Source organism: Netta rufina (assembly GCF_964035555.1).
Source record: "Netta rufina genome assembly, chromosome: W".
NCBI lineage: Eukaryota > Metazoa > Chordata > Aves > Anseriformes > Anatidae > Netta > Netta rufina.
Window position 1 is genome coordinate 2,021,932 of NC_140139.1, and position 204,322 is coordinate 2,226,253.

At 43.9% G+C, this 204,322-nt stretch overlaps 5 protein-coding genes and 3 long non-coding RNA genes across 12 annotated transcripts; 7 read left to right on the forward strand and 1 right to left on the reverse strand.

Annotated features, from left to right (window-relative positions):
• The first annotated feature begins 4,245 nt into the window (after positions 1–4,245).
• Positions 4,246–15,516, forward strand: ACAA2 (acetyl-CoA acyltransferase 2). The gene is made up of 10 exons (XM_084304380.1): positions 4,246–4,400; positions 7,159–7,325; positions 8,297–8,425; positions 9,584–9,700; positions 10,145–10,292; positions 10,989–11,164; positions 11,998–12,127; positions 13,578–13,648; positions 13,767–13,921; positions 14,861–15,516. The coding sequence occupies exons 1-10, from the start codon at positions 4,385–4,387 to the stop codon at positions 14,943–14,945; spliced, it is 1,194 nt and encodes a 397-aa protein (XP_084160506.1). The 5' UTR covers positions 4,246–4,384; the 3' UTR covers positions 14,946–15,516.
• Positions 15,517–25,158: 9,642 nt separating this feature from the next.
• LOC311220796 lies at positions 25,159–30,523 on the forward strand. Its single transcript, XR_014619255.1, has 4 exons — positions 25,159–26,334; positions 27,118–27,285; positions 28,315–30,039; positions 30,326–30,523. It is a non-coding gene; the product is annotated as an uncharacterized lncRNA (long non-coding RNA).
• Positions 30,524–34,709: 4,186 nt separating this feature from the next.
• On the forward strand, positions 34,710–74,840 carry LOC311220794. The gene is made up of 16 exons (XR_014619253.1): positions 34,710–35,431; positions 36,543–37,494; positions 38,314–38,413; positions 38,639–39,985; positions 40,174–41,209; positions 53,189–53,612; positions 54,977–55,054; positions 55,706–55,913; positions 63,984–64,164; positions 64,828–64,973; positions 65,284–66,812; positions 66,936–67,030; positions 67,308–67,418; positions 68,537–68,661; positions 72,179–72,308; positions 74,696–74,840. It is a non-coding gene; the product is annotated as an uncharacterized lncRNA (long non-coding RNA).
• Positions 72,430–79,615, reverse strand: LIPG (lipase G, endothelial type). Its single transcript, XM_084304381.1, has 8 exons — positions 79,358–79,615; positions 78,535–78,714; positions 78,201–78,324; positions 76,904–77,128; positions 76,252–76,494; positions 75,911–76,031; positions 75,162–75,380; positions 72,430–74,776 (listed from the first exon to the last, which is right to left on the reverse strand). The coding sequence occupies exons 1-8, from the start codon at positions 79,535–79,537 to the stop codon at positions 74,680–74,682; spliced, it is 1,389 nt and encodes a 462-aa protein (XP_084160507.1). The 5' UTR covers positions 79,538–79,615; the 3' UTR covers positions 72,430–74,679.
• Positions 74,957–77,540, forward strand: LOC311220795. The gene is made up of 4 exons (XR_014619254.1): positions 74,957–75,025; positions 75,134–75,293; positions 77,038–77,140; positions 77,238–77,540. It is a non-coding gene; the product is annotated as an uncharacterized lncRNA (long non-coding RNA).
• A 6,321-nt stretch (positions 79,616–85,936) lies between the features above and the next one.
• RPL17 (ribosomal protein L17) lies at positions 85,937–88,912 on the forward strand. Its single transcript, XM_084304305.1, has 7 exons — positions 85,937–85,994; positions 86,372–86,424; positions 86,507–86,547; positions 87,519–87,653; positions 88,066–88,164; positions 88,380–88,571; positions 88,828–88,912. Exons 2-7 carry the CDS (start codon positions 86,385–86,387, stop codon positions 88,873–88,875), a joined length of 555 nt encoding a protein of 184 aa, XP_084160431.1. The 5' UTR covers positions 85,937–85,994; positions 86,372–86,384; the 3' UTR covers positions 88,876–88,912.
• A 169-nt stretch (positions 88,913–89,081) lies between these two features.
• LOC311220752 (UPF0729 protein C18orf32 homolog) lies at positions 89,082–92,561 on the forward strand. Its single transcript, XM_084304306.1, has 3 exons — positions 89,082–89,142; positions 90,426–90,678; positions 90,860–92,561. The coding sequence occupies exons 2-3, from the start codon at positions 90,451–90,453 to the stop codon at positions 90,932–90,934; spliced, it is 303 nt and encodes a 100-aa protein (XP_084160432.1). The 5' UTR covers positions 89,082–89,142; positions 90,426–90,450; the 3' UTR covers positions 90,935–92,561.
• A 1,687-nt stretch (positions 92,562–94,248) lies between these two features.
• Positions 94,249–180,566, forward strand: DYM (dymeclin). Of its 5 annotated transcripts, none has more exons than XR_014619277.1 (16): positions 94,249–94,464; positions 96,884–96,956; positions 99,840–100,017; positions 106,763–106,815; positions 107,418–107,511; positions 108,324–108,457; positions 112,631–112,703; positions 118,898–119,023; positions 120,371–120,513; positions 139,743–139,925; positions 141,488–141,666; positions 145,288–145,413; positions 151,380–151,493; positions 153,030–153,124; positions 177,712–179,281; positions 179,405–180,566. XR_014619277.1 is itself a non-coding variant. In XM_084304538.1 (15 exons), the coding sequence occupies exons 3-15, from the start codon at positions 99,878–99,880 to the stop codon at positions 177,725–177,727; spliced, it is 1,476 nt and encodes a 491-aa protein (XP_084160664.1). In that variant the 5' UTR covers positions 94,249–94,464; positions 96,884–96,956; positions 99,840–99,877; the 3' UTR covers positions 177,728–180,566. The 5 variants fall into 5 exon arrangements, 3 of the variants coding, with proteins under 3 accessions (XP_084160664.1, XP_084160662.1, XP_084160663.1); XR_014619278.1 differs by having other exon boundaries at positions 177,712–177,788; positions 178,201–180,566; XM_084304538.1 differs by having other exon boundaries at positions 177,712–180,566.
• The last annotated feature ends 23,756 nt before the right edge of the window (positions 180,567–204,322 follow it).

The following is a 204,322-nucleotide window of genomic DNA, read 5'->3' on the forward strand; positions in this document are numbered from 1 at the left end:
CGGTACGTTAGTGATGTAAGCCAATTATTTAAACAAGAAGATTTTGATCCTACAGCCTTAAACTGATCAAAACAGCAAGCAATCTGAATTCTAACCATTAGGGTTTGTTTGTGTGGCTTAGAAATTAAAACAAGCAAACCCTCTGACATCCCCAGGTAGGCACTGAGAGGGGACAGCTACTCCCAAAAGCAGCAATTGAATTTTTCTCAGTACGAGAAAGCATAAAACCACCAGGCTTTCAGGAAAAAAAAAAAAAAAAAGGTTAAAGTTGGGTTCCTGGGGCTGAGAGATGCCGTAGAGCAATCCTGATTGCAGTCAGTCCACGAATTAGGACTACACTGGTCTGTGGGGTGATCCTTCTGCCATAGCTCAGCGTGCCAAAACGCAGCCAGGAGATTTGGAAGCAGCGAAAGCCCTGCTCGTCTTCATGTCGTGAGCATTTTTGGCCTTTCCACTTCCATCTATCTACGTAGATGTTAACTTCTCTGCTTTTGTGGTTGCCGTTTTTGTAGTCTCAGCACTTCTGCCCCGATTTAAGAGCTTTCAAAAAGCCTCTCTGCACCCGACTGCGTTTAGTTGGTCTAAATCACATCCAAACAGCGAATTTCTGATCAGCTGGGAGCATTAAAAATAGAATGTAAAGCCTCTTAAAGATTCACGACGCCGAAACCTGCCGTGCTGCAGGCACCTTTTGAGAGAAGGTGTGTATTTTGATTTAAACACCGTGTATATAATCGATGTATATACAAATTGTAATAGAGCTGTATGTACTATATATGTATATGACTATCAAAAAGCACATTTTTAAAGGAAAAAAAAAAAAGAAAAGTTGAGTGCTGTTAAGAAATACACTGGTCTATGCCTGTGTTGTTTCAGATGGATGATGATTTAGTACGCCTGTTACCAGTGAAGGACAGACTTAAGGTCATTCTCTAGGGAGAAGTTATCTTTCCGTCTAACCATCACCCAGCTAATTACTGAAGAAAATTGATTGCTTGGATAGTTACCAGCACTACCTCCAAACTACAGCCCTTGAGCATTTGCATCTACGACGTTTATTCAGTAGTGCCTTCATCTCCCCTTCGATCACGATGAGGATGACACCACCATTTTGCTGTGCCACTTGCTCATCTACAACATTTTTATTTATTGTACCTACCTCTTTCCACATTTTTCAGATGAATGTTTTTTTTTTTTTTTTTTTTTTTTTTTCCAGTGCTCTGAATTTAATTTTTAATGCTGTTTTATCCCTTTTTCCATCCTCGGAATCACGGTATATATATATAAAAAAAAAAAAATCAAAGCAGAATTTAGTCTTTCCATCAGTGCTATTTCTCAGAATTCACCTTAGGCCGGCAGTTTCCTCTCAGGCTCTTCAGGTCTTTACCTCTCTCTGCTGTAAATTATTCAGGGTACGATTCCCAACAGCCTGATTAAACCAGTGCTCATCATTCAGACTAAATGACAGGTTGCTGCAGCATCCTCTCCTGCAATGATTTTGCTACCGAGCACAGTCACAATCGTGGTTAATGCTCTTCTAGGGGATAGCGGTCTTTCACTGGCTTTTTCTGGACCAGAATTTATATGTACAACAAAGATTTTCTTAAAAAAAAACAACAAACAACAACAACAACTCTTAGTATGTACAGCTAGGAACTGGGATTTGATGTCCTGGTCTGTAATAACGTAGCTTACCCATTAAAATCCATCTGGAAGAGGACTCCGCTAAATATCTTTAATATATTTTTTATCTTTTTTCAGTTTGCACTTTTTAAAATTTATTTTTAAATATTGATTTTTGTTAAATCATTGTGTTCGAGCATGCCTTTCTTTTCCTCGGATGGGCGCTTCTTTATTTAAAGGATACGTCCAACGCAAAGTCTGGCTTTCAGAAAGCTGGCTGCTTTCCAGGTCCGCCTTCATTTTAAAATATTGATTCCGAAGTCGAGCATTTTCCCTACTGTGTGCCTTTAGTTGTTACTAAGGTAACTGACTTCTCAACCACTGGTAAACTGTGGGAGGTTTTTTATATTATTATTATTACTATTAGTCTGCCACAAACAGTTTTCTGTGGATTTAGAAGTCCACTTCTAAAATCTCTCTGAGAAGGTCGACAAAAACACTTAAGAAGTTCCTAAGAAAAGACATATTGAACCGTATTGATTTTTTTGCATGTATAATGTACCTCAGAAAAACCACTACTGGCAGTCAAAAAAAAAAAAAAAAAAAAAAAGAAGAAAGTTAAAAACAAAATACAAACTACACACACCACCACCGAACCAACACCTCAAACCCAAGTTCAGGTTTGTGCTGTCTGACCTGTGAGAAGTGTCTAGGACAAAATACACATTTCATTTCCAGCTGAAACTCGACTTTATTTTATTCTTTATACTTTTTTCTTTTACTGGCAGTTCTGTAGCTGAGGCTGCTTATCTTTCAGCTCGTAAGGCTGTTGTAGTAGTTGACTGTAGAAAAGACCATTAAACTTAATGAGAATTAAATTATTCGAAATAATTTATGCAAGTGTAAATCAAACATTTTTTGTTCATACTTTATCATACTTTGTTCATAATTTATCTAACGGCACTTCTACGAGTGAAACAACAAAATGTGGGTGTGCTGCAGAGTTTGAGCATACGCAGTGGCTGCTACCTTTCCTGGTGACTTGAACATTGAAATCACAACCTGTCTAAAGCCTTTGCAATATCTGACCCTCAATTTGTGGCTTACAAAAGATGCAAGTGTCAGGGATGCACTTGAAACAGCAGGTCCTTTTCCTCTTTTCAACCATAAATGAGCAAGATTATGCAAACTCCTTCTTCCAGACCGTTTAACTGAAAAATTAACATTTTACCATTGCATCTAAGTATGATAATCTAATTAAAAGCAATTGCATGAACTGCCATGAAACCTATTCCTTCAGCTTCATTGATTCATATTTATTACAGCCATAAATTATTTTTTCCTGAAAAAAAAAAAAGTTATAGCACTGTAGAAGTTCATGAAAATAATCCAGAGGACCTATGCCCCGACAAGCATACAATTTATTTCAAAAGGTAAATGCCAGTGGACTAAGGCTTTCGAATTAAGTTGAAATTAAAAGAAAACAAATTATAAAAAATATTTCTTCTTATTATAGTGCAATATCTATTTTGGGGGGGTTGGGGTGAAGTCTAATTACCTTAACAAGCAGAAGGTATGGCTGCTCTAAAAGAAGTTGAATGATATACAGGAGCGATGAAATACTACTGCTTATAAAATATTTTTCCATTTTGAACAAATCTGTAAACTACACCTTTGTTTATAGGAAAAATGCTTGTAATAGTCACTGTAATATTCAGCTGTGGATAAGAAAAAAAATGTGAAATAAACACTTTTGAAGAAATCGTGACTTGGTCAAAAATGAGCTGTGTTAAATACACATTTCGGTATTTGCTTCATACATTGGAAACTGGTATTTCTAATTTACAAACACAAAGAGTCTAAAACCTTTTACATACAACTTCAGAGATGTTTATATATTTTGAGGTAATTAGAAACCAATTGAGTGTGAAGTATTATGGCCTTGTAAACCCATGCAGAGGAGCTGAGGCAGTGCCAGCCCTTGTGTATGTGAAGTGAGACGAATTAATGGCAAAGACAGAAAGTATAACATTTTTTTTTTCATTTTTGTTCTGTTTTTCCCCTTTTCTCCCCCTTTTTTATTATTTTTTTTAAGGTTAGGTTACAGGTACATTCACTGGTCTCCAGGTTCATTAAACCACTGGAATTACGTCGGCAAAGCAGTTGAAAGACATTCTGAATACAAAATGCAGTTTTCATGGGGAAAATCTAGAAGAAAAATGCTTTAAACACCTTCACTGAAGGAACATATGGTATGTTTTTGTTTGTAATAAAGCATTTTTTTATCGATCCTCCCTTTGACAGCCTGAGGTGTTCCACCAACCACCACACTTTTTACACCTCAGCGTGTCTTTCTAAACACTAGAAATTTGTGAGGTGCTTTGGGGGGCATAACCCACCCCAAGTAGCAAGGTCAAGGTGCAGAAAGGGAGAAAACCGAGAGGAAAAACCCTTTATTCTCCATGTAAAGCCACCAACATGGGCCAAAAGAGACGGCAGCGCCCTAGGTGCCCCTCACGGGGCCGCCCGCCATTTTGTGCCGCCGCCGATTCGCCTCAGGTCGTCCCACCCCCGCTCCCCTTTTCCTAAACACGGGGACGACGAGGAGGGGAAATACCAAATAAATCTAAAATAAAATAATTAAATCAGCAAAAAGCGGCGCCTGCGCGGAAATCCAGCCAGGCGCCTCCTCTCTTGGCGTGGTGAAAGTGCGAGCGAGGGGGGCGGCGCTGCCAGAGGGCTGGCGCGGAGCGGGGCGGCCATGGCGCTGCTCAGGGGTGAGTGGGGTTTGTGGGGTCTTTGTGGGGTCCCCTCAGGGTCCTGTCGGCCCGGGGAAGCCCCTTGCCACCTGGGGGGGCTCCCCAAAAGGGTCTGGGGGTCGTTGTCACCGGCTGGCCCCGCTGCCCTGCCCGAGGGGGCAGCGCGGGGGTGCAGCAAGGGCTGGGTCCGTCAGCCCCTCGGTGGGTTGTGGGGTTGGCAAAAAAAAAGGGAAAATGGCATTTTTGAGCCCCTTTCTGTCTGCGGAGGGGGTGGTGGGGTTGTGGGTGTTGGTTGGGTTGTGGGTCTTGCTTGGGTTTGTTGTGGTTTCTTCAGTTTTTCTCCTCGCTGTCTTGCCCGTCCTGTGTCAGCGTGGATAAACGCCTGGAAATAACATTAATATTCCAAATAAAGCCCAGAGAGCTGGCACAATTCTGCTGATCTGCAGACCCGTGGCAGAATTATACCACGTTTAACTTTGTGTGGAGGCAGCACACAAACATACACGGAGGTCCATGAAGTAACAGCGCAGGTTGTAAGCTCCCGCAGCTCCGACAAGAGTTTTGTGTAAATAACTATTTCTGTGTAGTTTAAACCTTACGTCTTCCACAAATAAGGTAAACGAGGCCTGTAGGATCCAAGCTTGCTTAAAAACAGAATTGAAATGTGTTGAAATAAGGCTGCGTGGCAGTGTTTTGCTGCTTGGTGGCTGTATTTATATAATAACACACAGGTAAGCCATAGTTTGAGGTTTTGGTGCTGAAAGCCTCAAACTGAAGTTTTTTAGGCCATCAGAAGAGGATCTGGAGAAGAAATATTTTCATACCACGTGCACTTAAGAAGTGCTGGAGGGTTAGAGAAGGCTTCAGGTCTATGTCTGATTTTGGCAGAGGGTTGTTAACAAAACCAGATTAAAACATGACTTGAACTGAGCGTTTGATAAGAATTCCTGGCTGCCTTCGCTTTCTAGTCCCAAAGCTTTCCAGATCCGTATGGATTTGGTAATATTCTGCTTTCCTCACGCTTTTATCACCTTGGGAAACAGCAGAGAGTGGCAGTCTTGCTGTGGTGATGTAGGACAGCGCTAATTAACGGGGACTTAAGAAGAGCTAATGAAAGGCAGGGCTCTTCTCACAGGACTTCGTTTACCCCTTGCCATCCCGCTTTGGCCCCGTGGTGCTGTGGGGACGACGTGGGCAGCGGCGAGCGGTCGGGTTGGGAGAGAAAATGCTGTTGTTGTCAACTGAGGGTTGAAGGGCAAAGTTCTGCCCCACCCCGGGCCTGTTTGTAAAGCTGTCCGTGTGTGATTCAGCAGATAAAGCGGGCAGCCGACCTCCTGGTCAAAAGGGAGGGGAAAAACTCTTTGGCTTGGTCAGGTCCTTGACCTGGTTCACAGCAAAGCCTTGCAGCTAAGCACTAATATACTAAATGGGGCTGTTTTCCATACTGATAAATCAGTTAAAGCATCCTCATCTTTGTTTAGAACAAAAACACCTGTGGGAGTTCACATTTTCCATCTGTTAGTAGTTTTTTTTAATAAAACCCACGTGTACAAGCTAAGTAAAAAAACTTTGGGGCAATGGATTTCGGTCAACGGGCATCGATGCTTATCCCTGAAGCTGCAATTCTTGCTCAGGGGATTGCCCAGCTGGTTTTCAGAGCATAAGCACTGCCTGCTTCGGGCCCCAGCATTGCATTCAGGTCCTTGTCAGTGGAGTGAGCTTGACCTTCACGAGTTTGGAAGTCCTTCCCTGGAAATCGTGCAGCCTGGGGTCCGTATAATCCACGGATGCAAGAGATGGAGGAGCACCAAACCGGCCAAAGATCGTGCAGCCTGTACCAAAACCTGAAAGCAGTCAGGACGGTGGTCACGGGCAACGTAAAGAACACACGTTTTTGTTTGCCTTCATCCTTAAATCTGCACGTATCCTTCCAGCCCTGCTGAAAATAGCAGTGGGTGTTTCGTGGCAGCTGCAGCGAAGGCGCGTGAGCTCTGGCGTTCAACTGGGGGAAAGTTCACAGCCTGCCTCCCTCTTGTTCCGACACGTGGAAGCAGAGAGCTGCTGTGCCGAGCACTCAGGACACGTTCTGTAGGGTGCAGGGCTTTGCTCGGGCTCCAATCCTCTTAGGTTCCTTCTGGCCAAGGTGTTTGTGCTCCTTCACAGGCTCCCCTTCCCATTTAAAACTGGATTTACTTAAAAGTTGGAAGGCTGGTGCTAACACAGCTTAGATGACCTATATTAATTATGGAAATAGTACGTTTTTGGTAAGAGAATGTTTTTTCTCTGGAGTTAAAGGAGTCAAATTCAAAACAAATATAATTTATTCATTTTTTTAAACTTTGTGGACACGGTTTCAGTCAACAAGCCCCAAATTTCCTGATTTTTATAAGACAGGAAACGGCCTTTTTTATTTGTAAAAGAGCAGTTCCTCATCGGACAGATTATTTCACGTGTATCCAGTGTGGGTTTGCATGGAAGTTCCTTTTATGCTTTTAGAGCCCTGTCACTAATACCTGGTGGAGTGTGGCAGCCTCCTTTGTCTGCCCCATATCCAAATTATCTACTTTTTCCAAATCTCTTCTTGGAAAGGAGGTGTTCCAGGAGTCTTCAAGCTTTTTTTTTTTTTTTTTTTCTGGCATATTTTTCCTGTCTAAAGTCTTGCTGCCTCCTGTATCTTACTTGTCTTGAGCTGCTTGGCTTCATGCTGTCTTTCCGGATGAACGTAGGATTAGGATATCGATAGGATTTATAATCCTGGATTGTTCTTCTGTCGCAGGTGTCTTCATCGTTGCGGCGAAGCGAACTCCTTTCGGGACCTACGGGGGCTTGCTCAAGGACTTCACGGCCACCGATCTGACCGAACATGCCGCTCGGGCTGCCCTGGCTGCTGGCAAGGTCTCCCCTGAGATCATCGACAGCGTCATCGTTGGCAGCGTCATGCAGGTGGGTAGCGGGGAAAACTCGCCAGCCGGGGTTTATTTCAGTCCTCTTCGGCGTGATCCTATAGATAGCTCCCTCTGTTTTGCAGCCCAGAATAAACCACAGGGGTGGAAATGGAAGGGGTAAGTAGCACTCGTAGTGGAGCGTTTCCTGTGCGTGTTTTAGGGACGTGCCCTGCATGATTTTGTGACGTGACTGGGAGCAAGGCTTAGATTTCTTTCAGTTCCACAAAAATAGTTGCAATCAGGTGAGGCTGTTCCAAAAATACAGGCTCATCACATGGCTAGATGCTAATCCCTGTTATGTTTTTCCTGTTTTAATGTCTTACATCATTAAATCATTGATGAATTTACACTCGATTATATAAATCCCATTTTTTCGAGAGGCTGGAACTGGTTTGGGCCCATTTCCCTCGAGCTTTCTGAAGAGATTTTTGGAAAATGAATGAGTTTACTTTTCAGCTAGAAGGGCGCATGCCTCGGCTGACTGTCCAAATATCTCTGCCATAGCTTTTACAAGGAGATTTCGATGTGGAGGCTGCAGGATCTGCAGCCAAAAGAGTGGCTTTTGATTCCTCGATCAGCCACGGCTACCATCTCGGTTTCTTTTACTCAAATTTCTGGGCTTTTGTAAGAATTATTCGTCAAAAAACAGACAAATTACTTCATCATGTAATTAATTTTCACACAAGGAACAGCAGTCTTTTCACACCGGAATTCTATTTCTTTTCCCCATCTCCCCCCCACCCATAAATTTTCGATTTTTAGTCTATTTTCTACTTGGTTAAGTACAAGTAACTGTGAATGGGCTATTTTCAACTCCCCTTCTTCAGCAGAAATGGCTTAGTTCCACGTTTTTTTCACAGTTTCCATTGTCAGGTAGCGTTGTGCACAGAATAACGTGTTTATAACACAGGTTAGCTTAATTTTTTAAAATTTTTTTAATTTTTTTTTTAAATTTTCTTCTGCCTGCAGAGCTCTGTGGACGCTATTTACATCGCGCGACACGTCGGCTTGCGGGTGGGAGTTCCTGTCCCGGTTCCAGCCCTCACCATCAACAGACTTTGTGGCTCTGGTTTCCAAGCCATCGCCAATGGATGTCAGGTATAAATTGTGTGTTTTTTGTTTTTTTTTTCCTCCTGTATTTCTGTATTAGTTGTAACTTTTATCATATTGTTAACTGAGAGATGTGTAAAAGCATTTATTGTGTGTTTGAGATGAGTTACGGGCTCCTGGCTACCACTGGTAGAGGCATCATATTGGGTTTTTGTTCAAAGATCTTCATACTCTCTTGGGTTAGGTAGTTTATAGCATCATTTTTCTAAAATAGACAAAAAAAATCAACTTATTTGCAGCTGACCATCGCGTGAGATTTATGAGAGAGCCGTTAGTGGCTTGAAATCACATCTCCTGATCCACCTCCTCTTTATTTTTGCTGGACTACTCGATACCCTTTGTCAAACATGAAACTCTGCCACAGTTCCTAACGTGTGCCTTGAATGTTTCCCGTGATGCCTTTTACCAGGGGATTTTTTTTATCTTTATTTATTCCATTCCTTCAACAAATACACTTGATGTCCAAAATAATTAAACATCATTGTTCATTTGACCTTTTTCTGCTTAACAAACAAGGTGTTTTTCACGTAGAAGTGTTGCTCTTTTTTTTTTTTTGTCCATAGTATTTACTCTCTACCTAATCACAAGTTTCTCATAGTTTCCTTTAGAAAAGCAGCAACATTTTTTTGTCTGAATAGCAATGAATCATTACGAGAGGAGTGATTTTTCCCAATAATACCGATCGAAGTGTTCTTTCTAGGGCTTTCTGGAAAGTCTCTACACGCTACCCTGAAAAGATCAGTTGGAGATTTTGACCAAGCATGGTTGTGAGATCTTTACCCAAGGTGGTATTTCATCAGTAGTGCTTGTTCCTGTATTTTTTTGGCACACGACAAGGCTGTTCAGAACTGATTACATGTGCGCAGGGTGTTTAGAAACTGTAGGAAGCATCTCAGCCCAAATTACCTCCAATTAGTCATAATTATTAACAAGTTACTTACAGAGCATATCGGGATAATTTCACCTGCTTCTGTTTCAGTACAGAAATATCTGTAACTGTCCAACTGAGTGAAGGATTTTAAGGAAGCAGAATTTTTTGTGGTCAGTGTAAGGGTTTTATGGGCTACGCTGGGGTGAATTAGTGTGTGTTTGGTGTTTCTTTTGGCACTTTAAAATCCTAAATCTGTTTGGGTTTTCTCTTACCAGGAAATTTGCCTCAATGACTCCGAAGTGGTCCTGTGTGGTGGAGCTGAGAACATGAGCCAGGCTCCTTACGCAGTTCGAAACATTCGATTCGGAACCAGATTGGGAGCAGAACTCAAGGTCTAACACCTTATTTATTCGTTTCTTTTCCAGTGAATGAAGTCGTGTTTAAAAATGAGTGTAAATTATCAAACATTATAGCTAAATTAATGTAAATTATCAGCCATTATCAGACACCATACTCTTCTAAAAGAAATCACTGACGATTCTATCCAGATTTAGATCTTCAGAGCATTTATCCAGTAGTCTCCATCATTAAAACAGTAGGTTTGCATAATTTCGTGAAGAATGCCAGTTTTGTAGCTTTTCCAAAACAAGATTAGAATTTCTGTTCCAAGGTAAGTGTAATAAAACTCTCAGACCAAAAAACTTAGTTCACTCGGTGTATCCCCTCAAAGCTCTCTATATAATATAAAAGCGTAAAATCAGGCTAATTAAGAGACTCATTAATAAATGTTAATGTTGCTGTGCTTTCGGGTTGTCTTCTAACGCTGTTCCGTGCAGTTGGAGGACACGTTGTGGGAAGGGCTGACGGACACGCACGTGAAAATACCCATGGCAGTTACAGCCGAAAACCTGGCTGCGAAGTACAGCATCACGCGGGAGGACTGTGACCGCTACGCCTTCAAAACGCAGCAGAGATGCAAAGCTGGTTAGTAAATTCAGGAACGGGAGCATTTCTATGATCCCAGTCTCAAATTCAGAGAGTTTTTAGCAACAATTCTGACTGTTTGTAAGTTTTATGTAGCTCGTGTGGATTGGTGTCACTTGTTTTTTTTGATTTTTTTTTTGATAATAGTGCTGATTTTTAACAATTTTTTTTGATAATAGTGCTGATTTTTAGGTCCTGTTGCTAGTTGGGAAAGAAGACCTTGTAGAACTTGTCAAAAAAAAATTCAGAGGTAGCCAAATGGCAACTTAAATCCCTTAGAGTTGCCTCTGTGGGATGAATTGAAGTGAATCGTGGCTCGGTTTTAAGAGTTTTTAAATCCATGAGTTCACGTCAACACCGTGGAAAAAAAAGGTAGCATTTAGAAGCCTGAATATTGGCATCAAATGTCATCCTAGGTGATGTGGCCAGATGCTCTTACGGGCATCTTAGGTACCTGTGAAACCTGAAATAATATTTTAATATTGGAGGTTTTATTTGGAGAGGTTTTAGAATGTGTTTGTACAGTTTTTGTCCTGTTTCCAAGAAATACAAACAAGCAATAACCCCCCAGCTGGCCTATTTAAACTAAATAAGGCACAAATCTGCTTCCCTGAGCTCTTGGCTGAAACAGAGCAAAAGGCAATCATGTACTGCATTTTTTTTATCAGTCTTTTATTTCCCTTTGTGCGGTCGCAGCTCAAGAAGCTGGTCATTTTAACGCTGAGATGGCACCGGTGGAAGTGAAAACAAAGAAAGGGAAAGAAAGCATGCAAAAGGACGAGCACCCGAAACCCCAGACCACTCTGGAACAGTTGGCAAAACTCCCGGCCATCTTTAAAAAGGATGGGACGGTCACGGCTGGGAATGCTTCAGTGAGTACGTCCAAGCCTTGGCTTAAGGAAGTGTCACCTTTAGCGGGCTCCAAATTTGTTGTCACTGTCGTCGTGTCTTTTCTGAGCCACAGCAGTGTCTCCTGGTGAAAAGGATTTCTGATTTTTTTTTAATATTTGCAATGTTTGTGTGGATTTAGCCATTTTATTTTCTTTTTGGGGCGAGGCTTGCTGAACATCTGCTTTACAAACCAGCCGTTATCCTCCTGGGCACGCTGCTGCTTGTCTTCGTGCCACAATTAGGATCCTCTCCAGCCCAAACCACACTTTTTTTATTACTCAGGGTAGACTGAGAACTTAGCAGCGTGTCATTAGGGACATTTCCTCTTACAGTCATTACCTTCATCAACTGATTAATGTTCTTTGGGCCACAGTGAGATTATAATCCCAATTCCTGCCCAAAATAGATGGTGGCCACAGTAAGGATGGGTGTCTGCATCGTATCATTAATAGGAAATGATATTTAGGTTATCTAATCTTAATAGGGTCCCTGCAAATCTACAGAATGATGTTTCCAGTATAAGGAAGACTTCAGGTGGCAAAAATGTATTTTACTTGTCTGAAATAGTAAAATTATCGTCTATATTTAATAAAATTAATCAACTTTGCTTTGACAGTCGGCAGAATAGTGAAAGACTGGTATGTTTTGAATAAACACTAAAACAATTGTTCATTAAGTGTTAATAATAGCCTTGTAGACAGAAAGTGGGTTTTGTTTTTTCTCTGAGGGGCATATTTAGTTTAAAATGTGTTGTGTTTTTTTTTTTTAATTTGTGCTTTCTCCCTTAAAAATGCTTTTCTCTCCTCACTCTAAGGGGGTGTGTGACGGAGCCGGCGCAGTCATCGTTGCCAGCGAATCGGCCCTCAAAAAGCACAGTCTCACTCCTCTGGCGAGAGTTGTAGCTTATCACTCCTCTGGCTGTGACCCTTCCATAATGGGCATCGGTAAGTTGCAATAAAACACATTTTCTCCTTTTTTTTACGGCATCTAGCAAGCTCTTCTTGCGCTGGGCATCCTAAGAAGGCTTCTTTTCTGATCAAGTCGCTGTTAACACAAACAAACCCTCCAAGCTGAGCCAGACACGCCGGGATTCTTCCCTTCTGTTCAGTTTGTAGACAGCTTTGTATCCCAGCATTACTTTTCCTTTCTGCCTTTCTGTGCAGAGAAGTCATTGTTGGCTGGTTTCATGTGCCAGAAGAGATGCAAATGAAGCATTGTCAGGTTTGCTTTCTCGCTCGGGCTATCTGAGGAACCCAACCTTCAAAGCAAATGTAGAGGGAGGGTTTCTCTCGCTCGACTTCATGCTGTCATTGTGCTTTCGAAACCGGGCCATTCTTGGTAGGTCAGGCGACTCTTTTAGCCCGGTTTAAAAACTTCATAAATCAGACGGAGAAACAGCTCGTATCTGCGCTGCTTAACGCCACGGCTTGTCCCCAGCAACCCAAAAAAGGCCAGAAGAGATTCACAGCCATGACAGCGACGGATCTGAGAACAGAGGAGCTCAGACTGAGCGGCTGCCTTTGCACATACTGATGGCGTTAGGGAGCCCGGCCTTACAATCTCGGAGAGAATTCATTATTTCAGAAAGAAAAAGGGGAGGTTGGGGGGTGGGAAGCTTAGTGTCCTCGGCTGTCATTAAGAATCTTTGTATTGTCCACGTGAGACCCTCCCGTTTCTCTCACACATAATGAGCATCCTGAAATCAATCCATGAAACACATCTAGGGTCTAGTGTGAAGCCGGAGTCTTTCTAATGATCCACCGAGCTTTGACCCGGGCCCTTTCTTCTTTTTAACCTTTCTGTCTCTTAACATTTACTCATTTTTACCCTTTTTTTTTAATTTTTTTTTTTATTCCTGAGCTATGAATTTTCAGCGCCATTTCTTGGTAGTGAGATACTTAAAAAAGCATTTTAGGATGGGTTTTACTCGTTAATGATCAGCTCCCTTCTAGCATCACTAAACACATGAGCACCAAGCCCCAGAAAGCCTGCCTGTTTCTTTTTTTGGGGACTGAAGTGTTGAGGAAGGAAAAAACTGGAGCCATGAGTACTGGAGAGGAGAAATGCCTCGAAAGGTTGTTTTATTTGTCATGGGATTCTGTCCTCTTGACTTGAAACTTCAGCACACGTTCACCAATGTGGCTGTGCAGCCCTAGTGACACTCCTAACTTTCCTTGGCAGTTTCTTGAAGAGGCTGCCAAATAATTTTTAGGTTTTGGAGTTCTCTTGCCACCTAATAAAGCAGGTGAGTGCCTTATCTAGGGTTTATTGGCCCCACAGCAGCTCATGGGAGGGAATCTGATGAGGCTTTTCGAAGCTATCTGACATACAGCATGTTTATGAGGCTTTATTTATTTTTAATTTAATTAACTATGCACCTGATTTTCCAACTAGGCCCTGTGCCTGCCATTACTGAGGTTCTGAAGAAAGCAGGGCTGACCCTGAAGGACATGGATTTGATAGAGGTAAGAGGATTTAAGGTGAACGGTGAGGTTACTGATCCTTTTCAGCAGGAACACTCCCCTCGTACAAGTGGCCAGTTGAACAGATCCAAGCGATTTTGTCGTTTCTCTGCTCTTTTAGGTGAACGAGGCGTTTGCACCTCAGTATCTGGCTGTCGAGAAAGTGCTGGGCCTCGACCCTGAAAAAACCAACGTCAACGGAGGCGCCATCGCTATCGGTCATCCTTTGGGTGCTTCGGGAGCACGCATCACAGCTCACCTGGTGCATGAATTAAGGTGCGTGTGTAGCCCACAGCTACTGGTAACGAATGCAGGGCTGATGTAGTCATGCCTGCAAGGGATTTGGAGCACAGATGCTGACTGTGTGACTAAAATCTTCCAGTCCACTGGCTTAAAATTGTCATCTCTGAAGTGTGTACCTCTTTGTTGCCTGTGTCCTGCAGTCCAAGTCCAGCCTCCTATTCCATTCTCATCATTGCAGCTGTTTTTTCCTTCCTCTACTTCTGATCCAAAGCCCCCAGCAGTCAGTGGGGAAGTTTCCTTTATTGAAACTGCCTCAATCAAAGCCTGTCCCTTTCTTAACGGGCTACATTTAAGAGGCTTTGCCATCGCCCTCCTTCTCCTCTAACCCATTTTTCAGAAATGCTGACTCTTCTGGCTTGCTTGATACGCTCAGTACCATTTTAATCTGAATTTTCCCTTTATTATTTTCTCTCCTTCCTCCTCCCCTCCCTTCAGGGCAGAGATCCCAGTATCTTTATGCCTACACTAGTGTTCAACCACAAAACCTGAATTAATTTACAGCTTGCAAAAAAAACGTTTGAGTTTGGCCGTAGAAAACTTAGCTTTCAAAGACCACCTCGGCCATAAAATTATGAGTTAGGAATACAAAACAGAAAGGAATGGCATTAGGGGATACTTAAGGTTTCAACACGCAGTAAAAATCGCCTAAGAGCAGTATAATATTGCTGTCTTTTAGGTGGAAAAGACCCAGAAATATTTTCTACAGGAAAAAAAATGCAGAAAATATTTTCTACGGAAATATTTCAGTAGCAGCTGAGGCTTTGTAATATTTCCCTGGAAAAAGAAGGTTGGAAAATCTCGTTATTAGTGCCTTTGAAAAGTTGATAGCTGGTTTCTCTTTGTAAAATGGGGACCACAGGTACCGTGGTTTCCTAAATGGAAGCCATTTTCACCGTCGTGTTTTCTGTCCAGGCGTCGTGGTGGGAAATACGCGGTTGGCTCAGCTTGCATTGGAGGTGGACAAGGCATCGCCCTGCTCATTGAGAACACCGCCTGAGGGATTTTGGGGACTTCGGCGTCGCCCCAATTACGAATTCCGTGGAAAACTTCTGCCTTCTGTGACAGCGAAGCACCGCTGCCTCCCTTCACGTATTCCTGCAAGACTGAGGAACAGCTGAGAAGTCTGGATTGGGAACGAGGAGACTCAGTCATGTCTTTGTACCTAAAGAAAGTGTAGTACCCGTGTAATTTCGCACTGATGAAGTATTTTCTAAAAGCCTCTTTTCAATCAAGTTTATTCTATTTCCGTAGGCAAAATTCTTTTCGTTTCCTGAGGAAATTGCCTGTCAAACTTTTCACCAAACCTGCCTTAAAATAGCAGTGTGGCTTTGTTAAGCCAGTGTTGCTTTAACTTTTTCTTATTTCAGCTGCTGCTGCTGTCTGGCACGTGTGCCTCTTTTATCATCAGGCCATGTGAAAATTTAATTGGAGACCATCTGAAGCATATCCTGATCGTAGATCGATGGCTCTAAGCTGTACCCTGCTATTTTGCAAGGTCAAAGAAAAGGAGGGGAAGCTGAAATTGTCACTGTGCCTCTTAAAAGAACAATAAACGTAATGAGAAAGGGCTCAGCGTGTGTTGGTGAATTTGTTTGAAAAGCAAATCGCCGTCCTGTGATACGTAAACTAAAATCTTTGCTACTGTTTTAGCTCATCCCGTCCTCAGCCCCCCGTTGAAATACGAGGTCTTCCTGCCGCTCCGCTGCCTTGGGAAAGATTTGAGGCCATTCAGAAGCAGAACGGCTGGACGAGCAGCAAGTTCAGGTCAAGGCAAGTGGTGGTAGAATTGGTGGGCACCAGTTAAAAGTCTGCTGATCCCCATTCCTAAGGTTTTTTACGGATCCAGTTTCTTTAATGACTAGAAATATTCCGTGCTGTTTACGTGGATTCCAAAAAACGGCTGCTAGAAGGCAGCAAACCAGATCCTCGTTTCACACAGTGTCTTTTTTTCCTCCCAAATGGCTCATGACACTCCATTTTCCAGAAGACGAGCGTGTTACCAGCACAGATCATCATCATACATCCTGCTGGAAACCTTTCCTTGCTGCGTAAGCCCGCTGTTTATTCCCATATCATTCTTTTTTTATCCCGTCCCTTTCCTGGAAGAGTCTCTGCGGGGGGCTTTGTCACACCGAAGTGAAAGTGAAATCCTTTCCCATGAAGTTCCTGGGACTTAATGTGTGGTATATTTCTAATCCGTTTGAACTTCTTCCACAGCTTCAAGATTTTCAAGCTCAGTGTCGGGTTGAAGAGAGATGAAGAGAGATTCTTCGGTTTTGTGAGTAGTCTGCACGGCGAGTTGTAACGAAAACGTTGATTTTTATCCTCGAAATGAGTGAGAAAAGGGAGCGTTTGTCGGGAAAGCTGCGATAAGTGTGATTTCCTGATGAATGTAGCTACAGCTTTCTGCCACTGGGTGGTGCATTTTAGACACGACAGATCTAAAGATCGATTTTCGAGGCTCCTTAAGTGCACGATTTCAGGCAGGTCTCACCTCGTTGTGACAGTATTCCTCATGATCTTGTCCTGAGTCTAAATCCAGACATTTTTCCGTCTGGTGTGATGCTGGGCAGGGCTCTTCCTCGCCTCTCCAGCCTGACCGGGCTAGGAGGATGCTGAGGAGGGGTCTGAGGGGAAATTAATCCTTCTGAGTTCACAAACTGAGGGTTTAATAACAGGGGAAAGCGAGTTAAATGTGAATTACACGTGATTGTTGTTTTTAATTTTATAACAGAGAAGTATTTCTTGTAGAAAGCGAGCTAAAAAGATAAAGACGTTTAAAATGTTGCCTCTTAAGGCTGTAAGAACAAATCCAAATGCAAGTCTAGCAACGCCAGGTCAAAATACAAACAGAAAATACGAAGCCAAATGAATTGCAGGGTGGATCGGGTGTAAGCTCGGGTTGCTAAACCTCAGCTATCTGAAAATGCCAGCGTGATAATTCATCTCGGCAGGTGTTCCAGCAGAGCAGCTATTGGTTATCCTCCGGTGGGCACACTTTTTACACGGATGCAGCAGAAGCAGGGCTGCGTGTTCCCACCCCACCTGGCCCGGATCTGTTCTCTGGGAGATCGGGAGTTGCCCAAATGGGGCATTCAGGATTGTGAAACCGCAGCTTTAATCGCCGGGAAGATCAGCGAGGCGGGGAGGTGTTGCACGGAAGCTCAAGATGACAAGCTGAAGACAGCTTCTGTGCCAGCCCGTGTTTTTTTTTGCGGTCCCTAAGCTAGAAATCAGCAACAGGCAGTCTGAATTTCTGTCTCGAGGTAGAGGGAAGCGTTGTGGGTTAACCTCGGTAGAGAGCTAAGCGCTACATCGCTGCTCGCTCGCTCCCTTCTTGCCCCCTGTGGGATGCGGGAAGAGAAAACGGAAGGCTAAAACCAACAAAAAAAAAAATAAATCCGTGGGTTGAGATAAAAATCCTTTAATAAGCAAAGGAGAAGCAGAAGAGGAGTCAAAGAAAACAAGTGATGCAATCGCTCAGCACCTCCCATGGGTAGAGCAATAGCCAGCATCCCAAAAACCCTTTTTTCCCCTTTTATTGCAGAGCACGGTGCCGTGGGGGCATGGGGTACCCCTGGTCTGTCCACTGTGGGGGAGGAAAAAGCAGCAAGAAGGGGAAAAATCTGATGCTTTTATTTATTCTTGCTGCCTGATAACCTATGTGAAAGGCTTAATTCTTCCTTTTCCTACATAATCTGGTTAAGGGAGCTGGGGAACACCATCTGACTACACCTTGAAGGAAAACTCACCCTCTGAGCTCTTAATATCGGCCCCGAGCTGGAGAATTTTCATAGTTAGATTCTGCTGCAAGTTCCTCGCAGCCCTGTATCCAAACGTGTTTCTTCAGTGCAACTCCTCTCTCTCATTTTCTCGACGAGTATTTATCGCAGCTGTTGCCAGGGAGGGAAAAAAAAAAAAAGATAAATCAGAATCCCTCTGTAAATATTTATTTCTAATATGAGATATTGCACCAGCACCACCCAAAAAAAAAAAACCAACCACGGGTTAAATTGATTGTTTTATTTGCTTGGCTTTTAAGGACGTTGTCCGCTGCGATGTTTTTCCCCTCTTCTGTGGTTGTTTATAAGCAACGTTTCTGGCGTTTCGAGAAGGGCTTTGCGAGGTCTAGAGAGAGCGTGAAGCAGAAGATAATTTAAACAGAAGAAAAAAAAACTTGAAATAAGAGAGGGCAGAGCGCCGAGAAGCCCTATTTATGGGATATTTGGATTAAATTGACCATTAATCAAATCGTGCTGCCGGGAGTCGCAAGGCTGAAGTTTCCCACGTAGGCAAAGCTAAAATTACGCTTTTTTTTTTAAAGAAAACAGCCCCCAGTGGCTGCCCTTTGTGCTCTGCCCAGTTTCTGGGGCTTGGGGCAAGGTGAAAACCCGAGGTGCCGGGAAAACCACCAGCGCGTGCCTAAAAATAGATGCCCTGAGACTCATTTGGGATTCAATCAAACCCGAAGCGTTTGAGGCGTGCTGCTCCCACCTGTGTACCTCCAGCCGAAATCCCTGGCTTGGGGGTGGGAATGATTTGGCTGTGACTCTCCTGGGATCAAAGGGGGAGTGGCGGTGAGTCCGTGGGATGGAGGAGAAGCAGCTCGGCGTCGTTACCACGTAAAAATGTCCTATTTCCTTTTTTTTCTCCTCTCACTGGTGTGTGACCACTTAAGCCACAAATTCTGAGCCCGATGTGCTCTGATCGACTTAACTCTTGTGTGTCACGTTCTTTCTCCCGGGTTTAACCTCTTCCTTCTCCTTTCAGACGTGTGCTTGATCCCCGTGAGCACGAAGCCTTTGAGAGGGTGGAGATGCTGGGTTAGGGTGGCGTTGCTCGAGGCTTCAACGGTGTGACCCGAACAAACTGTTTCTTGGAGAAGCGGAGTCTCCCCTGGTTTGTTTTGGATCACGTTTGGGGTTTGGGCTTGTTCAGAGAGAAGGAAAACGGATGGGGCTAAGAAAAAGGATGCAAAGCTTTTAGGATTTTCATAGATCTTCCCAATACCACCACCTTTCTCTGTCAAATTGTACCTAATGCTTTAGGCAACGAGCACTTCACAGCCAGCTTCTCCCAGCTGGCTCCATCGTGCTTGGGTAGTAAAATCCACGGAGAGGAGTTTTTTTTTTTGGTGATTTACACCTCCCAAAAGACTCAATTGGGGTCTTGGTGTCTGCTCAGACCTTCTCCATCGTGTTGTGAGTCGGGGATTCAGCTCGGCCTCTTTGCTCAGCCAGTTCAGCAAGCTGTGGCTTTTGGGACAGCTTCAGGTCCCGTTTAACTGATGGTTTTCCCTCTGAAACGGCGGCTCGCATAAAGGATTTCCCTTTATGCTGCCGCTTAGATTGCACCAAGCTCGGGCCGAGTTGGGAAAGCGCTGCCCTTGTCACACGGCTCGAAACGGCTCTGGTAAAATGGGTGAAGGAAAGCAAAACCCAGCGCAGGCGACCGAGAAAATAATAATAATAAAAAAAAAAAAAAGAAAAGAGGGTGAATAACTGAAGAACTTCCCCAGAAGGTGCAACCGAGGGCAGCCTCGCTGGATCTTACGCTCGCCCAGCTCCCTGGAGGAGCCTGGCTGTGCCCTGCTGTCGGGATGTGTGTGCACCTCTCCTCCCTCCGGCATCAGCCGCAGCCTCCGCCCGAGATTGGCTGCTGCCGAGTCAGCCCATATCTTGCTAGAGGGAAACTTGAGACCCAGCAAGCCCGAAATGTCAAACGCTGCTTAGTCAGATGAATAGCAGCACTCACCAGCGGCCAGCCCGGGCTCTTTCCACACTTCAGCAGGGGCAGGGTTGCGCGGCTGAGCTTTGTTTCTCAATGAAACACTGGAAGGGGAAAGGAAAAAAAAAAAGAAAAGGAAAAAAAAAAAAAAAGCTTGCGTGGAGCTGGCGAGGCGTGTGGAAAATCAACATCTGAGATGATAATGCGAAAAGAATAATAAAAAAAAAAAAGCAGATGAGCTCCTTCCCCTCCGTGCTCCTGCTCTGCTCCTCGTGTGCTGCTTTCCCCTGACAGCTGGATGTGAAAAATACGACACGGACAAAGCACTTGAAGCGTTACGCTGGCTTCTGCAAGGCTCCAGAAATAAAAGCTGAGGCTCCTTCCCAGGATTTCTCCCTCCCAGGTGCTAACCCCACAGCGCCCCATAGATCTGTCTCCTGGCCCGGAAGGTTTTCAGGCACCTGCGGGCTCCCACTGCTGTTTGCAGGCTGGTGCTGAGCAGCACCAGCCCCACGGGTGATGCTTCAGACCCCAAATAAAAGTCACGGAGGGTGGGGGGGTGCTGCAGGGTGCTTGGGTTGGGAGGAGAAGCTTTGTGCAGAGTCTTTTGTATTTTTTTTGTGTGCATCCACTGCAGAGGCCCCCAAAAGAAAAACGCTCTCAGGCTGGAGGATGCCCTGGGTTCATTTCAGCCCCTATTTAAGTTTGGCACCTGAATGCTTTGGTCAGAACGCACCAAATTCAATTAATTCTCCGATCAAATTGGTGGCTAATCAACACATCATGCTAAAAGATACCACGAAGGTCCACCAGGAGACAGATAATTTGTGCATTGTCGCCGGGAAGCTGAAATTTTGGGGCTGATTGCAGAATCCCAGCAAGTTCATCAGCTGAAGCCATCGGTGTCCATCTGCATCTCCAAGAGCAGCTGTGATTTCTTTCTGCCCAGCAGTGTTTTTGCCTTCAGCGCCTGTTTATCCAAAAAAAAAAAAAAAGGGCGGTGATTGGTGAAACCTAAGAGCTTTTACACAGAAAATGTGTTGCAACTGGCAATGTAAATAACACGTTCGGTTTCTGGAAATCCAAGTACAAAATGCTTGCGCCGAACTGCCAAATGATGCACGAAGTTGCCTTGTTTCAAGAAACGAAGAGGAAAGAGAAATCTTTCTGGCCCTGGACCTTCAGAAAAGGATTGTTGGAAGAAAAAGGAATGAAGACAGAAAGAGGTAGTTAAAAATATTGAGCCCTATAGTGTCTAAGCACTCTGTGTGTTAAGTATGTATGTGAAACTGAATTCAACTTGAAATAATTAATTGGAATAATTAGAAATAATTAATCTCTTCATGGAAATGAAAGGTTTTTTTTATTAGGACTGTTATAGGTACGTACTTCAAATGAGACCTCCTAATAATGCCTGGAGTGTGACTTGTGATTTCTTACGTGTACTATTTTCAAATAGAAATAATTTCAGAAACTATCGACAGTAACGATAGGATCCTAAAGAAATCCTGAAGTCGTATAAAGAATTGAACTCTCCTCTCAGCAGGCAGGATTATTTTGGTTTAAAATGATGCAAATGTAACTCGGGGCTGCCACTTTGATGGCACGTGATGGTCTTTTTTTGAATGAGCAGAGACAGAGAGCGCAGGGGAGTGTTCAGTGTGAATAAATGAGAAAATACGGAAGGGAAACAAGTCACTCCTTCTTGATAGATGCCCCAACAGGAAATCTGCAAGCTTCTCGTCGTTGCTGCTTCTCAGAAGAGGAAGCCAAACCACATCTCCACAACCAGGAGGTATGGAGCAGAGCGTTGAGTCGCCTTGCCAGGAGCATCACAACTGCAACGGAAAGATCTCCGAGTGATCCTGGATGCCTTGTGCTTAGATGTGTGTCAGCAGCGTGGTATTTCTGTGTGAAGGGACGGGTTGGAGCATCACAACGTGACACAAAGGCCCTTAGTGGCGGCGTGCTCGCAACCCTACTTGGTTCTCACAGGTACGTGTGCATGCTAAAATGATGAATGCACTGTTGGGTGAGATAAAAGCTGAGTCTACACGAGATTTCTCAACCAAAGCGAATTCAAAGAGGGTTTTTCTCAGTGCCAATCCCTGCAGCTCTGTCTGGAAGCGGAGCGCCGTTCCGGGTTCTTTCCCGTTCACTCATTAAGAAGAACAATCCCATGTATCAGTCGCCTTTGCTGCCTCTGAGGCATGAACCACAGAGGGAAACAAGACAGTGAATAACACAGGAATGAAAATTATCCCCAGTTTCTACCCATCTGTACAGTTACACCTTGCAGTCATATGTCTGAAGTAAGAGGTCACGGCCTGCATTGATCCATTTTCTAATCAGATCCGAATTTTAATAAGTAAGCTTGCTCCAACGTTGAGCAGAGCTGGATCTCGTCATTGCTTGCACAAAGTGTTAGGACCTAAAACTCCTTAATTCTTGCCGTCTTTAACCCCGTGGCACGAAGCGTGCGTCAAAGCTCTTGGAAACGGGCACTCTTCATGCAGGAATGCAGGAAATACGTATGCAAATCTGTAGGTAATGAAGGAAATAGTATGTGAAAACACTGGAGTTGGCAGAACCTCGTGGCTTCCTAGCAGTTGTTAGGGGCTCACGTTTTTCTTCTGAACCTACTAACCACTCTTAAGATGTGTTTGGTCTTGCCAGCGTCTTTTTAGGACTTGAGCGCGCTGAAGGATGGCACAGGACGTGAGGTATAAATATAAATATAAATATAAATATAAATAAAAATGTCATAAACCATAGTCCACCGTAAATGTCTGCCGTTTATAAGTCTTGATAAGATGAGGAACCCCAAGAAAGAGATGTCAACGCTGACTACAGACTCAAACTAAGGAGACCAAAGCAGAGATCTGCTCAGTTACTCCTGCAAGCCTCCCTTCCCTAAAAAAACAGCTGAAATTCGATTAATATTGCACTTAAAACCCCATCTGAGAGTAAGACCCCAGCTGTACGAAGGTGTCAGGTGGATACATGATACGGGAAACTTTTTCTGGGCAGAGTAGGAGCGTTACCCTTGTGCGCTGTGCTCAGATTTTCTCACCCACCGGCCCCGGCGCTTTGCTGAGCACACTTCTGGTCCCAAACTTTGCAAACGCCTCTTTGATGAGGAAGGAATGTGCACTGTTATATGATCGGGGAGACCGGGGCGTGGTGGGAACGAGAGGGGCCCTAAACCGCTCGTCTACATTTACGCGGAAAGCACATTGTAGAGCTGCAGGCAACCCTCAGATCTTTTGGGCCCTCACATCCTTGGCTCGGGACATAATAGGGGCTGGCCTCTTTGAAAATGTGCCCCTTATTCAGGTTTGTGTGAGAGCAGAGTTCCCCTGCAAATGTCTGGTGTTGTGTTTCTTCCCGTCAAGAAAGGAGATCCTAATGTGATGTGGGACTGGACAGAAGTGGGGAGGATCTTCTCGACCAAGAACAAGATCAAAAAGAAAGAGGAGTGCTTTGTACGAGGCTCTGGCTGCCCTTTAGCCTCTAATCCTCCTCCCCTCCCCCTCATTTTTTTTATATTTCCTTTGCTTTCTTCTTTATCGCCTCAGGTCAAACCTTGATTTTTCTTTTTGCGTTGAGGATGTGGTTGACCCAAGCATGGGACATGCAAGATGTCCATCTCTTGGGACGCGAAGCCCCAGGATGACCCTGATAGCAGCAGTCAGTGTCTGAAAAGTGTTTTTCAAGAGTACTTTACCCTCGACAGGAAAGCAAGAGGTGAATGAGACCTCTCTGCCCTTTTTTTTTCTCTCCACCTCATGCACCAGGTGGTATCTAAAGAGCTTGGTGCCCCAACCAAGATGCTGACAGGAGATACCGAAGTCCCCCAAGTAGTGGTGTGGTCTGCAAGTCACTTCTACCTTCTCCTGAAGGTTTCCAGTTAAATTTCATCCAGACCATCTAATGTCACCTCTGAAAAGGTAAGGGACCAAGGAACATCAGGGAAAACAGAGCAATGAGATTCGGGGGGTCTGGAGCTACTGCCAGCTTGTGCTGTGGGGTGTTGGGCCTTGTTTGGGATCCTTGGCAGTAAGAAGAGACAGCATGAAAACCCCGTGCCTGCTGGAAGGGATGAAAGGAGTCCTTGCCCTGCAAAATATGGTTTGATTTTTCACTTTACACAATTAAATTTCTCTGGGAAGGCTGGGGTGGAGGAATGCAGCCTGGGTTACACAGGAACGTGCGCTTGGTCCGTACCTGCTGATGGGTGTAGGGGTTTGAGCAGGAACCTTGCCCCATTTACAGACGTCAAAATCAGTGTTTTAACAAAGCATGCGGTGTTCTGGCTAATTCTTCATGCAGTGCCCTGGTCAGCTCTGAAATACCATCAAGGAGAAGTTTGGCCTCGTCAGGGGGGAGGTCACGACTACAAAGGAGCAGAGGCAAGGGAGAAAGGAGCAAGCACGACGGGATTTTTCGGAGCGCCGTAGATCAGTGGGTTGGTCCCTCCGTGCTTCCCACGCTCTTTTTTTTGTTGCAGTCCTGAAAGAAACACGATGTAGGAGGCTGGTGCGAATCGAACAACGTGTCCCAGAACAGCAGTGGCGTGAGCGGGGCTCCCCGCGGTGAGGCTCCACCTCCTGCCAACCAGAGGAAGCAAGCCACGAGTGATACGAGAAATGATTTTATTTACACTGATTATATTTACGCTGCGACGATCCCTGCTTCTCACACGTGGCAGTACTCTCGCCAGAAGATTTCTGGGCTCCCGTAGCAGGCGGGGAAACTGAGGCACCCGGCTTAGGTCCCTGGCTTGAGGGGAGGAAATGGCTGGGTGCTGGAGGTGGAGACCGATTTTTGTAGCTCACACGCTGGTCAGCCTGAAGTTGTCCTGCTCCAGAGAGTGACCCACCACAATGGGATCTGTGATGGGATCTGGGTGAACTTCAGAGCCTAATCCTACAAGTTTCAGCCCCCACAAGCTGCTGCCTAACTCGGGCCTGAAGACACTTGGCTGCCTGGCCCACCTCACGCCAGCCATGATCCCCTATCAGTGCACAGGGGTTTCTGAGGCACCTTTGGAGGTAGTTTAGACCCAGGCCCAAGCCATGACAAAGTTTTATCTCCACACCAGCTCTGCAGGAAGCTTTTTGTGCCTGGCAGCGAGCCTGGGCCGAGATCTGAGCCCGATATAACTCCTGCCCCTTCCTGGGCTGAGCCAGCACTCGAGGTGGATTTTTTTTCCCCTCAGCTTTTATGGGCTTTCTCCGTTTTTATTGCCAGCATAATGACTGGAAAGCAACGGTCACCAACGGCTCTTGGAGCACGTGGTGGCTCTCCAGAGAGGCCAGGAGTCAGCCACACCTGAGGAACAAGTCAATATTTGGGGTGGTGGACGTGGTGGGAGGGATGAAAGGGTCCATCCTGAGGCAGAGGGGAGTTCCCTCAGAGCTGCTGTGCGGTGGTGGGCTGGTAGAAAAATGCACCTAGATCAGCAGGATTTCTTCCCTCTTGTACCTTTATTTACAGTTCTCAAGCTCTGGGGTGGGCTCTTCCTTCCTGAATCCCATCAAAGTTCATTATTATTATTATTTTTTTTTTCTAGGAACGAGGCCGATTGGTCTGAGTCAATGGGGAGACCTGAGGCCCAGACAGCGTGGGTCCCGAGCCTCTGTGGGCAGGAAGATGTGTGTCTGCTGCTGTCCTGACAATGAAACCAGCTGTGTGTCTCGCTGCCTGCTTGACCGCTGCTCCTAAATTCGAGCCTGGTGCCTGGAAAAACTTGTCATCTCGTAAAACAGCTGGCTGGAGAAGGAGCGAGCTGGCAGGCCGCAGCGGGGAGCGGTGTCCAGCGCGCCTCATGTTTTGGCATGTCCAGCTCGCTGCCTTGGAAGGTTTCCTTGAAATACTTGCTTTTTATGAAAAAACCACTGCCTGTGTTGAAGCACATCGCTCCCTCGCAGCCTCTCTGAAGTGAACCGAGCAGGCAAAGCTTGTGGTAACGCGGCGTGCTTGGTCAGGATGAAATCCAGACTGCGCTTTCCTGCTTCTATCTGTCTCCTATTGAACAGCTATAAATAGCCATGGCCCGGCAACCAAATTCAAGGAGAAGGCTTCTAGGAAAGCCTGCAGTGCACACTGCCTTCAGGAGCCCGATAGCCTTATGGTATCTGTGCATGCTGGAAAGCCTGACCTTGGTTGAGACACCTGCGTTTCGTTTTTTTCCCAAAAGCACATGGGTGTATAATACCTTTTAGCTGATTCAGCTCCCTGACCGACTTATCTCGCAGGTGAATTACAGCAAATCAAAGCCAGGGAATGGCCCGAGAAGATAGCGCTGGTAATCAGTGATAAGGTACTTCCATTTAAGATAAAAAAAAGGTTTGTTTCGGTTTTGTATTTTTTTTTTGTATTAGCTCCTAAGGAGGTAGTTAGACTTCGAGGTGCAGGAGCTGCCTTGCTGCATCTCCTCGCCATGGGCTGATGGCAACTGGGGAACACTGACCAGCGTTCAAGGCTCTCAAACACGTGCTGGATGAGGTATCGTGATGGCTCCCGGCATTGCCCAACTGCTAATCACATGCAGATGACTGCAATCACATCTTGCAGACACGTTTGGCTTCTGCAAGGTTGATGACAAAGAGCTCAAGAGGATAGGGACTGACCCTAACGTCGTGATGAGCAAATGAGTATGTTTCTATTTTCGTCTGGTTATTTTTGGTCTTTTTTAATGGATGAGGCTTGCTGATACGGGGTAAACAGGGATTTTCTCCAGCGTGTGAGTAGTTGGAAAAATAGCCATGTGCGTGCTCTGCCACCCCACTGACCTCTCAATTAAATTACTCTCAGTTAGTTTAATGTGTTTTTTTTTTATTTTTTAATGACATTTGTGGAATGAAGTGGGTGTTTGCAAAAGATGTCAGTATAGGACTGCAGTTTGCAAGAAGTGACATGGTCACAGCTCGCTCAGAAGCTTGGAAGCCTTGTGCAAATGCAGAATGGGAAAACCAGGGACGTGAGTGACCTTTCCCATGTGATATCAAGTCTGTCATGTATCGTGAATGTCCCATCCTACTCAAAGCAGAGAGCTAGAGTGGAGACATCCTTTTCTTCTCCATCCACCCATCCTTGGGACTTTCTGCTCCTCTTTGACCCCTGGTACCATCTTCCTTCTGGTTGCAGAGGAGGGAGGAAATCGACTCAGTTGAGATGCCTGGGAAAAAATGTATTAACTTGAGTAATCAGGATGATACACCAGGATCCTGAAGGCTTTCGAGAAGCATGTCAAAAGTTAAAAGTTTTAGGATTTTAGTTGTGTTTCAGAGTGTGTCTGGAATAAAGTGGGGAGAGGGGGAGAGAAAAGTTGTCTCCCCAGAAAGAAGCATTACCTAATGTCATCTGCTGTAATTTAGACCGTCAGGCTTTAACAAAATTCTTTAATTTGTTAACAAAATTGTTTAATTTACTTTCAGAAAAGGCAAAAACGTCCTCCTTTCGTGCAGCCTCACCCTGGAACCTTGCACAGACCGTGAATGCTGCAGTGGCTGGAGAAAGGTCCCAAAGGAAGGGAGGAAGCTTTCAGGCTAGTTACTATTTAACTTGAATTGCTGCAAAGACACAGTGCTTTCCTTCCCTAAAACGTAAGCTTCAGACTTCACTTGTTTTTTTAACAACTGAATTAACAAGGTACATGCAGGCCCTGGGACAGCGTGTTCATCTCATCTGTTGCCATCTGAAGCTTAAGTAAAGGGTCAAACTTTTACCAAAAGTTTTCTTTTCAGAAACTGAGCTGTGAAATCGGACGTTTTGGGGTTCCTTGCAACTGGGAAGCCTCTCCTTTCTGCTTTGCTGGGTTTGAGAGGGATGTGGTGTATAACTACAGCACACAGATCACAGTTTTGCCCCTTTCATGAGCCTCTGATCTGCTCCGTGGCTTGCAGGTGCAGAATGACATTGGCCTGACCTGGGCTCCTCTGTCTGGTCGTAGCTCTGGGAGAGGCAGAAGAGCAGCAGCCTAAGCAATCTGTGCACATCACAGCATTTCAATATATTTTCACGTTTTACGACCTATGGCTTGCCTTAAATCGCCAGTGCTGAGCTGTACAGCATCCATATGGATCCGCTTTCCTTTTATGAATCGCTTCCCAAGCCCGTGTTTGACTCTAGAAATGTTTCTCAAATCCATCCATCTCTATCTGGGCTGCCTTTATCTCCAGCGCTCTTCTCCAGGTCAGAGAACAGCTCCGGAGCGGGCTCTGATGCTAATTCGAAACAGATTGAGGCTTTTCATCAAAAATCCTCTTTTTATTTTTTTTATTTTTTTTTTTTTTTGTGAGCGCACCGTGGCAAATCTGGACATTTAATAGGTTTGAGGAGGATTTTTATTTTTTTATTTTTTTCCCAGATTTGTAGATAGCCTCGCTCTGAGAAATACGCCGGCCCCAGAAAAGGAGGAAGCGTGTCCGTACCCTGGGGGGGGGGAATTTCTGCAAGAGCTTTGCCAGCTCTGCTCCGTGCTTGCCGCGGGGCTGCTGGGGGATGAATGAGGGATTTGGAGGGCAGGCTAGGAGCTGATGGGGTGATGGGGTGATACCGGCCTCCGGGGTTACTGCGAGTCAGTGACATTTGCTTACAGCAGAGGTAACACCTCAGGGCCTCTCTTCCAATAGGAACGGGACTCGGACGGGGCGAAATCAGGAGAGTTTGCGGGCCAATGAACGCCGGCTCTGGGAGTGAGTCACATTCAGTCGAGTTTCAAGTTTTTGCGGTCGGGGAGCTCATTCAAAACCCACATAAAAGAAGGTGATTAATACAGCGCCTTCGCTTCTCTGCTGGCTTCAGCTCCTGTGCAAACGGGAGACGGGGCAGGGGCTGCCGGTGCGTGGTGTGGGGGAGGAAATAAGAAGGAAAAAAATTACTTAACCGTGCTGGAGACACGAGGTGCTGCTTTCCTGGGTGAAATCCAAGGCTGGGAATGCTCTGCGGGCTGTGAATAGCCCCTGACAGCTTAGCCTGGGCTTCCCTGGAGCATCACCCACCTCTGTGCATCCCTCCTGGCAAAAATGTTTGCTCTCTGCCTTGGAAGCACGCCCCTGCCCTCCCCGGAGGGATCGACTCACTGAAACAAAATCAAATTTCCACAATCCTTGTGTTGGCACCGTTTGTCACGATTTCTAATATATTTTTTTTTAATGTTTCTGTCTCTGAAAGCCTTGTTAAGAGAAAGTGTTTCTCATTATCAGCTGCGGGGCTGCCAGACCTGGGAGGTGTTTGTTTCCCATTGCTCTCCTTGTCCCTCCTGCTGTGCGGGATTTGTCCCAGAACCGGAGGTGAGGAAAGCCCTAGGAAAAAGATGTTACGGGGCAGTTGGGTGGCTGGTGGCCCCCTACATGGCTCTGCAAAGAGTCAAAACAGCTTTCAGCTTGCCTCCTCCCCCAGAAGAGGAGGAAAAGGGATTTCTCAGCTCTGCCCAGGTAAATAGTCCTGCACCGGCTTCAGGAAGGGCAGTCCCGGACAGAGCTGAATATTTCTGCAAGCAAATCACTCGCTGGTATTTGGGGAATGAGGCTTGAGGAGAGGCAAAAAAATCTTGCTGTTCCTCAGGACCTGAAGGACCCCATCCACCTGCTTGCTGCTGCTGCTGTGCCGGGCTGAGTGTTACCCAGAGCTTTACCAGCACCGAATTAAGTCATTTCCCGTGAAATAAGTCATTTCCCATGAAATCTGTGTGTTGGTGAGGCTGTTCTCATCCCTTCAGCTTCTCGTGAAGGAGCGAAGTGCAGCTGGTCTCAGCCATATAGGCTGGGCTTTTCGGGCTTCTGTATGAAAAGGAGATAGACTAGAAAATACCTGTAAGGTCGCTGACGGAAGGCTCATCCTAGAGTTTGTAGACAAACAATTCCTTCTGGCCGAAATTCATCCAAATTTCGAGTTTTCACAAATTATTTCACACATTTTTTTGGTGTAAGGTGAGTGCTGGGGGAACGGACTGGCCCTTTGAGTGTCCCATCCTGCTGGGACGGATCTGTGGGATCCCTTCAGAGGGGCTGGGGAAGGGGGAACCCTCCGTAAGCATTTAAAAGAAAACCTCACTGAGAAAACTTTCTCTAAATACTGGAAAACTCTATTTTTTTTTTTTTTTCATCAAATTTACACTTCTGGCACCGAGAGATGTCTCGCTTCAGAGAAATTCTCAGGGATCCGTCTTCTGAGAAAGCTTCGGACCACTTTAGAGGGGGATTTCTGCAGAATGAACTCAGCAGATATGTGCACGCTCGCTCGGCACTGACAGAAGACGTTTTCATCACGGGCTGAGGCACTTCTCGTTTCCTTGAAACGTTAGCTGGGGAATTTCGTTCGCTGCCATCAGCTGCTGCTGCTCAAAGAAAACCCTGGTAAAATATTCAAAATCTTTTTTTTTTTTTTTTTTTTTTTTAACGCTTTATAGAGACAGAACCGTTCCTCGGTGCTGTTAGCTTCTCATTTTTGTAGGCATCAGCACTGAGGTGAAAACAATTCCCTAGAAAAAGAAGCGCTGTCGATGCTGTTTTTTTGGTGGGGGAGCAATTATTTCCTAGGAAAGCAGCCTTTGAACTGAAGAGTCTGAAAGCGAAAATGCAAAATTTGTTTCCTGGTAGTTCCTTCTGTTTTTCTGTGATTTTCTGTATTTTTTTTTTCTAGGCAAAAATACGATGGAAGGAGAAAGGCAGTCGGAAAGAAAATAATCTGTTGCAGCGGTGCCTCGAGGTCCTGAACTCGGTCAGTAGCCCATTGCACAAGAGTTCAGGGGCTTCTGAGGCTTCAGTCCTAAGGGGGATTTTTCAGAAACCCTTCAGGGCTCTGGAAGCAGAAGCCTCTTCAAAACAAGATGCCTGGAGAGCTGGGAAAGCACAAGCAGGTCAGAAGGCAGCTCTGCAGACACCCCGTTGCCGCCTCGTTCAAATATTTGTTCAGCTTGCTTCAAGTGCTCGGGGTTTCTTGTGAGGTTAGGTTATGGACACAGACTACACCAGGGACCAGGAGGGTTTCCAGACTAGGACAGGGTCCAAAAGGGAGCAAGGCCAGATATTAAAACTGGACAGCAAGAGCTTTTGTGCTCAGAAATGCTGTGTGGATTTGGACACGAGGTTAGCCAGGCTAGGAAGCCGCAGGGTTTGGATGTGCCACGAGGTCTCTGCTTCCTCATGACACTTGCTATCAGCCTGATGTTGTTTCTCTGGCAGCTGTCGCAACTTATGCAACTGTGTTTTATATCAGCGGCCCCAAATACAGCTGTAGGAGAGGCTCTCCCTTGGCCTCTCGAGCTCGGTACTCGGTGGTGCCAATTTTCCAGCCATGGCTTAGGCGTGGATGTCAACCATTTGCTTGGACGTGGACGTTTCCAGAAGTGAAGGTGTCACCTGAAGCTGTCCCTCCTCACCTCTCTCCTGTAGGAGCGTTGGAATTCACTGTCACCCTTAGCACTGATTAAAATAATTTATTCTCTTACTAAATTAACCAGAAATTAATCACTTCCCTTTTCTTCCCAGCGCAGAAAACTGGCTAAAATCGCTGTGGCTTGACCACGGAAGCTCAGGTATTAAGCTTTTACTCAAAAAAGGTAAGTTTGCTCCAGATGTGCAAGGCTCAGGTAAGCAGAATTGCACCACCTGGCTTTGCTTTTAGTTTAACAGATACGAAGAAGACGTACGATGGAGACAGAGAAGTTTTTTTCGTCTCTCTGATGCCTGCTGAAGGATCGTGGAGTTGCTCCGGGCGCGTTTCCAGCTTTGTGAAAGCCTAATGCGGTGCTGATGATTTTCAGTGCGTACAACCGTAACAAGTGCATGTGGTTTCCATGTGGAACTGCGAGCCTGTGCTGATGTCCTCCCAGGAGGGGAAAACCGCAGCCCCAGGCAGAGCAGTTAGTAATTTTGTGCCTTCTTGGTCGAGCAGGTATGGAAGTGTTTTGGTTTTCAGTACATTTGACTGGCTTTGGAAGTGCCTCGGTTTATTACTTGGCTATAATTCTGCTTCCAAAATATATTGGACATGTTAAAACCACTGTTTACACTATTTACCTGGTGGAGACTCAAGAAATTATTCTGTTCTCTTACGAGGCACCAGTTCGTGTAGCTGCAACCCAACGCGTCGTAGGGGCTGGTGAAAATTGTGATCGGATAGACACGCCGAGCTCCTGCCTGAGAGCGTGCTGACTCACAAAATTGTGTCTGAAGACTCAAAATGTGACTTTTTCTGACCGTATGATAAATTAGGAACTCATACGGAAAGTTGCCCGTTGTGGCTTGGCAGAGCTGAAAGAACTTATATGGCAAAATAGAGATAGAGATGGCTAAAACTGAGACAAGGCGGTGGGAAAACCGAAACCAAATTAGCATCAAAACGGTTCTGAATGTTCTGAACAGCACCAGCTGGTGTCACGCCACACAGGCTGTTATTTGACTTCGGATATCCCTTGCCCCAAGAGTTTCGGTGAGGTACCGAGGCCAAGAAGAACAGCAAGGTGTGGGTGAGTTGATATTTCAGGTGGTCACTGCACATTTTTTAGAGACTGTGGCTTCATGCACACCCCCATCTACCTTCTCCCATCCATCTCTGCTTTGTAGATCAGACTTTTCTTAAGATTTTGCTCAAAGGAGATGCTTCTCCTGCGTAGGACCATTGCCAGCTCGTGACCAAGCCCTGTCTGACCCAAAGAAAACCTCTCTGCCCGCTGGAGCAGCACTTTGGGGTGCCAGAGCTGGGTCGCCGTGTCCCTATATCCCTGTCTGAAGGGTCTCCACAGCCGGGGAGGAGAACACCTTGTTGTGTCTCGGCTCGTGCTCCCCCAGCCGTCCTGCTAGACGAGACGGGAAGATGAAAGAGTACTGAAAACATAGATTTGGAGCAAAGGAACAAAGATAAAGGAAGATAAAACCAGAAAATGCCTTCTTAAGATTATCTGTAATTACAGAGATCGTCCTTAGCTGGCTCAGCACGTTGGCTGGCACTTGGCTGCTCTTTCTTCTGGATAGAAGCAGCTGGAATTTCTCTCTTGAACTCTTAGAGGTCAACATCTTCTTCTCTCGTATCCATTAACTAAGACAGATCCCAAATCTTTGTGGTTTTCTCTCTTCTGTAAGAAGAAATCCGGAGCAAAACCCGGTCATGGGTCTGTGGGGCTGCAGAAGTCCACGGGTACCTTGCCAGGGAACGCCAACGAGCCACCAACGTTCCTGCACACGTGGGCAAACCCTCTGTGGAAAAAAAGTCAGAGGCCCAGGAAATAATAAAGGTTGAAAATGCTGGCCGTAGGGTTCAGACGCATAACATTAAAGATTAAGAGCCACGTGAAAACCTCAGCCCACATCTGTGGTTCGTAAATGAAGGTTTACTGTCGGGCAAATTAGTGCTGAAGTCTATTAACTTCCTGAATTCGTTGAACTTCTGATAGTTGGTTCTTTTTTTTTTAAAGGCTGCATTTTGCTTTTCAGCACTTCTTCACGTTATGCGAGGCAAGCGACAGCATCAGCTTTCTGTGGAAATCCGGTCTTGTCCTCTCCTGACATCTTTATGGCATGCAAAATGTACGGTGTGGCCAGCCAGGGAGCTGATGGATGCACCCTGAGTGTAAACTCCTTTTATTAATGAGGATTAAGATGGAAACCAAGTGCTGGTTATGTGGGTAAATACAGGCACTGACATAGAAATGTCTGAGAGAACCTCCTGATAATTACTGCGTGCATCCGCTCGCATTGATGTGCATCCAAAATCAAGAGAGAACCCGGTGGTTGAGTGCTCAGCTCCGTGGAGTCCCTGGACGTGGCCACTCAGCTGCCAGGTGGAGAGGTGGTGACAAAAATACGAGCTTAAAGGCGGCGTTTGGAGTTTGCCTGCGGAGGAAATGAAGGCAGAAAGACCTTTGGAGGTGGCTGGGTCAGGGTTTCCGAGGGCTCTGCCTTTGGGGTGGCTGAACTTCAACCCCCGGTGCTACCAGGGCCACTTGTGGTGCTCAAGTGGGGAGCCCTGTGGCACCAGGAGGGATTTTTTTTTCCAGCTGATAAGGAAAGTTTCACCCTTCCACCTCAATTTCTCGGGACTTCCCCAAAGCTTTGCTGGTTGCTGGAAGCTGCTCAGCACCCAGCACCATTCTTGCGCCCGGCAAGCTTCATTCTTTCCTCCTGCCATCCATTATCCCCTATCTGCATAGCTTTGCATCCCAGCGCCATTTCCATGAGAGTAAAATTAGCAGCTTGAGTAATTACGAATAAGTCGTGGGAGACAAAGAAGCCTTGAGGCTGATTGTAGGAAGCTGAAGTGTCTGGCGTTGCAAATCTCCTCCGCACGCTGAAGGGCAGCACAAAATCACTTTTTTTTTCTGAGTTTCCAAGGTATTTAGGAACCCAAATCCCACTGACAAGGGTGGGGGCACAGGAGGGTTGATGTTCAAGTGCTCAAGGCACCCAGGCCATGGTTTGGGGTCTGCTCTTCCTCTCCATCGATGAGCACGGCGATGCTGTGATGCCAGAAATCACCGAGGTATTACCAAAAGCAGGGGGCCAGACTCGTGCCCTGCTCATCCCTGAGGGCCGGGGATGCCTCAAGCTGCACCTGGTTCAAAGAAGAAACCCAAAGGTCTGTGCTCTGCCTGGTTTCCAAACGCGAAGCTTGTACCAGGCACATGTGATGAGGAAAGCGGGTGCTGCCGCCGAGCTGAGTCCAGGACGACAGCTGTCACTAGTAAAAAAATAATGATGGCTTTTACTGGGAAAAAACTGCTCACTGACGGCAGAAAAAGAGCTTTACTTGAGTCAAAACTGCAGGTTCTGTCTCATAATGGCCACATTAAAAAAAAAAACAACACAACAAATCTTAAAAAGACAGCCTATAGAAAATCACTGTCATCTCCAAGGCTTGAGGAAAATGAAGGAATCTAGGGTTTTTTTTGCATGTGTTTGCACACACATCAGCGTAAGAGGAAATAAGTTTTAGTTTAAGAAATGTTTAAATATATCCTAAGGAAGTTAGGCTTCTGGAGGGTCTTCCAAAGGGTACCAGTGCTAACCCCGTACTTGTGCTGGGGGCAACCTCTGTGCTAAAACCACCCTGTAACGAATCTGTTCTGTTTTTTTTCTTGTTTTTAACAGGGAAAACTGGAGAGAGATCACATCAGGACACGCGCTGGCCCATGTGGAGCAATGGCCAGGGGCAAACAGCAGAGCCAGGCTGCTCCGAGCACGTGGCCGAGCACCATCCTGCAATGGCAGCCAAAGGTGCGGCCTCGGGAGCTTGAGTTTTTTATTTTTATTTTTTTTTTTCCACGCCATGAAAAGGCTGAAGGGCTTCTCCTATCGTTTATGCGCGGAAAAGGTCTGGCTCTGAAGCTGTGCACCAGAAAACCGATGACTTTTCCAGCTTTTCCAGCGTTACTCCCCCCAAAGAGTGGCACGAGACGACACGTTTCAAAAGCGTGCTTCTTCCGGCGCCACAAGACCTGTTTCGATTTCGTTTTCCACCTCAGGATGATCTCCCAGGCCCTCCAAGTTTTTCTCTTACCATCCGGCACCGTTCGGAGCCGTTTGCTCGGCCAGGATCCCTCTTTGAATCCAGCTGTCATAGTTCCTGGGGATTTCAGTCTGCCTGGCCGGCTGTGACATGCAGGCGCAAAGCTTTGTTTGGCAGGGGTGCCGAGCAGCTTCTTGGCAAGCACAGTTTACTGTACACAGAGACACAGGGAAGGAGAAACCTCCCTTTGTCTTTCTCTGCTCTGATTCAGCCTTCCTTCAGACCATGCTGCTGCTGGTTTACGTGAGTTTGCTTAAGGATTCATTTCATAGCACCTAACCCACTGATTCTTGCAAACTTTCACAGGTTTGCTTCCTAAAAAAAGAGGTTTAAAACCTTTATATGAGTTTTTTTGTTGTTGTTCTTGCTAAGAAAGTGAAGAGAATCACCGTCTCTACCCCTGCTGCTTCACTTGCAGAAGATATCACAGGGCAGGGAGTTCCCCAGGTGCCTGAAATCCCTGCTGATGCCTTTGACTTGCTTTTCTTTCGCCCTTCGTTATTAATCACTCCGGCTTGTGCTAGCCTCAGCACCAGGTTCCTACCAACACCTCCTCTTATGCTTTGGGTCCCTAACAAGCAGTCGTTTGTCTGCTCCGAGGCCTTTTGGTAAATTTTACATTGTTTTCCCTGCAAAGATAATTTTACGAAGAGTTGCAGCGTTGCGCGCGCTCAAAGGTCATGGGAACCTCTCGCTAAGATTAGCCCAACTTCTTCTTATCAATGGCTTTAAGTGGCGTTAGCATTTTAAAAGGAGTGCTGTGTGAGCGTTAAAAGCCATTTTTTTTTTTTTCTTTCCCCAGTACACGTTGAAAAGCACTTTTATCCCATGCCTAGGGCTGGGCGCTAAATGGAGCCCTATCACCATGGGCTGATGTTTTCTATTCAGAGCCCCACAGAGAACGCTTTGTTCGAGGGAGAGCCGAGCTGCAGAGGTTGTTGGAACAATTTCATAAGCATAAAAGTTATGGCAAGGTGTCTACCCGGAGCTGTAGGGTGGAAGGGAAACCCTACAACACAGGCTGCTAAGGAAACGAGCTTTACGTTGCTCAGCTCTAAGAACGGAGGAAAAAAAACCTCTAAATTAAGGTGTCGTCGCCCTTCCCTTTGCTCAGTTTGTCAATACTGGGGTAGAAAACGTCGTGTTGTACATACAGGGAATCACATCCTGAATTTCTGAAGGGATTTACTGCTGAGCTAAGGCCCTCCAGCATCCTGCTCCGACACGGACATCGTGGCAGTGATGCTGTAGGGACACAGCCGCGTGTTTTTCTCAAAGCTGGGAGCCGAGCCTCTCACCAGAATGGATCTGATTTCGTAAACAGCCGCTTTTCTTTTTCTTTTCTTTTTTTCAGAACGCGTTGTCCTTATGGAGAGACGGATTTGTGCTGGGACCTGCTGCCCCGAGGCGCTGCATCCCCTACAAACCAAACCCCGTGGTCATCCTTGGCACGGAGACTCCCTTCTGACCGACCCGAGCCCTGCGGACTTCCAGCTAAGTGCCTTTCTATGGATATTGTGGGCTAAGTGCTTTACTCGGAGGCTTTTCTGTTCCCCCGAGGGCTTCATTGGCATGCCCGGGCCACAGGCTGTTCTCACACTTGCCCAGCTCTCAGAAAGAGGAGGAATAAACTCAGAGAGACGCTGCAGGGGATTAAAGCACCGGGTGATTTCTGAGAACTCCCCTCTGCCGCGATGACAAATAACCCGACACAACTGGAGAGGGACAAAGCTGTCCCCCGAGTAGGATCAGGGCTGGCTAGCACAGCAGGAAGAGCTCGATGGGATTCTTTGAGGTTTCTCTTTCTCTGAAAAAGAAGAGGCCATGCCTCAGCGAGTCCTTCTTACCAAGTGCTGCTCCCCTCTGAAACCTGGTTCACTCTGCCAAAGGCCTCTCCAACCAAGGAAAAGTTACCCAGTTCCTCTTTATTTCCCCCCATTATTCACAATCTGTTCTAGTTGGCTATTTTTTTTTGTCATTTGCCGTTGAGAAAGGCACCGTCTGGAGCCGAAGACATCCAAAAATGCAGATCTATCATCTCCCATGACTCTTCTCCCGTGTGGGATCGCTGATCAAAAAGGGCAATTAGCACCGCGATATGTCTCGCCTCACGAAAATTATGGGAGCTGATGGCGAAATTCTTCAGATTCCACAGGCGTGAAAGCTCTTCTTTAAAAGGAGAGGAGAGGTGATGCTGCACGAAGGAAATGCTCTGGGGTTGGAAACCTTTGCCCTTTTCGCCCACCCTGGTGCCTCCAGGTCCATTCCCTCACATCGTAGCACCTGGGGGATTTGCGTAGAGGAAGGTGAGGAGGTTTTGGTTGTGCTGTTTGGGTTTTTGTCCTTTTTTTTATCGGAGGTGGGGAGACGGAGAACGTGCCAGCCTCTGAAAACGCTGGAGTTCATTAGCCTGGTTGGTTTTGAGAGCGTGTCAGAGGGCGAGAATAACCAAACTCCTGCTGCAACACATACAAAAGCCCTGGGAAATTCAAGGCTGGGTAGACCTGAGGTCCTCCCTGCTCCCAAATTAAAATAGTCCAGGCAACAGCGCTGCCACTGCTTCTCTTCCAACACTTTTCTGCTCCATCACCCCGAAACGTGTGTGTGAGGCTCCTGCAGCCCCTCGGGTGCTCTCGCCGGGGCTGTGCTGCCAGCAGAATATTTTCTGCCCTCGGGAGGTTGGTGTTGACAGTGTTATATCTTTTGGCGGAGGCTGCTAACGACTTACACCGGAGCAAGTGTTGTATTTATTTTTAATCTCCATCCTCAATGAAGCCATTGTTGGGTACGTGACTGCTCAAAACGCGCAGCCCGAGCTTCGCTGTTAATTAACTCCAGGCAACGAAGGTAGGAAAGGATTTGCAACGGGAGTGGCTGTGGCAAAAACATGCTCCACAACAGAGTGGATGTGGAATAGTATTCTGCAGGGCTTATTTTTTTTTTTTCCACACAAATTTGTCTGCCTTATCAGGGAGCCTAATTATACCCCTGGAACTGATCAGGAGCGTTTGTCATCAGTATTTCTTTAATAAATACCAATGAGATAAATAGATGCAGTTTTCTACGCAACACCTGATCCAGCAGAAGCCGTGTGGAAGCGATGAGCAATCTGATTTTGTCTCCAGCTTTTCCACAGTTCCTCTTCGAGACCGGTGGGATGACGAGGTCTTTCCTGCGGCTTATGGGATCACTGGATGAGCTGAACTGGAGCTGTCTGTAAGAAGGGTAAGGCGCAGACATTATTTGATTTGTTCTTCTCAGGAAGAACATTTTGCTGATGTTCTGCTGGCTTTTCTTTGCCTGTCTGGAGCGGACATGGGGGCTGTAGTAAAATTAAGGGAACATTATGATTATGCCAAAGGTTTTTCCACTGGAAATGGTGGCAAATTGACAGCTTTTGGTCAAGAAGCCAACATTATAAATCAATGGTCATACTTTGTGTGTTGACAGTATCATTGGACCCTCGGACAGCCTCACCTGAGCATCTTCTTGCGTTGGAGGAAGGCACAGAGAGCGGGTAGGAAGCATCAAGCCCTGGTAGGCAGGAGCAGGCCAGCTGGTAGGAAACAGCAACACGGGGACTTCGGGAGCTGCAAGTCCCAACAAACACTGCAGCAGTGGCAACAATTCTGCTTTTGTTGAGGGCCATGCGAGTCTGTTTGTTTGGGCACGGGCTGTGGCCCTTTGTGTTAACAATACAAGCTTTTGTTTCAGCACAGCTTTCGAAGTCAGAAGGCAGCCTTGGTCCAGGTACTAAAGCCAATTTGCTTTTAATGAGGTTTAAAGGAGCAAATGGGGTCCTGGGAGCTCCCGTGCAGCCCTACACTGTTGGTAACACCGTTGAAGGTAACGTTGAACGGTAACACAGCTGCCCATGGCTTGTGCTTGTTGTCAGCAGCTGAATCTCTCCAGAAAAGGAGAATTTCAGTGGATATCAAGTCTGAATGTCCAAGCAATAATCCCCTGCAGCCTGGTCGTGCACCCCTCAGAGACGAGGTCCAAGCTTCTGCACTGGTGGGTCTTCCCTGAATGCCCTGTGATGAAGCCAGGGCTTCATTTCAGCCCTGAGGAGCCTAACAAACACCAAATGGCCATCAGTGTTCAAGGTTTTAAGGATTTCTTAGGTGAGAAGTGTTTGGAGATATCCAAATATCCCATCCTTGAGTGCTCTGGGGACTCCCAGGGTGAGGTGGAACAGATCTGTGAAGGCATCGGAGCGCTTCTGCAACGCGCCCTCCCTTTGGGTTTCATCTGGGAGCCAAAGCAGGGGACTTCCAAGCTCCAAGAAGCACGTTCCTGAGCTAAAATGAAGCTTGGAGGTGGACTGAGGACCAAGCTTCAGATGCAGGCAGGTTAAAAGAGGGTGTCCTGGCTGCTCCTGCTCCCAGGTACTTGTGCCAACGTCCCCAGCTCTGCCGCACGGGTGGTTAAGCTCCCACGGAGCAGCTGCTCAACAGCTGCAGCTTCCTCATCCCATATGAAAGAAACCCCCAAATCTCTGTGAAATTTCCAGGGGTTGAACAGCTGCTGCCTGAGCCAGGCTGTCTGTGCCATGTACACGGGGACGCTGTTGGTGGGGAAGAGGCAGGCCAGACAGCTGGGAGCTGTCATTCCTACAGCCGCTTACTTTTTCATCTGCCTTTACTCACGTCAGAGCCTTCTGAGTGCAAATTGGAGAGCGGAGAGGGCCTTTGGATTGCTTTTCCTTCCCTTTTTCTCACCCCAGCCCCGCGATCGCGGTGCGTCGTGGGAGCCAAAGCCTGTCACCAAAGGATTGATTTCGGGGGAGGCTTGTCGGTGGGTTTCATCTCGACTAACTTCTAGACATCCAAGCATCTCCAAAGCTCGTTACTGGGAATGCAGAGGAGCAGGGTCCTGCAAAAGTGCCACTCAGCTGAATTGGGTGGCAATTTTAGGAGCAGACAATTTGTTTTCTGAAGACTCTCAAATTCCTTTTTTTTTTTTTTTTTTTATTTCGGCTGCAGCTGGGACAGACCCCGGGATGGGCTGGATCTTCTGGGAAGGCCGAGGTGTCCTGCAGAGACGAGAAACTCTTGAGGGAGGAGAGCCACTAAAAATCAGGAAATTGGTTTGCATACTTTGAGAAACCCACGCGGAGCCATTTGCCAGAGGTTCTGGAGGGTGTTTAAAATATCCCCACATTAACAGGCTGTGGTGTGACCGACTGGCCAGCCGTGTTTGCCTGGGGAGAGGAAAGGTTTTATGCCCAGGACGTAGCGGGGAAAAGTCTGGGTCACCGGCAGGGTTTCGTTTACCTCAGTCAATAATGAAGTGGAGGATAAAATCCGTGGTATTGCTGGGATTTCGCCTAAAAATGCCTTGTGCAAAGACTTACTTTTATTTCCCGGCGTTTTGCATTCTCTCTGCATTTATAAAAATAAAACGAGTCATTAATCCTTAATCAAAACCAGTTCTTAATTCTCCTTTTTAATCAAATTTTGTTTCTGCCACGAATCCCTTATTCGTTCTCCAATGTTATTTCAGGTTAACCAAGAAACGAGGCGTTTTTCAGCCGTGGGAAGCAGAGGTGCTGGATGTGGTGATGCTGCAAAAGTGAAGACACGCGCTGAGGTCTTGTCGTCGTGGCACTGGGTTTTGATTGGCATTTTCCTGCTTCGTTTCTTGCTAAATGAGCCTCCTGTAGCAGACCATCGGTCTCTGTTCAGGTAACAAGAGGAATCACACCTTCTGGGAAGAGTTTTTCCTCCAGTGAGACAGCGGCAGGTCATTTATCTCTTTCTTTCGGTTGCTCTGATTGAAGTTGTAACTCTAGATGTGGTTTAAGCAAGATCAAAATGCATGAGTCCCCAAAATCCTTGGCCACGTGGAATCTTGTTCCTTTATCCCAGCCCTTCCTGCAGGTCTAATGGCTCCGAAGAGGTGGGATACGAGGAAAGAGGAGAGGCAGAGAGGTAGAAGGAAGACCTTGAGTTGAAGCTGTCATGCCAGGAAGGCCCCCGTAACCTTTGTGGCTTCCCCTGCAGCCTGAGCACAGCGTTGGTAAGCCTCTAAAAGCTCCACAAACAACACAAACTGGGATTTCTGCTTGCAGAATGGGATGTGGGACGTGTCTCCGAGGATGGCTGGAGGTCCCCAGAGCGGTGGGAGCTGGGCTGGCCCCCAGAAACTCTTGGGATGAGGCTGTTGGTGTGCTCCTGTGGAAGGCCCAGCAGCAAACAGGGCTGATCCTGCTTGCTACAGGGGGTTTGGCACCCCAAAACCCTCTCCTTGGCACAAAGAATAGAAATAAAAATGCCCCATGTTGTCCCCACGGCACAAACACCCTCAATGGGGGGACAGGACGCGCCATCTCCTGGCTGGTCCCGTTTGGGGACACGGCTGTGATGCCACCGGGGGTAAAAGGGGACGAGGCAAGGTGACAGCATCACTTTTGGCCCTTCCTTCCCCTGTTACTGGGTTGGTCCCGCTCTGGAGCAGGGGCTGGAGTCCAGAAAAATGCAAAGCAGGACCCGTCAGCGCGGGCCGGGCGAAGGTTTGTTGTTTTTTTTTTTTGTTGTCTCGTTTCAAGCAGCCCCTGCGAGCAACTGGTGTGCGCGAGGGGGTGGCAAGGGAGGAGGGGGGGGGGGTTGCCATGGCAAAAGGGGATTTGCAGGGAATGAATAGCTTGCTTTTTCTCCCGCGAAATGAATGGGTTGCTCAGACCTCCCCGCACATGAAGACTTGTAGGTGCTACGTTCGGCGGCAGAAACCGCGCGCGATATCCTCTCCACACCCCCCCCCCCCACAGCTTTACGTTTTACACAGGCCTCTTGATACAACTCAATCTTATTACGCACAAAAAAAGAAGTGATCTGGAGTGCAGATTGAGGCGGACAAAATGCTCCCAGTGGGATCTATCCGTGCCTCTTCCCCAGTCCCCTCCAACGACAGGGATTAGCGGCGATGTTTGCGCTGACTGGAACCGGGACATAAAGACCATGCTTCATTTCTTCCCATTCAGCTAATTCTTTACATTGCAGACACTACAGGAGCCATTTATGGTTGGTTTTGTGTGTTGTTTTTTTTTTTTTTTGCCTTTGTGAAAGTGGGTTAGGGCGGGAGGGGGAGGTGGGGGGGGGGGAGAAATCTACTGAGGATGCTGTTGGCGTCGCCAAAGAAAAGCCTCCTTTCAGGCGTCAGCCCCCAGCCCTCCTCTGCTGGGGATAAAAGAAGCCGCATCTCATGCCATGCCGTTTTTGCAGGCAGCGCTGCTTCAAGACGAGGCCCCTGATGCATTTGCAGAGCAACTTTTAAGAAAGAAAGTGGTTTAGGACGGTCGGTTTGACTTCCCAGATCAAGGGCCGTGGCTGTATCGGCGCAGGGGAGGGCTCGCTATCACTGTTGACCCATACCCTAAAAAAAAAAAAAAAAAAACACAATACGGCATCAAATGTAGGTTTTTATTTTTATTTATCTTTTCTGGGAGACTTTGGGGAGTCGGGACGTGACCACGTGGGAAGGGTTTGGCCAAGACCCCAGGGAAAATAGTTTTGCCAGCCACCGTTCTCGCTCGTACGTGCCAATTGACAGCGCTTGTGTTTTCCTCCCAGTTGGAAGAAAACTTCTCTGGCGGCCCCAAAAACACTTGTGGGACAAGATTTGTGTATAGACGCCAGAAGATAACTTGGTTCTGAGCAGATTTGTGCCATGACCTTGGCTTGTCTTGGGAGGGTGAGCGAGGCAACGTCAGCCGGAGCATCTCCGGGGGCATGGGATGGGAGAAGGGACAGCAATAATATGGCCAAAACGCCTCCTGGCTGACCCGGGGACAGGCTTTATCTGCTCCAGAGCCGTGCATCGATCTTGCCTCCGCAGACAAGCTGTGCTGACTCACTGCGGGTTCGGGAGAGGTTACGGGGTGAAATTGAGGCTTGTGAGATGGAAGGAAGGGCTCATAAATCTTTGCGGGTTGGAGGGCAGGCAGGGCTTTGTGTCACAGGCAGCGCTGGGACATGGTGACCCTCTCTGGCAAATACTGTACAAGGAAAAGCTACAGAGCAAACCACGGAGCTTCAAAACACGCATTGTGTTGGTTTATTTCCTCATTTAATTGCAAACTTTCAGTCTCGGAGAGGAGAGTTGCGTGGTGTGGGCACACCTCTTGTCATCATGGCTTGAAATTCGGCCCTTACAGTTACGGAGCGTAATCCACCCAAGGATTAACCTGGATTTGTGCAGACAGGAGAGGGAAAACTGACCTCGAATTGCCCCGTGCATCTCAGGTGACCCCAGCTAATGTGCCCCAAATGTGCGTGATATTGCATCCACGACGTCTCACCTCCGTTCTTGTCAGTAGGAGAGAGAAGAGATGAACCTGAGCCGTCCCGCGGGGAAATACAGCCTGGGCAAGGAGTTCACCACATGCTTTGTAGCGCGATCCTGCACGTGCTTGAAGTGGAGGATGAAGCCTGAGTACGTTTCTCTGCAGCACGGCGAAATATCCTAGGAATAGAAATATCCTAGGGCAAGAGCTGGTACGCGCTGCGTGGTGCTGGGCTCCTTCCAGCGAAGGGAAAATATGAAAGGTACCTCGGAAAAAAGCCGTGCTCATCCCAACAGATTCACCTGACGTTAATAAATAAGAACAGAGGAAGTCTGCTGTCGGATTCGGAGCTGTGTGTTGGCTCACCCCTCCCAGTCCTGTGCTGGGTGAACGATTTATCTCTCTAAACCTAAAGGATCGGGGATGAGAGGTGCATTTTGTTTCCACGGGATTGCCGTTGACTCAACTTCAGGTTTTCATTTGAAGTCTGAGACAAAGGTGGTTTTAGTTCCTTGCTGTCTAGCGTGAGTGATGCTCTGCCCTTGCAAAAATGTAACATCCTTGTAAAATTTAGTGTTTTCCTGCTTTATCATCTTCCTGGTCAATCCGTGCAAGGAAAGAGATCAAACATCTGTGCTTCTCCCGAACGGAAACCAGTCATATTTGAATGAATTCAAAGTGAGGTCAGCACGTACGTATTGCCATCTGTGTCATCTTCACCTTGCCGATAGGAGAATTAGACGGGATGAGAGATGTAGGATGGAAAAAATAAATGCAACTGTGACAGAACTACATTTCCCAAACTGGAAACACTGATGTCACTCTCATCCCATGTCTTTTTGGGAAGTTGGTATTTTACACGTGCCAGGAAAATCATTCATATCCTACCTCTACTGAATATGTTTCAACGCTGTGCTTAAGTTTATTGTTTGCAGTGTAACTTAACCTAATTCCCGTGCTCTTTGTGTTGTCTTTATAGTTAAAACCACGGTAAGGGTGGACTGATTTGCATGCTTTGATATTAGGAAATGTTCTGAACTGCCAAGATGGGTCTTCAAAGAAGACCCAAAATGGGTCTTCAAAGGCAGGTTGGAGATCAAAACCCCCTTTAGACTTTCTGTTGTGAAAGCAGCCAGCATCACACCACGCTACATCGTGGAAAACATTGTAGGACACGAGGAAACCCTTTCACTGACTGCTGTCGTCACGAAACGTCGTACAGATGGAGCTGAAGGTGACTTTAGGTCTTGTTGTGTCTTTGGCCAGATGGATGGACTCCATCCTACCCCATTTTCAATTTTTCAGTGGCCATATCACTCTATTATTTTTTTTTTTTTATTAGTGAGAATTGCTTAATAATGCCAGGAAGCCAGCTAACAGTTGGCTCCAGGTGGATTACCTCAGTTATCAATTAACCCTAAGGGGTGAGTCAGAGCTTTCACTTTCATCTAGAAGCTCCCTTTCCTCATCACCCAATTCATGCAACGACGCAGCTGCCGTGGGTACCTGCGAGAACTTGGCCAGAGGAGGAAACTCACAGACAATTAATTGCTCCATCACCAACTGCTGAAACTCTCGTAACTAATACGAACCAGGACATCCTCAGCAGCCCATAAATCACCGCTGCTTCCCACATCCAGTGTCTTATCTCAGCGTAAAGCAGCTCTCCACTCCCTAGTGTAGTTTGTCTGCAGGTTTCCTTTCTATCTGAGGCCATCTTCAGAATTAGCACCGAAAGATGCAGCTCACCTGCAAGGGGGAGTGCTGGTAGGTCGTTTCTGAGCAGATCTGCGATTAATTACTAAATTCTTCCAAATGAGAAGAGTTTCTCAAATGCTGCTTTGTTTCAGAAATCCAAAAGCAATCAAAAAACTCTGAAAAATAATAAAAATAATAAAAAAACACTGAAGATGTGACATGACAAGTGCACCTCATCACACGCCTCTGGATGCAGGAACACCACTGGGCTCACCAAGCTCAGTGCAATGTGTTCGGCTGTCGTTTCAGCTCAGGTATCGAGGTGGAAAATGGGAAGTAAAGATAACCCCGTAGGAAAACCACCACCCAAGTTCAACAATTTCACATTGGTTCCTGCATGGATGAGGGCCCTAACCACAGGGACAAGTGTTCTTAGGGCTAATAGAGAGTGCAATCACACCTGGTGCTAATTAATTCATCAGCTGGGAGGTTAATGAATGAGGTTGTAGCCCCCTTAACATTGCAATGGGTTGGACAATGGGGTGAGAGATGTAGGGGAGCAGAAGGAGGTTGGGTGATGGAGAAGCAGGACCTTCGAGCCATGCAATCGCTTAGAAGTTGGTCTTTTGCCTTTACTTCTAGATGAAATATCTAATTTTGGAGGAAAAAAAAATAATAAGGTAGATGTTGGAGATGTAGAGAGGAGAAGAAGCTGTCTGGGTGTCTGCTCATTTGGTTCTGGTGGGATTTTGTTGTTTCTTCCATAAAAAGAGGAATATAGAGGCATTGATGATTTTTTTCTCTCCCTTTTTAGAGACTGATTGAAGAATGTTGTACTCATAGATGAGCAAAGGGACTTCCCTTTTTTGGGGATATTACTCTGTGCAGTTACTAAACTGGCTCGAGACATGTTTTCTGTCTAAAGGTGTTCAATGAAACTGTTGGAGCGGTGATGGAATTTGGAAGAACAGCATTTAGGAAACAAGTTACTGTGAATTATTCACTTATTTATTTTCTTAATGCTTGTCTGCCTATTCTAACAGTGTCTTTTTTCTTCGTTTGCTTTGCTTTATGCATCTATATGTTGTTCCCAGAGAACATTTGATTTCCTTGGATGGAAATAAGGAAGGAATACTTAAATTATTAATTTTAAACAAATGTTGGGGGAAGCGATTTTTTTTATTACTCTAATGTGAATACTTCTAATCTTCAAACCTATGGTTCACTTCTCAAATTTTCCCTTTATCACTTAAAGTGATTCTTACTGTCGGTGTAAATGTATTTAGAATAAGCTTTGATTTTTCAAGTCAATTCATGAAAATATGTACGTGTGAGCCTCAAGCTATTGTTCATCTTAACTGCAATGTTAGTGGAATAATAATTTGATTTTTTTTTTTAATTGAAATATATTTACAAAACCAGATTTATCCTTGCGCTGGGATAGGAACGAAGACAACAGATTCCAGAAGTTTTACAGAACTGAAGAGCTGGGGCTTTTTGAAGATAAAACATGAGCTCATTTCCTCGTTCAGGGTCCCAGGAGCACTGCACGTTACCAAATCTCTCGGCGTGCAGCGATCTGCGTACAAACCATCCATCTCTGAGCATTTGGGGAGTTAAGGCACACCCTTGCGTGAAATCCTTTGCATGTTTTTCCTGTTTTGCAGCATTGTGTTATTAGATACAAATTCTATTTGCAGTATAGCAGTCTTTGATCTCTTCTTTATTGTGTAGGTGAGCGGTGTCTCACCATCTCACTTTCCTGCTGAAGAAGGAAAGTATTTGGTACAAGTTAGTCATAGTTGCTAGATAGAGAGCTTAAGGAGTTGACTTGATGATCCTTATGGATCCCTTCCAACTCAGGATATTCTATGATTCTTAAGGAAGTAATCAACCTATTCCTTTTTTCTCTATTTTTTTATTTTATTATTTTTTTAATGCAGGAACGAACCTCTTCTTGAACTCATTTGCCTAGGTATCTTCTTGCATAGTGATTTTTATGTTGGGACAACCCCTCTGGAAATGCTCTCCTCCTTTTCCTGGTTGTAGACGAGATGCTTCCTATGGAGACACCTAGATCAAGGTGGAACAACATTTCCCATCAGCGTCCTCTTCCCAAAGGTGTTTGAGACCTGAAGCAGAACTTGAGGGTCCCATTTCAATGCACAATACTTACATAACAGTTTAAGCACAGTGGCTGCTTAGATTTTTAGTTTTCCTGATGAGATGCAAACCCAAAGTCCTTGTGTTTCCTGGAGGTCCCAAAGTGCTTTTCTCCCTCTTACCTTCACCTCTCATTTCTTCCTTCTAGTTTCAGATGATGGTGAATTCCTTTGGTTTCCTTCTTCTAAAATACAGCAGAATTAAGGCTTGTTTTTAACCCAAGGGGCCACCCCTACTCTCCCTGGTAGGTGATCCTGTTTATCACTGTTTCTGTGGCAGCTTTTGGGCTCTGCAGATCACCCAGAGCCTGGTGATCTCTTTCTTAGTGGATGGTTTTGTTTTTCTTAGTGGATGGGGGCTCCAGGGAGTCTTCAGAGCTCCCAGGCCTGGGGTGATTGTCCAAATTCCCTTGGGATGGAGGTCCTTGAGAAGTTCCTCCTCTCCTGTTGATTAGCCAGACTGCTTGGAGAGGAGGTTTGGCTGCAAGCTGGGGTTGTCGGCAACATGAAAACAAGAAGATTTCTTCAGTATCAGCAAAACTAACTGGGAGCTGATGGTGATGCTCTGGAAAGCACAGGTTATCCCAAGGCATGGTGGCAGACAACGCAGCTGGAACCAGAGGGTGCCAGGAGAGCCCATCTCAGAAAACATATCATGGTTTGACTTATTTTTAACAGCTTAACTTAGCATGGGTGAAACCACTTGTGGTTTCCTGTTTTCATTATCTGGCTTTTCTATTGTTTGGCAAGGATGTTTTTTAGGGGCAGAGTCAAGCCTCTGGGCCCACTTGCTGCCTCTAACATAGGGCTTGGAGCTGCTGTGTGGGTACTGAGGGCACACGTGGGCTTTGTGGAAGGGGTTTGCATCCTATTTTGAGAAGTATCAGCGTTGCATGGCAAAGGAGCAGGTAAAGAAAATAGATCTTAGCCTCATCTTGTCACAAAGTCAAGTCTTTCATCGTTGATAGCCCACGTCTCATAGCTGGAGACTGTCGCTGATTTATAATGTTGCATAAAGAAAACGCCAAGTACCAGAGTAGACAAAACAGGAAGCCAAAATGTTCTTCAGATAAAACAACTATTAAGGAGCTGATGCGTGCTGGAGAGTCCTACAGGATGATGGTGCTTTCCCCAGAACTGTGGGAAAAAATAGACTTTCCCACTGGAAGATATAATTTAATCACTGAAATGGTCCAAGTTGCTCATCTACCTGCTTTTTAAACTATGTAAACTGTTCCTAGAGGTGACTGTAGGGAGAAATCCATCTGTCTTTCCCCCCCCAGCCCCAAGTTACACCCCCTGTTGGTACAACCATGGAAAATGGGAGGGATATCTGTGTTTCTCCTCGCTGAAATTTCATAGAATTAAAGGTTATTTGCCAGCCCAAGTGCACAAGGGAAAGGAATTTGCTCTTAATGGCCACCTGCACCAATTCTGCAGGAATTGAGGGTAATTTTGTGCTGTCTTCTTGTCTATGGGTTGGCTTACAAGCAGTTATCTGCCTCCAGGCTTTCCATGAAATGGGGATGTGAGAAGAAAAGGAAAAAACATAAAAGCAGAGGTGCTGTTCTCCTTGGAAAAGAGCCTCTGCTGCTGCAGGGCTGAGGATATGGATAGCTAACAGAGCCTTAACAATAGGATTTTTGGGCTGCTGCTGGGATGTGTCCCTATAACATCTAGAGGCCAGGAGGGACGGGCATGCTTTGGTCGTCCGTTCACTCCCAGCTCTGTCATCTGTCCAGCTCTTCCCAAAACACCTTCTCTTATTGCGGTGACATCACGGTGGGCCGCAAGGTGACCTTGTTCCCTAAAAACATCCGAGAGACCCTCGGCTCTTCAGTTCCTCTCATTAACGAGGAAAGCTTCTCGTTTTTATGGGCTGAACCCCGGAGGTCGGTACGGGTGAGCGGATTTCTGTCATGTTTCCCAGAGAGCTGGCTAATTTATAGCCCGGGATTTCTTCTATGAAAAGACGAAAGCCCTCGCGCTGTTTAAACGTTTAAAGTTTTTCAGGAAGCACTCGCTGCGGTGAGTGCTGATAGAGCTGCCTCACGCCTGGTGCCCTGGTTTATGTTCCGCGGGTGGTTGATTCGTGGTGGTGAGTTTGTGGTTTGTTTTTTTTTGTTTTTTTTTTTTTCTTCTTTCTCTAGATGCAAGGCAATTTCCTGAGCAAGCCTGAGGCTGAGTGTACGCCACGTGTTTCTCCAAAACCAGAGCTGGATGGCCTACCTACTTTGTCAGGTTGTTTGCTTTGAGCACGAGCTCTCCCCAGGCCGTGGGTGAGAGGAAGGTGGCACGGGAGCAGGTGAAGGGCCAGTATTCGCAGAAACACTTCAAAAAAAGACAGAATTAATTATCAGGGGTCTTAAAATCTTCTAACAAATGCTTCCCTGTGAAGCAAGAGTGTGCAGGCAGCACCAGGTGAGAGGGGGCTGATGCTTGGCCTACAAAGGCCTTGTGAACGAGCAGTGCTTTTCCTATAGCAGTTCTCAGCTGAACATGCTTGAAAATGCTTTTATTTATCTATCTTACTGCTCAGCAACAGTAAACACCGCCCCCTCTTCCTTCAAAACGGCTCACCAATGTTTATATCAAATATTTTTACCAGAAATAGATGTTCTTGAAAGCTTCATCCGCTTGAGCTGCCGCACCACCGTGAAAAGAATTTGGGGCTGGATGGGGAAGTTGGACTGTCCGGCCCTAAAAGCAGCAAACTCCTCCAGGAGTGATTTCTCTGCTCCTGCTTCCCTCTTTTCTGTGTTGGATGGATTAGCTGGATTTAGATGTCCACCTGGATGAGATGCTTAATACTGAGCCCGTGACATTTTCCTCCTGTGCACAGGCCGAGTGGCTGCACATCCCTAGAAGAAACTTTGTTTTTCTGTTTTTCTCAGAAGTTCACCGTTTGTCACTGCCAGTAAATGACGACAGGAACACCTGAGAGGTAGGAAGGAGAAAATGTGGTTTTCTTTCACAGAAAGACAAATTCGGGGAAACAGAAGAACAACAAACTGTAGACCTAAAAACTCGGACTCCCAGGGTCCTTTAAGATTTTCTCTCTCCCTACAAAGTGGCTTTAAACAAAAACCTACAAAACTTCAAGGGTGGCAGGGAGAACATTTCTGGCCAGCTCTGCCCACCAGCTTTCCTTCTGCATTTCGTATTATTTTGGTTTCTCTTAGATACGAGTTGCAATAGGCAGATTATGGGACAACAGCTGATACTGGGATTAAAGCTGGTAGAGATCAGAAATCAGAGCTGTGGGGCTGCAGATATTTCCTGCTGGAAATGCAGGAGGAACCCTGCCTTCATGTCCTTGTTTCATTTAAAACAAAAATCAAAGCTGACAATGCTTGGAAGAACTTAACCTTTTCAGGGCCTCTGCTGACACTGAGTGGGGAATAAAGTGAGGGTATGAAAAATGTGAACTCTAATGTATTTTTTTTTCCTTTTGCAGCCAGGAGGGATTCTCCGGGCATGCTCATCCCTTCCTAAGAAAAACGATAAACACAAGTGAAGTCATCTTCTAAAGTGCCCGTTATCTCCTCTGACTGCAAGAAACCTCTCGCTGACGCTTGTGTGTCAAACATCTAGCGGCCTAAGCTTAAGTGAGGTGACTGTGACTCGGTGACCTGCGAAATATTTATTTTTGCTCTTTTGTGGTGGACCACGGTGGTGTCTCCATCCTGCTGTGTCACCCCGTCTGGTGGTGTGATCGCTTCCACGACCTCCCAGGGGTTTCTTTCTTGGGGTCCCACGGGCTGGATTTTGGTAATGTCACAATTCCAGGGTTTTGTTTGAAATGACAACTGCTCCTCACCACAGTGGGGAAATTCTGTGGAGAACAAAACAAACGTGCCCCAGGCGTTCGGACGTCACAAGGGAACTGTTTCTGTCTTCTGATTTCTGTGATGTTTTAGAGGGCCTGACTCATTTTTCTTTGAACGCTTGGGATTAGAGAGCCCCTTCTCAGTTCAGTCTGTACAGCTCTGAATCTTGGCACTATGTCTGCAACAGCACAGAAACAAAATCCAGACAGTCAAGGACACTTGGATTTGTTTCCTAAATTCTGTCCTTCACAAGAGCCTGGCCCACAGGCAGGTGCTTCAGCTGGATCACAGTGCCTCAGCCTATGGATGCTTTAATCTGTGCTTTGGCAACAGAATTTCAAGCCTATTTTCTGCTCTGAGTCCTATTTCTGTCTGCTTTTTCATGTTCTCTGTCCCTTAAGAGACATCCCCAGGTGCTGGCAGTGCAGTGTGAGGCCCTTGTGACGTGCTGGATGCTCTCTGTGCTGCTCAAACCCCTGGCTGGAGGCATTTGGCTGCTCGGAGTGGGGTGCTGTGGGCTCGGGATGCTTTCTGGATGATCCTGCAGATGATGGATGGGGTCAGATGTGTAGGTTAGGAGTGACTGAGTCCATGAGTAACAGCCTACGTCATGCTGGGAAGACAGGAAGGGGAGAACTTGGCTTAATTTTAACCTGCAAATATGACTCTTGTGATTTTTCTGTGATCAGTCACAGCTAGGAACTGAATCTGGATAAAGTATTAAATCCAATTGTGTAACTGTGGACGTAACAGGTCCCTAAATATCTTCAGGCAGTTCATCCAGAGCAGCGCCGAGGTCCTCTTTCCTCTGAAGTAATTCCTGGGATGCTTTACACGTCAATGCAAGAGACTCAAGGAGCATCTTGGACCTCACTGAGGTTTGCCCAAAGGTCTCCTCTGCAAGCAGGTACCTTGAGACTTGCTTAGGGGCACGGCCAACCTTTAGACTCTCCTCTCTCTTCCAGGGCTCATAATTATGCTCATAACTGCTGTGCCAGCTGCCCTCTCACCCTCTTTACCCACAGAGAAAGGTGGGTATGCTGGATGTGTGCCTGGAGCAGGAGATGCCTCATCCCGACTTGGTGATGATCAGGAATTCACCCGGATGCTTTAATGATGAATTTTTTCTCAAAGCATGACATTAAGGTGTAATCTAGCCTACGTGGCCAACCGAGGAATTCAATTCAGCAGTGCAGAAGTTCCTCCTGCTGTTTTGGCTGGAATATGGGATTTTCTTGCCCGGAATATGAGATTTTCTTGCCCCAAGCCCCCCGTTCGACAGGTGCTTTGTGTCATCTGGAAATAGCTGCCTTTTAGCACGCGGCTCAAGGGGATTTCATGGGGAGCCCACGATTTGCTTTCAAGCTTGGCTTATGTGACGTTAAAAGCTGACTCCACATGTAATAAGCACTAATTTTATTAAAGCAGATTTCAGGGTGGGCTCTCCGACAGCAAATACCACTCTCACAAATACAGAGGAGGGTTTTTTTTGGGGGGGAAGGGTTTGTTCAGGGCTTAGTTATTGTTCCAAATGACGGTGCGTCCAACCTAACCCACGGTAATGAAGAAGAGATCGTGTCACCGAGCTGCTGTTGGTTGATAACAGAACAACCTGCCTTGGCAGCTGGCTTGCTCCGGATCAAGTCAAAGCAGGAATCTTGGCCCTGCTTCTGAAAACAGGATGCCAAGCGAGCCTTTTTTGGGTTTCGGTCGATTATGACTCCACCTGCAAAACATTCCCAACCTGGTATGTGCTTTTCCTGAGGTTGTCCTGATATGGTCAAATAGGATTGTGGTTCCCCCCACAAAACAGGAGGTGTTTTGCTTGCCCTCTCTTGCCATCTTTCTCTCCCTGATCTTTTTTTTTGTGAAAAGGCGGGGTAGAAAATATTAAGTCTGCTCAGAATAAAGATCATTTCCAGCTGCATGAGAGGAGCATTCTCGGCGGTGTCAAGAAAAAAGGATCTTAAACAACAAGATGCTTGATTTCTCCATTTAGCCCTTGTTACTTTCCTTGTTTTTGCAGAGGATCGGCCACTGCAGCATCCCTCGCAGCAAGCTGTGTGAATGCACCGGGAGCCAAGCACACCCCTCCCAGCGTTGTGTGGGATCGTGGCGTGAACTTCCTGATGTCATGCGGGAGCAGCAACACGTCCTTCATCTCCTGTGTCTCACACCAGCCCATCCAAACGGGTTTAATTAGCTGCGAGCGGAGCAAACTCTTGCAGAAATCGATTTGAACGTGCTTTGCGAAGTCAGGTATTCCCGGCAAGTGCTGCAGTTTCACAAAGTCACCCTCTCGTGTTTTGTAATCGCTCTCTGAAAGATCCAGAGAGGTGATGGAAACTGGGCATGTGGACAAATCCCTCACGCTGGAGACCCCAAGCAAAGGGAAGCGGGGAATTCTCTCTCCTTTCAGCTGCTGAGACTTTTCTCTCTCTCTCCCAGAGGTACTTCCTAAAAAGCTGAGCTGTTTCTCAAAGCTGATGTCAGTTCCACTGTGTGCAACAACCCAAGAATGACTACCAGCATCTGCTGTTCTTGCACGGATGCAGCAGTAGGCTTTCAAATGCAGATTTCAGATGTTGAACGTATCCAAACGAGCAAATTTTAAGCAAACCTCTACATCCAGCTATGATTCTTGTTTTATTCAGCCCAGATCTGCATGACACAAAAAACAGGGCACAAATTAATTCTCTCCAAAGATAGTTCTGTGCTCTAAGAGATGCTGCTTCAATATCTCTCTCGTGATGAAATGAGGATGCAAAGAAGTAACAGCACGCTGTGTAATGGAGGGAGCTGCGCACAGAGGCTTGCTAGGGTGGTCCCTTATTTTTAGGAGCTGGGAGGAATGAGGACTGGGGAGCCTGCGTGTTCAGCAGCAGCTTAGCAGGGAATTTGGGAGTTTTTTCAGTACTGCCCTGAGGGGGAGCAGGCATCTGCGGTGTGAGGTCTGCTGGAGGACGGCTTTGGGCGCTGGTAGCCCAGCTGGGCTCAGTCCTATCCATGTTGTGCATGGAAAAAAAAGCTTTCTAGGAAATGTGAGCAATTTATTAGCATGGATTATAGCTGGTTCAGTGCTTGAACTTGTTCTCTGGCTCTTTTATTTAAGGGTGTAGGTGCAACTTCTATGGTTCTTGCTTTGCAGTGCCTAGGTAGGAAGGGCAGGGAGTCCTAGATGCAGTGCCCACACGTGCTCCATCATCTCTCCAGTAGGTACAAGCTCAAAAAGTTCCCCTTTTGGGAATAGGGAGGGGGACAGAGCTGTCTTGCAGAGCTCCAAGTTCCCTTCTTTGTCCTTCTTCCAGTTCTTGAAGCTCGGGGAGTTTACTTTCCCACAAAGGCTCTTTCCCTCCTCTTAAAAATATTTACTCCGTGAAAATCCCTTCCAGGCTGTAAATGCTAATCCTCTCAGCTCGCAGTGATGCTGCGCTTGGCACTGAAACAGTAATTAAAAAAAAAAAAAAAAAAAAAAGTAGGCTTCCCAAATTCTGGGGGAAAGGAGGTCTTGCTTGCAGTTAAACTGATTGTCCTCTCAGTTGTCACTCGGAGGAGTGCTGCAGAATCGTCCTTGTGCATGAAATCCCAGTACAAGTCACTCCGAACAGCCGGGGATGTTTTCATTTTCCCCGAATCAAAGCGTTCGGGACTAGACAAAACAACCTGCCGGGAGACAGCGGCTACAGGCTCGCGCCGGGAGGCACCGGGCTTCTCGGAGGGGTGGTGGATATGGGAGCAGCTCTCAGGCTGGGTTAAATTACGCCTTGAATATTCAGGTAATTGTAATAAAAGTGGCTTCTACTGCTGATTTTAGGAGCTGAAGGGAGCAGCGCTGCGGAGAGAAAGCTTGCTGCGAAGTCGCCTGCCCCTTGGGGCCCAGCTCTGCTCTCCAGTAAGCGGGAGTGTTAATTAACATATCTTATTGTTTCCATTTCCCTGCTTTGCAGTGGTGCTCCCAGCCCGCATCAGGGGGAGCGTTTGCCCTGAAAAGGCTTTTCCAAGTCTCTGCCCTGGCACTTTTACGTGGGATTTCCAACCACAGCAGCTGCTGACAGCGGGGAGGTGGCCGGCCCTCGGCGCGTGCAGCAAGCAGCTGGTATTTCTGTCTCCCTCCCATTTCCAATTAATACGCTGTGCTGTTGTGTATCTGCAGCTTGGATGGATTCTGGTTTAGAAGTGTCTAACCCCACCTACACCCTGTTCACATCGACACCTACACCATTATGTCCCTGTTGCTGTTCTTTTTTTTTTCCAGTTTCATTAAGCACTGGATGCAAAAGGACCTCCCTGATGTTTATTTTTGAATCTTCTGCTTGATATTTTAATTCATTGCTTTCCAAACTTGGTTTGGGAGAGTGGATGTGAAAGAGGCAGACTGGGCACCGAAGTCCTATCTGCCATAATCTCTTTGATAAGGCACAAAAGCATGCAGTTGCACCTGTATTTTTGGAAAATACACCTGTTATTTATGTGTGGATACTAATTCATATATAATCTTTGATTCCTGGAAGTAGTTACAGCACCTTCCTTTCTTTTATTGCAGATCCTTAATTTCCCATAGGCTTACGTGCAGCTGGACATTGCCCAACATTCCTCTAAAATCTCTGTCTACATCGGATGCATGTTTTTCCAAGCCAAGCCATCTTCATTTTGCATGTCCAAATGGAAGTGAGAGTCTCGAGCAAGCACAGACCTTTCTGACATCCCAAGACATCCAGCAGACACGGAAAGCTGAGGCTTTGAGGTTGTAGGTAAGACCGTAGGAATTATGATGGGGGGAAAACTCAAACCCAGCCCAAGCAGGTGCTGCGTGGCCAGCCTCAGAAGGTCCGCAGTCATTTATAATTATCAGCAGTGAGGTTTGGCAAAAGCCACAAAGTGTTAGGCTTCAATTTGTGTGAAGCTTAACGGGAACTGAAGTCGCAAGTACGGACAAGAAGCTGCTCAAAGGTGTATTTATGGATTGTTGACTCACCTTGCTTGGGGTAAGCAAGGCACAGGCAAGATTTTGGGCTATTTATGCCTTGAGTTCTGTCATTTCTTTCCTCAGAGATAAATACCTAATAAGAAATAATTACTTTTATATAAGAAAAGGGGCAAGATTACTAAATAGCTGTGCAGAGCATGTAGGATACCAGGACTGTTCGTTGCTCTGCAGCACACCTCATGCAGCACATTAAAGCTGTTAAAGACTTGATAAGAAATTTTAAGGAAGGGGAGGAAGGGGAACACCTGAAGGATGTTTCTAAGCGCTGAACATGGCACTCTGGAAAAGAGAAGTGATGAGAAGTTGCAAAGCTCTCCAAGTTTATTTCCTGCTCCGGGAGAAGTCTGAGCTCACAGTAATGGCTAAACCAGTGGGAAATAGAAACTGTGGTGGCTTGTTGGTTTTTGTTGTTGTTGTTCTTTGGTTGCTTCAGTTTGTTTCAAAAAGGCTTTTCTTAAATCTCTATTTCTCTATGGAATTCTTTCATTTTTATTTATTTATTTATTTTTTTTTACCAAGCACAACTAAAAATAAGTTGTCTAAAACACTTCAAGAAAAAGTAATTCTGCTTTCTTCTGTAATGTTGCACACAGCACCAAAGAAAAAGTCAAAAATTGCAAAGGAAGGGGGGGCTAACCTGAATTTTTTTCTTTGGCTAACTTGAATAATCTGGAGGTTTGGTCTTCCAGAATTGCTAATGTCACGCACTGAAGCCCTTTATGGCTCTGGATGCTCCACGTATCCCTAAACTTTGTGGAACAAAAAGTGATATTTCAAGAAGATATCTAATGATATTGCAAGGAGTATGGTTCAGTTAATCTCAACACTTTATATATATATTATTTTTTTTTCTTCAATTTAAGTAAGCCTGTGTACCAGTTAAGTGCAAGGAATAGGTTGGCCCTAAAGGTCTTGGTTGCAGTGATTCAGTGCGAGGCGACAGCTTTCAATTCCTCTGGATTTTTATGGGATGAAAGTGAAAGCCAAAGATGATAGGATTAAGACTGGTTGGCTTCAGGTTGGGTTTGAAGCTAGCTCTCCAGCCCAGAGTTTCTTAGTACGTGCATTTTCTGAAGCCCTGATTTCTTAAATCCCCAAATTCCAGCGTGTGACTGTAGCGTTGCCAGGTCACGGGTTTCTTTCACAAGTCTCGCAATTCGCTGTGATGCTTTTTCTGAAGTTTGAGTTCTTCTGTTTGCGACAAACGCAAACAAATTATTAAATACATAAACAAAGCCTCTGGCTCTCTTTGCTGTGGGGGGGGGAAAAACCTTAACAATCATGACCAGAGCATAACCCGATGGTGTGAGTGGAGGGAAATGGCGTTCGGATCTGAGAGAGGGACTTGGAGCCCTTCCTCACCGAATCCTTTCACCCGGTGAGTATTGGTGTCGTTAATTCAGAAGATGCATGGGCAACCTACTCTGACTCAGAGATGGAGCATAATGAGGTCAGGGAGTCGTGCCAAACGTAGGTGTGTGCAATTTGGCAGCGAAGCTATGTGGTACAAAAAAAAAAGGAATGTGAAGTATTTTCCAGAGCCATTTTGGGAAGCGAGCAGGTAAAGGTTTTGACTCACTGAGGCTGGGGAAAGCCGAGGTCCTGCTGAACATCTCGCTCTGAGCAGATGCCAGCCCAATTTTCATCTGGTATGGAACAAGAAAGCTGCTGTACTTTGACACGGAGTACTTCTTCTTGGTGTTGTTTGTCTGGAGGCCCTGTCAGAACCAGATTTATTGCCCTCGATGCTGTGCAAACAGGTGGGAAGGTGTAACCTTTCCTTTTGGAGGACTGAGTGATACGGAGATCCAGATTTGACACAAACCGTGTGTATCCAGAGGTGACTAAAACGGCCTGCTTAAACTTAGGGAAAGGCCTGTGTACAGTGCGTGGGCAAACCCATCCATCACGCAGCTCTTGTGCTCTGCTTGTTGGCCTGAAATCGGAACGATGTGTTGGGGATGAGGAGGATTAGCAGTCCAGCAGTGATTCTCCATTTCTGTTCTTCTTTGATCCCGGTCTTAACACATTTCTGGGAGTTACAGTCTGGGCAGGAGCAAGGCCTTGGCCCCGGTACAAGGCTGACTCGATGGAGCCTTCCAGAGCAGCCTCCCAACTGTTTGCAGTTCAGCCTCATGTTTGGATTTGATCCACTGTAGAAGTAAGAGCCACCCAAGGAGATCTGATCTAATTTTAAACCTTCCAAGAACATTCAGAGGTTCTGACGGGGATTCTCCGTTGAGAGTTGAAGGAGAAGGAGAAAAATATATGCACAAGCTCCGTGGCCAGATAAATAAGATCCTAGCAGGGAAGGTTTGTCATGACATAAACACAGATGCTCCTTCACAGTTATATATTCACAGGGAATTTATGTCTGTCTGGTCATTTATGCAATCCCTAAAGCACTCCACAAAAGCAAAGGCAGCCAAGCAGGGTAAAGCAGAGCCGCCTGGTTAACTTGGCTCAAAATTACCTGGAGCAGTCCCAGAAACACGAGGAGAAGCTGATGAATGCCCACCAGGTAGAGGCATCCGGGAGGAGGAGCACCTGATGGAGAGAAGAATTGGCGGTGGTTGTTCTTGAGGCAGCAAGTTTCTGTGGGTTTCCCATAAGCAGAACGTGGTGTTCCTGTTTATGCATTTCATGTGTGTGCTTTAAACAAGGGTCAAATGACATTTTTGGCAGGAGGGAAGGAATCTCTTGCCGATGTTTCTAGGTTGTCAAAACTCACTTCCTTGGGGTAGGGTGGTCTTCGTTAGCACCTGGGGAAGACACGATGCTCAGAGTCTTGCTGGACGAGTCTGCCATACAACAAAAAGTCTTATCCTAAATGACTTGAACACAAGAAGACGACAGATGGGGAGTGCCAAAAAAGTGAAGATGCACCTCTAGGCAGAGCAACAGGGAGCAATCCACGTTTGCCAACTGCTGAATTCCCCTTAGCAGCTGCATCCAAAATGTTTTTTAATTAATCCATGTTGTTTTTCCCCTTCCTGTCATGCAATCGTTATGATTTGTCTCGCTTCCTCCCCCTCCTTTTTCTCTCGTGCTTTTCTGATGTTTAATATCCTGATTGTTTCCCCTTATCTCTCCAGCCCCTATTCCATTTTTCTCCGGGACTTTCCGAAGACCCAGATCGCAGGTGCTCAAACTGCAGAAGTGGCCGGATGAAAAGGCCAGCTCCAACCACTAAATCCCCGGAGCCTGGTGTAACCTGAGTCCTGAACACGGATTCTGGATAACAGATCTTTTGGGGTGGTGCTGCTGGACTTGAGCAGAGCCCGGTTAAGCACAGCGAGCCCTTAAAATGACCTGGGAGTGAAACAGCATTGCACACACTGCATAATACATACTTAGACTAAGAGATGGGGATATGAATATCCAGACTAGTGTTTACTAAGCCCCTGAAAGTCTACTGAGACCGTGTTTTGCAGCATTGGGCTGTTCCAAGCAAAATCAGAGAATACCAGTAATACTGGGAGGGAGCAGTTCTCCTGCCCAGTTTTGCAGGTTCGTGACATTTAAAGCATTCGGGCTCTCAGATGCTGGTCCAAACCTTATGATGCAGTTGCTCCAGGGTGCGTTTCTGAGCATTCAGGGGAGATTTTTCAAAAGGTCAGGCTGTACAGTGAGGGCCAGATTTAGGAAAAAGCTCCAAACTGCGTTTGGGCTGTTGGAGAAACCTAAGCAGCTCCTTTCAGGATTTACTAGGTGCAGAACTGGGTGTTCCACCATCAGGAAAAGGTCCCGATCTGGCCAGGCTTTGAGCTACTGCAGGATTAGGGCTCCTAAAATACTGTCCTGACACGTGTAATGCTGACCTGAGAGATGCAGCGAGGTATGGGAAATCCGTGTTTCTGCACCAGAAGGAACAGATGGATATTAAACGAGCAGACTTCCCTAAACACGTGTAACTGATAATTTTCTAAACAAATGCTTCAGGTAGAAAGTCTACAGGCAGAGCTTTTATTTACTTACTTTAAGCTCAGGAGAGTGGTCTCTGTGCATCAGCCTGCTGCTGCCTAGGCTCAGGGACTGGTGGATCAGGTTTCTGCCTACATTATTTGCACGTGGGGGAGGAAAAGCCCTTCCTCCTGTGACACAGCAGCAGCCCCGAAGAGGCCAGGGCTGGATTTTCAGCTGCCTGAGTCCTGCACGTTGCAACAGATGTTCAGAAGCCAGATTTCCAATTTTTCCCTCAGATTGCTAAGGAAAGGCACCTCCGGTTTTGATCCTTGCAAGCCAGTTCTTATGCACCCCTCGGCATTTTGGTATTCCCGTCAAGATCTAGGGCCTTAATTTGGTGTCTAAGCTTTCTTTGTGGCTGACTTTGATGTCAGAATTCACTTGTCTTTGTGTCTGGGCATCCGATGAATCACTTGATTCTCCCCCAGCATCTCTTATTTCTGTCATATGTCACCTGAAACAACTGTTTCATATCTCCACGGATTGAGTGTCGCATCCTGTCAACTGACCTCAGCTCTTTGCCTGTTCTTGACTCCTTTCCATCATGTGCAAGTTCACATCCAAGACGACCCAACTATATTTAGGAACCTGATGATGCCGTGTTTTGATATTTTGAAGCCCTTTGACTCACTCCCTCGCTGCATTCCCTGTTATTGTTGAGGTTTTTCATGCACGTCGTCCCCATCCAGCTTCTCCCCTTGTCCTCGATCAACCTCGCATTTCTGGTAACCTCTGGGACGTGTCTGTTTGGGACTGCTTGGAATTGTCCCGTTTCATAACGGGCCTCAGCTGGCTGGGGCTGGTGGCATTTCTGAACCCAGACTCAAACCACCCTGCCTTCTACCACATGCTTGCTTCCTACTGTGCTTAGTTTTTGGACGATTATATCCATTCTAGCCTTTCTTCGTTACTTTTTTGGCAGGATTCAACCCTGATTTTTACAGTCTTTGACTTTGTCTCATATATTCTGCCTCAATTTCCCCAAGCCTTGCTCTGTCATATCATTACTGAGGCCTCAACTGAGGTTCAATTTAACTCTTTTCCTCAATTTTGGCTGATCCTTAGCCTGTTTTAGCACAGTGTGGTTGTCACAAAGAGTATTATTTGGAAAATGAACCAAACGCTGAAGGAGCTCTGTCTGTTTCTGCTAGGCACAGCTTCTCTTCAGTTGGTTTTCTTGCTTTTTGTCTCAGATTTTTCAGGTGTCTTTCTCAGATCTCTGAAACTACATTAGTAGGTAGTTCCTCTACTGCTGCTGTTGGGTTTTAATTTTATTTTTGTATAGATAGGGAATTTTGTAGAAGCCTTTCGGCAAGATACACTGGTGACCAGGACGAGACCCTATAGGTCTAAAACTGCTTTTGTGACGATTCCTGCCCTCACAAATTCTCGGTAAACTTTCTTGTCATATTTTCACCATATTTTTCACCATATTTTCACCTTCTGCGAGCAGAAGTCCAGGCAAGCAAATTACTGCATAGAGCTGCAGAACAGTTTGGGTTGAAAGAGGCCTTAAAGACCATCTAGTTCTACATCCACAACCCCCCTGCCACGGGCAAGGACACCTTCCACCAAGAGGTGATCCTCTTCTACCCACAAAAACTTTACAGTACCGAGGGCATCGCTAATATGTCTTTATGTAGGACATCTTGTACTGCATGGGGGCTATACCAACAGAACAAGATCGTAGTGGTGGCCACCTATCAAGTAAATTGCATTTAAAATTGTAAGCTGTAGCACAAGGATATTCCCAGTATCTCTTCCAGCTTTCAAAACTGGCTAACATAAAAAGGATTTTACACCTGTTCCTGGATTAGGAGCTCTGTGGTGCAGGCACTTCTTAAGTTTGTTGAAGCATTTATCACCTAGTAGGTGAAGAGACGAGTCCTAAGTCGGTGAAGAGATAAGAGTAGAAGTCCTACTGGGGTTGTTACTTGGTTGAAGAGGTATTTTGCCAAATAACTTGAAGAAATTCTTATTTTTTGCGTTTGTGCCACACCATTTTTGCCTTAATCATGCAAGGGGTGACCACGTGGAAGTTGAGAAACTGGGGTTCTGTGTTTTGGGCAATGGGCCCTTAGCTAAAGTGAAAAGAGCAGGGTCAAAGCTGATGATGTTTTGCCGACCAAGGGGAAAAACTGATCCTCCAGTGACAAGTCACACAATCTTCCTCTTCCAGCAACACAAGAGCCAGAGAAGTTCTGGCTTCTGTACGAGAACGTTTCACTCGGATAATGAACAAGTTCCTGTATAAACAGCATGTTTACGTCTGACAGTGTTCTCCTAAAAACGATTAATGAGGACTGCATCATCGCTTCTACCCTGAACGACAGAACAAACCCAGCTCATCAGTTTTAGAGATGAAGACCTGGCTCTGGAGGTGCACGGTTCTTCATTCCCTGCAGTCTTTCTATGTGGTCTCTGAAAATGAGAGGAGGCAGCCAGGAATGATGTCCTCGGAGGCGCCGGTGAATGCAGAGCCGTCGGCTTGTGCCAAGTCCCGGGGTAAATAAAACGAAACCACCCCCTCCTGCTAAGCCATGCATCAAGAAAACCGCCTGGGAATGGGCTCGGTGACTCGCTTCAAATGCAAATCGCCCTTCGTCCCCGCTGGAGGCACGGATTCACGTGCGCACACCGCCATTCTTCCAGCCCTGAAAGCCAGACAAGTCCTAAATGAGTAATAAAGTACCTAATTGGACTTGACCCCCTACCGAAATGGGCCCGTGTGTAAGCGGCTCGGTGGCCGTGTGTGTTTTGCCCTCCTTGGCCGAATTCTCCCCTCTGGTGCCTGCTGCTGTCTGCGTGGTGCGGGTCTCTCCGTCACGGTCTGCTGCATCTTGGCTGCCTTCCACCTGGCAGCGTTTGGGCTAAGCCCTTCCAACAAAACAGCCCCTCTGTAGGGTCTGCCTCGCTTTCTTTGGGGCCGGGAGCAGCCAAAAAGGCCCCTGGGATCACGGAGCTCTGCGCCGCTGCCCACCGTGTGTCCTGAGCGGGGATTTATCGCGTCCCAATGCTCTGCGCCCAGCGCCGGCCTTGTCATGAGACCGAGGTGTTTCAAGCTTCAAATCCCACAGCTCTGGATGGCTCAGAAAAGACTTTGCTTGATCGATCCAGGCAGAGAAAGTGGATTGGGGAAGATTTTTAAGACTTTTAAGAGAGGAATCCCGGAGCGTGCCCAACTTCTGTCCTGGTTGTTGGCAGAGCAGCACCAAGACGCTCGTGCCTCGTGTGTAACATTTCTCCCTCCAGCTCTGCAAATCAGGGTGCTGAGCCTTCGGTTGACCCGCTCCTTCCAACTGGAAGGTTTTCTGTATTTTTCAAAAAGTCTTTAGGGTTTCAGGGCTGTTGTGTGTTATTTAGGGGGGTCGTTCTCTGAAGGCCGTGCTTGCTGACAGACCTTTGAGCTCTTGAGGCTGCCTGGAGGACGTAGGAAGGAGGCAGTGCTTCCCCACGAGGTTATTTTTTTCTGTGCTTTTATTTCTCTTCGCACATTTCATATTATTTCATATTGCTGCTTTATGCAATCTGATCCCTGGGGAAGGTTGTTATTTAGGGGATACCCATACAGCACCTGGCAAAATGAGATTTTGCTCAATTTTGAGGCCTCCAAGATCAATTATCTTTCCCGCATCAATTAAGTGCTCTGTAATAAACTCTGTTTTATTACCCAAAGTGATCTACGGCCTTCTCTTTATCTTCTCTTGATGCTGAGCAGCAGGAATAGCCAGGAATAAAGAAAACCAGAGAGAAAACAAATAGACCCTGCCAGAGCCAAATGGGCTTCATACGGAGTCAATTTGTATTTTGCTGTTGCACACATTGCAGTGATTTTTTTTTGCCATCCTTTAATTCATCTCTCTCCCAGCCAGCACGGGCTTGCAGGGATGCAGCTGACTGTGGAGTGATCCCCGTGGTCCATAAACACTTCAGCTAAGATTAAAGGTACTCCGTGAAGGCTGAGTGTGTTTTTGTAAGGTGTTTCCAGACGAGAGAGAACTGGATTATCCCTCAACCCCGTCAAGAAAAACACCGTGTTGCAGAACCAGGTAAGACGACAAGTACCGAGACAACAGCAGCGTGCAAACTGGCTCAGGAAGCAGAAAAAAAATGTTGTGTTTGTGACACTTAAGCGGGCTTTATCGTGACGTGGGGCAGAGCAAAGATTTGGGGATTTGACCCGCTGAGGATTTCAGGTGCGTAAGAGGTGCTGGGTCATTGCTCACCAAGGGCTTAGTGTGGAATATTCCTAAAAAAAATACTATTTTTGCTGGCCAGACTGGCCTGGAAAAGCACTCTGTGATGTAAATCGGCTAAAACGTGTACCTGGAGAGAGGCAGTTGTTGAAAGATGACCCGGCAGGACAATTCATGGGAAGTTTGGCACATGGTGCCGTCGGTGTGCTCCTAAACGCTGCGCTCCCCGCTGCCAAGTGGCAGATTTTTGTCAAAACGGTCGTTTTTCACTACCTGGGGAGATGATGGCTTTGGGTGTTAAAGGCAATCTATTGACATGAGATGCTTTGGTGTTGGGAAGACTTCTCCGTAAAAACTGATAAAGATTTCAGTCCTGTCCATTAAAAAAAAAGACCAGGAATCGCATCCTCATCTCAGGCATTTAAGTTGGATCTAAACCTTTGGTGTAAGAAGAGCTGAAGAGTAGACAATTTTTATTTTTTTTTTTTTTGGTTGATGTGTTGCTTATTTTTTAAGGAAAAGAAGATAAAGACCTTCATGTAGAATCTCCAGAGGAATTACCAGGGACAATCACTTCTACTGCTGTGTGTAGTGATAGCCAGGCCAACGTTTCAGCTCCACGAACCTGATGGATGCTGCAGGATGTCGACAATTTAGGCAAGGTGAGAGTAAACGAAAGGTGAGTTGGGCTGAGACGATGGAAAAGGGTTGGGGAATGGTTTTAATTCTGCTGCGTTTGAAGAGCTCGTCTACTTATTGGATCAGCAAGATGATTACGCGGTGACTTCACTGTGTAAATGACCATTTTCAGAGGAGAAAGTCCTAATTAGTGAATACCTAGGAAAAAGGGACGCACATTTAGCGCTGGTGGCTGAGCTGCAGAGAGTAAAAGGAAAGTCATCGGGTATTTAACTCTTGGCACAGCTAACCACAGGAAATAATGCTTTTTATTTCTTTATGGGGGTGAATCAGCGCGAATACTTTCCTGATATATGTGCTCTTGAGCTGTCGAGCTGAAGTGGATGGAATTGTATCGCCCGCGGTCGGGATCAGGTGGGTTTATCATCATGCGAGGAAAAGCTTGACCACGGAGAGCAAACCGTTCTTAATTTAAGATGCCCAGAAAGAAAATATAAACCTTTATCTTACCACGTTTTTCAGAGCAAACAAACAGTAGTAAATTATTTAGCGAGGAAAAAAAAAATCAGCTCTGATTGGGAACTGGTGCCGTTCATACCTGAAGCTGTATTTCTGCGTTCACCAAGTAAGTGGTTTTAAGGGCATGTAAGTGGGAAGATTGTGTCTTCAGTATATAATACCAGGAACTTTTTTCAGGAACAAGTTCCAAAATGCTACTCCGGCCCTGAGGCATGGGGTTAAATATATATAATTCTGCTGAAGCAACCTCTTCCATTTGGCTTCATGTAAGAGATACCTTGGGTTTTATTGCAACAGCCCATGAGCGAAAATCACTCACTTGGGCATGTTAATGCACATCCTTTGTATTTACTAGGTATAAATGGAGTGCTTTGAAAAACTTTCCTTTTTTTTTTTAGGAAGATATTTGGAGTACTACTAAATGAAGTCCTATTTTCTGTCACTGACCGTGCCAGGAGTCGGATTTATTTAGCAATAATAATTGTTCTTCTCTTGAAACCTACAGCGGGTCCTTCTCAGGTTTTCCAGTTTTGCCCAGCATGTAACTGCTGGTCATTTCTAAAACCTGTCCAGAGCACACAAAAAAATCAGGGTGGAGAGGCTTTATGACTTATGTGTATATTCTTGAAAAGTCAACTTGCAATTTTTCTTCTGTTCTTCCTGATAACGTTCTTCTGTCCTTTTGTTCCCCTCCCCTTTTTCCCTATTCCTAGACTTTTCTTCAATTTTTCATTAGTAATGCACAGCTTAATTACGTATTTTCCATGCCACGTACCTTCAAATACCCTCTATATCCCCTAAGCTTTGCCTTGGTCTCCTTCATCCTCTAGCACAGATGTCTGGTGTCGTCTGGTCCACTCTGTATGGGTGGGATAAATCTGAAGCGTACCTTGAGGGTGAAAAAGTCAATAGTTTTGGGTGGAAATATGAAAAGCTCGTGTCAAAAGAAATGCGTTACAATGTATTAAGACGAGTTTTAGTGAAGACCAACCTCAACATAACCAAAAAGGGGTAAAAAAGCAACAGTAGGTGGCTCTTGAAATAATTGTTAGCTGTTTGGGAAGCTCCCTTGGGTTTTTATTCTGTCACGTAGACAAAGATCCCCAGCTGGGAGCAGAACCCCTTCGTGGTGGGAGGCCTTCCCTGCCTCGTGAGGCTCTTGGCACTCAAAGCACCTTTTTAATAACCTGAACTTGCCAATTTTCACACCAAAGGCGCCGAGGGCTTAGCAGTTTGAGGTGTGATCCACGGTCCTCTCAGTTTGCTTGGGCCAGCTTTGCCTGAAGGTGTGAGGAAGAGGAGCTTGAGGAGGGTTGACAAGAGGCCCAGACCCTGTGCAGCAGGTGAGCGTAGACTTCAGAAGGATTTTATTTTTATCTACAGATCTAGAAATCGGTGCTCAGAGACTAAAATTCCTGTGTATGTAGAAACTCCTGTGCTGAACCTGTGTTTCTTGTCTCTTCAAGAGCGAAAACATCAACCACAAAGTCCATAAAACGTCGAGTCCTGGTGGGAGCGCTTGCAAACATGCTGGAGAACTGGTCTGGGACCTCAGATTTAGGTATGTCATGGTCTCCTCTGCCTTAGGAGACATTGTGTGTGGGACTCAGATGGGCTTGTGTCTTTCTGTGTATCCTAACCTGTGCTTGCACACTGCTGCGTATGGGATTGCCACATGGATAACTGGGGGCACACTTGGCACGTCCTAAGATGTCCCTCGGTAACCTTCCCGCGGCTCTGCAACGCTGTCCTGCGTTTGCTGTGCATCTGCAATACAAATCAAAGAGGGAAACCACAAGCTGGAGATGCAGCCAGCATAAATGTTTGTCTTTCAGCAGATCTTACCCTGGAAAATCACCTTCAACATCGATCCTTTCCCACCTCCCGAGCTTCAACAAGCAGCTGATGTCCAAACCTGGAGCAGTTTCACCTGTCGTCGGGGCCTGTAGGTGAGAATGGGGTTATCAGAGTGGAGGAATTTATGGGCTCAAGGCCCAAATAAATTGGGTAGGCTTCAAGCATCCTGTAGGAACAGAGACAAGCGACCTCAGAGTCTGGTTTCGGCAGCTTTGCTGAGGGGTTTGGAGCATATTTGGTATGGCTGGGGCCAGACTGTGACCTTAAGGTTGTCCTCAAGTATCGTTGTTGATGACCAACCTTGGATCTACTTCTGCTGTTACAACCAGAGCCCCTTCTTGTGGTCAGCCAGCCAGTCAAAATATTCCAGCTGCGATTGCTTCAGCGTAATCTCCAGGGACTCTGGAGAGTCACCAGGAGTCCAGAAACCAGGAGGGGAGATGCCTGGCCTGCATTTTGCAACGGGTCAGCCCTAATTGCAGTGCCCGGGGAGGCCATCTGCAGCCTAACAGGCACTGGGAGCTTTTCCTTGGCTTCTGCGACCTCCCACAGACCTTTCTGCTGTGGGGTGGAGGACCCATCCCGAGCACGATTCACCCTATCAGCTCCTAAAACCTGCAATCCCATCCTAAAAACTCCTTTTCCCAAAAAAAAAGCAGGATGGAAAAGCTGCATTAATACGTGCCCAAGCCCAGTCTGCATCCTCTGTTTCTCGAAGCTTTGGGATGGGATATTAGGGGCAGAGCAGTCAGGGCAACCTGGCACAAACAGCATCCAGGCTTGTTGGAGCGACAAAACGCCGCTCAAGCTGCTTAGGGAGGTGGAATTAGAAAAACAGATTTCACTTTTCTTTTTTTTTTTTTTTTTTTTTTTTCTTAATAAAGCTTTCCTATGAAAGTCGAAAGCTGATTCAGCAAAACCGGGGGGGGAAACAACGCAGCAGGAATTTGAGCAACAGTTTCTGTTTGTCAGCCAGGGCCTCGGACAATGCCCATCTTTGTTCAGATGATGCGGGAATGAAATCATAAATAAAAAGGGCTGCTGAATGGAGCTGACATGCCGTGCCTCCTGGAAGATCCTGAATCAAGAAGGGATAAAGCAGCCTCGGTTTACAAACAAGCAGGCTTGCTCGTGTGCCCGTTATCTCGAGGTGTAAATCAGCCCCTGTGCACCCCTGACGCTGAGCAGATCTTGAAATTCTCCCCTGCAGGTTTGGAGCTGGTGCATTCGGGAGCTGCAGGTTGCTTTATCCTGGCTGGAAAACCCAATGGCTGGAGTGAGCAGGGAGCACGGCTCCGCTGTCGCTTCAAAGTCCCAAATTTACCTTAAATTCAGGTAAGGATCCGGTCACCTGTCGGTGACAGCTTAGGAGCACGGGAAACACGTATAAAATATTGAGGATGGAGCCCATAAAAGGCTTTTATGGGCTCCTCAGCAAGGAGGGGACTGATATTCAGCAGGCCTGATATTCAGTCTCCTCCAGCAGGGAGCAGAGGGTGGCCTGACCCCAGAGCAAGCTGCACTCGGGTGCTGTTTAACGACAAACCTTATAAATCAGGCCAAACCTCATAAAAACACTTCCCTGACCTTGGCTCTGGAGATGTAGGGACACGGGAGCCTGTGTACACGCTGTCCTAGAGCAGCGTCATCGACCAGCTTGTCCCAGGTGTTACTGGGGCCATGTGTAGGATTTTTTTTTTTTTGGGTCGTTGAGGGTCTTTTTCAACCAAAATGAGTCTTTTTCAACCAAAATGATTTTATGATTCTGCTCTGGGCTGGGAACAACTCATCCTCAGGTGCTTCGAAGCTCGGGGGCTCTTCTACACCTGGCGGCTCCTCTGCTAAGGAGGGGGAGAGGACTCAGGATCTTCCCCCCCAGGGAAGTACCGGGGAGGAGCAGTGGGATCAGCAAAGCTGAGACTCATCCAGAAGGGACCCGGACCCTCTCCTCCCCCAGATGCCTGGCAGCAGGAGGAGCAGCTGCAGGAACGCAGATGTAGGACGCCTCTCCAGATAAGAGGAGTTGAATTATGCAGAATTAACTGAAATAGTTGCCGTTTTATAGTTTTTTTTTTTTTTAGCAACTAATGACAAACAGCAGAGCTCGGCTTTGGCTGTGGTTGTCCGTACAGGATGGGATGCGAATTAACATAATCTTCATTAAAATATTTTGGAAGGGCGCTCTTTTGGTCTAAGTGGAAGAGTGGAAAAAAAAAATAAAAATTAGGGTTCTTTCTTTCTCCTGTCCCAGTTATTTCCAGTATTTGCAATCGTTATCTTAAGGAGATGCTGTCAATTTAAGTATCACAAACATTTGATTTCCCCCCACGTGCAAACTTATTAACTTGTGATGGGACTAGAGGGAAATAGGTAAGTACATTTCCATTTTCTTCCTTGCTCATCTGACAGCATTCCACTTAGATCGTGAGGCTCCTTGCTTCTCCCACGTAGCTGGCAAGTTTTTCCCCGCTCGTTTCTCATGGTCTTCCAGCGGGGAAAAGGCAAACAGCTCCGAGGGGCACTAAAATCCCACAAGAGCAGCAAAAGCTCTCCGACGAAACTCAAAAACCGTCTTTTGGCTCCGTTTTGAGGAGATGCACGAGATACGAAGTTCCTCGCGTCCTGGTAAGTAGCTGTTGGACAGGATGCAAGATTTGTAGGTCAGCGCTTTGATGTTGTTCCTGGAGCTGGCTGGGAGGCACCGTGCGGCTTGGACCTCGGACAGGAATTTATGCTGAGGATGCTGGGAAGAAGAAACAGGAAAAAAATAGAGAGATGCTGATTAATTTTGTTCGAAACTTGCACCTTTTTGCAAGCCCAGCCCTGGGACTCGTGCGTGTCCCTTCGAGCAGTGCCCGGGTGGGTGGACTTGAGCAGAAGAGGCTCGTCGGGCTTCTTGAGATGAGGAATTGGCCACAAATGAATGCTCAACGAGGAGGAGGAAAAGCAGGGGAAAAGATGGAAAACCTTTATGGATGAAATCATTAAAGTGAGCACGTGCAACGTGTAAATGCATCGCTTCTTGTCTGAGTTGAGTTGTGGTGCCATAATCACCATCAGATCCCTTCTCTACCCTTTAATTTTCAGTTTCTTTTACCTCCTGGCGTCTTATATGGGAATAGGGGTGCAGACCCTATTAGACCAGGCTGAATGAGCAGAAGCAAGCTTCAATAAGCAAAAAACCCACCCCTTCAAGTGTTTTTCTGTGCCTAAAAACTGCTTGCTAGCGATACAGGCTAGTTCCTTTGGGACTTTTCCGACATGGATTCACGTTCCTTGACAATAAGGTCAACGCTGATAAACCCTATTTAAGGAAACCCAACTTTTCTGCATAACCTTACTCATCTGGAAGCTGGCCAGGTCGATGGCTCTGAAATTCAGAGGGAAATTTGAAGGGTTATTACCCAGCTGACGCTTCGGGATCCGTGGCTGGAAATTCCCTGCGCTGCGCTGGGTGAATAATGCTCAATCCATCTTTCCGTGGGGGGTTTCTTAATTAAGAAATTTTTTATTGTAATTAAGATTTTTTGGGTTGCTCAAAAAAACGACGGATCTGTGGGGTGAGGATCTCCTTCTCGTTAACATCTGCAGATTTTATGGCAGAGGAGGATTGTTTCGGTGTGGCTCCAGCTAAGCTCGAGTGGCCTTTCTCTTGGGAATTTGCTCGGATTCATCTGTTTTCAGCCCAAAACAGGATAGGGGAAGATGTATGGAAAGGTGCAAAGAATCAACCAGATTTGCCTGAAGGTTTCATCTAAATCTTACATCATTATTTTGTCTGAACTGCTTTGCAACCATTAGGACAGCTGGCTAAGGAGAAGTGAAACTAAGGATAAAAATCCATACTTTATTTATCCCTTTTCCTTGTTTTTTTTGCCCTTATTACGAGTCAAATCAGAAGTAAGAGATTTTAAATGCCTGCACTCGGGCTGGGAAGTCAATGAGCTGTGTAATTTATGTTGGAATGTCAGCAGCCAAGCAGGCATAAAATTACAACTCGTTATTATTGCTGTCGGAGGAGCGAGGGCTTGGGTTTTTTTGGGTCGTTACAGCCAAGTTGAGCTTGAGGTTGTCCCGGGGAAGCTTTACCTGGTGCTGTGGGGCTGCCTGGTTATCTCAGGAGGGGAAGCCAGCAAAGAACGTGCTGTTCTTGTTCCCGAAAACGCTGCCAGGTCTTTCCCTTCCCCAGCACAGCCCTTGCATTGAATTTCTTCTATCCCAACTCTTGCAGCTCGGAAACCGCCTGCGGGATGCAGCCGGAGCCTCCTGAGCCGCGTTACGCAGGGAAATGGTGGAGAAGCAACCCGCAGGCGGGTTTTTTTTGTTCAACCCACCTTAAAAAGCCGCGATGCTCGGGTGTTTCTGGGGGAATAGTGCCCGATGGAGGCTGCTCGCTGGAGCTGGGGTGGCGTGGAGGGACGGGGAAGGTTGTAAAGCATTCCCCGTGCGGGGCGCCTTGTTCCTCTGGAGACGCAGGCTGACCTTTGGGGGAACCCAGCTGAATGGAGGGGCCGTGACAAAGCAATCCCAAAAAGAAAACCAGGGGGAGGGGGACGCTACGTCGAGCACAGACCCCAGCCTCAGCCCTGCTTGTCATATGGGGCCACCCCAAATTTATTAGAGTTCAGGAATAGGGCCTGCCTCTTTATTTCTTCATTATTTTTTGATTTAATTAGGGCACAGCGGACCTTATAATTGGGGAAACTTGTCTGACCCAGCCGGGAGAGCATCACCTGCGGTCCCTAACTCCTGGAGGAAGGGCTTGCAGCCCCTGCTTTACTTCTAGGAAAAGGTTAACCGAGTAATTTCATGTAAATCTCCCACAGCTCGGGGCTCTTTGCTTTGTTTGCAGAGTCCTGCTGCTGCTGGATTGGAGCCACCAGGATGGGGTGGCCGCTGCTGGTGGGAGCAACGCTGGGAAAATGAAGTTTGTGCTCCCTTTTCTTTCCTGTACTCCTCGACAGGCTCACCAGCAAGGTCAGGTAATGATTGAACAAGGGCAGCTGTAGACTGTGTCCACCTGGCTGCTGGCCTCTGGGACTTGCTGGAGGCAAGAGACACAAAATGCAGCCTTACCCTGTTGTTGAGGAAAGCCTGGGATTGATTAACAGTGAGACTTCCATGATTTTTACAAAGCTCTTTATTTGTTGTTTTTTTTTGTCTTAAGGCTTATAAAAAGTGTTACTCCGAACCAAAAATCTTTCAGTTTTTACATATGTACAGTACGAGAAATAAATAAGGTTCTGAAGTCGTACAAAAACCACAATATACAAACAGGGCTTTGAAGCCACTCTAAGGATGGCGTGGTGACAAGCCTCAGCTACTTACCAAAAGCTTCACTTATTGAAGCCTTTGCTTAAAACCATGGGAAAAAAAAAAAAAAGAGATCTCCAAATGTGCTTGCTTTGGTTGGATTGAAGCTCTATAACAAAAAAAAAACTGAGAGCTGCAGGCCTCACAGGGCTTGCGAGGTCTTCAGAACTCAGTGCACCATGTGGCAACACCCTTTTCAGACTGTCTTTCTGCAGGCCGATCGTTCAGGAGTTGTTAGGCCGAGTCTCCTGCCGAAAATTAAGAGCAATAAATAAATAGTTCGCCCCGGACTCTGCTGCGGGCTGTCCGACTCAGAGCAAAGCCCAGCTCATCTGGCAATCCGAGCGGGGTGTTGGGGCAGTGAAGGCAGGCTGTTGTCTGTTTGGCTCAGTTAAGTGCTTCGCCTAAAAATCAGGTCTGAATTATGAAAGGAGGTCTTAGTTACACGCCGGGACTAGAGCAGCAACGGAGCAGGGGCCAACGGGGTCTCAGTAGTCACGAGGAGTGGTGCCGAGCTCTCCTGAGAGGGTTCAGTTCGTTACCTTCCTCCTCTGCTGCATTTGGTGGCAGGGCAGCTGCCTCTTGTGAGGGGATTAACACCTCAAAGCCTTGCTGGGGAGCAGCTGCCAGCACCATCAGCTGCCCTCAGCCCTGCAGCCAGGGCTAAATACGAGGAGGGGGGGACGGAGCGCTGCCTTCAGATGAGGCGACAGGCACAGATCTCACCATCGGCCAGACACAGGACGGATTTTCAAGGCACGGCACGAGGTGAAGTCACAGGACAGGGTGAAGTGGCGTTGTGCTGATTCCCACCCCTCCCCTAAAGAGCTCCACACCCCTAAAGAGCTCCACGTGCTCGGTGGGTGCAGGTCTCACCTTCCCCCAGCCCCCAGTGCTATAGGATTCGCAGCAACGCCTACCCTAGACGCTGATTTGTTCTTGGCAGCTCTGTTACCAGCAGCCTGCTGAGCAGCTAGCACAATTATCTTCTCAGCTCCCCCGGCAGGCAGACCAGAAGATCATTGCTGAGGTTTTAAGATCTCATCTGTAGCTCTGGTTAGTGGGAGCAGGCAGGAAACGCAGCGTCTAACAGGTCAAGGTAAGGCTAAATGCATAAGCCAGGCTCCCCAGGGAAGGGAGGACGTAGTTCTAGTTATTCTAGGTCCATCAATGTCTCCTCGGTTTCTTGCACCTGATTCAAGAGGTTTTGTCTTGAAAAAGACATTTGCTTTAAGTGCTACCAAGCCAGGTTTTTGCCAGAGCATCCTTCCACTTCCGTGGTCCTCGTGCATCCTGGTCGCTCCGTGGTAAGTCTTCGGGAAAGTCTTCAGAGCGAGTTTGAGACAGGCCTGGGAAAAGCAAAAAGAGGGGAAAAAATTAAAGAGAAGTAGCAGAGAATTCCTGAGAAATTGCGGGACACGGAGAACAGGTTTAAATGGAGGGTTGGTATTTGAGTTTGTCAAAAATAATCAAGAAATCCCTCTGCCCAGTAGCTATTCAGTGGGAACCTGAAGCCATCACGCACTCAAGAAGGTCGCAAACAAATTTTACAGGTCTTGACTCCAGGCTCTGCCTGTTCAGAGCCACTTGGGGTGGCCGAATGTTTCCAGGCTGCACCTGCAGGAGCATTCGCTTAGATCTTTCCAGGCTTGTGGCAGAGCAGCGAGCTCTCACGCAGGGTTTCCATTCACAGAATTGTTTGCTACCGTACACACAAACAGCCTGCTGGCTTCTGCCAGGCCTGGAGTGGTGCCAGCTCCTGTTTCTCAGCTGACTTGTGCAAAGCAAGATTAGCAGAGCTGGAGATGAAGCAGGAGGAGCCAGTAGCGCAGCCCAAACAGAAGCAAGAGGTTTCTCTGCAGCTCGAGGTCTTCCATCAGGCTGAGGTGATGTTTGGGACGCTCCCCTCCACCCCTAACTTTCCTCTCCTCTGTTTTATAGGATAGTAGCAGTTATTTTACAGGGTAGCAGCATTTAATAGGTGCACCCAGTTAGCTCTCCACTACTACTGCAAGGATCTTGGTGGATAGCTGCTTTTCCCTACCTTTTTTTCCAGTCGTCTGCGCACTTGACAAACCAGAGCTCTTTGCCAGGAGATATGCGGGTCAGCTGGGAGTCCTCTACACAGAAAGCAAACCTAGGAGGAAGAATCAGAAGTCAAGAGAAGGAACCTGTTGCCTCTGTGGTCAAAAAACAAGATGTAAATATGGATTGCAGGTAATTCTAGGGCAAGATGTTTGGTTTGACATCTTCTCCATTTGAGGAGGTACTGATATATCAGGATGGTCCAGAGAGGAGGCAATGTTTCCTTTCCTACTTTCAGATTCCACTTCATGGAATGGAAATGGAAAATGGAATGGAAAATAATACCTAAAGGATTCTTGAGGTAACAAGGAAGATGAGGAATTCAGACTACCAGATAAGTTCAAAAACACTCTTTTTTTTTGCTGCTAGATTCTGAAAATCGCCCCTTTTGAGTGACGTTTCGAGCTAGGTGTGTGAGGCTGCCTGTTTGCTCCTACCTCTGCTGCGTCTCCCCCGATTTCACGCGTATCCGCCTGATGTGCAGTTCCTGGGCAGCCTTGGCAGGCCGGTACCAGTAACTCTTCAGCTCCTTCCACAGATCGTACCAGGACTGCGACGTGCCCTCCCAGGTGAGCTTGATTTTTAACAGCTCCCCCATGTCCTCTTCAGTATAGACCAGGAAGGTGTTGGTAGCATTGAGGCCGATTTGATCGAGCCTGGAATTAAAGCAGAGAATCAACATTTCTCCCTTATGGAAGCAGGCCAGATGCTTATTCATCCCCTTGCAAGAGGTTAAACAGAGCCTCTGCAGCTTATCAGCTGCTCCACAGTCACCTGCCCCCGGTTAATTGCTGATTGCACTGCAGGAAGGGAGCTTGGGTGGCTGGTTCAGTCCAACGCATCACAAATTCGGCTGCTCAGCCAGCTTTCCATAGCTGAAGGGTGAATTTCACACCTTGGCTCTTTCTGGGAGAGGCTAAAGGAGGTCAACAACACCTCCAGAGATCTAAATGCTCTCAGACTACCCAGATGGTGGAAGGAGAAAGCAAAATGCTTCACCAACAAGCCCCAAAGGCCAATGCATAGAGCACTGGGCACAATTTACTTCATCAGCAAGTCAGTTCCCAGCTGAAAAGCTCCTGAATGGTGAAGTGGGGCTGCTGGGTACAGCTGCAGTGCTGGGGTTAGCAGAGGAAAAAAAAAAAAAGCCACCTTGCCCAGCCCCTGGTTAGATCAGCTTACTTACATCTCCAAGGAGAGGGGCTCGGAGTCCCCGTTGGTGCCATGCAGGGTGACAGAGAAAGTGGGGTCAGCCTCTGCCGAGCCTTTGTAGCTGAAGACGTGCATTTTCATCTGGTAATGGTAGACTGGAGGGAAACAAGAAGAGCACACATTGAACCAGCTGTGTGAGCTGAAAATACCGCTCAGAATTACTCTGTGAAGTAGCGTTGGCTGGCAAAAGCTAAACCCTTTCCTTATTTTTTTTTTAAAAGAGCAAAACCAAATCAACCTACGGAATTTCAGGTGCACCCCGCGCTTCCCCTCCTAGAAATCAGCCTTGGCTCTTTCAAGAGAGAGGCAGCCTACCTTTGAAGGGCATGTCAGCTCTTGTTTTTAAGTACATCTTGCTGTTCCTTTTGTTCCGCGTTCTCCTGGCGTTGTAGCCGATGCCGCTGCAGCGGTTCTTCCGGCAGCTCAGGCAGATTCCCTTCTTGAAGCGACTGGAATCAGTACATTGAAACGCGAAGCTTTGTTTATCTTGGTTCACGAGGGAGTCCACAAACAGGTGCACAGACCGCTCGTGCTCACATTTAACCACTTCACCAAGTGCTAGAGGAGCAGAGCGGCAAGGGATACATTTTGTTTAAGTACTTGTCACCCCAGCAGCTGGTAAAGACACAGCGAGCAACAGCTTTTTCAGCTGAACGAGGCCAAACTGGACATTTTTTTGTTGGAAGAGCAGCAATTTGAGAGGTTAGTGCTAGATTTCTGAAGAGGATGGGTCGCTTAGGGCTTTATAGGGGATTCCAGAGGCAGCACGGGACAGCCATAGGTTATGATGAGGTGTTAGTAAGTGTTATTCAGAGCTAAAAGCAAGTCTAGTTTCCAAGGGTACAGACAGTTTAGGAGGGGAAAAAAGTCATTTCCTCTGCTCTTGTAAAAATCAACTCATCCCCCAGCATCAGCCCAAGTCTATTTGTCAGCAGCCTAGAGGTTAAATAAGTGATGAGGAACTTACTCCCGTAGGCAATCGCTCCCAAGACATCGCTTAATCCACAGCCGGGCTGGAAGTCTCCCCCGTTGGGGTAGATGTCAACGTGGCCTACGGGCATCTGGATCCCAATGCTAACCCCCAGCGTCTCCCTCGTGTAGGTGTGCAGGACGTCCACGAAGCTGGCATCGTCAGGGGAGAGGCGCTTGCTGGGGTCCACTCCTTCAAACATGGGGCCGGCTGGATCCAAGCCTGGCGTAGCAGGTAAGAAATTGGGTTATTTCACACGGAATCAGCAAGAATTTGATGCCGGGAGCCCTCCCGGCCAGGTGCTACACAGCCAGACCCTGCCCCGTTGCAGATACTGCTCCCCAGGAGCCCTTCACCATGGGTTCACAAAGAAACAGATGAAGATACCCCATAAAACTCTTGGGGCAACACCATCCAGGCTGCTCCATTTCCAGCAATTACATCCAACAGGCAACCTGGAGCCATCAATCCGTGCCAGGTCAGTGACAAAACGTTTCAGAGGTGGCAGAAGACTGCAGACCAGAAGAGGTCTAGCACCCCACAGGGACTGCTGGCAGCCAAAGCTGCCTTGGCTTCCATTTAGTTCATTTTCAGCCTGGCCATATGGAGGGACTAATAGGGGTTTAAGCAGCAGCCAGGTCATTTTTACATCTGAGATCCCATCAGGGCTTTGAGTCTGTTACCTCTGAGCCTCGCTCACAGCCTTAAATTGGGGAACAGCTCAGGTGCTTAACTTGTTTGGTGCTTTTCCTGCTTTACCAGTAGATTTTTTTTTTATTAGTCTGAGGAACTCACTGCCAATGTCAGATTTAAACCCTTAAAGCTCTCTTCTATCACATCCTAAGTTATTACACACTGAAATCGGTTTCTCTGAAGTACGAAGCATCCTGTCCAAGATGCTGTCAGAATGTGGAGTTGATTTCTTTTTGACCAAGCATCCCATGGGACAAACTGGACCCAGGGGAGCTCACCCTCATTAGTTTGAGCTACGATTACAGAATCAGTAACACTCACAGGCTTTGGATTTTGAGCCCACATTTGAGTTCAGAAGCATTCGAGATCAATGGGTTCACAGATTTTTTCACTGACACCCCCCCCACTTAAATATTTGCAGTTCAAAATTAAAATGGTTTCTTAAAATGGTTTCATGTGGAAAGAGAGCCATGCCCCACACTGCAGCCACAGGTAGGAAGCTTGTCATTTCTGACGACACCAGCCCAAAACATCACAGCAAAACGAGACGAGGCTTTTCGGGGAAGCCTGCTGCCCCTGTTAGAGGTGAGAGGCTGCTTACAGAGCCACTTGCCTGTAATTCTGCCGATCGTCCCATGGACGTGGTTGCCAGCGAAGCCAGCGACGTGGGCGCCCAGGCTGTACCCGATCAGGTGGACGTTCTCAAGCTTAAAGAGAGGATTTTCCTGCGAAGGAAAAAGAAATAATCTGAGCTGACCCAAGCAGCATCTCCCAGGTAAGCACCGCAGCGAGGCGTTGCTCCACTACGCCTCGGGGTCAGGATTACACCAGCTCCTTCCCTTGCTCGTGAGCATCGGGGCTGGCGTAAACTCAGCTCCCTTGTGCAAGAATCCCTCGTGGAGGGTTGCCACAGCCCCCGTTCCCTCTCACCCTACCTGTAACCAGTCGAGGAGCCGGGCTATGCTTCTCCCCACCACCTGCGTGTTGTTCACCGCGTCCGTGTAGAGCTGGTGGGCCAGCGAGAGCCAGTCCACCACCACCACGTTGGCCTCCTTCTCCCGCTCCTGCAGGGCGGCCACCAGGCTGCCCAGCCACGTCTCGAACATGCCGCTCATCTGGGGGAGAGAGCGGGGTCAGAAGCTGGATTTTAGGGCCCCCGTTAAGCATTCTGGGAAGTTTTCATCTAGGATATGCGTCCTGTCCAGATATAGGCTTCTCTGCAAACCCTATTACAGCGTGCTTATGGGGTAGGACGGCCAGGTTTTGACAGATCCTGGCTGTAATTAGCCACCCTGCCTCTTAGGGTGGCCACCTTATCGCTCATTCCTCAATAATTTGAGGAAACCTGATGGTTTGCAACATAATTTTTCAGTCCTGGAACTGAAGAGTCCCCAAGCAGCCCAGAAAAGGCAGAAAGGGAAAGCTTGGCAGGCTTCATCTGCCCTCTGCTGCTTCATTGAGGAGAGTGAATAAGGGATACGGAGCTACACGTGTCCCAACTACCACCTTTATGGGGTTAGTCCCATTTTAAGGGGATCAAAGCAGAAAAAGCACTGAATTGTGCTCACCCCATGAGGCACGGAGCCATATGGCACAGGTGCACTTGGAGATTTGGGGACTCCTTAAGCAACCCCTACCCCACGGTACGGGACTCGTGAGGGGTGGCAGCACCCGGTAGGGTGGCAGCTGTCCATAGGGTCACATCCCCTTGTCCCCCCTCGCCCCCTGGCCCTATATAGGGTCCCCTTTAGGGCTCACCGTCCAGCCGTGGATGATGAAGAAGCTCTTGGCGGTGGCGTTGAAGCCGCACTCCTGCAGGCTCCCCTCCCGCCCCAGGGCCAGCGGGCAGCCTTCGGCCTCGGAGGCCGAGTGGAGGCTGAACCTCACCCGTGGCGACAGAGGGGTCGGCGATACTGTCGGCGACATGGGTGGCGACATGGGTGGCGATAGGGGCGACCCCCTCCCTCCTCGTCCTTCCCCGTCCCCGCCTCGGCCCCTGTGGGGTCCCCCCTCAGCAGTGAGGCCGGTGCTGAGGAGGAGGAAGGTGAGGAAGAGGAGGAGGAGGCTGCTCATGGCCGAGGAGGGGGTCGAGGCTGTGGGGTTGAGGCTGGGGCCGGCGGGGAGCCGCTCTTATAAGGGGCCGCCTGTGGGGCGGCGCTGGGGGCCGCCCTTTAAGGGGCCGGTCCCATAGGGCACCCCCCTCCCCTCCCTTCCCAGTGACGTTTATGGGGTGGGAGGGGGCTCGGGGACACCTATAGGGACACCGATAGGGATAGGGACACCTATAGGGGGGTGATGCTTATAGGGGGGTGACGCTTATAGGGCCGTGACGCTTATAGGGCCGCGGAGGTGGAGAGGGGGTGTGGGGGCGCCCATGGGACACGCGTGGGGTGGGCTGGGGGGCGACCGCGGACCTGCTTTGGGATAAGAACCACACACCTCTTTTTTCCCCTTCTTTTTTCCCTTTTTTCCTTCTTTTCCCCCCATTTTCCCTCCTTCTTCCCTCCCTTTTCCCCCCTTTTCCCCTCCCTTTCCTCTCTTTTTCCCTTATTTCCCCCCCTTTTCCCCTTTTTTCCCCTCCTTTCCTCCCCCTTTTCCCACCTTTCCCCCCTTCTCCCTCTTTTTTCCCCCCTTTTTCCCCCCTTTCCTTTCCCTTTCCCCCCATTTCCCCCTCTTTCCCCCCTCTTTTCCCCCCCTTTTTCCCTCCTTTTCCCCCTCCTTTCCCCCTTTTCCCCCTCCATACCCCCTTTTTCCCTCCCTTTCCTCCCTTTTCCCCTTATTTCCCCCTTTTTTCCCCCCTTTTCCCCTCTTTTCCTCCCCCTTCCCCCTTTATTCCCCCCTTTTCCCCCCCCTTTTCTTCCCCCTTTCCCCCCCTTTCCCCCTCCTTTCCCCTTTTTTTCCATCCCTTTCTTCCCTTTTTCCCTTATTTCCCCTTTTCCCCCCCTTTTCTCCTCCTTTTCTCCCCCTCTTCCCCCTTTATTTCCCTCTTTCTCCCTCCTTTCCCCCCTTTTTCCCCCTCTTCCCCCCCCCTTTCCCGTCTTTTTCCCTCCCTTTCCTCCCTTTTTCCCTTATTTCCCACTTTTTTCCCCCTTTTTCCCCTCCTTTCCCCCCCTTCCCCCCTTTTCTCCCCCCCTTTTCTCCCCCCCTTTCCCCCCTTTTTTCCCTCCCTTCCCCCCTTTTCCCCTCTTCTCCCTCTCCTTTCCCCCTTTTCCCCCTCCTTTCTCCTCTTTTTCCCTCCTTTTCCTCCCTTTTTCCCTTATTCCCCCCTTTTTCCCCCTTTTTCCCCTCCTTTACCCCCTTTCCTCCCTTTTCCCCCTCCCTTCACCCCTTTTCCCCCTCCCTTCACCCCTTTTCCCCCTCCCTTCACCCCTTTTCCCCCTCCCTTCCCCCCCTTTCCCCCTCCTTTCCCCCCTTTTTCCCTCCCTTTCCCCCCTTTTTCCCCTCCTTTCCCCCCTTTTTTCCCTCCTTTCCCCTCTTTTCCCTCCCTTTCCCCCTTTTTTTCCCCTTTTCCCCAAAAAAGATGCTCAATCCAAAGCTCGAGCCGGCCATTTTAGGCCATTTATATGCATTATTAATCCCACCCTGGACACCTTTATTCTGCGGGCATGAAAACGGGGCGAGAGCGGGCCTCATATCTTCATTTCACACCCATCCTTCACCCTGCTGACCCTAAAGCTCTGACCCTACAGCTCCGGCCCTACACCCTTTGAAGCACAGCCCCTCGACGAGCACCCTCGAAGCAGCGCGAGGCTCCGTAGGCCTCTCTGGCTCTGCTTGCTCCCCGCTAATCTCCGCCGGGTTATGAAACCACCTCACATGCTCCCACAGCGTCACCCATATCCCCGGGGACCTCTCTGTGTCCCCTCACATCCTTCTGAACCCATTTCTTACACCACAGCCTCCGGATCCCCGGCCCCAAAGGACCGGAGGGAAAATAAAAACGCTTCGGCTGCCTCTCCGGTCACCATCTTGACTCCGAACGGTCCCTTTGGTTGTAGTTTTACTCAACCACCGAGCCCCCGGCGCGTAATCCCGAGCTGAATGCCTTTGATTGTGAGGGAATATTTACAGCTCAGCCTGCCAGCGGCCCTACAAAGCCGCCCCGGGCCTCCTGTCCCACATTAAATCCCCTGGCATCTGGGCCTGGGGGGTCTTAGCGAGCACGTGCTCTCCTGGCCGAGCTGTTTGGGCGGCCACGGTGGGCCTGGAGGGGTAAATCCCCGCATTCCTGCCGAACCCTAATTCCTCTCGGCGTTGGGAACGGGATGGTTCGTACCTGCCTCCGGCCATCTCCAACGGGGGGAGGTTGCCAGAAGGCTTTGATCCCAAATTGGCCGCCCTCTCCCTCCCCAGCAGGTCCCCATCGTCAAGGACAAACTCTTCCCGCTCCCTTTTTGTTCTCCCAGATGCGCTTGAGCAACGTGATGTGGTTTCTTTGATGACTTTTCTCTCTTTTTCTCTCTTTTTTTTTCTCTTTTTCTCTCTTTTTCTCTCTTCTCCGTGTATCAATCTCATCCTGATCATATGTGGGACGTTACAGCACCTCCAGCCACAGCACGAGCACGGGTTGGAAGCCGGCCCGCGCATCGACACCTCTGCAACCCGCAAAACGAAAAATAAATAAATAAAACCACCTAATTTTTTGGGGTAATTGCACCTTTTTACCGTGCATGCGTTCCCTCCCTGTCACAGCCGGGCTGGAGCTGCTGCAGAGTCCGGAGAGGAGGAATTTGGGGTTGATGCGCGGAGAGGGTATCCTCATCCACGCGCTTATTCCCTTAAATTTGCAGATTTTGCATAAACGTGGCCAAATCTGGAAGGGAAGCGTGGTCAGTAGATGTCCTCAGAGCTCAGATTGAAATGAAACGTGGTTGCCCAGCTCCCTAATGCCTTCCTAGCCCCCAAAATGCCTTCCTAGCCCCCAAAACACCTGCCTTGCCCCCAGCAGCAGCAGCCTGGAGGGCTCTTCGGGACCACCACACGGTGATCGCCCTCCAAAAGACCCCAAAGCAGAATAATGGGAAAACTTCCCAGCCTATATCCCGCCCCAGCCGTCCAGAGCTTGGTTTTGAGCGTTCCCAAATCCATCGCTTAGACGTAGAGCTGAGCGATACGGTTTGGTGGAGGACTTGGTGGTGTTCCTGAAAGCCAGGAACAAGCAGTCACGGCCCTGCACGACCTGCGTAAATGCTTCGCTGGCAGGGAACGCGTCGAATAAACACCGACTTCGGCTACAAGGTTATTCAATCGCACAGGAGGTTTGTTTTACCGCTGATTTCCCCCTATCTGGGCGTGCAGGGGTGGATGAACCCGTCACTCTTGGCTGAGCCGCCAGCAATCATCGAGTCTTACAGCCTCGCCTATTGATGTGTCCTTTTGCCCGTGCTCCTGGCAGGTCCCCACTTTGTTTTATTAAAAAAAAGAAACAACACATGAATATATCATTATATTTAACTCACATTTATTATACAACACGTATTTTATACCTATATTTAAACACACGCATGCATAAGGCATATTATAGAGCTCAGGGAGAAGGCGCGGGCAGCTGGGGGAAGGCTGCAAAGCCTTCAGCACTTTCCAGCTCCGGCGTTCAAGCTGGTTTCGATGTAAAATAGGAACTGGGTGCTTTTTGCCTTCAGGTTTTTCTGCTTAACCTTTAGGGCAAGCAACCCGTTTGTATGGATTTCTGTGAAAGAAATTTTTGGGCTCCACAAGCCGCGGCTGTAAGGTAAATGCCAAGGACCAAGCAGGACGGGTAGGAACATCTTTGCCCCTTGTGGTTAGGATGTGGCTTCGGATTCGACTGATGAATGACCCCGGGGTGATTCCCATCGCGCTTATTTTTCACATCTCCCTTCCAGCTTTCTCTCAATGGCCCGTTGCTCCTGGGCTCTGCTGCTGAGCAGCTGCCTGTAAAGGTGCTTCCCATGGAGAGCAAAAGTAACGATGGAGAGTTGCACTCAGGCTGGCCGTGAGTGGAGATTCCTGCAGTGGAAGTGCTTGAGGACCTCAGTTTTTGCTCAGTTTTAATCTATTACATCTGGACGCGTAGTGTTCCTGGAAACATCACCATTTCTGTTCCACAGAAAAAGAAACCGAGACACTAAGGAAGTGTCAAAACCCCTCTCTGAGAGACCTTCTTCCATTTTTACTGTTCCTCAAAGTCATGAGTCTCTTTTTCTCTAGTAATCCTTGGCTTAGAAAGGCTGTTGCGTGTGTATTTTGACAAGGCTCATCCTCCTTCGCACTGGCTTCTATTTATTTATTGTTTTCCACAGGAACCTCGTATATAAAATGAAGAAATAATATCTGCCCATACCCCAGCAGTGCTGCGAGGTTTCCCTGCTTTGAGGTCGGTCCTGAACGAGTTACTCGGAGACATTGAGGCTGTAAGAAAAGATGCAGAAAGCATCTCCTCGACAGCAAAGTCAAAGGAACCTTTTAAGGCAGGTGAAGGGGGAACTGTGGTTAAAATTACGGCTCTGCGCTTTCTGCCCGTGTAAATATTTGCGATAGCTCAAATATTTTCCGCATCTCATCTGGGCAAAATCCTAGCCTCAAAGCTGTGGAGTTTATTAGTGTTAAAGAAGAGATCTGAAAATATCCCAGTGGTCCGAGCATTCACGTGGGCAGTAGGATCTTGCTCTGCCTGCTTAATCTAAACAGAGTTTAACCCGGACCTCTCTCACACCAGGGATGTGCCTGGACAGCAGATCAATGTTTTTTTGTGTTGCTTTTTTTTTTCTTCCACTCCATCTAATTTTTCTTCTAAGCGTTTTGCTGTAGCTGGGTACCACTTTCAGGAGACGTTTTCGTTTTACTGCAAAGCTGCTTGGTCAGCTTCCCGAGCAAACACAACCTACAACGAGAAATGCATTTTCCATTAACACATAAAGGTTCGATTTATATATATATATATATATATATAAAATGCTGCAATAAATACTAGTTGTGATCCATAAATATGAATCTTTTGGTTTTTTCTCTCATGCTATGTGGTGTCCCTGCTCTCTAGTCTAATCCTAGCCTGCCATCTAGCTGCAGCACTTGGCCTTGCTTCAGCCTCACCGAATTGATCTCCCAACACTGGCCTTGGCCTGAGGGTTAGAAAAATTGGTTTGTCTGGGTCTTTTTTTTAATAAATAAGGTGTCTTATTTTAATAAAACAGGTGTCTTCCCTGCATAGCCAGGAAGCTGCCAGGGCAATTTTGCAATTGCTTCAGTCGCGAATCTGCCTCTCCACGCATCCCATCTCACCCCCTTCTTGTTGTCCTGGTTATGGGGCAAAGGCACCGGCAGAAGCTCCCAGAAGTGAAATAGGGTTAAGGACAGTGGGAATTACCCAAATGTGCTACAGACGGACTGAGGGGATTAACCTCCCTGGCCCTTCAGTGCCGCTTGCCCCACAATAGGTAAAGGACCTGCACAGTTCCTGAAACAGGGCAACCCTGGATGTAGAATCCTAAAATCATTAGGGTTTGAAGGGACTTCCAAGATCATCTGGTCCAGCCATCACCCTACAACCAATGTCACCACTAAACCATGTCCCTAAACACCACGTCCAACCTCTCCTTGAACACCCTTAGGGACGGTGACCCCACCACCTCCCTGGGCAACCCATCCCTGTGTCTATCGACACTTTCTGACAGAAAATCTCCTCATTTCCATCCTGAACCTCCCCTGGCACCACTTGAGGCCATTCCCTCTGGTCCTATCGCTAGTTATGGGTGAGAAGAGGCCGACCCCAGCTCCCCACCCCTTCACGGAGTTGTGGAGGGCAAGGAGGTCTCTGAGGTCTTTGGGGAGAGCAATAAAACTTCCCCTTCTCCAGATTAAACACCCTCAGATCCTCACAGGACTTGTGCTCCAGACCCTTCACCTCTATCTCTGGACACGTCCCAGGGCATTATGTCCCTCTTGTACCCAGGGGTGCAAATATGTACAAATATATATAAATATATACATTTTTATTTGGTCATTTTGGGAATTTTGGACCTTCCACTGTCCCTTTACCCTTTTAACCTCCTCCCCACCGTTACGCCAGCACGATCCCTTTAGGATCCGCAGGACTGACGGGATTTTTCACTGCAAAACCCTAATTTTTAACCCTCACAAACGGGACAGGGGAGGGGCGGGCTGGGCGTTGGGGCGAGGCTCCGCACCCACAGGTGCTCGAGCACCGGGTTCAGGCTCCTTGTGGACCTCAAACAGCGTTTGGACCCCGCTCTCAGCCACTCTCTCTGTGTTATCGTGTGGTGCACAGCTCTGTCGCGACAGCCGATGCCACGACAGAGCTGAGGGACCCCGCGCGTTTTCTCGCGAGAGCGGCCCCGCCGCCCTCCTCCGCCTCCCGCCCGGCGCCGCCCTTCCTCTTCCCCGCCGCCTCCCTGAGGTGAGGGCTCATCGTCCGCCATCATCCGCCGCCATCCGCCTCCATCCGGCATCATCCGAGCCCGAACAGCTCGGGGAGGCCATGAGGGGCCTCGGGGGAGGCTCGGGCTCGCTGCCGCCATCGATGTTTGTGGCGCTGGTGCCGCAGATGGCGGAGCGCGGAGGTGCCGGGGCTGTGAGGGGGGAGCGGGCCCTGAGGCAGCGGGGAGGGAAGGAGGGGGAGGACACACGCTTTCTTAATCCACATTTAGATTTAATTGTGGAAAATCTATCTCCGAGGGGCCTTTTCAGCTAGCTGTCGGCTCTGAGGAAAGAGCTCAGCCTTCTCCATGTCTGTATTAGAAGCTTAATGTGATTTTTTTTCCCTTTTCTTCGCAGCTGAGCTCCCAGGATGGTCCGCTACTCGCTGGATCCGGAGAACCCCACGAAATGTGAGTTGTTCTCCAACCTCTATTTCCATGTTACTTCCTAAAATCGTTGTTTTTTTAAGAAATTGGTCTCTTCTTTCCGCAGCATGCAAGTCCCGGGGCTCCAACCTGCGGGTGCACTTCAAGGTACGTGGCCGGTGCACGCTGGGGAAACCCAAGCTGGATTTTGGAAGCAGGTGGCCTTTATTTTCCCATTTTATTAGTTAATTACTGAAGCATGGTGGCGTAGGTTACGGCCTGCATGTGCTCAGGCTGCTTGTAATGACCTTTATCCGCAGGAACAAAAATAAAAGGGTCTGTTCTTAGATTGCGGCCTTATAGAGCTAATAGAGAAGGAAACAGGCAATTGGGGGGAAGGTAGCAGGAGGAATTGGACTAGAAATAGTGATTTGTTGTATTTGTCTCTATTGGGAAGGATTTCCCTGCTCGTCCTGTCATTTTAGTGGCCGAGAAGTATGGCAGCAAGCGTTTGGCATGAGTGGTGATACGAGTTCATGCATTGCACTGGAAAACTTAGCAGGGAATATAAGAATAATTTGGGGTAATCACAAAAACAAAGCTGAGAATATGCTTTTCTGATTCGTGTTATGTAGTGCAGGTGAAAAAAGTTTTATTTTGGTTTGTTCTTCTATTGTAATCATATATTAAGTGCAAAAATCAAAGAGTAAATTCATTAAGCACCGATACCTTATCCTTAATTTTTCTTCTGATGCTTTTCACTCTCTCTTTTTTTTAATCCCCTTACATAGACGTTAAATTTTGTGCCTTGTTTGTATAGCTTGTGTTCTCGTTGCTTCCTGTGAGGTGCCATATTGGATGTTTTAGCAGGAATTTATCATTCAGGCTTCCGCTTTTTTGGATTAGTGGCCAAAGAGGGAGCTGTGATAAGGATAAATCATGAATTTTAAACTTGTTGGGTGGAAAGCTCGGGGGTAGAAAAACAGTATAAAGGCATCAGAGAGCTGTGAACTCAATAAAGGGGGTCATACTAAGAATTGTAGGTGAAAATCCAGTGCTTTTACTCCCATTGTAACGTGGAAAGAAGCGTTAAGAGAAGCTTTCACTGGGTTTGTTTGTTTTTTTTTTCTTCTTGTCAGAACACTCGTGAGACTGCCCAGGCCATCAAGGGCATGCACATCCGCAAGGCCACCAAGTACCTGAAGGACGTGACCCTGAAGAAGCAGTGCGTTCCCTTCCGTCGCTACAACGGAGGCGTTGGTAGATGCGCCCAGGTGAGGGCTGGGATGAAGACCTGGGAAGGGTTTTGGGTTCGTTTCCTTACGGAAGGAACAAAAAGCGATGTTCATGGGGCGTGGATGATGGGCAGTCGTTGATAACATCGTGTGAAAGCATCATTTTGAGCCAGGAGTTGCTCTGAGCTCTGATACAGCAAGCATCACACCTATTTGTGGTATCAAATACCAGATTATATTTAATTCTGTTGGTTTGCTCTTGTGCGAGGTGTAGAATCTCGTTCCCTTCGATTGCTGTGATGACTTTCTTAGGACACCTTTGGATTCAACGTGAAAAGAAATTCTTATTCTGAGCAATCGAAGTAAAAGGACGCGTAATTACAAGCTAATAAGAATAAAAGGGTGAATTACATCGTGCTGGGACCAAAACCCTTCTCCTTTTCTCTCACAGGCCAAGCAGTGGGGCTGGACGCAGGGGCGCTGGCCCAAGAAAAGCGCGGAGTTCTTGCTGCACATGCTGAAAAACGCGGAGAGCAACGCTGAGCTCAAGGTGGGTGGGGTGGATGTTATTAAATGCAGGCCGTCCCCTTGACTCTGTGCATTTGTGCCCCAGAGGAAGCTCCTAAAATCCCCCAAAAGCACCAGAGGGGGAGAGTTTGGTGCTTCTCTGCCTTGCGGCGTCGCGGTTCTGCTGCAGGATTTATTTGTGGAGCGAATTAAGGCACAATAAGGCCGAATCCTTCGGGTTTTATTCCTTTTCCTCAGGGGCTGGACGTGGATTCGCTGGTGATCGAGCACATCCAGGTGAACAAGGCCCCCAAAATGCGCCGGCGCACCTACCGAGCCCACGGGCGGATCAACCCCTACATGAGCTCCCCCTGCCACATCGAGATGATCCTGACCGAGAAGGAGCAGATCGTCCCCAAGCCGGAAGAAGAAGTGGCTCAGAAGAAAAAGGTAAAAAAACGGAGTGCTTTTAAGAGGGTTTTGGGTTTTTTTTTGGTGTTAAAAATCCCAAATTTGGGTAAGGGGGCGTTTCGGGGACGGGAAGGTTGCCGTGATGACTTCTCTTAGGACACCTTTGGAGTACCCGTGAAAACAAAACGGTTCTGAGCAACCTCGGCATCATTAGGCGGCGTTAATTAATTAGGGGGGGGGTGATTAATGAATTAATTAACTAATTAACGCCCCCCTGTGCTCCTTGCCCCCGCAGATCTCGCAGAAGAAGCTGAAGAAGCAGAAGCTGATGGCCCGGGAGTAGCCCTCCCCCCGCCCCCAATAAAGCTCTGTTCGCACCCGCCCCGTCTCCCGTCTTCTCCGCGCTGATGACGTCATCGCGGTGACGTCACGCCTGCGTGACGTCACGCCGCCGAGTTGGGGGGGTGGGGCGCGTGACCCGCGCGCGCCGCTTCCTATTGGTCGGGGTGGGCGGGGCGCGCCCGCCGGAAGTGCGGGGGTTGCTTCCGGTGCGGCGGCAGTCGGGAGGGAGGCGCGGCGCGGTGAGGACGGGGGGAAGCTGCGGTCTCAGGTGAGGGGGGGAGGGGGGGTATATTTGGGGAGCCACCGCGCCGCCGTTCGTCTCCAGGGTTTGGGGAGAGGGGAGGGAGGCAAACGGCACCGGGAGACGGGGCTCGGCCGTGTAACGGCGGGTGGGGGACGCCGCGGGGATGGGCTGCGTGAGGTGGCCGGGCTAGGCCGGCTCGGCCTTAAGGGGCTGAGCAAAGCCGTTTGTGTGCCCGGCCTCGTCTGTGTTTACGTAAGAATGAGCGACTGCCGGCCAAATTAAGCGCGGGGAACAAAAAGAGTGAATGTGCTTGTATTTGCAGTGTCACGCTTGCCCTCTGCGCTGCTTTAGGGAGAAACAAAAGCCTTTAGCACGAAGGAGCAAAGCCTAAAGAAATTAACGTTTCACCATTTGCTGTCGCCCTGTTTGTTTTTCCTAAAAATAAACCCTGCCAACCACAAAACAGCATCACGGAATCACAGGGAAGGTTGGGGGGAAAAAACGTTTCAATACGTTAGCCACTGGAACTAAAACAACCGACCTTGGTTCTGTAGCTGGCAGAAGTTGAACTTATTTTTCAGCCTGGACTCTTTGATACCCAGTAACTGCACAGACTCTGTCTATTCTCGGAGAGGCAGTCTCTGTTGATTCCCCCACGTATATTCTTTAGCTAGGGGCTGAGTCCTCAGCATCACACAGAGGATTTAATATCTAGGAAGTTCTAGAAGAGGGAGCATAAACCTTTTCGAAGGGTTTTAATAGATTACCTCGTTCCTATTATGTTTTTATTTCTGCCTTTAGAGACTCAGCTCCTGTAAAACTGCCTTTGAAGTGGCAAAAATTACACTTGGAAGCAGTTGCCTGGAATTGACGTTACCAGGGAGTGGGGCTACACTTCTCTAGGGCAGTTTGGGAGAGCAAAGCAAGGATCCCAAACGAGGATTGGCCCTTCGGATCACTGCTTATGTTTTTTTAGTTTGGTTTAAGCAAAACCTTTTTGGCTATGTCTTTCAAACTTGCAGCTGGAGGGGTGATGAATTAATAGCGAACTCTGTTCATTTTTTTTGTTAAGATGCCAGGAATCTCAGCTTTATTGTTCCCGAGGACTTTATAACATGGGAACGTACAGCTGTTCTCCAGGAATAACGGCAGTGTTTTTGAAACTTTAGAGATCTATTGTTAAAGAACCTTTTCTGTTTAAACATTAACTAAATTCCTTTCTTGAGACTTTGTTTTCTTACCTCATTGCATGCAGAAAGTGTAATCTGAGGTTGTTTTTCTAAATCTGAGGCGGTTTTTCCTAGCAGCTTTGTCCCAGAACAAGAGGAAACCATGGTGTGCATTCCCTGTATCGTCATTCCCGTTCTTCTCTGGGTCTACAAGAAGTTCCTGGAGCCGTACATCTACCCTGTCATCGCACCTTTCATTAAGCGCGTGTGGCCCAAGAAAGCCGTGCAGGAAACGACAGCCACAAAACGAGGGCAAGGAGGCAGTGCTGGAAACTCCCGGGCACCTTCAGCCAGCGAAAGGGATAAGGAGGATGAGTCTGGAGTTCACCGAGTAAGATTAATGCGTTTAAGCCCCAAATCATCACATGTAAAATCAGCAGATGTAAATCTGGGGGCAGATTTCTTTATAGGTTTTCACTGGCCTTGCTTCTGAAAATCATTTTAATCCCCAAATGTCACTGTTCTGGTCTCTTTTGACGTCTCCTTTTAACGGTGCTCTCTTTTATTTCCAGTTTGAAAGCAACGGGGTTGCGAATGGAATCGCTGCAAAGAGAGCCACAGAACTTCCTGACAAGAAAACAGATTAAAGGAATTCATTCAGAAAGATTTCATTCCCTGGTATCCAATATGAACTGGTGATTGATGTTTCTCTCACTTGGAGGCACTTCTTTGCACATTTCAGCTGAATAAAACCCCTTATCACGTACAGCAGAAGGTCTCTTTTGCCACTAAAAATGGCAGCTAGCAGATTTCTTATTTAAAACGTTTGAAAACCGTGTTAAATTATTCTTCATTTCCCTCCCTTGGAACCACTTTGCATCTATAACCTATCGGGCATGACTAGAGATTTAGGTTAAATAGTTTATGGATTAAGCTAGCTTTGGAAGATAAACGTGTTGCTTCTTAGTTTCACTGACTGCGAGTGCAATACTTCATTCTTCCACTTCGAAACTAAGCTGTTCTTGACCTCGCTAGAGAACTATCAATTGCATTGTGGCAGCATAAACATTACGGTCAACTTCTGAGGAATACAGACTGCTGTGTGAAATTTGCAGATGAGCTAAAGGAGTTATGCTATATGCAAAATTTCCGTAGCAAAAAGTCTTGATTCGATACTTTCAGTCTTTTTTTTTTTCCTTTAAACGTTGTGCCTTTCTTTCCTGAAAAGGATCAGCAGGTGCATGATGCAAGAGAGTTGTTGCGTTATATTCTGTTGCAGTGGTTTCAAACGATGCAGGTCTGTGTTTAGAAAAAAAAAAAAAAAAGGGACTAAAATCTTTTACAGTGCTTGTGTAATTTGAATGATAATAAAGCAGGACTTTATTTAAAATTTAGCTGCTTCATACAGTTGTTCTTAGGAAAAGCGGTAGACAGTCCCCAGCCTGAAGGAGTTCATAAAACTACGCGCTTCACGATAAACAAAGCGAACTGAGCAAATCCTATGCCTCCTCCTGGGAAGATGTGTTCCGGTGCTGAATTGCATCCCAAAATGATGCCTCTGTGCTTTGTAGGAGCACAACTAATAATTCCTGCTTTGTCCTTCTCTGCCAAACCAGAGGACTCTCTAAATGATTCCAAACTGATAATTAAACCAACAAAAAAAAAATATTTCAGCAATTTGGGGTTGCTGTTTAGGATTTATCGCTTTCCCAGAAGTCCTATGGGCATACCTTTTTTTTTAATACATATAAATGTTTCCTGGATAATACGTAGAGGGTGGTATCTAGAGGGTATAGTGATAGCAAGAAGAGCTGGAAAATATTTTGGGACTCATTCAATCCTATTACACATTAAAGGGCTGTGCATCGAAGTGGTAAGAGGCAACTCGCTGCCCTTGAACTGACACCGGGGTCTGGGTTCGTTCTTGAACCGTGTTTTCTTCTACCGAAGACTTATTTGCCTGATAGGGCTGTCAGATGCCTCTGGTGAGGAATGTTGCTTCTTACCACTGCCTGTTTTTTTGTGAAATCGTGGGGATCAGTCTGCAGTATTCACAGCCGGGTATCGGACCATTGTAATGAGTTGAATCAGAGAAAATTCCTTGTCCCATGTCACCTGATGCTGCTTTCTCTCCCTTAATAAACCAGCCTATAAGGAAGTGAAGTTTGTATTACTGTGAAATCAGCTTTCACAACACCCTTTCAACATAAGCCTCCATCTGATCGGTGTTTCACAGACAGAGCTTTCTCCTAGACTGGTATCCCTTTGTGATATTAAAAGCTGGTTTTGTTATTCTGAGCATGCGCATGTGGTATAACTCATGCAATAAAAGACCATACTAACTGCACGTTTTGCACTAAGGAGCTCCATCTTGCTCCCTCATGCTCGTGTCTTTTTTCCTGCTGAAATAATTTGAGGCAAAACATCTCATTTGAAGACACCAGAAGCTTACTCCATGCTTGGGGCAAAAAAAGAAAGTATTAGTACTGTGTTAGTACACAGTAAATCAGACTGCAGTGAAAACTAGGCTTCTAGTTGTGTGCTTAGCACTATTTAAACACGTACAAAAAGGCCTGTCAAAAAGCAAAGCGGGCAGATAATGCAAATACGTCTTGTTTGTTAGAATCACACCGCTTGTGCTTTCTGGCATGTTTTAGTACATCCAATAGCTGCAGTTAAACACAGGAATACACAGTATAAAATTTGCCTGAATGTGGTATTCACTAGAAGTCTGGACAGGAAATCTGTGTTGCAAATCTGTTTTTTTTCTCTTCCAGGAATAGGTCAATAATCTTATCAGAGTGTAAATAGTTTAGCACAAAAATAATGTGAAAAACAGGTGAAAGAAACAAACTGCCTGCTTTTACATCCCGAAGGTGGGAAAGGGTGCAGGAGGTCATCTGCAAAGTACTGCACAAAGTTATGTTTAAGAAAAGCAAGCAGAGAAAAAAGAAGGAAGTTCTGAAGTGAGAATACAAATACCAAGAAAAAATAACTGAGAGAAGTTCTTTGTGTTACTCAGTAGAAGCAGGATTTACTGATGGATTCAGGCTCCTTATGGCAGCAGGTAGATGGCTACCAGAATTTAGTAAAGCAAGGTAACAGCTTCATTTCCACTGAAGACGTTTAGAAAATAGCAGACTAGGCATCTTTAGGCACCAAACCACTTGTGCAGATCTCGCTCTAAGATCTCCAGTGCTAAAGCTGTCTGGGTGGATTCAAATCCTGTTGGGGATGGATCAGGAAATCCACTTGCTTGAAAATACCTGAAGAAAATGATAAATTCAAATCAGCCATTAATTTTTTTTTCCTCTATGGGCAGGTCTGGGTGTGACGTGGTGCTTTCCGTGTGGTTCTTGGAGGAACCTGGATGCTGAGGACTTAAATAAAATTAATTTGGGGGCTGGACTGGATGAACGCAGAGCTCCCTCCCAAACTCCGCCATTCAGTGAAGCGCACCTCTATATTCCAAATATGTTTGAAAAACGTAAACTAAAGTTGGAAAAGCTTTATTTTGCTAATTATTCAGCGTCCTAAGGGCCTGAACGTACATTTGTAGGAGGTTCTGTGAGGTAAAACGGGGCGCAAGCAGCCTCCAAAGGCTGCCATGGATGTGGTGCAGAGGGATTTTTATTTGGGTGTGTTTATCGGCCAGGTGAACTCCACCCAAGGAGCAGCAGGAATTACTGGGGGCAGCAAAAATCATTGGCGGGCAGCGCTTTTGCACCACTTTATATTTTATTGTGTATAAAAACCCCACAGGCCCCGCCGCCACAGCTCCCTGCCGAAAACTACATTTCCCAGCGCGCCCCGCGCCGCGCCCCTCTCCCCCCCTCCCACCGGCGGCCCGCGCGCATGCGCGCTGGGGAGGCGGTGGCGACGTGGAAGGCCGGGAGCGGCGGCGGTGGGTGCGCGCATGCGCGGGGGGGGGGGGGCGCGACCGTTAGGGGCCGTGAGGGGACCCTGAGGGGACCCTGAGGGGGCGGCGGGGGCCGCGCTCGTTCCCTTCGTGTGCTCGGTTTCGCCCCCCGGCGCCGCTGTTTTTTGCTGCTTTTTTGTCTCCGGGTGCGTTCTGTGCTGGCTTCCTGAGCCCCGAGTCTCCCCAGGTGTGTTGAGTGCGGGGCGGAGCGGGCTGCCGGGCACCCAAATCCGCCTCCTGCCGTCGCCGGCGCTGAGGGTAAGGTGCTGGGTTCCCCTGGTGGCGGTCCGAGCTGGCTGTGTGGGTACAGCGCTGTTATTTCCTCCAGCCGACGCTTCTTGAAGGCAGGGGAGCGGAGAAACCCCTGCTTATTGGGCTCGTCGCCTGACTGTAGGGCACCGTGTTATGTAACCCCCGATTTTACCCCTTTTTCAAGCAAAAAAGCGGCCAGGTTGCTCCAGGTGGGGTGAGTGGTGTCGCTGCTCGGGTCGCAGGGTGCTGAGGAAGGCCCTGTTCCCTTTTCCACCCCTGCTACTGCCTCAGGGGAAGCCCCTGGCCGGGTCCTGCTCTGGGGTTTTAACACCACAGCACCTCGTGGGATCAGTTCAGCAGGAAAAAAAAAATAGAGATACAGCAAATAAACGCTGAACTTAGGTGGCTTGGTGATTTTATCAGATGGCCAGGAAGATCCCAGGGTGGTTTTAATGCGCCGATGGCTGACAGTTGGGCTCACAGGTTTGTTAAGCCTTGTGAATGTAAGAATCCTCCTCCTTTTGTGTGAGGAAGGTAACAAGAGTCAGAGATCCTGCTCGGTGGCTGATGAGCTGCTGTCAGAGAGGGTGGATAAAGGTGGTGATGACATTTCCTCAACGTGGGCTCTCCAGGGTGGAAAGCCTATTGAACCTGCTAGTAATTATACAGCTTCGTTTGCAGTAGATCCTGAAGAGGGGATATAAATCATGATGTGTAAGGCAGTATAAAATAACATATGCGTGCAAAACAGATTTGGCTCTCTGTACTACGTCTGCCTTTTGTGCTGGAGGTAGATTTCTGGTTGTGGGAAACATTTCAAGCAGATAGCTGTTGTAAAAATGCACGTAATGCCCAATTACAGGAGAGCCCAGATGCCAAAATAATTGTGTAGCCTGTGAGATAGATCAGGATTAAAAAATTGCAGCCCTTTTTAATGGTGTCTAAGCCTCTTTCTGAGGCTTAAAAGGTAGCTGAATTTTTATTTCTGAAACGCTGCCGTGGTTGATGGACAAGTTCTAGTTGTGTTGGTGGGAAACAAGGAGAACGTGTTAAATGTGTGCAACTGCAATCCTTGTGTCCTTTTCGTAAAGCAATAATAGATCATCTTGATTGATTAAAGCACTGGGCGACTGGAAGAAATTGGAGAGCAACTCCTGGGTTCTGCAGCTGGGCCCGTGCATGCAGACTGGGGGACAAGGGGCTGGAGAGCAGCCCTGCAGGATAGGCTGTGCTTTATTCTTTATATTTTTTGTTTTTTTAAGCTCTGTCTTCCACGATAGTCTTGCTGAAAGCTATATTTTTTTCTCCTAATGCCTCTAGCACAAGCAGCAGGAGTCTCACTGGTGAGGGCAAACAAAAAGAAATACCTGTCCAAGGTGAAGAGCAGGATTAGTGTTTGAGTTGTTGCTCCTTGAAGCTTTCTCACAGAGGTAACATCTCTTACTGCCCTCGTGCCTTCCCTCTGTGGAGGGATGTGCTACAAAACCTGACGCTGTCGTTCTACCCTTGGATTTGTAGGCGTGATGAAGTAATTATTTAATAAAAAGTTACAGCTGGAATTATGTAGGAGAAACAGAAAAGTTGCTGGTTGCTTTTCCAGCAAAGCAAGCAGTGGACAACTCTGATAAATTGCTCGTAAAGACTTTAAGATGTGGTTTTCTTTTCTTGCAGCTGAGCATTCCACTTCATAACGGTGGTGTCCAAAAATGTACCTGTCCCGAGGTGCTGGGACAGGTATAAATCCTAAAATCTAGTTTAGATCCTAAAATCTCCCCGCCATTGGTTGTAAGCGCCTGGTAGATGAGGGAAGGTGAAATCATGGTAAATGGGTCGATTGCAATCTGCGAATGGCATCAGTGAAATATTTCAATACAATATTTCAACTGATCAACTTTCAGGCTGTTCGCTGAGAAACGAGGTTGCCCTGAAGATGGAAAAAAAAATAACCAGGAAGGGTGAATTGGCAGATTTTGGAGGTTAACCTTGATGCTTTCGGAGGACATCTGGAAACGTTAGGCTCAGATCCTGCATGTGAATATTCAACTGTGAGGAATAAACAAGGCTTAGACTGTTTATTATCCATGGGGGCAATCTCTGCTCATGTGTTTTGTAGATAAACGTTGCATGTGATGTTTAATCCACAAAGATTTGACTATAGGTATAAATATTCCTCTAACATGAGGGACCAGAGAAAATCCGAAGACGTGTGGGTAGTAGAATTCAAATATTGCAGCTAAATAATGCCTACTGTTCCTAAGTCTTCTGTGAAGCTCTGTCTTAGGATTTTGTGGGACGTTTTAACATTTCACAGGTGAAATGGGGTTTGAAATGCTGGGTTCATGGATGCAAACAGGAATTAGATGTTGTGTCAGCTTCCTTGGTACTCGAATATGCCGTGTGACATCTCGTGTTCTTGTCTTTTCAGTGATTCTGGCTACTTTGGCTGAAAGGAAAACGATGTCCATTTGGATTAGTTGAGAAAGCAGCAAATGGTAAAGGTAAGCCAAGTGTTTATTATATAGAATTGACTTTTTTTTTAGTTTTTCAGACATGAAAGTATCAGTTCTTCATTTATTTTCCTGAGGTTGTATTCAAGACGCAGCCAAGAGGCTAGATTGCCCCAAAGTCGTCTGTACAACCGTTTCTTATTCTTATATTTTAAAATGAGCACTTCATAATGTATATATATTTGTTTATATTTTGCCATATAGAGATATATTGATAGCTGTATCTTTATCTGTGCACGCAGAGTGTTTTTCAGGCTGTCTGCAGATTCAAGGGCAGCGTGGGAAGGGGGAACTGCTTTGCTCTAAGCCAGCTTTACGGGCTGGATTAGTAAAATGTCAAAGTTGTGCGACCAGTTGGGGACTTAGTATAGGAATTATAGGTCCAGTATTAAAACTGTTCAAACAGAAGGTGGAGAGGGTGTGAAAAGCTTTTCTCCAAGCCCAACAGTGCACGTACTGCTCCTCCATTTGTTCTTGGAAGCTGCTGCTGTGTCGAAGCTCAAATTTTTGTGCATGCTGAAGGACAAAGGAAGATTTGGCACGCGCCAAGCTGTGAAGAGACGTCGTGTGTCTTGCCCAACTGCTTTTAACTTAAAAAGGAAAATGATATTCCTGTAACCACTGTTAATAATTAACATTCAGGTCCTGTATAAGGTCAGTAGGCATAAGATTTATGAGTACCCCGATCTGTTTGGGATTGGGGTGGGTCCCGATGCGCAAAGCCACCTCTTGCATTCGGTCTGAAGCATCTGCTTCTCGTGGTGGAGCCGAGTTCCGCCACTGAACAGATGTTGGATGTACTACAGCATGACACAGACCAGGTTATGATCCTTTGGGGGTGTTCCCAGCTTGTTTAGGAACAAAAGGTGTTACTGGTAGTGGTAACAATGCCATATTGAGCTAAATGACTTGCTAATAAATTGTTTCTATATTTTTTGAGCGAGCAGATGAATCACTTTTCAAGAGAAATATCACTTTTTTTTTTTTCCTCAAAGAACCATCATTTATTTAGTGTATTTGGGTCGGATCTTAAAGCCAGTGAGGGCTGTTACGAAAGTCAGGCGTGGGGAAAGTCACGGGTAAGTGAGGATTAGGGAAATTTTCAAACGACTGTGGTAATTCGTGCTCCAGTTACTGACCAACCATCGTTCTGTTTGGAGAAGGAAGCCAGGATATAGGGCCCCAGGGGAGTCCCCAAGGCACTCTAGCCAGCAGCTCGCTGCCTTACTTGAAGAGCTATGGCTTTGCTCACGGTAGCTGGGGAATAGGAATCTGAATCTACAAACGGACAATAAATATTTTGTTAAAACTTGCTTTGTAAGGACTGATTGTTTGGGGGGATTTATGTTAGCAGAATTTAATCACTTGGGACTCTGCAGAAAATCTGGAAAATGTGCCAACTTTTTTTTTTTTTTTTTTTTTAACAAGAACTAGTTTAGAACTCGTTGCCACCTGAACCTCAGTTCTTCTACCTTTAAATGATGATCCAGTATCCTCTTATTATGCAATTTTGTCTCTCTTCTGCTTTATTCTCTAGGTTTTTATTGGCTTTATTTCAAAGGCAGTACACACTGAGTCTTGTGTTTTTGTTTTTGTTTTTTTTTTTCCTTGAAGTGGCAACATTTGTTTTCAGGTAAGATGCGTTTGTTCTGTTCTAGGAGTAAACATTAAACCAGAGTTTTGGAAATCTTTTTAAGCTCGTGCCATCTTAGAATCCCCCAGTGCTTCTCTGCAGAATTCCCTGGCAGGATCTTACGCTAGACCACTTAAATTTTTCTTCCTGCAGGTGATCCCCATGACCAAAGGGCTTCTGCAGGTGCTCCAGGTAGTGTCTTGAGAACTTTTTTTTGCAAAATGCGACCTCTGTCAGGTAATGAGGTTATTGTACCTCTCTTCCTTTTGGTCAGGCTTAAAGGGAGCCTTTTAAAGGAGACCTCTTTATTTCTTAATAGTCTCCCTTATTCCATCCTGACTATACTGGCATCCTGCTCCTGAAATATTTGGGTACTGTGTGCTCACGCTACATCTCTAATACAAGTTCTTCAAGTAGCCTCCACGATGGCTGCAAACATTGCAGATTTTGGTTGCATCTGTTCATTTCTTTTCAGTTTTCCTTATTTTGTTTTTACTGTTTATTAAACTAACTGCTGTGAGAGTTGTCTTGTCTGGAATTAGCTGCTTCTGCGCAGATGATGAGTCTCAGCAGATCACTACTAGAGTGATAATTGATCCTGCGTCTTCATTGAGACCAAGAGTTGCTTCTGGGAAGCATCTTCTACCTTACCTGTTCCTGTCCTTACTCCTTGTGCAAGTTCAGCATGGGAATTTAGGTTACCCTGTCGTATGTTGAACAGTGACCACCACGTCTTGGTCTCAAAGTCTCTTTCGAAGTCTTGTTCTTCACCCAGAACAAGTAGAACACAGCTAATAACGAAAAGGACATTTGGAGTGCCTCTCTGTCAACTTTGCAGCATACCATCTAACAAACAGTTGTGTTTCTGAGTTACTTTCCAGCTTTTTTTTCTCCTTGACTGCAACCTACTACATTATTTCACAAAGTTCAGGAGGTTCCCATGCGGTTGGTAGCGCCTTTCCTCGGTTGCTTTGGGATATCTGTGCAGTAGTGATAACGTTTGTGCTTAGTGTGGAGGAGGTAGGGATCTTCAAGGTGCTAACTTTATTTTTTTAGATGAAGATGATGTAGATCTAAGTTTGGTGAAAGAAAATACTTTTAATGCCTTCCTACGTGCCTCTGTTTTCTACTTTGCAGTAACTCTTTAAGGCAGTGAACCAAAGCCTTACGGATTGCTGGTTTAAGATCTGGATATTTCTTATTTGTACCAAAAGTTGCAAATATTTCTTTTCTTTTTTAAGAAATGAAGATTTAGAAGGTGATCTGCCAAATAAAGAAGATGGGAGCAAATAGCAGCAGCATCAGCGAGCTTCCAGAAAACGAATACCTGAAGAAGTTGTCAGGAGCAGAGCCCATCTCCGAGAATGACCCCTTCTGGAATCAGCTGCTGTCTTTTAGCTTTACCACTCCAACAAACAGGTAAGACGGTGCTTGTGGAAGAACTAAACCTTGTAATATATTTATAAAAGTGAGAAGTCTGAAAACAAATGAGTATTTTTTATATATATTCCTATTTTAGGTAGCAAGGGAATAAATGTCTGTATAAAATACTTTTTTGTTTTGTTTTGTTTTTGTGAGTTCCTTTTGTCCTCATAGCTATATTTGCTATTTATTCCCCCTGATAGACAGAAAAATAAATAAATCAAAAGTGCACTCTGTAGTGTTAGGGAGGATTTTTTGTTTGTGTTGGGGTGGCTTTTTCTGAGCAAACCTCTGGTGTTTCTGCAGTGCCAGAAGAATATTTCCTCTGAACTTACAGTGAATTGTACATCCCCTGTGGCTTAATTGTAGGTTAGCTGTTGAGTTCCTTAGTCCCTGTCTTTTTTTTTTCCTCCTCTTTTACAATTTAAAGGAAGTTTGGCAGTTTTGTACATCTTACCACTCTAGCAAATGATGTGGCGATAAACGGAACGTGCTCTCCGTAGCACATGTCCAGAAATACGTGTGTTCAGACTCATTTTAACCCAAGTCCATTGCCCTGCATAAGGATTATCAGTTTTACAAGAACAATCTGGAATTCTTAACCTCTTTTTACAATTTACAGAGTGACCTGATACTTCTCTGTCAGGTAAATGTCTTACTTAAACCCTTTATTATTAGCAGTATTCCCTTGTGAAGTGCTTAGCTTTTGAATAAAGGTTCTTAAATGTCTAAACACACTTAAAACAGGTGTAAATAGACCAGTATGTGTTACTGCTGAACTATGGACCAGTTATCTTTAATCAATTGAAAATATATTTGAGAACTGTTCTGGCCAATGTTATTCACATCTTTCAATTATTTCTTAAAGCAGAATCCCTGTCAAAGTGAATGAAAATCAAAGATTTTTTTTAAAGAAGGGGGTAAAACTGGTGCAGAATTTGACTACGCTGAGCTCTTGAGTATTTCGTATAAATGAGTGATTGAATAAAGGATGAAATAAAATTTCTAGTGAGGTAGTTCACGTGTTTTATGACTTCAGGGAAAATGGTCAAGGTAAGCAACCGAGTGGCATTTACTAACCTCTATTTTTGTAATGATAGCGGAGAGGGAAGGATTTTGGCTTCTGCATCATGGGAATAGCCAGAAGTTAGCAAGAAAACCTCAAAGTGTTGTAAAGCTTGTAAAGGACAGTACGTATTTGGCAGTGGGTGAGGGAACATTGCTGTCTCTTCTCTGAGGAAACAAGAATTGTTTAGAGCCCACCTGTGACAAGCTGGGCAGTATTCTAAGAGGTCATGTATTGCTGCATTGGGGCTTTTAGGGGGAAGTAAAGATGTAAAGAACTTCCTACCGAGGTAAAAAAAAAAAGTCTTTCGTAGCTTGATTTATAATTTTTTTTTGTGCCTATTTCGTGGTGTCGGATCTGGTGCAAGATGAGTGTGTTTAAAAAAGAAAGAAAAAATATTAAAAAAACAAAAACAAAAACACACAAACTTGATCCAAAAGCAGGTTGAAAGTTTAATTAGCTGAACACCAGATGGTGCTCTTGCCTGGCAGCTGGAAGAGATGTATTTTTAGAGACATCTTTTGTCCAGCTTAATTGGAAGGAAGCTGAAATTTCCCATGAAGTTGCACCTACCTGCGAGAACCGTTTGACAAATGATGTCAGACAACGTTGGCTGCACAGCACCCTCAACCGTTGTCTAAATCGGATAACCTTGCCTGCAGGGACAGAACGATAGAGGTCAGTGTTCATTTTAGAGATTGAAAGCTTGTGGAAGATCAAGTGAACCCTGTTTTGTTTTAATGAGGATGGAGTGTAGGTCATACTCTTGACAGGAGCAAGGTGCTAGTTTTGGACTGTGGGGGAGAGGAGCCAATTTTCACCTGTCAAGACAGAATTTAAAGTTTTCTGCTCTTCCCATTCTATTTTCCCATTAGTCTGTAGCAAAATTAGTGTGTTTATAGTAGGTGACACAATGCCTTAGCCACCAATCTACCAACACTTGAAGGACAATGTCTGGAATCTCTTAGGCATTTTTCCTTCCTCTCTGTTCTAAATGAGTCCGAGTACCTGCTGATTACAGCTGCTAAAGGAAAATCTTCTGGGCTGACATCCTCAGTTGGATCTTCGTTATTTGTTTAATCCCCAGACTCAAAAGCTCAAGACCTGGGCTTGAGAGTTGATCTACAGTTGATGATTTTGCCTTTTTTCCTTTTCAGTTTAGTTGATTTCTTACTCCATGCATCCATTTTTTTTTTCATTTTCCTGCTTCTTTCTTTTGCTTTCTCTCCCCATCCCTACCTGATGGCTTAGTAAATGAGTGTGCTTGAGAAAAACACATAACAAAAGAGGTTTACACACACAATGTCTTCACTGGGTTTATTTTTTTGGCTCAGTTAACTTCTGGATCTGTTTTTCTGATGAACACAAGGTGGTTTGCAGGTGCAGTTTGCCAAATACTGGTGCTGGTGACTCCAAAGTTGCTGTGTTGGCAATCCTGATGCAAGATAACTCTTACCCACGCAGTAGCCCTTCAGCATTTATGTGGGTCCTGCCCCTGCACTGCCCCTTCCAGTATTTAGAAGGATTTTCTGTGAGTTGAATCAGGAATTTGTCACGATTACTGAGCAGGTAAAATACCTGCTGCAAAAAATCCTGTAATTCTGTAAAATTCAACCTCCTCCTTAGCGGTGTTGTGAGTTACAACACTTTTATGATGGAAAACTTAAAACGGAGTGAACTAAGGCAGAGCTTGCTGAAAATCATGTGCTTAATATTTACTGTCCCGCTTTGTTCCTTCCCTGGAGTTTTTAATGAGTGGCTGCTTAAAGAATAGTGTGCATGAGCCTTTAATGGAAAGACATAAAAACGAGCGACTTTTTATGTTGCCTTAATATGGCATGTTTTGAAATCGGTGCCATCAATTATGTGCAGCTTTTTATTCTTTGACGTCTTTCCTCTGAATACTCCATTAAAGTCAGCATTCCCACAGTATGAATTTACTGAATGGGCTGATTTTTCTGTTTGTTTTTTTTTTTTTGCATTCAATGGCAAAGAGAAAACTGTCAGGAAATCTGCCCCCTGCTTTTTTTTTTTCCTCCTTTTTCAGAGGGGTTGGCTGACAGCTCCAATTTGGATCTGGTAGGTGTCACTGTCTGTCTAGGTGTGTTTATAATTACAGTTTGTGCGCAGAGCACTTCGACTGGCAAAGCTGAGATGTTCTAAAACAGTAGCCTCTGCTGCTTAAAAGCCTCTTGCATCGTGATGCTTTTAAAATGAAAGCAGAAAAAAACATATTCTTCAAAGATAAGTGCTGGGAAGTAACTTTCACTCTCTTTTATTAGTTGCAGTTTTGCTCAAGTTTGTGGGGACTGAGTGTTGGTAAATATCAAGTCAGGCAACTGAAACAAATTCAAGCACTCTAAATTAACTCCACTAATTATTTCTTTTTTTTTTTCTCCTTCTCTTTTGGAGTTTAAGTGTTTTTTACAATATATGCCAGAACAGCTGTCACAGAATCTGACTTTCTGGTAGGATGGAGCCAGAAATATAAATACGTTGTCAATAAAAACTGATTTTTCTTTTTTTTTGAGCAGTAGGCTGCCTAATTTACCTTTCTTCCCCACCTTTACAAAAACAACAACCTGCTGATGAACTTCTTGTTTTCTAAGTAAGCAGAAGTACCAACAAAATAGAAAACTTGACGTGAGATTGGTGATTAAACAAAAGAAGAGTGATTTTAGCAGGACAGAGGAGAACACATGCTGTTTAAATACCCTTTCAATATTGTTTTACTTGGTCCATAATTGCTACCTAAACATAATGGTAACTCATAATTTTTGTTTCATATTTTCAATACACTCTTCTGAAATACAAAAGGGCAATTTTTGTGCTTGTTTCTCTTCCCCTTTGTCCAAGGGTAAGTGCATCCAATCCCCAGATGGCATTTATATGAATCATTTAGGTTGCAAAAAACCTTCAAGATCTTTAAATTCAGCCATCAACCTGACCTGCTGGGTCCCATCACTAAACCAGCCTCCCTGAGGGGCTGCAGGTGGGGTGCCTGCACAGTAATCCTCAGAGGTAACATGAAGCAGAGCAAGAGTTCACTTAGCTTGCTCGTTTATTGCTAGAAAGTTTTCTTAACAGAAGTTCGTTGGGCGTGTGCTAATTGTTCTCATAGACCAGGCGATGTTCTACTCTTCCAGCCCAAATCAGTCTCCTCTATAATTGTGTCCTAGAGAATACCGTGCCTCAGAAGCTTAATTTCTGAAGCATTTCTTTGGTGCCATCTTAGGAATCTAGGCTCTGGCATTTTCCACCGAATTGTTAATATAACGTTATCTTCTGTGTTCACAGCACACAAAAAACCACGCAGACAGCTTTTTCCAGGCCTCTCACTTCTCTTTCCTGCCGGAGTTGACGAAAACTGCTTCTAAGCTAGTGCTAAGCTTTGCCCCAGGTACCTGGAAACGGGCTTGTATGGTTTTTTTGTGCCCTTCCCACAGCCTATATGCTCTCTTCATGAATTTATCCTTGCAGGCTGAACAAATAGCAATAGTTTTAATTCTGTTGGGTGTAAGGACATTATGTTGTGTGCATAGTAGTTGCCTCTCCCTAGGTGTCTTTAATGCTCCAACTGAAGCTTTGCAGATGTTGCCTGGTGTTCAGGATGGCAGGATTCAGGCCTGTACTCTTGTTCTGTGAACAAGGGGAGAGAGAGGGGTGGTTTATAAGCATTAAACTTCATTTTGGTGTTGTTAGGAGAAAGAATCGCTCCGTTGTTTGACTTCTGAAGTTCTGAATTTCTCGCTTGGTTTGCCCCCGTTCTTGATCCTGGCAGCTGTGCGATTTGTTCCAGGGTTGTGTGTTTTTGAATAACTTGGATGGGGGGGGAAAAAGCAACGCTTGGAAGAATGCTTTCTTTTAAAACCTAAATGCTTAGAAATTAGGGGAAAATGAAATGTAATTAAAAGATTAGGGCCTACGTCTACAGCTTAAATCAAAAAAGCAATTACAATAATCACTCAGGCTGTATTCCAGAAGTCCCCAGCATCTCTGGATAATAGGAGTTGGATCGTTTTTTGTTGGATTAACATTATTCAGGACCTAAGAAGCCTGTAGCAGGTTGGTGTCCAATATAATGCTCATTTGGCTTTTCAGCACTAGGGAGGGAATACGTCCTGATGACAAGTGGCCAGCTGGACAAAGTAGAAGTCAAAACAGAAAAATCCTTTTCATCCAGACCTAGCAAACAGCACTGTGAGAAATCTTAAACTTTTAAAAAATGAATTTGTTTCTTTCTTGAAGTATTTCCTATTGAAAAGCTTAGAAATACTTCTTTCAGTTCCTGTTCCTACCCATGTCTTTACCTCTTCTAGTCCTTGATTCTGGGCACAGGTTACTCATCAGAAATGAAATTGATGCTTAGGAAGCAACAGCAACTTTGGCAATCTGATAATGGCAATATTAATTTTTTTGCGATGTTTTTATATGAGAAAAATGCTTGTGTGGAGGCCACAATGTTGAGTTGAATTAAACCCCCTAAATTTTATCATGGCCTCTTTGAATTGAGGGTGAGTGGGAGAGGAGAGTCAGCCCAAGAACTAGAGAACAAGCGTCTTCCCCTGACTATTTTTTTTAGGGATTTATTCTTTTTAACACCTTCTTTTACTGGAAAAAGTGAAATATTCTGTTGGAGGCCTGGAAGTAGTGTGCAGAATGAAGAAGAACAGTTTGTAACAGGTGTAGGTAAGATACACTTCAAAGTGCACAAGAATTTTTTCCCCCTGAAAGATGATTTCATTCTGACATTTCACTGTTTACCTACCAGATTCAGTTTTACCTCTCTGGTAGCTGCTTTTCTCGAGGCATTGGTTGAACATCCAAAGTTTATTCATCTACCGAGCCTCGTGTAATAATTTTCTGATGAAATCCATCATTGCACGCGTGTTTCATCTTCTCAGCTGTTTTGAAATGTGAGTTTGGAAACCGAGTTAATTTCTCAAGCGAAGTGGCATAGGAGATCCAGGGAAGTGTTTCATCTTTGAGGATTGATTACTTCATACTGGTAGGTTTGTAAAGATAGAAGTATATAAATATTTCTACGTGTTTGACACAGCTGGTGTTCAGTTTCAGTGGCTGTTGGCAGGTTCTGTGTTGGTGTTTTATTGTTCTTTTAAGCTGATGTTTTTCCATTGAGGCGTACCAGCAGGCAATTTAGTGAATTTATGAAAAATTTGGTATATCCGACGTGATTCTTGCAGTAAAGTAATAACATTGGCTGACAGAGAGGGGTTCTTGGCATGAGGTTGAATGTCAGGGTGAGGATTCTGAATTTATGCTTTTTAATAAAATGTTACTTCACAAGCTAACTTTTGTTTTAAAAACAAAGCAGTTTCTTCTGCAGGCTGCAGTTCTCTGCCCGTTTTCAGTAGCATCAAACCAAGCGTGGCAACATCAAAGCCAGAAAGGTGGGAATAGAAACAAGCAATGGAGTGACATCATCTCACTGATGGACAATTCACTTGCAAATATTAATTTCCTCTTTTAATAGCTTCTCTGCTTCTGCAGCTGCAAGATGTGCTTCACATTGTACTGCTTGATACCTGTGTAAATCAGCTAAAGGATGGCTAAAACGAAGTGCTCCATAGCAATGCGTAATTATTTTGCAAAGAACTTGCAGTTTAAGTGTGGGAAATCTAATTATTAATATAACCCTTTTTTTTTTCCCCTTAGTGCGGAATTAAAGCTCTTGGAAGAAGCCACTATCTCGATCTGCAAGTCTTTAGGTGAGAAATTGTGATATCTTATCTTTTTGCCACGTGGTTGGTCAGTAAATTTAAGAAACACGATGCGTATATCCATATCTTTTTTTATATATCCCAAATTTTTAGAAACTTAGTCTGTTAACTATTTTTTCTAGAACTTAAAATGACTAAAACGATGAAATAACTCCACCCCTACTCTCTCTCTCTTTCCCTCTGTCCTCCGAGCTAATCAGGGGATGAAAGGGAATGGATAATACAAATAACATCAACGATGTTAAAAGAAAGTAATGATGTTAAAAGAAAGTAAAAGCTAGTTGTGAAAAACCTGCACAGTTTCCCCGATAGGAAACTGCTGTGCTGTATGCAAGCCTTGGTAAGGAAGTGGTATGGGGCTTCACATCTGGAATATTTTGAATTGAGGCTGAAAAGTGCAAAAAGAACGATCTTGGAGTAGTAAGGCATATACTGGGGAATCTTAAAAGTAAAATAACAGCTGCATGGGAAAACGTGCTGCATTTGATGTGGAAATATTTAAGGCATTAAAATTTGTTTTCACTCTGAACTAAAATGTCTCAACTTACTAATGCTACCTAATTATCATGTCTATTCAATTCCTTATCTAGTTGAGAAGAATCCTCGAACAGGAAACCTCGGGTCATTGATAAAAGTCTTTCTTTCTAGAACCAAAGAATTAAAAATATCGGCAGAATGTCAGAAGTAAGTACCCAGAAAAAAAGCTGTGTGCCATTTCACGTTGTTTACCTTCCTTTTTTTTTTTTTTTGCTAGCTGCTTTGCTCTAGCTAGTTAACATATTTACAGACTGAAAGTTAAGACATTGTTTGAAATAATTAAAAGCGTTTCATACTTTATCAAGGATAGATCGTGAAGTATAATAGATTGTTGGGGGAAAAAATAGATGTTTGTGTTCCGTGTGATGCATAGCCATAATTGTGTACAGAAGAGATGTGACTTTAGGCTAACTTCTGCCTTCCCTATTGTGAAGTCCTGAGGGGTTTTTGTCGTAATTTTCTCTGGGTGGACCCCAGAGTAGTAAACATGCAGCACACATTCTCTGTTACCAGAACTCCAACCCCTTGGAACACAAATCAAATTTCAGAGGAGAACTGAATAGCCTGTGATGAATGAGATTTCCTTCCTATATGATAGGTGTAAGGGTTAAGAGTGTATATTATTCAAAGCAAATGTCAATATAATTCTGAAGTGCTTGATTTAGAAAGATTTAAAAATCACCTGACTGTCTACCTAGATCTTGATTAATCAAGTTTCTCGGGAATACTTTCCAATTGGATTGGGTTTGAGCATTAAAAAACAAAACAAAACAAACAAAAACACACACACACACACAAAAAAAACCACTTTTGTATAAAGACACATTTCAAAAATGTTCTTTTTATTGTCTTCTGCTCTAGGAATCCCCTTTGTTACTCTGTCATGTATCGTGTGAGTTTTGATGCATGCTGGCACTTCACATGTTACTGATTCCCATTTGTTTCTGCTTCCTTTCTAGTCACCTCTTCATCTGGCAGGCTCACAATGCCTTATTTATCATCTGCTGCTTGCTGAAAGTGTTCATCAGTAGAATGTCAGAAGAGGAGCTGCAACTTCATTTTACTTACGAGGACAAAACACCGGGCTCATACGGTATGTCTATGGCATTGCGAATAAAACAAATATTCCACAAGAAAGTAATGAGTTCTGATGTTGTAGTAAGAATCCAAAACTTTGTTTGAAAACCAGAAGTAATAATATTGCTACATCGTACACCACCTTTCACTACTCAGGACAACCTGCGAGATTGAAAGTATATAGACAGTGTTAAAACTGGCTTCTTTCTTTGGAGTCTGAAGTAATTAGGTGTTTAACAGAAATATTCCCAGGCATCATTTGGCTTTTTTTTTAAATAGTTATTCAAAACAGGCATTGTAGATTTAGAATTGTAGACTTATTATTGGTCATACTATTTATAAGCAGTAGTGATTGGGTTTGTAACAGCTCTTTGATTGGAAGTGATCCTTTGCGAAGGCAAAAGCTAAAATGTGGCTGATGGGCAATAGTTCTTCCAAAAGTACAGGGAAAGTGAATTTAAGCAGAATGATTAAAAAGAAAAAGTGCTTCTCTAGGAAAAAAATGTGCTGCATGAAACAAGGAGATGGATGGGGGGAACGGCTGTATTATTTGAACAATTTCCCTGCTACCAGCTGGTTAAACAAACAAAAGAAATTAAATAAAAAAAAAAAGCTCACTTCTTGCTTTAGTGGTGTGGTGTAGGACGGTAAAAGAGCTGCAAAAGCTGCGATGTTTCGTTAGCTCGAACCTCAGCAATCTTTATTCTTTGCTCTGGGAGTTCCTAAGAGCATAGGATGACAAGTGGCTGTTACCACTGGGGTAGCTCCGTGTTTATAGGATCTTTGTTAGCACTTGACTGTAATTCTCTGTGACATTTATTAGTGATAATTTCGTGCATATTGATGGCAGGCGTACTTGGCAATTATCTTTGAGCTGAATGGGAGCTGGATGTTCCTGATTAGGAAGGTAATTGTGTGTGGTCTGCTGTTAGAGCAGGGGACTGAAGGCAGGAAATGAGTTCCTCATCAGCTTTCCCCGCTCAACTATGGGCAGAGGCCAGCTTCTTGTGCCTTGGGTTTCCACTTGGGGACCGTTTTGGGGACTTTTTTTGAGGTATTGAGGTTCAGAGCATGTTATGCTTATGTAGCCATCCGTTTTTGTTGTGAATAAATCCTTCATGTATAAAGAAATCCTTTTAAAAATATATGGGGTGTATATATCAATACCTTCACTATATGAAATGTATGAATATACACTATATGAATTATAATATTATATAATTATCTATAATAATTATATATTCATATATTAATTGTATATTCATATATTATTGAATAATATATGAATATATAATGTATGAATTCACTATATGAAAAATATCATTTGCAGAGTGTAATGAAATGTTCTTGTGTTAGGGCTTATTAGATTAAGCGGAATAAAATGATTTTTGTTTTTATTTTCGTAATTAAGTGTAGCTTTCTAGAGTATTCTTTACATTCTATAGAGTGTCCTTTAAAAACAAGAAAAACCGAATTTGTTCTGAAGTTTATACAGATTTATTAATACTTAGGGTGCACTCTTCAGTCTCGGCCTTCTGAGAAAGGTAAATTTCATCATAAAACCGCATGGTGGTCTTTTTTTTGTTTTCTATTCAAACTATTAGCATCATTTTATTTTCCTTTTAGCCTGGGAATTGTAGTACCATTGATTTTTTTTTTTAATTTTTTAAATGACATCCTAGTAGCATTCTTTGAGTGTCAATACAGCACCTGTTAGCTCAGAGAGCCTAACTGCAGCGTCAGCACGTTGATCTGCTCGCTCTGCAGTCACAGTGTCAGTCCCTGCTGTGTAATGTTTGGTATTTCAGGCAGAAATGTAAATGACAGAAATGATCTATGGAAAACAGCCTTGTCACTGGCTACTGAGAAATGTTTTGTCATGTATGACACATCCACTATTTAGGTAGCGTTTTATAACTGCCTTATCTGAGAGATAATCGCCTCCCAGACTTTGCAGTTCATTGCTTTCACTCTTTCTGAATGTCTTGATCCCCTTCCAGAATAATAGATCATTAATAGAAATTTGCTCCTTTTGGCAGTTTTCAGTTGGTTCCTTAGGCCGGGAATTTACAGCCTTTACCCCTTCATCCGTAACTGGGAATTTGCGTATAACTTCGGAAGGTATTGCGCAACTTTTGGCTGTAGGAAAGTGCTTACAGACTTAAATCACATCTTAATTTCAGCTAAAACTTCTTGATATTAATAAATCCTAAATTGGGCCGGGCTAAATTGGACTGGAGTAAGTTAAACTAGCGTAGACCATTCATCTTTTGCTGTTTCGGGACTTAAATACGGCTGGTGAAAAATGCATAAATGGCCTTTTTTAAAACCGTGTCTCTTTGCAGTTGCTTCTTCACCACGATAATTTAGAAGATGTGCTTGTTGTTGCTCTGTGCAAGCGTGCTCTAATCTTGTCCGGACACCTTCACCCTTTGCTTCTTTTCCCCCCCTCCCCCCCGAGGCTTTACATGGGTCTTTTGATCCAAGTATGTGATCTATTAACGCGAAGGAGCATTGTGTGTGTTGTCTTTATCCTGCTATTGAAGGCCGCTGTTTCTGAAAACGCTGTGTTCTGTGTTTATAGCCCTCTCTCACGTTATAGATTTGGCACGCCTCCGGGTCATTGTCTCGGAAAGACGAGAATTCAACGAGAACGCCTGCGCCCCGATGGGCGGAAAGGATACATTAATTATTGGAGCTGAATATCAAGCGTGGGGGAAAGCCCTCGAATACTTAGCTAGCTAACTTTTCAGAACTTGTTCTGTAAGCATTTTTTTTTTAGATGCTCATTTTTTTTAAATTTTGCTTTCTTTTTCCTAACAGGAGCTGCATTGTTATTACTCATGGGGGATCCTATATAAAGGAAACCATGTTTCCATGATAAAAAAATAAACTGATTTCCTTTAGAATGTGCAGTTCACTAGGTGACGATTTTTTAATGCGATCTTAATAAACCGATCGTGGAAAGAAATAATTTGTGCTTTATCATGGATATTCCCCCCGGCGTGCTTCTTAAAATTAAGTGTTTGGAATTGAGAACAACCTGGGTTAAACGGAGTGACACTGCCATAACCCGGCTATAGTGCTGTGTTTATTGCACGACCCGTTGATCTGAAAATACAATATCAACAAGCACTTGTGTGATCGTTGTGCTGTAATGCCACTTTGGCAGCGCAGAAGGAAAAACTCTGCTCTCAGGCATTCAGCACCATAAAACCCTGCACTTTCGTGTCATGTGTGTCGTCTTATTTTATTCTGAGAGCATTAAAAAACTCCTTCTGAGCCAAGGGATGCATCTTCTCTTACTTCTTATTATATGCCATCGTCAAATGGCTTAATGAACTTTTTTCCTCTGGCGAGGAACTCTTTTGTTCCACTTGCATTGAAAAACTGCAGGGCTGATTTAAAACACTGCCGGTTTCGTTGCTTCCGATAGCTGTAGCTTTCAAATAATTTTTGATCATCCCATGAATTTTTAGTTGCATTGTAAATCGGCTGAGAATAATGTTGCGCTTTTAAAATTCAAGAATCTTTACTTGTCGTTGAAATGTGTTTAAAAAAATCTCTCTTCCAGAAGCAAACCTGTGTTGTTGCAAAATATTTTGTGGACTTAATTGTTTAAGAGTAGCAATAATGGGTGCTATAGGCTGGATTCATTTGAAAGTCCACTGTTTAGAATATTGTTCAGGATGTTTTAGATGAATGAAGCTATTTTTTTAATCTGTCTCTGTTTATTCTTCACTTGGGGGAAAAAAATGGTGGGGAAATAGGAGGAGTGCAGGGAATTTTGAGAGGAGACCTGGACTGTGGGCTGGTTAAAGTCCCTAGTGATCAATCTGTCAAACTGTTAATTAAAACACCATTTAATAAGAGCTTAGGTAAGTAGTGAAGTAAAACTTGATGTGTTTGATATTAGCACACATCCGATGATACCAGTATCTAATTTAACGTATCCAAATGTTAATAGTTTGTTGTTTTATATATAAAAGCCCCCCTAGCATCGCTGTACTCTCTGGTGACAATCCTAAGCGTGTTCCATTTCAAGTAAAAATGCTGTCGTCTTAAATAGAATTCCCCTTCTGGTGTTTGTCCCTAAATTAAAACGTTGATCATCTGGATCTGTGCTTAAATCTATGCCTTCTTTTGGTGTTTGAAAATCCAGGAAACCTTTGGTATGCTTCTTTTTCAGGAACAGAGTGTGAAGACCTCATAGAAGAATTGCTGTGTTGCCTCATCCAGCTCATTGTTGAAATTCCCCTCTTGTAAGTTGCCTTTCTTTGTTGTTTTTTTTTATTTTTCCAGCCCCTTTCTGTTTATTAAAACAGAAAACCCTCTCCGTTTATTAAACGGAGCATTTGAGAGAACATAAAACTCAAGAGTTTCGGATCTCCAGAGCAAAGTTGATCTGTTGACACTGCTTTTCCGATGCATCTGCTTTATCTGAGGTGTGTTGATTCCACATCTCATTGCAATGTGAGCCGTAGGTTGAACAGCAATAAGTGGGACAATAAAACTTAGGAAAATGCATATTATGGTCTTGTTCACCAGCATAAAATATTTACCATGTTGTAATGCCTTAATTAACACCTTTTGTCTGCATCATGGAAGGGGAAGTAAGGAAAAGTAGATACAGGAAAAGATTAGAGATTACTTTTTACTTTCTTTTCTCTTAGATCATGTTTACTCTGTAAATTACGTCCCCGCTTTTTATCAGAGGGGTAGTTCCTTTCCTGCCTAGCCGGAATAAATCAAGCAAATTTTAAACCAAGCCTGTGAATTTTGGGAAAGAATAGATTGTCTGGGTGGCCTCCATGAAATATTCTGATTTGTAATGATTTCCATAGGTATTTAGGGCCACTTGCTGGAGGATAGGCAGCTTCGGCGGCTTACAGCGATGCTCCTAACAGAGCGTGTGCCTGTAAAGCTGCTATTAAAGATGACTTTGTTGTGACAGATCATTCAAATCTCCACGCTGAGCCTATCTTTCAAACTGAATTCAGAACAGGAAAGTTTTTGTTCGGAGCATTCGATAGTCTTAACAGAGGATTGTCACCATTAGTGTGTCCCTCGGGTTCTATAGATGCAGTTTCAGGAAGGAGTACAGCTGGCAGCAGCTGTCTAGGTAAATCCAGGTTGAAAGTTTGTTTTTTTGTTGTTTTTTCCTTTCCTTCACTTAAATGCTGAGATTATTTTTCAGGCATGGAAGACCATCCCCATATCCAAAATGGAAGGGCAGAGGTAGCTGCGTAACAGCCCTGCTAGCTTTGCTTTTGGACTCTGCAGCATTGTGGTCTGATATCTGAGAGTCACTAAAAGGATCCGGAATAACCCTTTTGAGAAGCAGGCTCCGCTGCGTTGTACAAAATGTCAGTGGGGAGAGGTTTCACATATTAACGTTTAATTTTGAGAAGTTTTATAGGAGCTGCAGCGTTATTGCGTTTCAGGAATCAGACTTGTGCAGTCCACTATAACGCTCGCGTTCCAGCACGTTGATGTTTGATTTATGGCTCCCTTGGGTCCGTTATGGATACTCTGCTGCTTCTTTGGTCTTGTTAACACCCAGGAGTCTACATTAATGACCCAAACTGCACAGTCAGCAAAAAGATACGACTCGAGCGTTTAATTGTATGAGTTTTACGTAGAAACCATCGTGTTTTGTTGCACAACGGAGCTCCCAGGGCTTGAAATTAGGAAGGTTTCTTTCAGCAGCTTGTTAAGGGCTGCTCTACATGACTGCACATCTGGTTGTTATCAGTACATTTTCACTTCATTAAAAACTGCAAATGCATGTGGAGGAAAAATGAAATGCTGTGATCTGGTTACATCACCGTTATGTAGCACCCTGTAGTGCCAGGAGAAGTGAGTTGATGTTTCTATTGCATTCCATTATTTTTTTTTTTTATAGCTAAAATTGTTTTAGGCTGCGATCTTAGTGACTTCCACGTTTAAATGTTAACCGTGTTTGACTCGTTTAAGGGTGCTCCCCACGCTTCCTGGCAGCTTAAAAGTCAAATTTAACAAGAAAAACGGAGCGATGGCTGATTATAAAGCTCCATGGAATGATCACTGGGTCCAAACAATGCTGTTGATGGATAATGAGAAATGTTTAGTTCTACTTTTCGGGAAAAAAAAGAAAACATTCAAGGAACTTTTATCACAATTGTAGTAGCTCCAGTGGTTGAAGAGCTATTTGAGCGTTTTTGGCAACCCTGTCTGAGCATCAAAGGGACACTTCCCTCTGTTGAAACTCAGGTTGAAGCCAGCAAAAGGATCCAAACTGAGAGGTCGGTGTTACTTTGCACTGGAGATCCTCAAGGTTTTAGGCTCTTGTGCTCTGTGTAGGAGAGATTTGAGCATGAAGGCAGCTTTGCTTGCTGCTGTACCTCGTGGCGCAGCAGAGCAAAATGTTCATCATCCTCGGAGAAGTTTTGCGTTGTGTTTTTTGGTGAGACCAGGCCTGGGATGTTTCCTTTTTGCCTCTAGAGTGAGTAATGAGCAAGTTTGGCTGCGTGTGTGCTGTTCGATGTGACCATGAACCATGATCTGCTGTGGGACTGCTTGCTCAACAGCATGGCAGAGTAGGAACACCTTTAGTCAGCTGGTTTTTTGTTCAATAAATCAGTCTTTCAAGTTTTTTTTAAATGATTATTGAAGAATTTTCATCACCCTTAGATCCTTTCTTCTGGAGGCAGACGTGTGGCCTCTTACGTGTTTAAAAGTCCTATGCAGAAGAATCTTTATCTGTCACATTCTTTTTTTTTCTTCTAATTTTATTCCTTTTTCACTGCGTATTGCTAACTCACATTCACCTTGCAACAGGCTTTTTAATCCCAGGCTGCAGCAGCAGAGGTCAGTGTCATTTATCGTGTGCTTTGCTGTGTAATCAAGCTCTTGATAATGTGCTTTCTCTGTGTGGTTTTCAGCCCTGTTTTTCACAAAAGATATTGGACACATCTTGAAAAACGCCCGCTTTCTAGAACTTTGGTCTCTGGTCTGGGTAGCGAAGACACCAAGGGATTGAAGTCAACCGTGTGTCCTTCTGGTGCCTTAAGAGCTGCTCTTTGCTTTCCTCGAGCATAATTGAGCTGTAATTAATGTCCCGTAGCACTGGCTGCAATGCTGCACTCTTGCCATCAGCGGGTGTAAAGTTAGGAGTGATTCCAAGAGGAAAGACTGCTCATTTTGAGTTGCGCTTGCATCCTGAGACTGATAACCACACGCTCTCCTTGCTTTTCAGTTTTCAGAACCGATCCTATTCTCTGCGGTGACTCCTCTTTCACCTTTCTGCTGGGCCCTCAGGAAGCAGGGAAATGCAACCTGGTTCCTGGATGATTTGAGAGGCTTTTTTTTTTTTTGTACGAATCAGCCCTTTTGGCAACTCTCCGAAATTAGAAAACGAGTTACCTTTTAACCTTTTAATGCTCCGAGTAGGCAGCTCCGGCTGGGTGAAAGTTCAGGAAAATATTTAAGCAGGGAGGGGGTTTGGTATAGCGGTGCAAGCTGAAATTCGGAGGTTTTGTTTCTGACCGTTCAGCCTGTTTGCTCTGTAGGTGTGAACTAATTTATAAGCTCTTGGCCTCTGGTTGCGAAGGTGTTGAAATAGTTGCATTTCACTGAGGTGTTAATGAACGTGTTTACAGGAGGATGTGTCTTCGGAGCAGTAATTGAAGTTCCTAGCAGAGATTTTCTTCGATCTTAATCTCGGGTCCTCTTTCACAGACCTCTCTCCGAGGCAGGGAACGAAGCTGAATGATGTGGTGAGCACAGAAAGCAGCTGCTGAAGTTCTTGGTAGATAATACCCATCCACTTCTTAATTTTGAACAGGAAAAAAAGCAAATTCCAGGAGGCTTGGGAGCTGTCCACTTGTCTGTGGGTGCAGGCAAGTAATGGCAAGTGCTCAAATTGTTGCAGCGTAGAGAACTACTGCTCAAACAAGTCGCCTTAACTGGCTGCTTGTGTGCCCTTTTCCTGTTTTATTTTTGTTCGAGATTAGGGTTTTGGCCACGGAACTCCTTAAAACATTTGGAACTCGCAAACGCAGCCTCAGCATTGTGTCACGTTTGAAATAACCCTGCGAGAGCTGCAAAAGGGCAAGGGGAAATCCTCGTGCAGCTCGAGCTGACAAAACCTTTTGAGGGAACGATATGCAGCTGGATAGCCTGGTGTGTAGGTGCTGACTTCTTAGAATTTCTGTTATTTCATTTAATGAATCGTTGAAACTCCACTGAACCTCCAAACGTCATGCAGTTCTTCTGGTTTTCTGAAACAGATGAATGATTCCTACGTGTGCTTGAGACGTGAGTTCATCATTTCTAGTTTCCTCCTTATCTGCAAGCAGGCAACTTGAAGAGGAAGTCCATGATGAGAATGATAGCTTCGAATTAAAAAAGAAAAATCAACGCTCCCCCATTCTGTAGTCTCTCAATGTAAATAAACAGCGTTTCCTTTGAAGTTAAAAGAGGTTCCTGGTAGTTCTTGTGACCCTTTTGAGATGTTTGGAGTTCAGAAAACTGTGCATTTAACCCTGGTGGAGAATGCTTTGCTCTGAAGCTTTATCCTTGTGCTGCTAAGTTAAGGGTGTCTGTAGCTTAGGGGGTCACCACAGATACTGGGACTCCAGTTTGAGTGAAAATCCCCCGTTCAATGCCCCTTAATTGGGGTTTGAATAGAAAGAAAATAAGGAACTTGAGTTATCTGAACTTATTAACTGTTTTCATTCAGTTATAAGGTTGTTGAAAGCAGATTATTAAAAAAAAAAAAAATAAAAACACAATACAATACGGTAAGTTGTTTGTTTTTATATGATTCAGCTTAAAGAAATGAAGAATTTTGTGATATCTCTTCAAATTCACATTTCAATTGTGTGATTTGTCAGAAAATAAGCAAAGAAACACCTGGAACTGAGAGCCAGCATGATGTAGTCTCTGTAAACTTTGTTTCCTCCCAAAAAAAAGTGACCCAGGTATTTTGGATGTTGTCACCTAGTCAGCCTTTTCATTCATCAAGTCATGCTGAACTTGGCTTTGAAGACATCCTAGTATTTTCTCAGCCTCAGGAATAAGTTTATAGCATTTTGTCTACCTAACAAATGTTTCTCCCAAGTTTTTGGGTTTATTTTGATAGGAGCAAATTTAGGAAGTGTTGTTTTCCTGGGGGCTGACGTTGTAACAATCAGTAGCTCTTCCCTGCTTTGCTTGGGACAGGCGGGGGTAGCTGAGCCCAAAGCATCACAGCTTGGGTGAGGGACTGGGAACCGTTCCTAGCTCGGTCTTGCTCCTGGCGCAGACGAACGTGCAGTGGAACCAGATCACAGCGTAACCTCTGGCCCGATGTAATTATCAGCATTTCCCCTGGCCGACTTCCTCCGTAGTGGGCAAAAAGTCAGGTGCCTCACAAAACCTCATTAAAACGCACCTCAGGATTTGAAGGAAGAGTGTTATTTAAGCAGTAAGTCGCTTCCTGATGTGAAATGTTAGGGATTCAGAGACTCAAAGCACACCAGAAAAAACAGGAGCAGTGAGTTTGTGTAACCTTCGCTTTCCAAAACATTTTTATATCACAAGCAGTGCGGCTCGCGTTGGACTGCAATCCAGGAAATCGTGCTTCCCATTTGCTCTTGCCGTTGAACAAATAACTAACAGTCACTTTCCTCAAACTCTGACCTAGAGCTTCTCCAGAAGAGTTTATTTTAAGCTATTTTCACACCACGATGTACGTATGAAGCGGCTTGTCCTTGTGTTTTACAGTAACGCGTGTTAGTTACAGTGTAATATTCACATTTGTACAATATTAAAGTACCTGAAAGTGCTAAAAACAGAACTGATTTCATTTAATGAATTGTTTTGATCAAGACCACTCCAGTTCTAATCCTGAGATGAGTGAAGACTTCTGTGTCAGCCACTCCTTTCTGCTAACTTACTGCGCTGTTGTTTTTAAGTCGTTGTTATTTGAAAGAGTAATTAGTTCTGTTTACACATGGTTTTTAACTGTTAAAAACTGTTAAGTGCACTGCATTTGTGTGTTACATCCCTTTCTTAGGGATCCATTCTTCCTGGCAGGTGGGATGGTGTTTGGCTAGCTGACCATTTCCCAGACTTACAATGACAATTTTAACAGGACAAAGGACGTATTTTTGAGATCTATTTATTATTTTTAGCGTGAAGTGTACTCCGAAAATCGCAGGTGGACTGTTCTGGGCAACGCTGTGATGTTTTCACGTTGTTTTCTGGCATATCAAAAAAAAAAAAAATGCTTGCAGCAATAAAAAATAATGCATTATCTGTGTGAAGTGATGTGGCTTTTTCCTGGTGAGTTTAATTTGTTGGTTAGCCGTTCCCAGTTGAGGCTTGCTGTCAAATGCACAACCTCCAGCGAAGCCATTAAGTGTTCTTGTAACTCAGTCAGTAAACAAAGCCTGCAGATTAATCTTTCCAAATGTTTCCCTTTTTCCTGCAGAGATATTACCTACAGCATTTCCTTGGAAGCTGTGACAACGCTCGTCGTCTTCCTCTCCTGCCAGTTATTTCACAAGGAAATTCTGCGAGAAAGTCTCATCCACAAATACCTGATGCATGGTCGATGGTACGTCGTGTTCTGTGTGTCTCTGGACCAAATAGCAGGGAAAAAAAAGCTTCTGATGGCTTGTTTAGGCTGTTTGGACTTGAAAACAAAAGACAGTGGAATATATTTTGATAGTAATTTGTTTTCCTCAGAAAAAGACAGAACACAAAACCATTTGTAAAGGCTTTTGGAAGGCCTGGGGTTTAAATCTTACAGCTCTGACTTCAGGAAAAGTGTTTTGGAAGCAATCTTTATTTTTTTGAGAGGGATTTCATTTAAACAGTTTAAACAGTTTTTTACTTATCAGGATGGTTTTTGGGTCAGCTGCGGGCCTTTTCCTGGAATATTCTGGTCTAGAGAACCTGAACCTAATGATCCTTCATGTGATACAGATAAATAGCTTCTTGGAAGATGGCAAATAACATGCAAAGTTGCTTTTTAAGCTACAAAGTGAGTATCACTTGTCCTGGCGAGTAGGTCTTGTTTAAACACTTCATCGTGGTGATCTTTATCCATTTTGTCCTCTTTTACCTTGAAATCAAATGAGCACCTTTAAACGCAGACAGATTTTTAGGACGTGTTGCTGTTGTTTGGCCTCTGGAGGCACATGGAAAGTGTAGGTGCTGAGGATCTAGGGCAACGTGAAGAGCTCAAAGGCTACTGGGTAAGAGGAGTTGGAGATCATCATAACACAACCCTGCTCTGTTCACCTCCCAATTAAATGGGAATAGGAACCAACTGTGTGTTTCTTCAGGAATATTTTTTTAAAATACTGAAAACTTACTTATATCCAACCAATTTCCTGTTCCTTTTTCAGAATCACTGGGATGAGGTTCTGTGTTTCGTTCATCATTGCGAATTCACCCCAGCCACACAAAGCCACGTATTGGGGGGGTGCAGGAATTCTGTTGTTACCTATCCTATAAAACCAAAGCATGGAAGGAAAACTAAATGAATATAGTGTTTTTTTTTCCCTTGTATTGATATTTTTACAGTCGTCTTGGGGGTAGAAGAATAGAATAGTTAAATTGACTTAAAAGTAGTGTTAAAAACAAAATATTTCTGCAACCGTGCTCCTGAAGGTGCTCCTACAGCATCCTGCTGAAGTCAGTACATGGTCAAAACCTCGGTAGGTTTGGGTCAAAACCCAAGACTGCTATGCACCTTGCCTGCTTTTCATGGTGTAGTTGATTAGACTTGACTCCCAGGTGAGATGATGAGCGTCTGTTATTCCTCAAATAATCACTGGGACTTTTAAAAAGAGTCGAGGTCGAAGCACATCCTCCTTCCAGTGAACAAAAGCACGTAGCCGAGCCAAATTTCGCAACTTGCGAGTCGACCTGAGCTGCCTGTTCTTTTTCCTTGCAGTCTCCCGTATACCAGCAGACTCGTGAAAACTCTGCTCTACAATTTCATCAGACAAGAAAGAAGCCCTCCTCCGGGGACCCACGTCTTTCAGCAGCAACCAGACGGAGGAGGACTGCTGTACGGAATCGCATCCGGGGTGGCAAGTGAGTCTTTTAGCTTCTCTAAACCATTTGGCAGATCTTAGGAAGCAGTGGCCCATTTGACAAAGCACTTTTCAATTTAAAACGTTGGAATAAATATTCCTTAAAGGCTCTGTTGTTCAAGAGCTGTACATATTTTCAGAGAATGTGCATATGTTATTCTTTGCTGTTACTGTATGGATACGGCATCCTGCTCTTAGGTGGAAATTTCCTGCTCTTGAGGAGGAAATTTGGACTAGATGGGCTGAAGAGGCTCCTTCCAAACTCAAGGCTTCTGTGGTAAAAGAGAGTAGCCTAGAGATCAATTTCTGTAACATATTATGGTGTACACCTTTCCTGGTAGGTTGACAAACGTTTTTCCTGGATGTTGTGAATAGTTTGTGACCTTCTGTGGTTGGTCTGTTTGTTACAGATCTCTCTGAGATCTGAATTCTTCAGATCTTCTGTCTGAAGAATACAGAAGACTTCATGACATATCGTTAAGAAAAAGGGTTTCAATATTTTTTACACTATGTACTGCCTTTTGATTGGTGCTTGCTCTCTTCCCCATGCCAGATGTGTGGTTTTTTAGCTGGGTATCGCATGTAAAAATCCTCCCTAAACTATTTTATTTGTAATAAAAATAAAATCCAATATCTTACTAACAGTAATAGTATCTACCACTTTCCTTGATTTGATAAGTCTAAGTAATACTTTGCAAGTCAGTTGTTGTTATAACATATCCTATTTATTTGGATCTTGTGTGAAATCCAGCCGCTGGAAGCATCCCTAGGGAATATTAAAGTTCGTGCCGCCTGTGGCCTGCCAAAAAATACTTCTGCAGGCTGTGACAGTGCGTGTGGATCTCCTCCTGGAGGCAGTAAAAGAGCATGTCTCTGTGATGTAGTGCCGTGTATCCGAAACACATTCCTGCTTCTGTGTAAGGTGAGGTTACGTGGAGCCCGGTGCGTTCGCAGGAACGCACTCATCTTCTTTCTGGCTTCTGGTTTATATGCTTGGGGCAGACCACTGCAGTGTTTGGGTTATGCCCAGAAGGGAAATGTGTCAGAAAACAGTTGTTTGGGTTGCTGTTTATTTAGACAGAGAAGAGAAAGCAATTAAATTGTTCCTTACAACGTGGTTTTTTTTCATTTTGGAAGTCCCAGCAGGTATGTGCTTTTCCTTCTTGTCAGTTGCTGGAGAAAATTGCTTTCAAAATGTTTTCCAAAGCAGATTTCGTTCTGCGGTTTGTGCTTCAGCTTGTGACTGTAGAGTGGTTTTCACGGCGGATTTCGTTGCTACCTGCACCAAATGTTTTCATTCATCTTGCTTCTAGTCATGTAGTCATGCCTGAGTATATTTCTGCCTTAGTACAAAGAGCTTTTTTCCCTCTTCACTCGCTTAACCTGTGAAGTCCATCCCAACTGTCACCTCCTTCCCTTCCCTCACAGCTCGTCTGATAACATATCCCCAGATGACTTTTTACTTCTTTCCCGTCGACTTTGCATTTCTTAATGCAAATCCTCAAGGTTTCTGCCTACGTATGTTCTTGTCTCTTCCTACGTTTCCACCCCCCTTTGCTCCTTCTTGAACCGTTCTCTTAACAGCTCCCTTGGCGCACTCCCACACTTATTTTTGTTGCTTCTTTCGCGAGTAGTTGAAGTGCCATCGTTTCTCCTGGTGAATTAAGTATCTTCATATGAAGCTTTAGGTAAAAGGGCTTTTGTAAAGAGCTCTCTAATAACCCATCCAGGAAAGGGGAAAAAATAAATGCCATCTCCTGTTGGAAAATTGGAGTAGTCCTTCTGTTTGTGTGCACATGGTTAGTTAATATTCTTTGCCTGCATAAAACACTGGACTGTAGATGAAACTTAAACACACTAAGATGGGTAGAGTAAATGGCATATTTTTATCCATATTTATTTTTATATTTATCCATGTTTATTTTAATATCCATATTTATTTTTATCCGTATTTTTATGTTATTGGAATTAAGCCCTTTGTCATCTTTCTTAAAGCTTCAGGTACATGTGCAATAGAGATTTTGAAAACAGCAACACAAATTGATACAAAAAAAAGTGAGATTTGAGCAGATGTGGAAGAACTTCCAGAAGCGATTTCTGTATCATTTTATTTTTGTATAGTTCTGTAAGCTTTTATGATTTTACAGGATACGTACTGAAAGAAGGAAAGAATTGAAAACTTTTATGTCTTTTAAATACTACATAATTCGTAAAGTAAGTCTAATGAAATAATCCATCATTCATTTAGGATGAAAAGAGGCAGGAGCCTGGTTTTTACAACCTTTACTTTTCATATGAGATTTTGAGGCCTAAGTTAATCACTGTACTTGTTAATTTGGAATTGTATAACTTGATGCCACAGTTACCTACCTTATTTTGTATTTTTTTTGTGCATATTTTGTAGCCTCTTGCACAGCAGCAGTAGGTCTGCAGGCTTTTATAAGCTCTGTATTTCAAGCCCCCCTCCTTCCTTTCCTTCCTCGTGATCCTGCAGGAGTGAAAACTACACACAACACGAGCAGAAGTTTACCCTTTCCCACAGTTAACCTTGTCCTGCTTCTCATCCTTTGCAGCCTGTTTCTTTTCCTCTCGTGAACCTCCTTAACCCAGAAACCACGCAGCCAACATCCTCACACCGATTTCTTCTCCTTGGTTTGACTGCATGCAAGTTGCCTGTGTGCTGCAAGTTCCTTTCTCTACCTTGTATACAAAGCACCTTGATGAGAATTGTGTTGCCAATTATGCCATCATCCAATACACAACTGCAGGTTTGGTGTGAGGGGGGGATGATATTTCAGTTTTCTAACCTCATAAAGGACATTTTTCAATGCAGCATCTTTGGCATTGAGTCAACTGTGTTTTGAATCCTAGTAGTCTATGACAGGAAGATGTTAGTGCTACTCAGGACTATCAAAAAATAAATGTAAATGGTTTCATTTAGAATAGATGACCCAGTTTACGTTTTGCTGTTAAAAAGATAACCCCACCTTAACGCATCTTGAAGTACTTAGGAGTTACTTAGTGTGTGTTCAGATAATTTTAACTGTGATGGGTACCAAGGTTTCTTCTTTTTCTGCTGGCGTTCTCATTAGCAGGAGCACTTGCATGGTTATCTTTATAAGAAAACTGCTTGTTCCCATCTAGTGTTTAATGTCAATGAAAACCTAGATCTAAGACTTCCGTCCCACTCCTGTTAATCTTCTTTCTTGCTTACAGTCCATACCAGCAGCATCCTCTTGTCACTGCAATCATGGCTTTTTGATTCAGCCAGTACGTGAAGATTTAGATAGGATCCCAATCTTCAGAGATTTCTCTTAGTTTCTGTGAAGATGTGTCTGAACTGCAGCAGAACATCTGCCTGCATCTCAAGTATGTGTTCTTTGAAATTAAGAAGTTGGGGGTTAATAGTCGTGTAGCTGGGGGAGGTTCAGTCTGCAAGAGCTGCCCAGGAAGCCGGATTTTAGGGCAGCTTCATCCTGACCATTATCTGTGCTGTGGGGACCAGGTGAGGAGATCTGAAGGAAGGTCAAACTTTTCAGATAAAATTCGTCTTCTGTGTTAATCGTAGTAGCACAGAAAAACATTGCCTCAGGCATAAATCTGTTCTGAGATGTCTTCTGCAGGGATTTCTTCACTGTCAGGCTCTCGTGTAGTTCCTTTGGTGTGTTTTTGGTGTCTTTTTGTTTCTTTTTAGTTTATCTTTGTGGTTTGGAATGATGTGAGTATACGACAGTTACACAGCAGTAGCACTTCTGGTAGCATGACCAGGCCCCAGGTCCAGCAAACGTTTAGGGCTTTCAATCACGAGGATCTGCAACCAGCAGAATCGTAATATAATTATTTATGAAGTTGTTGCTCTGCCTTGTAAACCTCACCAACGTGTTTTTGGTAGTCAACCACTAGTTAGAAACAGCTGGGCAGGTGGCACAGACTTTGCTGTGAGACCCCCCCCCACAAACTCTTTCTGTAAACGTTGATGGCAACGATAGCAAAGCGTTTCTTTTAAGGAAGAAGGCCTGGTTGTTCACGGAAATCTTCCACTGACTCCAGTGAGCCCAGTTCCACTCCTGCAGGGAGCAAACGGTAGGATGGGTTTTCCTTCATTTCCTCTCAGGGAGACGCTGCTGGGGACCATATTTTGTAGTTAAACATCCTCAAAGCTTCTTTTTTTTATTCTTTAAGTCCTCTCGATATCCTCTGTGATACCTACCTGATGCTGTTTTGTGGTGTGCCAAGGGCACTGCCCGTGGTGCTGCCTCTTTCCTCTTGTGAATCCCTCTTTTTCTCGCCGTGAATCCCTTTTGTCTCATCCTACACGTAGGTTGTAAGCTGTTGAGGTGAGGGACCATCCTTCAGCATGTACAGTACGTAGCATAACGAGGTTGTGGTTCGTTTCTGGAGCTTCTGATTTCTGTGGTAATACGGATCATAATTGCAACCAGATGTCCCAGCTTGTTTACTGCGAGTTCTGCAGCGAGTTTCACGAGGTGTGTTGGTGATTTATCTGCCTGACATTTATTCTGATATGCCAAAACCTTGAACAGCTTCAAATAACCCATTATAAAAGAGAAGTTGCTTTTTTTTTTTTTTAAGCCCAGCACTAATAAACAAATAAAGAAATCAAAACCCGAGTCCCCTATTGGCTCAAAAAAAATATTTTTATTTTTTTAGCAGAAATTGCTTGTTAAAGGAAAAAAAAAAAACACAGATATCTTGCAAACATTAGGGCAAGTGTGAAAGAATTTTTTATTGCTGAAAAAAAAACGAGGCTTTGCAAACTTTTTCTAGCTCTAAGGGAATTACAGAAATTGAAACTGAGAACTGCAGAATTAATCATTACAAAACGTCACCTAAAATTTTTGTTTTTCGAAAAGAAAAACACCGTTACGCTGACAAGCTTGATCTTTCCTGAAATCCTCTACGTTTCAACTCGGGGATGGCGAGGAAGCTGTTTTGACCTCTTCACTTTTGAACCAGTGTCACCGAGGGTATGGTTCTCCTCTAAAACCTACTACTCTTAGCAGTAAATCTGAAAATGCTTTAACACGATTAACACCATCATTTCTGCTTCAGTTTGGAGCATCCTGCAGTTGATAAAGTGGGTTGACCGTGCTGTTTACGAGGCTAAAATCTGAGAATCAAATGTCAAGTTTGCTGGCTCGGGGGCTTCCAATAGGCCACTATTTCTGAATTTATACTTCTCATGATTTTATACTCGGTAGCCAATTATTGGCAGGTCCTTTGGAGGGGTTGTAAAGTGAGTGGACAGGAGAAACTTCAGGTCAGGGTGAGGAACGCTGAGGAAGTACAACAAATGATTTATTTATTTTTTATTGACCCGTGTCCAGATTTGGTTTGCGGGGTCCCCGAGTGGATTAATTTCATCAGAAGCTGCATTTGTTATAAAATTATGTGTTGAAATGGTTTCTCTTCGTTCTCCTGCCAAGTGGCTGCAACGCCTTTTTGGGATCGGAGCGTCCAGCCACCAGCTTGTTCACATAAATCATAGCAAGGGAGCTGCTTTGCCTTCTGGCTGGTGTGTAGACTTCTCCTACAACACTTCTGGGGTCTGGGGGGGGAGCTGCTGCCCATGAGGGACCATAGTTCTCCACTCCCTATCTACCAAACTTCTCATCCACTCTCCAGGGACGCCCCGTTTCTTCCTAGGTCAGGGATTCTGGAATTTCATCAACCTGGATGGAGCTCACAGTGTGATTTCTCTGGCGTCTTGTGGGGTATGTATTTAAGAGCGCATATTCACAGCGTCGCATACGTGGGCTTGAAGTGTTTGTTTCTGCTTTAGGGGGTTGATTTCCTGCAAAACTTCATTTCAATAGCTGTCGTTTCTAATGAACGCTTCCAACGGTGAAGGGAAAGTGTTCTCCTTTACCTTTTGAGCATAAAAAGCTTGGAAATCTTCCCATCTTTCTTTTCTTTCTCCAGATTAGAGCTGTACCTCCTTGTTTGCGTAGGCCCGTGGAGGAGCTGAGTTGTGTAAAGAATGATCTAAGATTTAATGAGACCTTTCACTAAAATCTTTGTCTCGAACCCACCAAGACAAACCCTTAATACGATTATAAGGTAGTTATTTTTTACTTCATGTTCTAGAAGGGCCCGTGGTAATTAAATGTGTTCTGCCAAACTGTAGTTTCCAACACAAGTATAAGATTTTTACATAACCTGATAAATGGCTATTTTTCCTTTTGAACAAGCCATCAAAAACATTTTCCCTCGTTCTGTGAAAGCCTTCCCAGCCAAATTAGAGCAAAGCCAAACAGATCATATGCTTAGCAGCGTATTAGAAGAAACTATTTGAACAGTTGCAGGTTTAAATGTTTATTTCCTTCCCCTGAAGCCAGTAACTGCTGTTGTTGAATAGATTTGGAACTTCTCTTTTCTGATTGAACTTTTAAGCTCTTGGTATGTGGTAGTCATAGTATATAGCAGGGAACATTATTTTTCATGACAGTTGGGTTTGTCAATTCGTTCTCTTTCAAGCGAGTGGCGTTTTCCAGAGTGACTCACTTTGGGGAAAGAAAAATACTATTAAGAAGAAAAGAATGTGGCACCTAGGAGTATGATGAAAAGAATGGATTTCCATTATTGAAACATAAACTTCTGCACGACGTGGAAATTCAGTTATTATCCGGGTAGGAAAGTGTGAAGTTTTACTTCTCAATAACTTGATTTTTTTTTTTTATATGGATTTAGAACTTGCTCCAAGTCCAGAGCTGTGTGCTGCCAACCTGTGTTGGTCGATGTCTGGCTGATAACTGCCTGCGACGGCCGTAAGTGTCACAGGTTGGGGACGTGGTTTAGCCAGAAGTGACCGGCTCCTTTGGTGTGCAGCAGGTTGCAGCTGTAGGGGTACGGACAGAGAAGCCATCTTCACCCACCTGTGTAGCTTTATTTTGTTTTAAAACAAGAAATGTGTTGATCCAGTGGGTGGCATCTGCCCGCATCAGGGGAGTTGGAAGGGTCTTTAAGGTCCCTTCCAACCCAAACCGTTCTCTGATTGATTTTACTGGGAGCAGCGTGGAGACCTTGAAATGCAAATTCCATTTATCAGCTCTGAATTGCTGTTGTGGATGTAAAAACGTCGCTGATCTGAACTCGATGAAGTTAATAGTGAAGTTGTTACTGGTAAACAAACTCTCCTTGCTGGAGTAGCATTAGAGGCCTACTCACGCAAAATGCAGAGCGAGTTGGGCCAACAAGTTCTTGCATGTGATTGTGCAGCGTTTCAGGTAAACGTTTTCATGTTTGACCTTTCTAGATAAGCCCCTGGATCGTTTTCCTTCCTTTGTGCCAATCATTGCCGTTCTGTGATCTTTCCTTACTCATTTTGGAAGGTTTTTGTGAGGTTTAGAATCGCCTGTTACTGTAGGACTGCTGCAATTCAAAGGACAGATTAATTTTTATTTATTTTTTTTTTTTTTACTTGGCGGAGATCCAAACCTCGTCTTCCTGTTGCGGATATTAATAATGACAGAGTTGAGACCCTGTCACTCTCCTGAATCGTGGAGGTAATAAATTTAGAAACCAGATTTCATAAGAGGGTTGTGGTCAGGAAAAGGACAAGGTTTTTTGTCTAAATGAAAAATTTGAGAATGAGCATAGCCCTGGCATAATTCCTAATAATTGTTAAGACTCAATTTCTTGCCGCTTCTCCGAATATTTTGGAGTGTTTTTTTCAGTATTATAAGGATCTGTAACTGATGATTATACAGACACAGAATCCCAAAATGAATGAGCAGAGAATTTTTACTTTCGTAGTGGTCTTAGCTCAAAGAAAACCACATTAATTAGTTAATCCAGTGAGTGAGATGGTTTTATGCTGCAGTTAAGTCAGTTTGAGTTAAATCCATTTATTTTTGCCGTGAATATAAACGGGTATAAGCATATAAATGGGTAAGCATAGAAGCTACACAGTTCTTACCCTAAAGAGAACACACCCTCAAGATTGTCTTTAATCCGAGATGACAATGGCAAATTCTAGGAGGTGTCACATATAACCCTTCCTAGCGCTCTGCTTGGCAAAGGGCACGTATTTACGGCTTCAAAATTGGTTCTGGTGTTGATCTGGGCTGTGGTTACCCACAGAGAATTGCTCCTGCAGCATCCCAGTAGCTTCAGTGGAAACCTTGTGAGGTCAGTCCCTCAACTTTTCAACCCCTGAGCTTTGGCGAAGGTGCTGAGTGCTTGCAGGGAGGAAATTAAATATGAGGGGGATGGATCTTTATCATGTTTTATAATTTTTAGCGTTGGAAGAAATAGAGATGTTTCATTTTTCGTAGTGTAGCAGGTAGAGCACTTCTTAAATAAATAAATAAAACCCACCCCCACCTCGCTACAGCCTCCTTTAAGGCTACTTAAAGTCCCCTTAGAAACCTTAGAAAACTTCTTGCTATTTCGATGCTTAAATAATAGTCTGAAGAACTTCTCTTTCTGTTAATAACTGCTTCTTAGAGAGAAGTGTGGAGAATGGAACAAAACGTGTAAGGAGTTTTACTACACGGAGGACGTAATTCTGTTTTCAAAGCAAAATTTTTGGAACTCTGTTGGATTTCTGTAGTGCAAGGTATGATGACATGCATGACAAATCACCTCTACAGGAAATTTTTTAGAATTTTAAATATGTTAAAGCATAAATGCTATAAAAAACATGGCTGGAAAACAGAATAGTAATTGATCGTATAAGCTTGTTGGGCCAGGATATTCTTCTGGCAATGGGATGGAAGCAAAACCACTCCTGATCCTGCTGAATTGAAGACTGCTTTTCCATTTCACAACACGCAGAGCCAAGGCATGGAGAGGTTGGATTTCATCCGAACATGCGTGTGGCTGACTTCAGAGCTTCTCAAGGTACTCGTCCACAAACTTATCCCAAAGTCGTTCCTTTACTGAGCAGTCTGATAGAAGGAATCGGATTAATCTCATCAGAAAGCTATCAGGATGACTCTTGTTCAAATTATTTTGCTGCGACCAGGAAGGGAGTGGAGGCCAAGCCTTCTTCCATTGACATTTTCGGGCAAAAAAGCATCAGTCTCGTCAGGTCTCTCCCATACAGCATCCGGAGTATCTGCTCCCAAAACAAAGTCTTAACATCACACTGCAACTTCTAGGGGCAGGCCTGGTATTTCAGTTAATCCGAATAATGCTTTCGTGGTTGAGTGGTATTTGCCAAAAGCCTTAAACGTAACCTTTGTCGCAGAGAAAGGTTAATGACACGTAACCTCCATCAGAGAACTGCTTCTGATGAAAAGCGTTTATGCAGCTGAAAGCACAGCATTTTACATTTTTGTCCTGTCAGTTGTCCTGAAATAGTCTTAGCATGGATGGAAAATGTGCCTGTTAGCCACGTTCCTATAATTACCCAACATTCTTCTTAATTTTTCTGTAAACTTGTAACTTGCACTGACTTCTGACACCACTTCTTGCTGTTACAACCCTTGCGTTGGTCAAAAACCTTCACGAATCAATTCTGGATTTTGGTCTTTTTGATCTTTTTCTTCCGCTATCTGGAGCTCTCACCCACTGAAGCTTTGCCAAAGCTGTCCCGTTGCCCAAACAAACAACTTCCAGCTTCTGTAGCAGTCACAAAAGAGAAGGCCTGGTGACAGCACTTGGTGCAACTGAGTGATTTAATTGCAGCATTCTTAAACGAACAAAGGCGGGGGAAATTATTGCGCTCGGCTGGCCTGCGTGCCTTTGCCATTTATGCTAATGCTATTTCATGAATTGAAAATACATTATGTTTAACGTGGGCACTTCTGGGACCGGGTAAGTTTGCTAAATAAGTACAGCGAGCGATATTAGTGGTAGGCTGTAAGCCTCGTGTCTCTTCTGCTTTTTTCTCTTCCCATTTCTGCACTCTTGTCTACTTGCAAGACCCCCTCAGAAGGGAGAATTTAGGTAAAAACTTATTTTGAACAATACGTAGAGGATTAAAATCTAATTAGTAATTTCTAGATCGGTCTAAAATGTGTTTAAACACAGTCCCATGGAGTTTATCGAGTTAGGTTCATGCTTTGTCACACCATTTGTACCTACCGGTGGATTTTTCTTCTTGCTAAATAGAAAACGTTTCTCTCTTGCCATTTGGCTCCGTCGTATTTTCACTGGAAGAAGAAGAAAAAAAAAAAAAAAATCTCGTGTGCTTTTGCAGTTTGTGTATTGGAAAATAACGTGTTCTCAATCAGCGCTGGTGTTTCTCTTCCTGTCTTTTTTAACAGCATCTTTTTTCCTCTGTTTTTTTTTGTTTTGAACACCTCTGTCGTGTCCCTCCACATCACTCCCTAAAACTCAGGGCATGCCCGGATAGTTTAGGTCGTTTCAGCACCTTAAAGAGCCAGCGTATTTGCAAATTGCAGTAGTCAATCCATAAAGCATACGTATGAACCGTGTAAAACTTTGCTTTGGCACGTATTTACAGCTCTGCAGTTCATTAATTTTAAAGGAAATTTGCACCGTGGCTTGGCACAGGGCTTGAAAGAAGCACGAGGCAAGTACTGAAGATGGCAACCTGCAACACTTGTAATTCCTGCACCTTATGTACAAAGGTAATTCTTTCGCTGTGCAGCACTGACATTTTCGTTGTCACTTCCTCCTCCTTAGGAGGCAGGACTTGAAAAGAGGTAATGCCTGTAGAAATGACAATTTCGAGCGCTGCCTGCTTGGTGCTAGCCATAATTCCTTCTGAAGCCTTCTTCTGAGGCATCTTTATGCAACTTGGTGCTGATTTAAGTTTGGTTTTGGGTTGGTTGGTTAGTTGCTTTGTTTCTTTTCCCCCTGCCCTATTAAGGGAACATAAAGTGGGAAGAAATGCCCAAGAGGAAGGGAAGGGGCTGCCTGTTTTGGTGGATGTTAGGTTAAAATCTCCATTGACATGCACCCTCTATCAGTGGGAAGTCGGTGGTTTTGTTTTGTAGGAAGAAAACCAGATCGTGACCTGGAGTGGAGACTTTCCTTTCCTTAAAACTGAAGCAGAAATCGAATTGTGGGAGGTTTTAGGAGGGTTTACGAGTGCCTGGAAGGAAAATCCAGATCAAATTCATCTTGCCAAGAATGGGAGGTATTTTAGGCAGTGCAGGAATTGATGGCTGGGATGGTTGATACCTACTAGTTTTGTATGCGTTTATTCATGTAATAAAAAAACTATTTTATATGAAGAAACAAAACATATAAATAAATTGATACATCCTGGTGGGGATCAAGCTACCTAGCTGACATGAAAATATCCCGTACCTGATTTGCGTTGGCCCAGCATTTTGTTTTTACTTCCTGATGAACTAATCAGGAAACTGGGCAGTTTACAGCTTGTTGATATTTGTTCTTTGGTCCAGCTTCAGAAATGGCTTACAAAGCTAAGGTTGTTTCCCAAAATATTATTTCGCTCGCTGCTGCCACGGGAAACTTTTCATTCTGAATGGGTTTGGGAAAGCCGGTGAAATTGGTCTTCTTCTCAAGCACCTTGCTGGGCTGGCTGGGTTTGAGCTGATTAATGGATATTGTCCAGTGCCCTAACCAAGAGCAAAGAGAATATATTCAGGCCAAGGGCAGATAGAGTTAAATGCCCTTATTAAGTAGAAAATTCTCATTTTTATACAGATGGGGGAAATAGAGGAAATAACAGGCTTGTAGCTTGACTACGATTATACAATGAGTTGACATGACAGCTCAGGATGAAATCCCACTGTCCTGATCTTTATCCTCATGATTTAACTGCTGGGGCCTTGCTGCAAGGTTACTAAAACACACTGCTCGCGTGTGATAACTTGTGGAAGAGCCCCGCTTAAACTAAAACTGTTTCAGGTGGTTTTAGAAGATGTACGCAGAGCGTATGAATGTCTCTTTTTGCCTACTCTAGGGCTCCGTCACCAGATCCGCTCTCCTAATTCACCCTGACAGCTCCCTGGGCTGCAGCTGGCTGGGAGCAGCGAGCAGACGTACCCAGCAGCTTGGCGACAGCATCAGGTTGTGATTTTGGGTTGGGATAGCAGAAAGGCTGTCACAAAAACATCTAAAAATATTCAAATTGAACTACTCCACAGTAGTTCAGTGCTGCAGCTCGAGCCAGCCTTTTAATCACAGAATTTCTAGGTTGGAAGAGACCTCAAGATCATCGAGTCCAACCTCTGACCTAACACTAACAGTCTTCCACTAAACCATATCCCTAAGCTCTACATCTAAACGTCTTTTAAAGACCTCCAGGGATGGTGACTCTTCTAATGCCCAGGTTAGTCTTGTGCAGAATGAGTTACAGCATATTTTAAATCATAATTTCCCTTTCTCAAACATGGGCACAGACCAATCTTGAATACCAACATAGCTGCAGGTCGATCTCAGTCTTCCCTAATCGTGCTCCCAGAGACCGAACGCCCTGTGGTTTATGGGTTGGCACTGTTATGAAATCTCTACGAGCAGGAAAAGCCTAAAGAAATTTTTCTGGTAAAAAATTTTTAGGTGACAAAATTTTCTGGAACTCGCCATGCATACTAGAAACAAAATAGAGCACCTTGAAATGTGGCTCCTCACGCTGGGGCAAATGGAGATCTTTTATCTCTTTCATGCAATGGAGTAGTTTAACATATAAAATATAAAACTTTATTAGTATGTTGTGTGTAATTGTAGTCTTTTAAAGGATAGTTGAATGTTAGCACACATCTTCATATAATTTAAATATTAACTTCCAGTTTTTGATGGAGAAAAAAAACATACAAGCTTTGTAAATGCTTAGCTTTTTTCTCCCCTGATAGTGCTGTATTTTTGTAGCTAGAGGATTTGATGCATCGAAGCCTTTCCCAGCACCGTTCCCTTTGCACTGGCCGTCTCCTCGAAAGACAAGCGACTTGGTAATAGATGCAGAAGAGGACTCTGAGTAGGGCATCACGCGTCGCAGCTCCATTTTCTTGGTTTGCATCCAACCCTGGTGTCTGGTGACAAAAACTTGTTACTCTCTGATGCCTCTGGCCTTGATTTCAGGGCAGAGCACCAAGCCCAAGGGCAGGTGCTAACATAAAACAGCTCATTAATGTTGGCAGTAATCTGAATGCCCTTATTTTAAGGGTGAGCAGAGAGGCGGGATTCTTCCAAGTGAGGTGCTGTTTTCTGCTCATCCAGATACTGAAAAATTTTGCCCTGGTTTACCTTGATTTAGGGACAGGACTTAATTCTACGTAGCACTTTCTGTAGTGAAATCCGATCTCCAATTGCTCTTTTTTCTATCTTTTTCCAAACTTTGATTGTTTGTGATGAAACTTTCCATGCCGCGTATCTTCCCTAGGCTGATTTTTATTTTATTTCATCTTTTTGGCCCCGCTTTGATCGAAAACGGGTTTCTTTCATTTTTGAGAAGGAGGTTAGGGAAAAATGGTGTTTAACCAACGCTGGATTCTTACAGCTGTTTTATTGAGGAGCTTGAGTCTTCATGCCTCGGAACGGGCTCTTGAGATTTGGGAGAGGGGCTAGGGGAGAGAAACCATGGACAAAGATGTGCCATTTGCAATCCCTGTTAAAATTGACTAAATCTGGCCAAGCTGCAAGGTTCTGAAACTTTTTCTTTGCATACATTAAGCAGAAACTTGCTGAAAAACTGGCAGCAAAGTTGGTCTGAATGCAGTTTTCATGCCGCTTGGGTTCATTTTTGAAAGAAGTGCCTAAAACTACACCATGTCCATTATTTAATACGTTATTTATATATTAATGTGTAATTGATCCGAGAAACCCACGGATCCATGAAATAACAATCGTCAGTCCAAAGGAAAGTTCGAGTCTTCTTATTTATGGTTATATCATCTGATACCAAAAAAAATGATGCCTCAAAGTGCTACTACGATCTTCATAAACAACAGAAGTGAACTGAAGTGCAGCATGGACATCAGTTAGAAGGGGTAGGAGTTGCTTGTGAACTGCTCTGTTCGTGCACATTCTTCTCCAATTGTTCTTAGGGCTCATACTTTGTTATACCAAGATCAGGACTTGAGCATTCCTGACTTCTGCATTGCAGAAGTGGGAGATAGTTTCACGTGGAGAGACCCGAGTAGGGTTTATGGAGCACTCTTGGACACCAGACCCTTCCAAGACTTCTCATCTTTTCATTTTCTGGAGTGTTTTTAAGATTTCTTGTGAATTTAAAACACCTCTTGAAGCAGGTAGACATCCTAAAAACATTGACTGGGATATCCCTGAATCATCCAATGATCTTATGCTTTGGGAAATCTTCTTTTCTACTCAACTTCTAAAACTTTGGCCTTTTCCATCCTCTTCATCTGGATTCTTTGAGGCATCGGTTTGGTCATTATAGTGTTGTTTTTGTTTTTTTTTTTTTTTTTTTACTTTCAGTGGACTAGCTTGATGGTTTCGTTGTCAAAAGCCCTGCTGCAAATCAACCCTGCTCTCCTTTTGCCAGGATATTATTTGAGCATTTTCCCATGTTTGTTTCTGTCCTCGGTTTTGTCTGGTTATGTTGACAGAAAATGTTACTGATTTGCCAGTGGGATCGCGTACACTCACAGCTCTCTCTCTTCTTCTGACCGAGCCACCACAACAACCAAGTACCAGGACAGTACGCTGGGCCAAAGCCAGAGGAGATTTCTATTTAAAGTCAAATAATAAATAAAATCACCCAACAACTCCTTTTCAACATCTCTTCTGCGAGCTTGTTGTTGGCTTGAGGTTTGCTGTTCCAAGGCTGAGAGCTGATTGAGTCAGACAGTTGTAAAATTGAATCCGACTCTGGGTTGATTGCAGTTTTTTCCCACATTTCTCATATGTTTTTCCTCTCTCTCAGCCTCTTCTAACTTGAGTTCGCTTTCCCAGGTTTCAAATAGTCACAACCCTGTGGTGTGTTCTTATATAATGCCATAAAACCTTGATATTTTTGTATTTTGGTCACGTTTGCAGCTTCAGGAATACAGGACAGTCTTCAAAGTTGCAGCAGAAATATCCTTCCATCAGAAATTGTATTGCCTGTGCCTGGAGGAGTTGAAATAGTAGCTTCCAGCAACGGGCCAAGGAGATGTGCAGTGCATTAAGCAGTGGCTCTGACGATCCCGTCTGTCCTGGAAGTTTTTCATTCTGTTATTGCCGTAAAACAAGCAGAACTCCAAAGAAATTCAAGTCCCGTGACTCCTAGTTCGGCGGAGCTAAGGAAAATACGTGAATGTTTCCTGCCTTGTTCAAGTTGTTCTCTTTCTGTAGCTTTTTTTTGGAGTGTATTGGCTGAGGTGAATTAATGGCGTTATTACAGTGGCTTCCAGCTTTATTTGGCTTCATTTTAGACTTGATTTAGGAGCGTGGTTTGTAATTTACTTAATTCCTCATGGTGTCCATCATCAGATATGCCTGATACTCAGGTTTGCCTTACAGACAACCAAAAACCTCTTCAATTTCTAGCTAACAAAGCTGCCCTGTTCTTCAGTGTCTGCGTGCAGAAGAAAGCCACATCTGAGGATGTTCAGCACATAACTTCTTGATGTGTTCCTGCTACAGCCATGTTGTCGAAAGCTTTGACAGCTCTGTAATTGAGCTGGAGATGGAAGGTAGTCTTATTCTGCAGTTCAACACGCAGGTTGGGCAATCCAATGGCAAATAAGGCTCCAGAAATGAAAAGAAGCCTGTATTGTTTTAGGCATCACAGTAAGAGAACTCCTGAGATGTGGTGATAAAGAGGATATATGACGTAAAACAAAATAAACCTTTTTTTGTAGTGAATAAGGGATGTGCTTTTTTGTTATTAAATTGATGCAATTTAGCATCTGTAGCCTTTTCTCGCTGCAGTGACCTTCGGGAGGTTGCAAAGTGTCGGAGCTGGGATTAAACGCGGGAAGAGAGGTAAAAAAGAGAAAGGAAAGAAAAAAAAATCTGTGTATATAATTTGGCCAGGCAGAAAAAGAGAAAAGATAACTGTGCCTTTTTATTTAAAGGCAGTAAACACTGAACTGGGAAGAAATGTTTTCTGGTCTTACAGAGAGAGTACCACTTAGAGGAATAAATGAAGTTGAACCAAGGAATACTTAGGCTGAGTATTAGGGGGAAAAAATCTGCACTTTGAGGTTTATTAGATTATGGAGCACTCTTCCCAGAGGATGTGGTTGAAGCTCCATTACCAGTCCCTTCAAATTAGGCTGGATAAAATAACAAAATGTACTGGAGGGAGCGCTTCTGCATGGGTAGGGGATGAAGGCAGTTACCTAATCCATCTGCTCATTTCACTCGCTTCCATGATTCATTTCCTGAAAAAACCCGCTTCCAAAATGTGTCGGTGACATCACGGCCTCAGCCTCCTCAGCCATGTCGATGCTTTTTGGTAGTGCAGCTTTCAGGTGGAGTTTCTTTGGGGGGGGAAAAAAAAATAAATAATAAAAAAAATCAGTTACGATCAGAGTCACGATCTTTGTTCCCCAGGCCAGCCCCCCAGAAACTAACCTTTCATACAGGTTTTTAAGTGGCTCTGCTTCTGTACTGCAAGCTAGCTTGAAGATCATCAGCTGTGTAAGTATACCTCATAGCCCTCACAATTAGCAGTTTAAGCTTCTTAACTACAGCCCTGAGATGCTTAAGGATGTGCTTCTAAAACAGAAAATGACTTGAGACGTAATGTGAGCTCCGTCTTCGTGCAGTATTTGCCTCGCTGATCCAGCCTCTATGGTTCCGTGGACCGCTTTCTCCTCTCCCGTTCGTTCTTACATAACATCCCCGTGGCAACTTGAGGGATGGCTTACATGGAAAAGTAATCGTAGGAAAGTATTTCTGTATTTTTAGCTGTCTTCTAACACAATGCAGCAGCTGGAGACGAGGGCAGGAGCCAGCACAACGCGAACTGCCAGCTCTCCGGGGGCCACCAGAAAGCCTGCGTCAGACCACAATGTGAGGCTCGTTGAATTGACTTAAGAAATGTGACACACGTAATAAACATTTAAAAAAAATAATCATAATAAAATAAAAAAAAAGAAAACCTCTCAAGTTCCCAGAGCGGCTGCTTGGTCATAAGAAGGGTGAAATGCTAACGTCAGTGGTTTTGAATGATACTTTGTTTGCTGGTTTTGGTGGAAGAAGTACGTGATGGTATCAAGTGAATGTGGTGAAAACCTCTTGCTGTAGTTCTTCGTAATTATTTTATTTAGTGTTATAGCATCAAATGTTTTCCTGTATGCTCCCAAAACAAGGTGTGGAGCTAGGGCTTGATCTGCAGGACACATGAACCAGGGAGAGTCAAAATCACAGAATGGCTTGAGTTTGGAAGGGCTCTTAATTTCAGTGCTTTTTGCTGAGGACGTTTTTAAGCCCTGTCCGTGTTCTTACCTGTCTTTTGGTTTGAAAACCTTCGAAATCAAGCTGTTAATATTTTATTTAGTCCCGTGACAATGTAAGTGTACGTAAACTTTTCTCCAAGTAGGTGCAAACACAAACCTTACTCGTTTTCTTTACTGTTTCTTTACCGTTTCTTTACTGAAACGAGTAAAGGAGGCTGAGATTTCTGCCTCCTCCTATTTACATTAAATAACAGTCTGGGGAAAAGCAGTTCCTTTTTGATGAATGTGTCATAACTTCATTTTGCCATGAAGTGTTGTTCCACAGGCTGTCAACCTAGATTAAAATCCCGGCCTTGTTTTCATGGCTCGGGAAAGTGTTTCTAGCCGTCTTAGAGCAGCTCTTGGATTCGCTATTGCAAAAGCTGCACCTCACCCTTCAAATGAGGTTTTCGTTTATCCTGGTAGGAACCAGATGAAAATATTGCCTCGTATTGTTCAGTTGTAGCTGTCGGAGAGCTCTGAAGGTAGGAGTTGATTTTCGAATCTGGAAAGAAACCCAAAAGGGGTGATTTTGTTGTTGGTTTAGGAAATGCTTCAACAACAACTTTGACAGCACCTGAAGTACCGGACTAGTACTGGAGCCCTGTTTGCTTTACCTGCTGTGTTTTACACAGAATTGTATAAAAAGGGGGAAAAAATATATATACACACGTGGTGTGTAGCTCTGAGGAAGAGCATGGAAAACGGAGCTGTTTGTTCTGCTTTTGAAACTAAAAGCAGCGTGTTCCCTCCTCGCAAAGTATTTGCCAGGAATAATTGGCAAAATGTTAATGTTGCTCTAATTGACCCCGAAAAAAAATAATAATATCTAGTAATGTGGCTCCCTGTGGAAATGAATAAACGAATAAAGCTGTGTTGGAGAATGGCAATGAAAAGTAGATCGTGTTTTGCAACAGGCAGAGCTTCAAGAGGTTACTTGGGTCAGAGATCAACGTGTCTCGGTCATTACGACCTCCTTCTCCCTGGTGGAAGCTCCAGCTTTTGCCAGTGCTTTGGCCATCTCCCTCTTTTCCTAAATATTGAGGAAAGCAATGGCAGATGCCAACCACAGAAGGATGGGACGGTGGAAAACTGAAAAGCTGGCTTAGTTGAGAGTTATACCAAACTTGGAGAAGAAACGTGCTACGTTTGAATTCATTTAACAAATGACATTGATAAATAAATAGTAAATAGGCTGGTTTTTTTTTTGGTTTTGATTGTTTTTTGACTTTCTTTGCATGTATCTGGAGCAATCATGAGTCGAAAAGCAAACTTTACGGTCAACGTTTTTCTTTGGCCTCCTCCTTCTGATTTGAGGACAGCAGATCAAAAACATGGTCATACAGGGCTGTTAAAGCAACGTGAGATTTTTAAGAGAAGGCTCTAATTATGGTGCTTTTTATTATAAGAGGTCCTCCAAGCTGCTTAGCAGTGAATAGCATTAGTTCCCTTTGTCTTTGACGTGACAGTAATTGCCTTGCAACTGTGTTGGTGAAGGGAGCGTTGGGTTATTACAAAATCTGCCTATATAATTATATTGGAGAAAAAAAAATAATATTTGGCTGTTTTGAAATGTTGTTGGGTTAAGAGCACATTAAATTCTTTTATGTTTTCCGTTCCAATAGCCTACAGGTTTTTGTCCTGTGCAACTTGAAGCTGGAAGAGTAGAAGGCTGGAAACTCAACTGCTTGAATTTTTCTTGAAGAAAGTACATCAGAGTTAATTCTGACTTTTGACATTAATAAAAAAAATAATTTGAAAGTCGAGATTATTTCCTGTTAGTATCTGTTAACTTTCTTCTCATGGTACCGGGGTGAAGTGTTTTTTTAATTCTTCCATGTACCTGTGTGTCAGATGTTTCTCCCTAAAGGGGGATTTGTTCATTAAAATTTGAACGCCCCTAACGTTGTTTATCCCTTCTGCCTTTTCTCTGCAGCTGGCCTGCGGACAGTCTTCACGTTAGGTGGAGTGGGGAGTAAACCAACGCCGCAGCTGGAGCAGTGCTCCCCTCTAGCTCATCAGAGTCTGCTGCTTCTCCTGGTCTTAGCTAACCTGACTGATGCTCCGGATACACCGAACCCCTACAGGCAAGCTATTATGTCCTTCAAGAACACCCAAGGTTTGTATGTCCTTACTTCTAAGCGTGAACTGATGAAAAAGAAGCATTAAGTTGCTGGAGATTCCCCTTACAACATTTATTTTCTCTCTAGCAAGCACATGTAATACTACATTTTCCCCTGGGATTTTAGAGGTGGAATTGCCCAGCTGCTGAAACTTAATTGAAGGGGGAGAGTCCTTCAGACTTGATGAATGCAAGAAAGCTTCATAATTTCAGAAGACACAAAGCTGACTTATAAGCAGGTCACTTATCTGATAGTCTGGAGGAGTCTCCTAAAAATCTATAGTACTTGAAGAAATTCTGGTTAGCTGGCATCACGTCCCTTAGAGCTCAGATAAGCAGTTGAATTTCTAATTCTGTTGCTCGCTTCTCGTACTTCAAGTCTGAAGAGAAATTGCTGAAATGTAAACACGTTTATGAGGCTTACATACAGAAAGTTTCAGACTTTTTATAGTTCCAGGATGTGTATCAGGTGGGACACCCACACTTCAGGGGGTGTAGGTGGCATTCATGTGGTCGGTCTCTGCTGGTACAGAGATGATCCAGAACAGTGGGAAAATAGTAGTAGTAACATTGAAGTAGTAGCATTGCCACACTGTTTTCTGCAGCAGAACTTTCCCAAATTAACGCGTTTTTACTAAGCAATAACCAATTCAGAAATCTGTAGCCTGTCGCTGCAGGAACTAGGGAATTTTAGTTAAATTCTTCAACTTCGGGTGTCTTGTTTGTAGAAATATGGCAATTTTTAAGTCCAGACTTGTAGAATGCTTGAGTACCCAGACTGCTATTGTTCCCAAAATACCCTCCTGCCACGAAATTGCTGTAGCTTTTCCATATGCTTAGCTTGTTTGTGTGCTCAGCAAAGATAGCCTTTGTATCCAGTTGCCAAGATGCTGGCATAAATCATCCCCAAAAGGCAGATTTGCCCAACTTCGTGTGTCATCGCATGGTTTGGATGGGTGTTTCTGAGCAGAGCTGGACAGGAGCAGGTTTTAAACTTCTGTGGAGGTTCTTGAGAGCTGAGGAATGGACCTCTTCTGCACTGGAACAAAACTTTTCACTCTCCAGAGGTGTTTTGTGAAGAAAGCAAAGGCAAAATCTCTGATTTGGGGAGATCAGGAGGCTGAGTGAGGACACAAATCTGGCTTTCTGACATGCTGTATGAGCGCATTGATTGTCAGACTTGTTTTTTTCCATTTCCTCTGGAAATTCCTGGATGTTCAAGATTTGTGCTGATGGAAGTTGTTGTTGAAGCTGGTAAAGCTACCTGTGAAAAGCAGAAAAACATTTTGTTCTCACTTCCAGCTCTGCCACGAATTATACTGTGAATATGAACCATGTAATGTTAGCTTAAGTGGTATTAAACTATGTTTTGGGGTGTTTTAAATTATTTTTAATTAGCCTATATGGTTATGACCGTCAGTGTAAGGGTGGGTTTTGTTTCCTCCTTACTCTGGTATCTGTATGAAATATTCCACCCAGAGGATTTTCTAGAATTAACAGGTTATCTGCATGGTTAAAAATATATTTGCTAAAGGTTATTTTTGTTTTCTTTATTTCAGATAGCAGTGCTTTTTCGTCATCAAATCCGCACGCTTTCCAGATCAATTTTAACAGCTTGTACACGGCTTTGTGTGAGCAGCAGAGGTCTGATCAAGCGACCCTCCTCTTGTACATGCTTCTGCATCAAAACGGCAACGTACGGACATACGTGTTGGCACGAACAGACATAGAAAATCTTGTAAGTGTTGTTCTCCTTGCACTATACTCCTTGCTCCTGGAAATTTGGGTGTCAGCAGCTTCCAGTGTCCCCCGTTTTATCGTGGGGGCAATAGGATGCGAGGGCAGCACTGGTTCTGAATTATTTACCCCACTCACTTCATTAGGCCAGCTCAGAAGGGCAGCTCTGCTGACCTCTAAGCATACAAATGGCTTACAGGGTCTGAAAGTCAGGGCCTACTTGGTAGATTTGATAAAAATGCAGCTGTAGTGGCTGCTTTAAGTAGGATTGTGGTTAATAGCCAGTATAACAGACACCTGCCACGTTTTTTTTTTGTAGGTTATAGATTAGCTTCTGCTCCCTGCTACGTTTAGTGATGTCACAAACCACTTTAACAAACCTTGCTTATTAAATAGCATTCCTTTAATAAAATAACGGCTGTCTAGGGGAATTGTTAACAGAAGAGAGAACCTTTTCCATTTGAAGACGTGCAATCCTGCCAGATAATTAGATCCCATGCCTGTTTGATGGCAGATATGGAATGAGGTTGGTCTTAATCCAAGTTCGAGCAGATGCATTGCTAAAAATCGGAGTTGATAGACACCACTGTTGGCAAACTCAGGCAGGACGGTCGATGTTGAATGGATGATTCAAAACTGAACTCCTGGGTAGTCTGCAGATTATCTAGGGGTGGAGTTGAGTCATTTTGTATAGATTCTGTCAACAAATCATCGCATTTGATTTTCTTTTATTGAATGGAGCATGTCAGGTTTCACAGCTGCTAAACGCATCCATTTACTCTGGAGAAGCTGAGCTGAGGTGTGTGCATTTTCTAATCGTGGTGTTTGATATGTAGCTCCCAGAAGAAGCACGAGGTGTGTGTGTTAAAACAGCTCAAGATGCAGGTCCTCAGATACTCTGTGATACTGTACGTGGCTTTATCAAGCATAAATTAGTGGGCTCTTCACACGGTGCCAGCTGGGTGAAGTAAAAGGGGCTGTGACATACGAGAGCAGGCCAGCATTCGGCTGAGCTCTCACCTTAAACTTGTGGCCGTTCTGGAGGTTGTTCCTTTTTCCCTTTATTCCACACATTACAACGTTTACTGTGTGTTTTTTTTTATTGTTTTGGGGTTTTATGTACTTTTCTGGCTTTGGTGCCCAGGAAGCATCACTAGCAGATGTTCTTTGGCATTTCCTAGGGTGGTTTTTTTTTTTTTTTTTTGAGTTTTATTTGCTCTTTTGTAACTTCAGTTTAATTTGCAAATTGATTCCGTGTGGATTTGTTAAATGGTACAACAGATTGTATCTGCTTGGGTATAAATCCACCTCTGTCATTTGCATGTAGATCCCTTTTTTTTCTTGTTTTATCATTGATAATGCAATATATCTTTTTTTTTTCTTATAATAACAGTTTGTTTGATAGAATAGGATAGGTCTTCCATATTTTATAGCAAGTCACTTTGTATAACTTCATCAAATACTTGGTTTAAATATCCGATGCTATCAGGGATGTTCACGTCTGGAATTTGGCTACGTGATCCAGTGGAGAAAAGCTATTTTAAAACTCTTTGCTTGGGAAACTGCTCGTGACCCCTGACTGAACACAGCACCTGCAGTTCGCAGTGTCTGTTTTTACCTGCCCCGTGTTTTTGGGGATTAAAAGTGATTTTTTTTTTTAATGGTGGCTGTGCCTTCCTGGTTCAAAGCTCCTCCTGGTGAAGGAGTGTTAGTAATAATCCAGTAATGATACTTGAATGAAAGGCTCTCAACAAAAGGGCCTGCAGTACAAGTAGAAGTGGGAATTGTATGTTTTTTTTTTTTGCAGTTTCATTCAGAAATCATTCGTTGGAGGGTGTGACTGCACGTTCAGAAGATCAGGGTATGCCAAGGTTTTTTGAATAAAGAGTTGCATCACAGCAGTTTGGCTTTAAAAAACCAAAAACAAACAAACAAAAAACACGTCTTTGCATGAGTGTTCCTGGATGTAGCCCTCATCTGCTTGGAGAAATGGACTGGGGGAGTTTTCTGTTAGCCACAAGAGTGAGTGTGGATGTTGCATCAAGCATGACTAATGCAGGGTCTTCTCAGCATGGCCCATGCCAGTGCACGAGGAGATAGATATGAAAGTGTGCAAGTGCATTTTGGTTACAATTCTTGATAAATTTGAAGGTAACTAGAACTCTAACTCAATCTTGCCTCCTAATTTTTTTTTATTTAAACGGTGGTTTGCCTGGATAGCTTTTGAACAGTACCACTTGTCCTCAAGGAACGTGTACCCCAGCAATCAGTATACGAAGGAAGAAGTGCCCGGAGGAGGAGGAACGTAGAAATTTATGTGTTGATTTGCTTTCCACCTGGACATGGCACGGAGAGTTTGCCTCCTTCAGTTCCTTCGAAAATTTAAAGGAAGGAAGTTAGCAATGTGTAATTTTTATTTTTATTTTTCTCCTCTTTTGCTGTGGCGTTGTCCTGACCCTGGCTAAAGCATCTGTGAGAAAGGTTTCATGGCCTGCAGCACTTAGCTCGGTCTCGTAGGTTTTAGCAGAAACTGTCGTGGGTTTAACATGTTCCAACTGTTTTTTGGGACTTGTTGATTGTAACAGAACATTCTGGTAATTTCAGAGGCTCATGCAGTGCTTGGAGTCCTGGCCTGTCACCAGAATAGGTTTCACATGATTCATCCTGTTTCACTCGGCTTGTTTTGAAAAACAGCAAAGCCTTTAGGTGTCTAGAATCGTCTTGGAATGAATTCTGCTTCTCATTCCCTATCTTGGAATTCGGAGTTTTCTCAAGTTCCTTTTTTCCAGGGTATTTTGTGATTCAGGCCGATTTCTGCAGCGTGGGGAAGCCACGTTGTAGCGAGCCAGTGGAAAGCTAATTTTCAGTTGGTGAGAGGACAACGTTTGCATCTGGATTAGCTTTAGACTAGCATTCAGGTATGCTTTTGCAGTTGCAGTGAGATCCCGTTTTCATTATTATTGCAAGACCTTGGCTGGAGCTGTTCATCCTGGTGGAAATGTTGCAAGACCTTGGGCTGAACTCTCATCGTAATGTCAGCTCTCTTTGGCTGGGTGTTGTCTAGAATTGGAAAAACAGGCTTTTTTCTAGCCTTAACCCAACCCAAACTGGTTCTTTGCTGGGATTAGCTCCACAAACCAAAACGGGAGCTGAATTTCAGGGCTTAAAATGACCCTGTGCACCTCGGCTTTAATATGCCCGGCTATATTTCATGAGGAAAGTCATCTCAGACCAGGCCTGTGCTAGCAGAAATGGTTAGAAACAATTCTTTTCCTGTCTGAACTGTTGAAAATCTCATTTAATAATTCTATTTTCCCAGAGTCTAGGAGGGAACTAAAGCTTTCAGAGCCTACAGGAGCGAGTATGGCTGGAAATCTCATTTCTTAGGAATTGAAATTCCGCGTCTCACCACAAGAAAGAATTTGTTTAGACTCTTTCGGAGACGGAATAAAACAGATGGAAGGTGTTTGAACACTCTACGTCACCGCTTAGGGGTGGTTATTTCAAGAGGGAGAAATTTGCTACGTTATTGTTAAGGGCAGGGAGGTTTAGAGCCTCCTCTGTTTATTGTCTGAGGTATTTGAAAGGCTAAACTAACACACGCGTTTGTTTTCCCCGAAAGGTTCTGCCAATTCTTGAGATCCTGTACCACGTCGAAGAAAGGAATTCACACCATGTTTACATGGCTCTTATAATTTTGCTGATCCTTACCGAGGACGACGGCTTCAACCGATCCATTCACGAAGTGGTGAGTCGTTTTAATAAATCATTCTTCAGACCCCAAAACGGCTTAAATCTTTATTTACAAAGGTGCATCTGCGTCTCTTTTCTCAGCAGACAGTGTTTATGGGCTGGATGGGTTCATCCAGATTTGATGCCATGTATGGATTTCTTTTTTTTTAAGGACGAATAAACGACAGAGTCTTTTCAGATCATTCCTTACTGATGTGAACCAACGTGTTCCTGCTCCCGTTTCTCAAAGGAGATGCTGCATGTGCATCCTTTTCTCTGTTTTTCAGTGTTCTCTGTCCCAGGTTAGCGTAGTGATAACCAAGCAGGCTGTCTCAAAGACGTATAGTGAGAAAATGGAGGGGATAGAAAGGAAAAAAAAAATATTTCTCTCTAAAAACTTTCCTTAACCAGTTTGAAAGGAGTTTTTAGTTTGGAAAATAAACTTCCAGCTCAGTGTTGCTTCCTTACTTGGCATTTCTTTTCTGTCTTTCTGCTAGATTAATATCTGTTTTATGTTGTCCACATAATATGATCCAAATTGTGACTAGCTGTGATGGGCCTTGACCATCTGTGCTGGAAATAGTAATGGGTGATAACATTCTAGTTTCCTAGTTTATAAATCTAAGATAACGCAGATGTCTGCACTGGTTTTATTTACGTTCCTGTCTAGAAAGTGGAAACTGTCTTTTGGGGTTATGTGAAATTATTGACATGCAAAAAGCAGGAAGCAAGCGTCCAGGTACCGAAATAAAACTTTTCTCCCAGGTGATTTTCCAGCCTGTTTTGGAGCAAATTGGTGTTTTTTCTTGGTGCCAAATGGTCAAGACTTAACAATATTTATTCTCTGAAATCTCAGATTATTTTCTGTATATATAAATACGTAGCTCTGTATGTGGAAAGTAAGAGGAGATGATACTTGTATCAAATTCCCTGGGAAGTACCTTTTAGGAAGCAGCTTTTAGAAAGAGCATTTTCGGTAAGCATGCAGATGACCGAAACATTTTCCTGAAGACTTTCTTCTGCTTCAGGTTCATATGCCTTGAACTCTACGTATGCACCATACGTGCATGTGTGTGACGTGTATATTCAAGTTCCATGTCACAAGGTCTTCTACATTATCTCATCATTATTTGAGCTTGTCGAGGGTTTAAGGTAATACCCACAAGTTTCACTCCTGTCCTCCATCATCTCTTTCCACGGTGTTCATTCATTTTAAAGGCTTTACACACGGTCTTTCAACAAATTCCTTACTGGAGAAGTAAAAGTGGAAGATTTCCCTAACATTGTTAGTGAGGATCCAGCTGTGGAGTGAAAACATAAATCACGTTTCCTTGTCCAGCTTATTCTTGCCATCACCACTAACCCTGCCAATGCAGTTCTAGTGTTTTCAGTGTAATGTGGATGTTATTTTACTACTTCCATTTTAATTACAAAAATATCTGGTTCCTTTTACCCTATGCTGATTTTCTCAGCCCTGCCTTTGCTTCTTCCATTTTCTTCTCAATTAAATCTTCGTTTTACTTAAGGCTTTCACCGACTGTCTCTTTTATTCTGTGGCTGTTCCTCCCTCCTGCTCACTCCATAGTGCCTGGTGAGAAGCATCCATTTGGTAGTGGTGCTGTGTGGCTAGGATTTAGCTATTTTTGCTCTTGGCTAGGTAGTGAGAGGTGGCTGAGAGGTCCCAGAGTCTGTGAGCCCTGTGTATGTGAGCTTCTTTGTCACCCCGACTGTCTCCCCTCGGTCAAAATTTCCGTGGTGTACTCTGAGAAACACCTGAACGAAATGTGATAAAGATAAGAGAGTTGATGGCTGTGATTCAAAACCCTCAGTGATTCCTTTATTTATAGAAAAAATATGATCTGTTATACTTCCTAAAAGTGACTTTCTTGGTCAGTGGCATTTCTGAACTCTGTGGAGGGATGTGGATAGCCAAAGACAAATGTGAGCACTGCAGCTTAACTCAGGTGCTGTTGGCAAACGGATGTATTGGTAGCGGGATCTTACAGATCCCAGGGTGGGGAAGAGACATTGTGCCTCACTTTGCCTTTATAAAAAATAAAATAAAATAAAAGGATACAAAATCATACTGATTCATCAATTCTCCTCGCCTGTGCTTTTGAATGAGAATTAGAGGTGTGTTTCCAGGTACGTATGACCAAGTTACTATTCAAAAAGTAGAGTGTAATGTAATTTATGCCTTAAACTTTCCTACGTATTCACTCCACGTGCCCTAAAGTCTGAGAGGGTATTCCAGGGAAGCAAAATAGTATGAATGGAGTTGGGAAAACATTACGTGTGTTTTTGTCAAATGTAAACATCCAGCATCAGTTACACAACTAGAATGAGCACTGTTCACTGCAAATACTTACCAAATCTTAACAAATACAGCAGATTTTTTTTCCATCGCTTGGGTAAAGTATGAAGAACAAAAGAATTTAACCCGTTTTCCTCTCTGCTGCTCTATATTCTGCGTAGTGTTCTTATAAGCAGCATGACTGCACGGTCCATTTATGGGCTATTTTCCTTTGTGGTATTTCACCCACGCTTATTTATTGGTTTTTGAGATTAATTTTAGTGAGCGCAGTTTTCTAAATCTTGTGATTATACCGACTGGTAAAGAGCTCAGGAAACCACAAAAACTCTTTTTGACTGCTGAAGCATTTTTGTTGAAAATGAATGCGGTCTTAACCGCCTGGAAAATATGATCAAAACCATAGGTCCTGTTCCCACAATTGGCTTAATGCAGTTAGGGCCCTGTAACCATGTAGAGCTCAGTTTCTTTCACTAATAATAATAATAATAATAACAGGGTAAACAAGTAAATGCAAGAATTCCCCAGAGGGGGCAAGTATTGGTGATTTTTCTTTGCTGATTTATGAAACCGTAAATAAAAGGAGATCGGATGTCAAAATAACTTTGTGGAATACTTTCGGTGGCAGCAACCTACAGCACCACTCTAGTACTTTATGCCAGAATAAATACCAATAGAGTGTAAATCACAATTGAAGTGTGTTCACTTCCATTGTGTTAAGAAATATCTCAGAAGCAAAGTTACGGGAAACGGAGAATCTCAGCGCTTGGTACGTCCAGAATTCAGCTCCAGTTGTTTGTGTCCGTGTTTTCTGCATGGTGTCCGCGAGCCTGGTGTTAAAAAGGGTCCTTAATCGAGCACTGTTGGTTAATTTTTTTCCTTAAAGAGGAGCGGACTATTTCAGGAAGATGGGGTTGTCTCAGAAATGGCAACTCGCTGGTGTGGCTTCATCCGAAAAGATTGCTCTTCTCTGAAAAGCTGCGTCGCTCCACGATGGATCTGGAGCTCTTCACCGGAGAGGTCTGCACTAGGTCTCCAAGCAACTGTGAGCTGTGGGGAAACCCAGAGTTAAATTTCTCAACCTCACAGGTTGGATTTCAGTGTAGGTCTTCCCAGAGCATTGGTCTTTCTTGGATGAATCTCGAAAAGAAAAAAAAAAGCTGTCTCTTTTTAAGCTCTTGCGCATTGATGAGGGCATTGTCCAAATGCCTCCTGAACCTGATGAAAGAGCCTGCTGTGACAAAAACTAGGAGAAATTGCAAAGAGAACGAGGACAGGCCATAATAGGGAAGAGAGTAGGTAAGAGAGTTCGATTAATGATCATTAGGATACTATTTTGAATGTCTCTTGCACTCTGAAAGAGGTTCAAGAGACAAATTTACGGTGAGAATGAAGGTGGGAAGTAAATAAAAGAAAAGTTGTTTGTTTTTTTTTAAATAAAAAAAGAAGAAAACCTCCAAAATTTTAGAGATCATACTTAGAAAATATTCTCCTCCTCTAGAATAAGGTCTAGAGGATTCTTTTTTCTAATTGGGTTTGCATCTTAATCTCTTGAATAAGAGTTTTGGTAAAACATATGTGTAATTTTGAATGTCTTGAATATTTATTTTTACTGACAGTATGATCTTACACAGTGCCTAGGGAAAATGCTGGGAAGACCTAGGGTCTTTAGGTTGCTCGAGTGCCTCTTGGGTCCTCAAAAAAACCCCACAAACACACATAGTAATGATGATCTTTCATGCTTTACGGATCGTGGTGTGCATCATCTGCTTCGTTCGTAAGGCTTTAATGTGATTAAATGTGATTTAATATTCTTACAAGACTCCTATATAGAATATTCACCCTCCCCTGTAAGAAAATGATCGTGTAATTAATGTTTTTAAAGCGTCTTCGAACTGTGCTTTCATCTCACCTGTGCATATTTTATTTTTCTTTGGTTTTGTTTTTAATGCAGAGAGTGATTATAATTATCTGGATCTTCAGTATCCTTCTGGACACAGATGTATGATTGGAAATATTTTTACGTGCTATGGCAATTAGTCCCTTAGCCTCTAATAAAGAAGTGGATTGTAAAGATGACATGGTTTCTGAGAGAAGAATGCATTAATACAGGGAAAATCCCTGTTTAAACAAGGTCATCTGCCAGTTCTGAGTTTTGATTACCAGGGAATAAATAAATCAAGAATGAGGTGTCCTTAAAAGTTACTAATTAATTAAGTTTTGACTGTTTATGTTGTTTGTTAAAGAGCTTCATCGTTGATCTAGAGAGAGATCCTTGTAGCTTGTGAGTCCGTCTAGAGTTTTTGGTGATGCTACAATTTTGGTTTCTATAGATAGAGACATCAGGGTGTTTCATATCGTGGCTGCAGCAGATGGGTTTTGAGAACCACCTGGAAATCTTCAAGAAAAACTCCAGGTTTTGATGCAGGGTGACCCAAAACAACAGCAAATGGGAGAACTTCCCTGTCTAATTACCAAATGCAAATCTTAAAGGGAGTAAAGGTGCTTATGGTGGTGGAGTACCAGAAAATGGTCGTGAACCATCAGAATAGGACTAAACAAAGATTTTCACTACAGGCTCTAGAGACCAATCTTGTTTTTTGGCAGTAGTATGGGATAACTCATCTCTTTCCCGTTCTCATGCAGTCCTGTGATTCATAATTTCCATAATCGTTAAAAACCAAACCAAACTAGGATTTAAATATCTTCAGTGTGTGTAATGCTACGGGGAACAAAAGCCAACTTCAGTGGCTGATGGTATTTTTCATTATACATGAAGTTTCGATGAAACATCCTTTAAAATATCAAAGATAAAATCTATGCAGAGTGGTAGCCTTGCGTGGAATAGTCCTTGCTAAGCAAATCTTTGGTTTGACCCAAAATTATCTAAATCCCTAAAGAATTTTCATGGTTTTAGGACGCTTCTGCTTACTCCTTTACAGTTGGTTGCTGATAATTCTGGGTGTTGATTCTCTTCCTGCAATAAGCTCTGGGATAGGGGTAAAGCTCATTCTCCCTGCTCATGAAGAGCACAAAAGGATCTACAAGCTCTTAAAAGATTAGAGAAGGTCATCGGCTGGGTTAAGGGGAGACCACCTACGGCAGGAGAAGGCTTTTGGTGTGAAGTCAGATGTTAACCTGTTGATCTGCTCTGCGTCCTTCAGCGTGTGTGCACTTGCCAATCGGTCAGAGCTTGCGTGTGCTGCCTCTTACCCAATTTGTAATGAGGGAGAACGGGAGGGAACTGGAAACCCTGTGCAGGTGGCTAGGGTGGAAGTGGAGACAGAAGTGTAAAGGGTAAGATCGAAAAATATATCAAAATACATCAAAAATAGAATATCAAAAATAGAATATCAAATATCAAAAATAGCATATCAAAATATCTCCTATACCAAAAAATATAGGAGAGTGGTGGTACAGGGCATGGAAATTAAGGACTTGTGAAATCTGATCGTCTTTCTGCACTTAGTTTACATGACTTCTGATAAACCTGATGAGATTGACTAGATGATAATATTGCATTTTTTTTTTATTTCTTTAGAATGCAATAGGTTTTGTCGCATTTAAGGCTGGAAGTTAGTTTACCTATCTTAAGGAATGTGAGAGTGGACAGCTTTTTATGTTCTTATCCAGACCTAGGTGCTAAAGAACTCCTTTTTCTTCTTTTTCAGATCCTGAAAAATATCACTTGGTACGCTGAGCGTGTTTTAACAGAGATCTCACTTGGGAGTCTCCTGATACTGGTTGTGATAAGAACCATCCAGTACAACATGACACGGACAAGGGTAAGAGTTACGTGGAGTGCTTAAGTACACAGTGTGGGTTTCAAACTTCAGCAGAGCGATTTCAGGTTCAAACAGGGTGTGGGATTTTTCTGCGTTCTGTCGCAACCAGTTGGCATCTGAAGCTACGGGATGGAAGCAAAAGGGGAGAACAGTCATATTGACTAAGCACGGCATTATGTGGTTCTGAACTTGCAACACTATTTCTGTATTATTATATATTCAATTCATCAAATAGCATTTGCTGAAGTCCTTAATTCAGGTACAGAATTCCCATCTTCAGATGAGAAGGAAAAGTTCCTTTGGCTGATGAGATGAAATGATGCCTGATAGGTTCTTTGCCTCTATTCAATCACTAAAAAATGGAAATTCCAGGTCTATTTGTTAGTGTTTTTATGAAGTAGGATGGTGGCTGGGTCGTGAGACCTTTCTAAGCTGTCACAGAGCAAAACTGCTTCAGAGCAGATTGGTCTTACGCATTTTTCATGCATGTGATTCTAAACCTTATCTTGAACATATAAGCTTTGTATTGCCTACTCTTAAATATTTTCAGCGGTTAAATGCATGGAAGTTTTTACATGAAGTAGAAAAAATGTTTTAAATACATTTTAGATTGGAAAACTTGAGGATTTCACGTTTGTGATCACAAGAATTAGAAGAAATGAGAAAGATCTTGACATACGTTTCTAGGATATGGAATCTGTTATGCTCAAGCTTAAACATATATTTTAGATCTGAAAATGGAAAATAAATCCCTGAACACTGATGCATAGAGGCTGGTCACCCTCGAGACTCAAAATAATGTCTGAACATGGCTGCATTTCTTTCCAAATTTGAATATAACGTTGCAAATCCTGCTATTACTAGTAATACCAAGTCATTACGTGGATTTGAGATTAATTCTTCTTTTCCCTTTTGAGCAATGTCTCATTCCATGTTTACTTGTCTGCGGCCAAGATCATTTGGTACAGATTTCCATCAGACTGTGGACTCAGAAGTTTGGTTCTGTGAAAACCCTTGAATTCGATAGGGCCATCATTTAATTGCTTCTCTGGTCAAATGGTTTAAGGGATGGTAACAAGAGGAGCAGAACCCTGAAATATCTTGTAATAGTTGTAAGATACATATGGAGTAGTTTCCATATATATGGAAACAGAGATCTTGAGGATATGACTACAAAATGGAGAGAGAGAAATGGAGAGGAGGAGAATTTCTTTCAATATGCTACATCTGTGATATTTTTGTAAATTAATATTGCTTAAAATGAGAAGATGTACACATGTAGATATGTCTATATGCATACACACTCTGAAATCTTTGTGAAATGACTCATAAGCCTGATTATCTAAAGAAAAAATATTTAAAATACCACCAAGTGTGTGCATTTTGGAGTTTTGCTATACGTTTTTGACCTCATCCTTTAAAGCAACACGTATCACTCTGTTGAGTGGTTTCCTGCAATAGGTGACAGCATTTATATATATATATAAAAATAAATGAAAGTTTGATGTGTTTTTTTTTCCTCTTCCTTTCTGACAGGACAAATACCTTCATACAAATTGTCTGGCCGCCTTAGCAAATATGTCAGCGCAGTTCCGCTCTCTTCATCAGTACGCAGCTCAGAGGATCATCAGGTAAATATAAACCTTCTGAAATGGACTTCTCATCCTTGGTAAAACTCAGCAGCAGAGGAACTTGAATTTTATAAGCTGTAATAGGTAATGGTGAAGTAAATAGCTGAAACTGTATCAGAGTAACTAGGTAATACAAGAATAAAAAATCATCTTTTTCTTGGATCTTTCCTGAATGCACAAAAATAATTAGTTTCTCTTATCTCAGAAATTTCTGACATTTGATTCTCCTAACAAAATAGCAGAGCAGCTGCTTTTAAACTGAAAGGTTTTCAGGGATTTGTGTAAATTATGCATTTTTAGTCATGTATCACGTTATAAAAATGCACTGTTGGCTCTCAAGTACTGGATTTTCAACTTGCTTGAGTTCTTCCTACACATTTGACAAACGATTTATTTCTTATGTCAGATGTAATGATTATTTTATGATGGGGTGCTGCAAATCTAGGCAATAAACCTTACACTGATGCTTCTCAAGTGATCAAGTATATTAGGTCGCGTAGTAATAAATACTCGATTGATCATAGAATGGCTCGGGTTGGAAGGGACCTTAAAAACCACCCAGAGAAGTAGCTGAAGTTGGTCTTTTCCATTTGTGTGTGTGTGTGCTACAGCCCAGTTGGTAAAGGCAGGTAATCACGCGTCAGGCATCCTCATCTTGGCAGCCACCGCTGCTCCATGCTCCAAGGGAAATCGGGAAGGTCCTTATTAATGCAAGCTGGAATAAGCTCTTACAGTGCTTGTCAAGTCCAGACAGTGTGCCAAAAATAAGTACATGATAATTGCGTGCCTGTACACTTTGTAAAGGGCTCGGTTAACAAGAAACACATCTCATTCTTAAACCACTGCGATTTAGGGTGTAATTCTCTCCTAGCCTCTTCTCTTTTGGTTGCCTGGTTGCAGAAGTATCGACTTGTAATCAGGATGAGTGCTTTCTGATTCTATCTTTTACCTGTTTGATGCACACACTCTTTTCATACCCTGTGATAACGAGTGCTTGAGAGCCAGCTCAAGACCCCAACGAGGCTGTGTAACCCAATTAAATTATCTTGCACTCCTTCTATGCGGCATTTCAACATCTGTGGAGTTGGGGTGCGTTGTCATCTGTCTAGACGTGCGTAGTGGAAATGTGACTTTAATGGTGCTGCTTGATTTTAGTTGTGAAATAATTGTGCTGTTCCTACTGAAGGTATCATTCTGTTGCTGGATTCATGCAGTGAGGAGGAATAACAGTGAATGACATAAAACAGGAAAATAAAATATGTACATCTTAAAAATAGGTAAACGTGGCCACCAAGATCATGATTTAATTTGTCACGGTAGGCATGATTGCTTATAAAGCAAAATACCTTAATATAAAATTAATTAAATTCCGTTGTAAAATGTTTTGTACAGCTAGGAGTTGGGCGGGCTGGTGGAAGGAGGAGTTGGTTCCAGAGGCAGGCTGTGGACTTCACTGCTCATAGGGTTGAATTTTCATTTCAGGAGCTTTCAGCCAGGGTTTCCCTGGCAGGCTTAAGTACCGTGATGGAAATAGTTTAGCTTTATTTCTTGTCAAGATACATACTTCTAAAATAATAATCAAATATTGTGGTTATTAAGAAAAATAATAGGAATAAATATTTATGAACACATTTCGTAAGAGATTAATGCTTTGAAGCATACATTGTCCTTTCTTTTCCTATCTTACAAAGTCACAGGTTTTAAATTTAACCAGCAACAATGGACCCAACTTGCTCCATGATCCCAAAGTAGAATATTTTTATTTAGGTTCTTACTCTGATTCTACTATCGGAGTGCAAGCTTGTGTGAGAATATAAACCACACTACCCTTAATTCAAAAAACAAACAAACAAACAAAAAAAACCCCACACCACTTTCTCTGTGAAGGAAAAGACCAAAAAGAAGACAGTACTTTATAAGTAAGTATTTTAGGGTGTAGGTTTTTCGATTAAATAGCTGTGAAATACTTAAAATCTGCTTAGCAATACAAATGAATAGACGGTCATAATTTAAGCCTCACCAGATGCTCTGATGAGTCCTTCCTTAATGTGAGAAGTAATTCCATTTCCATGCAAGCTTTTTCCTAATCCTGTTCTGAGCAGAAATTGCCAATTGTTCTAAATTCTTAAGACTATTTTCTGTGAAAGAATTAGCAGAAAATATTCAATATATTACACTTATGATCTCGGTAAAATACAACTTCATAATCTTGGGTAATTTGTTTCACATTCCAGCAGGCATAAAAATTGTCAGATTTGTATGAATTTATCACAAGCAGCTGCGGGAAGTAAAAATAGATGTAAAAGAGGGTTTGTGACAAGATCCAGGGCGGTATTCATTTAATGTTGGATGCGTAGACTTTGTGTATACTGAAATCTTTCCCCTTTTCTGTCCATTGTTAGCACTTGTTTGGTTTTAATTACACAGAGCTGTGTTATCAGCGATGTGCCACGGATATTATTCCACTGTGCTGTGACTCTGTCAAGAGCTGACATTTGTAGTATTTTTAAATTATATTAGCAGACTTACTAAAAAAAAATGGTAACAAAATGAAGAAAAAAAACCCATGTTGAAGTCGCTGTTGTCACAGATGATGAGGCTACAGTCTCTAAGCAACAAAACCCAGCCAGGTGGAGTGCTACGTACCTGCTGCAGGGTTTTTTCCTTTGCTTGCTGCATTGGACAGCTTCTCTGCTGTCAGATTCATTTGTTCTGCTTCGTTCGACAGGTCCAATTAACCACAAAGTGAACCGACAAACCTAAGTGATCCTGTTATCGCAGGTATTCAGTTTGGCCCTTAAAACCACAAGCTCCTGGGCATTAATTCCTTGATCCTATTTGGAGAGGGGTTTTATGACACTCAGCTTTTCGACAGCTAGCCTGCCTGCTCTGGGATGTGGCACACAGTGCAAATGAAGAAGTCTTCCCCTGAACAGCAGGATTTTGACATCTCATCACTGAGTCATTCTAGTAAATTACTGACAAAAAGAGGACGGATTACCTAAGGCAAATGTTTTTCCTCCATCTCTATGTAGGGATGTTTGCTGTTTCCTAAGCAGGCATATACCACTAGAGGTTGCCATACACCTCGCTAATTAGACGTGAACATCTAACATTAAATGAGCTTATGGGGCTAGTTCTACCTTTTTCCTATGCTATTGTAACAGCTCTTTATGTGCATGGCTGTGTGACCCACCTTGAACACTTTTCCCCTTTAGATAACCTCAGAGAAATATCCAGAGGTGGCACAATTTTACCTGTGTCACGTTTCATTGATTTCTTTTGCTGTCTGGAGACTTCAGCTTGTTTCACCTCCCCAACCAAACCATTTGTTTTGTGGTTTACTGTGTGTATTATTTGATTATTTTTTTTACTATCATTTCATCTTATGGGATATTCTCAAAATATTTATGAAAGCTCTTTAGGAATAAGAATGCATCGTGTTGCTTTAAACTGCACCTTTTGAGTCCGTTTAAAGACCATTTTTAATCCAGTGTCATCTCGAAGTTTGTCTTGAGTCTGTAGAAACGTTGCATTGCTGCTGCAAGGTATTTGTTAATAATTAGCAGCTGTAAATAGCCTCAATTGGCAAATTTCATACTGGCCGAAAAGAAAGCTTTCTGGAGTTAGTGCTAGGAAATACGCGTGGCAGGACTGCAAAATGTAGTGCCCATCACAGTGCTCTTTTAACTTGATTTATTCCTAAAGAAATCTCTGGACTTTCTTAATGTGGCTGTGTGTTTTATAGTGCTGCCTGTGAAACCACGTAGCTGGTTTGTTGAAATACGGAGTAATTTGAATCTAGACTCTAATGATTTTTATCGACTCCCAGATTAAAACGTGAGCTATAGAAACATTTGCTCTGAAGGTTTTCTTCCATCTTTATGATTTTTTTATCACTTAAATTCGTGCCTTGCTCCTAGGTACCGGTGAACTGCTTGAATGCTTGGCTTTGCAGAAATGAATAGTGACTTATTTGCAGAACAAGTTCACTGCTTATCCAAGAACGGGTTCGTTTACAATACAAATATGTGCTGGGATGGTCAATCTGATTTTTGGTTAGTGCACAATGTCCCTTATTGTAGTGGTCATTGTTCTTGCAGTGTGTTCATTCGTCATCCTCGTAGAATGGCACATCTTTGTAATGCTCCTGAGGTAATTTGATGGAGTGCTAGACCATTTATCTTCCCTTGGTATTGTTTCTGCCTACCTTATTATGGGTCTTACATAATCAGATTAATTTGTCACATTATCAGTTGTTATATTCTGTTATTCTTAAAAGAAGAGGGCGTGTTACTTGCCTCCTCTTTTCCCTAGACGATCAGTCGTTGTTTTTTGTTGTTTTATTTTTTTATGAATTAGGAACGAGGAGAAAATTAATCATATATTTCATGTCTTCTTGTGTTTGGCAGACTGATGCTGGACTCTGTAATGCATCTGTTCATTAGGTGTGGTACCCTGGCCTTTTTTTCCTGGCTTGTGACTATTTAAAGTGTTTTCTTACTTATTTTATATATAATATATAGGTGAAGTGTTTTGTTTTTTTTAAATATGTAGGTGAGCTCACTTAACCTAACTTAACTCCTTAAAATGAGAGCCAAAAGGAAAGCTGAGGCTGAGAAACACGTTCACATCCCTGCCTTGTAAGTTTGAAATCCTATTTGCTTTTCCTTCTGGCAGCTTTTTGAATTTGTCCATGCTAAGGCCCTGTTCAGGTCTGCACGTGGAATTTTTCTGTTTTTATGGCTTTGGGGAGAAATTGAAAGCTCTCCTACCTTCTTCACAAGCTTGATTGCTAAAGCGAAAAAGAAGTGTCAGCGTAGTTTCATGCTTATCATCATTTCCTTGTAGTATTAATGTGTTTTGGGGGATTGGGACTGCGGTTTCATTTGTTTTTTTGCTTTGTCTTAAGCTAAATTTCCCTCAAAAAGCATCTCTTTGTACAGAAGCAGCAGAGATTTTGCGTTGGCCAGGCAATTGGTTATTCAAGTAGTCCGGTTTGCGCGCGCCCTACAAAGAAAGGAAAACATTTGTGCAGCAGCGAGACCTGTGATCTGACCTGCTTCTTCAGGCCCACATGAAACTGAAAACTCTGAAACGATTGTGCGAAGGTGATGAAATTAGAACTTAACCAATTGCTTCGTAACATTTCCTAACGGCGGCAATGATGAGATGTAATTGCTGGCTCCGAAGCCGCTAGGCTGCTCACATGGAGGAAGATAAATCCATTTCTCTCCCACGTGGCTTTTCCAGGCTGCGAGCCTTCTGATTTTCCTGCCTTTTTATTCCCTTTGATGTCCACGGTGCTTTTGGGAAGCCCTTTAACATTCAGCTTCCTCTTTCATTTGAGTATGGCAACGGGACAGTCGGTGCAGAAACCTAGTGAAACCGAGTTACCCAAATCAAAGGCGGTTCTTAAGGAGCAAAACTGGAATAAAAAAAAAAAATAAATTGCCAGGTTTCTGCATGAATGCTTCAAAGCTGTTTGGTTTCTAATTTCATTCTCGCTTGCAAACTTCAGGAAAGGTGCTTCTCATGCAGGAGTCTGGCTTTTAATTGCTAGAATTTCAGCGTGCTCGGCACTGCAGATTTTAAATGAGGCGTGCGAGGTGAGTGAAAGAAAGTAGATGAATGGAATATGCAATACTTCTGGCAAACTCATATTTCTGGCTTTATTGCATCAGGTATTAAATGAGAAAGAACCATGTTTTTCCAATATGAAGATGCTTCTATTCTGAATTTGGGGGTGCAACTCTGTGACCCTATATTGGAAAAGTTTGATTTCAGAAATGTCAGCTTTCAGTTCTCAGTAAGCAAAGAGCAAGGTAAAAAAAAATAATAATAATAATAAAAAAATGCCAGTAGATAGAGTCATAGAGGAATAACCTTTATTTTTATTAATGCATAAAAGAAAACTAGTTGCTGTGCCCTTTATTACTCTTCTGTGGGTTATAACAAGGTATTTGCATTGCTCAGAGCTGCGTGGCTTGGAGGATGCTCTGAAACGTGCAGGTTTGCATCGTGCCATACGGGAGCCTGGACTTCAGCAGCAGTTTCTCAGTGCAACCGCAAGCCTGATTTGTAGGCAAGCCTTTTAAGTTCTGGGTTCAAATTTTAATTGGGCAATTAAATCCCAATTTACCTTTCTCTCTATCATAATATCCAAGCGTCCATAATGGCAAACCCTTGAGAAAAGGCATCTGATCTCACACCGGTGTGTATCAAGAGACTTCACAAGTCACGTTACGCAGTAATAAAAGATCAAATTCTGCAAAGTGCCCTTGGAATAAATGCCCTGTGGCCAGAGCTGGTAAAATATTGAACCGCCCCAAGCATCAGCTTTCCCTTTTTGTAACCAAAAGCAAATGAATAGAGGGCGATGAACAGTTGCACTGAAGCAGTGATTTCTGCCTCTGCAGGCGTTGGGAGGGGTGTCGTCACCAATCCCTGGTTTCTAATAGTGATGTGTAAATATCTCTGCTCTGAGCTGTTTAAGAGTAATAGGTAATGATTTCCCTTGATTTACTTCTTCATCGCACATAGATTATACCTGTGCTAGAAGGAAATTACCTTAATGAAAGTAACAGAAAGGAACCTAGTCATGCTGTTGCTAAGTTTTCTAAACAAGAGGTGTTTTCTTTTTTTTTCTAAATCAGAATTACGCTGCCTTTCATCACCTGTGTTCATGCCCTGCAGGCCTGACCGTGCTTTGGGAGACCAGTTGATAGAAACGATGGCATCCTCTAAATCCTGTCCCCTAAGACTTTCTTCAGCTTTAGATGACCTACCTGCAACTCAGCTAGCACGTTTGATTTTTTTTGTTGCCTGTCCTTTGCTTTGGTGGCGTTTTACTACGTGCTGCGTGCCTTAGATTTTAGCACTAACTCCTACTCAGTATCAAAGGCCACAAAAATGACCGATTGACACTGCCTGGGAAGTCAGAATTAGAAGCCTCAAAGACATTTGGAAGCCTCAAAGACATTTTGCTTTTAATGCTGCTTAACTTTCAGATAGTTTTGTAGCCTGGTAGATTAGAGGAGAGCCGACTTAAATCCAACCTGGATGTAAATGATACCCTATTTATGAGAAACTTCTTTATAATGAGATTGACTTTTTTTCCACGCACAGCAGTGTGGTACAAAAACCATCATCCCATTTTTATGGGATGTTCCGAGTGAAAAATGAAGGGCTTTTCAGAAAGGGGCCTTCGTGGTATCCTAGTGTGCCGACTGCGTTTGAGAGATGACATTTGGGGAAGGAAAGATCAAACAACTCCAAGCGACCGAATCTGAGGTTGGATTTTAATCCGAGGGCTGGTAGCAGAAGATGTGTGCACAGCAGGATACTCAAAGAGATTTTTATATCACCTATGTAACGTTGGGTCTCTGGTAGTCGCAGCTTGCTCTTGCAGAGTGGATCAATTTTCTACTGAAATCGTTTGCTGACCTGTAAAATGTAGACGTCGTGATAATTCTTGCATCTCTTGGGGGGAATTCATTGCTACAATTCATGAGGCTTCTGCCATCTAGGAAACCGTGCAGCACTTCAGCATCTCTCAAGCCGTAAGTCACCGCTTGGCAGAATGTGTGAGTAGTGAGCATAATTCAAATTAACACAAAATGTGGCCTCAGAACTAAAATTCATTGAAGTCTTGATACCTATTTCACCTGACACCAGCAAGTCCATCACTAAACCATGTCCTAAACCATCCACATCTCTTAAAAACCTCCAGAATAATGTCTGTGGAATGTATTTTGGTTTTTCTTTTTCCCCAGTTTGCAAATTGATCGTGGATTATGTAGTGTGGGTTTACTGCTAATTGCTACATGGCAGGACAAAGCTTTAAAAACGTTCCTCTTTTTAGCAAGTTCCAGAAGGAACAGGCTTACACATAAATTGATTTCAGCATTTTTCCATATTTCCAATGAAATTGGACTATTTTCCCATTCAGGGCTAAAGAAGCTGTTTGCACTTTCCACCTGCAGGTAACAAAAACAAACCACTGTGACCAACAGCAAGCCAACAAGAAATCCTCAAAGACAAAAAGGACAGCAGGTTTTGTGACTTCTAATAGTGGTCTGAAAACTATCGTTGTCCTAGCAGAATTATAGAAACTGCAGTTTTGCTTCTGCAGTTTGTTTTGAATGGAACATATTTATAGGACAGCGTGCCTTAAAAGAAATAACCAAGTGATTCAAGATGATGACTTGCTTGAACCTGTCTTTTATCTTCAGTTGGAAGCTATTTGGCTCATTAACTGCTCGATTGAGATACAACGTGTACTGTTTCCTTTTTCAGAAGTTTTCTTTCTGGAAAAAAAAAAAACAAAAACCTGTCAACTCTGATCTAGATAGATGAATGAGTAGTGAACTTATCAGGATTTACCTGACAAACTCAAATTGGATTCTGGCTGTGAGCAAGCATCAGTATAAAATAATGCAGTCGATTCTAAGTCCTGACTTCTGCTCTTGTATGGCTGCTGCATCTTTCCCATTTTAACTGGTGTCAGTATTTATGTGCAATGCTTTACCAGCTTTGCAGTTGCTCATAGATCTATGCCACATCGATCTATACACATACATAAAGAAATATATATGGATATATAAAGAAATCTGGCTTTTGGACCCCCCAGTTACATGAGCATTTTAGAGATTCGGGAAGGACAGAAAACAGGTGGACGTTTTTGAGTCTGTAAGCCAAGGTTTATTTCTCACCACCGTAGACTTTCGCCTTATTTTGCATGGCTAAGAAGTAGAATATTGCACTTGAAAGCATTGGACACTTTTAAGTGGAGGGTGAAACTACAGGTACAGAAGAAAGAATCGGGATTTAACAACTTTAATGTGCATCAGGTCTTTGTAACTGTTGGATGACTCAACCTTTTTAATGGTAATGGCCTTCAGCAAGTTGAGGAAAGAACAGGCTTTTAGGTAAAGTAAATACACTTGGATCTGCAACGAATAAATCAATTTGCTGCGAAGCTGTGTAGAGACATGTTCCTGTAACTCGTTAATTGTGCTCTTGGGTCCACAAATAGGTTTCTCCAGATGCCGCGAGTTACGCGGGGCTCAGATTTGGAAGGATCCTGTTGCCAAACAGGATGAAGGCTCAGACCAGCAGTGCTGCAATGCCCACTCCACTCATCAGCTGACTGCCCGAGAGCCTCCTCTTCCCCTTTTTGCTCTGCCCCAGCATCTCTCCGGACAGGGATTCGAGGTCTGTGCAGCCTGCAGGGTTGTAGCTGGTGTGGGGATGCAGATGCCTGCTCCGATGCTCATGTAGGAGGCATCTCCTGTCATCCCCTGTAGAGCCTGTGAATTATCGTAGGTGTCTGGCTGTTTGAGAGGAGCTGTCCCATACCTAGGAGAAGGTTACTGAGAAAGGGGACCAAGGTTTATTGTAGAGGAAAGGGGAGAGAGAACGGTCACAACCTGAAGCCGAAGCTTCCAGCCTGACGGAAGATGACAATTTCTCATGATCTTGAAAAAATGCCTGTGAAAAACGACACGGAAAAGCTTTCGGTCGAGCACTGTCACAGGAGCCCGGAGAGATTGTAGGGTCTCCATCCCTGGAGGCTTTCAAGATCCAACTGAACACAATACACGTAATGTTTAGGTCGTGTGGTACATCAGTACCATATTTCGTAGCATCCTAAATAGCAGCTGGCTAAACAGAACTGCCCCTTTGCCCAAAATTCAGATTTTAGATCGGACTTTTTCTGTGGGCAAGAAGGCAGCTATGCTTTTGATGGTTGCATTTCTGCTGTTCCTAGTGCATGAAACAGCATGGATAACGTTTTAGGCAGAGAATGAATTAAGCCATTCCCACAAAATCGTTGATCTAGTGAGTTAATGTCATCCTCTCTGCAGTATTTGAGTGAGTGTGGCGTGCGTTTTTGTTGCATTTGTCTTTGGGAACACGAAAGTAATGACTAATAGGCTTCCTCGAACACAGGTTATTTGACATGAACAGTAGTAAAAACTTCATAGCACGTCACGACCTTCTCCCGGCACGTATACAGATAGTTCAGGATGCTGACTAACATGTGCTGGAGTTTAATTAACTTCTACTTTGATTTTTTTTTTTAATAAAAAATGATTTCATTCCGGCTTTCCCATCGAGTCGTGTTGTAGCACAACTCCCTTTTGAAAGGATAGCGATTAGGATTCTTCCAACCTAGCAAAAGATGAATTTTTCAGATTCTACCGCAGAAACAATATGACCTAAATATTTAATCAGGCTTAGCAAAATTGGCTTTTTTCTTTTTTTATTATTGCTGCAGATTAATCTCGTTTCTCTGAGCTAATACATGTGGCGTGTATGTTTTCAAGCCCTTACTTTTTCTCAATAAAGCTGAAGATTTATAACCTTCGTAAAATCTGGCGTGCACTGAGATGAAGATTGTGAATTACTATTATTTAAACATCAAAATCGGGATTTCTTCTTTTGAATCCTGTATATGTAGTTTCAGTCTATATTATATTTACAGAGAGCTTAGTGTTTAGACCGCTCTTCTACATACCCTGCCCAATTTGCTTCGTTTCTGTGTTGCTAAAAAGACGTTGGCTTGGTGCTGTTTATGTTTTTGCCTTTTATATATTTATTTTAAAACTTCGGTTGCCTTCAGTAGAGAAAATATTTACTTTCTGGTTTAAATAAATAAGGATGGAAGTGGCTTTGCATGTTTTGCTTAGTGCTGTTTTCTCGTTCAAGTCTGTCCTTACGGTTTCAAAGAAGGCATATCATGAATTTTAGCACTTGATATTTTTTAACTGTTAATTTTTGCTACGTTTTTAGCTGGTGGCTGTAGTCTTGTGTACACCTCTTGGATTTACGAGGCGTTGAAGTTAAAAATTTGAAGTGATGTGATCACCTAAACCGAAATATTTGCAATAAGTAGCAACGGCACAGTTTGCTTTTCTGGTTGTACCGTGTCAGCTGGCAGTCATGTAGGCCACATGTCTTGTTTCTGCTTCGTTGTTCCCTGATGATTTAAATGTTTCCCATTGACAGATTTTATTTAAGAGTGCTAGAAACTGCGTAGAGCTGCTGGACAGGTCAGGCTTCCTTCCATCCTCTGCATGTGGGAGCTTAGACTGACTCTTTGGCCCAAGAATGGGACAATTTAGGACATGGGATTTTCTTCGGAGAGACATGAAAAAGAGCAGGTTTGGAAGATCTTCAGCAAATTGTCATTTCTTTGTTCATTTTCTTTATCACTGTGTTTCATACAATGTCCTCTGAGGACCTCAGGCAGTCAGGGGAGAGAGATTCCCTACAGCTCTACAGAAAGCCTCTGCACCCATTCACATGGGATGGGGCTCTGCTGTCACACCAGCAGCAGCACGGCTCCCCAGGGCTGTAGACATCTAATTCCCATTGACTTTAAAGTGTTTCTTTGCCTTTGCTTAAGTAAAAGTCACCAGAAAGCCTTTACCAATTTCCAGACTCTATAGAAAGGACACTTCTATTTGCCTTCATTAGAGCTGCACTAAAAGAAAAATAAAATGCAGATATATTGGGTTTATTTTTGTTGTATATTTATGAATTATGCTTTTTTTTTTTTTTCCATGGGCTTGGGTGGAAGATAGTGTGTATAAGAACTTTCTCTTGTGTTAGAGATCATGGGAGCATCCATTTTTGTAACTACTGCTGATCCAGACAAATCGAAAAAGCTCTCAGAAAGCGGAGGACCAGAGCTCCAAAATTACTGGGAGGCTGAGATGAGCAGGTGAGAGTACCCTCAGAGCAGCCGAGTGTAATCTTTCACTAGTCTGAAGATCTACGAGAGCAATCTTTTGCCCAGCAATACTGAAGTTTCCCCTCTACCTTCTCATTTTATACCTTGCCTCTGCGCAAGATGAGGCAACGCCAGGATCAGGGAAGGAAACATTTTCACAAATGCCAGAAACTTGAATAGAAAAAAGTTCTCAAGTGTAGTAGTTTACCGGTCTGTTCACCGATGTCAGGTTCTCTGTTTTCTTTTGGAGTATCAAGGTATTTTAGGTACGTTTTTATTCAAAAACATGCGTTTTTCATGGTTAGCAAACGAGGCTTTTCTGTGTCGTTTCTGGTGTTTCATTTAGTTTTGTTCTTTCTTTCAATTCCCCACCCACTGTGCTTGGTGGAAGCTTTTGTGCTGTGCTGGAGAAAGTGAAAGACAAACAAGAAACCCCCAAGTAAACACCCTTGGGAATAAAAGAAACCCTTGGAGATCTCTAAATGCCACTTTCTGACTTTTCTCAGCCATCCTTGACATCAAAGTGCAAATCAAAGGATTCCAGTGGCGTAGCTGAGGAGGGAGTCGGGTGCTTTGACTTGATCCCTGTCAGGTTTGAGCATCTGCATTTATCTTAAAGATGTCTTGTCTTTATCTTCAAGATGTCATTGGCTTTCCATCTTTGTCATGCTCATTTCCAGCCACTTTGCATTTGGGAATCGTGGATGATCTGATGGAAGAGATGGATTTTTACCAGATTCCTCTAACTGCAGTCTCCCAAGTATTGTTGCTCTTCTGCATTGGTTTCCATCTGAAAATCTGGTGGGATCCTTTTGGTTCTCGTTTCTTTCACAGTGGCTATTTAATACAAAGAATATTCTTAATTTAAGATTTATGGAACATAGAAGAATTTATTTTTTTACTTAGTAAGTTTAAACGTGTAGAGGATATAGCTATAATAATATTTACATAGTGAGAAGACGTTCAAAGAGTTGTGTTTTTTTTACTTTCAGTGCCTCAAAAACAGGAGAGTGAAAGCTTATTGTTATGTAAGGTGAAATGTGCATCCCTCTGACAGCATTGATGGGAAGCAAAGATAAGTGATACTAGAGCGTGTCCTCAATTCCTTGACATTTAAAATTGTAGTCAAAAAAGTTATGGTGGCTTAAGAACTACCTCCTAGCGGCTGCCTCCTCTGCTGAAAGTTAGCATTTCTACAAACAAACTGCCAAAAAGGGTTTCTCAACTTTCTCAGCAAAGGTAGGTGGTTTATTTTAACCCAGTAGTAAATGCTATTTAAACTGAAGCAGTCAGAGAGCGTGGTCCTGATAAAATTTTAGGCTTAGGGGCACACCGACTGTGCCCCAGGATCAGCTGTTTGACACTCTTTTCTATCCTGTTCTCAGGTATACAAGTGATTTAGTCTCCTGAGTGTGTTTTAGCTCCACGTAGCTGAGGGATTAGAGACAGAGGATTGTAACCCATGAAACACAGACGATCGGGGTAGAAAATTTGGAGTTTTAACCTATAAAACTAGGAAGTGATGGCTGTTCATTGGGTAAGGATGCTGCGGACTGGAGTTCAGGTGTCTGTTTCTTTATTCTGAAGTCAATGAAAGAGACTCGACTTCAAAAATAACTCGGTCTTCAGTCTCTGCACGTGTAGCTTTGCCAGTTCAGCACTCCAAAGGAATGTCCAAACGGGAGAGAAACCCACACCCAGACGGCAGTGGGGCCAGCAAACCTCTGGTAGGAGCATCCTGATGCTTACGGAGATCTGTCTCATCTGTCTCCTAATGTTGAAGGCACTTTCTGGAGCACGTGCCACACACAGTCCCTTGCCCCAGAGTTCCCCTGTGACCTGAGCTATCGCGTACATTTGGGGAATACTCTGTTGGTTTCTTATTGTAAACTTTCTACGTTGTAAACTGGGTTCAGATTCACACATTTCTATTTTCAGGGCAAACTGAGAGAGGCAAAAGGGCCCAATTATTTGCATCTCTAACGCGTGAGACTTGGCAAATCCCTTTGCAGTACTGACAGAAGCAGCCACGGGCTAGCAGGTCCTTCTGTCTCGTGAAACTGTTGTTTTATGCCAAACTGCTGCGTTGCTCACATAGGCATCTTCCATTGACTCTTGGCACGCAAACCTCGTTGGACGTGAAAACGTGAATTAGTTTTCTTAAAGGAAAATTCCTCTCTTTCTGTTTTTTCTCCCTTTACCCTTGTCTTTCAGTTATACCTGCCGCCACTTGCGGAGATATGTATATGTCTTGGACAAACTGTATTTCCCCCACTCTCACTGCTCTACGCTGCAGCATTGCTTCTCGACCCTCAGTGACAATGGAGAGGAACTCTTGTCTTTAACTTGTTCTCACATTCTCAGATCCTATGCTTCCAGGTTGTTAACCTCTGCTCTCCGTTTACTGCATGCTGCATGCTCTGTGACTGATCTGTGCATGTTCGGACTTCATGCTGGATAACGTGAAATGGCACTGGGGATGGTTTGTGTCTATGGCATCATTGGTATGTATCCTAAAAAGGGTGGTAGAAGTGGAAGTTTAATTATCTTTTTGTGTTTTTTGTTTTTTTTTTTGATTCAGAATACTTTACCTGTCATCAAAGATCGAACCCCACTTCTGGAATTAACGCGTGGCCCTCGGGAGTTTTAAATCCTTTTTATGTTAGAGTGCAAATATCTTAATCCTTGACTGTGACATCAGGGCTGTGAGCTGTGATTCACACAGCTTTCACGCAGTTGTGTAGTTTGCTTGGAATTAGGCTGACATGGAAGTGTCTAACACTTCCCTGATGCCCAATTACTTCAATAATAATATATATAATTTGTTTTTCGAGAATGAGGATGAACATTTCCCTCAAATTCAGTAAATTGTCGCAGCACTTGCAGATCCCTCTTAATTTATCTTTTTTTTATATGCCTTATCAATTTTGATTAAGCCAAAGGAGAGGAGTGTCAGCCCAAGCTAACAATATAACGTCGTGTTCATGATGCAGAACTGTAGATGCTCCACAGAAACTGTAAAAGAAGGGGAAATTAAAAATCAAATCTACTTGGGATAGGATATTTCCTCTAAGATGTTTATTCCAAGTAAAAAAAAAATTAAGTTTTAATGTTTCCCTTCTGATGCTATGGACAATGAAATATTTTAACCAAAATGCCAGAAGCTTTAGGAAAACAAGTTAAAAAATTGCATGACAAAATTGACGAGAAGATGGAAAGCATCCAGCCTGGAAACGCAGCTTCCCAGCTAAGCCAGCATACAATAGCAGCAGACCACACAGTAAAGCTAAGTAAAACCAGCTTGATTGTCAAGCGAGGAAAATACAACATGCGAGCTGAAATAGCTCTGCTGGTACGAAAGACATTTTATAGCAGTACTTAATGATGGAGAGTTACACTGAAGGATCTCAACAGGAGATGAAAATCTAGCTGTCCCGAGGGGCTTTCTCCGGATTAATTCGGAACAGGGATACAGTATTTAAGTAGGAAAAAAAAAAAAAAAACACATAAGATCTCACAGGCTTTATTTTAAAATGAATAATAATCGTGAGGGCAGTGCACACCAAAATCTTGTTAAGGACATGATGTTTTTACATGTAGGAATATCCTGAAAACTTGAAAGAAAGATGTCTTAATTATCCCAGCTTGTTTAAATGAAACTTTGGTGCTCTGTGCAATGGAAACTCTACAAAATTCTGTTGGCAAAGCCCTCCTTAGGAGGCTACGTGCTACACCATGGATATTGCATCCTTTAAAAGACTGGAGATGAAAGCCCCAATTACGGCTAAATCAGGTGGATTTCACGTGTAGTCCTTCACCTGCAGACGGCTGACACTTTCTGCTCCTCTGTTAATATTCACGTCTTCTGAAATGTCTTTGGTTTGCCTGGTGGCTTGATTTATGAAATACAGCATCGATAACCATAGACTCTTATTTCCATATAGCAAGCTCGTGAAGTTTTTAGAGCAGAAAAAAACAAACAGGAAAACATACATACAGCAGTTTTTAGTAGATAATTGTGGTTTGGGTTTTTTTTATTGTTCTGATTATGTATGATTAGAAAATTCAAACAACTTCCAGAGTTTGTACCCAGAAAGATTATCTGCATCAGGCTGGAATTGGTGTCAAATATAGTGGCATAATTGGAGCTGGGAAAAAAAAAAAAAAAAAAAAGGTGTTTTATGTGAATCTGTGCATGCATCCTGTATTAACCGCAGTGCTTTTTCACCCTGTGAACGACCTACTCGTAATTTACGCATTCCATCTCTCCTCTGAAGGCAGGACAGTAATTAATGACGATGATTTACAAATTGCAACCTTCCCGTTGCACGCCTTTCTGCGGGACTGCTGGTAAAAAAGCGTAAGACTTGGCCTTGATGAGTGTTGTTCAAGCTACTACGGATTTGTGCAACACACGGGTCCCCTGTCAAACCTGCAGACACATCTGGTGGCTTTCTTCTAAATTTTGAAGCAGAGGAGAGACGATGCCTATTTTACGGTGCATTAACATAACGTAAATACCGAAAGTGGGATTGTCATCTGCAACTGGTGATGTGGAATGTGTTCGCTCACTCATACCTGTTGAATTGCATGCTCGTTGTGTGATGTTTTAATGCTCGTGGGTGTTCCTTGTCTTGTTTTAAACCTGTGTTCAAGCTGCAGTCAATCCCAGGAAATCACTTCTTGAAAATGAGACGGGCTTAGCGCGCGTACTAGCAGCTAACGAGCAATGATTTGTTTTGGGACGCCGAACAAATGAAGGATGGTTTTATTTTCAGAGCTAGCTCGACATGGTGTGAAAGCAGGAAATACGGTTTTGCTGAGCTTCGTAAATTGAGGAAACATGTTCGTGAAGCAGCAGAGCAAAAGGAAAAATTACATGGGTTCATGTGAATTAAGTTTTTTGTTGTTTTTTTTTTTTTTTTTTTTTTTTGCCCGGGGAAGAAAGGCAAAAAGAAACGCGATGTCAAATTTGCACGGTTTATCCGTTTTGCATATCTTTTATTACTTAATGCTAGGTTTGTGGGAACAGCAAAACATATCTAATAAGATTTTAATCCCCCCCCCCCCCCCCCCCCATCCTTTCGGAAGTGTTTTGGCACGTTGTCTGAAGCCTGTAGCGGATAAGCTTTGCAACCATGTTCCTCCCATGCCATCAGAGTCAATGGAATTATGCAATTACTTTAATTTAAGAATGTGCAGTCTTTGCGGGATCAGGGCCTTGGAGGTTAGCTTTGAAAAACACTGCTGATTACCAGGAATGTTTCTGTAGCTGCAGTGCGATGGCGAAGCACTGCTTAAAGCCAATTTGTGTTCGTTATCCGGTTTCAAACTTTTTTTTTTTTTTTTTTTAACCCCAAATGGGAGCTGGGGGGGCTGGATTCCAGGGACGTATAGACCGTCCCGCGTCATGATGCAGGTTACTGGCCCGACCTCGAGTACAAACAGGAAAGGTGTCCGAATATTGTCCTTGAAAAGAGCGAAAATGAATGAAAACAGTCGGGAGTCTGACATGTTTTCGTTGGCTTTAGTCTCTGCAGGGAAGATTGGGAGAAAGAGATGAGTATAAACGCAACTGAGCTCTGCCTTCTGCTGCTGTAAAAGGGCTGACAAGTCAACGAGAGGAGCAATATTTCTTTGACTTCAGGATCTTTTAATGGAAAAGGGTCCAGTTGGCGTGACGCCTTCGGTATAAAGTCCCCCCCAGCAGCGTGGAGCAGGCTTTGGTCCATGGTTGTGGGTGAAAACAAAAAGGCTGTAATAAATTGCTGGGGGCAGATGAAATTGAGTGAGATGGAAAGGGTTTCCAAAGGTGACAAAATGTCACTTTTGCAGGAAAATTGGGCTCTTAAGTGCTTAACATCCTGCTGAACCCGAGGCAGAGCTGCTTTGGAAGATAAGACCCGTGGCTCCCCCAGTCACGGGAATTACTGAAAATCTTTATTAGTAAATAACTCAGGAAAAAAAATCTGCGAGAGAAGCAAAGTAATTTGTGATGGAGTAATTGGACTTTATCTAAAAACCTTTGAAATCTTAATAAGTTTTGGCAAATGGCTTGGTTTTTTCTCACTTTTTCTGCATAGCCTCGTTTGCATCGTAGGTTTCAACTGCTCTGTGCACGCTCTGCATCCACCAAGCCAGAAGGCTGATGAGAACATCATTGGTACCCATTCAGGAATTTCAATCCCATTGCATTATCATCGTGTGTAATTATGGGTTGGTTGGGATTGATTTTTTTTGGAGACGTGCTGTTACTCATCCAGCTTCTAACGTCGAAGCTGGAGATTACACGTTTTCATGTCAATTGACAAAATCTTTCTCTACAGATACCTCTAAATCAACATTTCTTTAAAAAAAAAATAATCATCATGACGAGTTTTACTTTGAGTAAAATCATCAAAGCAAAAAAAAAAAAAAAAAGTTAAGCTAATATTTCTTTGAGTTACTACAATTTAACGTTTTACTGCTTTTTGATTGTGATTTTTTTAGTCAGCTGCTGGTGATTTTCTTGAAGAGTTTTTTTTTGTTTTTTTTTAATTATGGAAAGATCACTTCACACTCAACGTCGAGTGACTTGGCAGAAGGAAATTGTTTATAAATTCCTTGCAAATTATTTGTCTGCGTGCTGCACAGCCTATTGATCAAGAAACCAGTGAGATATAAAATCGATGCTGCGGGTACGTGGTGGGTGAGAAACACAATCTCAAAATACAGTTCGAGTGGCTTTTCATCAAGTGGCTGCATGTCTACTGGAAACTTCTGCACTGGTTTGTTAACTCCAATTTAGAACAAGATATTGAGCAGAGTTTTTAGGGAATTGGTGATCAAGGAAAGGGAAAGATTGCTGATACCAAAAGGAGATGAAAAGGTAAAGAAAGTCTCTAGTAAGGGGCCCTTTTGTTCAGCATGCACTAGTATAGTGCACTCCAGTAGCTGGAAATTGAAGCACAACCAATTCAGACTCGTTCACATTTTCTACATGGCGGATGATTCATTGGAATAGTTGAACAGGGGTTCTGGATTTCCCAAGATTGGACTTTTTAAATGAGATTGGATGTTTTCCGAAAAGATACGGCCAAGTCCAGCCGCAGCTATTGGACTCGGAGAAGGAAGCTGCAGAGGGAATTCCTATGGTTTGTGTCAGACTAGCAGATCAAAGTGGCTTCTTTTGGCTTTAAAAATCGGAGTTACAGGCAGCTTGCCACGCGGGATTTTGTTATTTTGTTTGCCTTACGGTTTTTGTTAAAAGGCTTCGTGCTGATTTAGAGTTTTCCTGTTGATCCGAACGCTGTCGTCCCAGGTACTGCCCCCCAGGTGAACGGACCCAAATAGTGCAAAACAGCACAGGCTACCAAAGCACTGCATCCTCCTGCGTAAAAAACAGAAATAATCATAAGAATTAATTTTTTAAAAGGGAAAAAAATGCCAGAGCCATGCTCTTTCTATGTAATATTTTCTTTATTTCTTCCACCCTGGTAAAAAAATTATCACGGGCATGGTCTAGATGCATTCTGCCACATTAGCATGTGAAACTCAAACGCATCCTGATCAGACAAAATTATTGTTAATTGAAGGCTTATGCGCCCACATTCCCATGAGATGAAATTGGACCAAAATTACTTTCACACGTTGCCATTGGAGCAATATGTTCAGAGACTTGGGGGGGGGAGTTGCGTTCATACGTAATGTCTGGCAATTAATCAGGACTGGGGAGGGCATCTTGATAAAATATGTAAATAAGCTATTGTCTGGGGACTAAAATGAGAGATGTCCTATAGCTTGCCGAAAGAATTCAGGAGAACATTAATAAAAATGAATGTGAAACACTACCAAAAATGAACGTCAGCCTGAATGACGTTGAACGGCTTATAGCAGAAATCAGAATTTATGCTCGTGTAAGGCAATCTGCTGCTCAGCCCCAAAAACTTGCCCTGAGTTTTACTCCTCTGTAGTATCTGCTTGATCTTCCTAGGGTGCAGAACATCGCCTCTCCAGCAGCTTCGCTAAGACCTTGTCGCTGGCAGCCTGCTCTTTGTTTTGTCCAGCCAGGTGATGCATTTTTATCTGTGTTGCTTTCCCAGCCAGCGTTGCTTGAACTTCGGCGGGTGAAGGCAGCTTGGTAAATTGTGTAATTATTGCCTAAATATAGAGGATTATTCACTTGGAAAATAACAAACACGTGTTGCTGATTCAAAACATCTTCTGATTCGTCAAATTCAAGCGCGGATTCTCACCAAAGCTACGTTTTGGCTAATGCAGAAGTCCCCTTCATCATGAGCTCTTGTTGCAAATCAACAGGCTGTGGCTGTGATTCCAGGACTCATTCTGTTCGGATGAAACTAGTGGAAAGTGCTGGCTGCAGCTCGCGTATGCACTGATAATTGTGATTAAGATGTTCCAACCGGAATGCCTCAAGTTAAGCATCAAAATTTATTAATTTTTTTTTTTCCTCTGAGTAGCGTGGATTACTTACTTCCTCCAGTGAAATTGAGACCCAAATGTTTAATCCATGCACATGGATGCCTAGAGACATTTTTGGGTGTCTACCTGCACTGTGAAGAGCTTTACAGACTTAAATATTTCGAGGAACTTCGTAAACCTGAGTAGCAAATGATTCATGAGCACCCCAGACGAACGGTGGAGCAAATAAATGTCAAGAAATCGTAGCTATCTCTTGGAGACGAAGATGAAGGTGGTCGAAGGATTCAAATGATGCTGAAGGTTTGGAAACTGGCATCTAGATCGGTTCAGACCGATTTAAATTACCCAGAACATGCCAGTTTGGCAGAATTAGTAATATTATAAGAACTGTTCCTTGCATTCATTTTGTTTCCAGCTTTTAATGAGAGCATCCACCAGTAAGAACCATCATTTCCTCTTGCCTTTTGGTAACGCCACTCCTAACCACAGCATGTTTGACTGAGAAACGGGGAGGTGGAAAAAAAAAAGTCAGTTCTTCACTTGTAATCCTCCGAAGGCTTGATTTTTAAGTTGTGTGAGGAGGTTTTGGATCCCCGCGGCACGGCAGGATGGAGGGGCTGAGCGCTGCGAGCTGTGCCGAAGTGTTTTTCTTCCGCCGTGTTTGCCCGCTGGAAGTTGTGAGAAAACGTTGATGAGAGTGCTCCCACTGCCTCAGCCGCAGATCAGAAAAAAAAAAAAAAAAAAAGAAAAGAAGAAAAACAGTGGGAGAGGAAAATAAGAACAACCACAACTGGTTTCCAAAGATGACTAATCCTGCAGCCCCACTGTAACCTCCAGGACAGTGATTAGTGTTTGGCTTGTCTTCTAAATGCTGGAAAAGTTTTCTGGGGCATCAGCCTAGCTGAAAACGAGTTCAATACGTCTACATTAATGCAAGGAGATTATTTTAAGTTTCCATTTAATGTTCCTGCCTCGTGTGCGCCGTTACTCCGAATACTTCTGGGTGCATAATGCACGGTATCGCGTTGCATCTGTATTCCTTATTAGTTAACAAAACCTTTTTTTATGGAAGAAGAAAATCCAATTTAGTGGGGAGGATAAAGGAAGGTGCATTAAGGGAAAGAGGCCCATCAGGGCAGCCTTAGCGTCAGGAATGGTGATAGGATTTTTGGCCATCAGTTGGTGCCATTTCAGCCCCTGCAGTCGTGATTGCTCCTCGGTTTTGCAGAGCAGTTTTTAAGAGAATTCAGCGTAGATGTGTTATTTTTCTCCGTAGTGCGCGAAGATGCACGTCCTTGGAAGGCTTTCAAACTGGTGTTTGCCTAGCAGAAATGAAAAATTGGTCATTAAAAAAAAAATATCAGACCTTTTAATGTTGTATTTTCCCAATTAATCACCAAGCCATCCTCTTGCCGCTGTAGGATTTCACCCTGAAATATATTTCCTATACTTTCCAGGATGTTTTGTAGTGTAATCGTGGCTTTGTGGAAGTGTCTACGTGGACTTTATATCCCATTGTCCTAGAGTTTGTATTTGGGTCCCATGTTCCTACTCTATCATTTGCTTCCTAAGGTGGATTGGGCATTAACATCCAGGAGAAGGCTGTACTTGCTTTTTGTACGGTATAGAAAACAGTTGGTGATGCTGATTCTCTTCTTGATCGTGTTTCCTTTGTCTTTGAAAAAGCACATTTTAGGGAGGACGTGTTTCAGGAGTTGGGGAGGATTTTTCGGCTGACAGAGGCAGAGAGAATAACCCAAGGGGATAAGATGCATGAATCTGAGTGGGAGGTAAAGCGCGAAAGCCCAACCTCTTTTCTCTGCGGGAATGAGGTTAATTTCCAAATAGATTGGAGACAATGTAAATTTAATTACCGAGCGACTTGAGGGACTGGGACTTAAATAAAAAAAATAAAAATAAAAAAAACCACACCACGTTGGTTCTCAAGATGGAAAAATATTGCACAACTGCAAGTCTGCTGAAATGAATCATTAAATCAAATCCGTATCAATTTTCCCACCGATCGTGGGGGTTGCATGTGCTTGTCGAAGGGCAATAAAATAAGTTCTCTTTAGGATGTGAAACGCAGTAACGAACAAGGTTATTTAGGATGTCGGTGTATGTGGGAAATAACCTTTTTCTATTGAAAAAGCCATAAATGAGAACCTAGAAGCGGTACCTAAAATAAAATCAGCTTTCTCTTGCTTAAGGGCTCTTCGTGCCCGTATTTTTAAATCTTACTTAAAATTATTTAAAATCCTATTTAAAATCTTACTAATTCATCTTTCCAAGTCTTGTTGGTAATGTCTGCAGCACCTTTTAAACTTGAGAACAAAACTGAGAAACCTAACAGGCAGATTACAGTGAAATGTGATTAATTTTTAGCTCTGTCAACGTTGGGCCATGAAGTGCGGGTAAGGTGTGCTTTTTGCTAAAAACAACGACTTTTCGAAAAGGTAGAGGGAAAGTCTAAGGCTGAGCTCCTTCAGTAGAGCTGACAAACCTTATCCTGCTACGTGCTGCAGGGATTTTGATGGCATGGGTTTGTCATTTCTGTTTGAGGAGTATCAGCGATGGAGGCAAAAGCTGTGCAAATTCAGGACTCCAAACATTTTCCTTCTTTAAAGGGTTCCGGATGGATCTGTTCCGTTCCTGCCATCTTCCTGCTACGACAAGGGGTACGCAGAACTTCAAAGTGGCTGTAATATATCTCCCAAAATGTTGTGTAAATGCTACAGGCTGCATTATGTTCTTGATACGTATATGCTGCGCTCAGGGGAGTGCGTAGGAGTTGCGTTTGTAACCACTACAGGTCCTTGCTCTACCATTGCACAGGTTGTTTTTCTCTTTTATGTTTTTCAAGAGCCATAGAACAAGGCAGGGAAATCGCTCAGCTCCCCAAATTCACCCCAGCTTTCAACTGGCAACGCTAGGAAGGTCAAAAAAACGCACAGAAAATGAAGCAGACGAAAGGCGCCGCAGTTATTTTCCAACAGAGGAACGGGCGTGTGTGCTGCTGAGGGGCTGCAGCTGCTAAAAAGTCTTCAAAAGGAAAAGGTTGAATAACAGGAATTAAGATTTTGCACGCTTATGTCATAAATTCACACAAAGTCAAAGAAGGGGATTGATGTTGGCACTACAGTGAAGGATATAGACCATTTTTACTTGTGATACTTCTTTCTGAAGTACGTTGTTATCCTTTTACAGGAAATGTTTAGTAATAGGGATTGTACTTAATCTTGGTCTCAGTATCGAGAACTATTTAATATACTACTTTATTTGATGTTATCCCGCATTTTCCCTTTTTTTTTTCAAGTAGTAGCACCTTTATGTGCTTCTGAAAACTTCCTACGCATTTGTCTTTCGAAGCGTGTCTATCTGCGTGTCCGTGCTATTTGCACAAAAGTGGGATTTCCAACAAACATCTCTTGGAAGGTCTCTCTTGGAAGGTCTCTCTTGGAAGGTCTCTCTTGGAAGGTCTCTCTTGGAAGAAATGGTGTGTAGCTGTACAAGTATGTACACACTCATGTTACACGAAGTCAAGTAGTGGGATTTCGTGATAAATTACCATGCATTTTTCATGTCAAGTTGTATTCTCTGTTCCTTCCAACGTCTTTCATGTCCAACTTGACTTACGCAGAAAGGAATGCATAACTAAAATTTTTAAATTGCCCAGAAATTCTGTATTTGCTGGTTTCCTTGGGAAACCTACTTTGCAAACCTCAGTCACTCAAATGAAGATTTATTTTTTTCGTGCGGCTGGAGAGAATGATTTTGGATCGAAACCAATCTCCTTCCTCTTGGGAGGCGAAGGGTGGGAATAGTTAAATACAAATTTTGAAAATTTGTAGGTTTTGTACCAAGAAGGAGCATCCTTCTGAACAACTGCCTGGTGAAATCGTAGGGGTACAAACCGTCTCTCTGAATTCAGCTTGTTAGTAGCAGCTCAAACCACCTTTTCTTTATTTCTGTGCACAACTGCAGGTGTATGAAATATGTTTCAGATGTGGTTCAAACTCGACTTTTGAGCCAAAATCGCTGTTACTCTGTAGGTGGAGGTACTCTGCTAAAGTGGGTTGTAACGCGTTGTCAAATCAAGATACTGTGTTTACACATTTCTTACATAAAAAAACAAAATGTATATATATATTTTTTTATCGCTTCTTCCTTTTTTTGTGGCCTCAGGGCACGCTGAACGCATGCCATCAACCGAGACAACAAATGTTCGTATCCTTAATTACTGATCTTAGATTCCTGTGGTGCTCACCAGCCTATCTCAGTGGTTCGCAAATAACAAAAAGCGGTTCGCTCCATAAAAAGCAAAATACGCCTGGCTTTGAATTTATAAGCCATGCTTCATCACGAACAATTCAGAAGTTATCTGCAGATGCAGGTGCAGAATCTGTCAAATTTTCTTCCCGTGTAGGGTTTTAGAAGCCTAGAAAAAAAGGCGTTGCTCCGCAAGAGACGATCCGTGCATTGAAGATGGAGCACTCCTTAACGGTGAGGTGGATGGTCTGGTTTGGGACTTTGTGTCTTAGTGTGAAGAGGACTGCTAGCAATGCACGTATGCTGATCTTTGGGAGTCTTTTAATTCCTAATGTGGATCCAGGTTCATTTCCATGAGTACACAGCAATTTTCTTTGGAAATGCAGCAGTGACCCCAGTGCATGTGTGTGCACACGGTGCATTTAAACAAACCAGCATCAAGTAAAAGTTGCTCAAAGGATAAAGATTTGTCCTTAGCGTGCATGGCAGCGATGTTTCTTTCATTTTCTTCTTGTCGTTTCATTGTTCGGAGTCTGTGTTTTTTTGGGGGGAGGAGTTTTGCTCAGCCTGCTTTCTCCAGCAATTTCCTCTGATTCTCACCCACAGAGCTTTGTCCTAATTCAAGACAAATGTCTTCTCTCGGCAGAAGTGAATTAAGAGCGAGCGGATGAAATGGAAGAACTGTGAACTCGGTTGTCCATTCGGTTTTCGTATAAAATATTAACAGGACAAGCACGGGGAAACGCTGAAAGGAAAATACATTCACGCCTTGAGACTCCTATGGCAGATTTCAGGGCCGTTGTGCTAGGAATGAACCTTATAATCAGTTCGACCCTTCCTGAGTTTTACAAACACTCGCTGCAAATGAAACTCCAGGCTTACTTTTGTAAATATTTACTTCGGTCTCACCAGCTCAGATTCCTTGCTTCCATGTTTCTTCTGGTCTCATTGTCTTTCTGGTTCCCTTTTAACAGGAAATCCTGTTAGCTAGTGCGAAACCTCCGTTAAGGGTTCAAAGCTGCTTCTGAATTTGCTCATATACTTTCGTCCCAAGCGTGTGTGGTGACCGCGTGCTTTTCTGCTTTTAGGAATAGGAAAATTTCTTCTTCCTTCCTCTGGGAGGCAGAATTCATCATGTCTTCATAGCACATCAGTTGGAGATCTCTGCTCGCTTGTAAGCAGTGGCAGATCCAAGTATACTCTTTAAAATTCATGAGAAGCTTTTGCCGTGAACTAAAGATACCTTAAAGCGCTTCATCTATTACGATCAGGTTTAGGACTGTAGAATTAAAAGAGTGGTCTGCAGTGCTTGCTGTTGAACAGGGAGACAGGAATGAAAAAAAAATGAAAATCATTTGGTTACCCATACTGCATTAAAATCAGTTGCGGTGCTTTGGGATTTGCCCAGCAATAGCAGGCGGCTGAGTCACACAGGGTATTTCCAAAGAGACACAGGTTTGTCTTTTTGAGGAGGCCCTAGAGAAGTCAGAAAAAGCCTGACCACTGAGCTGAGGGTCCGTACGTGGCAATACCAGTCCAACGTGGATGTGCCCTTTGCTCCCAAAAAGCGCTTTTCATTTCTTGGGCCTTTAAACACTCGGTGGTGAATAAGTCCATCAGCGGTGACTGTACGAGTCATCTTCCTTGCAGAGAAGACCTTCGCGGAGGTTGCACGCCCTGAGTTTGTTGCCCGTGCATCATCTCCACGAGTCAGATGGACCCTAATGGTAAGCGTAGCAGAGAGTTTTTCGGCAGAAATTTCATGTCACGCTTCAGTTTTACAAGGTTAGAGAAAGATACGAAGTATGTTACTACGTTCTGCCTAGTGATTTGTTGTCTTCATCGCTCAGCTTCTGTTACCCAGGAGCCTACATCTGCCAGGCGTTAGAGTGAACAAGAGCAGTGCCTGCTTCCAGTGCTTCCCCCTGCTCTGAGCCCATCTCCTCTGCGGCACCCCATCGGCACCTCCACCCAGTATGCTGCCCTGCAAGGCATTTTGAGTTCTCCATGGCTATTTTCACACATTTCCATTTGTCTGACATGACAGCTTGGGTAATTCAAATGCAAAATGCCTCAAGGTCTCTTCAATAGGCATGGGCATTTGGGGACTTAGTGATTTTTCTCCATTCGTTCATGTTAAATGGATTTCTCCCAGGGCATAGTTCCTAAAGTGCTTACAGATCACTTCTCTAACGCCCATAGAAAGTCTGCCGAAGTGCCAGTACTGCATCTGCCCAGGCACAGTTCTTTCATGCTGGCCTAGCGATGCATTTATTGCGATTCAGATGAAGCAGTATGCTGCATTTGTTCTGACCTGACCTTCCACGTGTTACCAACTTTCTAATGTTATATATGGAGTGGTAATTCGTGTCGAGAAGATGGTTGATATTAATAAAGAAGGGGGAAATGTGGGAGTGTGGCTATGGGGGTCGGCAAGCCCCGTGGTTGATGGTAACATCAGACTGTTAACAAGGAGGCCATCAGGAATATAAAAGAGTTTAGAGGGAACAAAGAAGGGTGATTCAGGAGACTCCAGGCAGTCTCCGGTTTCTTGTTCTCCAGCTGTTAAGGCATTGAAGTTGCTGGGGGTTTGCTGTTGCTGTTATATTCAAAGTTGTTTGACCAATGAAAAGCTGTTTTTGAAAATGTAATAAATATTGTATAATAAGTTTGTTAATCAAACCGGTGGGAAAGCTTGTGGGGGCTGTGACAACCCTGTATAGCTGGAGAGTTTCCAGCTGCCCATCCTGATAAGAACATGTATAGTGCTTGCTCAGCAAGATCGCAACCCACAACGCAGAGGAAGACTACGGCCTTCATCCTCACGACCACCAGGAGGTCCGAGACGACCCCCTAGCAACAGCACGCGCAACCGCAGGACATACCAGGATATGCCACGTACACCCGGAACAACCAAGCTATAAAAGGGGGACTCTGGCGGGGGTGAAGTGTGCGCCGTTGGTGGAGCAGAGACTCCCCGGCCGCCCAGCGCTGTTTTGCTTGCTTAATAAATTTGGCTCTGATAAAGATTATTCTGAGAGTGGTTTGGTTCCTACCACTTATTACAATTTGGTGCCGTGACTCGGATGCAGGTCATTTTGGTCTGGGATCCGAGCTCGGGGGGGCGCACCATCTTTGGATGGCCCTCAGGTGACCGATCCCTCGTCCAAATCCTGTACATCTGAACTCTAAATTCAGGCAAGCAGGCAAAAGAATCCTGCGGTACCCCATATTTTTTGTGCACGAAGATCCGAACGAAGACTCAGGATTGAGTGAGTATTGATAAGCGGTGCCATTTGGTCGGGGTGGGTTTCCTGAAGTGTGACTGAATGAGACACTCCTGGGGAGCGAAGTGAGCGCGGACCCTCCTGTAGTGTGGTTCCTATTGCCCGCGAAGGCGTGGGCCACAAATGAGGGGAGTGTGTGTGTGAATGTAAGGAGGCACTTTGGAAGATGGGGCAGCAGAAAAGCAAGCCTTCTGACCCCATGGGTGGCCCTAAGGTAGGGTTGCCCGCTATACCGACAGAAAGTCCCTTAGGGTTGATGATTGCCTGCTGGGATGACTGGCCTTCGAGACAAGGCAAGATGAGAGAAAAGATGGTATATTACTGTATGCAGGTGTGGGGAGGGAAACAAATAAGAGGAGATCACCTATACTGGCCCGTTTTTGGGTCCTTTGAGGATTGGGTTTGCCAAGCTCTAAATATATACGTGAATTCCAAGGAACCTTTCAGTTCAGAAGAAAGCGAATATGCCGGTTTATGGATAAGATCAGATACCCGGACTTATGTATTTACCCTAAAGGAAAAGGGTCAAGAGAATCCCAGAAGGAAGACTAAGAGTCCTGAGGACCCCCCGTTGTCCCCTCCTCCCTATGTCCCTCCCGCTCCTGCACCGGACCCTATCCCTCCTCCTTCCTCCCCCCCCGCACCTTCCAAACCCTCTAGACACTGACCTGGACTCCCTCAGTTCCCTTGGGGAAAATCGAAAAGTAACTAGGAGTCAAAGTAGAAAAGAGGGGCAGTCAGAAGAAGGGCTTTACCCTTTAAGAGAAATAGCTATGGGAAGGCCGCAGCCAGGAATGGGGTTTGTGTCTGTTCCCCTGAGTTCAGGAGACGTGAGAGAATTTAAGAAGGAAATGGGGAATCTTTTGGAGGATCCTCTGGGAGTGTCTGAGAGGCTGGACCAGTTCCTGGGTCCTAATGTATACACCTGGGAAGAGTTGCAGGCAATTTTAGGTATACTTTTCACAATGGAAGAGAGGGAAATGATTCGGAGGGCAGGCATGAGAGTTTGAGATCAACAACACCAACATGGTCCCAGCACAGATATAAAATGGCCGTTACAATGGCCGAACTGGGATAACCAGAATGCTGAACACAGAACCCATATGGCAGATCTGCGCACTATAATTGTTCAAGGGATTAAGGAATCTGTTCCCAGAGGACAGAACATTAATAAAGCATTTAGCGAACACCAAAGGAAGGATGAAACCCCCACTGAGTGGCTAGAGAGACTGCAGAAGAATCTGCAGCTCTATTCGGGATTATACCCTGCCACTCCTGTAGGACAGGCTCTATTAAAAACTCGGTTTGTAGCAAAATCATGGGTGGATATTAGAAGGATATTGGAAAAATTGGAGGATTGGCAGGAGAAGGTGATTAAGGAGGTATTGGGGAGGCATTGGGGAGGCAAGGACAATCCCCAGACATGGACTGTATATCTCGAAACAAGACACTGAAACTCATGATAAGGAAGCGGCAGACGAACGGAGAAACAAACGTAAGGACTATAAATCTCAAAACTGGACATTGGAATTCATTATAAAGATACAACAAACAGAAGAATTGGCAACAACCAGCTCTCGCAATTAAGAAACATGCCAATTCAGCAGATTCCTGACCAAAGGTGAAAAGTACACTGTGAGGAAGACTCGGGATCTTCCTCCCAGAGACCCCTGCCCACGTCCCAAAGACCCCTGCCCACAATTCTTGGAAGGCTCTACGCAGGCGCAAGGTGCCAAAAGGCTAATTAGCATGAGAAGCGAGGGAAGGCGGGGATAGGTAATGCATATGTATAGGTGCTTGTAGAATATTGATAGATTGATTGTATAAATTCAAGACTGCTTTTTGCTTTGGGTATGCACGATAGGTGGAGAGATCCCCCGTGCATCCAGCGCTGCAATAAAGAATATACCACTTAAAGGAATTTTGGCTTCGATCTTTGAATCAAAGGGATTAGATGAATTACTGAGGGAAGCACAGAAGGTGTATGTGCGGAGAGAGGAGATTCAGAAGAGGCAGGCAAGGATTTTGGTGGCGGCAGTCCGAGAAGGACAAAAGGCAGCTCCAACCCGTACAGGGGGAGCGGGTATTTCAAAACCCAGGGAAAAGCCCCACAGGAGTCAGAGTGATTTGAGGGACATGAGGCAGGTTGAGTGTTTTTATTGTCAGAAGAAAGGGCATATGAAGAGGAATTGCAGGAAGCGCATGCAGGATGAGCAGATGTTTAAGGAAGATTAGGGGGGGTCAGGGGCTCTATTTGCTGGGGACCCATAAGAAAACGGAGCCCTTGATAAAATTAAAATTAGGTCCTCAGCACCAAGAAATGGAGTTCCTTGTGGACTCAGGGGCAGAAAGATCTACTGTCCAGGCTGTGCCCCGGGGGTGTTCCCTTTCCCCAGAGAAATTGCAAGTAATAGGAGCAAAAGGAGAGCCTTTTAAGGTCCTGTGATTTTGGCAATATTGCTGGTAATAGTAGTTTTGTGACATCGCTACTGAAAGATATTGCGTGCCCGTATTTTTGTGAGTGATACGTTTTGTGATACGCTTTTGCAAGTAACATGTGTATTCTGAAAGTGTAAACTGGAAAATGGGGGGGCAAACAAGCAGTGAAATTTTAAAGAAAAGTGTGTTAGGATGTGTTTTAAGTCACTGGAAAGATATTGGAGGATCTGCCGGTGGAAGTGAAAACAGGAAAACATTGATAAAATATCGTAATCAGTGGTGGCCGCTTTATAAGCTGGAATGTGGAGAAAAGTGGCCCCTAAATGGAACTTTAAACTATAATATTTTGCTACAGTTAATGTTGTTTTTTTGAGAAGCAGAACAGGATGAAATGTTGTATACTGATGTTTCAGCATCTTGGTGGGAAAAGGTACGGAATTAAGTTGGCCCCTGACTGAACCTTTGATGTTGGCATTAGAGAAGTACAGGCTGGAGAAAGATAAAGGAAGTGTTAAAAGGGTTGTTGAAAGTGTTAAAGGTGTTTGAAGTTGAATGAGCAGGGAAAGAGGATGTAGGAATGTTAATAGTTCTGCCTCTACCCGAGGCAGAGATCTTAAAATCACGGGTGTTAGCCCTTTAGGGCAAAGGGACCATGATGGGTCCGAGAGAGTTGTCACAGAAACAGAAAAGCAGTTAACTCTTAAAACAACCTGAGTTCATGTGCGAGCTCAGATTGCCGATGGGACCGCTCAGGGAACTGTGGACAATTGCATTCCCCTGACCGACCCCCGCTAAGACCCGAATCATCCTGAAAATTATGAACGGTTAAATAAATACTAAAACCTGGATGAATTGGGAATTGAGAATATGCTTCCAACAAGGTCTAAAAGAAACCCCTATGGAATTTTTAGACCAACTCTGAAATGTAATGAAAATAAATAAATAAATAAATAAAACAAAATGGTTTGGATCTGGCTTCGGAGGACAAATTGACTAGCCTTTTCCTAGGGTAATCAACCCCTGATTTCAACAGGAATAATGGGGACCTGGGGAATCTACCCTAGCGGATCCTCCACTGGTTATAATGAAGCTAGGGGAGGAATGGAAGTGAAATTTCTTATTGATATGGGGCAACGTATTCAGTTCTAAATCAAGCATTAATGCCTTCACAGAATTATTATGTTAGGGTAAAAGATGTGTCGTGGTTTAACCCGGCCGGCAGCTAAACACCACACAGCCGTTTGCTCACCCTCCCCCTCCCTCTCTGGGACGAGGGAGAGAAATGGAAACTGAAGCCCGTGAGTTGAGATAAAGACAGTTTAATAAGACAAAATAATAATAATAATAATAATAATAATAATAATACAATGATGATAATAGTACCACTACTAATAATGTGTACAAACAAGTGATGCACAATGCAATTGCTCACCACCCGCTGACCGATGCCCAGCCTAACCCCGAGCAGTCCGGCCCCCTCCCCCTGGCTAGCCACCCCTATGTATTGTTTAGCCTGACATAAGATGGTATTAGCCTGACATCAGATGGTATGGAATACCCCTTTGGCTAGTTTGGGTCACCTGTCCTGGGTCTGTCCCTTGCCAGCTCTTACTGCACCCCCAGCCTGCCTGTTGGCAGGACAGAGCAAGAAGCTGAGATGTCCTTGGCTTGGTATAAGCACTGCTCTGCAACAATTAAAACATCAGGGTGTTATCAGCACTCTTCTCATCCTAAGCCAAAACATAGCATTCTACCAGCTACTAGGAAGAAAATTAACTCTGTTCTAACTGAAACCAGGACAAGGTGTAACCGAAAAGGCTTATTTTTGTGAACCTTTGAAGTACAAGTTAGGGAAACAATGGGGCATACACAGATTTTTATATATGCCTAGCTCCTCATGGGCACTCTTAGGTAGAGATTTATTAGAGCAAGTAGGAGCAGAAATTGTCTTTGAAAAAGGGAAAATGGAATTAAGAATAGGAGAAGAACAACTAACAAATGTGTTAAGCTTGGCACTAATACAAACTGACCCTAAAAGTGAAATACCTTTAGAGATCACAGATCAAGTATGTCCAGGAGTTTGGGCTACTGAAACCCCTGAAAGAGCTAAAAATGTGACCTTAATAATTATTAAATTAAAGCCAGGAGAGAAACCCGTTAAGGTTAAGTAATATCCTTTGAGGATAGAAGATAGGAAAGGAATTAAAGAGATAATTAATAATTTTTTACAGTATGGATTATTGATTGAATGCGAATCAGAATACAATGCACCCATATTGCCAATTAAAAAGGCAGATGAAAAAGCTATAGGCTAGTTCAGGATTTGAGGGCCATAAATAAAATCACTGAGGATATACATCCAGTAGTGGCAAACCCTTATACTTTGCTGACTAAATTAAAGAATAGTCAAGTCTGGTTTACCGTGCTGGATTTAAAAGACGCCTTCTTCTGCCTAGGCTTAGCCACAGAAAGCCAAAACCTATTCGCCTTTGAATGGGAAAATCCCGATTCAGGCAGAAAGACGCAGCTTACATAGACATTACTACCTCAAGGATTCAGGAATAGCCCCACTATTTTTGGAAACCAATTAGCAAGGGAACTCGAAACATGGATGCCTCCGGACACTGAAGGGGCTTTGTTACAATATGTACATGATCTCTTAATAGCTACCAAGACTAAAGGGAGTTGTATTCAATGGACTATAAGTCGTCTTAATTTTCTGGGTTTAAATGGATATCAAGTCTCTTGACAGAAAGTCCAACTGGCTCAAAGTGTGACCTATCTGGGATTTGAAATTTCGGAAGGACAACAAGAACTAGGAACTGAACATAAGGAAGTCATTTGCCGGACTCCAGAACCTCAAATGGTAAAGGAGCTACAAACCTTTTTAGGAATGACAGGTTGGTGTCGCCTTTGGATTTATAATTATGGACTGTTGGTAAAGCCTCTATGTGAATTGATAAAGATTAACCAGTCAAAGTTAGTCTGGACTGGAGAAGCACAAAAAGTCTTTAAACAACTTAAACAAGAATTGATGGTTTTGAAATATCAAGCAATATTGGTAGAACAGGACGACGTGGAAATTGTGATAACTAATATTGTGAATCTAGCCTCTTTTCTTAGTGATGCTCCGGCACAACCTGTGATTCACGATTGTTTAGAAACTATAGAGACTGTGTATTCCAGCTGACCAGACCTTAAGGAGGAGCCCATGGAAGATGCGGAAGAAACTTGGTTCACGGATGGGAGCAGTTTTGTTACGCAAAGACAACGTAAAGCTGGATATGCTATAACAACTACTCAGCAGGTAATCGAGTCTAAGCCTTTACCCCCTGGAACATCAGCTCAAAAGGCGGAGATAGTTGCTCTCACGAGAGCATTGGAACTGGCAGCAGGAAAAAGGGTAAATATTTGGACAGATTCTAAATATACATTCAGCGTGGTACATGCTCATGGAGCAATTTGGAAAGAACATGGATTGCTGACCGCTCAGTGAAAACACATAAAGTATGCTGAAGAAATTTTAAAATTGTTAGAGGCTGTAAAACAACCAGAAAAAGTAGCTATCATGCATTGTCAGGGACATCAAAAGGGGAACACCGATTTTGAAATTGGAAATCGATTGGCAGAGGCTAAGCAGGCAGCTGAAATAACTGAGGTGAAGGCATTGTCTTTGATACCAGACGGTAAAATCCAAACTATATCCAAATTATACAAAAGAAGACTTAAAATTAATTGAAGATTTGAAAGGTAAAATGAAACCAGATGGATGAGTATATTTAAAAGATAACCACATAGTAATACCCTCTAGTTTGACATGGCCCATAGTTCTTACAGAACACAATAAAACGTATTGGGGAGCTGGCACACTGCATAAGAGCCTGAGTCAGACATTAGTGGGACGATATGATAAAACAAGTAACTCAACAATGTAGCATTTGCTTACACAATAACCCCAATACCAAGAATAGAATAAAATTTGGAATAATCGGTAAAGGAAATTATTCGGGGCAACAGTGGCAAATTGATTTTTCAGAACTCCCTAGAAAAGGGGGGTATCATTATTTACTGGTTCTGACTGACACGTTTTCAGGAAGGCCTGAAGCCTTTCCCTGTCGAACAAACAAAGCAAGAGAAGTGGTTAAAGTCTTGTTAAATGAAATAATACCATGCTTTGGGATTCTAGTAGCAATGTCTTCTGATAGAGTTTCACATTTTTGTGCACAAGTGGTAGAACAGATAAGTAAGATTCTAAAGATAGATTGGCAACTGCATACTCCTTATAGACCACAGGCAAGTGGACAGGTAGAAAAAATGAACCATTTAATTAAACAATAAATAGCTAAAATTGGATAAGAAGCTAATTTGTCATGGCCTCAATCCCTCCCTTTAGCATTACTTGGAATTAGAGTTAAACCTAGAATAAAAGGGAATTTGAGTCCCTTCAAAATCTTATATGGAAGGCCGTAGCAATTTCTATTTAGTGGAGAGGACCTAACGCAGTTAGGATAAGAATATTTATATGCTTATATAACTGAACTTCAGAAACAATTAAATAAAGTACATAAATTTGTTTTAGGGATCAGAGCTAGAGGGTTGGATCAACCAATCCACCCCTTTAAGCTCGGGGATTATATATATATAAAGACTTTTTCAGGACAACCCCTACAGGAAAAATGGAAGGAAAGTGGACAGAACCATACCAAGTATTACTGACAACACACACCGCCATTAAAACTAAGGAGCAAGCAGCTTGGATCCACAATTCAAGGGTGAAGAAGGCCCTGGCGAGGATATGGACCACCACTCCAATTGGACCAACAAAATTACGGTTTTCCAGATCCTAATGATTGCAGGGGTGCGGTTCTCGGATTCGGGGTGGGCAACTTGGGATGAGAACTTACACCTGACCTTAATACAAACAATTTCTCAAGTAACTAATAAGACGAACTGTTGGGTATGCACCCATCTGCCACAGCATGGGAATAAGGGTGTATCGTTAATCGGGATTCCCTTGCCTGCAAACTTATCTTGGACTAATTTGTGGGAAAACGCATCTTGGGGTCGAAAATATGAAGAAGTTTTGGAACTAGAAGTTAGTAGCTTCGTGCCATTGGAATCTTACTATGTATGTGTACAAAGGTGTAACCCGCCTAAGGGTATGGGAAAACAGGATGGTATAAATACAGGTACTACTTATGTGGGGAATCAGACATCTTGTAATCGAACAATTGATATTAGTACAACTAGCAGTTGGGCAAATTCAACCAGCTGGCCAGTACCAGAAGGAAAAGGGTGGTATCGGCTATGCAATGATACAGCCTGTAAGGTCTTGCCCAAGAATTGGAAGGGAACTTGCACTCTTGGAGCGGTAGTCCCCAATATGACAGTACATGATGTAGTGCCTCGAGCCTACTTGAGAAATCATATCCAGAGAATCAGACGAAAAATTAACAATCCATTGATAGAGAGACACACCGCTTTTCATAGTTTTGTTCGATGGTTTATCCCATGCTTAGGAGTGAGTGAATTGGAAAAGGCGATAGTTAATATTTCTGCAATTACAGAGAAGTTAGAAAACAAGACTCTGGATGCTGTAAAGGCTCAACAAGAAGAGATATCTAGTTTATCACAGGTAGTATTACAAAATTGGATGGCCCTAGACTTGTTACTGGCCGCTCAAGGGGGAGTCTGTACAGTAATAAACACAAGTTGTTGTATGTATATAGATCAGAGTGGAAGGATCTCTACCGACCTGGAAGAAATATGGAAGCAGACAAGGGTCCTACATGAGATCAGTAAAGATGATCTTTCATGGAGTTTTAGTGAAATATGGAATAAGTTAACCTCCTGGTTGCCCAATTTTCAATGGTTGAAACAAGTGTTCATTGCTCTAATCGCATTAGTAGTGTTAGGAATATTTGTGTGCATATTGTTTAGATGCCTGCTTTGTTGTGTTACTGTAAATAATGAAAGTATCTGATGCAAAAGAATTTGCATGGGAAAAGAAAAGGGGGGATTGATTAAGGAGGTATTGGGGAGGCATTGGGGAGGCAAGGACAATCCCCAGACATGGACTGTATATCTCGAAACAAGACACTGGAACTCATGATAAGGAAGCGGCAGACGGACGGAGAAACAAATGTAAGGACTATAAATCTCAAAACTGGACATTGGAATTCATTATAAAGATACAACAAACGGAAGAATTAGCAACAACCAGCTCTTGCAATTAAGAAACATGCCAATTCAGCAGATTCCTGACCAAAGCTGAAAAGTACACTGTGAGGAAGACTCGGGGTCTTCCTCCCAAAGACCCCTGCCCACGTCCCAAAGACCCCTGCCCACAATTCTTGGAAGGTTCTGCGCAGGCGCAAGGTGCCAAAAGGCTAATTAGCATGAGAAGCGAGGGAAGGCGGGGATAGGCAATGAATATGTATAGGCGTTTGTAGAATATTGATAGATTGATTGTATAAATTCAAGACTGCTTTCCGCTTTGGGTATGCACAATAGGTGGAGAGATCCCCCGTGCATCCAGCGCTGCAATAAAGAATATACCACTTAAAGGAATTTCGGCTTCGATCTTTGAATCAATCTGGCGACCCAGATGGGACAACCTCTCTGCCGGACCGCAGGACCTGCTGGGAACAGGACTCCCTAGGGTACCCCCGGGATTTCCCGGAGGGACTCCTCGACTCACCGGATCACTGCGGAGGCAGACAAGGACCCCATCATTGTAAGTGAGTATATTCTTTATTCTGGTTTGGTTTTCTGGTAGACCGGTCATCTGGGACTGTCCAGTAAGTCGGAAGGTGACTTCTGCAGGACAGTATTTGGTATATACTTTGTGGTTAGTACCACAAGTATATCTGGGGACCTTGGGGTCCATCTGTATCTGGAACTGTCTGTAAGTCAGAAGGTGATCTTCTGCGAGGCAGTGTTTGGTATATACTTTGTGGTAAGCACCATAAGTATATTTGGGGACCTTAAGGAAAGAGCTCACTTTAAGGTCCATCTGGAATTGTGTTGTCTATTTCGGTTTTCTGACTCATGGAGTATGGTATTTAACTCTGGTTATTGTTACTGCGATTTTGGCTATTTTCCTGGTGGTAATAGTAGGTTCGTGGCATTATTATAAGAAAGATATCGTTACGGTGTTACACAGTTCGGTTTTCTGACTTATCGCATGTGGAATTTGACTCTGACTATTGTTATTGTGATTTTGGCAATATTCCTGGTAATAGTAATAGTTTTGTGACATGGCTACTGAAAGATAATGCGTGCCCGTATTTTTGTGAGTGATACGTTTTGTGATACGCTTTTGCAAGTAACATGTGTATTCTGAAAGTGTAAACTGGAAAATGGGGGGGCAAACAAGCAGTGAAATTTTAAAGAAAAGTGTGTTAGGATGTGTTTTAAGTCACTGGAAGGATATTGGAGGATCTGCCGGTGGAAGTGAAAACAGGAAAACATTGATAAAATATCGTAATCAGTGGTGGCCGCTTTATAAGCTGGAATGTGGAGAAAAGTGGCCCCTAAATGGAACTTTAAACTATAATATTTTGCTACAGTTAATGTTGTTTTTTTGAGAAGCAGAACAGGATGAAATGTTGTATACTGATGTTTCAGCATCTTGGTGGGAAAAGGTACGGAATTAAGTTGGCCCCTGACTGAGACTTTGATGATGGCATTAGAGAAGTACAGGCTGGAGAAAGATAAAGGAAGTGTTAAAAGGGTTGTTGAAAGTGTTAAAGGTGTTTGAAGTTGAATGAGCAGGGAAAGAGGATGTAGGAATGTTAATAGTTCTGCCTCTGCCCGAGGCAGAGATCTTAAAATCCCGGGTGTTAGCCCTTTAGGGCAAAGGGACCACAATGGGTCTGAGAGAGTTGTCACAGAAACAGAAAAGCAGTTAACTCTTAAAACAACCTGAGTTCATGTGCGAGCTCAGATTGCCGATGGGACCGCTCAGGGAACTGTGGACAATTGCATTCCCCTGACCGACCCCCGCTAAGACCCGAATCATCCTGAAAATTATGAACGGTTAAGTAAATACTAAAACCTGGATGAATTGGGAATTGAGAATATGCTTCCAACAAGTTCTAAAAGAAACCCCTATGGAATTTTTGGACCAACTCTGAAATGTAATGAAAATAAATAAATAAATAAATAAATAAATAAATAAATAAAACAAAACGGTTTGGACCTGGCTTCGGAGGACAAATTGACTAGCCTTTTCCTAGGGTAATCGACCCCTGATTTCAACAGGAATAATGGGGACTTGGGGAATCTACCCTAGCGGATCCTCCACTGGTTATAATGAAGCTAGGGGAGGAATGGAAGTGAAATTTCTTATTGATATGGGGCAACGTATTCAGTTCTAAATCAAGCATTAATGCCTTCACAGAATTATTATGTTAGGGTAAAAGATGTGTCGTGGTTTAACTCGGCCGGCAGCTAAACACCACGCAGCCGTTTGCTCACCCTCCCCCTCCCTCTCTGGGACGAGGGAGAGAAATGGAAACTGAAGCCCGTGAGTTGAGATAAAGACAGTTTAATAAGACAAAATAATAATAATAATAATAATAATAATACAATGATGATAATAGTACCACTACTAATAATGTGTACAAACAAGTGATGCACAATGCAATTGCTCACCACCCGCTGACCGATGCCCAGCCTAACCCCGAGCAGTCCGGCCCCCTCCCCCTGGCTAGCCACCCCTATGTATTGTTTAGCCTGACATCAGATGGTATTAGCCTGACATCAGATGGTATGGAATACCCCTTTGGCTAGTTTGGGTCACCTGTCCTGGGTCTGTCCCTTGCCAGCTCTTACTGCACCCCCAGCCTGCCTGTTGGCAGGACAGAGCAAGAAGCTGAGATGTCCTTGGCTTGGTATAAGCACTGCTCTGCAACAATTAAAACATCAGGGTGTTATCAGCACTCTTCTCATCCTAAGCCAAAACATAGCATTCTACCAGCTACTAGGAAGAAAATTAACTCTGTTCTAACTGAAACCAGGACAAGGTGTAACCGAAAAGGCTTATTTTTGTGAACCTTTGAAGTACAAGTTAGGGAAACAATGGGGCATACACAGATTTTTATATATGCCTAGCTCCTCATGGGCACTCTTAGGTAGAGATTTATTAGAGCAAGTAGGAGCAGAAATTGTCTTTGAAAAAGGGAAAATGGAATTAAGAATAGGAGAAGAACAACTAACAAATGTGTTAAGCTTGGCACTAATACAAACTGACCCTAAAAGTGAAATACCTTTAGAGATCACAGATCAAGTATGTCCAGGAGTTTGGGCTACTGAAACCCCTGAAAGAGCTAAAAATGTGACCTTAATAATTATTAAATTAAAGCCAGGAGAGAAACCCGTTAAGGTTAAGTAATATCCTTTGAGGATAGAAGATAGGAAAGGAATTAAAGAGATAATTAATAATTTTTTACAGTATGGATTATTGATTGAATGCGAATCAGAATACAATGCACCCATATTGCCAATTAAAAAGGCAGATGAAAAAGCTATAGGCTAGTTCAGGATTTGAGGGCCATAAATAAAATCACTGAGGATATACATCCAGTAGTGGCAAACCCTTATACTTTGCTGACTAAATTAAAGAATAGTCAAGTCTGGTTTACCGTGCTGGATTTAAAAGACGCCTTCTTCTGCCTAGGCTTAGCCACAGAAAGCCAAAACCTATTCGCCTTTGAATGGGAAAATCCCGATTCAGGCAGAAAGACGCAGCTTACGTAGACATTACTACCTCAAGGATTCAAGAATAGCCCCACTATTTTTGGAAACCAATTAGCAAGGAAACTCGAAACATGGATGCCTCCGGACACTGAAGGTGCTTTGTTACAATATGTACATGATCTCTTAATAGCTACTGAGACTAAAGGGAGTTGTATTCAATGGACTATAAGTCGTCTTAATTTTCTGGGTTTAAATGGATATCAAGTCTCTTGACAGAAAGTCCAGCTGGCTCAACAAAGTGTGACCTATCTGGGATTTGAAATTTCGAAAGGACAACGAGAACTAGGAACTGAACATAAGGAAGTCATTTGCCGGACTCCAGAACCTCAAATGGTAAAGGAGCTACAAACCTTTTTAGGAATGACAGGTTGGTGTCGCCTTTGGATTTATAATTATGGACTGTTGGTAAAGCCTCTATGTGAATTGATAAAGATTAACCAGTCAAAGTTAGTCTGGACTGGAGAAGCACAAAAAGTCTTTAAACAACTTAAACAAGAATTGATGGTTTTGAAATATCAAGCAATATTGGTAGAACAGGACGACGTGGAAATTGTGATAACTAATATTGTGAATCTAGCCTCTTTTCTTAGTGATGCTCCGGCACAACCTGTGATTCACGATTGTTTAGAAACTATAGAGACTGTGTATTCCAGCTGACCAGACCTTAAGGAGGAGCCCATGGAAGATGCGGAAGAAACTTGGTTCACGGATGGGAGCAGTTTTGTTACGCAAAGACAACGTAAAGCTGGATATGCTATAACAACTACTCAGCAGGTAATCGAGTCTAAGCCTTTACCCCCTGGAACATCAGCTCAAAAGGCGGAGATAGTTGCTCTCACGAGAGCATTGAAACTGGCAGCAGGAAAAAGGGTAAATATTTGGACAGATTCTAAATATACATTCAGCGTGGTACATGCTCATGGAGCAATTTGGAAAGAACATGGATTGCTGACCGCTCAGTGAAAACACATAAAGTATGCTGAAGAAATTTTAAAATTGTTAGAGGCTGTAAAACAACCAGAAAAAGTAGCTATCATGCATTGTCAGGGACATCAAAAGGGGAACACCGATTTTGAAATTGGAAATCGATTGGCAGAGGCTAAGCAGGCAGCTGAAATAACTGAGGTGAAGGCATTGTCTTTGATACCAGACGGTAAAATCCAAACTATATCCAAATTATACAAAAGAAGACTTAAAATTAATTGAAGATTTGAAAGGTAAAATGAAACCAGATGGATGAGTATATTTAAAAGATAACCACATAGTAATACCCTCTAGTTTGACATGGCCCATAGTTCTTACAGAACACAATAAAACGTATTGGGGAGCTGGCACACTGCATAAGAGCCTGAGTCAGACATTAGTGGGACGATATGATAAAACAAGTAACTCAACAATGTAGCATTTGCTTACACAATAACCCCAATACCAAGAATAGAATAAAATTTGGAATAATCGGTAAAGGAAATTATTCGGGGCAACAGTGGCAAATTGATTTTTCAGAACTCCCTAGAAAAGGGGGGTATCATTATTTACTGGTTCTGACTGACACGTTTTCAGGAAGGCCTGAAGCCTTTCCCTGTCGAACAAACAAAGCAAGAGAAGTGGTTAAAGTCTTGTTAAATGAAATAATACCATGCTTTGGGATTCTAGTAGCAATGTCTTCTGATAGAGTTTCACATTTTTGTGCACAAGTGGTAGGACAGATAAGTAAGATTCTAAAGATAGATTGGCAACTGCATACTCCTTATAGACCACAGGCAAGTGGACAGGTAGAAAAAATGAACCATTTAATTAAACAATAAATAGCTAAAATTGGATAAGAAGCTAATTTGTCATGGCCTCAATCCCTCCCTTTAGCATTACTTGGAATTAGAGTTAAACCTAGAATAAAAGGGAATTTGAGTCCCTTCAAAATCTTATATGGAAGGCCGTAGCAATTTCTATTTAGTGGAGAGGACCTAACGCAGTTAGGATCAGAATATTTATATGCTTATATAACTGAACTTCAGAAACAATTAAATAAAGTACATAAATTTGTTTTAGGGACCAGGGCTAGAGGGTTGGATCAACCAATCCACCCCTTTAAGCTCGGGAATTATATATATATAAAGACTTTTTCAGGACAACCCCTACAGGAAAAATGGAAGGAAAGTGGACAGAACCATACCAAGTATTACTGACAACACACACCGCCATTAAGATTAAGAAGCAAGCAGCTTGGATCCACAATTCAAGGGTGAAGAAGGTCCCGGCGAGGATATAGACCACCACTCCAATTGGACCAACAAAATTACAGTTTTCCAGATCCTAATGATTGCAGGGGTGCGATTCTCGGATTCGGGGTGGGCAACTTGGGATGAGAATTTACACCTGACCTTAATACAAACAATTTCTCAAGTAACTCATAAGACGAACTGTTGGGTATGCACCCATCTGCCACAGCGTGGGAATAAGGGTGTATCGTTAATCGGGATTCCCTTGCCTGCAAACTTATCTTGGACTAATTTGTGGGAAAACACATCTTGGGGTCGAAAATATTAAGAAGTTTTGGAACTAGAAGTGAGTAGCTTCGTGCCGTTAGAATCCTATTATGTATGTGTACAAAGGTGTAACCCGCCTAAGGGTATAGGAAAACAGCATTGTATAAATACGGATACTACTTATGTGGGAAATCAGACATCTTGTAATTGAACAATTGATATTAGTACGACTAGCGGCTGGGCAAATTCAACCAGCTGGACGGTTCCAGAAGGAAAAGGGTGGTATTGGCTATGCAATGATACAGCCTGTAAGGTCTTGCCTGAGAATTGGAAGGGAACTTGCACTCTTGGAGCGGTAGTCCCCAATATGACAGTACATGATGTAGTGCCTCGAGGTTACTTGAGAAATCATATGCGGGGAATCAGACGAAAAATTGACAATCCATTGATAGAGAGACACACCGCTTTTCATAGTTTTGTTCGATGGTTTATCCCATGGTTAGGAGTGAGTGAATTGGAAAAGGCACTGCAATTATAGAGAAGTTAGAAAACAAAACTCTGGATGCTATAAAGGCTCAACAAGAAGAGATATCTAGTTTATCACAGGTAGTATTACAAAATTGGATGGCCCTAGACTTGTTACTGGCCGCTCAAGGGGGAGTCTGTACAGTAATAAACACAAGTTGTTGTGTGTATGTAGATCAGAGTGGAAGGATCTCTACCGACCTGGAAGAAATATGGGAGCAGACAAGGGTCCTACATGAGATCAGTAAAGATGATCTTTCGTGGAGTTTTAGTGAAATATGGAATAAGTTAACCTCTTGGTCGCCCAATTTTCAATGGTTGAAACAAGTATTCATTGCTCTAATCGCATTAGTAGTGTTAGGAATATTTGTGTGCATGTTGTTTAGATGCCTGCTTTGTTGTGTTACTGTAAATAATGAAAGTATCTGATGCAAAAGAATTTGCATGGGAAAAGAAAAGGGGGGATTGATTAAGGAGGTATTGGGGAGGCATTGGGGAGGCAAGGACAATCCCCAGACATGGACTGTATATCTCGAAACAAGACACTGAAACTCATGATAAGGAAGCGGCAGACGAACGGAGAAACAAACGTAAGGACTATAAATCTCAAAACTGGACATTGGAATTCATTATAAAGATACAACAAACAGAAGAATTGGCAACAACCAGCTCTCGCAATTAAGAAACATGCCAATTCAGCAGATTCCTGACCAAAGGTGAAAAGTACACTGTGAGGAAGACTCGGGATCTTCCTCCCAGAGACCCCTGCCCACGTCCCAAAGACCCCTGCCCACAATTCTTGGAAGGCTCTACGCAGGCGCAAGGTGCCAAAAGGCTAATTAGCATGAGAAGCGAGGGAAGGCGGGGATAGGTAATGCATATGTATAGGTGCTTGTAGAATATTGATAGATTGATTGTATAAATTCAAGACTGCTTTTTGCTTTGGGTATGCACGATAGGTGGAGAGATCCCCCGTGCATCCAGCGCTGCAATAAAGAATATACCACTTAAAGGAATTTTGGCTTCGATCTTTGAATCAGCAGCCCCCGTGAGAAAAACCCAGAAACCTCCCCGTGGTAGACAAGGGACAATTTCATCTGGCCCCAAAGGGGCCCACTGCTGCCCAGAGCCAAGCCATGAACAACACAGTCCGTGCCTCTGTGAGAGCACATCCACGAAAACAAACAAACAAAGAAACAAACAAAAACCTGCTGCTCAACAACAGTTGGGAGAGCGAGAAACCCCCCCGCAGACACCAAAGTCAGTGCAGAAGGAGGGGGAGGAGGCGCTCCAGGCGCTGGAGCCGAAGCCCCCCTGCGGCCGCTGGAGAGGCCCCTGGTGGAGCAGGCTGTTCCCCCCTTCCCGATGCTTGGTAAACTGAACAAACACCACAGCAAATATGCAAATATACCAAAACTTCTAGACTGTTACTTAGATAATGCCTACATCACCTTTCCCTGCTCATTCAATTTCAAACAGCTCTGTTAAATACTACATACCACACCTTTTAACACCTTCAGCAACCCTTTTAACACTTCCTTTATCTTTCTCCAGCCCGTACTTTTCTAATACCAGCACCAAAGGCTCATTCTGAGTCCAACTTAATTCCATACCTTTTCCCTCCAAGATACTGAAACAACATATCAATCAATATACCATATTTCATCACATTTTCCTTCTTTCCACAAAAACAACATTGACTGTAATACGGTGTTATAATTAATAGTTCTATTTAGGGGCCACTCCGCTCCATCCTCTAGTTTATAAAGTGGCCACCATTGATTACAATATTTGATAAGAGTTCTTTTACTTTCTGTACCCTCTCACCCCACTATATCCCTCCAATGTGTTAGTATACATCCTAGAAGGCTTTTCCTCGGGATTTCTTTGCTTTGAACTTTTCCTATTGTAATCTACAGTGGTTAATATTCCACTGTTTTCCTAGAAGCTCTTTACTAGTCAATCCCAATCCCTCCAAAATCCACAATATATAGATACACAAGTAAAATCAGACCACTGTAAATTAACTGCCTGTTGACAGTTACACTGAGGACATTTAAACCTGATGAGCCGATGATATGCCTGGGCAAATTTTGTTCCCTTAGACATACACCTCAATGGCAGTTCTTATATTTACATATTTACAGATTAACATATGAATAAAAGAATACTTTAACAAAAATGCCCGGGCTTTTATATATACAATATACAATGTACAGTTATTATTCCAGTTAGAATTATTCCTCAGCAGCTGCAAACATTATGCCAGTTGCCATTAAAGCTCGCTTACCCTCCTCCTGTCCTTTTCTTAAAATCTCGGACATCCCCGGAGTTAATGGGGATGGCCACATATTCCATTCCTGACTGGGGTCCCCCCATCGCTGTTTCTCGTAGGGGATATAATCCCTCCCTTAAAGCAGATTTCTGATTTCTTGCCCTGCTTCTGGTTACCGGCCCCTGTGTTTCATGACCCGATTCCGATTCTCCTGGATTAGCTAATTCGGGGAGTCCATTAAGGACGGGAGCCGTTGGTGCGGGCGGTGGAATATAGGGCGGGGGCGGTGTCGGGACTTCCAAGTCCTTTCTCTTTTTATCCCGCCCTCCTTTTTCTTTTAGAGGATATAGATGCGTCCTCGTATCTGAATTTATCCAGAGGTGTGCATACTCACTTTCTTCCAGACTAAAGGGTTCCTTTGAGTTTACATAAATATTTAGGCCTGACAAACCCAATCTTCAAAAGACCCAAATACAGGCCAGTAAAGGTGGTCTCCTCAAATCTGTTTACCACCCCAAACTTCAACACAATAATGTATCATTTTTACTTTATTCCTTCCCCGCCTAAAAGGGGAATCCTCCCAATTTTTAATCATTAATCCCAGGGTAACCTAACATCAGATGTTACCCCACCCATGGGACCAGAAGGCTTACTCTTCTTCTGTCCCATCTTCCGGAACACCTTCACACACACACGCATGGATCGCTTCCCCCTTTTCGTGGCCCAGTCCCTCGCGGGATGTGGGAACCGCACTACCGAGGGGTCCACACTCGCTTCGTCCGCAATTGGACGTCTCGTTTGTTGTGTTCGGGGATACCCAACCCCAACCGAACGGATCACCGGCCTATACTTACCCACCCCGTGGGTCTTCGTTTGGGCTTCGTGCACAAAGGTTGCCTGGGGTTTACCGGTTTTATTTGCTTGTGTCTAATTTTGGGATCGTCGGTGAAGGATTTGAATGAAAGTAGTCCTAGCGAAGGCCGCTGAAATCAGCGGGGCCCTCCCTCCGAAGGTCTTTCAATCAGATTGCCTTCATCCGAGTCACTGCACCAAATTGTTATAAATTAGACCACACAATTTACTGGTCTATTGAAATTATTTTATTAATCAAGTAAGCAGACACAAGCGAAACAGCGCTGGGCGGCTGGGGAGTCTCTGCTCCACAACAGCACGCAACTTCCCTTTACAGTGTTGCTGTTTTATAGCAGTTGAATTCCGGCTTATCAGGACTTGTTGAACTGGCTGAGGCTGCGCAGTCTATTGTTGAGAGGGGGGGTCGTTATTCCTCTGCTTCATGTTCAGGTGGGGGTAGTGAAGCGGCAAAAAGGATGTCTTGTGGTAAGGAATTTCACAGAGTCTGGTTTAACTCAAGGATGTTCACCCAACACCCCCTCCTGCTTCCTCCCTTATCAAGGCCATTAAATTTTACAACCATTTCTCCCCAGCAGATTCTCCAAATTCCTCAAAGACAATGAACAAACCCCCACTAATTGATCACAGGTGCACCGGAGCTGGAGAGAAGCTCAAGCTGAGAGAAGCGGACCTGCGCACACTACTGCCTCTCGCTGATAAGCAGTTGCGCATTATGGGGAATCATACATCCATAGAAACAAAGACTGTCCTGGTAACCTTACAGCTTATTCTCCTTATTAACAATTGGACAGTTTATGAGCCTGAAATATGGGACCAAACTGAGGTCAAGGTGTGGGACTCTGCAACTAAAAACGACAAGGTTGCAGTAGGATTGCTCGGCACCTGGCGAGCAGTCTCTGAGGCCTTAAAGAGCCCTGTGGGACCACAGTCAGAAACGTGTGGTTTGCCAGACAGTGAGGGAGCTGCGGGCTCCTTTACTGATCCGACTGCTATGCCATCGGCCCCTCTGCTGCTACAGCCATCAAAGGCTTTTGCTATTACGCCCCCTGATGACCTTAACGTGCCTTGTGACCCAGGCCTATTGGCCTTGAAAAGGAGATGGATATGCTTTTCTTCGATCCGGGAAGAACAGGATACATAAGGCCTGAAGACTGAGTTGCTTGACAACTTGGAGCGAGACATATTGTTCGAAAGGAATGGAAAATGGAGACTTGTCTGTAATCAAGAAAAGGAATGGAAAATGGAGACTGTTAAGTTATGGAACTTAAAAGATTGTTTGTTACCTTTTCTGATTGTACATATGTATAGGCATACTCTAGTTTAGTATGTAAAAGCGATGTTCTATATATTTAGAATGTTTGATGTTTGTGTGTGCGTGTTGGTGGAGCGTAGACTCCCCGCACACCCAGCGCTGTTTACTTGCCTTTTATACCTTTTAGAAATATTTGTTTTATAAATATTACAAAATTCAGATTGAGTTGAGACCTCATTTATAACAGGGCTATGGAGACATTGCAAAGATTCTATAACAATTGGTGTTTTGGCATGTGAACAGAGAACTTTCCTGCATAATCCACAGTATCTATCTGCATTACTGTGGAGTTGGCTAATATCCACTCCAAATTTTTCTTCGGCAATGGTATATAAATACAGGCAGGTTCTTCTGCCTTAATAGTCTGTAATCAATGTTGCGTGCACTGAATAACCACAGTGAACAGTTCATCCTGAGATGTTACTGTCTTCAAAAAGGCATGAGGGAAAAATACCCATTTTAGAATTAGCAGTGGGTCTTTGTGTGATTTTTCCCATTGACATAAAAGTCCATAGGGTTGAAATTCATTAGGAACAACAATCAAAAAGACAGGAACTGAGAGACAAATGAGATGACTATATTGGTTCTGCAATTTGCTAGCAAATTTGTCTAAGCAGGCTTGGGCTTCTGCCGTTAATCTGCGTGGAGATGTGAGGTCGGGATCCCCCTTTAAAAGCTGAAACAAAAAGTGAAGTTCCTGTGTAGTGATGCCTAACAATGGTCAGAGCCAGTTTATAGTACCTAATAATTTCTGCAAGTCATTTAGTGTTTTTACTTGTTGTATAATTCATATCTGCTGCGGATGTATAGTTTGGGTTGTTATCTTCCATCTCAAATACTTCCATGGGGGAATGGATTAAACCTTTTCTTCGGCCACTTGCAACCCTATTGAGGTAACTGCTTCCTGTACTTGTGTCCTGGTTTCAGTTAGAAAAGAATTAATTTTCTTCCTAGTAGCTGGTGGAATGCTATGTTTTGGCTTAGGATGAGAAGAGTGCTGATAACACCCTGATGTTTTAATTGTTGCAGAGCAGTGCTTATACCAAGCCAAGGACATCTCAGCCTTTTGCTCTGTCCTGCCAACAGGCAGGCTGGGGGTGCAGTAAGAGCTGGGAGGGGACAGACCCAGGACAGGTGACCCAAACTAGCCAAAGGGGTATTCCATACCATCTGACGTCATGCTAAACAATATATAGGGGTGGCTAGCCGGGGGGAGGGGGCCGGACTGCTCGGGGTTAGGCTAGGCATCGGTCAGCGGGTGGTGAGCAATTGCATTGTGCATCACTTGTTTGTACATATTTTTATTACTTTCCTATTATCACCATTGTATTATTATTATTATTATTGTTATTATTATTTTTGTTATTATTATTTTCCTGTCTTATTAAACTGTCTTTATCTCAACTCACGGGCTTCACTTTCCATTTCTCTCCCCCGTCCCAGAGAGGGAGGGGGGAGGGTGAGCAAACGGCTGCGTGGTGTTTAGCTTGGTTAAACCACGACAACTTGTGTGACCACATGTGACAATTCATTAGAGCTCTCTGTTGTGATTAAAAGATCATACATATAGTGGTATATAACTGCTTGAGGCCAAGCCTTTTGCACAGGATGAAGTGCAGACATCACCTTCAGTTGACAAATAGGGCTATTTAACATTCCTTGATGGAGTACAGTCCAGTGGTAACACTGCACCGGGCTCTGACAATTTACTGATGGAACTGAAAAAACAAATCATGGAGCATCCTTGGGGTGGAGCCATATAGTAAGAAATTGTCTTTCAAATCAATAACTATTGTGGGACAATTTTCTGGTATCATTGCAGGAGATGGGACCCCAGGCTGCAAGCCTCCCATTAGTTCTATTACAGCATTAATTGCCCTCAAGTCCTGTAAGAATCGCCACTTTCCGGACTTCTTAAGGATCACAAAAACTGGAGTGTTCCGGGGACTTCTCGTAGGCACTATATGGCCTGCATCTAGTTGTTCCTTAAACAGTTCTCTTAGTGGCAGCGACTTTTCCTTCTTTAAGGGCCATTGATCAATCCAAACAGGTTGTTTGCTTTTCCATGTTAGCTGGATTGGTTGCTGCTTGTCAATGGCCCTTAATGAAAACGCGTCTGCAGCACGAGGCCCCACTGACTTAAAACATCTTGACCCCATAATGTGCAGGGCACTGATAACACATAAGGGGCAGTACGGGCTAGTTGGCCATCTGGGCCCTTTGAAACTCGGTTGTTTTCACATCAGCTCCAGTGTCCACTAATCCTGTCATCTGGAGACCATCAACCATACAAGTCAATAAGGGCCGACTGATAAACGGGACCACAGAATTGCCGGAGAACCTGTGCTGCCAAATCCCCCCGAACAAGACACTTCACTCGTTCCAGCCAGTGAATGAAAAGGCACTAATTGTGCAATCCTTTGACCATGTGGGATGTGGCAGGGAGGTGACGGTGTCTGTGTCATAATTTTAATTTCCCCTTTATAATCAGCATCAATAACACCTGGGAGAACAAGAAGTCCCATCCTGGTAACTGAGGAGTGTCCTAATAACAAAGCACTTTTTCCTCCCCCTGAAGGCCCTCTGACTCCTGTAGGAATTAAGATGACTGAGGCATCTTTCAGGGTGATGGGTTGGGCGGTGGCCAAGTCCAATCCAGCACTGCCTGAGGTAGCTGGTCAGAGGGATGGCGGCACAACTGTAGCTGGGGTCTGAACCGTACTTCCTATTGTCATGCGGTCTCGCGCTCTTTTGCCCGTTTAAAGGCTGACCGGTCACATGAAACCTGGATTGGCATTCACTCGCCCAGTGAAGACCCTTTCCACATCGAGGGCACGGCTACATCTGTCTAGTGGATTTTAGCGATTTTAGTTTTATTTATTTATTTATTTATTTATTATTTTTATTTATTTAATTATTATTATTATTTTTTTACAGTTTCTCTTGAGATGACCCTGTTCTCCACAATTAAAACAAATGGCCTTTTGTGCCAGCCTCACCGTGACATGCGAGGATGTCAGCCAACAGCGACATCTTGTGGTTTTCTGTTCCTACATCCTGGCAGGCTTTGATCATATCGGTTATAGTGGGATTAGTGGTTTTAATAGATCGCAAAATTTTCCTACAGTCTGCATTAGCGTTTTCAATTGCCAGTTGTCACAATAGAATCTCCCGTGTGGCAGGATTCTCCACCTGACATTCTAAAACATTCTGCAAACAACCCAGAAATTTTATATAGGGCTTGGTGGCTCCCTGCTTTATAGTTGCAAATGAAGCATCTGAATTGTTAGTATCTGGGATCCTTCTTATAACACGCAATACTAACGTTTTACTTACTCAAAACATTGTCTATCTAATTGTGCTCGCATTTGTGGATGTGAGAAAAATCTCAATAATTTTCTTCAGACAGGATCTTCTGTGAAGCTATTTTATTCGTGATTGCAATGGCAAGCGTCCTGCAAATAGGAGCGCCCCACAGAAAGCATATCATAACCTTATATTCCCTATTACCCAACACCTGATCACCTCCCCATTTCCTCATTGGCTGAGTACTACAGGTTCAGAAGCTACTCGATGCCCTTTTATACCATATACAATTTTATTTGATCAACCCTTTAATTTCTCCTCTATTCTCCTTTTTTTTTTTCACTTTCCTTGCAATTAGAGAACTTGTGATCTTTGTTTTTTTTTACTGTTCTCACACTGCTCATCCTGTTTTTCTCAGTCTTCTACCTTATTTTGGAACAGTGAGGCCTTCTACTGTCCACTTACCTACTTAGCATTTCTCCTTGTTGACTACACAACTACCTTTG

What these genes read in the sequence shown, in the direction of transcription:
- ACAA2 (XM_084304380.1), top strand. An exon ending in GCAGCAGAGATGCAAAGCTG is followed by an intron (nt 10,293 to 10,988) that starts GTTAGTAAATTC and finishes GTGCGGTCGCAG; the next exon opens with CTCAAGAAGCTGGTCATTTT. An exon ending in AGGACATGGATTTGATAGAG is followed by an intron (nt 13,649 to 13,766) that starts GTAAGAGGATTT and finishes CTGCTCTTTTAG; the next exon opens with GTGAACGAGGCGTTTGCACC.
- LOC311220752 (XM_084304306.1), top strand. Translation starts at nt 90,451, where the DNA reads ATGGTGTGCATTCCCTGTATCGTCATTCCCGTTCTTCTCTGGGTCTAC. An exon ending in ATGAGTCTGGAGTTCACCGA is followed by an intron (nt 90,679 to 90,859) that starts GTAAGATTAATG and finishes TTTTATTTCCAG; the next exon opens with TTTGAAAGCAACGGGGTTGC.
- RPL17 (XM_084304305.1), top strand. Translation starts at nt 86,385, where the DNA reads ATGGTCCGCTACTCGCTGGATCCGGAGAACCCCACGAAAT. An exon ending in ACCTGCGGGTGCACTTCAAG is followed by an intron (nt 86,548 to 87,518) that starts GTACGTGGCCGG and finishes TCTTCTTGTCAG; the next exon opens with AACACTCGTGAGACTGCCCA. An exon ending in GCGTTGGTAGATGCGCCCAG is followed by an intron (nt 87,654 to 88,065) that starts GTGAGGGCTGGG and finishes TTTCTCTCACAG; the next exon opens with GCCAAGCAGTGGGGCTGGAC.
- DYM (XM_084304536.1), top strand. Translation starts at nt 99,878, where the DNA reads ATGGGAGCAAATAGCAGCAGCATCAGCGAGCTTCCAGAAAACGAATAC. An exon ending in CAAAACACCGGGCTCATACG is followed by an intron (nt 108,458 to 112,630) that starts GTATGTCTATGG and finishes CTTCTTTTTCAG; the next exon opens with GAACAGAGTGTGAAGACCTC. An exon ending in GTCCTTCAAGAACACCCAAG is followed by an intron (nt 139,926 to 141,487) that starts GTTTGTATGTCC and finishes TCTTTATTTCAG; the next exon opens with ATAGCAGTGCTTTTTCGTCA.
- LIPG (XM_084304381.1), bottom strand. Translation starts at nt 79,537, where the DNA reads ATGTCGCCACCCATGTCGCCGACAGTATCGCCGACCCCTCTGTCGCCA. An exon ending in TCATCATCCACGGCTGGACG is followed by an intron (nt 78,715 to 79,357) that starts GTGAGCCCTAAA and finishes TCTCTCCCCCAG; the next exon opens with ATGAGCGGCATGTTCGAGAC. An exon ending in GGCTCCTCGACTGGTTACAG is followed by an intron (nt 78,325 to 78,534) that starts GTAGGGTGAGAG and finishes TTTCCTTCGCAG; the next exon opens with GAAAATCCTCTCTTTAAGCT.